Consider the following 256,238-nt stretch of genomic DNA (forward strand, 5'->3'; position numbering starts at 1 on the left):
CCTCTGCCAGGCCTCAAACGATACTGGCCATGGCGTCCACTTCGAAGGATGCTCTTTCAACTGATGACATTTCTCACAATTGTTTGCCGAACGACATATATCTGCATTTATTTCTGGCCACCAACATGTGAGCCTTGCCAAGGATTTCATTTTCTCAACACCTAAATGACCACTATGAAGATCTTCAAGAACAGATTTACGCAATGAAGGAGGAATGATAACACGATAATTGTAACACAGAATACCATCAGGAGTAGTAGATAGCTCATCCCGCTTTGAAAAATAGATAGGAAATCTACGTTTCAAATTAGCAGTCCAGCCTTTCCTTATAGCACCGAGTATACATCCAAAATATCTACGAGTTTCTCTAATGAGATCTGAACGTCTCACTGGTAAAGGTTGCACTAACAAACAATCCGAAGTATTGATAGGTTTATCTTGTAATGACTGTCGAGAAATGTAATCAACATGTTGAATCTGTTTGGCACTTCTGTGCTGAACCGTATAGTCATATGCACTCAAAGCAACACTCCATCGCTGAACCATAGCTGCTGAGGAACGTGCTAATGATTTTCCAGGATGATAAATAAACTTTAAAGCTTCATGATCCGTAACAATAGTGAATTTCTTTCCGAATAAATATTTATGAAGTCTTTCAACAGCCCAAAACACAGCTAATGCTTCCCGCTGAGTCTGTGAATAACCTTGTTCAGTAACAGTAAGTTTGCGTGAAACACAAATAACTGGTCTACCTTTCTGTTCCAAAACTGCACCAATTCCCACAGGTGATGCATCAGTAATAAGCACAGAATGTATATTAGGGGAGTACGTCCGAAGAACAGCATCACTTTGAAGAAACTTCAGTAGACTTCGCAAGCATGACTCTTGTTCCTCACTCCATTTGAATGAATTGGATGTTAAAATATTAAATAAACAATTTGCACGACAAGAAAAATTGGGAATAAAACGGGAATAGTATTGAAGAGCACCTACTAGTGAACGTAATTCTGTAAGATTTTTCGGAGACGGTGCATTAGTCAGTGGAGCTAGTCGTTTGATATCTGGTCTAAAACCATTACCATCAACTAAGTATCCAAGGCATTCAGAACTAGATACACAAAATGAACACTTATTTGGATTCACTTTAATATTCTTCTCAATTAAACAACGCAATAAAGCAATAAGTCTCTGGTCATGAACTACCTTATTAGAACCATGAACAATGAGATCATCTTGATAAACTTCATCACCTTCAAGACCACTAACTACTTTATTCATAACTTCCTGAAATATGTCTGGAGACTAACTTAGACCAAATGTAAGGAAATTGTATTTGAACAGACCAAAAGGAGTGTTAGTTGTCGTCAAAACAGATGAACATTGATCTAAAAGAATTTGAAGATAGGCATCTTTTAGGTCAACTTTCGAGAACACTTTAGAACCATGAAGTCGATTTAGAATATCTTCAGCCTCTACCGTCGTGCACGTTTGCTTCAATAAACGGGAGTTCAGAGTTATTCTATAGTCACCAAAAATTCTTGGGGTCTTATCGTCCGACTTCAGTGGCGTAACGATAAGAGTACCCCGTGCTGAAGACTGAATTGGTTCAATTATGCCTTTCGCACACAAGTCGTTTAATGTCTTATGTACTGCTTCTCGAAGGCCATAAGGAATTATTCGTCTTTTAAGAAAGACTGGATCACCCTGTACTTGAAGTTTTATAGGCTTAATTTTCATACCTCCACTGCACTTAGCACACATAGCTATCGAATCTTTAAGTAAAGTATCCAAATTTTCTTTAAAAACTAGGAAGGACAACTCCACCTTAAGCCTTTTCAAATTCTTTAAACCCAAAATTGACAGTCCTGTTTCGCTAAATAAAAATTCACAAGGTATGTATGAAGAATTATCATCTCTTATTAGCAATTCACAACATCCTCGTATGGACAGTCTGTGTCCAGTAATCCCCAATGTTGATACTTCACTGGGTCGTACAAAAACGTTAGGATTTAAAGATTTCAAGTTCTTGAATGAAATAATGGACTCTATACTGCCTGTGTCCAGAATAAAGTCATGAAATGAACCAAGCGATGTATATAGTCGTTTTTGAATATGAGCATTACCTTTCGAAATAGTAGACAAAGATAAATGATCACTAGAAACATCCGAATTATTGAAATTTAAATTAAAAGATTTAGTACAGTTTGAAGCTTTGCATACTGACTGAATGTGTCCTACCTTACCACATTTAAAACATTTAGCATTACGAAATACACATGAATTGCGAGCATGAAACTTTCCACACGATAAACATTTACCAAACTTCATCTCACCTTTGTGATTTGCTTTGTAATTCCTCGTTGAAACACTTTTCATATTTACACGAGAATAGTAATCACTGTTAAATGAACGCAAGTTTGATTGACCCTGAGATTGTAGATCATCACGACGACTAAGCAAAGTATTAGAAATCTTCAACGACTGGATATCAATTTCATTGACTGCTTCGTAGTTAATACACGCAGTTCTAGCATCTTGAAAGGAACAGTTTGGCATTTTTAACAGCTCTCTTTCCAAACTCGGTATGTTAATTCCTGCAATTAATCGATCTCTCAGTTGCACATGAAGTTGATCATCGAAATTACACTTGGCAGCTTGTTTCTGTAATTGAAGGATGAATTCCCGAGCCTTTTGGTCATTTTGACGAACCATCTTATGAAACTTCGCCCTTTCACGGCATTCAAAACTGATGCATTTTACATGACTTAATAATAGCTCTTTAAGAGTTGCATAGGGGAGTGAGATAGGTTTTTCTGGATATGCCAAAGTTTTTAATAAGCTGTACGCTTCTCTCCCAATGAATGTCAGAAAATGTGCCACAATTTTATCACCTTTAACATCTTTCTTGGTCATGCTCCAGATTTCGAACCTTTCCAAGTAATCCTCAAAAGCTTCAGGAGTTGAATGAGTACCTAACTTTTCCATTGCAGGCTCCATCGCGACGCCAATATAATATTTTGAATTCTTTGAATTATAGCACGAAATAAGAGTCCCAGAAATAACGCAATTGAATTAAGAAGTAAGACACAAGCACAAGCGAATGTATTGTATTTGGAATTCGAAATCAAGCATTCAACAAGTACAAAGGTATCATTGGTTCATTCAAACACCACACTTTCGTAACAATTTGATCTTGCCTGTAAACTGACATCCCTCACGTAACAAACTGTTATTTGAGAATAGATTATCATTATATCCTGACTGTTCCTGGGTCTTATCCCACAGTTACTCGCTCAAATGTTCGTACTTACACTCACAGAGCACTAGCAACTCACGGGTACCATGAATTGTACCGCACATCGGTCTACGCACTCGCTTAGCTTTTAAGTGAGAATATTACTACAGTTCCGCTAAACATTCCATGATCCCCTTATCTCCATCAAAGCAAATTAGTCCGTGCTTGCTGTATACAACAATTTTATTTCTCAAAAGTAAGACAACAGGTAAAAATTGGAGTAAAATGGTAATATACAGCAGATGCACGTGGCGAGACTTGTCTTCATCGTTTAACTGAAATAGATGATTTCCGGCTCTTCACTGTTAAGCCTGCTTTCACGCACGACGTAATTGGTACAACTCATCTATTACTGCTATATAGCATATTTTCAATAGCCAACCCTTGGTAGCATCTCTGACATAGTCCGTGGTTGTCAGGTACCTGAGTTCCTTCGAAAACATTACTTCCATCACTCACAACTGGGCACTCAGTATTAGATTGACTCATTGTTGGGACAGAGAAGTCCATAATACGAACAGGAGATCGTTTGCTTTCGTTGCTCACGACGACATCATGAATGACAGTTAGGACAGAACATGCGGATAGTTAGAGTCACGGGCGGCAGTAACACGTTTAACTAAAAAATTAACTATGATTTTCGACATCAGTATAACACTCAAAACAAAATGGGCTAACATTTTATGACATAAAGCAAGCGAGCTTACCTGAAGAAATACATTGACTTGAGTGGCCACAGTGAAAACCGTGAAAACAAATTTGATTCAATGAAAATTTGCAACAATACTAAGAGTATTTCATCAACCGCAGAATTTTAGCACAACGAAACATCACATTATGCAGCCACACAAAAAAACAGCGGATAAAAAAAGAGCGAGGAAATCTGACCGCAATTACCTACAAAGACGGCGGATACAATAATCCCCTCAGACTGTCACTACCACGAAGTCGAGTTAATCTTAATTGCAGCCTACATTTCCTCACTGAGTAAATTTCATTGTCCTGATCGTTTACTGCGCATCGACACTACTGTTTTTAATTTAATTGGATCTATTTCAGTTAAAGTGTTCGCTAAAAGTTGTGGTGGCTTTGAGCCTTAACCACACGATCCTCAAAGCTGAACACGAGACAACTGGTAAAATAGATATCCAACATTTAACGCGGAGAAAAACGCAATGACGGAGGAGACGAGAACAAGAAATTGGATCAGGAGGAATTGATCGGATGACATGGCTCAGTCTCGTAGGCGTGGTCGCTCTGTACAACTTACTTTTACTCATATCAAATATATTGTTCTACCTCTAGCCTGAAGGTGTTCTCCATTATATATTGGTAATTGTTACGGCAAGATGAATCAGTGTAGACAATGATGTGAATTCCATGCAAGATCCTATAGATTAAGCAGTTACATCATGAAAAACCCGCGATTATAGAAATAGGTCCATTATTAGAGCAGTAATAACAACTAAGTTGACTATAGGTGTCATTACCAAGGTTTAATTTGATAATTTCGAATAAATTGAGCATTGGGTTGATTGTTATAAATAAATATAATATATTTGTAATATCCCAATGAGTAGAAAATTGGATTTTTCTGACGTTTCGTGGCTTAGTGTAAGTCACTTCTTCAGAGAACAAATAACCAAATTAAATTAATCCAAGTTTAAATAGTACAACGGAACAAATATTTTATTTTTATTTATAAGTTGACTATAATTCTACAGAGTTTCATTTTTATTTTCAAAGTATCTTATCGTCTGTACTTTTGACTACATTGATTTTACTGCATTTGTTAGGACTTTTGGTTCTAACAACCTACAGGTTTCCACTTTTTTAGTCATCAGTTTCCTTTGTCATTTAAAATTATTGTACCTAGTCTCTTATTGAAAACCTCTGTTTGACGGCTAAACGGTGCAAGTAATCGCCAACACCTTGTAAGGTCCATTTTGAATGTTTTGTGTGTTTGTGAAAATCCCTCCATGTATATACTTGTGCTTTGTTCCTATTGATCCCCTTAGTTGTACATTGTTGTCTTTTGATTACATTTGAATGGTTAATACTTGTATTTTTTATTATAGTTTTTAATTTCCTTCCGCATTCACTAAGTTTGTGTTTCTTCCCGAACTGCATCTGTGTTGTTTTACTGGACACTTGTTCTCGGCGGTAGCCATATTGATTTGCTCCTCCTTTTGTGTGTTCTATCCAGTCAGGATAGAATAACGTTCATTGGTTGTGATTGGTAATTTTCCCTCATCTTTCATCAACTACTTTATCGTAATTTAGATTTTATTGATTGAACAATTATTGGTTGAATAGCCGGGTGGTAATATTTGTTTAGGTAACGATTTACATTTCAATTTATGATGAATTATAGAACCGCTATTTACCCGATTACTTGTTTTGATTTCGACGGGCAAGGGCGCGTGTCTAACGTATTTGGACGGTTATTCTTCAACATCCAAACCGTAGTTTGGATTCTACACACCTAGCCTGTCAATGCCCCGTTGAAAGTAGCATGCGGCGCGATGAGTGCAAAGGATGATACCACGGAGTTTGCATTAGTCTAACACCTGTGATATTCAAACGGTTCAGTAAAATGTTCGCTTGTGGCTTTGTCATCAATGATGCTTGGACCGAACAGTCTGTCAGTCGAGGCAATTTCGACTGTAAATTCTGACAAAAAGTGTATAACATATCGGATGGTACTCGCTCTATCAATACAAAAACTGATGTGAAGTCAGTATCGGTTGATTTGCATGAAATAAAAGCTCGAGAAAGGAATTTTACTCTTCTTCGTCCTCCAAATGGTAGCTAGAACAAAACACCTAGGAAACCTAACCACAAAGCTTGATCTGTTTCTAGCAGGAAAACAATCTGACCACTAAAGTCTTTGATAATCATCCGGAATCATACGTGTTTGACGCCACTGTTGCTACTACTCCGGCGAAAGTTGGTGAATAGATGCAGGTCGAGAACGAGAAATAACATAACGTTGTTAAAGAAAAGCCATCCCTACAAAAAGTAGCCGAGAAATTAAAGACTGATGATAGTGACAAGTCACTTGTCTTTCATAGAATCAAGGAGAGTGCAAGCTCACAATCTAAACCTTGTTTTGAGCATGACGCCGCGTTGATAAAACAGCTACTAAATCCCTTAATACCTCAGGATATCTCTGGAGTCACCTTGCTTAAAGTGTAGCTAAGCGAACTTGAAACACTCAAATCAGGCTGCTTAAAGTTGCATCTAACCCTTTCACTGAACGCGGCCTAGTGCTACAGAATGGGCATAAGCTAAGGAGGCCAGGGGTTTTTTCCGTAAGGACTTGTCGCTTGGAGGCCGTGTAAAAGGATGAGAAGCTGAAAAAACTAGAAATTAGACTAGACGCTGGCACAAAGTACCTAAAAATTTCAAATTTTCAGATTGTAAAGCCTCGGCGGAGAATGATGTAGAAGCCACTATGGGTACATCACGAAGCTTCAGATCTGTCACATAAATGCCCGGAGCCTGTTCAATAAGCGTTTGAATCTGAGTGTACAGGTAGAAATTACCAGGCAGGATGTAGTCGCAGTCACAGAAAGTCGGCTGACGCAGTATTAAACAATACGGAACTTCGTTTTGAAAGTTTCACGTTGATAAGAGCCAACAGAATCCAGAAGCGTAAAGGTGGGTTGCTCTATTCGTTAGGAATATCATTATGTATAAGATTATCGACAAATCATCCTACAAGAGATAGACGGGTGAATTAGTTAGTTGCCACTCAAAATCCAAGGGATAAGAGCTGATGATTGAATTGGTCTGATGCAGTTAAGGCTATGATAAAACTGATGTCGCTGGCGTCCCGTTTGTGGACTCGAAACCTCAAAGTCACAGGCTTAGAACACCCGTTGCTAGGTGTTTAGCTTGGTCACATGACCGTTGGCTTGCTCCACCCCGATGCTTCAGAGATTGACCGACATTAACGTTCGTATGAAAATTCCTTCGATCAGTTATTATCTGTTGCAGGTTTTTATGTTTTCTAGTTTAATATATGGAAGAACTGACTGGGTACGTTCCGGACTGTTATTCATCCTTACTAGATGTTATACTGACCCATTGTGAGGATGGCTTGATGACCCTCGGTTACATGCCACCCCTAGGTGAATGTGATCATGCAGTTTCAACATTTGACCTCTATTTATCTTTCGAAAACGAGCAAATCCTTTGGACTATGCCAATGTGACTGAGAAGCTCTCCATCATGATTAATAGGGATGTTATAACGTACAATAACGTAAAATAGTTTATTCTCAAATAACGGTTTGTTACATGAGGCATGCCGGTATGCCGATATCCACCGTAGTAAATTACTCAACCGGTTTGATAATTTATAAGATAGGAATGTAGATAATTTTAGTCAGCATGACGGGTTATTGACCCGGGTCAATATCAAGAAGTTCTAAGTATTTGTTCCTCGACCCTCCGTAGGTCTAGAAGATTGTACGACGAAAAAATTATTAAGGAATCCGTAGGATGTCCCTAAAGTTTGTTTTCGTATATAAACCAAAGGGCAGAAGAAGAAATATTTCAGCACCGTGGGGAGACAGTAATGCTTCATCGTCCTCAAAACTGAACAGGTGACTGCAGGAAAAATAGATATTCGACATTCAACACGGAGCGGAGATCAACAACGGTGAACGAGGGAATATTCATGCACTCAATCGGATGGCATTGCTCAGCCTCTCAGACATGATCATTCTGTATAATTTGTCACTATTCACATTTAAAATATTATTCTATCTCTAGCCTGAATAAGATCTTCAGAGGTACTGAGTATCACAATGTTAATTGTTGAGATACGATGAGCCGTTGTGGACAGTGATGTGACTTCCACGTAAGATCTCATAGGTTAGGCAGTCAAATCATGACATATCTATAACTTTGGGATTAATTATATAGTTATAATAATACTAATAACGAAGTAGAGCATAATTTTACAACCCTTCCCGTAATTTTATACAAATCCCCCACACACTAAAAAATGTGACTATTAGAGAACTCGATATCTGTGATCTAAATAAGCCTGATATATGTAAATCCACAAGACCCGAGGAAATTCATCCTAGATTACCAAACAAACTAACTGATTTCTTTGCTAACCTCCTAAGCATATGTTTTAATCTGTCCGTAACCTGGAGTCCATTACCAAACGACTGAAGAAACGCCATAATAAGTTCTGTTTTCAAGACAGATATGAAGCAAAAACCTGGGAACTACCAACTCGTAATTTTAACTAGTGTGATAGTTAACATTTTAGATAAGATTATTGGAAACGAGTTGTTTACGTATCTCGATGAAACTAGATGCTTTCGGAAAGGCAACATTTCTTTAGAACAAGTTATTCCTGTTTCACTAGTGTATTAGTGGCTCATGAAAGTCGGTGCGCACGCAAAAAATCGAAGGTAGACGTAGCCTACAAAGACCTCAGAAAAGCTTGTGGCGAAGTTCCTCACAACTAGTTATGTAAGTTAAGAAATTTCGATGTTAGAGACAATTTATTAATGAGGATAAAAGATTTCCTAGTTGAGCGTCAACAAAGACTGCGAGTGAATTTCAAGTTGTTTATCTGGGGAGCCGTGCTTAGCGGAGTGCCTCGGGGTACAGTTTGGGGGCCTCTTGTATGTAAAAAACCCTCCTGGTCTCCTAATATCATCGGTCTTGCTATATGCTGACAATATGCAGAGCGATAAAAAGTTAGGTTCATAATTTAGAGCTTCAAAATTACCTGGAAAATGATCTGAATGGTCTCAAAATTGACAGTTTTCGATAAATACTTTCAAAGTGCATTGTGATTCATAATGGTCATCAAAGTACAGATACATGAACGACGGATAGCATTGAGCTACCTGTTGTCCAGACACAAAAAACCTTGGAAGTCACCGTTGGTCAATACTTAAAATCTACTGCACACTGTCGTGCGATGACTGCCAAAGGCTTTAGAACCCTATGGTCAATACGGCGGTTCTTTGCCATGTCGACGCTGAAACCTTTTTGACTTTGTATACCGTATTCGTGTATCATACACTTGAAAACTGTATACAAGTAGTTGACTACTGCTAAAAAGGTAGTGAGCCTTTGGTAAAGGTTCAGGGGAACGCTATTAAGCTGACTCCCGGAATAACAAAGCTCCCGTATGATGCTCGAATGGCTAAACGTATCTCCATTGTCGTACAGAAGAACCAGAGAAGACTAGATTACCGTTTTCAAATTACTTAACGACAAATTTGCATCTGATATGCTCTCATTTTTCTTGCCTTTTCAAGACAGAATTTACGAGGACACTCCACAGACAGTAGTAGAAAGGAACCAAAGTATATTAGCAAGTGTCGAATAACATCTATGTATAATTATTAATTGACGAGATACAAGAACACGGAGTTAAGAGAGCGTGCGGTCATATCCAGTAATTTCCCGACAGAGGCAGTTAACCAAATAGTGTTTTTTTGTGAGCCATACACTCACTAGTTTTTACCGGTCAAAATGCCTGTGATCGCTTTCCGGTTTTCACAGAGTTCTGGTTTATCGTGATATCAAACGATATAGTTCATCTAACTCTGTGAATAGAAGTTCCGGCTGGTACACTCGGAAATCTTACCACGAATTTGGATGTGCTAGCATGTCTAATAAATTGATAGCTACCGATCTACGACCAATTTTCAAACTTAAGATGATAGACAGTTTATGAGCCTTATCATAAATGAGCTTCTCAACGTTCGGTTAATTAGACCGCTGCTCAACAAGATACGTGCGTTAGATTAATTTCAAAAATAGTAAAGATCAAATAGGTAAGTGATTGTGATTCACAGGTTGTGGTCTCTGAACGTGTACAAAAATGACTACAGAAATAAATAGAACAAAGAAACCGAATGAGAGCAAGTCATATGCAGGGTTTATTAAAGTCTTGATTGCACAAAAGTGCAACCCTAAACATGTGTCCCAAAACAGTTTTTGTTGACTATAAACATACCCTGGTAACAATGATTTATGACTAAGCCTGGTGGTACATATGGTTTTCTATATAGTTCACTTACTATGTTTTTTAATAAAATTCCTTTTGTTCATTAAACCTGTTACTTTACCACTTATGCATGCAATCACACCGTTCAAATGTATTGCTCCAATATACCACAAAATTCTGATAATCTTATTATTACATTATTGAAGTTACATTATGACTTTAGGTTACTCTGACGTCCTCAGTAAATCTACTCTTTTTTTTAGATTTTGGCTAACCAAACATGACTCGGCAATCTTAATCAACACTGTTTATGGCAAAATACTGGAACAGTTTATGTATAGAACAACCAAACTGACGAAGTACTGTTACCCACGTTCCTATGTTCATTTCATCAGTTTAATATATGCCAACGTTTTTCAAATTTCGATTTGTCCTACAAGAACAAAGTAAAATAGAGATGTCTGATCAGCATTTTTGTGATAATATTCATACAACTTGTCACATAACGCGTAAATGTTTGCTGCCAATGTCAGACAACATCACAAAAGCAAAGTTTTGTGAAAAACTCAGACATAGCGAGTACTGATAGACCAAGCACCAACGTCACTGCAGATGTACTGCAACTAAGCGCTGTGGTACGATCAAGCATCGGATTCTCTTGATAAGCTAGTGTCATCTAGAGTATACACCCCAACGACAAGAGTGCTCACCTGGAAATTTGTGGAGGACAACGAATGGACCCATATATGATCAGGTCGGTGAGAATCAAAGGTCGCACTTAAAAAGATGTTGAAAGCCTGAATATTAGAAGAATACCAGGTTTTGTGTTGTAGCCACAAAATCCACCCCCAAAGCCATTTAACTACTTACTAGAAATCGTAAAACTGTGAACCTCAATCCAGTACGTTCATCGGAGGAATCTTTAGAATGGTCAAAAGCTTGAGTGGTAGGTCAGGATTCGGGGCAATTTTCATATTACAGTTAAATTCAAATAGTTTGTAACAGCCTCTTCACCACAGTCTTCTGCAAAAACCCACGAGATGCTGTAGAAAGTTACAACTTGGGAGCCAGGGCGCAACGGAAAGAAGACGCTGAAACTTCCTCCACAGCACTTCATTGAACAATATTGTCACTTATTTTTTCCTTCACGCTGTATTGTATTTCAACCTTCATTTAGGTCTCTTCTGACCGAACTTAATGTCCTTCAATATTCCTCATCTGAGCTTTTATTATGTGACTTTGTTTAAAAACTCTTTGTTTGTTAGTTGGTTTTACTTTCGCATGTTGACGAACTATTGACAATAAGGTCGCGTTTGACTAAGCTCAAAGACAAGGCGTGGTTCAGTGCATGATTTAACCTTTGACTGTTTGCTTGGAAAGATTGCTGTAATTCCTGCAGATAGATATCCAATTCTATGTTGTTAGAAATACTACTATTGATCCCCAGGTATCGAACTCTTGTTTGTTGACTATTCCCTTTGTCGTTTAGCACGCCAGTTCATGTTTCAGAAACCCTTGATCGTATAGCACAGGCTGTACCATTTGAGCTATTCCGTATTTTTGTTAGTTTGTTCTCTTTCTTGAACTGGAACCGTTTACGCTGAACGAAAATTTTGCTTTTTGATGTAATTTAATACGAGTCACTCAGAGACGCTCCGTATTCTATACAGAAGAATGTAGTCTGGTCGTTAATATTACGTTCAAACAGAATCTTGGCATTTCGGACGTTGCACAAAACTTTAAACTGAAACACTATTATGATTATTAATGGCTTTATTCAATATTATATTTTGGTACAATATAGAATTCTCAACACAATCATACGGCTCCTTCAGTGAAGAAATACTAAACACCCAACCCATTCAATAGTATTTCGAGCTACGTTTGTCAGTGCTGATGACGTAAAGAATGTCTGACAGGCTAGTTATTATATCACGTCTGATCGGAATGTGTGAATTTTTCCAAATGCACCGTATTTCGAGCAATTTCATAGGAATATTAAGAAACGTTAGGGAAAAAGTAGGCAACATAAATGCACATGGAGTTCAAGAAAATACATTAGCATTGGTTCCTAAGCCCAAGATCCTCGAAGCTGGACACACAACAAATGAGAGGACTTACATTAAGCGTTGAACAATTAAAGAAGGTCAGAATAGGCTAAGAATGGAACATTTCATCGAGACGGCATGGCTCAGTTATCCAGGCCTGGTCACTGTGTAAACTCTTGTTTTTTATACAAAAATTTTTGTTCTATTTTTAGACCGAATGTATCCTTCAAGGGTTCATATAAAGCATACTTCTGACTGTTGTGAATAGAACGGGTTACCATAGTTAGTGATGTGAATTCTACATAATATCTTATAAATTGAGCAGTAATCACGGGAAATTAACAATATTGGATTGATTTCATTGCTCTAGTAGCATAGGTAAGTGTAATACTACCGACCTAGACCTAAATCCTAGCAAACCATGAACCTTGGGGACTCAGCTTTTTATAATCAGAGATGGAAGCTCGAGACATATATCAAAGCTCAGAGGTATTCAGACCCAAAATCCATTTGGCTCACTGGAAATAGCACTAAATCCCAGGCAACGAATTTCTATCGAAGATAATGGCTGTCATTCTCGTGAAATTTTGCGCAATCCGGCGACAGATGTCTTCTGAAATCCAGGTACAATCGAACAAACCACGCGAAGACATGATCAAACACAACCAAAGCAAACTAAAATTGGCGACTTCGCTAGCGGATCATAAAATACAAAAGGCTATGGAGAAGCCAAGAACTATTCAGCTGAAAATAATAGAGTAAAAAAGTTCGTTAGCTATGCACATGAGGCTCAGTCAGATGAGAATACTGACGAATAACACGACTTCCGAAGAAAATATAATGGTTACTTGTGAGAAATTGTTGCAACTTAAAAAACTGCGAACAAGCCATGTTAGCTAAGTAGTGGAGACAAGGCTCGTCTAGAAGTCGCGAGAGATGCACAGTCATTTGTTAGAATTACGGAGTGTGGGTTGGCTTTACAGGGTATGTTTTTATTCCACTTGATGCAGATGCCCAGTGATAACTGTCACTGCACACAACCTCGCTCACTGCAATCCTGTTGGTTCCACAAATGGTTGGTAAATACTTGAGATCATACAGAATCTCTTCCTTCGAACAACAAACAGAAAGGACCATACTAGTCAAAATTCAAAAAGTCAGAGACGAAATAATTAACAGGAAGTCCAGACAAACTAGTAACAAATAAAAGCAGGCCCTAAGGAAGGGCGGGAACCGATATCAGACTGATTTAGTGGACAAACTTTTCACTAATCTCTGAAGCCTATTACGTCACGTAGCATCCACGAGTGAGTCAATAGGAATCTCGAACGTGAAGCTACAAACTGGCCTGTTGCACTGAAGATTGCGTCTTCTAAAATGTTCCATATCCCCTGGACTGGAAGTAATGCACCTTGCTATACGGACCGAAGCGGACAAAATCTTTTGTCTACGGTTCTATCACTTACTACGCTGACAAGCACTTAAAAAAAGCTAAAAATGACACAGATCTACCCAGTCTTCAAATTGCTTCGTGTAGTGAATTTTTTCCATACCTTCAATGACTAAGGATAAACTGGCTCACAGAAGCCTACGCGAATACAAATTATATATGAACGTCTATTTACCCTAACAACATGGTTCTCCGAAGAGCCTCTCCGAAAATACGAATAAGCTCACTGAAGAGAATAGATAGAACTAGAGCTAATTGGTATTAGGTCACTGCTGACAGACCAAGTTAGATCGTGCTTGAACAGTCGATTATTCAAGAGTTAGGTGAATTATTCATTTTTTTCAGTCTACAGAGTGTTTAAGTGGGGTCCTCCAGCATATAATACCAGGACCTCTGTTTTTTTTAATTTCTGTAAATGAACTCCCTCAGTGTCGTTTGAGATAGTCATTTTGGTCGACGACCTTAAGCTTCCGAAATAAATTTGTAGTCACAATTATAAACCTGCACCTCGTGAGGTTCAGACTCGACTTCACTCTTGGACGGACAAAAATGAACTTTCAAATCATTTAAGAGTACGCCATCTTCAGCACACACAACTTGGGCGATTGTCACCTTGAAGTGTCGCTACTTGAAAAGACCTACGTGAATTAGTATCCTGTGGTTTAAAATTTCACGCTAACTATGAGAAGAAGCTCTATTACAGAAAAGCTTGAACTGATAACTTAATTTTCATCACCTTTATTTGAATTCCTTTAATGCATAGAAATACAGTATTCCTTCCTTTGTCTTCAAGGACTAGGGATGCTCTAGAACTTATTCTAAGGTTAGACAATAAATCATGTCGTGTGCACATGTACAGGCCTCATACTATCCGTCTAGAATCATTGGACCATTACCTTTAGAAAATGTAAGCTACTCGAAGTTGATCGCCTGACAACATACCCCTGAGTACCCTCTGGAAGTCCATCTAAGTTCATGGTCAACACAAACCATGGGGGTGATACCCGAAAATCAGAGGCAAAATACGGCGAACAGGAAATTACACGCACATATTTGACCTACTGATGGCCGATAGTCAGGCCACGGAATTCTCTGGCAGCTGAGGTGATTCAAGCAACTTCCTGGATGTTCGCCAAAAAGAAATTTGGTGTATTCTTCTAGGCCTTAGACATTATAGCATTTTAACCTAATATTTCTCTTTCGTTTGTTTAATATACCTACGTCTCGACATGAAGACATAGATGAACAACTACTAGACACACAAGCGCGATGGGCGTAAGCTGTTTTAGACTCCGTTCACAACCACTGGAATTCCCACACTGACATAATAGCAATGATTTTTTGAACTTCATACAAAGGTTTGAAAGACAATAAATTGAATATAATATTTTCGGCGGGGCGTAAAACTTGCTCGGCTACAGTCATGTCATTCTTTTTCATGTTATCGTAAATTGTCCGCCTATCAAAATTTACAGACGTAGTTGTACCACTCATAAACGTTAAACCTTGTTGTTTTTTCTTCCTTAAATTGGCTGCTAGTTGAGTGCGTGAGGTATTATGTCTTTACGTAAACTTTTGATTCAATAAGAATGGATATGTTGTACTGTGCATATATTGACATTAATAAAAGTAGAAAACCTAAGTGTTCAAGTCAGTCTAGTTGCTTGTTGTCGTTTCATCCCTCAGCTAGATCGACTCGTTGATTTTCCTCATGCATGATGAAAACCATGGTTTTTTTCGGTGTTTTTCAAATTACATACCAAGTTGTTCATAGATGATGTAGGGTATAAATAAAATCGTTTTGGCCTGAATCAGCCTTCTGAACAGGCAGTGCCTGGTTCAGTATTTTAAGGTCTTAGTTCTGATTATCTGAGTGATCGTGGTTATGAGTCAGAAACAGGTACGAAACGTTCTCTGATTTCTGTGGTTCCTAAGCCAGATTTAGTTCGTAATGAATATTGCATCATCTATCCAAATAAAGAGATATCTCTTAATCCGGTTAGAATGCCTCACTTGGCATTAAAGGCTTAATCTGCACTTGGACATAAATGTTTCTACAACTAGGTTCGAAACTCAGTACATATTTTAGAGATTATAATGTCATTTTTGAGTAAAACCTTGTTTATTCATTTAGACAGTTATCTCAAGGTAGACAGATTTAGTTAAATCCACAGTAGTCTCTTGTTCTGTACATTAAAAATACTGCTTCACTCATGATTGAACTGTGTCATGTTCAGATTCCTGTTCTCTAATCCTAAAACATCTGTTTGTACTATCTAGTCAATTTATTTATTTGTTGTTTTTCGTTTGAGATTGCTCGAACTAATCGTCATGGAACTACCACCTTTTGAATTACTTTATACTACGTCAGATATACTTAATGAATTAGAAACTGCACTTGAAGAGTTGGATCAAAGCAAGCTTTTCAAAGATGTGGGAAGGCGTAGACGTCGGAGGAGAAACGGAGGACTATATGGTGTAGGGTTTGAAGCAGAAGATCCCGATTATTATAATCCAGTGGGGATATGCTGTGATATCGCCTTCTACACTAATGAAGAATATAAAAGACATTTAGATAATCATGTTAAAGTAAGTTTTGCTCGGTTGTCAAATAATATTTGACCAAGTGTCCTGTTGAGGGCTGCCCATTTACGTCACATCAGAAAGCAATGCGTGTCCATCAGGAAGTGGTCAGTAAATCTCTATAAATTGTCATTTATCTATCCTTTTTACAGATTCACAATAGTGGTTTGTTTAATGTCATCTACCGTGAAACTTGCGATAAGTCAGTAAAAGTTTGGAGAGAAAGCCGTAAACGGTAAGACTTCTTCAACTAAAGTATCAGTAGGGTTTCCTGTTTATATGAACCCAGATTATTTATCCTTTCTGTAAAGTATAAAAGACAGTGGTACTGTAAAAATTTACTCCTGTACTTATGAATGGTGTGTTCTAAAGAACACAAGAACGACTAACCTGTTGATTACTACGGTTTTTCTCGTGCAATTACCATAACGACTGATTCAAGTAAGTTATGAAGTATGGTCTTTTACATAAAAGTCAGTAGACTATGCGTTCTAGTAACTATTCGAATTTATTTTGCAACAAGTTTAAAAGCTACTGAAAGACAAAGCGTACTAACTAGGTGCTTTGTTCTCTGCAGCCCATTAGAACTGGACATTTTTAATGGTTTTCTTACCTATAATGTGACCTCTGAGTAAATAAGGTGAAAGTTGATTGATACTCAAAAGGTTTATGGTCGTACTCAAAATAAAATATTACTTATTTGCAGTGAACGTAAGAGCTATCATGAAAGCTAAACACTTCACATTTTATTTATTTAAACAGTTAGCTACAACATTTATTTATTTCAACACATAAATATTGGTACAAGAGGGTACCAAATATATATGCGCCACACCATATTTGTGTGTGTGTGGGCTGTGATACTCCCCGGGTATCCAAACCGAAGCAGGTGGTTTTCTTAGTAGGCCACACCCCGAGCCTTCGACCTGAAGATCTGATCCACAAGGCAGTGGAGCATCGTAAGGAGATGCAGTCCCATGGTAGCCGGTAACCAACGATTGGTTCATACGCCATTTGTTACTGCAGGATACTGGAGCCCATGTGCACCATTGGTTTAGTTTGGGATCCGGTTAAAGCACCGGACATTCGCTTTTCGTCCTTCCATTTCCGTAAACAACACCCCCGTCACGAGAAGGCAGTGAGTAGGACTTCCCTGGCAGAGGCTTTATACGCGTAGCCATGTGAGAGCATTTCGAGAGGGAGAGCTGACTCTCCCCACTCTCGGCCGTACCAGGGAATTTGAGGGCATCTTATGTCCATCTCTTTTCAGCCGTAAATGAATTTTTATTCCATTCGAAACCACATTTTATTTAATGTGTTTAGTATTATTTATTTAAACACAAGCATTGGTACAAAGGGGAACTTAAATATGTATACGCCACGATAAAAGCAAGCTTGTAGAAATGGAAAAAGGAAGGTGATTACAATAAAAGAAAAAAATGAACAAAAATTAGTGTGAGAGTGAGAATAGTAATAACAACACCAGAAGCCGTAGATCGATGCATAATTGGTTAAAAGCATCCAACCACTAAATAGTATTTTCGAATCTTTTTTCATCACTCGTTTAAGCAGCCAGTTAGCAACACTAGCTTTTACATCCAATGTTTGGCTTAGAGCCAGCCATGCAAATCTTGACTTAATAAATTGTGTCATTACTACAGCTAGGAATGAGAAGTTTGAAAACCCTTGGTTGTGACATTCATTCTAACTTTTCTACTGAATTACCAATGTTTATTCAGTGTCCTTCAATATCTGATTGCTTTAATTTCCGTTTATATTATGCCAAAAATTGTATTTTAAAGTGATGAATTCCTAGATTTTCATTATTTTGCAGTTTACCCAAATTGGACACATGGTATTGAATTATCTCTTTATACACTAAATGTCACTATTTCTTTTGTGAAATGATTTTGGTGTATAGTAATAAATACCACCAACGTTTTTGTATTGTTCACTCTAATTTCTCAGAAATTATCCAACTATGGAGCGAGTTGAAGCGAAAAAAAAGCTTATTGAAGAACGTATAGAGCGAGGAGAAATATTTGAGACACCTCAATTCGGGTAATCTCCTTCTTTTCAATTTTAACGATGTAATTTTTAGTAGTTTCTTTTCTTGTTATATCCGAAACCACTGAATTTAAAATTTGAGTAGACTTCAATATCCCTCACTATTCCAAAACGTGGCTTGTTCTGTACACTTTTGCATCTTGGAAATTATAATTTTACAACAGTGTGTGATCTCATTGGTTTTCTTTCAGATTTTAATTATCCTTTTACTGTGGAATCATCATTAAATGTGAGTAAGCAACGTCAATAATGAAAATACACTTATATATATATATATATATATATATATATATATATATATATATATATATATATATATATATATATATAATAGGTAGTGGAGCTGTGACCTTAATGGCTCCTGTAAATGATTTCCATTTCACTAATCGTAGGCATAATTTCCCTCCTTGATATGTTATCATCAACGCACGACGTCCAACAAACTTGGATTGCCTCACGTTGTCAAACCACATCTGTACTGAGAGATGAAATGATGCTATATATGCTATTTAACCTTTAGCAAATTTATAATTACATAGGCAAATAAGGCCTAACCATGTTAATCAGATGTTCTTTTTGTAGTCAAAGTTCAATTATTAAGGTTTATTAAAGCTTAAGGCTTGAAATTAGCAACTTTTGAAAGATGATTATGGTCAATTTGCACTGTATAAGAATGAATATTCAAGACATTATGTATAATCATTGTAACAAGCACTTCACATATTGCCAAATGTAAATAGGAATTAAAGTAGAATATATCTTAAATGGTGGTCAGTTTATACAACATGCTTGTGTATGTCATGTGAGGTTAAATAACATTTATCATACCATGCACGTAATTTGAAACCTTAAATTATTTACCTCGAAAATCCAACACTGTCCTCATTTATTATTAGTCCACTTGAAGTGGTTTCCTAAGATGTAAAATCTTGAATTACATTGTACTATATTAGCGGATAATACAATTTGTTTGTCTACCTTGTGTTACTATTAATTTACATCGTTATAATACTGTATTTACCCGTCTCACTTTTATACTTTAGTTCGATGAACAAACCGAATTCAAATGTCCTACGTTCATCACAAATAGGTGAAGTCAATGCTTCATCTAACAAAGTAATGTAAATCTGCATTTTTCTTCAATTTTCAAATTCCCTATTCATGCTTATTGGTATGATGAGAAATCTATACCTTAAGATGATACCAAATTACATATAGGGTGTGTAGTTTCAGCCATATACGGTTATTCATTAGTGATAATTTTGAAACTTAGCACTACTCTTATTGTCTTGATCACTATTGTTATCAGTCCTAGTTCCATAAACTCTGATATCACAATGTACAACATTTGTAAATAATAACTAAAATGCATTTAATGCAATATTCGACAGATTTTTGAGGAGTATTATGCAATTCTCATATCATATATGTATATTTAGAACTGTTGTCCATGCAGTATGCTAACAATTAAATTTCTTAGTTCTTAAAAGTTTACCTACATAAATACCGCAAAGTGATGAGATGAAATCCTAATGACCAGTCAGTCGTAATTAACGTAGAGTCTGGCATAAATGGATATTAACTTAAGCTGTTATTACTAAATTGTCACTGTGGAATCACATTAACAAGAGGACTGACATTGTATTCAAGATGATGCAGTACCAATGATAATGAAAAAATAAACTGCAAACATTGAGGAGTTGGTTGCGACAAGTCAACCAATTGTTTCATTTAGTCTTTAGAGATCTTACTTGTTAACCTACCTATATATGCTTGTCAATATTTTCCAATGATATCGTTTTGCGTAAACTAACAAGAAACAATTGTAACGGTTCTCAGTTCACTAGATGACTACTAACCAATACGTCTTTTTGCAAAATCACAATTGCGTCTTTATTCATTGATATTTACTGAGTGATAGTTAATTATCCCACTATTTGTATCCTACAGATGTCAACTTCGTCGAAAAAAACTAGTAAAACTTCAAAACAATGTCAAACAAATAGTCCCAGTCCAGTCGTTACAAATCAAGAATCTAGCATACGCTTAGTTCCTACGGATTACGACAGTGAAAGCACAGATAATGACAATATTACTGTTAAAGATAAATCTTCCTGTGATATAACCGATCCTACTACAGAACCTGTGGAAAAGGTAAGATTTTGATCATGATGACCGAAGGTATAGGATATGTAACTTGTGTTTTACAGGTGAGACTATAATTTTTGGAAGACCTTTGAGCGACGCTAGACTGACCTTGAGTGTGTCCATCTAATAACCAGGACCAAATGAGGGTTATAAACTTGTGTGAAGAATTAGACTTATGATTTACAGTTGATGATTAAGGTTAGGAATTAGATTTGGGGGGGTCATCACAAACTGACATGAACTATAATGCCAAAACGCTATTTATTCGAATGGATGAGTGAACTTCGCGCCAAAAACTAAGACCTGTTATCTTATACGTGATTGGTTCGTCCGTAAATTACAGTCTCGCCGTTTTACACTATGTTCATTTCGTTTCTAAGATAAATTTATAACGTAGTGAGTTATTTCATAGTGCTCCTCAAGCATATAAACAGAGGCAAACAAAAGAACCCAAACACGAACATTAAAATGTGGACATATTATCTTTTCGGAGTGTTTTATGGTCTTCATATATTTTCTGCTGTTCAAATTTAATCATGACAAATCACGCAGTCATTCATACTTGTCTTATTTTGAAGATGACAAGAAAACTCTCTCGAAAGAGTGCATGAAATTGTTGGGGAAGGGGGATTGTGTAGTAACAATAACACGGAAATAACTTCACTGCCTTCTCGTGGCGGGGTGTTGTTTACGAAATTGAGAGAACGAAAAGTGAATGTTCGGCGCTTTAACCGGGTTGGTGGACACGGAGAGTTCACCTAGGGGAGTTAGAAAACCCTGATTCCGAACCAATGATGCACATGGGCTCCAGTATCCTGAAGGAACAAACGGCATATGAACCAATCGATGGTCACCGGCTACCAGGGGACTGCATCTCCTCACGATGCTCCACTGCCTCGTGGATCAGACCTTCAGATCGAAGGCTCGAGGAATGGCCCCCTAAGAAAACCACCTGTTTCGGTTTGGGCACCCGGGCAGTATCACAGCCCTCACACAAACCAAATGAGATCTGTGTGGCGTATAACTATTTAGTGTCTCCTTGTACCAATATCTATGTGTTAAAATGAAATTTTGGAAAATCATGGTTTTTCTATCATTGAAATCTAAAATAGGGTGATAATTCTACATCTGCTTGGCTATCCTTAATACTCAACTAATTTACAAAAGTATTTTAAACAATAAGTTGTAATAATATTTACAAAAATAATAATAAGTTCTGTCTATCTCTTGAAATTACCCAGAAATATTCGTTTAATTTTTTAGCTCAATAATACTTCAAGCAGTCGACGTCGAAAACGCGGACGAAAGCAAAAGGGCGACAAGACCAATGATAATCCAGATAAAGAAAATACTGAGAATTCTCAAGATGATCCATTCGCATCGCATCCTTTAGTGAAGCTACAAGTTAAACGACGACAATGTCTAAGTGACATTCATCGTATACATAGTCGTCCAACGCTACTACAGATGGTAGGTATATTTTACTTGTCTGTCAATAATTCGACTAGAAAATATTTAGACTTGCCCGACCGTTGTTGGTACATTGACGTGGTGGTCGGGCTTGCCTATCGTGATGAAGCAACCGAGCTATACTGGCTGGAACAACCGTTCCTCAAGGTCCTACCATGTCAGACAGGTCGGTTGAAGAACGGTAAAACTGAAAGCAACAAACCTAAGGTCCGAAGGCGAAGTCGTATTGCTGACTGTACAGAAGTGTGACAGCAGTAAGGTGTTTCCTTCAGAAAACCAGCATGATAGCGATGCTGCCTACCCACAATGAGGGGTGGGGTTAGAAAAGGTCGACTATAAAAATACACACTCCGCCTTATCCCACGAATATCCGTCTCCGGCGGTAAGGTCTCAACAAGTACGGACTAACACGAAAATTACTCACAAAAAGGTCATGTGTGACCGACCTCAAGCAGTTATCCCTTGGGCACTGTGGTCACACTCTCAGGTCACTAAAACCACCTGCAATCCAATTTCCTTTCCAAGTACCTCCAGAAGAACCCTTCCACGGTGTGGGCAGCTGGGAAATGATAACCGCCCTCATACCTCTAACAGCATTCAAGACTGATTTAGACTTGATTTATTTAGATTTTATAGCATTAGGGATATATAGATATTATGGAAACCAACATAAGTGAAAGTTAGTGGTATACCCTTAATGGTATTTCTAATATAACTAAAAAATATGTACATCATGCTAATACTAATTAGTACATTTACAGAAAAATTAATCACAGCTACCGTTATCAATATTAAAGTGGATTATAGTCGACTTTAACAAGATTATTCACAAAATTATTCTGTATTATTGTAGGGCCAGTGAAATGTCATTGAGCCCTAACCAAATCATCCGGCAGTTGGGTCATTGAATATCGAACAGATAATCTATCCCTATCAAGTTCAAAGAAAACCAACGTGCATGAGTTAATCATACTCCATGAACTGGCTTATGCGGTGATGGTCTAATTCTTACTAATACACTTCCATAATAACGTCCTTTGTGTTATACGGTCTTTAAAGCAGTCATGGACTGGCCTATGCGGTGGTGGCGAATCAGTTGATGAGGTTGGGAATCTTCATCGACTGAGTCACATGTTACCCATGCCTAAACACCGATTACAACGGCGCGCAATGCTGACTAGTGTTGGGGATGGTTGGAAGAAAGTTGGGGTCGGTCTAACCAAAACGTGGCACCAGTCTATAGAGTTGTTAACTTTTAGTCTTAGCCATGTTGGTAGATGCAGACTACTTGGTTAGGGTCCACACGACTATCGTAGCCAATGGTTGGAGACTGGGGATGACATGGCTCAGAATCGACCAGTGGTGTCGGTGTATACACTCTGTCTCCCCTTAAACTATGAGATTAAGATCACTTTATATCTTTCTACCTAATTATCTCTTCCTGTTATATGCCTATATGAAACCTTTCTTTTGTACATTACTACCATTGAAGTGACTACTTCTAGTGCTAATGAGGTATGGCAACTTGAGCCGATGCACATATGTGCCTGGTCCTAAGTTGTAGCTGATTGGTCTCACTAACTTCTTTGTACTCATTCTTATATTTACGTATTAACGTCCCTTGTGTTATACGGTTTTCAAAGCAGCTGTAATAGTACTTTGATACGTTGAAAGGGTATTTCACGTTAGATGCTGACCGCAAAGTATGACTTCGAAGTTAGCTGGTTCATCACTTGAGCAGACCCGCAATCATCTACAATGTATATATATACCATTGTACTTTAACGATTATTTGACATAATTATCAGTTTACATAAAAATAACTCACTTCTTAAATGATAATAATAATTATTATTATTTTAATTGATATTTTTTTTTCACAATTACACTGATTTAGTTATTAGCTGAAGATATTCGAAAAGAACGTAATCAACTTATGCAATGTATTCGTTACATTGTTAATGAGAATTTCTTTCAAGTATAACTCATTTCAAATGACACTGATCTATATATTTTATAATAATAATAATAATGAGATTTGTCAAAAGCTGAAAAATAAAGTGTAATCATATTTGTATATAAATATATTGAAGAAAAATATTGTGTATATTTTCATTTCTTTAATTTGTATCTAGTTTAGTAATGATCAATATTTTCTGTAAGGTGTCCATTCTGGATCTTTAATATTCATGTAAACTTGTGTTTTTCGTGGGCGACCAGCCTTAGGTTGTACAGTGATAGGATTAATATTAGTAGATTGTTTAACCCAAAATGAAGTACCTTGAGGAGGATGTCGTTTCACATGTGTAAACCTATGAGATTTACGTTTTCTTTTTCGTCCATCCGGTTTAAGATCACCTGATGCGGAAAGTAAAGGAAGTGATCTTGTATGAGCTTTGTATTCTTTAGTTCTTCTTGATTGTTGGAATTCAGAGGGACTTAAACTTCTTGATAAGTTTTCTATTGTAGAAGTTTTATCTTCTTCTATAGACTTGGACTCCTTATTAACTGGTGTCAATAAGTGAACGCTATGCCACCAACGGAAGCATTGTGCTGAACAAATACGAGGAAAACCAGGACATGCTGCACAAACCATGTTAATGGTCATTCCATTTTGTACTTGATTTCTTAACTGACAAGCATGACACTGCACATTTTCATTAGTTGAACTATTATCAAAAGCACCAGGCAACATATCGTGATATAGTGAATCTATAGAGACTAGTCTATGTTTATCATTTGTTGCTCCGCATGCATCTTTAATGGAGTTTGTTGTGAGGGCATCAGAAATAATATTTGTCTGATTGTTAGCAGATACTTTATTTATAGCTTCTTTGTTTGTGTTCTCCATATTACACATCGGTTGATCCTCTTGACTGTTATTGCTTGGCAATTCATCATTGTTGACTGGTACAGTACTTTCTGTAAGAAACAATACGGTTACTGCATAAAGTGGATGCAAATTGGTATAAAAACTTTATTGCAAAAGAATAAAGTGACATTACATTATCAGTCTTGCAATCTATAAAACGACACACCGAAGGCCAAAAAACTACCAAGACCGAAACCTTAAGTAATTTACTTCACACTTTGTATCTGTGTTGTTGTGATTGGAATCGAAAGCATAGTTCTCACCTAAACACGTTAAACTACGGTAGGGATGCACATAATTGTTGTACAGTTATGGAATCTTTAGTCCTACTTCTGGTTATTACACCACTTATCTTTCCATACATTGCGTTGCCCTCTGAATAGATATAGCCGAATGTACAATGAAGTGCTAGCATCCCTGTTATTTATTTCTGAAGCCAAACCTCTAAGCTTAGGATATTCAACGACTTTATATTTGGTCGCTGTTATCACCAAATGATCGCCCACATTTGGTGGTAACACTGTGTTGGTTATGTTGAGATCCAGTAGTATTCATATTCGTATTGACCACAGTAAAACATCAATTTTGGTGAATTGGCCGCTGCGCGTGTGGTTTTGGCGGCTTTCATCTAGTTTATCTGACGAACAGAAATGTTCATGGTATGACCTCGTGAGACCAAGAATCAGTGTGTCAGGTTAACAAGTCGGTACTCTAAAAGCACTTGACTCGATGTTTCATACTACATGACCACTTGTAGTCAATACAATGCCTGATTAAATATAATTTTACTCAATCTGTTTGTACGTCAGTATTTAGTTTAAGTTTTTGTATTACAATGTTCATTGCAAAGCAAAAGCATTTATACGAGCATTAACCCATTTCTACATAAGTACCTTGTTTCTCATAAGAGGATTTAAAAACTAACGGGTGGCGGTACAGTCTCAGTAGTGAGCTTGACTTATACTTTGTCTACAATCATGGAACTGGACACAATCCCACCCGACTGGTCTTAATTGATGATCATCCTAATTTGTGAGGAAGGAAGTAAATCTTCGTGTGACAATTGCAGAGAAGTCAACTCGACGAATACGGTGTCCGAAATATTAGCTTAACCAGGGTATGTAAATAGCGAACTTCGGAAAACCATGCTGGTTTCAGACCTGGACGTGGATGTATAGACCAAATGTTCACTATTCATCAGGCTCTGGAACACAGACATACTTCCTGATGTCCGATTATAATTGTTATTCTTGACCTTAAGGCAATATTTGATTACTAATTGTGAGGTTCTGAAATGGTGTATTATTAAAAGGCCCACCAAAGAAGCACATTAACCGTGTATAGGCTCTCTACTCGAACACCATTGATCGTGGTGTCACTAGATTTTTCAACTTTCGCAGGACTGTTCACTTTCTTCATTTTTACTTACTTAGTCATAGACATTCTTTTACAGATAACTCTCTCGTCGTCTGACTTTTCAGGGGTTGATCCCCTAACCTGAGATTTGCTTGTTGACGTATAATATTTAGATGACTTAGTTCTATTTCGTAAAGATGCTGGAATAATACTTCTCTCTTTTCGCCTTAAGTAGCAATGCATGTTTTGGATGCGATTCTTTCTTTCCAAATGCAGAATGTCGCTTCAGGAGCGGCCTGCGTTAGCGTATGATGGGGAGTGAAGTGGTTGAACGTATAGACTGCTCCACTTATTTTGAGTCTCATTAGTCTTGATGGTCTGATTTCTGACAAAGTCATGGAACGGATTCAGAAGGCTTGATTGGCTCATAACAATCTGTATCATATGTGATGTGTGCGAAATATCCGTCTCCCAATAAAAGAGTTTACTCCACAGCAGTTCACTCTGTTATACTTGGCGAGTGTGAAATAGTCATTAAGGATAGGAGATATTCGTAGGGTACTGATGTTCAACCATAGGTGTCCATGAATCACTAGTCATGTTTTGGGACCACCGACCAAGCAACTCCAAGTTGATGATAAAGTACTAGGTAAGGATGTAAAAATGATTGGTGAGATAGTAAATATGCAACAACTGAGGTGGTTGGGGCATGTGTCGCGCATGCCCCAACCACCTCAGTCTTTGAAGTCACCGACAAATTAACTGGGTTATGTTAATAGGTGTAGACAACCTGGTTGAAGCCCGCGTGATAATTGTAACCAACGGTTAGACTTTGGGTGAAATGCTCCAGAATCCTTCATAGTTACGCATGTGCACCCACTTCTTGTCTACATGTAAAACCTGAGCAAAGAAATCTCCCTACAGCTTTTCTATGTTTCTATACCCAACCCTTTCCTACTACCCCGGGATTCATCAAATAATTCTATATCGCTGTGCTAATGTGGTAAGACAACTTGGTCCAATACACATATGACTGAGAAAACTGATTGTGAAATTCAAGACCGTCACTGACCGAAGACTAAACCGCCTTTGCAAGTTGTCTTCAATCTAACTGTGATTTTATAGGGATAAAGAGAAATAAAGTGATTGACTTATTAGAAGAATGGATCAAGAAATCATTGATAATGAAAAAAACACAAACCTCCCATATATCTATTTCGTCTAATCTTCAAGTTATCTGGTCTTATCTAACTTTTCAAGCTGGACTTAACTCAATATTTGTCTTGCCAGGCCAGCCTATTCAGCATGAACACAGGCTGATTTAAGCACTATGAAATAAAATAGTACATTTAAAGCTTATTGTGGTTTACACTCGTATTTAATTGCTGATTGAGTGGACATATTTGTTCTTTGTCAACAATGCTCTTAGTGAGTAGAGCATGATATATTTTTAAGATTGCATTAAAATAACAAACTAAGGAATCCTATACTTAACAGGAACAAGTCTTATGACGTTCAAACCTAGTACTCGCATCTTGTATTTTACTTGTCAGTAAACCATAAATACAACAGACATTAGAATGCTCTTCGTTTTCAAATGACTGACTTGAAAAGTAGACGGATTTTTCGATAGTTCATACTTTTTACATTTGCGTATGTGAGTAAAGTCGCCGGGAGTCACACCTCATTCAAGAATGCCAAATTACCTATATAAGTTCCTGTAGTGTTTTCCAGAACCTGATATTTATTTTCAAGTACTTATCAAACATGTTGATACCACTTGTTTTGATGCAGTTATGGTTATCCACTGCCAAGGGAATATAATCCCACTGAATATTCTAACAACTATAGCCTTACTAATATTTGAAAGCACCTACCAACTAAAAAACTACTTACGATAATGGACAGACACCTACCATGATCTACTTGTTCATCAGTCTCACTCTCGTCACGAGTTTGTTGCTGACATTGAAACTCTCCATTTAGATTCTAAAAATATTTCATGAAGATTTCCGCACGACTTACTGAACTCGTGTCTAGAAGCAATGAGCTAAGCAGTCCTTAAAAGAAATTTTACCTTCTTGTTTGATTCGGACAATGGCCTCTAGAGTTCTTAAGTGCTTTTTATGTGAGTAAATAAGGTCGACGACACGCTGCTGAAGCTCACAAGTCATTTTGAAAGCAGAGTTGAGATCAATAAATCGCATCTCACCAGCTAAAGTACTCGCGTCTTGTATCTGAAAATATATTATATGAAGGGTGGTGGATTTACTGTTGCCGCAAACAGTCTAAGCAACTCTCGTGAACCACTAGCCATACGAAAATGTCAGACCCGCGCCATAAATTTGACTTAATAACCCCGCTTACACTGGCCTACAAGATATGTCTAATTGGCCAAAGGCAGTCCTAGTGTTAGGTAACTTCTTTCCGGATTTGTTTGTTCTCGCTTCCTGTTGTTTGGGTATAGTTCCAGGTATCTGGTAGTGTTCAATGGTTGGTAGCCTAGAAATTCGACTATACTTATTTTGGTCAGTTAGGTAGTTTGCTGTGGATGTGCATGTCTTGCGATTTGAGTGAGTGCGTTTGTCTCAGGAAAAAATTTTTTGAATACGAGCAGCTATCAGATAGCCAGAAATTAGGTTCACTCGTTGTATGTAAAAATAACAAGATAAAAATTTGAGTGCTAATAGAAGACAAAGGTTTCATGAACAAATAATTGAGTTAATTCAGCTTCAGTTTGGAAAGGACAAGAGGCTTGATGGCCTGTGTTAGTCCTGGAAATGGTGGTTTCTCAGTTGATCCAGCTTTCTTTTGAAAAAATCGATAGATGGAGCCTCAATCACGTGCTGAGGTAATGAATTCCGCTCGTTGATGATTCGATGGGAAAGTCGACAGTCAACTGACAAGTAATTTGTCCTGGGCTTTTGAACTTTTTTGGAGTGTCCTCGTAAATTCTCTGTTTTGGGAGACAAAAAAGTGAGAGCATATCAGGTGCAAATTTATCACCAAGCAATTCGAAAACTGTAATCAAGTCGCCCCTAGTTCTACGGTATGACAACGTGAATAGGTTTAGCTTGGCCAATCTAGCATCATACGGAAGCTTCGCTATTCCGGGAATCAGCGTAGTTGCTGTTCTCTGAACTTTTTCCAAAAGCCCACTGTCTTTTTTTAAACAGGGGCTAGCCACTTGTATGCAGTACGCAAGTTTAGGACGAATGAACACTGTATACGAAGTCAAAAACGTTTTAGCGTCGACATGACTAAAAGCTCTACGTATTGACCGTAAGGTTCTAAAACCTTTGGCGGCTATTGCACGGCAGTGTGCAGTAGTCTTTAAGTCTTGGCTAACGATGACTCCTATGTCATTATATGTCTGGACGACAGGTAGCTCAGTGTTATTCATCGTGTATGTATCTGTACCTTGATGACCGATATGCATCACAAAACACTTGGAAGTATTTATCGGCAACTGCCAGGTTTGAGACCATTCAGATAACTTTTTCAGGTCATTTTGAAGTTCTAAGCTATCACTCTTACATCGTATCGTTCTCCATATCTTGACATCGTCAGCATATAGCAATGATGATAAAAGACGAGAAAGGTCATTTACATACAAGAGGAATAGCACTGGCCTCAAAACTGTACCCTGGGGAACTCCACTAAGCACAGTTCCCCGGCTAGATAACTTTGAGTTCACTCGTACCCTTTATTGGGGCCAAACTAGGAAGTGTTTTATACACATAAATAGATTGCCTCCAATCCCGAAATTTCCTAAATTATATAATAGCCGGTTGTGCGGAACCTTGTCAAAAGCTTTGCGCGAACTTTGAAAGTGGTAACATTTCTTCACGTAATTTAGGAATTCTTCGACTTGCTTCTTTGTAGGGTGTATTATACAGTGATTATCATCCTATTCTGTACATCGGGTACATCTTACCCCGAAAAATAAGGAAAAAACTTATTTTTATTCGACGGACAATTACCAGTTCGTATTGTACCTATTGCGGACTTAAGTCGTAAATAGATCTGCAATTTATTATACACTCACAGCCTCTTATCCTAGTATTAACCAGGTTAATACTTAATAACAACTAATACTCAGATATTATATTTAATCTAACGAGCACTGTGCTCACTTATTTTCATATCATGTCCAATAAATCCAGTAAAAGAGAAATTTCACCAACTTCTAAGCCAAATAAAAGGTCCGAATCTGTAACCCCTACGACTGACGACTCAGAGCTTGACAATGTCGAACCTTTAACTACTGGAAAATATGTGTACTGTACACAAATGTCTCTATCGTCACCAGATTCTCCATGTCGCAGCCCCTCTATCTCTACGTGCAGCATGCCAACGGTAATACTGGTTGACATACAAGACACTATACCAACGTGCATTGAAAAGTCAGTACAGTCTACTAGACAGTATGTGCTACCGAAGCCTAAATCTAAAATTTCAAAAACTAAAGAGTCCAATGGTCCACCCCATACACACCAAAACACATAATAACGGCTCCCATGTATAACAACAGTCGCAACTCCTCCTAGTTACGCGTAGCAGACCCCTCTCACGCTAACGTAAATAACCATAACAGGGGCTACGAGTCTAACCATCAAGACTATTTTGTAAATAACCATACACTTCACAGTAGGCCTGTACAAGATTTTTTTGGAATAAGACCCCTAGTGACACCTCTGTTGAAGCACATAGCCCAAGTTATTTCAAACCACATGCAAACCATAAATTCGTTTCCTCCGCACAGTTTCCATCAGAGAGTACCCCCACCCTTTCCTCCTGGGTAAACTCCCCAATCAACTTCACTAGCTCATTTGATACATCTCCCACTAAGTCTAGCTATCAAAATACCGAGCTAATGAAGAACATCCAATCCCTCACTTCAAACTCACCTCACACCCGCGAGGGTTACGACGATTTTATCCGAGATACCCTCACCCACTTTAACTTAGTAGGCCACTTGCTTAATATATGTCTTATCAACGCTCGATCGATCTGCAACAAAAAGACGGATTCAGCCCTGTTTGTATCCATATACCAACCATCGCTTATTATGATATCTGAAGCATGGACTAACAGTAATATTTCCGACCGAAGTATATCTCTTGATAACTATTTTCTATATAGAAGTGATAGATTGAATGGACGAGACGGAGGATGCCTTATTTACGCTCACTCTAGCCTAAACTCACTACTATGTGATATGCCTGAACTAAACAAACTGAAGGATTCGGTGTGGATTGTATTAAAGCCGTCGACTTCCGTTACCTTACTGCTCGGCTGTGTTTATCGTCAACCTAACGCATCAATAGATGAAATAGCAGTATTATCGGAGGTATTCACACTAGCATCATCCCTCTCATTCATAGGCAAGCTCATTTGTGGTGACTTCAATATGCCCGAAATTTCTTGGCTCCCAGTTAAAGCGCCGAGACGTAATGAATCATTTATTGAATGTCTAGAGCTTGGACAATGGACTCAGTATGTCAATGGCCCTACCAGACATCAAAACATCTTGAACTTAGTCTTTACCAATGGCCTCATCCTCAATACTTTGTACATTGGAAAAAAGTTTCCAGGTAATGATCATAACATTGTCATATGCAGCCTTCATATAAAAGCCACAACCGGTAGACGTAAAACCGTAACACTTCGTAGAAACTATCGCAAGGTTGATTGGAATAACTTACACAATTACCTAAGAAGCACTGATTGGAGAACTTTCTTTACTTCAAACAATACCGACACATCAACCAATATATTTTATCACAACATCAACAACATCGCACCTTTAGAATACTGTAAACCTACGTTCTCCAAAGATCTCTATATACCGGTCAGTACAAGAAGACGTCTTCAAAGACGTTGTACTCGATTCCACAACTTAAATGACTTCCTGTTTAATAACGATGACAGAAATACCTGTCCGAACAGAAACAATAAGTAAACAAAAAGTAGTCACACAGGAAAACGTGCAGTTGAACTTAATAATAACTCCTCTGTACTCACCATACAACTCCAAAATAAACTTAAACGCTCTAAATCGAGAGGGAGTATATTCATTAAAGGCAAACAAGTATACGAAGATCCCAAACTTGTCACAGAATTATTTAGTCAACATTTTTGTTTCTCACTAACTAACGAAAAACCATTTAATGATTCAGAACCAATCCCAGTAACTCCCTGTGAAATTACTAATGTAGAATTCAGTGTACAAAATATCTCGAAGGCAATCAGTACATTGAAACACTACTACACTGATGGACCAGATGGTATTCCATCTAGCATGCTAAAACGTGGAGATGATGATATGTGTGTTTTGCTTCTCAAACTATTCGCGATATCACTCTCTTCAGCGTGTTACCCTACTGCCTGGAAAACTACACATATCATTCCCAAAATTAAAACAGGACCTGAAGCAAACGTTGAAAATTACCGGCTCATAAACATAACTTCAATGGTATCCAGAGTGATGGAAAAAGTAGTTGAGGCGGCTGTAGTTCAACATCTACTTACTAACAATCTCATCTCGACCTCCCAGCATGGATTTCTTAGGTCCAGATCATGCGATACACGCCTAGTGGACTACTTGAATGATATAACTCTGAAACGAGACGGCGGACTCCTTGTATCAGTCTTATTTTTAGACTTTACGAAAGCCTTTGATAAGGTCACACACAAAAGGCTACTCGTCAAACTAAAGTCCTTCGGAATAAACAACCCACTGTACTCACGGTTTGCTTCGTCCTTAACAGAACGTAAACAGATGGTAAAGTACAACGACTGTCTCTCGTCACCTAGACCAATCACCAGTGGAGTCATCCAGGGAAGCGTATTAGGTCCACTCTTGTTTCTTATGTATATAAACGATATATGTAACACCATAGAATTTGGGAAACCATACTTATATGCTGATGATCTCAAAATAGTATACAGCTATAAGCCTGAGACACTAAGCGAATGTGTTTCCCAGATCCAAAAGGACCTCAATAACTTAACTATATGGAGTGAAAAATGGCAATTACCATTTAACCTCAACAAGTGCGGCATCATGCACTTTGGAAAACATCCCTATAAGCCGCAACTTCACTTAAATGAAAGTAGAGTCCAAACACTCAAATCAGTACACAATTTGGGAATTAATTACTCAGGAAGCCTGAACTTTGAAGAACATGCCTCTTCTATTATTTCTAAATCTAAACGGCTAATTGGTTTTATAATGAAAAACTTTTTCACAACAGAGGGTAAGCTTACTCTCCACAAAATATGTGTACGACCCTCCCTTGAATACTGCTCTTTTGTCTTCTCTAATATGAATATCGCAGACAAGATAAGAGTAGATGTTCAAAGACGTTTCACACGCCAACTGCTAGGATGTAACTCAAATCTCGATTACGCAGATAGATGTAAGCATCTATCTTTAGAACCTTTATGGCACCGTAGGCTAAAAAACAATTTAATATTTCTCTACAAAGCGATATATGGGCTCTCCTTTCTAACCTCCTGCCCGACTATCACCCACAACCCAGCCTATAGACTTAGAAACAACGCATATACACTACTTACCGTAAAACACCAAAAACAAATGCGTTGTAAGTTTTTTACAGTACGGTATAGTTTATTGTGGAACAGGCTGCCAATGCCTATCCGTAACTGTGATATGCTTATCAGATTCAAAAAGCTAAAAACCCTATTTCTAGACTCTAAAGAGTTTCAACATTTCCTTGAACTCCCGCCCACCAATGAGGCACTTTATTACGGACCGCCTAGTATCTAGAAAGAACAAGATTATAACAAGTTCGACTGTTACTAATATGAATATAACCAAATCACAGAATATATAGCTTATCCTTTACTATTATTCATTGTTTATTAATCATGGCCTTATGCTCCAAACCCTCACTTTCAGTTCCCAAATCTCTCTACAGGTTAAATGTACATTATTCTTCCTAAAACTCATGCCCGTTTTTATCTATTGCAAGTAGACAAATAACTCAATAAACTTATGGATGCTGATCTACTAAGGCCGATCATACAAAGCTCAAAATTTGGCCACAAAGTCTTAACCCTTGTGATATGGAACGAAAGATTTCATCCTGCACCATCCTCAAAGCCTTAGACATTCCAAAGGGACATAAGTTTGCGACATTTAGAAGCTCCCACCTTCAATGGACCTATCCTTGACCATCAGTTGCACATTTTCAACGCAACTTTCATGAAGCGCGCCAACTGTGGTACTGATTAAAACCATCTACATTCATATCTTATAAATTATCAACCCAGTTATGTAACTTACTACAGTGGATATTGTATCATTTGTAACAATTTGATCTTGCCTGTAAACTGGCATGCCTCATGTAACAAACTGTTATTTGAGAATAAATTATTATTATTATTAAATCAATGAAGGCTACGTCTACAGGCAACTTTTGGTCCTTAAGAGCGCACCAGCTTTCATGAGCCACCAATAAGTCAGTGAGACAAGAGTAACCTATTCTGAAACCGTGCTGCTTCTCGGAAAGTATCCGGTTTTTATCGAGATACTTAAACAGCTCCTTCCGAATAATCTTTTCTAAGATTTTAACAACCACACTAGTTAGGCTAGCGGGGTGGTAATTCTCAGGTTTGTGTTTCGTACCTGTTTTTAAGACAGGACTTACTATGGCGTTTTTCCAATCTTTTGGTAAACGACCCTGCGTTACGGATAGGTTAAAGCATATACTTAAAGGGTTCGCAACGAAGTTAGATGATTCCTTCAGTAGCCTAGGATGTAATTCATCGGGCCCCGTGGATTTACTTATGTCAAGCTTATTTAGTAGACCGAAGACATCGAGTTCTTTAATGGTCACGCTATCCAGTGTATGTGTGAGGGGATCTGTATGCGCTGATGGGAAGGGTGCTTCTATGGTGTATATATTGCTAAAGTAGTTTGGGAACACTTGAGCCTTACCAAAGTCGTCCTCCACTGGTGACGCGGCAGTACTGTCTCCCCATAGAGCAGGAATATTTCCTCTTCTTTTTGTCCTTTGGTTTATATAAGAATACAAGCGTTTAGGACATTCTATGGATTCCTTAACAATCTTTTCTTCGTACAACTTTCTAGACTTATGGAGGGTCAAGGCACAAGTATTCCGGACTTTTCTATACTGGGATTTAGTTTCATCAGTCCCCAGTAACCTAAATCTATCCCACATTTTTCTTCTCTTACAGAGGAGGATGAGGACCTTCCCACTGAACCATGGTGGGGAGTTTCTCGCCCCCCTTGGTACAGTCTAAGGGATGTGGGATGTAGTAACTCTTAAGTATGAATTTTGAAATGCGTCCCAGGCCGTTTCAACTGAGGACTCTGGGTCTATCGTCCAATCTTCTAACGATGCTGAGTTCATGATATCTGGTATATTTGTTTTCCAGACGTTAGGTCTGGATTGGGCTGACGCGTGCTGGTGACTGACAGTTATATGGAAGCCGAAAATCAAAACTGCGTGATCGCTTTTGCCTAGGGGTGGCATATAATGGAGGTTCGCAACGTCATCCACATAGTGAGTGAGTATGAGATCTAGTAAGGATGATTCAATGTCCGGGTCGTACCTAGTCGCTTCTTTCATATGTTGCACTAGGGCACATGTGATAACCGCATCAACTAGTTCCTGCTCGAAGGAATTTTCTGACGATTCAGTTCGCAGATTTTCCCAGTCTACCATAGGTGCATTAAAGTGCCCTAGGATTAGACATCGACCATTTTGTGACCAAGTATTGAGACTGTTTAGCAAGACTTCGTATACCTCACAGCTTGGACTGCGATAGACCAAACCAATCAGCAACTCTTGTCCCTTGCATTTCAAGCGGCAACTAACTAATTCACAAGTCCCACTCTCATGGGATACACTATCGATAATGGTAAATGGGATAGCATTCCTAATGAATAGAGCTACTCCCCCTTCTTTACGCTTTTGTATTTTGTCTCAACATTGTCCCAACTTGTAAATCTTCAAGATAACACAATATCATTGAAGATTCGTCCTATATCATGCATCATCACGATGGCATCGTCTTCGTTACTTGAAGAACGAACGTTATCAGACATGGTGTGTCTGAACTCAACTCAAATCTAAAAATGTCTTGGTTTGACCGCTTCTGAAAATTTTCACGAATTGTCGGTGTGACGCACCAGTCATTTTGTGACAGTTTGTCCTTCAAGTGCTCGCAACCTCCATCAGTGAACGATACCCCTGAAGCGTTGCCGTGGGTTTCTTGGATGGCATGAGTATCGAGGTTTTTCATATTTAAGTCATTTTTCGCTGCATTAAAAGCGCGAAGTAACTGTCAAAAGCATTAATTTAGCGTTCTCTGTTTTGTAGTGTACACGTTGGCTCTGTTGTTGCTTCGTAAATTGATATGTGATCCCAACTGCCGTAGTAAACCTGATCGAAATTTCAAGTCACCGGTAAATTTGTAGTACGTCCTTGGGTTATTATGGTTTCAAGAGATAACTTTTTTATGATTGATGGTTTCTGTTGGTAGTGCTTCATGCTCAAGTAACATTGCAGCCGACCTTAGCGAGGCTTTTCAATGTATGATTCTGAACAAGCGTTTCGCATGCTTGGATGACTTTGATAGCACGCTAAAAGAGTTCCAAAAGGTATGGAAGAATAATTTTATCCCTTCTCAGACTGCCCATACTCATTACATCCACAAGGAAAGCAAGCAGCTGAAGGATGTCAGGTTCAAATACCTGTTTGTTACGTTTCACTGTACATTTGGTGATAAGCGGAAATCAGAAGGTTTGAAAGTGAATCAAAAATCGTGAGATCTTTAACTGATATCTGACGTTTAAGGTCTAAATTCCGTAATTGACAACCAAAGTTCCGTGTAAGACTGGAGGAGCAAGGATATGTCATCAAATACTACAAAATGCTCCACAATCATCCATGTAGTTCATGGACGGTTTGTGATCCATGGACAATAAGATTGTTGTCGGAACAAAAAGAAAACCTGAAGCCAGTAATATTGCAGTGCCATCAAGCAGATGAAGTAATAGAAAGTATTAAGGAGAGAACTGGTGAGCAGGTTACCGCTGCTGATGTCAAAGCTATGAAAATTAAACTCAACTGGTAAGTGTATATAAATGTACTTTTTAGGTTGTTGTACTCGGAAGCAGGTAGTGGATATGCTGTGACAAAAAGGTGAAGTGAGGGAACATTTAGAAAATAGATATGTAACGAGCATACGTTTCAGTAGTTATGACCAAATACAGTTGTACAATACATATCCAGAAGTTGTGTGTATTGACTCTACTTATAATACCAATAATAAGGAGTGTGTATATTTTTCGCTGTATCCTACTTTGTAGATATTCATTATTCCAGTTGGTTGAAACGGATGATTTTGGTCGAGGACGTACTGTAATATTTGCGTGGACGCAAAAGAAAATGCGTGCAAATGTAACCTGGATTCTTGACAAATTCAAGGAAATCATGGGAACAACAACACGGACAGAAACATTCGCTATGGACTGCGCACGATCAGAAAGCGCGGCTATCCGTATCACACACGGGCATGCAAACATTATCCTGTGCGCCTTCAACGTAATTCGCGTCTTCCGCCATTCGCAAGATCAAAAGTGTTATATGAACTTAAGAAAATGCGTCTTGTCTATCTTGAATATGAAACCGGTGACTAATTGTTTATGGTTGACTGAAGACGGCATTACGAGGTGGATGTAAATACGTGTGAATGCAATTGCAGCACATTTATTATGTGCCAATATTCATGCCACTATCTGCTACTGGCATATGTTAAAAGACGAACTCTTACAGGTAAGCTTTATTAATTATGAAATATAAACTGTATAGCTCACCAACTCTTTAGGTATTGCAGCAGATGGAAGTTACTTATTACGCATAACTTTCAAAATAACACAACAACTGCATTACCAAGACGGAGTGAATTGTACATAAGCATTCAACAAAGCCAAAGAGTCAATAAGCATCGCATCATTGAGAAGTATGGTGAAAGTTTCGCGACGGGAGTTGAGAAAAAAGTGAACAATTATTATTTAACAATTCTTAATAACAACTTGTAAACTTGTTTTTCTACTTCAGTATTAATGATAATTCAATAAACTTATGCATAATTTTTATTTTTCTCTTATTCCTACTTTCATGGGGATGAATACCAATAATATTTACGAGTAAGTGTCTATAAGAATTAGGAAAGAATAATGCCATGAACTGGCCCATGCGGCAGTGGTCTTACTTTCGCTTGTATCTACTTTAACTAGTATATTTCTGTAACAACGTCCTTTGTGTTGTACAGTTTTCAAAGCATCTATAGTACCTTGGTATGTCAATGGGAGTAGTCCACGTAAGGTGCTGACCATGAGGTGTGACTTCTATGTTAGCTAGTTTGTCATACCATTCACGTCTAACTCGAGTAGGCCTGAAATCATTTTCGACATAGATCATCTACGTTGGTGATCTACACCATGATAAGTTGCCCAATTTAATTGAACTTCATACTCAAGCATTACCTGTATTAACAGAATTGTCTATAGTTTGCCATATCAAATTCATCAATTTTTGTAGTACTGTCATTTTGAAAACAAAAGAAAGGATAAGAAAAAAGCTGGAAAAACATTGCTATAGTAAGAATAATCATCTCACTTCCTTCACAATCAATCCTGATAAATATGTCACTAATTTGTACTCCATTGTATTATCTGTTCATAAGATGGAGGCACTTTCTCTGGATTTATATTTTTCTGTTCCTGTAGCACAAATCTCTGAATTGACAATCAGTGCCCGATTTGAAAACCTCTATGATCAGTTGAATACTTTAGCCCCTTCGTCCTTAGAGAATTAAAGTTGGTTTGTGGTCAAACTATTGGATATGGCGCATCCGTTTGTTTCTTCTGGACGAAAGCAGAGGAGCATATTAACTCCTCATCTTTTAACCCTGATAGATGATCTGGTATTGTCATTATGAATGAGTCCGATTACAAAAATAAAATGGAATCCATTCTCAGTTATAAGAGCAAATTTATGGCTGATGTTGACTCTGATGGATTATGTAAATTAGAAAAGAAAGCAAAACCATATCTTGTGAAATTGTTAAACATGAATGCTATCAACGAGGATGAGTTTAATTTGTTAAAACCTATGGGTTCGTCGTATCCTGATTTATGTGGATTACCAAAACTTCATAAGCCTAATCCCCCCTACGTCCAATTCTATCAATGTGTCAGTCACCTACATACAACCTTGCAAAATGTTCTACAAAAGTATTAAACCCTATCAGAAATCAATACTGTAAGTATTCCTTGACTGACTCATTTGAATTAATTAGGTACTTAAAGGACATAAATATAGAGACAAAGACAATAAGCTCCTTTGATATGAACACTTTATTTACAAATGTACCTCTCAGGAAATCTATTGATATTTTGTGTGACTATATCTTTCTGAATAACCTTCCACTGCCATTTCCTGTTAACACTTAAAGATTTATTATTATTCTGTACAGATAATGTAAAATTCACTTTTGAAGGTGAGCACTTCCGACAAGTAGATGGTGTAGCTGCGGGTCGCCCTTTAGGACCATTGCTGGCTGATGTGTTCATGGGATATGTTGAAAATTTAGTTGAAGACTCAATTCGAAAGATGGGTCTGTATAAATGGTATGTTGATGATATAATAATCATAGGTGATAAAGGTGAGGACATAAACCGCTTGTTAGAAAAATTCAATACGCGTAGGTGTTTAAGGGAATGTCCAGAAGTGTTTAAGATGCTGTAAATCATTAGGAGATCTCCTCTAGGATGCCTGTAATCTAATCGGGAAAATTGAGTGATTAGAGGCGCTCTTCATCAGACTTGAACCTGATTCTGCGAACTGATTTCATGGTTCTCCGTTGGATACTTTACAGAATGTCCTTATTCTTATGGAGTGAGGGAGGAAATACTATGTTTCCGTACTCTAAGTGAGGACGAATAAAACTGTTGAAGATTATGTGGAAAGTTCTTCCGTGAAACTGGCCAAAAATGCGCTTCAATGTTACCGGGGCAAGGTTTGCTCGAAAGGCATTTTTGTGGCAGTTAGCCTAAGACTTTAAATCGTAGAGTACCAGGACTCCTAAATCTTTTACAACTTGGGATACTTCTAGACGGGAGTTGCCTAATTTGTAGCTGTAGTTTGCAACATGTCTCAGACGGACCACTTTACACTTTGAAGTGTTAAAAATAAGTCCTTTGTCATCTGCCAAAGTTTGAAGTCCAGTCAGATCCTCCTGAGGTGCCAGTTTTTCCTCTTGGTTGCTTATCTCTCTCCAAAGTTTCACATCATCAGTAAGAAGCGATAAGCCTGACGATACCTGTTGTGGAAGATCGTTTATGTAAATCAATCAAAGAAAAGGTCCTAGTACTGAACCCTGAAAGACCCTACTAGGACATCCCACAGCCTGAGAGGAATCGAAGTTAACCCTGATCTTCAAATGTCGATTTTTTAGATAAAAAGTTGGCCAGTCAATTAAAGGCGGTTTGATACCTAATCGTTTGAGCTTATTGATAAGACATATATGGTTGACCCTACCAAAAGCTTTTGAGAAGTCAAGGTATATGACGTCAATCTTTGCCTTGCGATCAAGGATGGTTGTCCATCTGTCCATCGCAGTCAGTAGGTTGGTTATACAAGAATGACCCTTCCTGTAACCGTGCTGTTTGGGTGAAAAGAAGTTTAAGGATGTATGACATGTTAAGAAATGATTTTGAACACAATATACTTACTATCTCTCTTTCTCCCTACCAGATTAGGACAACTTAAAGGACATAGCAGGCGAGAAGACAAGCCAAGAACGAACAAAATACCCGTGGAATACATGTTTTCACACCGAGTCATCAATTCATGGAACCTGTTACGCGAAGCAGTGATGTCAGCGCCTCCAGTCGACTCATTCAAGAGAAGACTAGACACTCACAGAAGCATACAAGAAAAAGAATAACATAGGTCATAGGTCTTCTGTCCTTACTACGCAAATCTGAATCCGATATTGGATATAGGACTGACCTTCGTGGAGTTTCAAAAACCGGACTGATGTCCTCCTTGAATATTGAGTACTTGTAGCCGGTTGTTGTTATCGAGTAACTATATTTATCACTCCTCTACTGTCATAATTCAATTTCAATACTAATTTTTTAGTTTAGTTGACCGTAATTATCCATAGGTGTTTATAGAAGCAGATCAGCGTAGCATATGCTACATCCGGATGTAAGTGGCCACTTAAGTTACGTCCTAATCAGGTCGCTAGTATCGTCATGAACTAATGTGATTTTTGGTCTGGTTACCCTTTGCACTATCAAGTCCTCCTGTATTATTTTAGGCCCCGTGAGTCAACACGAATTCGGCGCTTCAAAACGCTCACAGATAAACATTTGTAAACTCTGGATTTTTAATAATCGACAAACAATGTAGTACGCCGGCTAACCTGTTTTTAAGATTATTGACTAAATTGTTATTCCTACAGCAAATCAAGTCGAATTTATATCTTACTTCTTACCCCTAACAGGTTTTAGGACGTTTTGTAACTAATGTTTGGTATCATTTATGAAGTTTTAGTGGGTGGTTCATAAAGATCGATAGGGGTCCCGGATAAAATAAAATTACTGAATAATCGGACCTGCACCCGTACGTAAAACTAAGCATCGACCCTAGGTAGTTGAGCAAACGACATTAAGCTTTTTCGAGGTGGAAAATGAATGTCAAATATTGTATTCTTACCCAAGTTGTTTGAATCGTTTCGTCTAATCAAATCGTAGAAGCGATAAGATTATTATGTTTACCGCTTCCTTCACTTGGATCACTTATGAAGTCATGCTACAAAAATGCGTGTGTGGTATATTTGTGATATTGTATCAAAGTAAGTGGTAATGCGGAACGCCATTGATCTGGTCGCTGCGGATACCAGTCCATAGTAGGTTGTCACGTAATCTAAAGTGTTCTTTCAGTAGTTGACACACTCACAAAGAGATTACAAACCCGTCAGATCATAGCTGATCAGAGACTACAGTTTTGGGAACATCTCTAATTCTGGTTTATGTCTACTTGCCACGATAAAGTTTTCCTTGCATACTAGATAGATTAACCCCAGATTGGATCTGGTGATAAGGGTTTTATACTAGACTGCCACTTCGTGATTAAAATTTCATTCCATCCATTTAATAACTGTATTAGCCTTCAAGGTTCCCGTTTAGGTGTTATCAAATTATAACAACAACCTAGTAACCTCGGCAGCAGTTGGAAACCATAAAGTAATTCTCGACTCAGACTACTGAAAACGAGTAATTGAATATCAGCTAGAATAATGGCGAATTATTTCTTAGTATTATGTCCATCATAAGCATCATCCAGTGATTATGGAATACTGATCGATTTTTCTCAGCATTTCTCGCTGTCTTTCCTTAATATTAATATGAAACGAACTGAAGAGGAGTTATCATATAAAAACCGGTGATTATGTTTAGTTAGGAGTTCGGATTAAGTTGAAATAATCCCATCAGTCATGTACATCTATATAACAGGTATCTCCATAATCAAACGACACCAGTAATGAATCTCGATGTTGCTAATATACTCGTTTTTAGGATTGATATCAAACATTTGTTGTCAATATCTTCCTAATGAGTTTATGAACGTATTCTCTTAAAATATAGTTCTATTTTTTTAGAAAGAGTATTGTCATTGCTTTTCTTACTATTTACTTTGCAGCTAACCAACTAAATATATCAACATGCAACCGACATATTTGGAGCCTTTGGGTTCAGTTAATTTCTCAAAATTCAAGACCGATATATCGTTGAGGAATACAACGCAAATCGTCTTCAGTTCATCTTCAGCAACTGTATGCCTATACGATATACACAAACTTGACTGCTTTCGTGACAGTCCAAATTGGTCACATCAATTTACATGGATACCTATTTTAGATTTAAAATATTTATTGGATAATGTATCAGACTCTCCTGATGATTTGTACAATTGGCATATTAGTAAAGTTATGTTTGTAAATACTTCAACTACGGCAAGGCAGTCTTTAGCCGCAGTTCTTGTAAATATCAACCAGAATCGTTCACTTGTCTGTTTTTTTCGTTCATTGAGTACAGCAAAATGTAACATAACTATTTTAGTAAATGGGGCACTAACCTCACTGGAGTGGTTGCCTCTTATCGATATAGGATGTAAGCCATCGGAATCGCGCTCAATGAACTCTACTATGGATATTACGGATCAAGATATTTCCAAAGGAACAAACAAAACTTTAAGCTCCGTTTTATCAATTTTTGATGGTTGTTTCGCCCTCGGTTTTCAGCAAGGACTTGTAGGTTTACTGGGTGAGTATATATTTGTTTATGTTTTAGAGACATGATTGACCTTAGACTTGTACACTATTGGATCCTAACTCAGTAGTTTAAAGGTTAAGTGTTCGCACACGCGACTGAAGGTCCTGGGTTTGGATCCTTGGTGCGGCATCGTGGATGCGCACTACTGAGAAGTCTCATACTGGGACGAAACGACGCGGTGCTTTTAAGTCATTCTTTTTTCTCGAATCATATTGTTTGTGTCTAATCTTTTCTACTACCACAGTTACTGCTACTACTTACACTATTCTGGCATTGCTGTATTGATGTGGCTTTTTACCCTGAACCGTTGTTCATATGAACCAGATTCTCCATTTTTTATGACTAACTGACTAATACAAATGTGCGTTAGCCCAACCAGTTAATCTGCAGCTACCAATATCGTCTAGAGCAATAGTTCATGACTTTGTGGATTGCTACTGTGTATTGTTCCGGTTAATGCTACATTACTCCTGGAGTGTACATTGGTTCCAGTTGCCATACTCCATTAGCTCAGCGAAATAAAACTATCAGGGCAAATCACCGATTAGTAGTAGTAGTAAGTATTAATAGTAATAGATAAGAATGTGCGTCGATGTGGGGGGTATGGTTAGGACACGTGAAGTATCGTACACGAGCAATGTTTGGAACACATTTACCAAAAAACTCCTGCGGTGTACGCTTGCTTTATACTTTCATGGACGATGTTTCTTAACCATTGAGTATTATAAATTGGGTTACTTATCAGAATATTTGCCTTCTGGTTGTCGGATGGACATTTTGCATACCTGATAAGTAACTCCATTTGGTAAAATCCGGGTGGTGTTTTTGAGTTGATGTCGAGGTTTTATCAGGCAATCCATGGTTGTCGAGACGTCTACAATAAATGAAATGGACTGTGCACTTAAATCACTTCAGTCTTGATAATCACCTCAGGTGATGATGTAAGTTTTAAAGTAAAACTGTTTCGTGATAGTGTCCTCTTCGCTTTCATTATATGGTTTATTAAAGTTGGCATGATGCTTTGTATTCCCTATCTTTTTGATCGTGGGCATTTATTTGTTGAAGTTATTGTAGCTACTTATCTGTGTATTAAAAGTATCAGCATTATACCTACAAGAAATATATATTTATGATTTTACTACAAAAAGCAACAACACCATGTTGTGTTTATAATCGCCTTTTAATCAAATAATAATGTTTGACTAACAATCAAGTTTAACATGCACAGTTCATGCATTCTAAAATTTGGTAGACTATATTTACAGTCATTTAGATTTATTTCAACCTCTTTGTTAGTTATCATTGACTAACAGCTGAAATATATTCCACTGATTTGTGGTTGAATAATCATTTAGTAACCAGAGATTTTAACTTGTAAATATCTATCTATATATGTCTGGTTGATTACTTGTTTTCTCTCTTTTCTTTTTCTTCTTCTACAGATATGTGTCTAACACATACTCGTGATGATTTATTAAATGATATACCTGAGACATCAATTGCAGTTGAAAGATCACATTGTTTAAATTGTTTTTCTTGTAAACAACCAATATCTCAATCATCTAATGATAATATAGAACACTCACTAGTATATCTTGACGGTAAATTGAAGTAATCCTTTTTTAAAGGTTGAAACAATGTTTTAAAATCTACTTAACAGTATATAAACTACTTTGACAAATTGGTTACTTTCAAATACTTATTTCGTTGGGAGACTTTTTTATATATTGTTTGGTTGTTTTGTTTGAGTTAACTGGTTCTATATTTTATTTTATTTTAACACATAGATATTGGTACAAGGAGGCACCGAATACATATGCGCCACACATATCTCATTTGATATGTGTGAGGGCTGTGATACTGCCCGGGTGTCCAAATCGAAACAGGTGGTTTTCTTAGATGGCCACACCCGGAGCCTTCGACCTAAAGGTCTGATCCACAAGGCAGTGGAGAAACGTTAGGAGTTACAGTCCCATGGTAGCCAGTGACCAATGATTGGTCCATACGCCATTTGTTCCTTCAGGATACTGAAGCCAATGTCCACCATTGGTTTGAAATCAGGGTTTTCCAACTCCCCTAGGTGAACTCTCTATGTCCACCAACCCGGTTAAAGCGCCGGACATTCGCTTTTCGTTCTCTCAATTTCATAAACAACACCCTTGGTGCGAGAAGGTAGTGAGTAGGACTTCCCTGTCAGATGCTATATACACGTGGCCATGTGAGAGTATTTGGAGAGGGATAGCTGACTCTCCTCACTCTCGGCCGTACCAGGCCATTTGGGGGCACAGTTATACTTGTATTACGATTGTTGATAAGCGAGAGGACCTTTGAGTAACTGAACCACATTTCCGTCATAATCGTATCTTGTTTGTTTCGAATTGCCATACATGTCATGCAAGGCTTTTTCTAGTCATATGATACGTATTTAACTGTTTTAACAGTCATTAGTTTTCCTTTAGTATCTTGTTAACTTCGTTTCCGTACTGATACTTTGGTTCTCTTGGTTGCGTGGCTTGGAGTAAATTCGATTGTGGTGGCGCAATCGTACTTATATTTTCTTAAAACAATAGTTTTCTATATCTTAATTTAAATATCTTTCCGAACACTGTTCTGGAATCGTATTTCCGCCTGTAGGAACTATATCTTCATTATTTTGATATCGATTACAGTTGACATTAAGTCCTCTTCACTGGTCTCCACCTTGTTAATATCCTTTGTCACTATGCTAATGTGAGGTGTAGCATTTTAGAACGATAAACATTTTTTCTAGGTCCTATGCTAATGCGGTTCAAAATATAGACAATTCATCATATTACTAAGCTGAACTATACGCAATCAGATCATTTGGTAATATAAAGCCTCTAAAATTTTGTTGTTTTTCTACAAATCACTGTTGTAGACACATGAATGTATTACCCATTATATTTTTGTGTAAAGGATCGGTGGTATTGAAATAATTAGTACAAATCAATCTTCGGTTCGCAATTTTAACCCCATTCAACTTAATGTAGTTGTTATTTATTTTATTTAAACACAAACATTGGTACAAATAGGCACCAAATAGATATGCGCCACATAAATTATTCAATGTGTGAGGGCTGTGATACTGCCCGGGTGCCCAAACCGAAGCAGGTGGTTTTCTTAGGAGGCCACATCCGGCGCCTTCGACCTAAAGGTCTGATCCACAAGGCAGTGGAGCAACGTCAGGAGTTACAGTCCCATGGTAGCCGGTGACCAATAATTGGTTCATACACCATTTGTTCCTTCAGGATCCTAGAGCACATGTGTACCATTAGTTTAGAATCAGGATTTTCTAACTCCCCTAGGTACATGCTCCGTGTCCACCAGCCCGGTTAAAGCTCCGGACATTCATTTTTCGTTCTCTCAGTTTTGTAAACAACACCCCCCTCCACGAGAAGGCAGTGAGTAGGACTTTCCTGGTGGTGGTTGCATGTACGTGGCTGTGTGAGAGCACTTGGAGATGGAGAGCTGACTCTACCCACTCTCGGCTGTACCAGGGTATTTGGGGTGCAAACTGTTTTACAGCTTGGATGGCATTGCTCATTTGTGAATTCATTTTCATTATTGTGCTAATCATTTGATTATTTGAAGTGATATTCAGTAATCTTTTTATGCTATCATTCTTTGATATATTTCACTCAGCCTCAGTTCTGCGATGGAATGATTTTACATATAAATCTGTCAGTGGTAAAACATTATCTTCAATCCCATCTGGTAAGTTTTTTTTGTTTATATGTGTCTGTGTATGTAAATTCCTTATTACATATTGTTTCATATGATCATGTTCGGTTTAACATATTCGTAGACATAATGAATCTATGGATTAATCATCGGAACACTCAACTTTCAAACATTGTTGCAGATTCGAATTTCCCTCTGCCTAGTTTAGTTTGAACAGTTAGATGAAATCAAAGCTTTCTTACAAAAATGTATCTTAACAAACCTGAATACATGGGTAGGGATGCTGCCCATTTCATTCTGAAGATTTGGTTAGTATTGATCATCCTTACAAAAAGTATGTGACTCAAATCTACTGAGTACACATATGCTTGTAAATGGATACAAAGTTTTACTATATCACATTTACTAGGTTACAAATCTTTACGGAGGCAAAACATCTAAATTCTAATCTGTTTCATCATTATTATTAATTATAGCTGGTGTCTACGTGTCAGCCTTAAGTTATATTCCACAACTTCAAGGTCTTGCTGTCGGCTTCAGTTTTGGTGGTTGGCAATTATGGTCATTGGATCGACTGAATATGGAGTAAGCGTTGTGTGAATTTCTTTATTTTTTTTACAAAGATGTAAACTTAATCTTCTCAATTATGCCTTATCTTTTACAATGGCTGTTTTCGAAATTTGAAATCATACAACTTTTATTATAAAGTTAAACAATAGTTATAAACGATCCTTTGATAGGTATATGAAAAACAAATATTTCTGTCCATAGAGTGGTTTTTGTATTTAATCGTTAATTGACTTTCAATTATTGGTTTGTCAGTTAACTGATGCATTTCACCCATGTTGGTTTGTGTAATTACGTAGTATCTATAGCCCCCAAATGCTCTGGCACAGCCGAGAGTGGGTAGAGTCAACTCTCCCTCTCCAAATGCTCTCGCACGACCACGTGCATACAACCACCACCAGGAAAGTCCTACTCACTGCCTTCTCGTGGAGGGGGGTGTTGTTTACAAAACTGAGAGGATGAAAAGTGAATGTCCGGAGCTTTAACCGGGCTGGTGGACACGGAGCATGTACCTAGGGGAGTTAGAAAATCCTGATTCTAAACTAATGGTACACATGTGCTCTAGGATCCTGAAGGAACAAATGACGTATGAACCAATCGTTCGTCACTGGCTACCATGGGACTGTATCTCCTTAGGATGCCCCACTGCCTTGTGGATCAGACCTTTAGGTCGAAGTCTCTGAGTGTGGCCCCCTAAAGAACCACCTGTTTCGGTTTGGGCACCCGTGCATTATCCCTGTAATTAATAAGAACACCAGTGGGGACAATCGGATGTATTTGACTCAAAATTACAGGACTTGTTAATAAAATCTAACAATCAAATAGTAAATACGTAATCTGCAAAATGTCCATCAATTGTCTCATAATGACTCAGACTTCATTGTTCTTGCATTTTCATACAAATTGCATTCTGTTCCCGTTCTTTATTGTTTGATCCTCCTGTCTCTCTGCTGTCAGACCTTTTCACGAGTAACGTCATATACTACTTATGTTAATATAAGTAGCACACATCACATCCCAACCCTCACACAAATTGAATGATTTACGTGACACATATCTATTTGGTGCCTCCTTTTATCAATGTTTATGTGGTTAAATAAATAACGAAATAGTATCTGTAACTGGTAATCAATATTTATATAACCCAGAGTTCAGTAAATGGTTTTGTGCTCAAATTTATTGAGTTGCATTATTTATTTCCTTGTCTATACTTAACTGAGCATTTAGTTAGCCATTGTTTCCTGCAAATTCATTATTTTATGAAGTTTGCACTCTTTATTCACAACTCGAAACACTTTGGGGGGGGACGGGTTTTAACTACCAAACAGTTTTAATCTCAGACCTGAAAGAGGCCCCCTGAATGCCCTGGTACGGCCGAGAGTGGGGAGAGTCCGCTCACCCTCTCGAAATACTCTCACACGGCCACGCGTATACAGCCTCTGCCAGGGAAGTCCTACTCATTGCCTTCTCGTGGCGGGGGTGTTGTTTACGAAAATGAGAGGACGAAAAGCGAATGTCCGGCGCTTTAACCGGATTCCAAACCAATGGTGCACATGGGTTGGCTCCAGTATCCTGCGGGAACAAATGGCGTATGAACCAATCGTTGGTCACCGGCTACCATGGGACTGCATCTCCTTACGATGCTCCACTGCCTTGTGGGTTAGACCTTTAGGTCAAAGGCTCGGGGAGTGGCCCCCTAAGAAAACCACCTGCTTCGGTTTGGGCACCCGGGCAGTATCACAGCCCACACACAAATTGATGAACTCTTTATGCCTATGGAAATTACCTTTCTCGCTTTGAAAAGCAAACAATTGATTCAGATTATTATCATTACAATTATTGTCATTATTAATACTATTATTATTATTACTACTATTATTGTAATTATTGTTATTATTATTATTATTATTATTATTATTATTATTATTATTATTATTATTATTATTATTCCACATTATTCACCCTCTTTTATACTTATACAGCGGCTCGTCTTTGGTGGAAATTCGACTGTATCTAAACGTTCTCGAGTCACTGTCCGGTTGAAAATTGTATGTTACCACCGAATACGAGGACTGAAGCAGTTTTTCTGAAACCACGTGCACCATTCAAACTGGCTGCCTTCAACGTTCGCACACTTATGCAGGTCGGACAACAGATAGGGCTGGCTATGTCTTTGGAAAGTCTTAATATTGATGTTTGTTGTCTATCCGAGACCCGTATTCAAGACTCTGGTGAAGTACTACAAATTCGATCTCCATCTGTCGCTTCGAAAAGCTTGTTTTACGTGCGCTTATCCGGGTCCCTTTGGCATCTTCGTCCGGTCTTGCTGGCGTTGGTACTGCACTAAGCGCTAGAGCTGAAGCAGCACTAATCGATTGGATCCCCATTAACAGTCGGTTATGTGCTGTTAGATTAGAAAGTTCCATCAAAGTGAGAAGAAATCGGCGTGAGAAACGATGTCTTTTCGTCATCTCCGCCTATTCCCCGACAGATTGCAGCCCGGATGCAATCAAGGATGAGTTTTACCACCAGTTATCAGTTCTTCTCCAGAAAGTGCGTTCGACAGATATTGTAGTACTAGCCGGAGACTTGAATGCCCAGGTCGGGCGTCTAGGCACAGAAGAGAGTCGTTTAGGTGGCCGATGGGGACTCGTTGGTCGCAGGTCAGATAACGGGGACCGTCTACTGCAACTTTGCACAGACCACAACCTGTTTCTGGCTAGCACTAACTTTCGGCACAGTCATCGCCGATGTGCCACCTGGCGTCCTCCCTCTGCATCTCAAGCCTGGACTCAGATTGATCACATCGCGATGAGCTACCGCTGGCGTGGTTGTGTACAAGACTGCCGCTCCTTTTGGAGTACCTATCTGGACTCTGACCATGCCTTGGTCTGCGCCAATCTTGCCTTACTTTTCAGTGGCCAACGAAGTGACCACCACCAAAACATTGATGTTAGCAAGCTGGTTGCAACTTCTGTTGCAAGTAAGTATCGAACCGAGCTAGCCTCTAGGCTAGCTACCACTCCACCGAAAAGTATAGACGAGCATTGGTTGCAATTGCATGACGCCATGAAAATGGCGGGATCAGTCAGTTGTGGGTTTGCGAAACGTCCCGCTTTTAAGCACTGGGTTTCTCCAGGTTCCTTACAACTCATTGAAGCCCGTCGGTCTACTCCGGGTGACCGTGAGTTTGACCATAAACGAAGGATGTTACGTAAGGAAATTGGGCAAAGCTTGCGTAAGGACCGAGAAGCCTGGTGGTCGATGCGTGCTAATGAGCTGGAAGCAGCAGCTGCATCTGGTAACTACGGGAAGCTCTTCCAGCTCATCCGAGCCACTGGCAGCAAGAAGTCTGGTGTGAGTGAAACAATCTGCGAGGATGATGGGATGCCAATCACTAACATCCATCGACGTCTTGGACGATGGGCAGAATTCTTCGAAGGGCAGTTCGACTGGCCTGCTGCTCCGGCAACATCGGTCAGACTGTCCTGCCCACCATGACCGGTGACGTCTGATCCACCAAATGAGGCGGAAGCCCGCAAGGAACTCCAACTCTTGAAGCGTTACAAATCACCTGGCCCAGATGACTTACCTCCGGCTCATTTTAAAGATGGTGGTGACTTTATGACTAAGGAATTGACGACGTTGTTTACAAAGGTTTGGGAACTAGAGAGTGTACCAACGTCATGGAATGAGTCGATAGTTGTCCCTATCTTTAAAAGGGTTCACGTCGTTCCTGTAACAACTATCGGGGGATAAGTCTACTTCCGATTGCATTCAAGCTATTGGCTTCCGTCATTCTTCGTAGGTTGTTCAAAACCCGAGGAAGATTGACTCGCGAGGAGCAGGCTGGGTTTCGTTCTGGTCGAGGATGTATTGATCATATCTTCACCCTCCGCCTAATGTTAGAACACCGTCATACTTATCAAAGGCCAACAATCGTAGTGTTTCTTGAAAACAGGTCAGGAATGCCTTCGATTCGTTGGACAGGACTGTTCTCTGGGATTGTCTATTGAAGAAGGGTGTGCCTGAGAAGTTTATTAACATCCTAAAAGCCCTATATAAAAACACCTCAGGCAGAGTGAGGGCATACAACCACCTCTCTCCATTGTTCCATTCGAGCAGTGGGGTTAGGCAGGGTTGCCCAATCTCACCATTCCTCTTCAACTTTGCCATCGATGACATTCTGGAAACAGCTCTGATGGATGTAAGTAATGGTGGTGTGGATCTGTTGCCTGGAGAAAGACTTCTCGACCTTGAGTATGCGGACGATATTGTCTTACTGTGCGATAATGCCCAAGGCATGCAATCCGCACTTAATCAGTTGGCAATCAGTGTCCGTAGGTATGGAATGTGCTTCGCACCTTCGAAGTGCAAAGTACTTCTACAAGACTGGCAGGATTCTAATCCTGTACTCACCCTGGATGGTGAGCAGATAGACGTAGTTGAGAAGTTCGTGTATCTGGGTAGCTGCATAAGTGCTGGTGGGGGTGAGTGATGAGATCAATGCACGAATAGTGAAAGCCAGAGCGGCTTATGCCAATCTGGGCCACCTTTGGCGCCTTCGTGATGTTAGTCTGGCTGTAAAAGGTCGGATCTACAACGCGTCGGTGAGAGCAGTTTTGCTCTATGCTTGTGAAACCTGGTCTCTCCGAGTTGAGGACGTTAGACGACTCTCTGTGTTCGATCATCGCTGTCTCCGAAGGATTGCTGACATTCAGTGGCAACACCATGTCAGTAATGCAGAGGTTCGGCATCGTGTGTTCGGTCACAGAGATGATAATTCAATTGGTGTCACCATCTTGAAACACCGACTTCGGTGGCTTGGACATGTTCTACGAATGTCGTCCCAGAGAATTCCACGTCGTGCATTATTTGCCGACTCTGGGACTAGTTGGAAGAAGCGGAGAGGTGGTCAGTGCATGACATGGTGTCGTGGTATGAAAGAAAGCTGCAAAGGACTGGCTTCTGTTGGTCCTTCACGACTCCCTGGTTGGGGTCCGAGAGATGGTGCTACACAGTGGCTAGAGACGTTATCAGATATGGCTCAGAATAGAAGCCAGTGGCGATCCTGCTGTAACCTTCTTTTACTTTCTTCATAAAAAGTGGTTGTGTCTCCTTTACCTGAAAGATTTCTTCTGATTGTACCTTTTCGTTCCGTCGTTACTACCACACTACCTTACTCCAATCTCTTCGTCGTTGTTCTCTTTTTCTTTTGCGCTCCTTAGTTTTTTTTTTCTACTTCTCTTCGAATTCTCATTGTTTTGTGTGGCGCATATATATTGGCGCTCTCTTGTACCAATATTCATGTGTTCAAATAAATAAATAAATAAAATAAATCATGTTGTTTGATATCAAATTTAATTCGAAAAACATAAAGCAATATGTAGTGCTCTTTAGGAATCCATAAGATGATTACGACGTAGGCTGTTTACATTGTCCAGTTTTGAATTTCCTTACACTATTTTTACTGCTTTCGGATTTTTACTTACATTCAGTAATGATTTAGTTCGATATGGCCTAAAGGCATTTTGATTTTTATTCAGAAAATAGCTTTCATCGGACATATCTGATTATATGTTGCATATCTAAAAATGTTTTCAGGATTCTCTTACTCTCATGCTACCATTCTTCACTTTATTAACTGCAAAGGATAATGGGAGTGATGTTCACAGCATTCAACCACCGCGTCTAAAAGTCCAAATCCTTACTCGATTTAATTTAGTTTCGAAAACTATACAGCGTCAACAATTTTCACATATGAGACTGCATCTCCTAACGTTACTCCACTTTCTTATGGGTTAGATTTGTAGGTTAAAGGCTCAGGGAGTAGTCCACCTGCTTCGGGTCGGGCACTCGGGTAGTATCATAGCCCCAACACAAGTCAATGATAACTGCATGGCGCGTATGTAGCTGGTGCTCCCTTGTACCAATTTTCATGTGTTTAAATAAATAATTAGATAATTAGAATTGGAGAGTTATAATCTATACCATTTTCTTTCTCTTTTAGATTTTGTTTGCGACAAGCTACTCCAGCTACTCCTGTGGTTAGTTTCAACTTTCTAGAACCTTCGGATGATCCACGATTTTGTTGTTTTATTTGGGTTGGTTGGCAATCAAAACAAGAAACTGAAAGTGATGGTGTGTTTAGATTTACTGGGAAACAGAATTCTGCAGGAAACTTCCAAAGGTAAATTTGGTTTTTAAAGGAATTAATGTATTGGGATATTCCAAAAAGCATCGTAGTTTGTGCATTTAAAAAAAAAAGTGTTTGAAATGATAATGAATGATTCTAGAATGTGATATGTATGAAAAGGATGAATACCATCGTCTGATTCAAAGTTGTCTATAGGTAATTCAACTTAGTAACACGAGCTTGTAATATTAGCGTTAACTTGGTTGAAATATGAATGTGGACAACTTTCTGTGCTCTTTCTCTCGTCCTTTAAATTGATCTTGAAGAAGTGAAGTCGTGACTGAAATATATTTTTGTACTATCCGAAGAAACTAGCTTGGAGGACAACTATTTCTTTGTTCTTACATCTTCAAAGAACGTAGAAAGTGTTTTGATTGCAACGATTTGATCGATCTGATTTTCTGTTGTGTAGTCCGGTGAAACTAATTTAGTTTTTTGCATGTATTTGTAAGGAAAAATGTTACCGCCTATGACTATTTTATTGAATTCACATAAACGTACCAATCTCACTATTCCCGTTTCCTTTCTCCTGGTCCACACCGCCGCATTATGTGTTCGTACATGGTGTTGTCCATCTTGAACTTGGTGTTTAGATTCGCCATCATGATTGTCAGTTGGGCACTTTCATAGAATAGAGTGGAGCCTCTCATAAAACTGGTCTTTATCATTTTTACTCCCATCATTGGTAGACACAGCATTGAATGATACTCGCTAAATCCTTCTGTTCTTTGTTTTGAAAGATGCTTTGGTGATCATTGACTACTGGGTTTCCCATTCTATAAGTGCTTTTCGTGCTTCTGTCGACAGCATCAGTTCAACTGCTTGTGTGTAGGGCATCTTATTCTCCCGAACCAGAATGCGATAACACCTCTGTTGAAGTTAGCCCAGTCGGTCTCAAGTATTCCAAACAGAGCCAGATTGTATTATCTCATTCGTGTATCTGTATGAATGATCTTCCAGTTTAGGCATTCCATGTCCGTATGTTTGTTGTTGTCCTGTTTGTAAGAAAGGATATCGGCGTAATGGCTTTTTAAAACTCGGTCTTCGCTTTGAGGGATCAGAACTTTTTTTTATATAAATACTCTTAGACTCTCAAAACAGAATTTAGTTGGTTTTCGCTGGTCAGCGATTTTTGAGCGATGTTCTTTATAATCTCTGCGGTTTTCTACCCTACATTCAGCCCTTCTTTTTATGAAGGTTTGGTACAGGTAATAGATTCTTTGGAGGTTCAGGAAAAGTTAAACTAGGGATAGCTTCACATAATTAACTTCAAAGAGCACTTTTTATGGTGATATTACAGTGAGACCATAATTTATGGACGACCTTTGAGCGACGCTGAAGTGACCTTGAGTGGACACCTGATTAGGACTAAATGAGGGTTATAAAGCAGTTCGAATTCTCATTTACAGTTGATAGTTAGAGTTAAAAATTAGATTTTGGGTTTTCATCGCGAACTGACATCAGATATAATGTCAAAACTCTATTTAGCCAAATGTATGGATGAATTTCGCGCCAAAATTCGTGACTCATTATCTTATATCTGATTGATTCGTCCATAAATTATAGTCTCGCCTGATATTACTTCGGTTCTTCAAATGAAAGTAGATATGACGGTATTTGAACTTGCAAACCAATGTTTTTTTTGTATAAAATCTCATTAATGACATAATTGTTTACTTTTACAATAAATCATTAAATTGAAATATCTATAAAGTTAGACTCCTAAACGTCCTGGCACGACCGAGATTGCGGAGAGTCAGCTCTCCCTCTTGAAATGCTCACATAGCCACATGCATACAGCCACTGACAGGGGAGTCCTACTCACTGCTTCTCACGGCGGGGATGTTGTTTACGAAATTGAGATGACGAAAAGCGAATGTCTGACGCTTTAACCGGGTTGGTGAATATAGAGGATCTACGTAGGTGAGTTGGAAAACCCTGATTCAAAGCCAGTGGTAAATATGAGCTTGCTCCAGGATCCTGAGGGAACAAATGGCATATGAATCAATTTTCGGTCACCAGCTACCATGGGACTGTATTTCCTGACGTTGCTTCACTGCCTTGTGGATCAGACCTTTAGCTCAAAGGCTCCGAGTCTGCCCCCCATTTGTTGTGAGTTTATGTCCGGCTTTTAATCACGTGATTTATCCAGCAATAAAAATACGACTTATACAATCTTAGCACTGTGCCAAATCAATGACGTTGGACTGGTATGAGCAGCCTAGCGTCCTTATTGGTCCTGTGTTCGCCTAGCCCGTTCACTTGAGTCCAGAACACCAATACCAGCTTCCACTATGAGAATCGAATAATTTATTTCAGACATACTGGGTTTTTATATCAACCAAACAGACCGCAACGCACCATAAAATAGGAAATAACATTTGTACACAATAAAGCCAAAAAGTGGCTGTGAACGTGGGAGGCAGTAGTCAATAAACTGAACATAGCTTAAGAACAGTAGATCATACAATAATAAGTGATAGGTCAAAATAAAGCTTGTAATAAGAGGAATATAAATATACATAATCTAATTATTGAATATTTATACCATGAGAATATATAAATAATAATAGTCCATTGATAAGTCCCAGATGTTACTCGTATTCTTCACTAGGATATAACACCCTCCATAAGAAAACCACTTGCTTCGTTTTGGGCACCCGTGCAGTATCATAGACTTATGTGGGGAATATGTAATTCGATGCTCTTTTGTATCAATATTCATTTGCTTAAATAAATCAATATAATAAGTTTGACTCCATAGACTCTAAAGTTAAGTCATTATTTATTGATCACTGTAAAGGGTATAATATATGGTTGTTCCATTCTATCTTCATATTTCTCATGAATCAGTCATCAATTATTTATTTATTTGAACACATAGATATTGGTACAAGGAAGCACCAAATACATATACACCACACAAATCTCATTTGGTTTGTGCAAGGGCTGTGATATTGCTCAAAGCCACACCCGGAGCCCTCGACCTAAAGGTCTGATCCACAAGGCAGTGGAGCATCGTAAGGGGATGCAGTTTCATGATAGCCGGTGACCAACGATTGGTTCATACGCCATTTGTTCCCTCAGGACACGGGAGACCATGTACACCATTGGTTCGGAATCAGGGTTTTCCAACTCCCCTAGGTGAACTCTCCATGTCCACCAACCCGGTTAAAGCGCCGGACATTCGCTTTTCGTTCTTTCAATTTCATAAACAACACCCTTGGTGCTAGAAGGTAGTGAGTAGGACTTCCCTGTCAGATGCTATATACATGTGGCTATGTGAGAGCATTTGGAGAGGGATAGCTGACTCTCCTCACTCTCGGCCGTACCAGGGCATGTGGGGGGCATCAATGATTGTCACCTAATGTTACATTACATATTATAAGTAATTTCTTATAATGAATAGAATTAATCTTGAATTTACTTTCTTATTCTTTTTAAATTATTTTCTTTCATAAAAATTATTAGTCCAACAGTAAAATTATTCCAGTTATCCTATAGACGTCGTTATGAATTATTTTCAAATAAACATAAAGAATTCAATTTCTATTACCAGGTAACTAATATAATCCATAATAATGATACACATTCATGTAAATTATTAACTCAATATTAATCATTTCAATTGTTTATTGTTCTTTTGTGAATGAAATGGTGTATGTTTATTTTTTATGTTGAAGATAAATAAGATGATAATACTGTATCGTTCTGTTTATGAAAGTCAGTCAGTAACAGTATAGAACTTCGTACGTACGTACATCAGTTCGAGTTGCCATACCACATTAGCACAGAGATGCAGTTGTCTATTCAAATCCAACAGTGGTAGAGGTAGTAAGAGTATAAACAGTAATCAGAAAGATCAGGGTTTGAAGATGTTATTCAATGAGTATAATCCAGTGAAATAAATTTGGAAAGAGAAAAAAAGAAAGGGACATGAGGAATTCAAAAGATTAGAATTTGGGAGAACACAAATAGTGGATACACCTGCACTCACCACTGCAAACGATTTTGAGCCATGTCATTCAAGGTCTCTAGCCATCGGTTGTTATCGTCTTGCGGATCCCAACTAGGCAGTCTAAACAGACATGACTCAGTCCACTTGTCAGTTATGACTCCATGGATTTGTGCCGTGTTTTGATCTGGCCACCCCTAGCTTTCTTCCAACCTACTCCTACACCATGAAACATCGCATGTCGGGGCAGTCGGTGGTTGGGCATACGTAACACGTGTCCCAGCCATCTTAATTGCTGAAGTTTCATTGCTTCAATTGATTTACCATCCTTACTTAGTACCCGTTTCCTAACAACTGTATTACTTACTCAGTGGTCCCAGGATACTCGGGCAGTGCTTCTAAGACACCTATGATCGAATACTGGTGACCTACGAATACCTCGTACTCTTACCGGGCATGTTTCACTGCCATAAAGTAGGACGGAACGAACTGCTGCACAGTAAACACGTCCTTTGATTGGTAGACGGATATCTCGCCTATGCCATAAATGACGCAAGTTGGCAAAAGCTAGTCGAGCCTTCTGTATCCGTGCTGAGATTTCGTCACACACCAGACCACAAGGGCTGATGAGACTTCCAAGATAAGTGAAGCGGTCGACACGCTCAATTACTTCACTCCCTATCACTAGTTCGGGTGTCAATGCAACCCAATCCTGAAGCAGCATTTTGGATCTCGAGAATGGGGAGAATCGCATTTCGAACATGCTTGCATTGTTGCTTAGAGTGGTCAGAAGACTGCAAGTCAATCATTTATTATAGTCTAATATTTTTACTTATATTATGATAAACCTCTTCTTTTATTATTTTAAAGGATTTAATTGGTATTGCAGAACGTTTATCTACAACATTATCTGGTGATAAAATTGACGATAATAAACCTCAATACACATCTAGATTACTTTCTGTTCAATCACTTCATGCACCGGGTGATTTCATTATGGATAATAATAATTATCATCATCCCAATAATAATAATAATAATAATAATAATAATAATAATAATAATAATAATAATGCTGTCACCAATCATTCTATAGGAATGATACGTTTAATTGCTTTTATATGGAAGTTTTCCGAATCTGTTATTCGTATTGGTCTGTTTGATTTGGATCGATGGTATCATGCACAAATGCCAACTTATATCAGGTATGGGAATAAACAGTAGTAACATTTGAGGAAATTTGATAATATTATGTATTGTGCATATTATGGATTAAGAAAGACATGAGATGAAGTATATGTTTGTATAATAATGAAGTCGTTCTTACTTAGATAGTTTTGTGGAGTAAAAGGCTTAGTGGTTTAAGCGTTCGAATTTCATCATCTAGGTCTAACTTTCAAATATTGTAGTGTCAGTCATTATGTTAAGCCCATATACTTTACTCTAACTTTCGGACAGCCCAATCTATTCGTTCTACTTAAGTCATATTTTGACCTTGTTAATTATCCGCTTATCAGTCTTGATTGTTTTTATATGAGCGTACATGTTTGTACACTTCATACCCCATGTCTCATCACATGTCTGTAGTTTATTTTGTCTGCCTATAAATATTGAGTAACGCCTGGCTAAAAGTGAGTTGGCTTACCGGCCATCTCTACTGCGCTGCATTCTGCTTTGTTCTATTTGATTCACTTTACATACAAAATATATGTATTGAAAGGCCATTCTCGTTAATTGACTAATCTAAGTTCCGTTATTGACTAACGTGGTTTAAGTCGATGATTGTATACGAGGATAGGTGATAACAAACATTCATACGATCTAAATGGAGTCAGATCCACGAGCCACTAAATATCACTTCACCTACTGCAGTTTGAGCGATCGAATAGTAATAACTTAACCTTCATATCCAGGGTGTTACTGAATGCCAAGTATACGAATGTGTTCTTGATAAAATGAGTCAAATAAGCAAATCAGGTTCGACTTGAATATAATTTCTATCGTGTAGTGAGCTCACTGACGATTACCGGCTTATCGATGAATTTCCTAATACCCTAATAAAAGTAGCCATTTGACACATGACACATTAGAAACGGATATCACGTATAGCATTGAACGATCGTTTCATTATATTACAAACTGATTTAAATCTGAACTATGGTATAAACGATAGACTATACGTTCCGTAATTGGATTTGATATAGTTGTTGTGCCATATTGTTCATGATTCTTCGACCACCCATTTTCAACATATTAAGGACCTCCAATCCAAAAAAGCCTTACACTTTTTTTGATTACTGAAACTAAAAGCCAGTGATTTATTTGGAATCCAGGTAATCATACTGTAACATACCTCAATGATTTTACTTGGTAAGGATTCCCAAATCCATCTACTTATTTACTGTCATTGTGTAGAAATTTTAAATGCTCACATGATCAATATCCACTCTTGTTTGTACTGCGTAGTGAAAGCCAATGAGTTCTTTGGTTAAGTATCGATAATTGTCCTACTAGTCGTAATTTGCAACATTATTGAGGTAGTGATGTAGTGAATGTGAACACAAGCAGGGACAACCAAATGTTTTTGAATATAACGTTACAAAATCTCTTAGTAAAATCTGAGAACCATACAGTAATACTTCATCTGGAAAATGTCGATTAGTTGTCTCAGACGACTGTTCCTTCGTTTCAACACAAAGCACTCTCTTCTCATCCTCTTCGATCTTAATCTTCTGCCTCCAGGCATTTCACTTTCAATTGATGATATATACTACTTATGTCTGTCGATATCAGTAGCACACACTATAGTGACACAAAATAGATTGTTGAATAGTAAACCTATTTTTTCAATATTAACACAAATATATCGTAGTTGGTACAAAATGAGTTCTTTTGCTTCACACACACACATGTGCCTAGTTAAATTGTTTAAACTAGTGTCTACAGTATCTTTGAAAGAACTTATAGAACAGTGAGTTCGTAATTATACTCAGTTGACTTTTTGCAAGTTTAACCCACTCTAATCCATTTGTCCCAGTTTGGGAAGCCAAGTAATATAATTGCCTCTCGCATACAATATAGTTTAGAGCCGAATACCTGTACGTTCATTGAATTAGTATCAAAATTACACACACACACACACACACACCAGAAGTGTTAAAACATATGTTTACTAAGTTATCCTATTCTGAGTTATATTTGTTATGATGTAAATGGTGTAGAATATATGTTACTCAAGATGAGAACTTTGAAGGTGTTTTGTTTGCTTCATCGTGAAAGTTTCACAATCAAACCAAATATCATCTCAGAGAGCGAAATAATCCTGTGTTAGGTCCTATTTACTCTGAGATTTCAATTATTTAAATAAATAGATCAGTTAATTATTTAGTTCATTTTTGGAAATAGTTATTTATAGAGAAAAACCTGCATGTTTCTTATCTCATTGTAGATCTGATGACACGTTTGTTTCTATTTTTGATGCATTAATTCCAAATCAAAAAGTACACTTATTGGTAAGTGAAAGTGTGTTTTTTCTTACTGCAAACATGAAGCTAGGACTTTCGGTCTCGCACACGAACGCTTAACTTCTTGACCACTAAGCTGGTCTTGGGTTCGAGTCGCACGTGTGAGATCGTGTATACGCACTGCTGAGGAGTCACATACTAGGACTTAACTGCTGCCCAGTGCTTCCAGGTTTTCAATAGCGGTCTAACATGGATCATTTCGTGATCTCAATCAAAACTCAACATTTATTTATCTAAACACATAAACATTGGTACAAGGAGGCACCGAATAGATATGCTCCACATAAATCATTCAATTTGTGTGAGGGCTAAGATACTGCTTGAGTGCCCAAATCGAATCGGGTGGATTTTTATTTCAGAGGACCACACACAGAGTCTTCGATATAAAGGTCTGATCCACAAGGCAGTGGGGCATCGTCGGGAGATCCAGTCCCATGGTAGCCAGTGACCAGTAAATGTTTCATACACCATTTATTCCTTCAGGATCGTGGTGCCGATGTGCACCATTAGCTTGGAATCAGGGTATTCCAACTCCCCTAGATGGACTCTGTGTCCACCAACTCGGTTAGAGTGCTGTACATTCGCTTTTCGTCCTCTCAAGTTGATAAATAATACCCCAGTGGCGAGTTGGCAGTGAGTAGGAGTTCTATGGCAGTGGTTGTATGCACGTGGCCATATGAGAGCATTTGGAGAGGGATAGCAGACTCTCCCCATTCTCAGCTGTACCAGGGCATTTGGGCGAAATATGTTGTATGCTCCTTATTCACCTGGTCTATGAGAACTATGAAATGGTGTAGTTCTATTGTGTAATTTCTTAACAGTGTATACGAAATAACTGTCCTTTATCTCCTGATTTTTAATGATTCCCATTGTTCTTATCAATTTATGATAAAAACCAACTTTCATAAAAAATCTCTCAGTCAATATTTATAAGGATTTGTACAAGTTAAGGGTTATTTGGACTCATTAGCTCAGTGAACAACGCGTTGACGTTTTGAACGAAATTTTCTAGGTTCGAGTCTTTGTATGTAATTAAGTCTTGATGATTTGGACGCTATATTCGTTTCTAAGCTATTCTGATAACCCGTACGTTAGAACTATACAGCGACCTGAACACCAGCAAGAGGACGCAAGTATCTGAGTAACACTTTACTCCAAGGTTCGTTTTTGTGCAGAAAACATGGGTATCTATAGTGGTTAACGTTTGTTAAATCAGCATCATATTTCAGCCAATCCGTTAACGACATATTATGCTACTGACTAATAGTAGCACGCCACATTGGAATTCTAGAATACTCCATTATGCTCTGATTGGCTAAGACTCTTCAGCTCCTTTTGGGCCTCTGGAGGTTCCGTTGAAGTTCTCCAAAAGTCGACTCAACAGTATGGATATCAACACAGATATACAGTTACATACAGTAGATGAAACACACTGACAACTACTATTCTACTTAAGTAAAACTTCTAGTTTATTATTTTCATCGTTTTATTTTATTTTATTATTATTATTTTTTTGTGATTGTTTTCTTGACCCATAGCACACCTATTTAATTGAATCAAGTTTAATGTCATTTTGGAGTCGTATTGTTCAACGTGAATCAAATTTAATTCAATATTGTCAATCTTATCCTATATTAATAAATTCAAATATAAATTCTACCAATAATCATCATCATTATAAAAGACCACGTCCAATTCCTGAAATATTTCTACGTCCATCATCATTATCATTTCATTGTCTTATATTTTGGACTAATGATATATCTTATAGTAATAATAATATATTAAACTTTTCTATGACACAACAACATCGTCATCGTACTACTACTACTACTACTACTAATACTACTCATCAGTATTATGATTGTATCTATCATCTTAGTCGAATTATGTTTGTATCATATCAAGAAGAATGTCTTATAGAATTGAATCAATTTATAAAGAAATCATCATTAAATTATAAAAAATTTAATATTATTCAATGGTTATCTAATGCATGGAAATATGGTCTACTTGAATCACCAGGTTTAGATCAATTTGATGATGATGAAGAATTTATGAATTTATTAAATTATACACAAAATACTACTTTAATAAAGAATAAATATACTACTGATAATACTACTACTACTATTAATGATTATGGTATTCATTTAACACTTGGTGATTATTATGATCAATCAATTATTGATAGTTTAAATAAATTATTATATAATTTAACAACAGAACAATTCAATAGTAATACTATTGTGGATGATGATCATGATCATAATGATGATGATGATTATATTTCATCAAAACGTCATTGTAAATATCGTCGAATAGATCAATCAGTCAATTCATCATTATATAGTAAAGGAATAAAAACACTTAAAAAGAAATATCAATATTCTTTAGATCCTTGTTGGGTATTATTAGCTAATTGTCTTTTAGAACATGGTTGTATTAATGTATTAAAGGTAAGTTTGTCTAGTTAACTTATTATTATGGTATATGCTACTTATATTGACAGGCATAAGTAGTAGGTAACACCAGTCAAACAGTTACAACGTAAGATCAGGGACATATATGCATCGGTCGAATTTGCCGTACCTCATTACCACAACAAGATAAACACCAAATTCATAGAAGTAATCACTTCAATGGTAGTGCTATATAAAAGAAAGATCGTGTATAAGGATATAATACAGGAAGGAAGTATAAGAAAGAAATGTATGAAGTTATTTCAATCTCATAGTTTAAGGAAAGACAAATAGTGTATACACCGACGTCATTGTGATCGATTATGAGCCATGTTACCCAGAGTCTCAAACCATTGATTAAGATAGTCACTCGAACCCCAACGAAATACTCTGCATCTACCATGGCTAAGACTAGAAGTTGGTGACTTCAAAGACTGACACCACTTTTTGGTTTGACCACCCCTAATTTTCTTACAACCATCCCCAACACTAGTCAGCATTGCGCGTCGTGGTAATCGGTGTTCAGGCATATGTAACATGTGACCCAACCATCTCAGTCGATGAAGATATACAACCTCATCGACTGACTTACCATCCTTCCCTATTACCCTGCGTCTAACCTCATAATTACTTACTCGATTATCCTAGAAGATGCGAGCAATATTTATAAGGTATCTGTGATCAAATACTAGTAGCTTACGAGTATCTTCTACTCTTAATGACCTCTAACAACATTATGTAACATCAATCATAAAGTGAGACGCCTGACAGCATCAAGTTGCAAGGTTGAATGGAAGACTATGGGAACAGAGAGTAATTTTCATAGCAATAAAGGAACGATGAAGATTGAGGCAATTAATGGAAGATTTGCAAATGAATTATCTAATGTATGTTTTTCACAATTTGCGAAGGAACTCTGTAATTATATAGTAAATAATAAGTTGCTTGTCGCCGCCTAAGTGTTCGTTCATTACACTCTTAATACTATTGAGTTCATATATTAGTAGTTGGGAATTAATTTGATGTTTAAAATTTACTGTTGGTATATATCCCAATTTAAAACTGTCAAATTGATATTTGAGTTGGATACTGACTAATATTGGAGTCCAGAACGCGCGTTTCTTCGTATTTGGTACTAATCAGATCGATGTACCTAGATCCCAGTATTGATGCTCACACATGAGCTTGAACTAAGTACCTTCCTCTCTTTATTATTTATTTATTTATTTATTTGAACACATGAATATTGGTACAAGAGAGCGCCAATATATATGCGCCACACAAAACAATGAGAATTCGAAGAGAAGTAGAAAAAAAAAACTAAGGAGCGCAAAAGAAAAAGAGAACAACGACGAAGAGATTGGAGTAAGGTAGTGTGGTAGTAACGACGGAACGAAAAGGTACAATCAGAAGAAATCTTTCAGGTAAAGGAGACACAACCACTTTTTATGAAGAAAGTAAAAGAAGGTTACAGCAGGATCGCCACTGGCTTCTATTCTGAGCCATATCTGATAACGTCTCTAGCCACTGTGTAGCACCATCTCTCGGACCCCAACCAGGGAGTCGTGAAGGACCAACAGAAGCCAGTCCTTTGCAGCTTTCTTTCATACCACGACACCATGTCATGCACTGACCACCTCTCCGCTTCTTCCAACTAGTCCCAGAGTCGGCAAATAATGCACGACGTGGAATTCTCTGGGACGACATTCGTAGAACATGTCCAAGCCACCGAAGTCGGTGTTTCAAGATGGTGACACCAATTGAATTATCATCTCTGTGACCGAACACACGATGCCGAACCTCTGCATTACTGACATGGTGTTGCCACTGAATGTCAGCAATCCTTCGGAGACAGCGATGATCGAACACAGAGAGTCGTCTAACGTCCTCAACTCGGAGAGACCAGGTTTCACAAGCATAGAGCAAAACTGCTCTCACCGACGCGTTGTAGATCCGACCTTTACAGCCAGACTAACATCACGAAGGCGCCAAAGGTGGCCCAGATTGGCATAAGCCGCTCTGGCTTTCACTATTCGTGCATTGATCTCATCACTCACCCCCACCAGCACTTATGCAGCTACCCAGATACACGAACTTCTCAACTACGTCTATCTGCTCACCATCCAGGGTGAGTACAGGATTAGAATCCTGCCAGTCTTGTAGAAGTACTTTGCACTTCGAAGGTGCGAAGTACATTCCATACCTACGGACACTGATTGCCAACTGATTAAGTGCGGATTGCATGCCTTGGGCATTATCGCACAGTAAGACAATATCGTCCGCATACTCAAGGTCGAGAAGTCTTTCTCCAGGCAACAGATCCACACCACCATTACTTACATCCATCAGAGCTGTTTCCAGAATGTCATCGATGGCAAAGTTGAAGAGGAATGGTGAGATTGGGCAACCCTGCCTAACCCCACTGCTCGAATGGAACAATGGAGAGAGGTGGTTGTATGCCCTCACTCTGCCTGAGGTGTTTTTATATAGGGCTTTTAGGATGTTAATAAACTTCTCAGGCACACCCTTCTTCAATAGACAATCCCAGAGAACAGTCCTGTCCAACGAATCGAAGGCATTCCTGACCTGTTTTCAAGAAACACTACGATTGTTGGCCTTTGATAAGTATGACGGTGTTCTAACATTAGGCGGAGGGTGAAGATATGATCAATACATCCTCGACCAGAACGAAACCCAGCCTGCTCCTCGCGAGTCAATCTTCCTCGGGTTTTGAACAACCTACGAAGAATGACGGAATCCAATAGCTTGAATGCAATCGGAAGTAGACTTATCCCCGATAGTTGTTACAGGAACGACGTGAACCCTTTTAAAGATAGGGACAACTATCGACTCATTCCATGACGTTGGTACACTCTCTAGTTCCCAAACCTTTGTAAACAACGTCGTCAATTCCTTAGTCATAAAGTCACCACCATCTTTAAAATGAGCCGGAGGTAAGTCATCTGGGCCAGGTGATTTGTAACGCTTCAAGAGTTGGAGTTCCTTGCGGGCTTCCGCCTCATTTGGTGGATCAGACGTCACCGGTCATGGTGGGCAGGACAGTCTGACCGATGTTGCCGGAGCAGCAGGCCAGTCGAACTGCCCTTCGAAGAATTCTGCCCATCGTCCAAGACGTCGATGGATGTTAGTGATTGGCATCCCATCATCCTCGCAGATTGTTTCACTCACACCAGACTTCTTGCTGCCAGTGGCTCGGATGAGCTGGAAGAGCTTCCCGTAGTTACCAGATGCAGCTGCTGCTTCCAGCTCATTAGCACGCATCGACCACCAGGCTTCTCGGTCCTTACGCAAGCTTTGCCCAATTTCCTTACGTAACATCCTTCGTTTATGGTCAAACTCACGGTCACCCGGAGTAGACCGACGGGCTTCAATGAGTTGTAAGGAACCTGGAGAAACCCAGTGCTTAAAAGCGGGACGTTTCGCAAACCCACAACTGACTGATCCCGCCATTTTCATGGCGTCATGCAATTGCAACCAATGCTCGTCTATACTTTTCGGTGGAGTGGTAGCTAGCCTAGAGGCTAGCTCGGTTCGATACTTACTTGCAACAGAAGTTGCAACCAGCTTGCTAACATCAATGTTTTGGTGGTGGTCACTTCGTTGGCCACTGAAAAGTAAGGCAAGATTGGCGCAGACCAAGGCATGGTCAGAGTCCAGATAGGTACTCCAAAAGGAGCGGCAGTCTTGTACACAACCACGCCAGCGGTAGCTCATCGCGATGTGATCAATCTGAGTCCAGGCTTGAGATGCAGAGGGAGGACGCCAGGTGGCACATCGGCGATGACTGTGCCGAAAGTTAGTGCTAGCCAGAAACAGGTTGTGGTCTGTGCAAAGTTGCAGTAGACGGTCCCCGTTATCTGACCTGCGACCAACGAGTCCCCATCGGCCACCTAAACGACTCTCTTCTGTGCCTAGACGCCCGACCTGGGCATTCAAGTCTCCGGCTAGTACTACAATATCTGTCGAACGCACTTTCTGGAGAAGAACTGATAACTGGTGGTAAAACTCATCCTTGATTGCATCCGGGCTGCAATCTGTCGGGGAATAGGCGGAGATGACGAAAAGACATCGTTTCTCACGCCGATTTCTTCTCACTTTGATGGAACTTTCTAATCTAACAGCACATAACCGACTGTTAATGGGGATCCAATCGACTAGTGCTGCCTCAGCTCTAGCGCTTAGTGCGACACCAACGCCAGCAAGACCAGACGAAGATGCCATAGGGTCCCCGGATAAGCGCACGTAAAACAAGCTATTCGAAGCGACAGATGGAGATCGAATTTGTAGTACTTCACCAGAGTCTTGAATACGGGTCTCGGATAGACAACAAACATCAATATTAAGACTTTCCAAAGACATAGCCAGCCCTATCTGTTGTCCGACCTGCATAAGTGTGCGAACGTTGAAGGCAGCCAGTTTGAATGGTGCACGTGGTTTCAGAAAAACTGCTTCAGTCCTCGTATTCGGTGGTAACATACAATTTTCAACCGGACAGTGACTCGAGAACGTTTAGATACAGTCGAATTTCCACCAAAGACGAGCCGCTGTATAAGTATAAAAGAGGGTGAATAATGTGGAAAATAATAATAATAATAATAATAATAATAATAATAATAATAACAATAATTACAATAATAGTAGTAATAATAATAATAGTATTAATAATGACAATAATTGTAATGATAATAATCTGAATCAATTGTTTGCTTTTCAAAGCGAGAAAGGTAATTTCCATAGGCATAAAGAGTTCATCAATTTGTGTGTGGGCTGTGATACTGCCCGGGTGCCCAAACCGAAGCAGGTGGTTTTCTTAGGGGGCCACTCCCCGAGCCTTTGACCTAAAGGTCTAACCCACAAGGCAGTGGAGTATCGTAAGGAGATGCAGTCCCATGGTAGCCGGTGACCAACGATTGGTTCATACGCCATTTGTTCCCGCAGGATACTGGAGCCAACCCATGTGCACCATTGGTTTGGAATCCGGTTAAAGCGCCGGACATTCGCTTTTCGTCCTCTCATTTTCGTAAACAACACCCCCGCCACGAGAAGGCAATGAGTAGGACTTCCCTGGCAGAGGCTGTATACGCGTGGCCGTGTGAGAGTATTTCGAGAGGGTGAGCGGACTCTCCCCACTCTCGGCCGTACCAGGGCATTCAGGGGGCACCTTCCTCTCTAAACACCAACAAAGAAAAACTCATTGGAATCGTTTGTCGGTGTGTGTTGTTGTTAAGGCGATTATGGAATTACTTAGTGTTCTTTTAGAAATACTAAAGTCATGCTGGTATCGGTTACTACAATCGCTTTTTTTTCTAATTCATCTTTTCATATAATCTTTGCTATTTTCTGATTGGTTCCCACTACTCTTAGTTCATTAACTATCGTTATGCTTCATGGTCATGCTTTCGTACTATATCTAGTGAGCTCTACCATTTTAATTTGTTCTGCTCAAATATGAAGTTTCCCTTGCACTTTATCTTCCTGTGCTAGCGACTATTTGTTAAAGTGTTGAATAGCAGCCGCTGTTATCGAATTCCCAATAGAACTATCTTTATTAAAATAACTGCATCGTCCTTTAATTCGCAAATATCGTAAGGAAATCGGAAACCTCGGTAGGCAATCGTTCTTGTCACCAATTATCAGTGATATATATGTCATCGTATCATCGTCATTTGGAGTGGTGGAAAAAATTTCTGCGTCCTTTCCTTTCCCCAGTTGTTAAGGGGCTAGATCAATAATGCTTAGGACAATGGCGGAAGTTCAATTGAAGGTTATTTTGCGTTTCTTTACACCCGTTCGTTTTTCATCCGAGTTACATAACTTGACACCTGGTTATAACAGTGAGATTATTTATTCCATCTTCTTTTAACCTTTTTATTTATATCCATTAAATCTTTCTCCCACTTAAGAATTTTGAAAATTTATCTCCACTTGGACAAGATTCCCCAATCAATCTAAATTTCAAATATAGTTGGATATGGCTACGATTTTGTAGATTGAAATCTCGTTTCGACAAATTGACAAGTGTACTATTTATGCCAAAGTCATCAAATGGAGTGGAATCAGTTTTATCGAATTCAACAGATCATGGTCATTCAAGAATACCTGATCTTTTAGAGTTGGGCTGTACGATTAATCAAGTAGGTTATTTTATTTGATTGTATATTTCTTATCACAGTAGTTCGAACACCAAGAAATTGGACACAAGTCGGTCAGTCAGTCATACACATTGTAGAACCCAATGTATATATACATCGGGTTAAGTTTCCACGCTACATCAGTATAGCGAGATACCACAGTAGTATAAATAATAAACAGTATGAACGGTAATGACAAAGACTAGGCATAAGATATAACATTCACAAAGAAAGTATGTATTCGGGTAACAAAGAACTTTATTTTGACGTAATAAGGAAAATTAGAATCTGAGGGAAGGCAAATAATTAATGCACCTGTGCCACTGCAGACGATTCTGAACCGTTTCACCCATAATTTCTAGTCATTGGTTGGGATTTTCGAGAAGACGGCAACCAGGTAGTCTTCATCGACCTACATCACTCGGATCATTAGTAGTGTCACATTTTCGTTTGTGCCTTCGTAATCTTCTTCCAACCTACTCGTATATCAGCCAACATTGTGAATCTAGCTAGGTAGTGGTTGGGGGTACTTAATACGTGCACCAACCACTTCAGTCGATAAAGATTCACTACCTTGTCAACTAATGTACCATTCTTACCTAGTACTCTGCGGCTAGCCTCATTATTGCTCACTTGGGGGTCCTAACGTATTGAGCCAGTGCTTGGATACAGCCTATAACTAAATACTAGTACGCTACGAATATCTTATATTTTTACAGGTCTCAGTTCACAGCTATAACGTATAACGAAGCGAACTGATTTACAGTATACCTGTATTTTAAATAGCAAGCGAAAATCTCGTTTACTCCAGATGTGAGGTAAGTTGACTGACGGCAACCAACCGACGTTTCTGAATCCGTGCCGAGTTCTTGTCAGATGCCAACCCATGAAGGCTGATGAGACCCCCATGATAAATGAATTGATCAATACACTCACCTACTTCACTCCCTATTATTAATTCGAACACTAATGCAGGCTAGTCCTAAAACAACATTTTTCATTTAGGAGGAGGAAACATCCCGAATATGCTTGGAGTGTTGCTCAATTAGATAAGATGAATTTAGATCTTGTCAGCGCTTTCATCATTTAGGACTATGCCATCCGCGTATTCTAAGGCTACAATGATGTTAAATAATAATCGTGCAAAGAAATGACAAAACAATTAATTTTATATACTCATTAAATAAATGCAAAATAATAAACCAGATAAGTATGTATTAAACAATACAATTGAAGTAATTCCAACAGTTGAGATCATGAGTCAGTTGAAGCTAGACCATCATGGAAAACCTGGAAGCACTGGACGGCCGTTTCGTCCTATTGCGGGACTCCCCAGCAGCGCGCATCCACGACCTCGCCTCGCGGGATTCGAACCCAGGGCCTATCAGTCTCGCGCCAGGCGCTTAACCAACTAGACCACCGAGCCGGCATCCAACGGTGTTAATGTCTAACTTCAACTAATCCACTACAACCTCCACACAACCTCTCCTGATACAATTGAAGTAAACATACAACCATATACTATCGAATATATAATAAAAAGCACTAAAACGGATAACAGGTGCTTTGTTCTCTCTATTCTGAGTATTTTGTAAAACTATTGTAGGATACCCTAAGAACAATTTAGTGAGCAACATGGAGGTTTAGGGTTATAATACTAAATAAAACTTACTTATTGACTGTGATTCTTGATCAATTAAGTTAGCTGAGGGAATGTAATAGGTTTGCACTACCATTTCTAACTTTGATGCATACTATCGGCTACAGTAGGAATAGGTTGGAAACAAAAAAAACTAGCATTAATTTATGTTGTTAATGAATGATTTTCTGAGCTTTCTTAGTAGATGATTTCCCCATCAACTCGAAGTTTTATTAGATTTGATTAGTAAACAGCGTAAATCATTACATTACATTTCTATACGCTCAAACTTTCCTGTGACTACACTAACATTGGGGTTTGCGCTTCATGTTACTATAGGACATTATTGTTTCCATGGTAGGGAGATTAATATTTTTCGTTGAACTAGTTATAGCATATATATATATATATATATATATATATATATATATATATATATATATATAATCTGGGTATGTTTTACGTAATAAAATTATCTGATTCATTCGATCAGTAGGTTCTCATAGTGTCAGGTAAGCTGGTCTGAGGACAAAGTCGAACTGTTTCTTTTGCTTGGAGTATGATGACTAAGTGGCTCCCACGGATAACCATCATCTTCAAATAAACTGTTTTTCATACAACTGATAGAAGGATTAAAAAACTGTCTCATTTAATAGCATTCATCATCCTGTCCTATGAGTGATTCTGTGATAAGAGTCCCAGACTGACAAGGCCTTCAGTGCACATCGAATTTACTTTGCATATCCCTCGAAAAATAGTCTTCCATGGTATTGACTACTGGTAAGTTTCGTCCATTCAAATACCTGTAGCAGCATTCGTCCTCATCTTAACTTATTGATTGACGTATTTTAACTGATTCATACTTTCTTAAACATCAAAGTTTAGTGTATGAAATGAAACAAATAAATAATTATGAGTAACTGTTATGTCCCCATAAGAATAATGAATGGTAACTTTTGGGATCCATTTATGGACCAATACTATGCGCATGTTTTTATCGTACAATTATTAAATAACTAAAATCTTCATATTCATATCCCTCTTATTATGAGCTTTATTTTGACCTATGAACTATTGTTTTACGATTTACGATTCTTGACTTATGCCCAGTCTATCAATTACTATCTCTCATATTGAGCCACATTTGGCTAATTCTTGTACAAATGTTGTTTCCTATTTTCTGGTACGATGTGGTCTGTTTGGTTGGTATATAAACCTCAGTATATTTGAAATACATGATTCATACCTCAGAGACGGAGATTGATGTTCTGGACTTAACTGGCTGGGCTAGGCACGTAGCAGGACCGATTAGTACTCTAGACTGCTCGCACGGGTTTTATACGTCATTGATCCGATCGATAATTCACCGCTCCCTAATTGGCGGTATGTATACATTAACAGGGCACATAGGCCACAAGTTATAACAGTAACATAGTAATCAACATGAAATCGGTATAATAATTAATGTTTAAAGGCGCAAAATGACCACTTTTTAATGTTCCTCTTTTTTTACTTACAAATATATGTGAAATATTGGTTTTGATTATTTTTATTGTAAACAATATACTGCAAATGTCATCAAGAATTAGATAGAGTGTCCGGCGCTTTAACCGGATCCGAAACTAATGATGCACATGGGCTCCAGTATCCTGCGGGAACAAGTGGCGTATGAACCAATCGTTGGTCACCGGCTACCATGGGACTCCATCTCCTCACGATGCTCCACTCCCTTGTGGGTTAGACCTTTAGGTCAAAGGCTCGGGATGTGGCCCCCTAAGAAAACCACCTGCTTCGGTTTGGGCACCCAGACAGTATCACAGCCCTCATACAAAGTGTGGCGCATATATATTTGGTGCCTTCTTGTACCAACATTTATATGTTCAAATAAAATAATGAATAAATCATTAGTTATTATTACTGATATACTTACTGACTAATTAGTACATACTTATGATTTGTAAAATATTCACTTTTATACTTATCTATATATCTTATATATTTATTTAGATTCAACTATTAGCAACATTGGCAAAACATTGGTTCATTGGGAAAAATCACAATTCTATTATGAATAGTCCTAGACGATTTCATTTATCAACTAAATTATCGTTAATTTCAGGACAACATCCTATAGAATTCAGTATTAAAACATATTTATCCTATGCAAAACTTGTAGTGTTTCTATTTCGTTTAGGTTTATTACCACAAACAAATGAAAGATTCAATGATAAGTTAGTTTTGGTTTTTATTTTTTTTATGTTTCATTGTATTTTCAATAGTTCAGTACTATGATAACACCTATTGGATTGTTATTTGTCAATGTGTATTCAATCTTATTTAGTTATTTACTTTCTCCTGTTACTCCCAATGGAACATAGGCCTCTGACCAGCATACTTCAAACCATTCTGTCCTGGGCCTTCTTTTCCACTTCTGTTCATTTTTCTCATTTCTGTTTCCATTTCTCGGTGTAATATGTTCTTTGGTCTTTCTCTTTTCCTTTGGCCTTGAAAATTCCATGTGAGGGCTTACTTTGTGATGCAGTTGGGTGCTTTCCTCAATGTGTGTCCTATCCACTTCCAGCGCTTCTTCTTGATTTCTTCCTCCGCTGGGATCTGACTTGTTCTCTCCCACAGTAGATTAATGCTGATAGCGTCTGGCCAACAGAGTATCCAATCTAGTTTTATGTTAAATAAACATGCACTAGAATGCCTAATTGTTTTTAGGCCGATAGAAATCTAAACATTAATTTATACTATCTGAGAGGACGAAAAGCGAATGTCTGGCACTTTAATCGGGTTAGTGGATATGGAGGATCCACGTAGGGGAGTTGGAATACCCTGATTTCAGACCAATGGTACACATGGGCCCCAGTATCCTGAGGGGAAAATGACGTATGAACCAATTTTTTATCACTGGCTACCATGGGGCTGAATCTCTTTACGATGCTCCACTGCCTTGTCGATCAGATCTTCAGGTCGAAGGTTCCAAGTGTGACCTCCTCAGAAAACCATTTGTTTCGGTTCGGGCACCCGATAAGTATCATAACTCACACACCAACGAACTTGTGTGGCGCATATGTGCTTGGTGTCCCTCTGTACCAATATTTGTGTGTTTAAATAAATCAATCAACTATTTGTATCTACATTTATATAGCTTGATAAATAGGGTAAGTAATTGTCATAGCTCCTAGCACTCAGACTACTTTGAACATCAGATATAGACAACTTACTACTCCCCGTCTTAGTTCCTACTAATTTTGAAAAGTAAATGAACTTTTGACAAGGAAATATTTTTGAGTTCTTTACGAAAGTTGACAAGATGAAAAACTTTCTGGTATAAGAAATTCGTAATGGAATAAGATATGCCAATAGTTAAATGATTAAGACAATAAGAATGTCATATAAATGAAATGTTAATAATTACTGATTAAAAATTAGGTAACTTTTGAAGTTTGTCTTGTATTCTTCTATTCATAACACCGCCTTTTTTTTCATTATCAAAGGTTGTGTCACGACTATTTATAAGGTGCATGTCGTAGAGAAGTGGTTTATGTGATGATCTTTGAAAAGTTACTAATTTCTTTAACTGAGATATTTAAAAGAGAAATCAATAAATATTGGTGATAATTATTGACTAGGATACCATTTTTTCGAGATGGTGTAGACATTTTGTAGCTCGGGTGGAGTTTTGTTCTCTAAGCTGGACATTTTGATCTTAGAGCTTTCATTGTTCTTCTGAATAACACCATCAGCATAAACTTCAGATGGAAGTGAGGTGTTTGAATTTCTCCACATGTGACTCATAGCTTATTCTGTCAACCAATAACCAATCAAGATCGAGGTCGACAGAACAAGCTATGAGTCACATGTGGAGAAGTTCAAACACCTCACTTCCATCTGAAGTTTGTGCTACTGATGATGTTATTCTGAATAACAATGAAAACTGCAAGACCAAACTATCTAGCTCAGAGAACAGAACTCCACCTAAATACTATGTTTCCCTACCGCTGCAGAAAATTGTATGATCTTCATTTAAATAATGCTTATCAATCATCTAATAACCACTTTACTAAAGTATACCTATTTAAATTTCATGTTTCTCTTTATTTAAATCGTCGTAACACCACGAATAACAATAACAACACCAGCTGATATCTTTCATATATATCGCTCTTTAAATAATCTTACAGTCTATATCAGTGGTATACTTGAAGTTAATGTTTTTTTTTAATGATTTTTATTTCAGTAAATTCTTTACAGATTCATCCTATCGAATCAATAGTACAGTTCTCTTACCATACAATTCATCAATGCTAACGGAAACAATTTCTGAATTACGATGTACACGGCACCATCCTGTTGATTTAGATATGAATAATAATAATAATGATAATAATGACTGTAACACTAATCGATTAACATCTATTAGTGACCATATTCTTTATTCTTCACTTCAAGCACCATCAAAGCATCTCAATAATAGTAATCATACATTTGATAATTACTTGACTAATAGTGAAATCCATGATATCTGGAAGGAACAAGAACACTTAACATCATCATCATCATCGTCATCATCATCGTCATCATCAGCTACATTGAAACCAAGAAATTCATTAGATAATAATGAATTACCAAATTGGTTAAATTATCCACCGAAAAATTTACAATCATTATGTGCTTTATGGCAATTGCCATATAATCGACAAATTAAAAAATCACGATTAATTATACTTGGATTTATATTATGTGATTCAGCAGCTGAAACATTATTTCATCAATCAAATTATGATGAACATTATAATGGTCCTATAGATGAAGATAATACTGATATTAATAATAATAATAATAGTAATAATAATGTTAATAGCAATGAGAAGACTCAAACTACTCAAATGATTAATAATATCAAATCTACAAATTCCAGTAGTTTACGTGCATTACAACTGGTAAGTGTAATAAATTAGTTTCTCTATCTAATATGATATGATATTTGGCTGAACTACACACCTATCAGTCAGTCAGTCAGCTACAACATAGGGCCAGACACATATATGCATCGGTCCAAGTTGCCATACCGCATTAGTACAACAAGATAAACACCAAATTCGTAGAAGTAGTCAGTCAGTCAGTAAGAATGTAGAACTTCGTACGTATGTACATTAGTTCGAGTTGCCATACCACCTTAGCACAGAGATGCAGTTGTCGATTCAAATCCAACAGTGGTAAAGGTAGTAAGAGTCTAAGCAGTAATCGGAAAGATTAGGGTTTAGAGATGTTATTCAAAGAGTATAATCCAGTAAAATAAGTTTGGGAAGAGGAAAAAAAGGGACATGAAGAATTGAGAAGATTAGAATTTGGGAGAACACTTCAATGATAGTAATATAAAAAAGAAAGATGCCGTATAAGGATATAGTACAGGAAGGAAGAAAGATGTGAAGCAATTTTGATCTCATAGTTTAAGGGAAGACAAAGAGTTTAAACACCTACGCCATTGTGATCGATTCTAAGCCATGTTGCCCAGAGTCTCCAACCATTGGTTACAATAGTCGCACGGACTCCAACCAAGTAGTCTGTATCTACACACGTATCACCCAATCCTCTACCTGGGATTAAACATAGGATCTATAAAAAACAGAATGTGGTGCAGGTATGAAGATAAAATAATTTCAATTTTAGACATCCCTAATGCCCAGTTATTAACTTATTGAGGAAAATTAGAGAAAACATCAATCATATCGAGTGATTTGATCAATGTAGTTTATCTATGAACCTTTGGTATTTAACTTTGTATGGGACTCAATAGAGTGGAACTATTGTCTAGTTTCTTATAGATTTTATTGATTTTCCAGTTGATTATCTAAGTATTCATTAGTCTAGAAATTTAGTAATAGCTGTCTTGTTTTGCCAGTAGTCATGTTAATATGGCTAATTTCATTTTGGATCGTCACATATAGACATCATTTACAAAAACCTTTGTAAAATTAGTCGTTTCGCTTTTGTTTGAAATTCTTTAACGGTGTATACCTTCAGTCTTAAATCAAGTTCAACCCAGTATCTTTAGATTTAATCGATTGTAACAGGATTGATATCATTAATATTGAAGATACCTTATTGGAGTTGAAATAATGTTAGAATAATGACTATAACACTAACCGGTAAATGATGATTGACTGATAGTTATCTACAAGACGGAATTGTTTTAAGTAAACCACCAGTCAGTCAGCTACAACGTAGGGCCACGCACATATATTTTCGGTCCAAGTTGCCATACATTATTAGCACAGCAAGATGAATACAGATGAAGTTTCACTACTTCACCAATTGATTTGTCATCCTTACCTAGTATCCGTTTCTTAACAACTACATTACGTACTCGGTGGTCCCAGGATATACGAGCAATGTTTCGAAGACATCTATGATCGAATACTAGTAGCCTACGAACATCTACTCTTACCGGCTATATTTCACTGCCATAAAGTAGGACAGAATGAATTGCTGCTCAATAAACCCGTCGTTTATTTGATAGACCGTTACAAACCACTTAACATAGCTGGTTCCACAAAGAGAAATGACACAATGATCGATCATACTGATTTTCATGAAATCAACAACTATTCAACAATAGACGAAGCAATCCAAACATTCTAATCCATTTAAACAATTTTCTTAAGAATAAATTCATTTTAATTTAAAAACAAACAAAAATTACACTGTACAACAAAATGCACAGTACAATACACTTCTATCCAATTTACATGTTCCAATGAATATGGATTACATATAAAAACACATAAGGTAACAAATAATCAATATTTTCCCCCTTCAACATTGAACGGTTAAAACAAAACTTCACAAAAACATATTGTCTTACTTTTTCTTTTACAAAGATCCCCCAAAAAAACCCCAGTTTCATAGTATATGATTACAATGTATAGTATTAAGTGATTACTAAACAGCTGAAGAATCATAACGTTTCGGTGGTCTAACACGTCTAGTTGATCGACGTACAGTTTCTGATGAATCAGTCATAGAACTTGTTACAGATGAATTATCATCATTATCATCCATATCAATTGGTTGATATGGATGATGATAATGATGATAATTATCTTCTTGATGAAGACGATCTAAATGATCAATAATAGATTCTGTTGTTTGTTGTGAAGAATGAGTAGAGATTTTATGATGAGGATGTTGATCACGTGTTTTGCGTGATTTTACTGTAACTTTTGGAGTAGTATCTTCTTTATTATCAACATCATTATTAGTTAACTGATAAGTAGTTTCTTTAGTATGAAATTGATCTAAAACAACCATTGGATTTTGTAATTTTGTAGGTGTGAAAATTGGGGTTTTAGTAAGAGAAGTTGTATTGTCAAGCTCAATTAAGTATCTGTCAAAATGAAATTCAAATACATCAAAATAAGTGTAAACATTTTACAGTAAAGTACTATTTTAATAGATATTGGTCGAATAGAGATAAACTCCATAGAAAAGGAGAAAGGGATCAAATAGGGATGACTAAATCAAACTATAGCATTAGTTCATGAATCTATCCTGACCGTTGTTGCTACCTTGACGTGGTAGTCGGACTTTCCGATCGTGATGAACCAATCGAGCTATATTGGCTGGAAAAATCGTTCCTCAACGTCCTACCATGTCAAATAGGTCGGTTGAAGAACGGTAAGACGGAAAGCAACAAACCTAAGGTTCGAAGGTGAAGTCGTACTGCTGACTGTACAGAGGTGTGACAGCAGTAAGATGTTTCCTTTAGACAACCAGCATAACAGCATGGATGCCTTCCCACAAGGAGGGGTGGGGTTAGAAAGGTCGACCTTAGAAATGCACACCTCGCCTTATCCCAAGAATATCCACCTCCGGCGACAAGGTCTCAATAAGTACAGAGCTAGCACGAAAATTACTCACAAAAAGGTCATATGTGACCGACCTCAAGCAATTATCCCTTGGGCACTGCGGTCACACTCTCAGGTCACTAAGACCACTTGTAATCCAATTTCCTTTTCACGTACCTCCAGAAGAACCCTTCCACGATGTGGGCAACTGGGAAGTGATAACCGCCCTTATACCTCTAACAGCACTCAAGACCACTGTATTCAAATAAGCCACCACATGATTTTGTATGCAATAAAGGCAAAAAAATATCGGGTAGAATTCATTTTTCTTAGATGTAAAATAATTTGTACAAACAGTTTAACTTACATCTTAATTTTTTTTCATATTTTCAATTTCTATAGTGTCGTTATGTAATGTCTTTATTTATCAAAGAATTCCCTTCGGTTTATTCTCTTATCCCTACAATTATAACACTTTGGCTTATGGATCGTGGTTATTTTCAAGTAAATTAGAAAAAACAATTGTATTCATGTATTAATGATTAATTTGTATATTTGTTGTATGTTTTGTGTTTATTATTATTACCTTGTAATCTTGACTTTCTTTAATGTGTACTTAGATCGATTAGGAAGATGAAGTGTAGTTGGACTAAATGAATGCACTTTGATGGAGTTTTGTTCTCTGAGCTAGATGATTTAGTCGTAGAGCTTCCATTGTTCTTCTGAACGACATCATCAGCACAAACTTCAGATAGAAGTTTGAAGTTCAGAAGAATGATGAAAGCTCCACGACCAAACCATCCAACTCAGAGAACAAAACTCCATCAAAATCATCCACTTGAGCTACAAATCTTCTCCACTATCTCGAATTCACTTTGATTTATATATACATTTTTTAATTGGATAGTAACAATGTCACTTGTTTCTGAAACTAAAGATAGAATAGTACAAAACACCAAATAAGAGGTACACCTACTTTGGTTCTGTTTATTTATTTACTATTTATTTAAACACATAAACATTAGTACAATGAAGCACCAAATAGATATGCTCCACACTTCCTCATTCGATTTGTGTGAGGGTTGGGATACTGCTTGAGTGCCCAAACCGGAACAGGTGGTTTTCTTAGCGGGCCACGCCCAGAGCCTTCGACATAAAGATCTGATCGACAAGGCAGTGGAGCATCGTAAGGAGATGCAGTCATATGGTAGCCGGTGACCAATAATTGGTTCATACGCCATTTGTTCCTTCAGGATCGTGGGGCCCGTGTTTACGATTGGTCTGAAATCAGGGTATTCCAACTCCCCTAAGTGGATCCTGTGTATTCACCAACGCAGTTAAGGCGTCGTACATTTGCTTTTTGTCCTCTCAACTTCACAAACAACACCCTTGGTGCGAGAAGGCAATGAGTAGGACTTCCCTGGAAGTGGTTGTATGCACGTGGCCATATGAGAGGATTTGGAGAGGGAGAGCTGACTCTCCCCACTCTCGGCTGTTCTAGGGCGTTTGGGAGCTACACCTACTTCGGTTTTGAACTAAGTATGGCTCATGTTTATTTACCCACTGAATGAGTTAATTTAAAGTTCTTATTTTTTTTTAAAAGAGTAGATAGTCATAAGGTGTATGTGTATATTGGTTATGTCTACAAGTACCTAATACTAGTGACTATTGCAGGTAAATAGGTTTTCATTAAAGACCTTGAATATGAATCAACCAACTAGTGATACAGATAGAATCTTATACTAGTCCCGTTCTTCGAGATAATTAAGCATAAACAACGTAGAATCTGATACGGATGTTTATTGACTGGAATTGTCACATTGCTAAATCAAGACGTTGAGAGGAAATGAACACATAAAAACGTAGGGGAATTAACTTAAAAACATCTGTTGAAATGGTAAGGTAAAAATATGAAAAATGTAGGTCAAAACGAATAATTACCATTAATAAATGAAACGTTATGAACTATATGAAACTGAAGATTTATTGATAAATGAAGGATATCAGTATAGGGTTGTAGAGATAGTTTAGTTTAGATTGATATCATGAATGGATCAATGTTAGACTATCATTCAAAACCTGAAAGCACTGGACGGCTCACTAGTAACTGACTTCAAGACAGATTTCCTGGAGTTCTAGTGAGAAGTCGTGATCAGCAAAGTTCAACTGTGTCTGTTGTGAGGCAAATATTCACCAAAGACAATTCTGGACGGTCGCACAATATTGTGGATTGGTTCAAGTTAGACATTAACACCGTTGAATGTCGGCTCACAGTGGTCTAGGGGTTAACCATTGGCGCGTGAGACCGAAGGTCTTGGGTTCGAATCCCGCGTGTGGGATCGTAGATATGCACTACTGGGGAATCCCATACTAGGACGAGACGGCCGTCCAGTACTTCCAAGTTTTCAGTGGTGGTCTAATATTGATCCATTCATGATATCAATCTAAAATGAAAAATAATTATAACTGTGATTGCGAGAAATTTCAGTCCATTTCATCCAGCGTTTCTATTTACATAAAATGCGATTATCATGCATATTCTTATGAAGAAATTCAAAATTACTAACAGAGCTTCGTTCAGTTGTAGATAACTTCACTGGCAAATGTTATGCCTTCGGTTGACACTATTCCTAGTACTCTCACAATCCACTTGTATGTTAGCTCGTGTTATATATCATTCTCACAACTGCATACTAACTTATTAGTACAAGCTCATCTTATCATTGAACAGTTTAGTTGTTTTATGATAGAATGTATTGTTTGTTCAAAGCCAACAGTCAATAGTATATACAGATTTTTCAATACTGTACACTTAATTTTGATGTTATAGACTCTTTTGTTTTTAGTAACCTCAATTAATGTGTAACCCCCATACTAAGTGAACGAATTCGCATCAGTAGTCATTATTTTGATTATATTGGTTATTTTGTCTCAACCCCTGTAAACGTTTTGATCAATGTTTCTGTTGCAATTGACGTCTGAAATTAGAATGACTGAATGGATCCCAGATATCATTTCATACATCATTATTTCTTAATTCTACTTAAACTATCTTCTATTTCAAAGTATCGGAAGAAAAATATAGCGAATAGACCTATGAAGGTAATCACTTTCAGACACACTATGGTAGATTGGTCAATTGCAGGGTAGTAAGACTAAAAGTAATAAACCTAAGTTCAGAGGATGAAGTCTTTTTATCTCACTTTACAAGAGTATAACATCACTAAGGTGTTTCTCTCACACATTTGGCATTTTCATTGATCTTGTCTTTTCACATTAAAAGGGGAAGGTAAAGAGAAAGGTCGGCCCTAAAAGTATAGCATACCTCACATTGTCCTACAGGTTTCCATCGTTCATGGTAAGGTTTAGAAAGTACAGAGCTGACACATCACTAACACTACTCATAAAGAAGACACTATTTGACTGCCTTTGAGCAGTTGTTCTTTTGGTTCTGCAGTCACATTCCCAGGTTGTTAAGACCAATCCTAACCCGATTTCTTTTTCACTTCCTTCAAGAAGGTGCATCATTTCACATTGTGAACAATCTGTGAGGGATAACCACCATCATACCTCTAGTAACATCCAAGATTAATTTGTACTGGACAAAGATGATTTCATGTGGAACAGTTAAATCATACACTTCGAATGATTTCAATATTATTATCATCTTGTATTTATTTTGTTTGAAATAACCTAATACATAACACACTTTTGTTTTTAAAGAAATCCATTTTTTTCCCATTCTTAATTCCAGGAGTCCATATCCTCTGATATCATATCTTTCATTATGAACTCTACTGAAATACAATCATCAATATCATCATACTATCAAATCCATAACGATCTTTTTCCAAATCAAACTAATTTAATTATACATTTATTCAAGAAATATGGTCAAGGAGATTTAATACATGAATTACTGAAACATTTAACCAATTATAATAATAACAATTCTTCATCATTAGATTACAATCCAAACAACTTGAAAGTACAACTGTCATTTCAACAGTTATTCAATAAGATTACTACTATTACTCCTACTACTAATTCTACTATTATGAATAATAATAGTGATCATAAATTAAACATGAAACCTATTGGTGCTCCATATTTGGCTTTATCAAAATTACGTAATTTAATTCATAAAATGAATCGTTTACACAACCAAACACCTTTACCAACGAAAGTATTGAATTCTGTTGATAAATTAGCTCGTAATTCTTTAATTCAATTAGCTGAAATATGTAGACAAGGTGAGATGATGTTTATAAGCAAAGATAGATAGTGGGATCCAGGATATGCGTTTCGTCAGCTGGATGTACTTGCATCTCAGAGAGTTGATGTTCACTCCGGGATTCGAATCCAGAACCGTTCGCTTCGAACGCTATTGCGTTATCCATTTAGCTACTGAGTCGTGATAGCCACTTGCTTGTGCAATATCAAATGGATTTATATTGTCATTTTTGTTTAATGAAACATAATACCAGTTATCATGTCTGTTAATTTCGTTGATGATGATATCTAGGTTGATATCGAAACGTTTCCTATATGACAATAATGTAATGTGTATAAATTATTTCAGTTTTTAATGTTTTCTGATTAAGTTTTGATTAGTAACTAGCATAGAAGTCCAATACATGCGTAGGACTCGTTAAGTGAATATACCCGTTGACGTCTACATTACTATTCTAATGCTGTACCTATTACTTCAAACTTCAGAGACTTATAATCTAGATTACTGAGTTATGATAATCACTAACTCAATATTTTCATTTAACAAGCCTATTATACTAACAGAAACGGATCAGATGCAAAATATGAATATCAGTAGTAAAAAAAATATAGATCTTCACGTATAATAATTCAGGAATGATAGGCTTTTTTTGCGTGTTATTTCGAATCAACGTAATATTGTTTCTCAACATAAGGGAGTTTGCGGGGATTCATAAGTTCTATAGTCTACATCACGCATCAACCACCAAATGTCAAGTCAGTAGTCTAAATGTTTAGCGCTCTTCATGAGACCCGAAAGTCTTGGGTTTGGTCCTCAATGAGGTCATGGGTACTCACTGCTGAGAAATCCTGTATTACTACAATGAAACAGTTACCTAGTTTTTAATGATTATTTAACTAAGACATGTTCTTGGTTTAAACTATGAAATTCTATTTGTACTCCTTAGATGTTTACTGCATTAATCGATTTTATCTCTTTGTTTCCTTGGTTTTTCTTTCTTGATTTATTTAGCTGGTCGTTTAAGTGATTTGATTAGTTTAGGTTTAAATAGTTGGGAAGCAAAAGTATTATTTGAATATTATGAAAAAACTGGACAACAGAATTTATTATTTCATTGTTTAATTGCACGTTCAAAATATCAGGTTAGTATTTGTATCTGTAATTTCAATTGTGTTTCCGTATCTGTGTACATAAGTATGTATACACTTGGGTACATCTTTGATAATTCAAAATTGATGGGCAAATCTAGTGTATCCGAGATTTAATATAGTGCCTTAATATTTTTTTTTAACCTAATATTGACCTTTAAGGCCTCTAAATGCCTTGATATGACCGAGGGTAGGAAGAGTCCGCTCTCCGCCGAGAAATACTCTCACATGACCACACATACACAACCATTGCCGGGGAAGTACTAGTCACTGTTTTCTCGCGGCAAGGGTGTTATTTACGAAACTGAGAAGGAAAGTGAATATTTGGCTTTTAAACCAGGTTGGTGGATATGAGGGATGCATCTAGGGGAGTTGGAAAACCCTAATTCCAAACCAAAGGTGCACATGGGCTGCAGGATGCTGAAGGAACAAATGGAGTTCGAACCTACTGTTGGACACCGACTACCATGAAACAGCATCTTCTAACGTTGCTCCACTGCCTTGTGGATTAGACCTTTAGGTCGAAGGCTCCTTGTGTGGCCCCCTAAGAAAACCACCTATTTCGGTTTGGGCAGTATCACAGCCCACACACAAATCAATGATAACTGTTTGGCGCGTATGTATTTAGTACCTCCTTGTACAAATTTTTATGTTTTTAGATAAATAAATCAATGAAAAACATCAAATATCACCACTCTCAACGAATGTATATCAAAACAGTTTTTGAATTAGTTAGGGGCGGCCAAACCAAAACGTGGCATCAGTGCTTGAAGTCACTAACTTCTACTCTGATCCATGTTGTTAGATGCATTCTACTTGGTTGGCGTCCAGGTTACTATCATAATCAATGGTTTGAGACTATGTGTGACATGGCTCAGAATCGATCACAATGGTGTAGGTGTTTACACTCTTTGTCTTCCTTTAAACTACGAGCTTAAAATCGCTTCATCATATCTTTCTTTGTACGAGCTAATTCTTTCTTCCCGTACTATATCCTTTTATGGCATCTTTCTTTTTTATATTATTACCATTGAAGTGACTACTTCTATGAATTTGGTGTTTATCTTGTTGTGGTAATGAGGTATGGCAACTTGGACCGATGCATAATATGTACTTGGTCCTACATTGTAGCTGACTGACCTACAATCTTATATTCAAATGTTTACAGTCTATTCCTGTACAATATTTTGTTGAATGACAACTTTTTCTTTTCTTGTTAATTTGTAGACTGCCTTGGAAATATTTAATAATTACCATGGTGTTTTACCATATCATAAAACTAGATTGTTACATGGTAATACAACTAATCCAACTGTTGATCATGATGAACATGTTCAACGGTTACAACAACTTGATTTAATGATACAATTAATGAATTCATGTCTTCCATTATTAAATACAAATAATGAATTCAATAAAAAATCTATTCCATCTAATTATTCTAATCAAATGGATCATTATAAAGCATTAGCAAATGAATATGTTAATATGGATGATATTCAAACGAATTCTGAATCATCTTCATTAATTCCTCATCATGATGATGATCATCATAATAATAATTTGGTTGATAATAACATATTCGAATCAATTCATCATCGTCAACCATCATCATCATCATCATTCACCCAATCACAATCATCATTACCACAAATGGATCATGGGAATTTTATCGCTTATAAACAAACTACTCCATTAATATATCCATTAACTGATTTAAAGAAATCGAATCAATTAAAAAAACCTACATCAAATAAGTATCAATTGAATTCTCGTATTGGTAATCCGTATTCATATGACGATATGGATGATAATCATGATGATGATGGTGATGATGATCGTCATCTCATAGAAGATGAAATTATTAGAAATAATCGTATTAACAAATCTAATTCATGGTTATTAACTACAAATAAAAAAAGTCGACAAGAATTTTGGAATACATTCAAAGAGTTAGTTTCCTGTTGTGTTTTTTTTGTTGTAGTAGTTTTGTTTCTTTTTTTGTCTTGATCTAACGGTCAGCAGCAGAGGAGTTGGAAAACCTTGATTCCAAACCAATGGTGCACATGGGCTCCAGTATCTTGAGGGAAAAAATGACGTATGAACCAATTATTGACCACTGGCTACCATGGGATTGTATCTCCTTACGTCGCTCCACTGCCTTGTGGATCAGACCTTCAGGTCGAAGGCTCCGGGTGTGGCCCTCTAAGAAAACCACCTGTTTCGGTTTAGGCACCCGGGCAGTATCACAGCCCTCATACACGTCGAATGATTTATGTGTCGCATATGTATTCCGTGCCTCCTTGTACCAATATCTATGTGTTCAAATAAAATTAGCGGAACAATGTAAAGAGGTATTTCAGTTGTAATCAACTAGTTGGTTGTATAGTTTCATAAATAAAAAATATTCAGCCTCTAGTTGAAGCTATTTTGTCGGGGATCAGTTTAATTTATTAGTTGTGTTCGTCATGGATTGATCTTAGTTTTGATACTATTTAAAACTAGGAAACACATTAGACATCCGTTGAATCTTAACGTGAGACTCTTTAGCAGAGCTCACTTACGACCTTGACCTAAAATGTCTATCACTAATGGTGTTAGATGATGGTCACTCTATATCGCAATTTGATTGAAATTGGAATTGTACCTTCGTTCATTGACCTGATGGTTCTAATGGTAAAGCGTTCGCTGTTGGACCTGAAGGTCCTAAATTCAATACGTGGTGTAATCATTGTTGCAGACAATTTATGTGTTTGTCGTGTCAGTTATTATGTTAAGCCCATATACTTTATTCTAACTTTGGGACAGCCCAATCTATTCGTTCTACTTGAGTCATATTTTGACCTTGTTAATTATTCGCTTATCAGTCTTGATTGTTTTTATATGAGCGCATATGTTTGTACACTTCATACCCCATGTCTCATCACATGTCTGTAGTTTATTTTGTCTGCCTATAAATATTGAGTAACGCCTGGCTAAAAGTGAGTTGGCTTACCGGCTATCTCTACCGCACTGCATTTTGCTTTGTTCCATTAGATTCACTTTACATACAAAATATATGTATTGAAAGGCCATTCTCGTTAATTGACTAATCTAAGTTCCGTTATTGACTAACGTGATTTAAGTCGATGATTGTATACGAGGATAGGTGATAACAAACATTCATACGATCTAAATGGAGTCAGATCCACGGGCCACTAAATGTTCCAGACTGGGATGAAGAAGCTGTCCAGCAGTTCTTGATTTTCAGTGGTACTCTAACTCCGTTCTGTGATCAATATAATTTACATCCACTTTTACGTTTAAATGTACATGATAACAGATAAACAAAGTTTTGCTGAGGTAAATTACTAACTGAATAGAAGAAAATGAGCAGTGAAAATAATTGTTTACCTTGATAAAATATGCCATGTGTCATGGTTGAGTAAAATTATTAGAGGTAAATCAAAAAATAGTAGTTTTGTTCGATCAATCAGTTGTACTCATCTGACAAGTGTGTATTACTCAGTCAGTGAACACAGTGGTCTTGAGTGCTGTTAGAGGTATAAGGGCGGTTATCACTTTCCAGTTGCCCACACCGTGGAAGGGTTCTTCTGGGGGTACCTGAAAAGGAAATTGGATTAGAGGCGGTCTCATTGACCTGAGAGCGTGACCGCAGTGCCCAAGGGATAACTGCTTGAGGCTGGTCGCACACGGCCTTTCGTGGGAGGTTTTTGACGTGTTAGCTCCGTTCTTCAAAGGGCCTTACCGCCGGAGACGGATATTCGTGGGATAAGGCGAGATGTGCATTTATAGGGTCGACCTTTTCTAACCCCACCCCTCCTTGTGGAAAGGCAGCCTTGCTGTTATTATGGTTGTATGAAAGAACACCTTACTGCTGTCACACCTCTGTACAGTCAGCAGTACGACTTCACCTTCGGACCTCAGGTTTGTTGCTTTTAGTCTTAGCGTTCTTCAACCGACCTATCTGTCATGGTAGAACCTTGAGGAAGGATTGTTGCAGCCAGTATACCTCGATTGGTTCATCTTGATAGGCAATCCCGACCACCACATCAAGGTAGCAACAACCGTCAGGAGGTGTATTAGTTCAAGTTGCTGTGCCATATTAACACAGCAAGATGGAATTCTGAAGATAAATACCAGGTTACTAGAAGCTGAAAGAGCATCAGCAGTAACAGAAAAGATTAGGTATAGAAAAGGAGAAAAAGTATAAGGAGATTGTAGGACTCAGGTTCCAAAGAAAGACAAGAAGTGAATGGATATACGCCATTATGAATAACTCTAACCATTGGCTATAATAATCTTGCAGACCCCAATCAGGTAGTCTGCACTAACCCATACGGTTCAGTTAAGGAGTCAGCGTCTTCATGGACTGATGCCATGTCTTGGTTTGGCCACGCTTGACTTTCTCCCAAACCACTTCTATACTAGACAACATCGCCCATCGACGTTAACAGTGGTAGGGATATTTGTCGCACATGTCCAACCACTTGATTTGATGAAGATTTACAACCTCATCAGTCGCTTTACCATCTTCACCTTCTCATTTTTCCAATGATGACAGAAGTATATTTTTAGTTATGTGTGTATTAGTTATTCATTTTGTGAGTGACAATAATAATAAGAAGAAAAATTCTGTTTTCACTTCGTATATAGACTTCGAGCTATACATCTAATTTGATTTTGTTGCAACATGGTCGATAGCATTCGATCCGCACTAATAAGGACTAGATACGCATGATATTGATCGCCACCCAGTGATCAATCAATTGTGATTCTATGACCTAATTGGTTCAATTGCAGAGCTTTCATCAGTACTTAATTTGTTTAGTAGTAAGCTTCCATAAACGCTAAATCATTCCGCTATGGTGTCCTTTTCAGTTGGTTGTTTCTGTAGTTTTCGTTTTGCTTTTTTGTCTTTTTTTCTAAGTCAATTTTCGTGTTCGATTGAGCTCTGATAATGTGGTTGTTTGAATTTTTTCTTATGGGTTGATAAATCGGTTCGATTTTGATCTGCAAACTGATTGTCGATAGACCTGAATACCATGCTTTTTGAAATTTTCTAACATTGAAAGTTTCTCGGTCCAGAATTTCGATGTTTTTCCCAGTTGAATTCACGTCCTTGATTGCCTAAATGTATTAGTATTAGCAATAACGTAACTCGTCGTTTCACTGATAATTTATTTTTGTATATAAGTTTATGGGCGCCCATTTTATCTAATATAGTGGTTACCTCAGTTGGTATAGGCTGCTTTCTAGATGATATTACATAAGTTTTCTTTCTATATTACGTATTCCGATCTGCCTAAGAAAGGGGTGACGTGATAGCGTTTATTTATATGTAACATTGATACCAATAGGTTTCTTTTAAGACTTAGTAATTGATCTACTGTTCTATGACTCCAATTTCTCATTTCTACGGACTGGCTTTTTCTTTATTTTGGAGGTATTAGTTTTGGTAAAATACTCAAATTTGTGTCATATTATATTTAGGGAAGGGGTTTCTATTTGCATAATTTTTTGTTAACGTGAGAAATCTTTAGGAAAACCTAAAAGAATATCAATTGGAATTTACCGATAAAAGTATACTTTTATACAGTTCATTATTTGTTTAGAAGTTATATATGATTTACTTGAATCTCAGGGATCGTTTGGATTAATCACTTCTAGAATACTTTTATATATAGAAATAAAATGATTCCTCACCACATCACGTTCGCATATTCACAGTTATGGTTCATGGATTCATAAAATATGCGCACTCACAATTCCATACAAGATTAAACTGATAAGTCTTGCTAATTGAACTCTATATTCGGTTCCTAAGCTATTCTCATAACCCCCAAGCTAGAACTATACAGCGACCTGAACACGAAAGAAAAGGCACAAAATATGCGAGAAGCACTTTACTCCAAAGATTCGTTTTCGTACAGAAAATCTAGGGTTTTTGTAGTATTTCAGATGCCCTTGGGCATTCCGGAAAACTCCGAAATGCTACCAAACATAGTAGCAGTATGGTAATCAGCCAATCAGAAACTCAACATGTGACTTTTCACTTTCTTGATGTTTCTGGGTAAACTTCTAGTGGACGCCAATAGGATAAAATGCTTCTTAGTGTTTCCTGAGTCTTTCTTCTCTTTTGCGAGAAGTTTTCTTGATCACCCCAACATAAACTCATGACTTCCAAGTCTCATCATACAGGCTCTTTATATATAGATCGCTAAGTTGAAAATTAATTTTCTACATTATGATTATTATAATACTTAAATCATCTTTCTATAAAGTTGTCTTTGCTTACGTATTGAATATAGATTACAAGATCTTCATGAAAGCTGTGGATTAAATTCAAATATTTGGTTAAATGATAGTCGTTGTCGTCTAATGGATTATACTACTATTAATACTACTAATTCAACAGTAGTAACACCAACACAATCAGTTAATTTAAATGAATCTCGATTGAAATTAAATAAGAAACGTGAATTCCCTTCGAAAGATGATGATCTTGGCAAGTACTTGTTTAAGTAAGTTTGTTTATTTAATAAGATTTCCTTGTATTATGGCACTTTCTTTATCGTTCTAATCTGCTTTACGGATGCGAAGATTGGCCATTAAATGTAGACGATACTCGTAATTTGCTAGCATTTGACAACAGATGCCTTAGAAACATTGTTTGTGTCTTTTGGGATCACCGGGTAAGTAATAGTGAAGTCAAACGCAGGGTATAAGGGAATGATGATAAATCAGTCGATGAGGTTGTAAATCTTTATCGACTGAGATGGTTGGGCTACATGTTACATATACCTGAACACCGATTACCAAGACGCACAATGCTGACTAGTGTTTGGGATGGTTTGAAGAAAGTTAGGAGTGGTCAAACCAAAACGTGTCATCAGTCCACAAAGTCACTAACTTCTAGTCTAAGCCATGTTAGTAGATGCAAACTACTTGGTTGGGGTCCGCGTTACTATCGTAATCAATGGTTGGAGACTGTGTGACATGGCTCAGAATCGATCAGAATGGCGTAGGTGTATACACTATTTGTCTTCCCTTAAACTATGAGCTTAAAATAGCTTCATATCTTTCTTTTTACAAGCTAATTCTTTCTACCTGTATTATATCTTTATATGTAATCTTTCTTTTATATATTACTAACATTGAAGTGACTACTTGTATGAATTTGGTGTTTATCTTGTTTTGGTGATGAGGTATGGCAACTTAAACCGATGCATATATGTACCTGGTCCCACGTTGTAGCTAACGAACTGACTTTCTTTATCGACTTTTGTAAAAAAAAAAAAACATCTACGTGAACTCAGATTATAGGAACCTTATTTTACAAAACTTAGAGTATGGTATCTATTTCATCTTCTTTAGAAATACTCACATCTTCTTGGCAGTGTACTTGTTTCATCTCTTATTCTTTTGTTCCTTAGAACTTCTGATTATGCATACCAATTAATTGCCTTGTTTCAAATTTTTCTCAGTCAAAAATATTTTGACTAGAATCGTATTTACAAAGTCTCACAAATCCATTTTATTTGCAATCATTCCAACAACCAATTGGTGGTCGTAAAACACCAAAGACACTACATCCTACCTTTTCATAAACTTAATCGATCGATGTTTGTCTTGTTATTTTATCATCGTTGCAGGTTTCACTAACTCTAACGGTTGATTCCTGGATTCTTTTTTTTAGTAATGCAACCCCATCTTTCAAAGTAGCTTTGTCAGTCCTTTCCGTCGTACAAATTAGGCAACGAACTAGTGAACATTTCTTTTCAATGTCCAGATATTATCATCAAAATCCCAATACATGACTTTGTTTCATCACATTGTTATATCAGTGGTCGCATGAATGATAAAAATGAAGGATTTTACTATCGAATTTATCAATGGATCTCTTATACACATAATTGGATGTATGGAAATACATGTTCACAGCCTTTCTAGTTCTTCGTATTCGAAAATTTTTTTTTATTGAAACAGTCGATGAGACTATATTTTAATGGACGACCTGTGAAGGAATCTTGAGTGACCTTGAGAAATATCAACCAATCAGAAAACAGTTAGTATAGAGTTAAACTATACTATACGAAACCAAAGAATTAAAGGGGATGCGCTTCTTTTACTTGGTTCAAAATCTTGTCAACGTTAGAAAGCGGTTCAGAGGTTCTGAAATTGTAATGCATACGGTAGAGGATAACATCTATATGGTTCCATATTAGTAGGCCTCTGGAGTCATGATAAGGTCGCAAAAACTCTTTCAGCTTCGACCATATGGCTTCAAAATTGTTTATGTGCACTCTGGTTGTTGGGTCCACAAAATGCCGCTTGTGGATAACGACACGATGCACATAACCAAGTCTATTTAGGCATCTGTACGCTCTCCAATCTTCCACATATATTGTAATACCCGGCTGCAGCCAGTGTTACTGGTGCTTTTATTATCCAGTTCGCAACAATCATCATAAATTGCCTTAGTCCCAATCTGGATCGAGCGAGAAAAAAAACCTATTGTAGCAGACTTCTTCCTCCAATACATATAACATCGGAAGACAACATCATCACGGTGGTCTGCACAAAGACCACAAATCATTTGATTACCATAATCACAAATAAAGGAGTTTCTTAGTAATCCCATTTGTTTTAACCGCTCAATTATCATGTTTTCTCTCAAAATCTGCTGTGAACTGGTCGTAAGTGAACATCAGGTACTGAAATACACGCTGTGACATTGAATTCCTTCAAACGTTTCTGATTGGCTCGTCCATAAATTATAGTCTCATCAAGTGTTGATTATACTTAAGTCGTATCTCTAGTTGAAAAGAAAAATATTGTTCTTGTAATTTGTAATGTGTATGTATCGCTATTCTCATTGGAATAATCTACATTCTCTCTTCTGTTATTTTAATCATATCTAGATGTATCTATACACCACCATCTTGCGGACGTAAACAAATTCATTCAAATACAATAACAAATCGTTTAATGACATCTTCTAATTCATTATTCAACAATTCAATATCAAGTCCATTTAATCAAAAACCAATTTCTATATTAAAGGTTAGTGAATTGTTTTCTGTTGCTACTGAGTGTCCATGACTAAGATGATTTAAAAAAAAAAAGGTTAACTCCAAACCTTTAACAGTCGAGGATGTTGGATCCTCAGAGCTCACTTGGTAAAGGTCACATTTTTGTAGTTTTATTTTGAAGATTTGTGATAAGTCTTGCTGATTGAACACTAGATTAGATTCCTAAGTTCGTCTAGTAACCTCTAAACTAGATCTATACAGCAGCGTGAACACGAGAGAAAAGGCGTGAACTATGGAAGAAACGTTTTACTCTGAAGGTTCGTTTATGTACAGAAAATCTACGGTTTTTATAGTATTTCAGATGTCCTTGGGTTTCCGGAAAATTCTGGAACGCTACTAAACACAGTAGCCTTATAGGTAATCATCAAATCAGAAACTCGACATGTGATCTTTCACTTTCTAGATGTTTCTGACAAAACTTCTAGTGAATGCTGATTGAATAAGATGCTTCTCAATGTTTTCAAAGCTTTTTTCTAGGAGTTTTCTGAATCTCCACAACAATTTGAATTTCTCATTTTCACGCCAACGGTGCATATTTTTAACTTCAAATTGTATTTACCACTTCGGCAGACCTTAGTTATCATTGGTTCGTTTCCTATTTTAATACTCTATTTTTTGACGTTTCCTAAGGACATTATATACTGCATATATATGCTGAAGTTATGTGCTTGTTCGTTCTCTCGTCTGAATCTGGTCTTTTCCCTCTTGTTAGCAGGACTGGGGCTTAGTAATATAGTTTAGCTTGTCTTGTTGTTGTGTTGTCGACCTTTGTTCCATTCGTTAGTTCAGGTAATATCTTGATCTCTTCCGACGTAGTACTAACACACCACCTTTAGTTTTACAGATTTTTAGTATCAGTTATGAAATTCTTTAATTACAGTGCTCAGGTGAGAAATACAACTCGTATACAGATCTTGGATGATAGTGCCCAACTAACTCTCTCTTTACTTTTTCGTTTTTGCTGTTTTATCAACATTATTTTTAGTAATAATTCAGATTCTTTTTAAGACCTCACTAATATGTGAAAGACATACTCAGTGGTCTAGAGGTTAAGCGTTCGTGCGCGGGACCAATAGGTTCTGGGTTTGAATCGCACTGGGTGGTTATCGTGGATGTACACTGCTGAGGAGTCCCACAATAGAACAAAACGGCCATTCACTGCTTCCAGGTTTTCCATGATGGTCTAGCTTCAACTAAATCATGATCTCAGCTATTAGATTATTAATACTTTACGGTTGTCCACATCAACACTTTTTAATCTTCCATACTAGAAACTATCAGAATCATTACATAGTTCATTTTAATTCCATATTGTTGTGCTTGGATGGTCATTTGGTAGACTGGATCAATAGAAATTGATCAGTACTTAGGGGATTATGATGCAGTTTTGGTGAGACTATAATTTATGAACGACCTTTGAGCGACGTTAAAGTGACATTGAGAGTTTCCATCTAATAACTAGGACCGAATGTGGGTTATAAACCAGTGTGATGAATAAGAATTATGATTTACAGTTCATGGTTAGAGTTAAGAATTAGATTAAGGATTTTCATCACGAACTGACATCAGCTATAATGCTAAAACTCTATTTATCCAAATGGATGAGTGAATTTCGCGCGAAAATCTAAGTCCTGTTATCTTAGATCTGATTGATTCGTCCGTAAATTGTAGTCTCACCTCAATTTTTATATATGATAAACTGTGTAATAATTTGATTATTTAAACATTGATTCATTGTTAGTAGTACCCATTTACTATTAGTACCTTTTTATTGTTGTTGTTGATATGTTTAGACTAAAATGTGTTTATCGAATAAAGAAATTTCGGTTTCGACAATGGTTGACTCTATGAAAACGACGATTACAACAACAACAACAACAACAGCAGCAGCAGCAGCGACGATTGTTTCTTCTTCATCTTCATTACCATCATCTTTATTATTCTCCACTTCTTTGAATCCTGTCGTATCCTCCTCCTCCTCATCCTCCACATCATCATCTTTATCACGTTCAACATATACAACAAATGTAACAAATTGTAGTAATATAAAAAATTCATCACATCTAATGAATGAAAATAATTTACTAAGAAATGAATTAAATCTTATTAAAAATACTACTGATCAAGAAATCAGTAATAAAATTTATGATAATAATAATGATGATTGTAATATTGATGAGGATGATGATGATTGTGATGTCACGTTAAATTTATCAACTGTTCGTCCAAGTAAGTACAAGTTGATAATAATTTATGTATATTAAAAGAGTAACAAGTTGAGAGAACAGAAAAAAAAGCGAAAGAAAAGAATAGTGTTACTATCACCAATAATGATCTTTCTTTAGATCTTAAGTTTCAGTTATTATGCATGCCTTATCCATACCTCCCCGCCCCAAATGCCCTGGTACGGCCGGGAGTGGGGAGAGTCAGTTATACCTCCCAAAATACTCTCACGTGGCCATGCGTATGCAGCTACTCCCACAGAAGTCCTAGTCACTGCCTTCTCGTGGCATTACTGTTGTTTACGAAATTGAGAAGACGAAAAGAGAATGTCCGTCGCTTTAACCAGGTTGGTGGATACAGAGTATCTACCTAGGGGAGTCGGAGAACCGTAGTTCCAAATCAGTGGTGCACATGGACTCTAGAATCTTGAAGAAACAAATGACGTATGAACCTATTATTGGTCATCAGTCACTATGAAACTGCATCTCTTGACGTTGTTCCACTGCCTTATGGATTAGACCTTTAGGTCGAAGGATCCGGAAATGGTCACCTATTTGGGCACTCGTGCAGTATCACAGCCCACATACAAATCAATTGACTTGTGTGACGCGTATGTATTCGATGCCCTTTTATACCAATATTTATGTGTTCTTGATTAAGATCATGAACCGATTGATGTTAGACCACCACTGAAAAACTGGGAGCACTGGACGGCTGTTTCATCCTATTGTGGGACTCCTCATCACTGTGCATCCACGATCCCGCCTGCGGGATTCGAACCCTGGGTCTCCAGTCTCGCGCGCGAACGCTTAACCTACTGGACCACTGAGCCGGCACCCAATGGTGTTAATGTCTAACCTCAACCAATCCACAATATTACTCGATCGTTCACCATTGTCTTCAGTGAGTTACTATCTCACAACAAACCCGGTTGAACACCACTGGTCACGACTTCTCATTAGAATTCCTGGAATTACCTCTTGAAGACAGTTACTAGTGAGCATATGTTAGTTAATATCAGAAGGGGTTTTGTGGATAATATATTAATTTTAATAGTTGAATTCATGGGCCAATTAAAGCTAGACCACCATGGAAGCACCGGACATCCATTTCGTTCTATTATGAGACTCTTCATCAGTTTTACCATGATGGTCCAGCTCATTTTATTTTCATTTTTAAACTAATTTTCCCCATAATAATCATCTAAATTATTTTCCTTTATAAAAAAAACAAACAAACAACAATCTACTTTAGGTATTGTGAATACAGAGAAATTTCAGCATAAATTATTACAGGATAATGTAAATAATAAATGTAATGAATTCACTTTCTCCGCTCCTCATCGTCTCTCTTTAACATCATCGAATACAGTAAGTTATTTTTGTTGTTGTTGTTGTTGTTGTTTTTTCTGTTTCCACCTGGTTTCAATTCTTTTTTTTTCTTGAATTTATATTCATCATAGTTTATAGTTGTGAGTTGGGTGGTGGATACCCAATGAAGTGTCCCATATTATAAAGTCAAACAGTTGTACAGTACTTCATAGTTTTCAATATAAATTCGTGTGTGAGGTTGTAAATCTTCACCGACTGAGATGGTTAGACTATATACAATGCTAAATAATGTTGGGGATGGTTGGAAATACGTTAAGGGTGTCTAAATTAAATAGTCGGCCTGTTTGAATATCTGGGCTACTTGTTCTTGCTATCAATGGTGTAGGAGTACATTGGAAGAAAGTTAGGGGTGGCCAGACCAAAACATGGCACAAGTCCATGAAGTCACTGACAAATGGACTGAGCCATGCCGGTAGGTGTAGACTGTCTGGTTGAGAACCGCGAGACGATAACAACCGAGGGTTAGAGACCTTGAATGACATGGCTCAAAAGCGTTTGCAGTGGTGTGAGCAGGTGCATCCACTCTTTGTGTTTTCCCAAATTCTAATCTTCTCAATTCTTCATGTCCCTTTCTTTTTTTCTCTTTCCAAATTTATTTCACTGGATTATACTCCTTGAATAACATCTTCAAACCCTAATGTTTCCGATTACTGCTTATACTCTTACTACCTCTACCACTGTTGGATTTGAATCGGCAATTGTATCTTTGTGCTAATGTGGTATGGCAACTTGAACTGATGTACGTACGTACGTACGTACGAATTTCTACGTTGTTACTGACTGACTGATCTAGATATTTCAACAAGTTATCTGTTTTTTTTTTGGTTTGTTTTAATACACTTACTTACTTACTTACTTACACCTGTTACTCCTCGTGAAGGAGCATAGGTCGCTCACCAGCATTCTCCATCCAACCCTGTCCTGGGCAATCCTTTCCAGCTCCTTCCAGTTGTAATTCATCCTTTTCATATCTGCTTCTATTATCCGACGTAATGTGTTCTTTGGCCTTCCTCTTTTCCGCTTCCCTTCAGGATTCCAAGTTAGAGCTTGCCTCGTGATGCAGTTTGACGATTTGCGTAATGTATGTCCTATCCATTTCCATCGTCTTTTCCTAATTTCCTCTTCAGCTGGAAGTTGGTTTGTTCTCTCCCACAGAAGGCTATTGCTGATGGTATCCGGCCAATGGATGTTGAGTATCTTGCGTAGACAGCTATTTATAAATACTTGTACTTTCTTGATTGTGGTTGTTGTAGTTCTCCAAGTTTCAGCTCCATACAGTAGAATTGCCTTGACGTTCGTATTGAAGATTCTCACTTTGATACATCATTATATCAATTAATTGCATCACCTGTTCAGGTGTGTTTGTGAAAAGTTTATGACTTTTCGTTGTATACGTTAGGAAAGAACACTGTTAGAGATATCGTAGCTGCTGGCAATGTACATTGAAAAGAAGTTACATTATTTAAATATCGATTCCTGAATTGCCTACATCTAATGGGCGATCATTCAAGATTTTTCGAGAAATAAACAATGGAAACTTGTTAAAATACTTTTCACTGAGAATTCTATGTTATTCCAAAAATGTAATATTGAATAAAGCTGATAATAATATTAATAATAACAATAATAATTTTTATTCAGTTATTCATTGTATAGATGATATATTCTGTATTTATATGAGTGTTGAAATAATAATATCGTCCAGATGTTAGATGACTCAGTCAGTCAGCAGCAACGTAGAACTTTGTACGTACGTACGTACGTACATTAATTCAAGTTGCCATACCACATTAGCACACTGATACTATTGTCTATTCAAATCTAACAGTGGTAGAGGTAGTACGAGTATAAGCAGTAATCGGAAACATTAGGGTTTGAAGATGTTATTCAAAGAGTATAATCCAGTGAAATAAATTTGGAAAGAGAAAAAAAGAAAGGGACATGAAGAATTGAGAAGATTAGAATTTGGGAGAACACAAAGAGTGGATGCACTTGCGGCATTTGCGTCATTCAAAGTCTTTTTTTATTATTTTATTATTACCACATAGATATTGGTACAAGGAGGCACCAAATCCATATGTGCCACACAAATCTCATTTGATATGTGAGGGCTGTGATACTGCCCGGGTGCGCAAACCGAAACAGGTGGTTTTCTTAGATGGCCACATCCAGAGCCTTCGACCCGAAGGTCTGACCCACAAGGCAGTGGAGCATCGTAAGGAGATGCAGTTCCATGGTAGCCGTTGATCAACGATTGGTTCATACGCCATTTGTTCCCGCAGGATACTGGAGCCAGTCCATGTGCACCATTGGTTTGGGATCCGATTAAGGCGCCGGACATTCGCTTTTCGTCCTCTCATTTTCGTAAACAATACCCATGGTGCGAGAAGGCAGTGAGTAGGACTTCTCTTGTAGAGGCTATATACGCGTGGCCATGTGAGAGCGTTTGGAGAGGGAGAGCGAACTTCCTCCACTCTTGGCCGTACCAGGGCATTTTGGGGCCAAAGTCTCTGACCATTGGTTGTTATCGTCTTGCGGATCCCAACCAGATAGTCTACACCTAACAACATGTTAGATGATTAAAGTTTCTAATATCAAATCATTGAGCTTGTTGACTACTATCAAAGACGATCACACTATACAAACTAATTATTTCTCGATTGTGTTATTTGTCTAATTGATTTATAAACTACTCAAATCGAACCAGTAGTAGTACAGTTGCGCGACACATTAGAAAATTCGGGTATCATTAAATTGTTTCAGTGTTCATATTCATTTGTTTCTCTTCTTTTTTTTTGAATTCTCTTCTAGTAATTTTGTTTTGTTTTATTTTTCTCCTCCTTGAAATAGCCAACCTTTAATAAATCTATGGAAAAGAATGAATTTCTGTTTTCAGCACCATTAGTAAATAAAACAATTAAACATAATCAATCCATAGATAATAATATTCACAAAGTTTCAATCTTACCAATCTCAATGGATGAATCAAATCAATCCTCTTCTACTTCTACTACTACTACTACTAACAATAATAATAATGATTTTGATGAGAGTACTATAAATTGTGATCAAATGAATACGGCGAAGACCACGTAAGATTTCTTCGTATAAAGATAGTAATTAATTATCAGTATAAGGTTGTGAAGATTATTATGTTTTTGATTAAGATCATGAATCGATTGATGTTAGACCACTATTGAAAACCTGGAAGCATTGAACGGCTGTTTCGTTCTACCGTGGGACTTCTCAGCAGTGCGCATCCACGACCATGAAAGATGATCGAGCAATTTCGCGGACTGGTTGAGGTGTCAGACATTAACACCATTGAATGCCGACTCAGTAGTCTAGGGGCTACGCGTTCGCACGCGAGTTTGAAGGCCTTGGGTTCAAATCTCGCGAACGGAATCATGGATTTGCACAACTAAGGAGTCCCACAATAGGACGAATCGGCTGTCCAAGTTTCTCTTGGTGGTCTAACATCAATCAACCAATGTTTTGAAGGCTCACAAATCCATCACGTGAATGTGATTTTGTGGGAAACCGCGGCTTCACAGGTCTTTGCATGTATCTTGGTATCGTAAGAAAAACAAGAAAGGATTTTTGAAGTTTTTAATTACCGTGGATGTTCATAGTCTACATGCATACTAGGTAATACATGGACTTTCATCCGAGTATTCCTTGATATACATACAGGTATACCTACCCTTGTGAGCAAATATACGTTGCATGCATGGCGGTAACACAGGTTTTATCCCATGCATCCCATAGCATACATATAGGTATATTCACCCATTTGGGAGAGAAATTGTTCACCGCTCCCTTAGGGACGTATTTGCTACAACAGACTTTCTTACGCATTACATACCTATCATCCAATCTATAGATACCACCCCAGTACTTCCTAACACCACGCATAAGCATGCTCTCAGGTAAGGTTGTTGGTCGCCTCTTCCTAGTATTTGCTACCATATAATTTTATTATGTCTTCGACCTGATAGAATAGGCCACTGATTTTATTAGACATAGGACAGACAATATTTCAGCTAGCGTTTCCTTTGTACGACACCACACACTCTTTACATATGCCTATATTCATGAACTACATAGGCCCGAGGACTTCTGTAATTCTCGTACATAAGCATACACGTCAGGTGGCCCGGTGCGGTTTAGTAAGTCTCGAGTTGGAACCCGAGTAAATGAAGGGTGTCACAAAGTGGGTGATCAGTCCTATATCCATCGACTGCCTATGTTGGCCTGCAAGGTTGCCTATACTACCCAGCAGCGCCGCGAGGAGGCCTTAGGTCGGATTTTGCTGCCACAGGTAAATAGAAGGGAGTAAATAACAGAGTGCATTTGTTTTTCAATTTTAACTCTATATATCGTCTATACTGATGAAAAAGAGTGAAGTAGTAGAGAATGCTGGTCACCTTACTTATCTCTTTGAAATGTCATTATCATTAGCTTCAGAAAGGTCGCTTAACTTTTGCAAATTAAAGCCATTTGTTGGGTAAACAAAATTTCCATCTGGCGACAAACGGAAGAGTACACTGTACAACAACTGTGACATATGAACTATGGAAGTGTAAAACTTTTGTAGGTTTCAGGTATTTTGATCATACCATATATCATGAAACAATCGAATAAACTATTTCCGAATCAAACATTTTGAGCATATCTAACGGCTACATAATTTAGTCCATCAGTTATTAACTTCATAATGAGTACAGTGATCTTGAATACTATTAGAGGTAAGAGGGCGATTATCATTTCCCAGTTGCCCACACCGTCGAAGGGTTCTTCTCGACGCGCCTGAAAATAAAAACTGTATTACAGGTGGTTTTAGTGACCTGAGAGTGTGACCGCAGTGCTCAGGGGATAACTGCTTGAGGTCGGTCACACATGACCTTTTTGTGAATAATTTTCGTGTTAGCTCCGTACATGTTGAGACCTTACCGCCGGAGACGGATATTCGTGGGATAAGGCGAGGTGTGCATTTCTAAGGTCGACCTTTTCTAACCCCACCCCTCCTTGTGGGAAGGCAGTCTTGCTGTTATGCTGGTTGTCCGAAGGAAACACCTTACTACCGTCACACCTCTGTACAGTCAGCAGTATGACTTCGCTCTCGGACCTTAGGTTTGTTGCTTTCCGTCTTACCGTTCTTCAACCGACCTATTTGACATGGTAGGACGTTGAGGAACGATTTTTCCAGCCAGTATAGCTCGATTGGTTCATCACGATCGGAAAGTCCGACTACCACGTCAAGGTAGCAACAACGGTCAGGATAGATTCATGAACTAATGCTATAGTTTGATTTAGTCATCCCTATTTGATCCCTTTCTCCTTTTCTATGGAGTTTATCTCTATTCGACCAATATCTATTAAAATAGTACTTTACTGTAAAATGTTTACACTTATTTTGATGTATTTGAATTTCATTTTGACAGATACTTAATTGAGCTTGACAATACAACTTCTCTTACTAAAACCCCAATTTTCACACCTACAAAATTACAAAATCCAATGGTTGTTTTAGATCAATTTCATACTAAAGAAACTACTTATCAGTTAACTAATAATGATGTTGATAATAAAGAAGATACTACTCCAAAAGTTACAGTAAAATCACGCAAAACACGTGATCAACATCCTCATCATAAAATCTCTACTCATTCTTCACAACAAACAACAGAATCTATTATTGATCATTTAGATCGTCTTCATCAAGAAGATAATTATCATCATTATCATCATCCATATCAACCAATTGATATGGATGATAATGATGATAATTCATCTGTAACAAGTTCTATGACTGATTCATCAGAAACTGTACGTCGATCAACTAGACGTGTTAGACCACCGAAACGTTATGATTCTTCAGCTGTTTAGTAATCACTTAATACTATACATTGTAATCATATACTATGAAACTGGGGTTTTTTTTGGGGGGGATCTTTGTAAAAGAAAAAGTAAGACAATATGTTTTTGTGAAGTTTTGTTTTAACCGTTCAATGTTGAAGGGGGAAAATATTGATTATTTGTTACCTTATGTGTTTTTATATGTAATCCATATTCATTGGAACATGTAAATTGGATAGAAGTGTATTGTACTGTGCATTTTGTTGTACAGTGTAATTTTTGTTTGTTTTTAAATTAAAATGAATTTATTCTTAAGAAAATTGTTTAAATGGATTAGAATGTTTGGATTGCTTCGTCTATTGTTGAATAGTTGTTGATTTCATGAAAATCAGTATGATCGATCATTGTGTCATTTCTCTTTGTGGAACCAGCTATGTTAAGTGGTTTGTAACGGTCTATCAAATAAACGACGGGTTTATTGCGCAGCAATTCATTCCGTCCTACTTTATGGCAGTGAAATATAGCCGGTTAGAGTAGATGTTCGTAGGTTACTAGTATTCGAAGCATTGCTCGTATATTCTGGGTCCATCGAGTAAGTAAGGCAGTTGTTAGGAAATGGGTACTAGGTAAGGATGACAAATCAATTGACGAAGTAGTGAAACGTCATCAGTTGCGATGGCTGGGACACGTGTTACGTATGCCCAACCACCAACTACCCCGACGTGCGATGTTTTATGGTGTATTAGGAGGTTGGAAGAAAGCTAGGGGTGGCCAGACCAAAACATGTTACAAATCCATGATGTCATTGACAAGTGGACTGAGCAATGTTGGTAGGTGTAGACTATCTGGTTGAGATCCGCGAGACGATAACAACCGAGGGTTAGAGACCTTGAATGACATGGCTCAAAATCGTTTGCAGTGGTGAGTGCAGGTGCATCCATTCTTTGTGTTCTCCCAAATTCTAGTCTTCTCAATTCTTCATGTCCCTTTCTTTTTTTTCTCTTTCCAAATTTATTTCACTGGATTATACTCCTTGAATAACATCTTCAAACCCTAATGTTTCCGATTACTGCTTATACTCTTACTACCTCTACCACTGTTAGATTTGAATAGACAATAGTATCAGTGTGCTAATGTGGTATGGCAACTTGAATTAATGTACGTACGTACGTACGTACGAATTTCTACGTTGTTACTGACTGATTTAGCTGGTATATGAGTAAGTTGTAAGAAAGCCGGTAAAGAAGACAAAACAATACATAGTATCAATCAATAAAGTCATTGAATGTTAGTCTGAACCATTTTGGTAAATGAAAACTATCTAGTTATACAGTTAACGCGGTTATTGTGGCTAGTAGTTGAAGACTTTAGGTGATATGACTCAGTATTGGTCATAATGTCTTAGATCCATCCGTTCTTCATTTTCCGCTTGATGCTAGTTTCCAGTGTTCTTACATACATATCTTTCCATTCTGTCTTCTCGAATCACATTGTCAATGAGGGTTGTGAGAAATAATTATAAATTTTCACAGATTGAAATCATGAGTCAGTTGAAGTTAGACCACCATTGAAAACCTGGAAGCACTGGACGACCGTTTCGTCCTAGTATGGGACTCCTCAGCAGTGCGCATCCACGATCCCGCACCACGCGTGGCTCGAACCCAGGACCTACTGGCTTCGCGCGCGAGCACTAAACCATTAGACCACTGAGCCGGCATCCAACGGTGTTAATGTCTAACTTCAACCAATCCACGAAGTTGCGCCACCATATACCATTGTCTTCAGTGAGCTGATATCTCACAACAGACCTGGTTGTACTCCACTGGTAACGGCTTCCCACTAGAACTCCAGGAGTATTTCTTGAAGTCAGTCACTAGTGAGCAGATGATTATTATCAGAAGGGGTTTGTGGAGATCTAATGGTTAAGTGCTCGCGCGCGAAGCCAGTAGGTCCTGGGTTCGAGCCACGCGTGGTGCGGGATCGTGGATGCGCACTGCTGAGGAGTCCCATACTAGGACGAAACGGCCGTCCAGTGCTTCCAGGTTTTCAATGGTGGTCTAGCTTCAACTGACTCATGATTTCAATCTGTGAAAATTTCTAAAAATCTCCACAAACCCCTTCTGAAAATAATTATAAGTAAAATCGTTTTCTAAGCTTAATTCATCCAGTCAAAGAAGATATAATCGTGTTACAAATATTTTTATGGGTGCAAAGACGGAGTGTTAGCTCGAATTCCTATACTTTCTGTTATATATAAGGGACGAGAAAGAACCCAATAAGGACAATTATTAAGTATGTGGTATATTACTGTAAAAGATTTAGTTCTGTCTACTTCGTGACCACTACCGATTAAGTGTGATAGAATTGAACTGAGTTCTGACCATACCATTTCCCCAACTACGAGATGTTTTAACTAACTCCGTTCAGTTTCATGTCACTATGCTCGTTACAGCTCTCTGCATAGCATCATCTGAAGTCTTAGATGCATGTGAATGTAACAAGATTAGTTAACTTATCCCTTAATTGAGGAGATGATAAATAGAGGACATAAAAGTTCTTCACTGCTTGAGTTGGTCTATCAAGTAGGAAGTTTTTTAATGTTTAAATAAGAATTATGAATTTTGACAATATGCAAGACATCAATACTACGTAGTCACATTTACATCTATATGTTAGTTTCATTGTCCAAATGCCCTGGTACGGCCGAGAGTGAGGAGGGTCAGCTCTCTCTCTCGACATGCTCTCATATGGTCATGTGCATACAGCCGCTGCCACAAAAGTCCGACTCACGGTTGGCATGTTGTTTACGAAACCGAAACCGGGATGTTGGATACGGAGGATTCACCTGGAGGAGTTGGAAAACCCCGATTTCAAACTAATGGTGCACATGGGCTCCAGTATCCTGAAGGAACAAATGGCGTATGAACCAATCGTTGATCAACGGCTACCATGGAACTGCATCTCCTTACGTTGTTACACTGCCTTGTGGATCAGACCTTTATGTCGTAGGCTCCGAGTGCGGCCCCCTAAGAAAACCACCTACTTCGGTTAAGGCACCCGGGCAGTATCACAGCCCTCACACATATCAAATGAGATCTGTGTGGCGCATATGGATTTGGTGCCTCCTTGTACCAATATCTATGTGTTAAAATAAATAATAAATAAACTATCAAACATGATTTCTTTTTGTTCAGTTCTGTTTTTATTCAATGTACGTCGTCTGATATGGTAAATAACGACGTAGGCTATTATACCTAATCAGAAAATAAACCATACTATTTCAGTCATAATGGAAAGTTTGGTATTCACAATATGATAGTTGAAACCTTCATATGGTACAATAATATATTCTAGTTGCCTAGATTGGATACCATACATTTTATAACAGAAATTACTGTCTTAAAATAAGAAATGGAGACAAAATCGTGTATGGAGTTATTTAGCAATAATGGAATAACAATTATTTTTTCGGATTCATAATTCCATCCAATTGAGCCTAAAAATTGAAAAAAATAGATTGATAGGCTACATTTAAACCACCATATGAGAAGTGTTTTTATCAAACAGATGAAATACAAAATATGATCCACATTGTGGTATATAAATCAAATAACAATGCTTCTTGGACAAGAACATGTTCATTATTTAAATCCTTGAAATCGAATTCACTAAGGGTTACTATGATATGTACTACTGGTGTTGATAGATAGAAGTTGTATGTATCATCAATCAAAAGTAAAACATCTGGTACTAGACAGTTAAGAAGATCGAAAAGAAGAGAACGAGAACAAAGAGTACTTGGTATGGAAACGAGGGAACAATCAACTTTGAGACAACTAACTGATATTTTGCAAATTGAAGTATTTACTGTATGGTTCACAGATTTTACTAAAACATTCTGTAATGTTGTGTTCAAATACATTCGATTATCCCCACATGTGTTCTCGTTCTCTGTATTACTACTGTTAAATAAGCAAGTAAATGTATCAAATACTTGATAGGTAGCTGATGTATACGAGAATGAGAAAAGCCTAACAAATAGTGGAGCAATCCTTATCTAAATGTATATGAAATACATCGTGTTTCTTTCCATACTATTAACTACTAATCTATGTAGAGATGATGTTTGAACGAATTGAGTTGCTTTGATATAGTAGAGTAGAAACCTGATTATTATGTCTCAACAATAAATACTGTAAAGAATACATCATATTCCTTATTCATCATTTTGATAATCCATTAATAAAATGTAAAACAATGATTACATACATTGTCAATTTAGATTAACTAACCTTTAATTGTTGATTATTTCGTTTTAAAAATTGTATTTCATCTTGATGTTTCTTTTCTTCTAATTGTCTCTGTTCTACTGCACGTTTTTCAATCTGTTCACACTTTGTTTTTAATTCATATACTTGTCTTTCTAAATCTTTCTTCTCTTGTTCCAAATCACTAATCTATAAATAATATTAATCTAAAAATTATCAATGACCACAAATGCTTGTAATGAATTCCTGGGTATTTTCTTTACATATTATTAGTGATTTTAACTTTCTACTAAATTCTCAAGCAGAGAAAGACTTATAAGTATACTAGTTCTATTCTCCAAACAATATTTGACATCCACGTCTATCACTAATTATCTTCATGGAGATTTCACTTTGTTGTGAAGAATTTGGTGTCAATGTCGATTAAACTTTCGCAGGATCTAATGATACTGATTCACCATGTATAAGACCACAAGTATAGTAATGCTATTCACACCTTATTTAAAACTTCTGAAGTAATGACATACTAGGAAAGTATATTAATAAATGACAATATGTAGTATAGTAGTGTAAAAAAGCTAATGACAGTAGAGTTTAATAGCTCAGTTCAAGTAAAAGCTTTTGATATCTGCCATGATTGTTGATCGTGTTTAGTAAACGAAAGTGTTCCAAACTTTGAATCTATCAACAGATAACGAAGACTAGATGATCTATCTTGGACTGAGAACGAGCGAAACATATTGTGAATACAAACAGATTACTGAATATAGATTACTTATTTTAACTTCAAGACCACCTTTGTTTGATGTATTTTCAGTAGATAAAAGATTTGCTCAAAATAACCCGTATCTATTAAGTTCGCTTGAAAAATAAGCGTTTTTCAGTCAAGGATACTATCTAAAATACATAACAGTTAGACTGGATTTGCATCACGTAGTTTTTCATTTAATTTGGTTCACTACGCTCTGGGACTCATACATTAAGTGTCCTACATCAAAATGAAAATCGTATCATTAAACATTTGTTTAGCCACCGAACATCGAGCTTCAGTGGGTTTAGATTTTAAGATGAGCGTGAGTTTTTCAAATTATTCTCGGTGGTTGTAAGCAGCAATAACCTACAGAAAAGGAGAAACTTCAGGATCTTTTGGGCTTGATAATAGTACCCATTAGATAGGTACATTATAGAAATACTCACTTACGCCTGTTACGCTTTGTGGAGGAGCATGAGCCACCGAACTCTATCCTGAGTAATGGTTTCCAGTTGCTATTCATCCTTTTAATTTTTACTTCCAATTCTCGACACAGGGTGTTCTTTGGCCTACCTCTTTTCCGTTTCCCTTCAGAATTCCAAGTCAGCGTATGCTTCGTGATGCAGCTTGGTGATTTCCTAATTCCCTCATCAGCTAGAACCTGGTTTGTTCTCTCCCACAGTAGACTGTTGCTGGTAATATCCGATCAACGGATATTGAATATCTCGAGTAGACAACTATTTATAAATATTTACACCCTCTTGATGATGGTTGTAGTAGTTCTCCACGTTTCAGTTTCGTAAAGTCGGAATGTCTTGATGTTTGTGAACTAAGGTTATTGTTATCGTATCTATTCTTAAAGCTATAATTATTTCTAAGAAGTCAATTTAATGTGAGAAGAGATGCAAACACCACGTTCAGTCAGAAATAAGCAATACAGGACTCTAGATATGTGTTGTTAGGTCTAAGCTGCTACACCGCTTCAATACTTAGACTAAATTACAGAAGGCTTGAATGTCTACATCAGCTTGCGAAATTCACAGTAAAATGGGGTCCACGTACTACCGTAAGAATGTCAACCAAGTGTCTCGATGACAACTTCGAGTAGTTCGTGTTCCTGTGTATTTGTAGACCATGGAAATAAGACACCCTAGTTTGAAGCTTAAAATATGCTTCAATGAGTAGTTTCATGAAATACTTATTTTGTTATAAAACTACAACCAAGAATACAAATAGATAATTGAAATACGAGATTGTTATTTCCTAATTAATCAGTAAACAAATCTCTGATATTCGTGAAATTGATAAACTGATGCTAATTTGACTGAATTCACTGAACCATAAATATGTAGGTGGTTAACCACTGTTTCGATACAAACTTGTTTTAACCAAGACACACTATTTAAAAATATAGAGAAGTTTTAATATAAGTATATCTTACCATTCGTTCCATGTCTGCTTTCCCTTGTTCAGATTGAAGAGCTTTACGCATGCCGAATGCTATGCTTGATTCATAAAGTGTCTGGTATGCTGCTATTGTCATTCTTATCTCGTCACGGACGCGAAGGAGAAGCAAACCCCGTTCAGCGCAGTTAATAGTCACTTGTCTTATTAGTTCGTCAAATACCTGAGAAATATTCCATCTTAAAGAGCCTTTTTGTTACTTGATTGTATAGTTCTCTGCGGACTGGGCATATTCCAGTTTCTCTAGCTTGACGCTGTTGCAATCGTCTATCGAGCTCTTCCTGTAAATTAACAACGTCAAGTCGTGTTGCTGGTGTGCTGGAAGCACGTTGAATCCAAAGCTGACCGTTTTCACTCCACTCCCTTTACAATGTGATGAATAATTTTTAGATCTACCTAGGCGGAAGAATCGAATTCAATATTTCTTCTGTTTGTTGGTTGCTTTTAGCTTCAATTAAAGATGTCTTTCCTCTGGGTGAAACGCAAGGTTTGTTTGAAGAGTCTGTAACTGGATGAGTTCCCTTTAACGTAGGTGCCTAAAAAAAGTCTAAAACTTTCTATTTTTAAGCTACCCCGGGAGATTTTTTATCTGAATTTTTAGTAATAAGTAATGGATTGTCATATTTTATCAAAGAAACATTCAGTGGCATCATGTTCCTATTTGTCTGTGTCTATTCGTAAGGTACTTTGTATGTCGAGGAAATGTGCAGAATTTTATGTGACAACAGCTGTAATATATAAGAAAAGAGAAAGAGCTAGCCCATGACTCAGTGAGCACGCAGAGAAAACTTAAATTTAATAAGCAAAGCTATATATGGCAATCATCAATATTATAGAAATAATACCAAGACAATTTTTATTCAGAATTTAATGTGCTAACAAGAAACGACGAGAGCTTACTAATTTATGATAAAGTCAAAAGTGGAGTTATGGAAACGCTACATTCGAATGGTTAAAACAATTTTCAATGCAGTATACGTACAGTACATTGACAAAACGAGGCTACTTATTATCCAAACAGAAAGCGTAATTTGTATGCATAAGAACCAATAACAAATAGCAATGTGATTGTAAAGGTTAAATAAGTTTGAGTAAAAAAAACAGAAATGTATTTTGTAATACTGCGAAAGAAAAATAAATTTTGATATTACTAACACAGTTAAGGTAGTAAAGTAAAGTGCCTGTGCTCAGATGAATCTGAAATCAGCAAGTATACCAGAAATGCTAACGATGGCGATTGAAGTTCGACTGCAACAGAATAACAACAATAATATTAATACAACAGACTAATATCATTAGGTTTGCTACTTGATATCATAGTACCGTTCTGGATATCTAGTAATGTTCAGTTGATGATAGTCTAGACTTTTGACTACACTAATTCTAGTAGGTTTGGTAGTCAATTGTGGATGTGTACATCTTACAATTTGATTGAGTGCGCTTGTCTCAGAAGAGTAAGATTTCTTGATACCAACAGCTGTCACATTACCAGGTAAGAAACTGGATTGTTGCAATGTAAAGATAGTAAAGTAATAATTTGAGTGCGAAGAGAAGACGACGGCTCCAAGGAGGAATAACTAATTGGTAATGTGTAAGAAGACGGAGTCGGAAGGATGAGAGGGGAAACGGAGATGATAACAAGGGAAATAGAAAGTGGTCACTGATGTATGGTAATGATAACCGCGGCAAGTTGTAAGACATGCATCAGACACAGCTGGTCGAAGAGGGAGATGGTAATGCATGGGCGAGTGCTTGCCAAGTCTCCTCTAAAAGCCATGTACTGAGGGGGTGATAGTCACTTCGGATGGGAAAGCACTCCAAATGAGGGCGACTAATAATGATAAAAAATGAGAGCGTATCTGGGTGTTTGCTCTTTGATGTGCAATCTTCCGAGGGTTGCCTCAAGGGGCTAAATGACGATGTTATGGTAGTGTGTTTGCTAGCATCTTCCATTCCTCTCCTATCTCATGGCGTCATACACATATTCAGTCAGTTCTGTACTTCCAATAGCTGCAACAAGTCTCTCATTAAATCACTCGGAAGGGGTTATATTCTGCTTGCTGAGGCTTTGTGGTAGTGTTCAAGTCTCCAAACAGAAGTATTAGGTTAGAACCCAGATGATGTAGCTCTAGCATCCCCTGTATTATCCCATTTTCTGGGAGTTAGAAGATGTGGGGGCCGACATTCAAGTACTATCCGCCGTTCTCATCAAAGCAACATCGGTATAATTCTGTCACTTCAGTTATTTAAGCACTGTGTTATCATAGCTTTGAGGTGACTGTTAATGTATATCGCCGCTTCATCCGTTTTGTGTACCTCATCGTATCTGGGAGTTGTCATGCCTTGAATGCTCACTTCTTCCTCCATGATTTCGAGCGATAGAGGAGTTCTAAATAGGACTGTATCATTGGCCATTTATTCTTGAAACACCGACCAGCGACAATCCGTAAGACGTTAAGCGAGAACACCAAGACTGTTACAAGTGGAGGTCTATTCACCTCGAAGACATGACAACAACTGTAGTGGAGAATACACCCAATTCTATATTGATTTGTACACCCATTTGATTTTTGATTACGAAAAAGTTACATGTATAAAAAAATTCTCCGAAATGTAACAAAACCACATACCACATTTCACGCTGAAAGTAGTTCACGTTAATTCAATGAAAAAAATGCAACATTTAGAATAAGCATCACGCCGAAATTAACATATATATTAAATTGAAAAATCATCATATAGAAATGAAAAATTATTATCAAACAAGTATAGCAATGAGTTAAAAATATAACGTCGTCACTTAGTACTGACACATCACCTCGCTATTTTTAAAGGATTATAAGAAAGGTTTTCCAACGATTTCCCCCCGCCATCTCACAAAACTACGAACGTTTTGAAGGAGAAAAATGCTCATGATTGGACATATTACTCGTACATGTAGTTACAGTGTAAATACTGATGGCAAAGCTATTACTGTGCATACTACCCAATAAAGAGGAAGTAAAATGTGAGACAATTTAAGGAACAGGTATGCCAGACGAATGTTTTGAAGAAAAAAAATAATAAATATAGGTGAACATGTGCTACATGACGTTAGTGAACACTTTACCGATGAAAATATGATCGATCTGGTTTTCCGTGAAGTGCTCCAAATATATCCATGTAACTTTGTGCATGCGTTTATGTCACCTATAACCATTTTGTTGAACGTATATAAATTTGCAAGTCTCTCTTCATTCTCTATCCTTTTTCCCAGTCCATGTCGTTTCATCAAATATTTACGCTCGGTGTTATTCATTCTCACTTTGGCGTTTAGGTCTCACATCAGGATGGCCAAGTGCTTTCCTTAGCACTTTGAAATTATTGATTGCAGTCTGTCGTCGTTGTTATAACACTGGACAATGTTATAGTGATTCTCCCCTCTTATTTTTGAATGATATTTTGGTGATCCTGTATCCATGACATTTTTATCCTATAGGTGTTTTACGCGCCTCTATAGACAGCATTAGAGGAACCTCCTGGTTGTGCGCAGCGTGTTCTTCGTAAACGGAGTAAAGCAGCAGCGCTTCCGAATCTATCCTTTATTGTCCAGCTTGGGTCCAATGTGTTCTACTGATTCCGAGCACCGCCAATTTATATCTTTCCGTCTTTGTAGCTATTTGACTGGCCTACCCGGACTTCTAAAATGTTCGGACGTTCCATGAACCTAAAGTATTATTTGCTTTGGTTATTATAAGGGAAATTAGCCTCATAGCTTCCTAAAGAACTAAGGTTCTCACTATGGACGTCATAGCCTTTCTAAATACAGATTCGTCAATTTCAAGCACTGAATTTGCATGGTTGATTCATAAAGATTAGGGTTATTAACCGCACAACCAGCCGTATGCAGTTGTCCGGCGTAGCGAGCGACAGTAGATCAAGAAAAGCTCTTGGTGGAGCTGATCGAATGGATTTGATAAAAGAATATTTTCATTACATACTTGTAGTACTTGAGGAAGATTTCGTCAAATAGTGAGAGATAAACATAAGTCCCATAATTGGCGAGTCCGTGGTAACATCAACTCCTAAAGTCACCATCCTCGAAGCTTAACATATGATAACTGAGAAGACTTACGTTGAACGCTCAACACATGGAAGACGTGAACATGGGAATATGTGGTTGGGACCCCGTGGTTCAGTAATACAGGTGTGGCCACCTTTTGCTTTCTTTGATGAATACATTATTCTGTCCCCAGCCCAAATGTGTTCTTTAGGGTTCACATAAAGTACACTACCTACTGTCATGGTAAAAAGAGTTAGTGTAGAAGATGATGTGACTTCTTTGTAAGATCTTGTGAACTAAATGGTCATATCATAGCGACTTCACAGTATAAGATTATTTTTATTATTCGGTCCATAAAGCGGTTCAGGGGAGATCTAAATTGAGCAAGCGTTCGACGTTACCGTATATCTGCTGGCAACCTATTCCAGAAGTTTGCATAACGTGTGACAAACAAAGTTAACTTTGATTTGCCTGATTTTCTCGATATCTTCAGCACAAAATCCTGATTTCGAAGGTTGGAACTACTACTTTTGGCAAATGCTAGAGTTTCATAACTTACCGTAGTTTTTTTGTGATATTTCGAAATTATAAAGTGAGGTTAAGTTTAACCCGTTTTGACCGCAACTGATGCGGTTTCCATGCTTTACACTTATGCTTATATGGTAGGTCGGACGTGAAAAATCTTGCAAAATGAAGTTGTATCTTCCCAATTTCTAGCCAGTCAACGAAACGCATGTAACTGAATATAGTTGGTAAGTATTTTAGTAGAGGCTGAACACATATCTTGTATGGTGTTATCTTCGATTCCCTCAAGTGAAAATTGCGGTTGACGAACCCAATAAGTCCGCTGACTTTAAGTATTTGGGGTTTAGCCCTTTCGGTGAATGAAAGACTTTTGGAGTAATACATTTCACCTTTTCCGGGTGCTTATTTGTGGGTTGGGTGTGTCGAAATACATGTACTCAGATTTTTTCGTGTTAAGAGAGAAGCCAGGCATCACATCGGTTTTTGAGTTGGTCCAGAGCTGTTTGTATCATACGGCTGACATTTAAACTGGGACGTGGGTGGAATAAACATACCACTTTAAGGTCGTTGGTAAATAGAAAGGTATAGCCATCTGTGAAGCCATTGAGTATGTCGTTAACCTATATGATGAACAATAGGGTTCCAATAACTGTTTATTATACAATAAATTATTCCGAGTGACATATTACTCATGACGTTTTGGAAATAAATCTTAGTAGTAACGTCGTTTGTGTTGTACTTGGAAGTGATGGAGGGGTTGTAACAGCTTAGGTTGCTTGGTTAAGAGTTGACCCCAAACAACCAAGTATATGCCAAAACAGTATTGTTCAAGTATTCATTCACTTCCTTGTTTTGTATAAGCGTTATATTCCCTATTATCCTATATTGAATGTTGAGAGCCTTTGTTTGTCTGAACAGATAATCCCACGCTCCACTGTGACCGCGCTAAGATCGAAATAAAGACCTATTCCTTGTTTTGTATAAGCGTTATAGGGTAACCTAAGTTAGGTGCTAATCATTAGGTGTGACTTTGATGTTAGCTGGTTGACCATGCCATTCCCGTCTAACTTGAGTAAGCTCTCAGTCATTCGACACAGATCATCGTTTTTGGTTATTTATTCTCTGAAGAAGTGACTTACACCAAGTCACAAAACGTCAGAAAATCCAATATTTTACTCATTGGGATATTACAAATATATTATTTTTATTTACAGATCGTCTACGTTAGTGATCTATATACTCAACAAAATGTTCTGTTGCTGACATAAAACAAGAGACTGTTTAGGCACCTGTCCCCAGTCATTGTGACCTGATGAGAGGTTATTCGTTTTACATATTCTTGTGAGTCTTTGCAGGCCAGACACATGGTCAACTGCACCTAGCTGACACGGAACCAAACCTCCATTCATGCCAACGAAACTGTTCAGATCTCCCGGACGTTTATGGTCTGATCCTGTTTCTATGATCTGAGTGCATTTTTGCGATAGTCTCTGTGAAACTTTAAACACTTGCGATGAGTTCTGCTATGACTGGTTCTTCTGACGACTAGTAGTTTTGTGCGTATTTTACCATACGGGGTCCAGTTAGAGAACTCCTTTCATCATTCTGTCTGTGGTATGTGCTAGGCGTGGCAAAGAAGTGTCTGGGACTTGATGAGTGTAGTATGTGAAAACTTGCGTCCATCCCTGTTTAAAGACTGCTTAATACGTAACTATTATTGTATGAGCAATATATAACGAGCCTAGGGCGCCGAAACCTTACAATTTACAGTCTCCACAAGGTTCTGGAATATTGTCATCATCGTTCGGCAATAAGATTCGAGAATTGGAAATCAGCCAGACACTCTATAGTTTAAGATAAAGTTAAGAAACAACATGAGGAGGTAGATCAGGATAACTGTCTTTTCCTTTCTTACGTTAATTGCCAGATTATGTGCATCTTTGCCATATTTGCCAGTGGTTGGGGTTTTAATAAACCTATTTCACTGAAGCATGTTAATACTACAAAAGCTTGTTAATGAACTATCATAGTTAAACATGAATATAGACGATCAGTCATTATGATCGATCGAGCCAGTACGCTGTGAGTACTAGTCAACATTACTGTTGAAATATTCAGAAAAATATACCAACAATTATCATGTTAAGTCTTATGGTGTCCTTGGACGTTAAATGGACATTCCCTATTGGTCAATATTTATTCCACTTGTTAAATATTGTACAAATATTGTTTTCTATTTTATGGTACGATGTGGTCTGTTTGGTTGGTATATAAACAGAGTATGTCTGAAATATAACGATTCATATCTCAGAGGCTGTGACTTGCGTTCTGGACTCAAGTGGCTGGGCTAGACAGGGGAGCGGGGCCAATCAGGACTCTAAGCTGCTCGTACGTGTTTTATGTGTCCGATCGATAAAATACGCTGCGCGTCTAATCTGCAGTCACAAGTCACAACAGTTACAATACGATAACACACGTATGTATTAATCAACAGACTAGTATAAAAATGGGTTAACATAGGTAAGACCCAGTCGATCAAGCTAAAGTGAATATGAGGATGGACGACAAGCTGCATTTCTTTAGTCAGTCTCACCAATGTGATATTACAAAGTGTATTTTGGTGCTTGTACACTTGTAGTAGCATTGGACCCTACCCACACAGTCCTCAAAGCTGAACAAGAGACAGTTGGGAGAATAGATATTTAATACTTAGCGCGGAGAAAAACGCAACAATGGAGAAGGCGGACAAGGCTGATAGGACTCAGCCTTGTGGGTGTGTTCACCCTTGTTTTACTTATCTCTTTTATTCATTTTGAATATATTGTCCTATCTCCAGCCTAAATTTGTTCTCCATCATATGTTGGTGATGTTACATTACGATAGAACGATTCAGTGTAGACAATGATGTGACTTACACTTGAGCTCTTATAGAATAAGTAGTCACATCATGACAGATCTACAATTTTAGGACTAGGTCTATTATTATGACAATACAAAAAGGAAGTAGACCACAATACTACGCACCGATCATGACATTATAGTGGTAGGCTTAATCTCGAAGTTGTAGATATGCCATGATGTGATTATCTAATCTATGAGATCCTAAGTGGAAGCGACATGACTGTTAGCACTTCTGAGAGATACATTCATTTCACAGATTGAAATCATCAGTCAATTGCATCTAAACCACCATGGAAAACCTGGGAGCAATAGACGGCCGTTTCGTCCTAGTATGGGACTCCTCAACCTGTGAAATTTCTAAAATATCCACAGACCCCTTCCGATAACAATAATCTGCTCTCTAGTGACTGGCTTCAGGAGATACTCCTGGAGTTTTAGTGAGAAGACGTTACCAATGGAGTTCAGCCAGGTCTGTTGTGAGATATCAGCTCACCGAAGACAATGGTGTTTGGTGGCGAAACTTCATGGGTTGGTTGAAATTAGACATTGACGCCGTTGGACGCTGTTCTAATGGTAAAGCTCTCGCGCCCGGGACTGATGGGTCCTGGGTTCGAATTTTGCGGGGTGCGGGATCGTGGACGCGCACTGCTGAGGAGTCCCATACTAGGACGAAACGGCCATCCAGTGCTTCCGGGTTTTCCATGGTGGTCTAGCTTCAATTGACTCATGATTGCAATCTGTGAAATTTCCAAAATCTCCACAAACTCCTTGTGATAAATACATTTATGCTGGGAACAGGGAACTATTTTTAACATAAAAAGCAGTCGGTTACATGAAGTGACCGCACTCACATGGCTGAACAATTCCATTTTGATTCATTTTACTAGCGTTCATCATTACCGACCTTATATACGCGTTGAGTGTTGAATGTGAACGTTCAGCTTCGAATATCATGAGGTTAGAGCCAATACCTCTGCAGGTCACATGCATTCAGTCTCATGGCATGAGAATGTCGGTCGATCTGCTGGAACAAAGGGAAACCAGTACATATAATATTCCCCGAATTCGCAAAAGCCTTTGATACAGTATCGCATGCAGCTGTCATTGTGAAGGTTGGAAAGATGGGTTCCGGTGACCCGTTTTATCCAAAGCGAATAGAGTGCATGTGAGTTGAGGGGTTTCAAGGGAATAATCCTAATTCCACTTGCGTTTCCGTTCTTTATTGATGACATACTAGGTAAAATCACCTCATGAGCATCAATCCGTGAAGACGATTCACAAATAGAAGAGCGACCAAATCGAAAAGACAAACCATTTGATTTCCCTAAGGACGCACTTTAGGCAAATGTAACTAGTCATTTCATTCGAAGAAACTTGACTCAGTCGTACGAGAGATGTTTCCAACTCTTTTCAAAACGTAACCACTGGAAAATCTTGAAGTCCACCGTATCAATACGACTCTTCTTTTCAAAAGAAATACAAATCTCTTGTACCAGGTAAAGAGGTGTGCAACCGAGGGTGCGATATGTCTGAAACATCACTCTCGCGAGGATAGATACCAGCACCTGAAATTATTCTCGTTGATCAACAGGAGGATAAGAGGTGACCTGGTGACATAGCGGTTAAATGCATCAACCCACCCTAATACGAGCATATGACTAGAACATCGTCGTTGAGCCCATTGAGGCTGAAGTGACTCACTTTTATCACGAGAACACGATTGGTTTATCGAAAACAATTATTATTATAACCAATTGTACCAGTGGCTATTTTAACGTGCTTTTGTTTAACTGCGCTAAAAAGCATCCACTATTCTCACACTTTGATCGTGACCTCGTGCGAATTCGGTTACGCTCTGTAACCAAGCTTGTATCCTAGCATGATCTCGGTATTCTTTCGATACCACGAGATCGCCAGCAAATATATCTCGACTTGGTCCATTAACTGCTTTCTGATATTTTGCTTCCGGGGGATTTTATGGATATCCTGGCACGCGTTCCTTTGTAGTGGTGTTCGTAGTCAAGCGCTACCCGACCCCACGCTACAACTGATGAGCCGAATTCTGGAACACGCCGCAACCTCTGGTCCAATCGCTCAAAGAAGTCACTTTGATGGGTATATTGTTAATCTATCCACGTCTGTCGTATATTCTCATATTATCTTTCAGTATATAATATACTCGACATGACGGGTAACGATAAGAATAGTATTAATATAATAGACTCCCATGTGCGTGTACCGAATCCTTGGCACTTTTTATTCGCGTGACGATGAATTCCACGCTTTATTCGAGAAAATTTCCCCCATTAACTATTCTCCTCGCTGACCCGGTTGCTTGGTACGGAATGCATACTCATACGCATTACCGTCTACTTCCCAGCATCAAATGGTTAGGTTGAACGGTTTCACTGCCAACTTAGAAGTGCTCTACAAGAACACGAAAACGGCAACTGGCACGAAACCTTATCGCTCGTTCCCTTAGGCATCAGAACGAGCTTGAACGCAGATATCCAGTGTTCCGCCGCTGAACTTGTATACGGCACGACATTGCGTCTGCCCGGAGAATTCTTCACACCACGGAGCAGACCTAATTTCGGTAAACCAGACTACGTCCATCGACTGTCTGCATTTATGCGAACGCTGTCTCCGGTGTCGACTCGAATACAACATCGACAGGTCGCTCTCCCTCGAGAGTTATCTACCTGTTCACATGTTTTCATACGAGTAGATTCGGTACGCAAACCTTTGCAACAACCTTACGAAGGTCCTTTTCACGTGATCTCCCGTCACGAAAAGACCTTCAAGGTTGATCAACATGGCCGCGTCGAGATCGCCAGCATTGATCGTCTCAAACCAGCACACGTCGATGACAGTGCCCTATCTGATACCCTGAGATTCAATACTAGACCCATCAAACCTACTAGCGGGATCCTCAAACCATCTTCAGGTCCCACGCTGGGTACATCTGAGACCTCATTCCCACGTCCCGGTCAACAGCACGCATCATCTGCATCGTCTACGGTTGAGAAGACAGTCTCACGTCCAGAACAGCAGACCACGCTGCCCTTGACTTAGGATGAGATTGCAGGCCCACGCGACGCGAACGAGGCTACTATCTCTCGTTCCGGTCGCCGAGCACGGTTACCCGTACGCTTCCGCGACTAACTGCACAATCAACAACCGATACGGTGTAGGATTATTCCTATATTACATGCATGCTACACTTTTTTTATTTTTTTCTGTATCCTGAGCCCACGCCTCCGACCATCCCTGCCTGGTACCGTCGACTTCAGTCAGCTTTGGCGAAGGCCGGACTGGCTACCCACGCTCTTGTCAACTCAGTCAGTCGATATTTTGGTTTCGAATGCTTGGCATACGCATGGTCTCGAACTTGCTCGTTACGGTTGCTTCTGGCTCCTCGATTCAGCGTGGGTTCATCCTACGTCTGCAGCGTTTCTGGTCCGCATCACTACGAACGCAATCTTCAGATTTTGGATACAATCCACTCTGGTGTAGTATGCCAACTCAAGCAACAGATACAGCACACCGCTCCTGGTACCGTTCTCCGAAAACGACCTTCGTTGGCAACTCGACGATCAACGATCGCTTTACTGTTCCGCCAATTCTTCCGTCCTACAATCGCTCGTCAGCCGATCAGTCCCACGATTTAAACCGCTATTTATCGAAAGTGTAAACCCTTTCTAGCGGGGTCTCCTAAATTATGCTGTTAATTCTGCTGTTTTCAGTTTTTGTTCTCCACGTCCGACTGCGTTACACTGTACGTTCATTGCACGCTGGAATGATATCTCAGGTCATAGTTAGTTTAATAACATAGTTTATTGTTTCCAGATAGACCGTCAGTGCATGATGTTACTGAAGAAATGTTTGTTGTGCTGTAGACTATGTTTTTATGAACAACTGACTGTTGTCTCCAGTCTCAAAGCAACATATACGTATCCTTCGTCTTCCGTTAGGTAAGTTCAAATGGCCTACATTTCGTGTTTGGTTTTATCGGCTGAATTATGTTCATTTTACTCCGTTTAGGAACATGTCTGCGCAAATGGAACAATAAATATGACACTTGCTTAGTTTAGTATTCTTGGTTGCCGTTATAATTTACATTAGTCGATAGAATTATAGTATAGTTAAGTATAGTGCTTAAAGCCTGTAACGAAACGGATCAGTTTATTAAGTAGTGCTGCCTGTTTTTAGTGAGTATACTGATTCAGATCAGTCTGATTAAAAATAGGAAAAAAACGTGCCTTTGATGCTGTTGCTGTCATATATTATAAGATGGCTTTAAGTACGTCTGGTGCTTATTTGTAGACAGTACGTCTAACACTGTTCATGTTTCAAGACCACTGTCATTAAACAATTTCTCCAGCAATAACATCGGTAGCAGGATAGATAAGTATCTGAGCTTTTATTCGCCTGCAGAAGAGCAGTATACAGTCTTAGAAGATGAGTGTTCTGTGTCTTAATTAAATGCAGCTGGCTGTGGACAAATGTTAAGAATCTTTTTGACAACTGGGACTTTTAGTTTATCAGACACTAACTCTGTTTGTATGTCTTCCTGTTAAACTAGACGCAGATGCATGGGAATAATTAAATGAGAGCAAAATAATCAAAGCATTTCGACACGGTACTAAGTCCATGTTATGCTTTGCACAAGTAATAGTAGCTGACGTGATCTAATATCCATGAACTCAAGGTAAATCACAACTGCATAAATTCTTTGCTAAAAAACATGTAATTTGGTTATTTATCTATTCCACATTTCTGACTAAATTCATTACTATTTTCTCATTTAGAATGCAACAGGAGTGAGCCTTCACAGATCCTAAGAACTGTTTCGCCCTTAAAACTATGGCCCTATGAAACTGTTTACAGAAGACCCAACTAACAGCAGATTATAAAAAGATGCGGGATGTCCATTTTAGTCTCACAACCACTTCCAGTGCTTTTTGAGTTACTTCTTTTACCCTTTCGTTTGGAAAAAAACAACAAAGACTGCAGCTTAACTTTACCAGTACAACTTTTAAACGGGGGCTTCGTTTAAACCTTCGTTTGGTATTCGATTCTTAATGAAAGTTCCTGGATAAATTTTTAAACCTAATGCTACTATATACTGTGCGGACATCTAACCCATAAAACAGACTTTTCGACTATCTGACTTGCTTGTAACATGGACCTAGCAGAGACAGTGTATTCCAACCATGGGCTTTGATTAAAGCAGTATTCATACTTACCACAAACGTAAGAGAGCCTAACATCACAAAAGGAGGGAAGGTGGCGTTACTGACCAGCAACCCTCGGAAGATTGCACATCAAAGAGCAAACACCCAGATACGCTCTCATTTTTTATCATTATTAGTCGCCCTCATTTGGAGTGCTTTCCCATCCGAAGTGACTATCACCCCCTCAGTACATGGCTTTTAGAGGAGACTTGGCAAGCACTCGCCCATGCATTACCATCTCCCTCTTCGACCAGCTGTGTCTGATGCATGTCTTACAACTTGCCGCGGTTATCATTACCATACATCAGTGACCACTTTCTATTTCCCTTGTTATCATCTCCGTTTCCCCTCTCATCCTTCCGACTCCGTCTTCTTACACATTACCAATTAGTTATTCCTCCTTGGAGCCGTCGTCTTCTCTTCGCACTCAAATTATTACTTTACTATCTTTACATTGCAACAATCCAGTTTCTTACCTGGTAATGTGACAGCTGTTGGTATCAAGAAATCTTACTCTTCTGAGACAAGCGCACTCAATCAAATTGTAAGATGTACACATCCACAATTGACTACCAAACCTACTAGAATTAGTGTAGTCAAAAGTCTAGACTATCATCAACTGAACATTACTAGATATCCAGAACGGTACTATGATAATAAGAAGCTATCACAGATAAACGAACCAATTCATAGAACGTCGTGATAGTGTTGAATTTTGTGATTTTCTCTTTTGGTTGAAATGAGTCATTCTCAAATGATGTTTAGTCTTCAAGTTGTTGATTTACTATTGTTTTTCTGATTTTCGCAGAGTTTTTGAAGTCAGAAAGCAATATATTAAACTCGTAGTAGCTTTTTTTAATAGTTTTTATGTCGTATTACAAAAATGTCGCGGTCGAATTGCTTGATGTCCTTGAGGAGGTCAGGTTTTCTTGTTTTGGTTCCCGAGATTTCGCTCTCTATTTTTCATATTTTCCGTACTTTTGAAAATAATTTACTGTTCAAAACGGTCATTTTTTGTTTCGGTTAGCTTGTTGTCATATTTTTCAATTATTCTTGTTGGTCATTTTTTCACTCAAAGGGTAACTACTAGTAGACTACTAGAAAACCAGCTGGTTTTCAGTTATCACCTTGTAAATTTCCCAGTTGTTGAAATCCGTTTTAGTCGTCAAGGATAAACTGAGATCGATGTACCCGTGATATGTCTCATTGATATTACGTTTATTCGATCTCTGCTATTGTTATCTGGTCGTACTAATGTACGTTTGGGGAAATTTCGGAGTTTTTTGTGCCATTTCTACCAAATTTACTACAGTGGCTTCTTCAAAACGTACGAAAGCTTGCTCATAATAGGGAGACGGGTGGTATGGTAATTTTAGTTAAGTGACATGTGTCAGGCTCGATTTAGTGACATACTGGCAGAACTAATCAATATGGAGCCTGACACAAATGCCCGAAGCTGTCATTTTGTGTTGTGATAATATGCTTTTCTGTATGCTCAACGTACTCATATTCCATTTGAGCCTTGTCTGAAAAGCGGTTTCTTAGTAGTGCAAGTATTTTTTAGTTATTGCCATTATTGAAGGAATATTGAGATCAAGTAATGCATTCGCTTCTAGCTATCAAGTTTATTTTGTGACAGTGCCTTAAAATGGACCAGGATTATTTCTGTATTCGTCGCCTAAGCCCATTGTATACCAAGGGTTGTTTTTTATTGTTGATCAGGGAAACAACCAGTTTATTCAAGCACTTTATAATTGGCAGCTACTGGTCTGTGGCTGTTTAAAATTCACTAACGTGGTTTTAAAAAAACATGGATCATAGTCAAAGACCACAGACTAAAAGGCAATACTAAACCATATCTAGATAAAAATTGTGTACCTATTTATCTGTGTTCACTGAGTTCTTTCTCAAATGCATGTTTGAGGTTTCCATCTTTATGTTGTACCCTGACAAGCGTACCTCTTTTAATATAATCCGTAATTATTTAAGAAATACGTCTTGGCACAGGTTTTTGCTAAGTTCTCAAACTCAGGCTTCAGTTAAACTTGAATTACTGTTGTTAATTTTGTTAGTCCCGAAGCGTGACTACAAAATTTAACAGAAATACTTGAATTCCATCATGTTTATTTCGCGAGTTCTCACGCTTTTTCCATTGTATGATGTGCAATGTTAAACCTTATACCTGCACCAAACATCCATGAAGCATGATTAGATGTTTTTTGGTCTTCCTACTTAAATCAGCAGCTTAGTTCATAGTATAAACAATGATTTGATGTGATATCCGTGTGATATTTTCAAATGAAAACAACTTATGCGTAAGTATTAACCAGTAGTTTCTTCATTTTGGATAGCTTAATCAACATCTTATCAATAAATCCTTTTTCTTTATTTTAGTACTTCCAACTTATTGAATATGCTCTAGATAAATCAATCAGATTTAACATTTCATTACAACCGCATAAAGATGGTGAATAAAATTTTCAATGTAATATGTATTCAACATTTCACTCATTTGTATTACCAATCACTTCATATGTGACTGTTATCAATTAATTATTAGCACCTATTACATTAAACAATATGATCATTTTACAAATTTATGTGCATTTACTTAAATTATCATCATTATCACTAATCTTCATTTTACTAGTATCTTCTACTAATTTATCTTATCCTACAAATTCTGTTAAAAGTTTATTGCCTAGACAAAATATCATTTCTCCAGAAGATCACTTAACTGAAATTATTTCTAATAATTCTATAAATTATAGTTGTGATTTTAATCAACTACAGTTTTGTTCATATGAGCATTCATCTGATTGGAGTTTTCAGTTAAGTTTAACAGAATTTGCTTTAAAAATGAAAGAGGCAGCTGAAACAGCTGCTAAAGTTGTTCAAAATTTTCAAGAAAAATTGTCACAAAACAATAATACCAACAATACTACAAGAATCCAGGTTAGTGTAGTGCTTGAGTTTTTCCGTTTCAATTTCTAGTGAACTGAATTGCTTTAAGTTCTATTTCATTATGCTTTATGAGGTCAAATTGTTCAAATGACAATATGAACTGCGTCCAGAATTGTGGACTTCACAGTATCCAAACAAAAAATCAACGTACAAATTCGTTGGCTTTGTCAAAATCCACCATCTAAGCAAGTGTAGAATGCGTAGTGAGGATTGTTAAGATAACCAGAGTCCTTGGTTGAAGATCTAAAGTGGCACGGCTCTGAATCAGTGACAGGAACACAAATACGATTATTTATGTTCCTCTAATTATTATCACTCAATTCTTTAGTTTTACTCGTGTATTTCAGCTTCTGCAATACTTAGGTAATTGTCTGTATCAAGTGTGTGAATTCTTGTTCATAACCAATATTGTTTAAAAAAGCATACCATTCGTGTTTGTAAGAGATAGGCGAATTACTCTAATTTCTTACATGGTATGATATCGCAACCATTATATCTGCTAATTAGGCTAAGCAAAATTACAGACTCATTTATGTACAGGCTAAATATTCAGTCGGTTGATAGACTGGTCGATATGGTTATTAGTTTGCTTTACCATTCAAATGCAGGATTATGGTTGTCTGTAAAACATTTGGATTAAGTAAATAATGAGCATAGGTTGTAAGTTTTTGATTATAAAATTTTAAAAGTAATTGTCTGAAGTTATCAAAGAAATAATGGTCAGATTACATGTAGAGCCGTAGTTAGATTTTACAATTGAATTCACCTAGCTACAATCTTCCATCGAATGGTTTAGTTGAGACATGAGCAATGTGTACATTACCAGTATCTATGTCTTGTGATACGCTGCATACCATGGGAGAATAGACTGAGAAAGAGCTAGAAACTGCTAAACGTAGGATATGAGCGTAATCCATGAAATCATTGGAAGTTTCTGGTTATTCAGACTTCCTGATCAAAGTCTTCATCACATAGTTGATTCATGGTTAGAGAACTTTATGTGAGATGATAAGTGGATTAATTCTTCATCTTCCTGTAATGCTTGAACTTAGCATCATCTGAAATCGTATTTATCTATTTGAACACATAAGTATTAGTAAAAAGGGGGATCGAATACATATGCGCTACACAAGTCACTTGATTTGTGTGTGGGCTATCATACTCCCCGGGTGTCCAAACCTAAGCACGTGGTTTTCTTGGGGGGCCTTTGACCTAAAGATCTGATCCGCAAGGCAGTGGAGCAACGTTAGGAGATGCAGTCACACAGTAGCCGGTGACCAACAATAGGTTCATACGTCATTTGTTTCCTTAGGATCTTGGAGCCCATATCCACCACTAATTCGCAACCAGGGTTTTCCAATCCCCCCTAGGTGAACCCTCCGTGTCCACCAACCCGATGAAAGTGCTGGATATTCACTTTTCGTCCACTCAATTTCGTAGACAACAGTAATGCCGCGAGAAGGCAGTGAATAGGACTTCCTGACGGTGACTGTATAGGCGTGGCCATGTGAGAGCATTTGGAGTGGGACAGCGAACTTTTCCCACTCTCGGTCGTCCCAGGGTATTTAGATACAAATCGTATCTTCGATGTCTAACCTTTCCTCCACCGCTAATACTGTTATTATCTGTACTTCTTTGGAATTTAGTTTAAGGATTTCATCTCATTTTACTAATGACGTGTAGCAATTTAAGCGAAAATACAAATATGCCAGATTTTACGTTGTATATTACTAACTGACATCCTTCGGTATTTTGTGTACTTTTCGGATTATATTACATGTGCTTAGTTTCATACTATTCTAACTCTTTTGAATGATAATGTACTTTTTTTTAAAAAAAATTGTGTAACAAGAAAAGAAGGATCATTATAGTATAAATTTATGTCCTTATTTTGAATTATTTCTCATGTACTAATTTTATTATTACACTTTTCAATGTGTATTTATGTGTTAAGATAAATAAAATGTATCATTAGGCTGTAAAAATAATGTATCGGGGGTGGGTGGGTGTATTTTTCCATGTGATCGAAAGTGTGAAGATGATAGATTTAGTAAATAAATTCTCTCTCCAGCCCCCCCTCTCCACAAAGTACGTTATGTATATATTGTAATGAATTCAATTTAATGTTACTTGTTTGGTCTTAATTTTATTTATTTATTTTATTTTAACACATAGATATTGGTACAAGGAGGCACCAAATATAAATGCGACACATAAATCACACTCGATATGTGTGAGGGCTGTGATACTGCCCAGGTGCCTAAACCGAAGTAGGTGGTTTTCTTAGAATGTCACACCCGGAGCCTTCGACCTGAAGGTCTGATCCACAAGGCAGTGGAGCATCGTAAGGAGATGCAGTCCCATGGTAGCAGGTGACCAACGGTTGGTTCACACGCCATTTGTTCCTTCAAGATACTGGAGCCCATATGCACCATTGGTTTGGAATCCGGTTAAAGCGCCGGACATTCGCTTTTCGTCCTCTCATTTTCGTAAACAACATCCATGGTGCTAGAAGGCAATGAGTAAGACTTCCCTGGCAGATGCTATATACGTGTGGCCATGTGAGAGCATTTGGAGATGGAGAGCTGACTCTCTCCACTCTCGGCCGTACCAGGGCATTTGGGGGCTATGATAATTGAAAAAAAACGATTGAAGTAATATGATAGATTATGTAAAATAATTCAAATCCAGATAACTGAGTTAACTAAGAGGAAAAAAAGGACTACTGTTTTTTATGAAAATTGTAACTGGTTAAAACTAATTAATTAGTAGTTTACTAGTTACATGCATCCAATCAGACAGTCATAGGTAGCATAGAACCTGACTCATGTGTGCACATATCAGTACAAAGAAATGAAATTATATAGACATATGACAGAAGTAATACAAATATAAATAGGAATAGAAAAGCCAACACACAGAAATACGATTCCCAAAGGGTAAACTACAACTAATGTTCTCCACACGACCAATAGGACGAGAACCGGTGCTTTCAACGTAAGCTACTAGTATTTGACCACAGATGCCTTAGAAATATTGCTGGCGTCTGTTGGGATCACCGAGTAAGTAATAGTGAGGTTGGACGCAGGGTATTAGGTAATGATGGTAAATCAGTTGATGAGGTTGTGAATATTCATCGACTGAGATGGTTGGGCCACGTGTTACATATGCCTGAACACTGATTACCATATCGTGCAATGCTAACGGGTGTTAGAGATGGTTGGAAGAGAATTAGGGGCGACCAAACCAAAACGTGGCATCAGTGCTTGAAGACATTAACCTCTAGTCTGAGCCATGTTGATAGATGCAGACTACTTGGTTGGGGTCCGCGTGACCATCGTAACCGACAGTTGGAAACTCTGTGTGACATGGCTCAGAATCGATCACAATGGCGTCGGTGTATACACTCTCTGTCTTCTCTTAAACTAAGAGATTAAAATTGCTTCATATCTTTCTACGAAGTAATTCTTTCTTCCTGTACTATATCCTTATATGTAATCTTTTTTATATATTACTAATATTGAAGTGACTACTCCTATGAATCCGGTGTTCATCTTGTTGTGTTAATGAGGTATGGCAACTTGGACCGATGCATATATGTGCCTGGTCCTACGTTGTAGCTGACTGACTGACACGACCAATAATCATTCCGAGGTTGAAAGATAAATTACCTAGACTAGCCACCTGCTTCTATATCTATTAATTAAACTGCTCCTGTGGAGCAAGTTATATTGCCAGATGTTGTAGGAATCTGTACATTCGAGTTCGTGAGCACCTCCCGTGTAGTTAAGCAAATGTGTTGTCAAAACTGTTAACAGCTCCATCTTAGACCATCTAGTTCAAACAGGATATACAGCCAACATGGAGCAATCTTTTGCAATAATCTATCGTGTTAACAGCAGTCTACCTCATTCCGTCTGACTGCGAATCCTACAGACGGCTGAAACAATTGCTAATCGGATCAAAAAGCCAGAGCTTTGCATCCAAAAGAAATATGCTTAGCCATTCAGTTTACCCTGGCCAACTTTGGGGCCGACTAGTTAATAATCAATCTTATAACATGGTGACGTAATTCGATTGATGTTCATTTTATGTTCCAAACTTACTATCATTATTATTATCTTTACCAGTGTCATTATCATCTTTCTCATTGGTATTCTCATTATCTTTGCACTTGATAACCCCTTTTTGAGGAATTTAGTCAATATCCACCCCTAAATCTACTATATCTGACCTAATTCATATTATTCTACATATTACGTAATTTCCGATTTTTATTCCATTAGTTTCTCTCTCACACCTCATGTTCACCATATTTATTCTGATCGTTATTTATCTCACAATTTCATTTCACTTATAAACTGATTCAAGTTAACACTACTTTATATTAAACAGCCCCAACATTAACGATCTGAATTGATTTGATTGGATATAACAAACAAGAATTCCTGATTCACATATTACAATTTCCAAATGATGATGTACACTTTGCCCTTAAATCTGGCCAATTTTATGAATGATTAATATGGATATGAGATAATTGTAGAAGCTGATGAGGAATTCATTGAAATGAATATTCTTCGTTCTCATACAATTGTGTTTTAAAGAATGAATTCTCAAAATAAAAAGCATAAAATAATTTTAGAATTCGAAATCTTAGCCACCTTTTAAAATGATTATAATTCACTGTCCCTCCCCCCATCACTTACATTTTTGTTGTAATTACATTTAAAATGTTCTATCTCTTACTTTAAATATTTCTCGTTTTTGGTTTCTTTCTCATCAATTAGTATTTCTCTTTGTACTTGTCGTCTTTGTTTTTTTGCTGCTACCTTTGTTGCTACCTTTAATATTACGCTGACCAATTAAGCATAGATGAGATGATAGGTGTACATTATTGGTCATATCCACCAACACGGCTAAAGCTCTGGATATCCGCCTTTCATCCTCTCAATTTCGTAAACACCATCCCAGTGGCGAGAAGGCAGTGAGTAGGACTTCCCTAACAGTGGCTGTGTACTCGTGGTTATGTGAAAGCATTTCAAGAGAGAGAGAGAGAGAGCTGACTCGCCTCATCCTCGGTTGAACCAGGCGTTTTGGCGCTCTATAGGTGTAATGTCAGGACTGGGTTTCGAACCCGCGCTCACTGAATGGACGAGTAACCACACATCGTCTTATTGTTTTAGTTAGATATTTTGTATTTAAATAATTTCAGTATTTTGTAATTTATAATTCATATACTCAGATAGTCAGGGATCTTGTTTTCTGAAATTCCATATCATTGAAATTGGTGGAGTATGTTGATTTTATGAGTAAATTATTAGTTCGATTACTTCAGGTATTTCATTTTTGTTATTGCTTCAGTTACAAATAACTTGACACTGAAGTAAATTTAACTGTAATATTAACCATTATGATTCAGTAACTTAATAGCTAACATGTTGACCTTTGGAACGATAGATATTGGTTCTCAGTTTCGTTGTAAATTGTCATTTCTAGTAGTGAAAGTGCATTAGATTGATAAATATCAAATGGGACAATTTACTCATCCTATATTCCATTGTTAACCTTCATCTGAACATAAGTTTATGAGACTTTTTTTAATCAAATTCTTAAATAGATAGTTTTTTTAGAAGTATTACTTACTTACGCCTATTACTCCTCGTGAAGGAGCATAGGCCACCCAACAGCACTCTCCATTCAACCCTGTCCTGGCCAATCCTTTCCAGTTCTTATTCATCCTTTTTATATCTACTTTTTTTTTCCCGAAGTAATATGTCCTTTGGCCTTCTTTTTTTCCGTTTCCTTTCAGGGTTCCAGCTTAGCACTTGTCTCATGATGCAGTTTGATGATTTGCGTAATGTATGTCCTATTCATTCCCATCGTCTTTTCTTAATTTCCTCTTCAACTGGAAGCTGGTTTGTTCTCTCCCACAGTAGGCTATTGCTGATGGTATCTGGCTAATGGATGTTAAGTATCTTACATAGACAACTATTTATAAATACTTGTACCTTTTTGATAATGGTTGTAGTAGTTCTCAAAGTTTCAACTCCGTACATTTTTAGAAGTATAGAACACTTGATTCATTGATATCCCATTTATCATAGAATCTTTCTTTTTTTTTACATATAAACATTGTTTTATTAAAATGAAACAAACAAAAGTAGGGAAAAAGTAGAAAAACGTTTTCATCTTTCTTCTTCACTTTATCTTCGTTTTTTGTTTTAGTTTTTCTGTCTCTTTAAGATTAATGGTCTATTTTCATCTATTTTTTTCTTGTCCTTAACATTTTATTGAATATCAGACAAAATGGCTATATCATAGAATCATCAGATGATTTAAAACATTTTTTTCATTCCATTTTATTTGGTACTTCTCTTCATTTCATTTTCTCTATTCGATAAACTTGTCTTTAATATAAGTAGTATTGGCATTAGTTGGGGCAGTCTGGTGCGGAGAGGTAATGTCGAGTGGAGTGTTCTGGTGGGGCGGCATTGGCTTTAGCGGGTACTGTCGACGGAGAGGAGTGGGGGGACGTGAGGATGCTGGGCGGACATCGGATGTAGATGGATTAGCAGGTCGCTGGAGCGCAGGCGTTGAACGTCTCATGTGCCGGGAGGAGGTCGGATTTTGATGTCCCGGTAGGTCGACCGAGCTATGGAGGTCAGCGCGCCGCAGACTCGACATTTTGATGGAGAGCTTGGCACAGACTGCAGAGAAGAAGAAAGTGGCACGGTGAGCAGAACCACCGCTAGAACGGATGCTTTAAAGGGGGAGGACGAGTGTGGTATGAGTTACTTATATCCATATAAGTAGTATATAACACTGGTCAGGCATAGGGTGTATTCCAGTAGAAGATCGATAAGGAAAGAACGGGAACGAAACGCAATTGGTATGAAAATAGATGAACAATGAAATCTGAGACAATGGACTGATATTTGCAAAAGGATTCAGTCACGTTTGAGACGATGGATTGATATTTTGCAAATTAACTATTCACTCTATGATTCTCAGATTTTAGTGAGATGCTCTATAATTTCGTATCGCATACATTCGATTGTCCTCACTCGTGTTCTTGTTCACCACAGTAGTAGTAATAAGAAAAGGATAATTTTTTTTCTAGAATCTTTTTCTTTATTATATAAAGCAATGGTTAGTATTGATCATTAGGGATTGAATGTCAAACTTTTTGTGTTGCAAGTTCGAATCCTTGTAAATGTGTGTTTGCAAATTTGGATAAATAGGGGCACATTATGAAATTAAATTAATTATTTGGTTTATATATAAAGTTATAAAATATGATAATGTATGTATATTTGACCTTCAGTGAAGTTGTTAATGAGTTCGAACATTACTTGACTTGGAAATATTTAAATAACCATATGTAATGTCATTAACTGTCATTTAGTACCCTTTGTAAGAGAATATTTTCTAAGTTTTTGAATTATTCTACGATTCTGTTGATCATAATGATGATTACATTATACTCTTACTACCTCTACCACTACTGGATTTGAATCGACAACTGCATCTCTGTGCTAATGTGGTGTGACAACTCGAACTGATGTACGTACGTACGAAGTTCTACGTTGTTACTGACTGACTGATATATGGATAAGTCTAAAACGAACACAAATGAGATGAAATGAACAAATTGTTGAATAGAAACCATATGGAAATAGCCACAGTAACAATAATAAAGAGAAAGGTGTAATGTTAAGAATATGATTTGAGTAGATGAAATGACAGAATATGCATGACGAAACATCTTCACTGAAGATCCAAAGAAAGATAAAGAATAAATTCATCTGCTCTATTGTGATCAATTCTGAACTTCGTCACCTAACATATTTAAGTCACATTAGATTTGTTCACCATACATCAAGTTTGTCAATGATTTAGGGGCAAGACAGAACATATGGATAAGTAATGCTATATTATAAACTAGTAGTATTTTCTATGAACATTTAATTTATTTATTAAAGGCTTTTTTTCCTTACGAAAGATACTTATTAGCTGATATAGATGATGACTAAAACTAAATCTCAAATCAGTAGTACTTACTTACTCTATCAACTTACTCTATAAACTGACTGAATCATTAAATAACAGAAGTTACTAATATAACACATGCTAATAATTATTCACAAATATATACAGTTTGATAATGTTCTATGTTATTATGTTTTTATACCTGTCATTAACACTTTTCAGTCAGTCAGTCAGTAAAAACGTAGAACTTCGTACGTACGTACATCAGTTCGAGTTGTCACACCACATTAGCACAGAGATGCAGTTGTCGACTCAAATTCCGTAGTGGTAGAGGTAGTAAGAGTATAAACAGTAAACGGAAACATTAGGGTTTGAATATGTTATTCAATGAGTATAATCCAGTGAACTAAATTTGTAAAGAGGAAAAAAGGGACAGGAAGAATTCAGAAGATTAGAATTTGGGGGAACATAAAAAGTGGATGCACCTGCACTCACCACTGCAAACGATTTTGAGCCATGTCATTCAAGGTTTCTAACCATCGGTTGTTATCGTCTCACAGATCCCAACCAGGTAGTCTACACCTTCCAACATGGCTCAGTCCACTTGTCAGTAGTGACCTCATGAATTTTTGCCATGTTTTGGTCTGGCCGCCCCTAGCTTTCTTCCAACCTGCTCCTATACCACTGAGCATCGCACGTCGAGGCAGTCGGTCGTTGGGCATACGTAACACGTGTCCCAGCCATCTCAACTGATGAAGTTTCACGACGTCATCAATTGATTTGCCATCCTTACCTAGTACCCGTTTCCTAACAACTGCGTTACTTACTCGATGTTCCTAGGATATACGAGCAATATTTCGAAGACACCTATGATCGAATACTAGTAACCTACGAATATCCTCTACTCTTACCGGCCATAACTCCGCCTGTAGCTCTTCTAGAGTTACTGCCGGTCCCAAGCCCGGGTAAAGGAGGAGGGTTGGGCATGGGGTTAGCGTCCCCATCCCATAGAAAACTAACTCGCTAAAAAAACGCTTACCAGAAAAAATAATTCAAACCATTTTAACTCTGCCCTGAGAGTTAGAAGGTCTTCACTTAGAAGAATTATGACGCTTCATGGTGAAAGCCGAGTTCGTTCGGAAGCCACGAGGCCGATGCCCCTTCTAACAACCAGAGCAAAAATTTTATAGGTACATGGAACGTTCGAACAATGTGGGAAACCGGGAAGACCAGTCAACTTGCAACGGAAATGAGGAGATACAACTTAGCAGTACTGGGAATCAGCGAAACCCACTGGACCCAAGCTGGACAGAAAAGGCTAGCTACGGGAGAGATGCTGCTATACTCCGGTCACGAAGAGGAAAATGCTCCACACACTCAGGGAGTTGCTCTAATGCTGTCCAAAGTAGCACGAAATGCACTTGTAGGATGGGAATCCCACGGATCCAGAATCATCAAAGCATCATTCAAAACAAAGAAGGAGGGGATCTTAATGAATATTATCCAATGTTATGCACCCACCAATGGTAGCAACGACGACATTAAAGATCAATTCTACGAGCGGCTGCAGTCAATCATAGAGAAGTGCCCAAGAAACGACCTCACCATTCTGATGGGAGATCTAAATGCCAAGGTCGGAATAGACAACACTGGATATGAAGATATTATGGGACGACATGGACTGGGAGAGAGGAACGAAAATGGAGAAAGATTTGCAAATTTGTGTGCATTCAACAAATTAGTCATAGGAGGCACAATATTTCCACACAAACGTATACACAAGGCTACATGGATCTCACCGGACCACACTACAGAGAACCAGATAGACCATATTTGCATCAACAAAAATTCCGAAGGACAATGGAAGATGTGAGAACCAGGAGAGGAGCTGACGTAGCTTCAGATCACCACCTAGTTGTAGCCAATTTAAAACTGAAGCTAAAAAAGAACTGGACAAGTGGACAAACAGCACTACAAAGGTTCAATACAGCCTTCCTTCGAGATACTGACAAACTCAATGAATTCAAGATAGCTCTCAACAACAGATTCCAAGCCTTTCAAGATCTACTGAAGGAAGAAGAAACTACCATGGAGGACAACTGGAAAGGCATCAAAGAAACATTGACTCCAACGTGTCAAGAGGTTCTGGGCCTAAAGAAACACCATCATAAGGAATGGATCTCTATAGAAACACTGGACAAGATCAAAGAAAGGAAGAACAAGAAGACAGCAATTAACAACAGCCAAACACGAGCAGAGAAAGTCCAAGCACAAGCTGAATACATAGAAGCAAACAAGCAAGTGAAGAGGAGCATTAGAGCCGACAGGAAGAAATACGTGGAAGAATTAGCAACGACGGCAGAAAAAGCTGCTAGAGAAGGAAATATGAAACAGCTCTACGATACAACGAAGAAACTATCAGGGAAATACAGTAAACCAGAGAGGCCGGTCAAAGACAAAGAAGGCAAGCCAATCACTGAAATTCAACAACAGCGAAACAGATGGGTAGAATACTTCGAGGAACTCCTGAATAGGCCGGCTCCAATGAATCCACCGAACATCGAAGTAGCACACACAGATCTTCCTATAGATGTCAACCCACCAACGACGGAAGAAATTAGAATGGCCGTCAGACAAATCAAGAACGGGAAAGCAGCAGGACCCGACAACATACCAGCTGAAGCACTGAAATCAGACGTCGAAGTAACCACAAGCATGCTTTACCCTCTATTCAAAAAGATTTGGGAGGAGGAACAAGTGCCAATGGACTGGAAAGAAGGACACCTCATCAAGATTCCAAAGAAAGGAAATCTGAGCAAATGTGAAAACTACAGAGGCATTACACTACTGTCAATACCAGGGAAAGTCTTCAACAGAGTGTTGCTGAACCGGATGAAGGATGCAGTAGATGCCCAACTTCGAGATCAACAAGCTGGATTCCGAAAGGATCGGTCGTGCACAGACCAAATTGCAACACTACGGATCATCGTCGAACAATCAGTTGAGTGGAACTCGTCACTATACATCAACTTCATTGATTATGAAAAGGCATTCGACAGTGTAGATAGGAGGACATTATGGAAACTTCTTCGACACTACGGAGTTCCTGAGAAGATTGTCAATATTATCCGGAACTCATACGACGGACTACAGTGCAAAGTAGTGCATGGAGGACAGCTGACAGATGCATTCCAAGTAAGGACCGGAGTCAGACAAGGCTGTTTACTCTCTCCCTTCCTCTTTCTTCTGGTGGTCGACTGGATTATGAAGACCTCGACATCTGAAGGAAAACACGGAATACAATGGACAGCTCAGAACCAATTAGACGATCTGGATTTCGCAGATGACCTAGCCCTCCTATCACGTACACGTGAACAGATTCAGATAAAGACAGCCAATGTAGCAGCAGTCTCTGCATCAGTAGGCCTCAGTATACACAAAGGGAAAACCAAGGTCCTCAAATTCAAAGCGGAGAACAGCAATCCAATCACCCTTGATGGCGAAACTCTGGAAGATGTAGAATCCTTCACATATCTGGGAAGCATCGTCGATAGACATGGAGGTTCAGATGCAGACGTAAAGGCGAGGATTGGCAAAGCAAGGGCCGCATTCCTACAATTGAAGAACATATGGAACTCAAAACAACTTTCAACCAATATCAAAGTGAGAATCTTCAATACGAACGTCAAGGCAATTCTACTGTATGGAGCTGAAACTTGGAGAACTACAACAACCACAATCAAGAAAGTACAAGTATTTATAAATAGCTGTCTACGCAAGATACTCAACATCCATTGGCCGGATACCATCAGCAATAGCCTTCTGTGGGAGAGAACAAACCAACTTCCAGCTGAAGAGGAAATTAGGAAAAGACGATGGAAATGGATAGGACATACATTACGCAAATCGTCAAACTGCATCACGAGGCAAGCTCTAACTTGGAATCCTGAAGGGAAGCGGAAAAGAGGAAGGCCAAAGAACACATTACGTCGGATAATAGAAGCAGATATGAAAAGGATGAGTTACAACTGGAAGGAGCTGGAAAGGATTGCCCAGGACAGGGTTGGATGGAGAATGCTGGTGAGCGACCTATGCTCCTTCACGAGGAGTAACAGGTGTAAGTAAGTTACCGGCCATGTTTCACTGCCATAAAGTAGGACGGAGCGAACTGCTGCGCAGTAAACACGTTCTTTGGTTGATAGATGGATATCTCATTTCCTATTCACTAATGAACAGTAACAACTTACCAAAGTATGAAAATTCATTTAATGAGCTTTGAGTATTAATGTTATACTACTTAGCCATCGAAATTAAAGTTGGATAGGGTGGTGTTCGAAGTGATGATAATTTAATTGAAAGTTGAGTATTTCAACTATTACTTACTTGCTTACATCTGTTACCTCACGTGGAGGAGCATAGACTGTGTACCAGTATCCTCCATCGAATTCTGTCCTGGTCAGTCCTTCCTAGTTGTTTCCAGTTGTCATTCATCCTTTAGATTTCTGCTTCCAATTTTCAGTGAAATGTGTTCCTTGATCCCCATTTTTTCCATTTTCCTTCAGGATTCCAAGTAAGCGCTTATCTCGTGGCGCTCTTTGATGATTCCCTCTATGCATATCCTATCCACATCCATCATCTTTTCTTAATTTTCTCTCCAATTGTAATCTGGTTTGTTCTCTCACACAGTAGGCTGTGTTCGATTATATACAACCAACGGACATTGAGTATCTTGAGTAGACAATTGTTTACAACTAAGTGTACTTTTTGATGATGGTTGTAGTGGTTATCCAAGTTTTGGCTCAGTACAGTAATATGATCTTTAAATGTATGTTTCATCATTAATAACTTAATGATAGTCTAAAGGATAACTTTACACGTTTAATGAACAGTTTGATTATGTAATCGTAGTTATATTGTTACATTTAACAGATCATGAAATTGTTACAATCTTCTTTCATAAAGTAACTAATTTCTATAGAAAGTATTTCAGTGAACAAAATAACGTTAACAGTTTTTTTTCAATAGTTGGAATCATGAGTCAATTGAAGCTAGACCAACATGGAAAACCTGGAAACACTGGACAGCCGTTTTGTCCTAGTATGGCACTCCTCAGAATTGCACATCCACGATCCCTCCCCCCGCGAAATTCGAACCCAGGACTTATCAGTTTCGGGCGCGAATGCTTAACTATTAGACCACTGAGCCGGCATCCAACGGTGTTAATGTCTAATTTCAACTAATCCACGAAGTTGCGCCACCGTACACCATTGTCTTCAGTGAGTTTATATCTCACAACAGACCTGGTTGAACATTTGTTTTCGGCATAATTTACAGAATTCTATATACAAACAAAAAAATGATCAGGAATAATAATAATAATCTATTTTATTTAGTTTAAGTGAAAAATCTTTCTTTATATATTTGTTACCGATCAATAAATCATCCAATCATTTTGTAGAGGAATTCAGTGAAAAAAAAAATGATATTAATCTTGGGTTAGTTACTATTTTCGTTAAGAAAAATAATGAAAGATGTGATGGCATTTTCCTCTCAATACACAACATTGGTTTCTTTTTTTACCGTTATATTTGTAGTTGCTTTTTCTATGCTCTCTTATTCTGTATTATATATTTTGAGTTTAGAGATAAATTTAGGGCACTACGTTTTCTGCCCCCAAATGGCCTGGTGCGGGAAGAGTTCGCTCTCCCTCTCCAAATGCTTTCACATGGCTACGCATACACAGCCACTGTTAGAAAAATCCTACTCACTCCTTTCTCGCCATTGTGGTGTTGTTTACGAAAATGAGAGGACGAGGAGCGAATGTTCGGCACTTCAACCGGGTCGGTGGACACAGAAGGTTCACCTAGGGGAGTTGGAAAACCCTGGTTACAAATTAATGGTGCACATGGGTTCCATTATCCTGAAGGAACATATGATGTATGGACCAATTATTGGTCACTGGCTACCATGTGACTGCATCTCTTAACGTTGGCCCACTGCCTTGTGGATCAGACCATTAGGTCGAAGACTTGGTGTGTCGCCCCCCCCTAAGGAACCCCACCTGCCTCGTTTTGGGCGCCCGGGCAGTATCATAGCCCACATACAATTTAAGTGACTTGTGTGGTATATATGTATTCGGCGCCCCTTTGTAGCAATATTGGTGTGTTCAAATAAATAAAGAAAAAAACTTTCTGCCTGTATATATACTAACCATGTTTGAATACTAGACTGAAATAGCTGTGCTATACTATTCACATCATTCATTGTGTATGAATGTTATATATATAATTGAGGATATGCTTGTAGCATTCTGAATGATGTGACCTACGTTTTCATGTACACACATCTATACAGGTTTAGGTAAAAAAATATTAATCCATAGTTTAATACTGTGCTATTAAGCTGCATTTTGTATACAGCAAATGACAGAGAACTCCATATATTACCTTCATTTTGCTAAATTTTAATTGATACAGGAAAGAAAACGTTAATAGTTTTGGACTTATTTTCCTTTTTTGACCTATTTCTATTTAATCATTAAGAGATATTTTGTTTCAATAGTTAAAATCATGAGTCAATTGAAGCTAGACCATCATGGAAAACTTGGATAGTAACTCACTGAAGACAATGGTAGATGGTGGCGCAATTTCGTAGATTTGTTGAAGTTAGACATTAACACCATTATATGTCAACGCACTGCCCTACAGATTAAGCGTTCGCGCATGAGACCGATAGGTCCTGGGTTTGATTCCTACAAGTAGGATCATGGATGCTCACTGCTGAGGAGTCCCATACTACGACAAAACAACCGTCCACTGCTTCCATGTTTTCCATGGTCGTCTAGCTTTAATTGACTTATAAAACGATTTAACTTAGTTGGCATACATTAAGTCGATAAATTATATTCACCTACTATAAGTCTAATAATAATCATCTGCTCACCAGTGACTGACTTCAAGAGGCATTTTCTGGAGTTCTAGTGAGAAGCAGTTACCAGTGGAGTTCAACCAGATCTGTTGTGAGATATAAACTCACTGAAGACAATGGTGTACGGTGGCGCAACTTCGTGGATTAGTTGAAATTAGACATTAACACCGTTGGATGCCGGCTCAGTGGTCTAATAGTTAAGCGCTAGCGCCGGAGACTGATAGATCCTGGGTTTGAATTTCGCGGGGGGAGGGATCGTGGATGTGCAATTCTGAGGAGTGCCATACTAGGACAAAACGGCTGTCCAGTGTTTCCAGGTTTTCCATGTTGGCCTAACTTCAATCGACTCATGTTTTCAACTGTTGAAATTTCTAAAAAAATCTCCACAAAAACCCCTACTAATAATAAGTCGATTAGTTTATAATATTTTCATTCTAATCATCAGAATCTTTGTAAATATAAACAAGCAGAGATAAAGCGCAATGTGATTTTTCTTTTCTAAATGCATAATACAAATCGAATCAATAATATGACCTCATTCTTAATAGTATTTACATTCATGTATTACATTGCATATCATAAACTTACAGCTATTTTAATATTTACATGTTTTTTGTGTGGTTTGATCATCTGAATAAGTAGTGTAATAAATTTTGATTGTTTTTAAATGTAGGTGGTTATAAAGATTGTTGAATTTGTTTACGCTCACCTCGAGACCTGAATGTCGATCTGTGGTAGTCTTAGATATCGAATGGATTGTTCTCTAGTGGGTAGCTCATTATCTTTTTTGATGATATCCTCTCAGTTAATGTATTCATTTGAGCTACAAATCTCCATCGTTTAATTCACATACATAAATATATGTTCTGCAGCAATTTGTACGAACATTATATGTACCTAAATTAAAGGTTGCTCTGGTTGTCAGAAGGGGCATCAGCCTTATGACTTCCGAAGGAACTCGGCTTTCATCATGAAGACCTTCTAACTCCCAGGGCAGAGTTTAAATGGCTTGAATTATTTTTTTTCTAGTTAGCATTTTTTTAGCGAGTTAGTTTTCTACGGGATCGGGTCGCTAACCCCATATCCAACCCTCCTTCTTTATCCAGGTTTGGGACCGGTGATAACCCTGGAGGGGCTCCAGGTGGAGTTATATATATATAATCTGAATTCTAGAATTAGTTTACATTAAATCAGTTTTCGTTTTATTTCACATTTCGGAAGTTGATGGATTAAATTAATTTCAAAATTGTGTCAGAATTGCAAATTCTCATCATATAAACAACCTATAAATTGTATGTAACTTGTAAATGTATGTTACTACTAATAGTTGAACATTGTTAATTGGTATATTGTTTGTATGCTTGAATCTATGAACCATACCTACTACTTTTTTTTTCCGTGCTGTAATGGACAATCACAGTGCATTTTGACTATTAACACTCCCTAAAACAGTTCATTTTGTTTTGTCTAATGATTTTTTATTCTCTGTTATAAGATCTTTACAAAACATTCACTTGTCTAAACTCACCAACAAATGTTATCTTGATTCTCTTGTCGGGGAAAATTGATTCGTTTTGAATATGTTATCGATGGTACCATTTAGTCAAAAAGATGAAACTCTATTCTTTCATTATTGTAATATTGACATACTAAATAGGGATTAAAATGCTTGACTATTTGATTGAATTTCAGTGGATCATATGAATAAAATCACACTGTTCTAAAAGCTCTAAGATTTACGTTTTCTTATTAGAAATAGATTCAGTCTATTTGGTTAGGATCCGGGTAACTATCGTAACCAATGGTTGGAGACTGTGGGTGACATGGCTCAGAATCGATCACAATGGTGTAGGTTTATACACTCTCTGTCTTCCCTTAAACTATGAGATTAAAATTGCTTCATATCTTTCTACGAAGTAATTCTTTCTTCCTGTACTACATCTCTATACACAATCTTTCTTTCATGTATTACCACCATTGAATTAACTGCTTCTATGAATCCGGTGTTCGTCTTGCTGTGCTAATGAAGTGTGGCAACTTGAACCGATGCATATATATGTCTGGTCCTACGTTGTAACTCACTGATTAGAAATAGTGTTGTTTAGTACTAGTATAGGTTCCATTGAAGATCTAACACAGTGTTCATGGTGTTTAATCAAACATAAAAGTATAAAACTCATTCACAGTATATATCCAAACTCTTCAATGAAATTTTAGTTCTCTCAAGATCCTAGATGTGCTTCGTTGACGAGCGACGACTTCATTTTATCTCCCTGTAAATCTCAGACATCTTACCTAACATTTTCTCTATTTTCTGTTCCATTCTTCTTTTCTTTGTTCAATTTCATGTCATTGTTTTGTTAACTGTTGCATTTCGTGCTAACTGTTCTCTTTGAATATGTGTGTATATATTTGTATATGCTTATAAAATTCTACATTTGGTTCACGCAACCAATACAATAGTTCACCTAAACCCTTTTTAGAATTAATTATATGCATATTTGTGTGTGACTCATCATCAGAGTTTTCTTTAATGTAATTATCATTATTATTATTATTATCAGTCTTACTTAGCGTTTTAATCTTTTCTGGTTAGCGTTTTTTAGCGAGTTAGTTTTCTACAGGATAGGGTCGCTAACCCCATGCCCAACCCTCCTCCTTTATCCGGGCTTGGGACCGGCAGTAGCCCCCTAGGGACTTCAGGCAGAGTTATCAGTCTTAGTACCAGTATTATAAGTTAATACAGTTGGATGATATTGAGTACAATTTATATTGTAAGGTATTAAGATTATTAGCAAAGATGGATAGTGGTTAGCAATGGAATCCAGGAAGCGGGTTTCGTTCTATTTGGTACTCGTCAGCTGGATGTACCTGCATCTCAGAATTGATGTTCACTTGGGGACTCGAACGCAGACCTGTTTTTTGATTGATCGCACCTAATATTTTTTGTGTTGTTCTTTTGTACTATTTAAACTTGGATTAATTTTGGTTATTTATTCTCTGAAGAAGTGACTTACACGAAGTCACGAAACGTCAGAAAATCTCATTTTTCTTATGAGATTATATTTTAGATAAAATTCACATTGAAACAATAAAGTGTTTTATGTTTTTTTCTTTTCACATTAAATACTTTGTTACTGAATGGTCGTATCAAAACTGTTGTTAAGAAAAAAAAACTCGTTACTCATCGGTTGTCATAGACAGTGTTGTTGGGGAATTCGAGCGATTCCAAATAAAATCTATTCACACTAGTTTAATGCTATCCACTTCATGAATCCATAACATCTTACATACTGTATATAAAACATAAAGGTAAAAAATTTAAGCATTTGCGCGCGATGCCGATGGTCTTTGGTTCAATTTTCGGTTGCTCAGTCTTAGATTCACACTGCTAACTGCCATACTACGACGAACTGGCCGTTCAGTGCTTCTAAGTTTTCAACAGCTGTCTAACTTGAATCGGTTCGTGATTCTAACTTCAAAAGTTTAACCGGACGGAATATCATCTTATATTAGTTTCAGAACGGTTTTTTTGGATATTATAGTAATTTCAATGGTTGAGATCATGAGTCAATTGAATCTAGAACATCATGGAAAACCTAAAAGCACTGAACGGCCGTTTCGTCGTATTACGTGAGATTCGAACTCAGGACCTATCAATCTCGCCGTTGGATGCCGCCGGCTCAGTGGTTTAGTCGTCAAGCGTTCGCGCGCTAGACTGATAGGTCCTGAGTTCGAGTGAATGCGTACTGTTGAAGAGTCTCATATTAGGACGAAACAGTCGTTCAATACTTCCAGGTTTACCATTATGATTTAGCCTTAATTGAATTATGATCTCAACTATTGAAATGATACTAATTTGTTAATTTTAGTTAAACTACTAATCTTTTAAACATTTCAAATTGTTAGACTATTCTATTTTACCATGATTGTTTATATCAAAATTGTATTATTTTTTATTCATAATCATAACAAACGTTATTACAGTGAATTATTGTTGTTTATTCAAAATATTACTCTATTCATTTTTATGGGAAGAAAAAAAGAATCATTTTTGATAATTTTCTTGATTAACATAAGATTCCGAATACTACTACTATTATTGATTACTGGCGGGTGACTGGCCGGCAATTTAGGCTTCGACAACTTAGGCTTCTTCACTGGGACAGTCACTGACGCGGTCATGACTAAACCTTCAGTCTAAAATTGCCCCCAAATGCCCTGGTATGGCCGAGAGTGGGATGGACCCGCCCTCCCACTCGAAATGCTCTCACACGGCCACGAGTATACAGCCTCTGACAGGGAAGTCCTACTCACTGCCTTCTCGTAGTAGAAGTGTTGTTTACAAAATGAGAGAACGAAAAGTGAATGTCCGGTGCTTTAACCGGATCCCAAACCAAATCAGTGGTGCACATGGGCTCCAGTATCCTGCGGGAACAAATGGAGTATGAACCAATCGTTGGTTACCGGCTTCCATAGGACTGCATCTCCTCACGATGCTCCACTGCCCTGTGGATCAGACGTTTAGGTCAAAGGCTCCGGGTGTGGCCCTCTAAGAAAACCACCTGCTTCGGTATGGGTACCCGGACAGTATTACAGCCCTCACACAAATCAATTGAGATTTGTGTGGCGCATATATATTTGGTGCCTCCTTGTACCAGTATTTATGTGTTCAAATAAAATAATAAAATAAATAAACTACTATTATTATAACTACTTATTTAGACTAAACTAAGTTGATATAATGATGAGACTAAAATTTATGAACGACCTTTGAATGACACTAAACTGACTTTGAGAGAGTGCCCATTTAATAACCAGGACCAAAATGAGGATTATAAATTAGTGTGAAGAATTAGCATTATAATTTACAGTTGATAATTAAGGTTAAGAATAAGATTTAATATTTTCATCATGAATTGATAACAATTAAAATGCCAAAATGTTATTTAACCAAATGGATGAATGAATGAATTCCGTGCCAAAATCCAAGATTTGTTATCTTACACCTGATTGATTCGTTCATAAATTATAGTCTCGCTGACATATTTATTCATTTCTAAGTTAAATATTCAGTCTAATTGTTGTTATTAATGATTGGTTTACTTTATTTCTACAATGTAGCCTTTGTTCTAGGTGCGATTAGATTTTGAATTGTGTTGTTCTTATGAGTGTAAACTTCTTAATTGAGACCCATTCAATTATCCTAACCAAATGGTTGGAGACATTCAGTAAAATGGTTCAGAAACTAGTTACAATGGTTCAGATTTTATTACCTCTCTGTTTTGAGCTTTAAAATTATCTTATACTTTTCATACTGTGAATTACTCTTCTTTTTTTTCTTGAATCATATTCTATGTGCATAATCTTTACTGCTACCATTAATACTCTACTTCTATTACTCTGCTATATGTCGTGATCATTTCATTTATTTATTTAAACACATAAGTATTAGTACAAGAATGTACGAAATAGATATTCGCCAAATAAATCATTCGATTTGTGTGAGGGGTAGGGTATTGCCTGGGTGTCCAGATCGAAGCAAATGTTTTTCTTAGGGGGCCACACCCGGAGCCTTCGACCTGATGGTCTGATCCACAGGGCAGTGGAGCATCGTAAGGAGATGCGGTCCCATGATAGCCGGTGACCAACGATTGGCTCATACGCCATTTGTTCTCTCAGGATACTGGAGCCCATATGCAACATTGGTTTGAAATCCGGTTAAAGTGCCGGGCATTCGCTTTTCGTTCTCTCAACTTCGTAAACAACACTCATGGTGCGAGAAGGCAGTGAGTAGGACTTCCGTGGAAGAGACTATATACGCGTGGCCATGTGAGGGCGTTCGGAGATGGAGAGTGAACTCTCCCTACACCCAGCCGTACCAGGGCATTTGGGGGCATCCTAAGCAGTGCGCACCTCATGATCTCGTATGCGGGACTCGAACCCAGGATCCTCGTTCTCGCACGCGAACGCTTAACCTGTAAAACATTAAGCATGAATCCAACGGTTTTAATGTTTAACTTCAATCGACCCATGATCTTACGCAGTCTTTCATCTATTGTCTCAGGTAAATGACTGTCTCACAACCAACACATATTGATTACCTTTCCTTGGATCCATGTTATGACTTCTTGCAATGATCATTCTCTTTTTATTTTTTGTACATGTAATATTGATTATTATTTTAGACGTCACTGTATAGTTGCTCGTTTGTATCTATACTGCCCTAATAGTAAACTATTTCTTATCATCTCATATAATCATCATCACATTACACATTACATAATCAATATGGTTTCTATTTTTTACTAAGTCAACATGAATCTTTTTTTATCATCACGTTCTTTCTTGTTGCTTATGAATGTTGTATTTTGAGGAGAAGAAGAAGAACAACAACAAATAGACAAACTATTTCACCGATTATTAGATTAAATTTATTCAATATTGTAGCAAATACAAAATAACTTCTTTTACATTAAGAATCATTGACGTGATTTATACTACTTATTTCTTTCATGATTCATTTTAATATACGTTCTATTGTGATCAATGGAACATTGGTATAACTATACATTTAGAGAAATTGATGATAAAAAGAGAATAGAAAAGAAATATAAACAGTAGAGATTAATATCATGAACCGACTAATTTAGACCATCATTTAAAACCTGAAAGCACTGAATGGCTGTTTCATCCTTGGTATAATGAAAGATGGTCGCGCAATTTCATGAATTGGTTGAGATTAGACATTAACACTGTTGGATGCCAGCTCAGTGGTCTAGAGGTCGATAAGTCTTGGGTTCGAATCCCGTGTGCGGGATCGTGGATGCGCACTACAGAGGAGTCCTAGGATGAAACAGCCGTCCGGTGCTTCCAGGTTTTCCATGATGGTCTAGCTTCAATTGACTCATGATTTCAACTATTGGAATGTAAATGATGCTCATAACCTTGAGTAAACCAATCAAGTGAAGGATATCATGCATAAAAATTCTTTGCCTTTTTATATTTCTTAAAAGTGGTAAAGATATCTTATGTGCAGTCATATAGTAGATATGAAATGATGTATAAGCTAAATTATGATAAGTACCTAATCCTGGTGCAGATTATGTTTGAAGGTACTTGTTTCGATTCAAGGCATAAGGATGGGTACTTTTTGTGAATAAAAAGTTGTTATAACTTTTGGCCTGTGTGCCGTGTTAATATATAACGTAATACCTCTAATTAGAGAGCAGTGAATTATCGATCGGATCAATGACGCATAAAACCCATACGAGCAGTCTAGAGTACTTATCGGTCCTGCTTCGTGCTTAACCCAGCCAGTTAATTCCAGAATATTAATCTCAGCCTCTGCAATATGAATCATGTATTTCAAACATACTGGGTTTATATACAAACCGAACAAACCACATCGTACCAGAAAGTAGGAAACAACATTTGTACAGAATTTAGTCAATGTGTCTGTAAATGTGGGAGATAGTCATTGATAGACAGAGCATAACTCAAGAATGGTAAATTGTATAATGACAGTTCATAGATCAAAATAAAGCTCATAATAAGAGGAACAAGAATATGAATAGTTTAGTTATTTAACAATTATACAATAAAAATATGCGCATAGTATTGTTCCATAAATGGATCCCAAAAGTTACCATTCATTATTCTTATCGGGACATAACAAAAGTATTCTTCCATGGGTTTATATACTTTGTTTCTAACTGTTCCTTGAATTCTGAGAGTTATTAATAAAGGCCGGATACCAAAATTCAATTAATTGACATATGGTTCGAAATGACACCGTGACTTTCAAATTCTAAGTATTTTGACTATGAATTCACCATTAATATGGCGGTTGATTATACAGATATAGGTTGAAAATAATTTCCTAAGTTTCAGGTTCAAACCTTAACCCCATCTACTTTAGTTTGAGCAGCCATTTAGTATCATCTGAGTGATAACGATTCAACTCATACAGTCATAATCAACGTAGAACTTAGTAAATCTATACATTGACTTCTATTTCTATACCACATCAGTACAACAAAATAATAATTATGTAGTAAGTAAGTAAGGATTAGAAATAAATCTAGTATCTATGCAATAGTATAAGGAAATTCAATAGTAAAGTATATGATTCCAAAAAAATTGTGCATAAATTCATCTGAAACATTCTTACCAACTTTGAACCATACACCTATTTATTATGTAATTTTACTTTAAATATTTTGTTGTTTCTAACATATATATATATCTATGTATATATGTCTAGCAATACCGCTTTTTACGATGGAGGTGGGGTGGGGGGTTGGAAAGGTTAATTTACTACTCCTTATTATAATACATAACTAAACGTTTCAAATTATTGAAAAGAAAATCAATTCAATCCATACGAAGAAAAAAATGATGTCTACAATTTCTTTTTTTTCCTCTTTTCACAATTTCCTCTTATATTCTGTAACTATGGTAAATTTGTTATGACAGTTATGAAATTCAGTTTTGTTTTATATTTTCATAATGAAATAAATATCAATGTGAATATATGGTCTGGATTTCATATAATCTAATATTGAATTATTCACTGATTGAAATCATGAGTCAATTGAAGCTAGACCATCATGGATTGGTATCAGACGAAATCTCAGCACGGATTCGAAAAACTCGTTTCGCTTTTGCCAACTTACGTCACCTGTGGCGAAGGCGAGATATCCGTCTATCAATAAAAGGACAAGTATACTGCGCGGCAGTACGTTCTGTTTTAATTTACGGCAGCGAAACATGGCCTTTAAGAGCAGAAGATACTCGTAGGCTACTAGTATTTGACCACAGATGCCTTAAAAATATCGCTGGCGTCTTCTGGGATCACCGGGTAAGTAATAGTGAGGTTAGATGCAGGGTATTAGGGAATGATGGTAAATCAGTTGATGAGGTTGTGAATCTTCATTGACTGAGATGGTTGGGCCACGCGTTACGTATGCCTGGACAACGATTACCACGACACGCAATACTGACTGAGTAGTGTTGGGGGTGGTTGGGAGAAAGTTCGGGGCGGCCAAACCAAAACGTGGCACCAGTGCTTGAAGTCACTAACTTCTAGTCTGAGCCATGTTGGTAGATGCAGACTACTTGGTTGGGGTTCGCGTGACTATCGTAATCAATGGTTGGAGACTATTGGTGACATGGCTCAGAATCGATCACAATGGCGTCGGTGTATACATTCTCTGTGTTCCCTTAAACTAAGAGATCAAAATTGCTTCATATCTTTCTTTCTACGAAGTAATTCTTTCTTCCTGTACTATATCCTTATTGCAATCTTTCTTTTATATATTACCACTATTGAGTTAACTGCTGTTAATTTGTTGTCCATTTTGCTGTGCTAATGAGGTATGGCAACTTGGACCGGTGCATATATGTGCCTGGTCCTACGTTGTAGCTGACTGACTGACTGACTGAGACGATCATGGAAAACCTGGAAGCACTGGACGGCCGTTTCATCCTAGCATGGAACTCCTTGACCGTGCGCATTCACGGCCCCACACCCCGCGAGATTCGAACGCAGGACGCAGGTTGAAGTCAGACATTAAGACTGTCGGATGCTGGCTCAGTGGTCTAGGTGGTTAAGCGCCTGGCGCGAGACTGATAGGTCTTGGGTTCGAATCTTGCGAGACAGAGTCGTGGGTGTGCACTGCTGAGGAGCCACATACTAGGATGAAACGGCCACCCAATGCTTCCAGGTTTCCCATGGTAGTCTAGCTTCAATTGACTCATGATTTTAATCAGTGAAATTTCAAAAAAAGCTCCACAAAACCCCTTCTAATTGAATTATTCATTTGAATTCTAGATCCGTTTATTTCAGTTCTGTTGTTAAAAGAGAGTATCACAATGGGATCCTTTATATCGTAAACTACTATGATTTGGAATTAAATACGTAAAGGAGGTCTGTCATTGTTGAAACAAATGGGTATAATGCTAATTGATAGATAGATAATATGAAGTGATACATTATGACTGAGTGATAGGTGTTCACGAGATTGAATTATCAACATAGCTTTTTGATTTGACTGTGATACTATATGACAAGACGAATTTTTAAAAGAACGGTTTTTTTCATGAATGTAACACACTTCTGTACAAAATATCGAACGGAGGAATTCATTTAAAGAATAGACTTACTTACTTACTTATTTACGCCTGTTACTCCCAATGGAGCATAGGCCGCTGACCAGCATTCTCCAACCCACTCTGTCCTGGGCCTTCTTTTCTAGTTCCATCCAATTCTTGCTCATTTTTCTCATGTCTATCTCCATTTCCCGGCGTAGTGTGTTCTTTGGTCTTCCTCTTTTCCTTTGGCCTTGAGGATTCCATGTGAGGGCTTGTCTTGTGACGCAGTTGGGTGCTTTCCTCAATGTGTGTCCTATCCACTTCCAGCGCTTCTTCCTGATTTCTTCCTCCGCTTGGATCTGGTTTGTTCTCTCCCACAATACGTTGTTGCTAATAGTGTCCGGCCAATGGATCTGAAGTATTTTGCGTAGACAATTGTTAATAAACACCTGTATTTTCTGGATGATGGCTTTCGTAGTTCTCCAGGTTTCTGCCCCATACAGTAGAACTGTCTTGACATTTGTATTGAAAATCCTGACCTTGGTGTTGGTTGACAGTTGCTTTGAATTCCAGATGTTCCTCAGTTGTAAATATGCTGCTCTTGTTTTACCGATCCGCTCCTTCACATCTGCATCAGATCCACCCTGTTCATCAATGATGCTGCTCAAATACGTAAAGGTTTTTACATCTTCCAAATCTTCTCCGTCAATTGTGATTGGATTGGTGCATACTGTGTTGTATCGGAGAATCCTGCTTTTCCCTTTGTGTATATTGAGACCTACTGCTGCTGAGGCTGCTGCCACACTGTTCGTCTTCTCCCGCATCTGTTGTTGCGTTTGGGATAGAAGGGTCAGATCATCTGCGAAGTCCAGATCGTCCAACTGCATCCTAGATATCCATTGTATCCCGCGCTTCCCTTCAGACGTTGACGTCTTCATGATTCAGTCGATCACCAGGAGAAAGAGAAAGGGTGAGAGTAAGTAACCTTGCATGACACCGGTCTTCACTTCGAACGACTTTGTCAACTGTCCTCCATGCACGATTTTGCAGTGTAATCCATCATATGAGTTCTGTATGATATTGACTATCTTCTGAGGCACGCCGTAGTGTCGAAGAAGTTTCCATAGTGTTGTTCTGTCCACGCTGTCAAATGCCTTTTCGTAGTCAATGAAGTTGATGTAGAGTGATGAATTCCATTCAATTGATTGTTCCACAATGATCCGTAGAGTTGCGATTTGGTCTGTACACGATCTATCCTTACGGAACCCTGCCTGTTGGTCACGAAGTTGGGCGTCTACGCAGTCCTTCATCCTGTTTAACAATACCCTGTTGAAGACTTTTCCCGGTATTGAGAGAAGAGTGATGCCCCTGTAATTATCACAGTTGCTGAGATCGCCTTTCTTCGGTATTTTGATCAGAAGTCCTTCTTTCCAGTCTTTTGGTACTTGTTCCTCATCCCAAATCTTGCTGAAGAGAATGTGAAGTATCCTTGCAGTTGCCGCTACGTCTGCTTTTAGTGCCTCTGCCGGGATGTTGTCCGGTCCTGCTGCTTTGCCACTCTTGATTTGTCTGATGGCCATGCTGATTTCTTCAATTGTTGGTGGGCCAACATTGATTGGGAGGTCCGTGGGTGCTTTTTCGATGTTGGGTGGGTTCAGTGGGGCTGGTCGATTCAAGAGTTCTTTGAAGTGTTCTACCCACCTGTTTTGTTGCTCTTCAATGTTGGTGATTACCTTGCCTTCCTTGCTTTTCACTGGTCGTTCTGGTTTGCGGCGATTTCCAGAGAGTTTCTTTGTCGTGTCATATAATTGTCTCATGTTTCCTTCTCTTGCAGCCTTTTCCGCCGTCGTTGCTAATTCTTCCACATATTTACATTTGTCGGTTCTGATGCTCCTCTTCACTTGTTTGTTTACTTCTGTGTATTCAGCTTGTGCCTTGGCATTTTCTGCTCTTGTTCGACTGGTATTAATTGCTGCCTTCTTGTTCCTTCTTTCTTGAATCTTATCCAGTGTATCAACAGTGATCCATTCCTTGTGATGGTGCTTCTTGTGGCCCAGGACCTCATGACATGTTGAAGTGATTGCTTCTCTGATCCCCTTCCAGTTGCTCTCCACAGTAGATCCCTCTCCATTGAGTAGATCATGAAAGGCCTGGAACTTGTTGCTGAGGATTATCTTGAATTTGTTGAGTTTGTTAGTATCCTGAAGAAAGGCCGTATTGAACTTTTGTGATATTGTCCGCCCCGTTGTCCAGAGCTTCTTGAGTTTCAATTTCATCTTGGCGACCAGCAAGTGATGATCTGAGGCTATGTCAGCACCTCTCTTGATTCGCACGTCTTCCATCGTCCTCCCGAACGTTTTGTTGATGCAAATGTGGTCGATCTCGTTCTGCGTAGTGTGATCCGGTGAAGTCCATGTGGTTTTGTGAATGCGCTTATGTGGGAATATGGTGCCGCCTATGACCAGCTTATTGAAGGCACATAGATTTGCAAATCTCTCACCATTTTCGTTCCTTTCTCCCAGTCCGTGTCGTCCCATGATGTCTTCATATCCAGTGTTGTCCGTTCCAACCTTGGCGTTGAAATCTCCCATCAGAATGGTCAGGCCCTTTGTTGGGCACTTCTCGACGATTGGCTGCAGCCTATTGTAGAATTGATCTTTAGCGTCTTCATTGTAGTCGTTGGTAGGCGCATAGCATTGAATGATGTTCATTGAAATACCTTCTTTCTTTGTTTTGAAGGAGGCTTTGATGATCCTTGGTCCATGAGATTCCCATCCTATAAGCGCATTTTGCGCTTGTTTGGACAGTATCAATGCAACTCCTTGTGTATGTGGTGCATTTTCTTCTTCATGGCCGGAGTTTAACAGGAGCTCTCCTGTAGTTAGTCGTTGTTGTCCAACTTGTGTCCAATGTGTTTCACTGATCCCAAGTACCTCTAGGTTGTATCTTCTCATTTCTTCAGCAATTTGGAAGTCTCTCCCGGTGTCCCACATTGTACGAACATTCCATGTACCTAAATAAATGGTCGCTCTGGTTGTCAGAAGGGGCATCGGCCTCGTAACTTTTGAAGGAATTCGGCTTTCATCATGAGGCGTCATAATTCTTCTAAATGAAGACCTTCTGACTCCCAGGGCAGAGTTTAAAAGGTTTGAATAATTTTTTCTGGTTAGCGTTTTTTTAGCGAGTTAGTTTTCTACGGGATGGGGACGCTAACCCCATGCCCAACCCTCCTCCTTTATCCTAGCTTGGGACCGGCAGTAGCCCCCAGAGGGACTCCAGGCGGAGTATACTATTCAATATTTTCATAAAATCAATGTTATATCCGAGCGAAGATTAAATCATGAGTAACGTCTGAGCCAAATTACTTGATTAATATTATCTATATATTCTTATGGCATAACTATTCAGTAACTAGATTATGTATATTTATATTCCTCTTATTATAGGCTTATTTTGACCTATAAATTATTATTATACAATTTCATGTTCGTAAACTATGTTAAGTTTATTGACTACTGCCTCCCACATTGACAGTCACTTTTTGGCTTTATTGTGTACAAATGTTATTTCCTATTTTATGGTGAGTTGCGGTCTGTTTAGTTGATATATAAACCCAGCATGTCTGAAATAAATGATTCGATTCGATTCGCATAGTAAAGGGGCTGGTATTGGTGTTCTGGACTCAAGTGGACGGGCTAGGCGAACATAGGACCAATAAGGGCGCTAGACTGCCCATACCGGTCGAACGTCATTGGTTTGGCATAGTACTAAGATTGTATAAGTCGTATTTTGATTGGTGGATAGATCACACAAAGTCACAACAATCATCGACCCCATAATTAGCTGCCAAATTATCTGTTATGTGACCTTTTCACATTCATCTGTTTTTATAGTTGTAGGCTTTTGGTATTTTTATTATATTTCTTTATATGAATATTTAGTAGTGCTAAGGTTTTCTTAAACAGATTAATTCAATACAATTACTTATGAATACAGGAATTATTATCGGTGATATTTTTTTAAAAAAAAGACTTGTTTAAGGTCCTCAATTTTAATTGTAGTATCGTGAAGAAGTCGAAGATCTTGAGTTTTATTCCCACGAGTGGAATCATGTATGTGCCCTGCTAAGTAGTCATATACTGGGACAAAATAGTCATCTAGTGCTTCCAGTTTTTCACTAGTGGTCTAAGATTGATCAGTTCATGGTTTCTAACTTTGTTTACCATATGAGTATTGATTTTGTTTTTAAGTTTTAATAAATCCACTGAATAAACATCATTTGCTATATTTGACTGAGTTGCATCATAACACATAATTCAATATGTGACACCATTAATGTACTATCGATCATTTCATAATCTCCTGGAAATGATAGACATACTGTTTATTCTAGTGGGATTTGTATCTACAGAGGGAAAAAAAGGTGGCACATTATTTGAAAATATGTGGTTTGTAAATTATTATGACTGAGCGTTTGTCACAGAGATGTTAGTAATGCGAAGGATATTATGTAAGCAAAATGCATTATTTTCAGAATATACATAATAATAGTCATCAGTTGTGTATAAATACAGTTTCCTTAATAAGTAGTATTGTATAGGAAACCTAAATGTACCATGAAATTGGCGTAACTATGGTGTCATAACTAACTGGTAGCTAGCAGTAGAATGGAGGTATTATGTCCGGCTTTTTATCACGTGACTTATCCACCAACAAAAATACGACTTATACAATCTTAGCCCTGTGCCAAACCAACGACTTTCGACCGGTATGAGCAGCCTAGAGTCCTTTTTGGTCCTATGCCCACTTAACCCGTCCACTTGAGTCGAGAACACCAGCACCAACTTCCAATATGCGAATCGAATCATTTATTTCAGACATACTGGGTTTATATATCAATCAGACAGACTACAACGTACCATAAAATAGGAAAACACATTTGTACACAATAAAGCCAAAAAGTGGTTGTGAACGTGAGAGGCAGTAGTCAATAAACTGAACATAGCTTAAGAACCGTAATTCGTACAATATTAATATATCGGTCAAAATAAAGTTTATAACAAGGGGAATATAAATATACCTAATCTAATTATTGAATAGTTATGCCATAAGAATATATAGATAATATTAGTCAATTAATATGTCTCAGAAGTTACTCGTGATTTAATCTTCGCTCGGACATAACAGGAGGATTCGACAGCTGGACGTACCTGTATACTCCAGTTGATGTTCACTCTACCACTCCAATCCAGTCTTTTATTGGCGATATTGAAGCAATCGACACAGGATGCACGTGTGTCAATAAGAGACTGATCAGTTGCAATCTTATACATCGATTGAAAGCTTCAAACAACCAATAAAAAAGTGAATTTAAACTTCACCCTATCTCACAAGCTAGTGGCTATGAGGACTCAGTAGCTAAGTGGATAACGTGATGGCGTTTTAAGCGAACGGTACTGGGTTCGAGTGCCGAAGTGAATATATATATAGCTATTAATGACTTAATTTAGAATTTCAAGTTCTATAGGATTATTAAGTGCCTTTGTATGTTTCTGAGTTTTCAAGTACGGTACGACAGAATTAAAACATACTACAAAACAACTAAAACCGTTTTCAATGCTTCATTTCGTATAAAGCATATGATTCTCTTTATGTCAACTCTAAACTGTCTACAGATTAGAATTTATCTATTATAATACCTTTGATGTTGGAGAGTCGTCTTTTAAAATGTTGACTTGAGCTAAAGAACATCTAAACTACACAAAAAATGCATCTCATTATCTTGTAGAACTTTGAATTCTAAATTAAGTCAGTAATAGTTATATATCCCATCTTTAATGGTCATCAAATCCATATCAAAACAATCCGAAAAAAGCTTTCCCAACTATAATGAAAGGCAAGTGGCTTAAACTTTCCATATATTGTTAAATCCTAATGTCCTCAATAGAATACAAAGCCTTACCATCCATCCAATTCGGACCATCTATTCAAGCTACTATATCGGATTCTATTCATATCTCACACCATTTTCATATTATAAATATCGCATGTATCACACTTATTACCATACCATATCATACCATAGACAAAAAGACACAAGTATATCTCATGAATACTACCTTGACCTGAGTGACATAATAAATGGACTTGATCAGACCTGTTTTTTCTGATTGATTATATAAAATAGTTTTGCATTGTTCCTTTGTATTACTACTAATGAAACGTGTATTATATTAATTTCATGGAAATCACGACTTGATCTAATTTAATTACTTATTCTCTGAAGAAGTGATTTACATTCAGTTGCGAAACGTTTAAATCTTTTAGTATTACATGTGTTATAATGCAAATTTTCAAACCCCAAATGCCCTGGTATGGCCGAGAGTGGGGAGAGTCCGCTCTCCCTCTCGAAATGCTCTCACATGGCCACGCGTATATAGCCTCTGCCAGGGAAGTCCTACTCACTGCCTTCTCGTGGCGGGGGTGTTGTTTACGAAAATGAGAGGACGAAAAGCGAATGTTCGGGGCTTTAACCGGATTCCAAACCAATGGTGCACATGGGTTGGCTCCAGTATCCTGCGGGAACAAATGGCGTATGAACCAATCGTTGGTCACCGGCTTCCATGGGACTGCATCTCCTTACGATGCTCCACTGCCCTGTGGATCAGACCATCAGGTCGAAGGCTCGGGGAGTGGTCCCCTAAGAAAACCACCTGCTTCGGTTTGGGTACCCGGGCAGTATTACAGCCCTCACACATATCGAATGAGATTTGTGTGGCGCATATGTATTTGGTGCCTCCATGTACCAATACCTATGTGTTAAAATAATAATAATAATGTATTAAAACAAGAAAATTTAGTCACATCATTAAAAGCATAGTGTACTGTATATCGCATTTCTTAGGTGATTACAATTAAATATAGTTACACAGTGTACACTGAATATGAAGAATATACCATTATGAAATGTATTAATTAGCAATCAATATAAAATATATTCAGTTTGTTAGTTCTATTCTCAGTTATATGGTACTGAACAAAGATTGGTAGAGTAGATTGAAAGAAAAGTTGACTTAAACGAAGTACAAATCAAGAAAAGCAGATATTGAACTAGAATACAAAGATGTTTTACCTAGCCTATTTGTGTTTTCTTCAATTCTCTAACTTTTGCATTATCGTAACAATAAATTAATGAATGAATGGTATATTTGTGGCTTCCAAGTGCCCTGGTACGGCCGAAAGTGGGGAGAGTCAGCTCTCCCTCTCGAAATGCAATGACAGGGAAGTCCTACTCACTGCCTTCTCGACATCACGATGTTGTTTGTGAAATTGAGAGGACGAAAAGCGAATGTCCGACGTTTTAACCGGGTTGGTGGATATGAAAGATTCACCTGGGAGAGTTGAAAAACCCTGATTCCAAACCAATGGTGTACATGGTTCCAGGATCCTATAGAAACAAATGGCGTACGAACCAATCGTTGATCATCGGTTACCGTAGGACTACATCATATTAAGTTGTTTCACTGACTTGTAGATTAAACATTTAGGTCAAAGGCTCCGGGTGTGGCCTCCTAAGAAAACCACCTGTTTCGGTTTGGTCACCAGGACAGTATCACAACCCTCACACAGATTTCATGATATATGTGGCGCTTGTATCAATGTTTATGTGTTTAAATAAATAAATATTAGAATATAGTTTACAATAAGTCATATTGATAATACTGTTGCTTATTTGAAGCTGTTAGTGAAAATACTTACTTTCTTTACTGTTTATATTTCTGTTAAACGGACTAATTTATAATGAGTATTGGTTGGACTGATATTAGTAACAGTTGTAGTAGTTGATTCAGATAGATGTTAAGATGTTCCATCTGGAAAATTTTCATCGTAAAATTAAGTTTATGTCTAATGGATAAGACCTTTCAGAATGAAATTAATATGTACTACTGATATGTTGTATTTATTAATGTTACTATATCAGAAACGGGTTTTGTGGATATTAAAATAATTTTAATGGTTGAGATGATGAGTTAATTGAAGCTCATTAGTGACGGTCTCCAAAAGGTATTTCCTGAAGTTCTAATGAGGAGCAGTGACCAGTTAACTTCAACCAGGTCTGTTATGAGATAGTAAATCACTTAAGACAATGTTGGATGTGTCGCTCAATTTCGTGGATTAGTTGAAGTTAGACATTAACACTGTTGGATGCCGGCTCAGTGGTTTAATTGTTAAGCGCTCGCGCGCGAGACCAACAGGTCCTGGGTTCGAATCTGGTGAGACGAGATCGTGGATGAGCACTGCTGGGAAGTCCAACAGTAGGAGGAAACGACTGTCCAGTGCTTCCAGGTTTTTCATGGTGGTCTAGCTTCAATAGACTCATGATGTTAACTATTAAAATTATATCACTATAGTTGCTGTAAGACAATTATAATCTAATAACCATTGAATTATGCATAACAATCCATTAAGAAAAGGCTAAACATTTCTCGAAGGCATAGTTATATTCTAGAGAATAAATGAAAATAAACAATCATGATATATCTCAGGTTCATATACACCACTAAAATCGTACTGAATGAGAGAATGCATCCTTCCTAATGGTGATGTCAGAATAAACTTCACATTACTTATTGTTAATCAGAATAAAAACTAAGGTAAATAAATGAAGCATCATATTTCGAAAATAAAACAAACCATCCAGTGTGAGGTTTTAATTGTGGTACCATATAGAAATATAATAAACAAAGAAGGGAGAAGTAAATATGATCACTAATGAATTAAGAAACTGAAATATTAAGATTTCTTGAATTAACTTGGTTTTTGTTTTACTTGTATCTTCCCATTGTTGGCTTATGTGCATCCTGTGCGGATTACCTCAATACAGCCTTAAGTCACAAGCTGTTTGAGCAAAGATGGATAGTGGCTAGCAGTGAAATCCAGTTTCACGCGCGTTTCGTCCTATTTGGCACTAGTCAGCTGGATGTACCTGCATCAGAGTTGATGTTCATTCTGATGCTCGAACCCAGTACCGTTCGCTCCAAACTCCATCGCGTTATCCACTTAGCTACTGAGTCCTAACAACCACTAGCTTGTACAATGGGATGAAGTTTAACTTCACTTGGTGTTGTTTTATTTGTATCTTCCCATTGCTATTTAGGACTACAATTGATCAGTGTCATGTCGGCTTATGTGCATCCTGTGCGAATTACCTCAATATAGCCTTAAGTCACAAGCTTTTTATGTAAACATATAGGATGAATGTTCTATTGTTGTAATAGATTTATTATTTTATTTTTGCACATAGATATTGGTACAAGGAGGCACCAAATACTTATGCGCCACATGAATCATCTGATTTGTGTGAGGGCTGTGATACTGCCCGGGTGCCCAAACCGAAGCAGGTGGTTTTCTCAGGGGGCCACACACAGAACCTTTGACCTAAATGTCTGATCCACAAGGCAGTGGAGCATCGTAAGGAGGTGCATTCACATGGCAGCCGGTGACCAACAATTGGTTCATACCCTATTTGTTTCTTTAGGATACTGGAGCCCATGTGCACCATTGGTTCGGAATCAGGGTTTTCCAACTCCCCTAAGTGGACTCTCAATGTTCACTAACCCGGTTAGAGTGCCGGACATTCTCTTTTCGTCCTCTCAATTTTGTAAACAACACCCTTGGTGCGAGAAGGCAATGAGTAGGACTTCCCTGGCAGATGCTGTATACGCGTGGCCATGTGAGAGCGGACTTTCTCCACTCTCGGCCGTACCAGGGCATTTGGGGGCGGGATTATAACTCTTCATACAAACTGGGTTAAGTATAAGTAGTACATATCTATTAGGAATTCAGTAGTCAATATAATCTAAATTAATCGTTTGTTTTCTTCTTCTTCTTCTTCTCAAATTCTAGGCTAAAATATCATCAAATCAATATGGGAATTTCCCATCTATTATTATTCCAACAATCAATTATTTCCCATGTTCCACTAATCATAATCAATATTCCTATATAAAATTACCAATTCATTGGCCTAAATATTTTATAACACATCAACCAATTATACCAATTGATGTAACAATATCTAATTTAAGTCAATCATCATCTACTATGATTACATCATCACAATTATCCAGACAAAAACGATCCATTATTTATCATCATCCAATAAATCAATCATCAAATCAATCTATTCCATTGAAACAATTATTATATAGATTTTCTAAATTATATCCAATAGCTTGTTTACAATTGAAAATACAATTTCTATCTAATAATAAGGAGGATAATGATAATAGATTAGGTAGTCAAATTGTTTTAAGTTTAGGGTAAGTCGAGTCTTTTTCTCATGTCATAATTTTATAATGTATATGATTGATTTATTCTGCTTCGGTTTTTTGGGGGACCCGGACAGTATCACAACCCTTGCACAAACTAAATGAGATCTGTATTGCCTTCTCCTTGTACCAATATCTATGTGTTCAAATAAATAAATAAAAATAATATGATTCATATATAACTGGAAATAGAATCAATAAATGTGACTTCTTTAGATGATGTTTTTTAGGTGGAACATTTATTACTGACTTCTTAGCCTTTCTCCTATAACCATAGACTATTACTATTATTATGCTTCAACTTGAACCAATAAAAGAATAGTATGAATTGTGAATAAAAACCTATACTCCAAAATCAGTTATGTACACTAAGTATTTGACCACAGATGCCTTAGAAATATTGCTGGCGTCTGCTGGGATCACCGGGTAAGTAATAGTGAGGTTAGATGCAGGGTATTAGGGAATGATGATGGTAAATCAGTTGATGAGGTTGTAAATCTTCATCGACTGAGATGGTTGGGCCATGTGTTAGGCATGCCTGAACACCGATTACCACGACGTGCAATGTTAACCGGTGTTGGAGATGGTTGGAAGAAAGTATCAGTGCTTGAAGTCACTAACTTCTAGTCTGAGCCATGATGGGGGATGCAGATTACTTGGTTGGAGTCCGCGTGACTATCGTAATCAATGGTTGGAGACTCTTGGTGACATGGCTCAGAATCGATCACAATGGCGTCGGTGTATACACTCTCTGTGTTCCCTTAAACTAAGAGATTAAAATTGCTTCATATCTTTCTTTCTACGAAGTAATTCTTTCTTCCTGTACTATATCCTTATTGCAATCTTTCTTTTATATATTACCACCTCTGAATTAACTACTTTTATGAATCCGGTGTCCATCTTGTTGTGTTAATGAGGTATGGCAACTTGAATCGATGCATATATGTGCCTTGTCCTACGTTGTAGCTGACTGACTGACTGACGGAGTCAAGTCTATTTATAGAGTCATATGATTTTGTTCTTCTAAAAATTTCTAGAAACGAACTAGATATATATATAGCAACGATACAGCTTATTATTATTCAATAAATACGTTACACATAACTCTTCATTTTTCTTAAATGTTTGTAAGAAGCTTTTATTCGATGATGATTAGATAAAGTATTTCTTAGAGTTTTCAACGCTTCTACTGACTTTGACGAAGAAGGTAGTAAGCCGTTGAAATTTCATTGGTCAAAATAGTTGGGATATAAACATAACAGAAGGAAAGTCAAAAAGTCGCTTATCCCGATACACCTCGGTAAATGTAACGTAAATGATGACTGGTAGCTCACAGATCAAGCCATGACATCAGTTTAAAAAGTTATTACATTTCAGTGTGAATCATATGAAAAGGTATTGGATAACTTGTAGTGTGGCTGAAATTCAATTGCACTTGGTTGTGTTAACTCATATCATATCTTTTCTTCCTTCTCAAAGTCTTATCATACTATTCAGTTTGAACCAAGTTTCGAATAAATCTAGTTACTTAATAGTTAAACAATAAGAATATATACAATCATAGTCCACAATATAATCGTGGCAGTTATCATTCATTTAAACTTATACCATATAGTTATGATACATATATTTTTCTCTTTAAATTTCCCACCTTTAGTTCAAATAAACAAACAATTCGAAATGTGTTCAATATTGAAAAATCATATGCAAATGCATATCATGAAGATTACAATGATGATGATGATCATCTTAGGGAAAATAGTGAGACATCATCACATACTTCATCTCCTCCTCTATCAAGTAAATCATTTAGAATTGATTGGTCAATATTACGTCAAGAAATATCTGATTTAAAAAATAATACATTACCATATCATGTATGGATTAATGTTTCAATGCCTATCTATCCTACCACTATCACTACTACTACTACTACTACTACTACTGATCTTAATACACTCTATAATCAAACTAATCATCATTATAATGAATATGTAAATCCTTCCAAACTTTATGAGACCATCTTAGAACAATCTGATCATTGGATTGCTATAGATTCTATACAATTATTATCTATATACAGTACAAATAATGTATGCATTGATGATATCCTATTGTATACACATCAAAATAGACAATTCTTAAAATCAACATGTCAGAATAAATTAATTTGGATTAGTAATAATAAACAATCGAATCATTCTAGACAAATTTTATATCTTAATTCAAATGGTTATCCAATATTATTGAATAGAACTAATTCATCATCATTATCTAGTCAATCAAATCATCATCATCATCATAAGAAGAAAGATAGAAATAATTTTATTCTACAATCTTTTAAATCAATCTATTCAAAGAAATATTCATTCTATCGTAGTGTACATATGATATGGATAGCTGGTTCATTATTATTAGCAGTATTTATTACATTTTTAGCTATTTTATTTATTATTACATTTAGTTTATCCGTTATGTGTAATCAACGTAAAACTGTCAACACTATTCATTTGAGTACTACTAATTCAACTACTGAAAATAATATAAGTAGTCGAAATGAAAAATGTAAAAATAATATGCCATTATTGTATGAACCACATAATCGTCGAAAATTCTATTTAAATCATTATAATAAAGAGAATTGTAATAATGAATTATTAAGAATTTTATCAAATAATTTACCGAATAATTCATTTTTAATAGATTTACATAATCATTTATCTTCATCATCATCATCATCATTACATGGTTTATTAAATCATCATCAAAATGAAGGAAAACAACAAAATAATTCACAACAGATTATTATTACATCAACAACACATCAACAATTTGTAGATGATAATTCAACGGAACTTAGTTTATGTATGCAAGATGATAAAAATGAATTTCTTCGTGTAAGTTTACTCCTTTCTTTTTGTTTTTGATGTTTACTTGTTTCGACTCATAGTTATAAAAGTTACGTCCCTGGCTTCTATTCTAAACATATCTGATAGCGTCTCTAGCCACTGTGTCGCATCATCTGTAGGACCCCAGCCAGGGAGTCGTGAAGGACCAGCAGAAACAAGTCCTGTACAGCTTTTTCTCATACCACCATGACACCATGTCATACACGAATCACCTCTCCGACTTTTCCAGTGTCGGCGAATAATGCATGACGTGGAATTCTACGGGATGACACTCGTAAAACATGTTGAAGTCACCGGAATCGATGTTTCAATATAGTGACACTAATTGAATTATCATCGCTGTGCCCGAACACACTATGCTGAACCTCTTCATTACTAACATGGTGTTGCCACTGGATTTCAGCAATCCTTCGGAGACAACGATGATCAAACACAGAGAGTCATCTAACGTCCTCAACTCGGAGAGACCAGGTTTCACAAGCATAGAGCAAAACTGCTCTCACCAACGCGTTGTAGATCCGACCTTTTACAGCCAGACTAACATCACGAAGGCACCAAAGATGGCCTAGATTGGCATAAGCCGCTCTGGCTTTCACTATTCGTGCATTGATCTCATCACCCACGTCACCGCTAGCATTCATGCAGCTGCTCAGATAAACGAACTTCTCCACTATTTCTATCTGTTTAATATCCAGAGTGAGTGATGGATCAGGCTCCTACCAATCTTATACAAGCACTTTGCCTTTCGAAGGTGCAAAGCATATACCCCACACCTATAGACACAGATTGCCAACGAGATGATAATGTTGTAAATATTATCTCGTTACAGAGTAAATAACATACAAATAGTTAGGGTTAGATTTAATAAATGTCTGTTTATTTTATTTTATTTTTTACATCAGAAATTCAATCCTATAGGTATGGTATTAATGAAATTAAAATCCTCATGGTATTGTATTTCTTGTGGGTTATTTATGCATTAGTTTGCGTACTATCCAAAGGTAAATGTCAGATATATGTGCTTTCAAAGAGTTAGTTACTGTTATTTTCGAAAAACTGAAACTCTCAGTTAATCATCAGCAATGTAGAACATGGCATAGTTGTTCAATGATTCAAGAAGTCACACTATATCATCTTAGCGAGATAAAATTATCATTATACAAAATACCAGTATAGTAGTAGTTTTAACAATTCCACTGGTATTGATGGTAATAGGAAAAATTAGAGATGAACAGTATGTATAAAGAATGAATTTTTACCATCAAAAGTACGTAAACCGAAGATCTAAAGGAGGACAAAGAGGAGTGAATACCTCTGCACCGGTTCTGAACATCTTCAACTACTAATTTTGCTAATCATCCAGAAATCAACTAGCTATTTCATAATTAGTTCTCTTTATGAATTTGAATAAAGCCAGAACAAATATAGATGCAGAATAATATGAATTTACTATATTTCGTGGTTTATCATTAGCTGCTTACAACCATATATGTATCTAAAGTTAACATTGAGGTAGGATATAAAATGAAGCAATTGACATAAATGAATACAAAGAATTGGACTGAAAAAGGTTATCAATAATAATTCTATATATATATATATATATATATATATATATATATATATTTGATGTCAGGACCCAAAAAACATTAAGTGAAGTCCGAAGATAGAAAAGATCGAATTCGGTTGGGAGAAAGTTAGAGGTGGCCAAACTAAAACGTGGCATCAGTCCTTGAAGTCATTAACTTCTAGTGTGAACCATGTTGGTAGATGCAAACTACTTGGTTAGGGTCCGCGTGACTGTGAAATTAAAATTGCTTTATACCTTTATTTCTACGAAGTAATTCTTTCTTCTTGTACTATATTCTTATATGCAATCTTTCGTTTATATATTACCACCATTAAATTAACTACTTCAATGAATTCGGTGTTCATCTTGTTGTGCTAATGGGATGTGGCAAGTGGGCCCGATGCATATATGTGCCAGGTCCTACGTTGCAGCTGACTGAATGAAAGCTTATAATAATAACAACAATAATTTGGTAGCTTTTACCTACCAATATGGTTCAGACTAACAGTCAATGACCTCATGAAACAATAACGCGTTTTGTAGTTTGATGATTTCTAGCTTTTTTCTAAGTTCCTTTACTACCAACAAACATTACACTTGAATGGATATCTTGTGTGTATGTGTGTCGAAGTCATATGTTTTGTTACTCAACTATTGAACAGATTACTTAAGATTTCATTAAAATGGTGTTCCTCTTATTGTAATAATCAGCTATAGCAACTTGGACCGATGCACATATGTGCCTGGTCCTACGTTGTAACTGACTGACTCATTAAAATCCACTGTCGTAATACTTCAATGAGTAGTCGTATTAGGCGAGTACTTGTTATGTAATTGATAATGTTCACCAAACAAAATTTTATCATCTTTCATTTAACATGTTGGTTAGAATTTCATGTAATTAGTATGTCACTTTTATTTTCTGTGCACTCAAGATATAACGCATATACGTTATACTGATTGGCTAATATTAGAATTTTCAGGAGGGGTTTTGTGTAGATTTTTAGAAATTTGAATAGTTGAAGTCATGACTCAATTGAAGCTGGACCACCATAAAAACCCTAGAAGCACTGGACGGCCGTTGTAAGTTCGAATGCTGACACTCAGTTAAGTCTGAACAAGTAATAGTATGACTAATTCTTATACAAATGTTATGCCTTAGAGCTAAATACACAAACATGTCGCTCAGCTACAACGTAGGACCAGGCACATATATGCACCGGTCCAAGTTGCCATACCGCATTAACACAACAAGATAGATGGACACCGGATTCATAAAAGTAGTTAATTCCGAAGTGGTAATATATAAAAGAAAGATTGCAATAAGGATATAGTACGGGGAGAAAGAATTAGTTGGTAAGAAGGAAGATATGAAGCGATTTTAATCTCTTAGTGTAAGGGAAGACAGAGAGTGTATACACCGACGCCATTGTGATCGATTCTGAGCCATGTCACCAAGAGTCTCCAACCATTGATTACGATAGTCACGCGAACCCCAACCAAGTAGTCTGCATCTACCAACGTGGCTCAGACTAAAAGTTAGTGACTTCAAGCACTGATGTCACGTTTTGGTTCGGCCTCTCCTAACTTTTTTTCCAACCATCTCCAACACCCGTTAGCCTTGCACGGTGTGGTAATCGCTGTTCAGGCATATGTAACACGTGGCCCAACCATCTCAGTCGATGTTGTAACAAATAAGAATTGTGTTATTAACAAAATATTAGAAGAGGTTTTGTGGAGATTGTAGTAATTTAAGCAGTTGGGATGATGAATCAATTGAAGCTAGACCATCATAGAAAACCTAGAAAAATTGGATGGCCGTTTCATCCTATTGTGTGAAACTCCTCAACAGTGCGTATTCACGATCTCACTCTCCATGAGATCTCATCCATTGAAATGAACAAATTACTCAATTATATTTGTTTTTTTCTTTTCTTTTTCTTATATATAGTCAATTGATAGAAAAATTGTTGACAATTCAGATGTATCTACAACAAGTGCTATACAATTATTACGTAATTGGAATTTTTATAAACAACGTAGTACATCATCTTATGGTTATTATTCTTCACCATTTAGTTCTTCATCTAACAATAATAATAATAATAATAATAATCCTATAAAACAATCCAATGTAAAACATAATACATCAATGTTATTATATACGGATCATCACCACCATCATCATCAGGATCATCCATTATTTGGAAAAGGTTATGCTCATTCTAATATAATTGCCAGTAATCCTAATACATCAAATTTCAATGATAAATTAGAAGAGAATGTTATGTATCGATGTCAATCAAGAAATGATACACCGAATTTACATACAATATCAAATATACGTCAATCTTTAATATTATCCATTAATGATAAGAATGAATTCATTCTATTACCATTATCGAATTCTATGAATCCAAATGAATCAAATCAAATATCATCAACCATTAATAATAATAGTAGTACATTAGGTATGTTAAATAGTTTATCTGAAGAAGATGCTGAAGCAACACGTTTAGAAATGGCAGCTTCTGTTGGTGCATTAGATCAACAATATTTACAACAACATAATAATAATGATAATACATTAGATCATTTAGATTATACTTTATCATCATTTATTAGAAATGATGATGAAAGACCACCACCTAGTTATCATGATTCATCATCTTAGAAATTAAATTATTTATTTCTTCATGAATTTCGCATTTCTAATTGATTGTTTCCCTCCCCCCTTTTTGTTTTCTATTCGAAAAATGAATTTCTTTAATAATCTTTTAGTGATCACACTGTTTTTTTTTTTTGGTGGTAGGGAAATGGGAGAGATAATGGGACCAAAATATTTTCCTCTACCTATCCTATCCCTTTTATCTTGATTAATTCATTACTTACTTTTATAGACTTCTCCTTGATTAACTTTGAACTTGTTTATAATTGAGGACATGATTGACAAATATGTAACAGAAGTGAATCATCTAATCTCTAGATCGAATCCTTTGCATTATTATCATCATCCGATTAGTATTGAAATATTCTTAAGATAAACAGTTCATTTGACAAATTCACTTTATGTGATACATAAATCACTTCATATTTCTATTTCCTTCTTTATATTATTATACTTTTGTCAATGAGAATAGCTGGATTTTCTTTTTTAATGCATAAAAAGTGATTAGGATTTTACAATTTTGTTGTGGTTTTTTTTATTATTTATTATTATTATGACTATGTGATGTAATTATCCTTTTTTTTGTAAAGAATTTTTTCCCTGTTCACTAAGAATAGTCAAATTTTTTTTTATCGTCCTAGATACTAAATCCATAAATTGTATGCACCCACAGACATATATATATATATACACACACACACACACACAATCTCTTGACGCCATTTGGTTTCTATCGTCTATTATCTCTCTCTCTCTCTGTGTATTTGTCCTACTAGTAATGTTCCTATTATATAAAGTGTTCTTGTTACTGAATTACACATTTTGTTACTTGATTTATACTGCTTTTTCGCTTAGGTAGAACAATGTTTTTTTATTTAAATTGAAGTAATATAAATATCGAATGTAATTTTAGCTAATCCAACCGCATACATAGTTGCTTACCAGACCCTGTGACTTCACTTTTATGACATCAGTGGTGGTGGTGATGGTGGTGTCGTCGTGAGGGTGTGTGCATGGATTATATTTTAAAATTTGTTTACTTTATTTCTATTTATCTACACTTTTTTTTTTCGAGAACAAAAAATTATCTATTTACAACAAAAATATTGATAGAATTCAATAATTTAATTTATTCAACGCCCCCCCCGCCCGCTTTTTTAAAACAAACATCGAAATGCTTGAACCTTCAATGGATTAGGTAAATAATTGTTGTTGTTTATTTATTGTTTGGAATTTTGTTTCATTTCTATTTGTAAATAACAATAATATTATATAATCCAGTCAAACAATCAGAATAAAACGGTTTGTTTTTTTTTTAAATATGTGTTTGGATGTAATTTAAGGCGCCCTTAAATGCCTCGGTTCGGCCGAGAGTAAGGAGAATCCACTCTCCCTTTTCAAATGCTCTCATATGGCTAAGCATACACAGCCACTGTCAGAGAAGTTCTACTCATTGCCTTCTTGCCACTAGGGTGTTGTTTACGAAATTGAGAGGATGAAAAGCGAATATTCGGTGATTTAACCGGGTTGATGGACACGGCGGATACACTTAGGGGAGTTACGAAATTCTGATTCCAGACCAATGGTGCACATAGGTTTCAGTATCCTGAAGGAACAAATGGTGTACGAACCAATTATTGGTCACCGGCTAGCATAGGATTGCATCTCCTAACGTTGCTCCACTGTCTTATGGACTAGACGTTTAGGTCGAAGACTCCAGGTATGGTCGCCTAAGAAAACCACCTGGTTCGGTCTAGGCACCTATGGAGTATCTCAGCCGTCACACAAATTGAATTATTTATTTATCTATTTGGTGCGTCGTTGTGTTGAAATAAATAGAATAAATAAGAGATAATTCCAGGTAATATAGTTAAACTTTATTGAATAACTCTATCGTACAGTTTACTATTATACTGTGAAATTGGTATAGTATAAGGGTTTAACTAGTTATTGGACGACATTTGAGCGAAGCTGAGGTGAACTTGACAGTGTCTACATAATACCTACGATGAAATGAAGCTCATAAACCAATGTAAGGAATTAGAAATATAATTTACGGTTGTTGATTAGGGTTCGGAAATAGATTTTGGGTTTTTCATTACGAACGAATATCAGCTATAATGCCAAAACTTTATTTAACCAAATGGATGAGTGAATTTCACGTCAAAATCCAAGACCTGTCATCTTAAATCTGATTAATTGGTTCATAAATTATAGTCTAGCCTCTATGCTCCTCTGCAGATGTAGGTATACCTCTTACCTCCATTATTGTAAATCAATAATCAAACTGTTTCATTATGAACGTATTGAATAGTAAGCAATCTTTTTTTTCCATATAAAATCAAATATACTCTAATTTCAGGATATAGGAATTGGTTAACAAATTTTTCAGAATGTAAGTATAGATTATTCTGAAAGTTCTTTAGGTATTTTGTTGATTGCCTTTAATAGTTACTTATCACAATTCAATCACAGTAGAAAGAACAGTCTACACAATTCACTGCATTAATTACACTATAATAGTTGTAAACATAGAATAAAACGAAAGTACTGCTAGTGTTGAAACAATTTGATATTTTCAAACTGAATAAATTCGCACAAATCACATAATCAAACAGAAATCCAATGCTCATAATTAATTAGCCTTGATGTTATTTTCAAAGTATCGATGATTCTTAATTAATTAACCTCAATCGGATTGAAAGTGAAAAAGACATCACGAACACAAGTGAGTGAGTACATATTGCATAGGCAGGATTTTGGGAATATGGCTGAATGGATTCTTGTTAAGTAATCCAAGCACAACGTCATCTCTAATACATATATGATGTTTCTGAACTCGATTCGAGGTTTTCAGTGTGGATACAATAAATGTCATATAAACTATTTTCCGAAAAATACAACTCTTCATGATTCATCAGGTAATTGGCAGTAATGATACTGTTATATCCAGAAGGTTGTTCTTGATATACCGCGTATAACGTGAGTAACAGAACGCCAAAACCCTTCCAACTCGCGATGAGAAGACAGAAGAATAATGAAACGAACAATATTCCCAGAAAGTGTAAATTATGTTACAAAATTGTAGGTTATTTGTAGTTTTTAGTAAGTCATTATCATTAATATTGTCAAATGGTGAAGCTCCATAAAGAAATTCTACAACATTCTTCTAAAACCTGATTCCATGGAATATCTTCGGCTCCTTTTGAGCCTCCTAAAGCTACATCGAGTCCAAACGTGGTGCGTCCACACAGATGATAACCAAGGTGGAGTGAGGTCGGAAACTGTAAGTATATACATACATAAAATAACAATAATTCACCTCAAACTCACCAACACCAATCAACAAAATCATACATACAATAACACCACAGCAACACTGCACCACTATCATTCACAATACTCACACAACAACACTACACAATATCCATCAATTATACACACTAATCTACCACACCCTTACCAAACAACTCACAGATACACAACACAGACAAAACTGTGTGGTGATGCACAAAATCATTCACAGTGCATCAACAACTAATTCAATCTACCTCTGGTTCTTACGCCCAGTGACTGAAGTACATCCAGGCGCCTTTGCACACAGGACACAGCACACCACCATCAATATCCAATAACCACCACACGTCAATCTAACAACCGATCTATACATCTATCCACCTATCCACTTATCAATCAATCAATCAATCTATCTATCTATCTATCTATTTATCTAGCTAGCTAGCTAGCTATCAAACTACCAACACTTGGTCCAAACACCCATTCATTCAATCATTTCAAATCACAAACACTTCTTTCATACACACCAACATATATTGTCACGTACTACAACACCAACAATATACACACGTCAAAAAACAATGCATTCAATTCTCTATCACTAATCTATTACAACAACAAAATACACTAGCACCATACGCATCGACCAGTCACTCACACAATCACTCATTCAGTTGGTCACTCATACACCAGCATATACACCTATAAAAGTAACTAATATATATATATAAATATATATACATACAATTAAAATAACTCACCTCAAACTCACTAACACTGTCACACAGTCAGTCGCATCGTCAATTCACAAACCTGAAACACACAAGACAAATACATTCGTATCAATCCAACTTCAATTCACAATCCTAATACATCCCCATTCAATACACATTCTATACTGTCAGACGACAAAACCAATAGTCATCAAGGAGTTAACAGATGTCCCTATCTAAAGTCATTCATCACACACAGGTTATTGAGTCATCAACATCATCGTTAACACACTACTAAACATAAACACACTCACTCACCTCTTCTTCACACTCCAAAACCGCACACTCTATGCTGTACTATGCAGTTGTACTGCGATCTAACACCAACCACCAACCACAAACCACAAACCACCGACAAACCTAAAATAAACAAACAAATATACAAAAGAAAAACAATTAGCATTTCAATCATTCATTATTAATTCTCATATACACCATGTCATATTAACATCATCAGTGGTTCCTTAGAAGTAAACGGCATTTTAACGTGTATACCGACAAGCCACTTTCATCACTATCACCACAGTCACACCAACCAAAACAAATCAAACAAACCCAACATACAAACTCACATTCACTACTTCAACATAACACCTCAAACACATAATATGCATTCCATCATACACAACAACATCACATACAAAAATCAACCATATACACATATACACATACAAACACACAAACTAATGCCACTTCCTCGCAAAATACACAACACAACGACAAGTGTACCATACTCAAATAACAAACTCTAACACAACCGCCACTACCAACTCTCCCACACTCAATCTCTCACTCATTACAAACACTCAACAACTCAACTACTACAATTACCCTGTTCTACTAACACCTCTACACTTCCATCAAACAACACTAATTCCCACTATTACACAACACTACTGTCTCTCTCTCTCTCTCTCTCTCTCACACACACACACACACACACACACTAAACAGCACTGCACAAAACAAAACAAAGCACCAATCAACAAAATCATACATACAATAACACCACAGCAACACTGCACCACTATCATTCACAATACTCACACAACAACACTACACAATATCCATCAATTATACACACTAATCTACCACACCCTTACCAAACAACTCACAGATACACAACACAGACAAAACTGTGTGGTGATGCACAAAATCATTCACAGTGCATCAACAACTAATTCAATCTACCTCTGGTTCTTACGCCCAGTGACTGAAGTACATCCAGGCGCCTTTGCACAGAGGACACAGCACACCACCATCAATATCCAATAACCACCACACGTCAATCTAACAACCGATCTATACATCTATCCACCTATCCACTTATCAATCAATCAATCAATCTATCTATCTAGCTAGCTAGCTAGCTATCAAACTACCAACACTTGGTCCAAACACCCATTCATTCAATCATTTCAAATCACAAACACTTCTTTCATACACACCAACATATATTGTCACGTACTACAACACCAACAATATACACACGTCAAAAAACAATGCATTCAATTCTCTATCACTAATCTATTACAACAACAAAATACACTAGCACCATACGCATCGACCAGTCACTCACACAATCACTCATTCAGTTGGTCACTCATACACCAGCATATACACCTATAAAAGTAACAATATATATATATATATAAATATATATACATACAATTAAAATAACTCACCTCAAACTCACTAACACTGTCACACAGTCAGTCGCATCGTCAATTCACAAACCTGAAACACACAAGACAAATACATTCGTATCAATCCAACTTCAATTCACAATCCTAATACATCCCCATTCAATACACATTCTATACTGTCAGACGACAAAACCAATAGTCATCAAGGAGTTAACAGATGTCCCTATCTAAAGTCATTCATCACACACAGGTTATTGAGTCATCAACATCATCGTTAACACACTACTAAACATAAACACACTCACTCACCTCTTCTTCACACTCCAAAACCGCACACTCTATGCTGTACTATGCAGTTGTACTGCGATCTAACACCAACCACCAACCACAAACCACAAACCACCGACAAACCTAAAATAAACAAACAAATATACAAAAGAAAAACAATTAGCATTTCAATCATTCATTATTAATTCTCATATACACCATGTCATATTAACATCATCAGTGGTTCCTTAGAAGTAAACGGCATTTTAACGTGTATACCGACAAGCCACTTTCATCACTATCACCACAGTCACACCAACCAAAACAAATCAAACAAACCCAACATACAAACTCACATTCACTACTTCAACATAACACCTCAAACACACAATATGCATTCCATCATACACAACAACATCACATACAAAAATCAACCATATACACATATACACATACAAACACACAAACTAATGCCACTTCCTCGCAAAATACACAACACAACGACAAGTGTACCATACTCAAATAACAAACTCTAACACAACCGCCACTACCAACTCTCCCACACTCAATCTCTCACTCATTACAAACACTCAACAACTCAACTACTACAATTACCCTGTTCTACTAACACCTCTACACTTCCATCAAACAACACTAATTCCCACTATTACACAACACTACTGTCTCTCTCTCTCTCTCTCTCTCACACACACACACACACTAAACAGCACTGCACAAAACAAAACAAAGCACCAATCAACAAAATCATACATACAATAACACCACAGCAACACTGCACCACTATCATTCACAATACTCACACAACAACACTACACAATATCCATCAATTATACACACTAATCTACCACACCCTTACCAAACAACTCACAGATACACAACACAGACAAAACTGTGTGGTGATGCACAAAATCATTCACAGTGCATCAACAACTAATTCAATCTACCTCTGGTTCTTACGCCCAGTGACTGAAGTACATCCAGGCGCCTTTGCACAGAGGACACAGCACATCACCATCAATATCCAATAACCACCACACGTCAATCTAACAACCGATCTATACATCTATCCACCTATCCACTTATCAATCAATCTATTTATCTAGCTAGCTAGCTAGCTATCAAACTACCAACATATTCATTCAATCATTTCAAATCACAAACACTTCTTTCATACACACCAACATATATTGTCACGTACTACAACACCAACAATATACACACGTCAAAAAACAATGCATTCAATTCTCTATCACTAATCTATTACAACAACAAAATACACTAGCACCATACGCATCGACCAGTCACTCACACAATCACTCATTCAGTTGGTCACTCATACACCAGCATATACACCTATAAAAGTAACAATATATATATATATAAATATATATACATACAATTAAAATAACTCACCTCAAACTCACTAACACTGTCACACAGTCAGTCGCATCGTCAATTCACAAACCTGAAACACACAAGACAAATACATTCGTATCAATCCAACTTCAATTCACAATCCTAATACATCCCCATTCAATACACATTCTATACTGTCAGACGACAAAACCAATAGTCATCAAGGAGTTAACAGATGTCCCTATCTAAAGTCATTCATCACACACAGGTTATTGAGTCATCAACATCATCGTTAACACACTACTAAACATAAACACACTCACTCACCTCTTCTTCACACTCCAAAACCGCACACTCTATGCTGTACTATGCAGTTGTACTGCGATCTAACACCAACCACCAACCACAAACCACAAACCACCGACAAACCTAAAATAAACAAACAAATATACAAAAGAAAAACAATTAGCATTTCAATCATTCATTATTAATTCTCATATACACCATGTCATATTAACATCATCAGTGGTTCCTTAGAAGTAAACGGCATTTTAACGTGTATACCGACAAGCCACTTTCATCACTATCACCACAGTCACACCAACCAAAACAAATCAAACAAACCCAACATACAAACTCACATTCACCACTTCAACATAACACCTCAAACACACAATATGCATTCCATCATACACAACAACATCACATACAAAAATCAACCATATACACATATACACATACAAACACACAAACTAATGCCACTTCCTCGCAAAATACACAACACAACGACAAGTGTACCATACTCAAATAACAAACTCTAACACAACCGCCACTACCAACTCTCCCACACTCAATCTCTCACTCATTACAAACACTCAACAACTCAACTACTACAATTACCCTGTTCTACTAACACCTCTACACTTCCATCAAACAACACTAATTCCCACTATTACACAACACTACTGTCTCTCTCTCTCTCTCTCTCTCACACACACACACACACACACTAAACAGCACTGCACAAAACAAAACAAAGCACCAATCAACAAAATCATACATACAATAACACCACAGCAACACTGCACCACTATCATTCACAATACTCACACAACAACACTACACAATATCCATCAATTATACACACTAATCTACCACACCCTTACCAAACAACTCACAGATACACAACACAGACAAAACTGTGTGGTGATGCACAAAATCATTCACAGTGCATCAACAACTAATTCAATCTACCTCTGGTTCTTACGCCCAGTGACTGAAGTACATCCAGGCGCCTTTGCACAGAGGACACAGCACATCACCATCAATATCCAATAACCACCACACGTCAATCTAACAACCGATCTATACATCTATCCACCTATCCACTTATCAATCAATCAATCTATCTATCTATCTATCTATCTATTTATCTAGCTAGCTAGCTAGCTATCAAACTACCAACACTTGGTCCAAACACCCATTCATTCAATCATTTCAAATCACAAACACTTCTTTCATACACACCAACATATATTGTCACGTACTACAACACCAACAATATACACACGTCAAAAAACAATGCATTCAATTCTCTATCACTAATCTATTACAACAACAAAATACACTAGCACCATACGCATCGACCAGTCACTCACACAATCACTCATTCAGTTGGTCACTCATACACCAGCATATACACCTATAAAAGTAACAATATATATATATAAATATATATACATACAATTAAAATAACTCACCTCAAACTCACTAACACTGTCACACAGTCAGTCGCATCGTCAATTCACAAACCTGAAACACACAAGACAAATTTATTTATTTATTTATTTATTTGAACACATAAATATTGGTACAAGAGAGCGCCAATATATATGCGCCACACAAAACAATGAAAATTCGAAGAGTTGTAAGGAACCAGAAGAAACCCAGTGCTTAAAGGCGGGACGTTTCGCAAACCCACAACTGACTGTTCCCGCCATTTTCATGGCGTCATGCAATTGCAACCAATGCTCATCTATACTTTTTGGTGGAGTGGTAGCTAGCCTAGAGGCTAGCTCGGTTCGATACTTACTTGCAACAGAAGTTGCAACCAGCTTGCTAACATCAATCCGTTGATGGCGTTCATTTCGTTGTCCACTGAAAAGTAAGGTAAGATTGGCGCAGACCAAGGCATGGTCAGAGTCCAGATAGGTACTCCAAAAGGAGCGGCAGTCTTTTACACAACCACGCCAGCGGTAGCTGATCGCGATGTGATCAATCTGAGTCCAGGCTTGAGATGCAGAGGGAGGACGCCAGGTGGCACATCGGCGATGACTGTGCCGAAAGTTAGTGCTAGCCAGGAACAGGTTGTGGTCTGTGCAAAGTTGCAGTAGACGGTCCCCGTTATCTGACCTGCGACCAACGAGTCCCCATCGGCCACCTAAACGACTCTCTTCTGTGCCTAGACGCCCGACCTGAGCATTCAAGTCTCCGGCTAGTACTACAATATCTGTCGAACGCACTTTCTGGAGAAGAACTGATAACTGGTGGTAAAACTCATCCTTGATTGCATCCGGGCTGCAATCTGTCGGGGCATAGGCGGAGATGACGAAAAGACATCGTTTCTCACGCCGATTTCTTCTCACTTTGATGGAACTTTCTAATCTAACAGCACATAACCGACTGTTAATGGGGATCCAATCGACTAGTGCTGCCTCAGCTCTAGCGCTTAGTGCGACACCAACGCCAGCAAGACCAGACGAAGATGCCACAGGGTCCCCGGATAAGCGCACGTAAAACAAGCTTTTCGAAGCGACAGATGGAGATCGAATTTGTAGTACTTCGCCAGAGTCTTGAATACGGGTCTCGGATAGACAACACACGTCGATATTAAGACTTTCCAAAGACATAGCCAGCCCTATCTGTTGTCCGACCTGCATAAATGTGCGAATGTTGAAGGCAGCCAGTTTGAATGGTGCACGTGGTTTCAGAAAATCTGCTTCAGTCCTCGTATTCGGTGGTAACATACAATTTTCAAACCGGACAGTGACTCGAGAACGTATAGATACAGTCGGATTTCCGCCAAAGACGAGCCGCTGTATAAGTATAAAAGAGGGTGAGTAATGTGGAAAATAATAATAATAATGATAATAATAACAATAATGACAATAATACTAGTAATAATAATAACAGTATTAATAATGACAATAAATGTAATGATAATAATCTGAATCAATTGTTTGTTTTTCAAAGCAAGAAAGGTAATTTCCGTAGGCATAAAGAGTTCATCAATTTGTGTGTGGGCTGTGATACTGCCCGGGTGCCCAAACCGAAGCAGGTGGTTATCTTAGGGGCCACTCCCCGAGCCTTTGACCTAAAGGTCTAACCCACAAGGCAGTGGAGCATCGTAAGGAGATGCAGTCCCATGGTAGCCGGTGACCAACGATTGGTTCATACGCCATTCGTTCCCGCAGGATACTGGAGCCCATGTGCACCATTGATTTGGAATCCGGTTAAAGCGCCGGACATTCGCTTTTCGTCCTCTCATTTTCGTAGACAACACCCCGCCACGAGAAGGCAATGAGTAGGACTTCCTGGCAGAGGCTGTATACGCGTGGCCGTGTGAGAGTATTTCGAGAGGGAGAGCGGACTCTCCCCACTCTCGGCCGTACCAGGGCATTCAGGGGGGCACACAAGACAAATACATTCGTATCAATCCAACTTCAATTCACAATCCTAATACATCCCCAATCAATACACATTCTATACTGTCAGACGACAAAACCAATAGTCATCAAGGAGTTAACAGATGTCCCTATCTAAAGTCATTCATCACACACAGGTTATTGAGTCATCAACATCATCGTTAACACACTACTAAACATAAACACACTCACTCACCTCTTCTTCACACTCCAAAACCGCACACTCTATGCTGTACTATGCAGTTGTACTGCGATCTAACACCAACCACCAACCACAAACCACAAACCACCGACAAACCTAAAATAAACAAACAAATATACAAAAGAAAAACAATTAGCATTTCAATCATTCATTATTAATTCTCATATACACCATGTCATATTAACATCATCAGTGGTTCCTTAGAAGTAAACGGCATTTTAACGTGTATACCGACAAGCCACTTTCATCACTATCACCACAGTCACACCAACCAAAACAAATCAAACAAACCCAACATACAAACTCACATTCACCACTTCAACATAACACCTCAAACACACAATATGCATTCCATCATACACAACAACATCACATACAAAAATCAACCATATACACATATACACATACAAACACACAAACTAATGCCACTTCCTCGCAAAATACACAACACAACGACAAGTGTACCATACTCAAATAACAAACTCTAACACAACCGCCACTACCAACTCTCCCACACTCAATCTCTCACTCATTACAAACACTCAACAACTCAACTACTACAATTACCCTGTTCTACTAACACCTCTACACTTCCATCAAACAACACTAATTCCCACTATTACACAACACTACTGTCTCTCTCTCTCTCTCTCTCTCACACACACACACACACACTAAACAGCACTGCACAAAACAAAACAAAGCACCAATCAACAAAATCATACATACAATAACACCACAGCAACACTGCACCACTATCATTCACAATACTCACACAACAACACTACACAATATCCATCAATTATACACACTAATCTACCACACCCTTACCAAACAAATCACAGATACACAACACAGACAAAACTGTGTGGTGATGCACAAAATCATTCACAGTGCATCAACAACTAATTCAATCTACCTCTGGTTCTTACGCCCAGTGACTGAAGTACATCCAGGCGCCTTTGCACAGAGGACACAGCACACCACCATCAATATCCAATAACCACCACACGTCAATCTAACAACCGATCTATACATCTATCCACCTATCCACTTATCAATCAATCAATCTATCTATCTATCTATCTATCTATTTATCTAGCTAGCTAGCTAGCTATCAAACTACCAACACTTGGTCCAAACACCCATTCATTCAATCATTTCAAATCACAAACACTTCTTTCATACACACCAACATATATTGTCACGTACTACAACACCAACAATATACACACGTCAAAAAACAATGCATTCAATTCTCTATCACTAATCTATTACAACAACAAAATACACTAGCACCATACGCATCGACCAGTCACTCACACAATCACTCATTCAGTTGGTCACTCATACACCAGCATATACACCTATAAAGTAACAATATATATATATAAATATATATACATACAATTAAAATAACTCACCTCAAACTCACTAACACTGTCACACAGTCAGTCGCATCGTCAATTCACAAACCTGAAACACACAAGACAAATACATTCGTATCAATCCAACTTCAATTCACAATCCTAATACATCCCCATTCAATACACATTCTATACTGTCAGACGACAAAACCAATAGTCATCAAGGAGTTAACAGATGTCCCTATCTAAAGTCATTCATCACACACAGGTTATTGAGTCATCAACATCATCGTTAACACACTACTAAACATAAACACACTCACTCACCTCTTCTTCACACTCCAAAACCGCACACTCTATGCTGTACTATGCAGTTGTCCTGCGATCAAACACCAACCACCAACCACAAACCACAAACCACCGACAAACCTAAAATAAACAAACAAATATACAAAAGAAAAACAATTAGCATTTCAATCATTCATTATTAATTCTCATATACACCATGTCATATTAACATCATCAGTGGTTCCTTAGAAGTAAACGGCATTTTAACGTGTATACCGACAAGCCACTTTCATCACTATCACCACAGTCACACCAACCAAAACAAATCAAACAAACCCAACATACAAACTCACATTCACCACTTCAACATAACACCTCAAACACACAATATGCATTCCATCATACACAACAACATCACATACAAAAATCAACCATATACACATATACACATACAAACACACAAACTAATGCCACTTCCTCGCAAAATACACAACACAACGACAAGTGTACCATACTCAAATAACAAACTCTAACACAACCGCCACTACCAACTCTCCCACACTCAATCTCTCACTCATTACAAACACTCAACAACTCAACTACTACAATTACCCTGTTCTACTAACACCTCTACACTTCCATCAAACAACACTAATTCCCACTATTACACAACAATTCACAACACTACTCTCTCTCTCTCTCTCTCACACACACACACACACTAAACAGCACTGCACAAAACAAAACAAAGCACCAATCAACAAAATCATACATACAATAACACCACAGCAACACTGCACCACTATCATTCACAATACTCACACAACAACACTACACAATATCCATCAATTATACACACTAATCTACCACACCCTTACCAAACAACTCACAGATACACAACACAGACAAAACTGTGTGGTGATGCACAAAATCATTCACAGTGCATCAACAACTAATTCAATCTACCTCTGGTTCTTACGCCCAGTGACTGAAGTACATCCAGGCGCCTTTGCACAGAGGACACAGCACACCACCATCAATATCCAATAACCACCACACGTCAATCTAACAACCGATCTATACATCTATCCACCTATCCACTTATCAATCAATCAATCTATCTATCTATCTATCTATCTATTTATCTAGCTAGCTAGCTAGCTATCAAACTACCAACACTTGGTCCAAACACCCATTCATTCAATCATTTCAAATCACAAACATTTCTTTCATACACACCAACATATATTGTCACGTACTACAACACCAACAATATACACACGTCAAAAAACAATGCATTCAATTCTCTATCACTAATCTATTACAACAACAAAATACACTAGCACCATACGCATCGACCAGTCACTCACACAATCACTCATTCAGTTGGTCACTCATACACCAGCATATACACCTATAAAAGTAACAATATATATATATAAATATATATACATACAATTAAAATAACTCACCTCAAACTCACTAACACTGTCACACAGTCAGTCGCATCGTCAATTCACAAACCTGAAACACACAAGACAAATACATTCGTATCAATCCAACTTCAATTCACAATCCTAATACATCCCCATTCAATACACATTCTATACTGTCAGACGACAAAACCAATAGTCATCAAGGAGTTAACAGATGTCCCTATCTAAAGTCATTCATCACACACAGGTTATTGAGTCATCAACATCATCGTTAACACACTACTAAACATAAACACACTCACTCACCTCTTCTTCACACTCCAAAACCGCACACTCTATGCTGTACTATGCAGTTGTCCTGCGGTCAAACACCAACCACCAACCACAAACCACAAACCACCGACAAACCTAAAATAAACAAACAAATATACAAAAGAAAAACAATTAGCATTTCAATCATTCATTATTAATTCTCATATACACCATGTCATATTAACATCATCAGTGGTTCCTTAGAAGTAAACGGCATTTTAACGTGTATACCGACAAGCCACTTTCATCACTATCACCACAGTCACACCAACCAAAACAAATCAAACAAACCCAACATACAAACTCACATTCACCACTTCAACATAACACCTCAAACACACAATATGCATTCCATCATACACAACAACATCACATACAAAAATCAACCATATACACATATACACATACAAACACACAAACTAATGCCACTTCCTCGCAAAATACACAACACAACGACAAGTGTACCATACTCAAATAACAAACTCTAACACAACCGCCACTACCAACTCTCCCACACTCAATCTCTCACTCATTACAAACACTCAACAACTCAACTACTACAATTACCCTGTTCTACTAACACCTCTACACTTCCATCAAACAACACTAATTCCCACTATTACACAACAATTCACAACACTACTCTCTCTCTCTCTCTCTCTCACACACACACACACTAAACAGCACTGCACAAAACAAAACAAAGCACCAATCAACAAAATCATACATACAATAACACCACAGCAACACTGCACCACTATCATTCACAATACTCACACAACAACACTACACAATATCCATCAATTATACACACTAATCTACCACACCCTTACCAAACAACTCACAGATACACAACACAGACAAAACTGTGTGGTGATGCACAAAATCATTCACAGTGCATCAACAACTAATTCAATCTACCTCTGGTTCTTACGCCCAGTGACTGAAGTACATCCAGGCGCCTTTGCACAGAGGACACAGCACACCACCATCAATATCCAATAACCACCACACGTCAATCTAACAACCGATCTATACATCTATCCACCTATCCACTTATCAATCAATCAATCTATCTATCTATATTATCTAGCTAGCTAGCTAGCTATCAAACTACCAACACTTGGTCCAAACACCCATTCATTCAATCATTTCAAATCACAAACACTTCTTTCATACACACCAACATATATTGTCACGTACTACAACACCAACAATATACACACGTCAAAAAACAATGCATTCAATTCTCTATCACTAATCTATTACAACAACAAAATACACTAGCACCATACGCATCGACCAGTCACTCACACAATCACTCATTCAGTTGGTCACTCATACACCAGCATATACACCTATAAAAGTAACAATATATATATATAAATATATATACATACAATTAAAATAACTCACCTCAAACTCACTAACACTGTCACACAGTCAGTCGCATCGTCAATTCACAAACCTGAAACACACAAGACAAATACATTCGTATCAATCCAACTTCAATTCACAATCCTAATACATCCCCATTCAATACACATTCTATACTGTCAGACGACAAAACCAATAGTCATCAAGGAGTTAACAGATGTCCCTATCTAAAGTCATTCATCACACACAGGTTATTGAGTCATCAACATCATCGTTAACACACTACTAAACATAAACACACTCACTCACCTCTTCTTCACACTCCAAAACCGCACACTCTATGCTGTACTATGCAGTTGTCCTGCGGTCAAACACCAACCACCAACCACAAACCACAAACCACCGACAAACCTAAAATAAACAAACAAATATACAAAAGAAAAACAATTAGCATTTCAATCATTCATTATTAATTCTCATATACACCATGTCATATTAACATCATCAGTGGTTCCTTAGAAGTAAACGGCATTTTAACGTGTATACCGACAAGCCACTTTCATCACTATCACCACAGTCACACCAACCAAAACAAATCAAACAAACCCAACATACAAACTCACATTCACCACTTCAACATAACACCTCAAACACACAATATGCATTCCATCATACACAACAACATCACATACAAAAATCAACCATATACACATATACACATACAAACACACAAACTAATGCCACTTCCTCGCAAAATACACAACACAACGACAAGTGTACCATACTCAAATAACAAACTCTAACACAACCGCCACTACCAACTCTCCCACACTCAATCTCTCACTCATTACAAACACTCAACAACTCAACTACTACAATTACCCTGTTCTACTAACACCTCTACACTTCCATCAAACAACACTAATTCCCACTATTACACAACAATTCACAACACTACTCTCTCTCTCTCTCTCACACACACACACACACACTAAACAGCACTGCACAAAACAAAACAAAGCACCAATCAACAAAATCATACATACAATAACACCACAGCAACACTGCACCACTATCATTCACAATACTCACACAACAACACTACACAATATCCATCAATTATACACACTAATCTACCACACCCTTACCAAACAACTCACAGATACACAACACAGACAAAACTGTGTGGTGATGCACAAAATCATTCACAGTGCATCAACAACTAATTCAATCTACCTCTGGTTCTTACGCCCAGTGACTGAAGTACATCCAGGCGCCTTTGCACAGAGGACACAGCACACCACCATCAATATCCAATAACCACCACACGTCAATCTAACAACCGATCTATACATCTATCCACCTATCCACTATCAATCAATCAATCAATCTATCTATCTATCTATCTATTTATCTAGCTAGCTAGCTAGCTATCAAACTACCAACACTTGGTCCAAACACCCATTCATTCAATCATTTCAAATCACAAACATTTCTTTCATACACACCAACATATATTGTCACGTACTACAACACCAACAATATACACACGTCAAAAAACAATGCATTCAATTCTCTATCACTAATCTATTACAACAACAAAATACACTAGCACCATACGCATCGACCAGTCACTCACACAATCACTCATTCAGTTGGTCACTCATACACCAGCATATACACCTATAAAGTAACAATATATATATATAAATATATATACATACAATTAAAATAACTCACCTCAAACTCACTAACACTGTCACACAGTCAGTCGCATCGTCAATTCACAAACCTGAAACACACAAGACAAATACATTCGTATCAATCCAACTTCAATTCACAATCCTAATACATCCCCATTCAATACACATTCTATACTGTCAGACGACAAAACCAATAGTCATCAAGGAGTTAACAGATGTCCCTATCTAAAGTCATTCATCACACACAGGTTATTGAGTCATCAACATCATCGTTAACACACTACTAAACATAAACACACTCACTCACCTCTTCTTCACACTCGAAAACCGCACACTCTATGCTGTACTATGCAGTTGTCCTGCGGTCAAACACCAACCACCAACCACAAACCACAAACCACCGACAAACCTAAAATAAACAAACAAATATACAAAAGAAAAACAATTAGCATTTCAATCATTCATTATTAATTCTCATATACACCATGTCATATTAACATCATCAGTGGTTCCTTAGAAGTAAACGGCATTTTAACGTGTATACCGACAAGCCACTTTCATCACTATCACCACAGTCACACCAACCAAAACAAATCAAACAAACCCAACATACAAACTCACATTCACCACTTCAACATAACACCTCAAACACACAATATGCATTCCATCATACACAACAACATCACATACAAAAATCAACCATATACACATATACACATACAAACACACAAACTAATGCCACTTCCTCGCAAAATACACAACACAACGACAAGTGTACCATACTCAAATAACAAACTCTAACACAACCGCCACTACCAACTCTCCCACACTCAATCTCTCACTCATTACAAACACTCAACAACTCAACTACTACAATTACCCTGTTCTACTAACACCTCTACACTTCCATCAAACAACACTAATTCCCACTATTACACAACAATTCACAACACTACTCTCTCTCTCTCTCTCACACACACACACACACTAAACAGCACTGCACAAAACAAAACAAAGCACCAATCAACAAAATCATACATACAATAACACCACAGCAACACTGCACCACTATCATTCACAATACTCACACAACAACACTACACAATATCCATCAATTATACACACTAATCTACCACACCCTTACCAAACAACTCACAGATACACAACACAGACAAAACTGTGTGGTGATGCACAAAATCATTCACAGTGCATCAACAACTAATTCAATCTACCTCTGGTTCTTACGCCCAGTGACTGAAGTACATCCAGGCGCCTTTGCACAGAGGACACAGCACACCACCATCAATATCCAATAACCACCACACGTCAATCTAACAACCGATCTATACATCTATCCACCTATCCACTTATCAATCAATCAATCTATCTATCTATCTATCTAGCTAGCTAGCTAGCTATCAAACTACCAACACTTGGTCCAAACACCCATTCATTCAATCATTTCAAATCACAAACATTTCTTTCATACACACCAACATATATTGTCACGTACTACAACACCAACAATATACACACGTCAAAAAACAATGCATTCAATTCTCTATCACTAATCTATTACAACAACAAAATACACTAGCACCATACGCATCGACCAGTCACTCACACAATCACTCATTCAGTTGGTCACTCATACACCAGCATATACACCTATAAAAGTAACAATATATATATATAAATATATATACATACAATTAAAATAACTCACCTCAAACTCACTAACACTGTCACACAGTCAGTCGCATCGTCAATTCACAAACCTGAAACACACAAGACAAATACATTCGTATCAATCCAACTTCAATTCACAATCCTAATACATCCCCATTCAATACACATTCTATACTGTCAGACGACAAAACCAATAGTCATCAAGGAGTTAACAGATGTCCCTATCTAAAGTCATTCATCACACACAGGTTATTGAGTCATCAACATCATCGTTAACACACTACTAAACATAAACACACTCACTCACCTCTTCTTCACACTCGAAAACCGCACACTCTATGCTGTACTATGCAGTTGTCCTGCGGTCAAACACCAACCACCAACCACAAACCACAAACCACCGACAAACCTAAAATAAACAAACAAATATACAAAAGAAAAACAATTAGCATTTCAATCATTCATTATTAATTCTCATATACACCATGTCATATTAACATCATCAGTGGTTCCTTAGAAGTAAACGGCATTTTAACGTGTATACCGACAAGCCACTTTCATCACTATCACCACAGTCACACCAACCAAAACAAATCAAACAAACCCAACATACAAACTCACATTCACCACTTCAACATAACACCTCAAACACACAATATGCATTCCATCATACACAACAACATCACATACAAAAATCAACCATATACACATATACACATACAAACACACAAACTAATGCCACTTCCTCGCAAAATACACAACACAACGACAAGTGTACCATACTCAAATAACAAACTCTAACACAACCACCACTACCAACTCTCCCACACTCAATCTCTCACTCATTACAAACACTCAACAACTCAACTACTACAATTACCCTGTTCTACTAACACCTCTACACTTCCATCAAACAACACTAATTCCCACTATTACACAACAATTCACAACACTACTGTCTCTCTCTCTCTCTCTCACACACACACACTAAACAGCACTGCACAAAACAAAACAAAGCACCAATCAACAAAATCATACATACAATAACACCACAGCAACACTGCACCACTATCATTCACAATACTCACACAACAACACTACACAATATCCATCAATTATACACACTAATCTACCACACCCTTACCAAACAACTCACAGATACACAACACAGACAAAACTGTGTGGTGATGCACAAAATCATTCACAGTGCATCAACAACTAATTCAATCTACCTCTGGTTCTTACGCCCAGTGACTGAAGTACATCCAGGCGCCTTTGCACAGAGGACACAGCACACCACCATCAATATCCAATAACCACCACACGTCAATCTAACAACCGATCTATACATCTATCCACCTATCCACTTATCAATCAATCAATCTATCTATCTATCTAGCTAGCTAGCTAGCTAGCTATCAAACTACCAACACTTGGTCCAAACACCCATTCATTCAATCATTTCAAATCACAAACATTTCTTTCATACACACCAACATATATTGTCACGTACTACAACACCAACAATATACACACGTCAAAAAACAATGCATTCAATTCTCTATCACTAATCTATTACAACAACAAAATACACTAGCACCATACGCATCGACCAGTCACTCACACAATCACTCATTCAGTTGGTCACTCATACACCAGCATATACACCTATAAAGTAACAATATATATATATAAATATATATACATACAATTAAAATAACTCACCTCAAACTCACTAACACTGTCACACAGTCAGTCGCATCGTCAATTCACAAACCTGAAACACACAAGACAAATACATTCGTATCAATCCAACTTCAATTCACAATCCTAATACATCCCCATTCAATACACATTCTATACTGTCAGACGACAAAACCAATAGTCATCAAGGAGTTAACAGATGTCCCTATCTAAAGTCATTCATCACACACAGGTTATTGAGTCATCAACATCATCGTTAACACACTACTAAACATAAACACACTCACTCACCTCTTCTTCACACTCGAAAACCGCACACTCTATGCTGTACTATGCAGTTGTCCTGCGGTCAAACACCAACCACCAACCACAAACCACAAACCACCGACAAACCTAAAATAAACAAACAAATATACAAAAGAAAAACAATTAGCATTTCAATCATTCATTATTAATTCTCATATACACCATGTCATATTAACATCATCAGTGGTTCCTTAGAAGTAAACGGCATTTTAACGTGTATACCGACAAGCCACTTTCATCACTATCACCACAGTCACACCAACCAAAACAAATCAAACAAACCCAACATACAAACTCACATTCACCACTTCAACATAACACCTCAAACACACAATATGCATTCCATCATACACAACAACATCACATACAAAAATCAACCATATACACATATACACATACAAACACACAAACTAATGCCACTTCCTCGCAAAATACACAACACAACGACAAGTGTACCATACTCAAATAACAAACTCTAACACAACCACCACTACCAACTCTCCCACACTCAATCTCTCACTCATTACAAACACTCAACAACTCAACTACTACAATTACCCTGTTCTACTAACACCTCTACACTTCCATCAAACAACACTAATTCCCACTATTACACAACAATTCACAACACTACTGTCTCTCTCTCTCTCTCTCTCACACACACACACTAAACAGCACTGCACAAAACAAAACAAAGCACCAATCAACAAAATCATACATACAATAACACCACAGCAACACTGCACCACTATCATTCACAATACTCACACAACAACACTACACAATATCCATCAATTATACACACTAATCTACCACACCCTTACCAAACAACTCACAGATACACAACACAGACAAAACTGTGTGGTGATGCACAAAATCATTCACAGTGCATCAACAACTAATTCAATCTACCTCTGGTTCTTACGCCCAGTGACTGAAGTACATCCAGGCGCCTTTGCACAGAGGACACAGCACACCACCATCAATATCCAATAACCACCACACGTCAATCTAACAACCGATCTATACATCTATCCACCTATCCACTTATCAATCAATCAATCTATCTATCTATCTAGCTAGCTAGCTAGCTAGCTATCAAACTACCAACACTTGGTCCAAACACCCATTCATTCAATCATTTCAAATCACAAACATTTCTTTCATACACACCAACATATATTGTCACGTACTACAACACCAACAATATACACACGTCAAAAAACAATGCATTCAATTCTCTATCACTAATCTATTACAACAACAAAATACACTAGCACCATACGCATCGACCAGTCACTCACACAATCACTCATTCAGTTGGTCACTCATACACCAGCATATACACCTATAAAGTAACAATATATATATATAAATATATATACATACAATTAAAATAACTCACCTCAAACTCACTAACACTGTCACACAGTCAGTCGCATCGTCAATTCACAAACCTGAAACACACAAGACAAATACATTCGTATCAATCCAACTTCAATTCACAATCCTAATACATCCCCATTCAATACACATTCTATACTGTCAGACGACAAAACCAATAGTCATCAAGGAGTTAACAGATGTCCCTATCTAAAGTCATTCATCACACACAGGTTATTGAGTCATCAACATCATCGTTAACACACTACTAAACATAAACACACTCACTCACCTCTTCTTCACACTCGAAAACCGCACACTCTATGCTGTACTATGCAGTTGTCCTGCGGTCAAACACCAACCACCAACCACAAACCACAAACCACCGACAAACCTAAAATAAACAAACAAATATACAAAAGAAAAACAATTAGCATTTCAATCATTCATTATTAATTCTCATATACACCATGTCATATTAACATCATCAGTGGTTCCTTAGAAGTAAACGGCATTTTAACGTGTATACCGACAAGCCACTTTCATCACTATCACCACAGTCACACCAACCAAAACAAATCAAACAAACCCAACATACAAACTCACATTCACCACTTCAACATAACACCTCAAACACACAATATGCATTCCATCATACACAACAACATCACATACAAAAATCAACCATATACACATATACACATACAAACACACAAACTAATGCCACTTCCTCGCAAAATACACAACACAACGACAAGTGTACCATACTCAAATAACAAACTCTAACACAACCACCACTACCAACTCTCCCACACTCAATCTCTCACTCATTACAAACACTCAACAACTCAACTACTACAATTACCCTGTTCTACTAACACCTCTACACTTCCATCAAACAACACTAATTCCCACTATTACACAACAATTCACAACACTACTGTCTCTCTCTCTCTCTCTCACACACACACTAAACAGCACTGCACAAAACAAAACAAAGCACCAATCAACAAAATCATACATACAATAACACCACAGCAACACTGCACCACTATCATTCACAATACTCACACAACAACACTACACAATATCCATCAATTATACACACTAATCTACCACACCCTTACCAAACAACTCACAGATACACAACACAGACAAAACTGTGTGGTGATGCACAAAATCATTCACAGTGCATCAACAACTAATTCAATCTACCTCTGGTTCTTACGCCCAGTGACTGAAGTACATCCAGGCGCCTTTGCACAGAGGACACAGCACACCACCATCAATATCCAATAACCACCACACGTCAATCTAACAACCGATCTATACATCTATCCACCTATCCACTTATCAATCAATCAATCTATCTATCTAGCTAGCTAGCTAGCTAGCTAGCTATCAAACTACCAACACTTGGTCCAAACACCCATTCATTCAATCATTTCAAATCACAAACATTTCTTTCATACACACCAACATATATTGTCACGTACTACAACACCAACAATATACACACGTCAAAAAACAATGCATTCAATTCTCTATCACTAATCTATTACAACAACAAAATACACTAGCACCATACGCATCGACCAGTCACTCACACAATCACTCATTCAGTTGGTCACTCATACACCAGCATATACACCTATAAAAGTAACAATATATATATATAAATATATATACATACAATTAAAATAACTCACCTCAAACTCACTAACACTGTCACACAGTCAGTCGCATCGTCAATTCACAAACCTGAAACACACAAGACAAATACATTCGTATCAATCCAACTTCAATTCACAATCCTAATACATCCCCATTCAATACACATTCTATACTGTCAGACGACAAAACCAATAGTCATCAAGGAGTTAACAGATGTCCCTATCTAAAGTCATTCATCACACACAGGTTATTGAGTCATCAACATCATCGTTAACACACTACTAAACATAAACACACTCACTCACCTCTTCTTCACACTCGAAAACCGCACACTCTATGCTGTACTATGCAGTTGTCCTGCGGTCAAACACCAACCACCAACCACAAACCACCGACAAACCTAAAATAAACAAACAAATATACAAAAGAAAAACAATTAGCATTTCAATCATTCATTATTAATTCTCATATACACCATGTCATATTAACATCATCAGTGGTTCCTTAGAAGTAAACGGCATTTTAACGTGTATACCGACAAGCCACTTTCATCACTATCACCACAGTCACACCAACCAAAACAAATCAAACAAACCCAACATACAAACTCACATTCACCACTTCAACATAACACCTCAAACACACAATATGCATTCCATCATACACAACAACATCACATACAAAAATCAACCATATACACATATACACATACAAACACACAAACTAATGCCACTTCCTCGCAAAATACACAACACAACGACAAGTGTACCATACTCAAATAACAAACTCTAACACAACCACCACTACCAACTCTCCCACACTCAATCTCTCACTCATTACAAACACTCAACAACTCAACTACTACAATTACCCTGTTCTACTAACACCTCTACACTTCCATCAAACAACACTAATTCCCACTATTACACAACAATTCACAACACTACTGTCTCTCTCTCTCTCTCTCTCACACACACACTAAACAGCACTGCACAAAACAAAACAAAGCACCAATCAACAAAATCATACATACAATAACACCACAGCAACACTGCACCACTATCATTCACAATACTCACACAACAACACTACACAATATCCATCAATTATACACACTAATCTACCACACCCTTACCAAACAACTCACAGATACACAACACAGACAAAACTGTGTGGTGATGCACAAAATCATTCACAGTGCATCAACAACTAATTCAATCTACCTCTGGTTCTTACGCCCAGTGACTGAAGTACATCCAGGCGCCTTTGCACAGAGGACACAGCACACCACCATCAATATCCAATAACCACCACACGTCAATCTAACAACCGATCTATACATCTATCCACCTATCCACTTATCAATCAATCAATCTATCTATCTAGCTAGCTAGCTAGCTAGCTAGCTATCAAACTACCAACACTTGGTCCAAACACCCATTCATTCAATCATTTCAAATCACAAACATTTCTTTCATACACACCAACATATATTGTCACGTACTACAACACCAACAATATACACACGTCAAAAAACAATGCATTCAATTCTCTATCACTAATCTATTACAACAACAAAATACACTAGCACCATACGCATCGACCAGTCACTCACACAATCACTCATTCAGTTGGTCACTCATACACCAGCATATACACCTATAAAAGTAACAATATATATATATAAATATATATACATACAATTAAAATAACTCACCTCAAACTCACTAACACTGTCACACAGTCAGTCGCATCGTCAATTCACAAACCTGAAACACACAAGACAAATACATTCGTATCAATCCAACTTCAATTCACAATCCTAATACATCCCCATTCAATACACATTCTATACTGTCAGACGACAAAACCAATAGTCATCAAGGAGTTAACAGATGTCCCTATCTAAAGTCATTCATCACACACAGGTTATTGAGTCATCAACATCATCGTTAACACACTACTAAACATAAACACACTCACTCACCTCTTCTTCACACTCGAAAACCGCACACTCTATGCTGTACTATGCAGTTGTCCTGCGGTCAAACACCAACCACCAACCACAAACCACAAACCACCGACAAACCTAAAATAAACAAACAAATATACAAAAGAAAAACAATTAGCATTTCAATCATTCATTATTAATTCTCATATACACCATGTCATATTAACATCATCAGTGGTTCCTTAGAAGTAAACGGCATTTTAACGTGTATACCGACAAGCCACTTTCATCACTATCACCACAGTCACACCAACCAAAACAAATCAAACAAACCCAACATACAAACTCACATTCACCACTTCAACATAACACCTCAAACACACAATATGCATTCCATCATACACAACAACATCACATACAAAAATCAACCATATACACATATACACATACAAACACACAAACTAATGCCACTTCCTCGCAAAATACACAACACAACGACAAGTGTACCATACTCAAATAACAAACTCTAACACAACCACCACTACCAACTCTCCCACACTCAATCTCTCACTCATTACAAACACTCAACAACTCAACTACTACAATTACCCTGTTCTACTAACACCTCTACACTTCCATCAAACAACACTAATTCCCACTATTACACAACAATTCACAACACTACTGTCTCTCTCTCTCTCTCTCACACACACACACTAAACAGCACTGCACAAAACAAAACAAAGCACCAATCAACAAAATCATACATACAATAACACCACAGCAACACTGCACCACTATCATTCACAATACTCACACAACAACACTACACAATATCCATCAATTATACACACTAATCTACCACACCCTTACCAAACAACTCACAGATACACAACACAGACAAAACTGTGTGGTGATGCACAAAATCATTCACAGTGCATCAACAACTAATTCAATCTACCTCTGGTTCTTACGCCCAGTGACTGAAGTACATCCAGGCGCCTTTGCACAGAGGACACAGCACACCACCATCAATATCCAATAACCACCACACGTCAATCTAACAACCGATCTATACATCTATCCACCTATCCACTTATCAATCAATCAATCTATCTATCTAGCTAGCTAGCTAGCTAGCTAGCTATCAAACTACCAACACTTGGTCCAAACACCCATTCATTCAATCATTTCAAATCACAAACATTTCTTTCATACACACCAACATATATTGTCACGTACTACAACACCAACAATATACACACGTCAAAAAACAATGCATTCAATTCTCTATCACTAATCTATTACAACAACAAAATACACTAGCACCATACGCATCGACCAGTCACTCACACAATCACTCATTCAGTTGGTCACTCATACACCAGCATATACACCTATAAAGTAACAATATATATATATAAATATATATACATACAATTAAAATAACTCACCTCAAACTCACTAACACTGTCACACAGTCAGTCGCATCGTCAATTCACAAACCTGAAACACACAAGACAAATACATTCGTATCAATCCAACTTCAATTCACAATCCTAATACATCCCCATTCAATACACATTCTATACTGTCAGACGACAAAACCAATAGTCATCAAGGAGTTAACAGATGTCCCTATCTAAAGTCATTCATCACACACAGGTTATTGAGTCATCAACATCATCGTTAACACACTACTAAACATAAACACACTCACTCACCTCTTCTTCACACTCGAAAACCGCACACTCTATGCTGTACTATGCAGTTGTCCTGCGGTCAAACACCAACCACCAACCACAAACCACAAACCACCGACAAACCTAAAATAAACAAACAAATATACAAAAGAAAAACAATTAGCATTTCAATCATTCATTATTAATTCTCATATACACCATGTCATATTAACATCATCAGTGGTTCCTTAGAAGTAAACGGCATTTTAACGTGTATACCGACAAGCCACTTTCATCACTATCACCACAGTCACACCAACCAAAACAAATCAAACAAACCCAACATACAAACTCACATTCACCACTTCAACATAACACCTCAAACACACAATATGCATTCCATCATACACAACAACATCACATACAAAAATCAACCATATACACATATACACATACAAACACACAAACTAATGCCACTTCCTCGCAAAATACACAACACAACGACAAGTGTACCATACTCAAATAACAAACTCTAACACAACCACCACTACCAACTCTCCCACACTCAATCTCTCACTCATTACAAACACTCAACAACTCAACTACTACAATTACCCTGTTCTACTAACACCTCTACACTTCCATCAAACAACACTAATTCCCACTATTACACAACAATTCACAACACTACTGTCTCTCTCTCTCTCTCTCTCACACACACACTAAACAGCACTGCACAAAACAAAACAAAGCACCAATCAACAAAATCATACATACAATAACACCACAGCAACACTGCACCACTATCATTCACAATACTCACACAACAACACTACACAATATCCATCAATTATACACACTAATCTACCACACCCTTACCAAACAACTCACAGATACACAACACAGACAAAACTGTGTGGTGATGCACAAAATCATTCACAGTGCATCAACAACTAATTCAATCTACCTCTGGTTCTTACGCCCAGTGACTGAAGTACATCCAGGCGCCTTTGCACAGAGGACACAGCACACCACCATCAATATCCAATAACCACCACACGTCAATCTAACAACCGATCTATACATCTATCCACCTATCCACTTATCAATCAATCAATCTATCTATCTAGCTAGCTAGCTAGCTAGCTAGCTATCAAACTACCAACACTTGGTCCAAACACCCATTCATTCAATCATTTCAAATCACAAACATTTCTTTCATACACACCAACATATATTGTCACGTACTACAACACCAACAATATACACACGTCAAAAAACAATGCATTCAATTCTCTATCACTAATCTATTACAACAACAAAATACACTAGCACCATACGCATCGACCAGTCACTCACACAATCACTCATTCAGTTGGTCACTCATACACCAGCATATACACCTATAAAGTAACAATATATATATATAAATATATATACATACAATTAAAATAACTCACCTCAAACTCACTAACACTGTCACACAGTCAGTCGCATCGTCAATTCACAAACCTGAAACACACAAGACAAATACATTCGTATCAATCCAACTTCAATTCACAATCCTAATACATCCCCATTCAATACACATTCTATACTGTCAGACGACAAAACCAATAGTCATCAAGGAGTTAACAGATGTCCCTATCTAAAGTCATTCATCACACACAGGTTATTGAGTCATCAACATCATCGTTAACACACTACTAAACATAAACACACTCACTCACCTCTTCTTCACACTCGAAAACCGCACACTCTATGCTGTACTATGCAGTTGTCCTGCGGTCAAACACCAACCACCAACCACAAACCACAAACCACCGACAAACCTAAAATAAACAAACAAATATACAAAAGAAAAACAATTAGCATTTCAATCATTCATTATTAATTCTCATATACACCATGTCATATTAACATCATCAGTGGTTCCTTAGAAGTAAACGGCATTTTAACGTGTATACCGACAAGCCACTTTCATCACTATCACCACAGTCACACCAACCAAAACAAATCAAACAAACCCAACATACAAACTCACATTCACCACTTCAACATAACACCTCAAACACACAATATGCATTCCATCATACACAACAACATCACATACAAAAATCAACCATATACACATATACACATACAAACACACAAACTAATGCCACTTCCTCGCAAAATACACAACACAACGACAAGTGTACCATACTCAAATAACAAACTCTAACACAACCACCACTACCAACTCTCCCACACTCAATCTCTCACTCATTACAAACACTCAACAACTCAACTACTACAATTACCCTGTTCTACTAACACCTCTACACTTCCATCAAACAACACTAATTCCCACTATTACACAACAATTCACAACACTACTGTCTCTCTCTCTCTCTCACACACACACACACACTAAACAGCACTGCACAAAACAAAACAAAGCACCAATCAACAAAATCATACATACAATAACACCACAGCAACACTGCACCACTATCATTCACAATACTCACACAACAACACTACACAATATCCATCAATTATACACACTAATCTACCACACCCTTACCAAACAACTCACAGATACACAACACAGACAAAACTGTGTGGTGATGCACAAAATCATTCACAGTGCATCAACAACTAATTCAATCTACCTCTGGTTCTTACGCCCAGTGACTGAAGTACATCCAGGCGCCTTTGCACAGAGGACACAGCACACCACCATCAATATCCAATAACCACCACACGTCAATCTAACAACCGATCTATACATCTATCCACCTATCCACTTATCAATCAATCAATCTATCTATCTAGCTAGCTAGCTAGCTAGCTAGCTATCAAACTACCAACACTTGGTCCAAACACCCATTCATTCAATCATTTCAAATCACAAACATTTCTTTCATACACACCAACATATATTGTCACGTACTACAACACCAACAATATACACACGTCAAAAAACAATGCATTCAATTCTCTATCACTAATCTATTACAACAACAAAATACACTAGCACCATACGCATCGACCAGTCACTCACACAATCACTCATTCAGTTGGTCACTCATACACCAGCATATACACCTATAAAAGTAACAATATATATATATAAATATATATACATACAATTAAAATAACTCACCTCAAACTCACTAACACTGTCACACAGTCAGTCGCATCGTCAATTCACAAACCTGAAACACACAAGACAAATACATTCGTATCAATCCAACTTCAATTCACAATCCTAATACATCCCCATTCAATACACATTCTATACTGTCAGACGACAAAACCAATAGTCATCAAGGAGTTAACAGATGTCCCTATCTAAAGTCATTCATCACACACAGGTTATTGAGTCATCAACATCATCGTTAACACACTACTAAACATAAACACACTCACTCACCTCTTCTTCACACTCGAAAACCGCACACTCTATGCTGTACTATGCAGTTGTCCTGCGGTCAAACACCAACCACCAACCACAAACCACAAACCACCGACAAACCTAAAATAAACAAACAAATATACAAAAGAAAAACAATTAGCATTTCAATCATTCATTATTAATTCTCATATACACCATGTCATATTAACATCATCAGTGGTTCCTTAGAAGTAAACGGCATTTTAACGTGTATACCGACAAGCCACTTTCATCACTATCACCACAGTCACACCAACCAAAACAAATCAAACAAACCCAACATACAAACTCACATTCACCACTTCAACATAACACCTCAAACACACAATATGCATTCCATCATACACAACAACATCACATACAAAAATCAACCATATACACATATACACATACAAACACACAAACTAATGCCACTTCCTCGCAAAATACACAACACAACGACAAGTGTACCATACTCAAATAACAAACTCTAACACAACCACCACTACCAACTCTCCCACACTCAATCTCTCACTCATTACAAACACTCAACAACTCAACTACTACAATTACCCTGTTCTACTAACACCTCTACACTTCCATCAAACAACACTAATTCCCACTATTACACAACAATTCACAACACTACTGTCTCTCTCTCTCTCTCACACACACACACACTAAACAGCACTGCACAAAACAAAACAAAGCACCAATCAACAAAATCATACATACAATAACACCACAGCAACACTGCACCACTATCATTCACAATACTCACACAACAACACTACACAATATCCATCAATTATACACACTAATCTACCACACCCTTACCAAACAACTCACAGATACACAACACAGACAAAACTGTGTGGTGATGCACAAAATCATTCACAGTGCATCAACAACTAATTCAATCTACCTCTGGTTCTTACGCCCAGTGACTGAAGTACATCCAGGCGCCTTTGCACAGAGGACACAGCACACCACCATCAATATCCAATAACCACCACACGTCAATCTAACAACCGATCTATACATCTATCCACCTATCCACTTATCAATCAATCAATCTATCTATCTATCTATCTATCTATTTATCTAGCTAGCTAGCTAGCTATCAAACTACCAACACTTGGTCCAAACACCCATTCATTCAATCATTTCAAATCACAAACACTTCTTTCATACACACCAACATATATTGTCACGTACTACAACACCAACAATATACACACGTCAAAAAACAATGCATTCAATTCTCTATCACTAATCTATTACAACAACAAAATACACTAGCACCATACGCATCGACCAGTCACTCACACAATCACTCATTCAGTTGGTCACTCATACACCAGCATATACACCTATAAAGTAACAATATATATATATAAATATATATACATACAATTAAAATAACTCACCTCAAACTCACTAACACTGTCACACAGTCAGTCGCATCGTCAATTCACAAACCTGAAACACACAAGACAAATACATTCGTATCAATCCAACTTCAATTCACAATCCTAATACATCCCCATTCAATACACATTCTATACTGTCAGACGACAAAACCAATAGTCATCAAGGAGTTAACAGATGTCCCTATCTAAAGTCATTCATCACACACAGGTTATTGAGTCATCAACATCATCGTTAACACACTACTAAACATAAACACACTCACTCACCTCTTCTTCACACTCGAAAACCGCACACTCTATGCTGTACTATGCAGTTGTCCTGCGGTCAAACACCAACCACCAACCACAAACCACAAACCACCGACAAACCTAAAATAAACAAACAAATATACAAAAGAAAAACAATTAGCATTTCAATCATTCATTATTAATTCTCATATACACCATGTCATATTAACATCATCAGTGGTTCCTTAGAAGTAAACGGCATTTTAACGTGTATACCGACAAGCCACTTTCATCACTATCACCACAGTCACACCAACCAAAACAAATCAAACAAACCCAACATACAAACTCACATTCACCACTTCAACATAACACCTCAAACACACAATATGCATTCCATCATACACAACAACATCACATACAAAAATCAACCATATACACATATACACATACAAACACACAAACTAATGCCACTTCCTCGCAAAATACACAACACAACGACAAGTGTACCATACTCAAATAACAAACTCTAACACAACCACCACTACCAACTCTCCCACACTCAATCTCTCACTCATTACAAACACTCAACAACTCAACTACTACAATTACCCTGTTCTACTAACACCTCTACACTTCCATCAAACAACACTAATTCCCACTATTACACAACAATTCACAACACTACTGTCTCTCTCTCTCTCTCACACACACACACTAAACAGCACTGCACAAAACAAAACAAAGCACCAATCAACAAAATCATACATACAATAACACCACAGCAACACTGCACCACTATCATTCACAATACTCACACAACAACACTACACAATATCCATCAATTATACACACTAATCTACCACACCCTTACCAAACAACTCACAGATACACAACACAGACAAAACTGTGTGGTGATGCACAAAATCATTCACAGTGCATTAACAACTAATTCAATCTACCTCTGGTTCTTACGCCCAGTGACTGAAGTACATCCAGGCGCCTTTGCACAGAGGACACAGCACACCACCATCAATATCCAATAACCACCACACGTCAATCTAACAACCGATCTATACATCTATCCACCTATCCACTTATCAATCAATCAATCTATCTATCTATCTAGCTAGCTAGCTAGCTATCAAACTACCAACACTTGGTCCAAACACCCATTCATTCAATCATTTCAAATCACAAACATTTCTTTCATACACACCAACATATATTGTCACGTACTACAACACCAACAATATACACACGTCAAAAAACAATGCATTCAATTCTCTATCACTAATCTATTACAACAACAAAATACACTAGCACCATACGCATCGACCAGTCACTCACACAATCACTCATTCAGTTGGTCACTCATACACCAGCATATACACCTATAAAAGTAACAATATATATATATATATAAATATATATACATACAATTAAAATAACTCACCTCAAACTCACTAACACTGTCACACAGTCAGTCGCATCGTCAATTCACAAACCTGAAACACACAAGACAAATACATTCGTATCAATCCAACTTCAATTCACAATCCTAATACATCCCCATTCAATACACATTCTATACTGTCAGACGACAAAACCAATAGTCATCAAGGAGTTAACAGATGTCCCTATCTAAAGTCATTCATCACACACAGGTTATTGAGTCATACAAACACACAAACTAATGCCACTTCCTCGCAAAATACACAACACAACGACAAGTGTACCATACTCAAATAACAAACTCTAACACAACCACCACTACGAACTCTCGCACACTCATTCCTAGCGGTGAACGAGTCAACTATTAGAATTTCTATGTTCATCCAATACTTCTATATTTCGGTGAACTGGTCAAATGTGGTGTACCTTAAGGCACCGTGTTATGCCCTCTTGTCTTGCTTCTCTATTTAATGAGTTACTGCTGTTGCTTAAGGCGTTGACGTTATTATTTGTGGACAACGTCAAAATCTGTAGAAGAAAAATGAGGCTGATCTCCAAGCTGACTTGTACGATTCAGTTAGATGGGCTTGAGGTCGGGGCTTATAAGTCAATTCTAGGAGGAGTGTGCCAATGCACACCGGTCACGGTAATAGTTACCATTATACTATCGATGGTAAACCTCTTCCATGCGTTCAAGAACAGTCTTATGCGTAATAATAAGGCATGACTTAAAAACAACTACGCATTACAACGCAGTAGCTGTCAAAAGTTTTTGTGCGTTAAGGTCACTTCACCAAGCGTTTAAACCTTTTGGCGAGGAAATGTTTCGAATTTTATATCCCACCTATGTAAGACCACATTTAGAGAACTGTATCCAAGCAGCTAACCCATGTCTGGTAAAGGATACGAACTCACTTGAGCGTGTCCAGTGTGGGAACGAAATTAGTGAAGGGTCTTTCTCAACTCTCTTACGATGAGCGTTTAAAACACCTAGATCTTTTCACCTTGTCGTATCGTAGGACGCGAGGTGACCTTTTACTGGCATTTCGTATCCTTAATTATGATTTGGGTGTTCATATGTCTTATCTTTTGCTCCCTCCAGCACTAATAATCTCCGAGGTCATTAGAGGTAGATGGATATACACATCGGGCGGATTTATTTGTTCTGGATTGCTTATCTAAAATGTTTGCTGAGTTACAGTGTGGCCAAACGCGTATAAACGCACAATAAGGATACAAAGGCAAATGGGTACGTCATAGTGAATAGAAGGTGTCCGCAGCCCAATTTCACAGTGAGAATGTGGTGAAAGTCAGCCATGACGTCAAGACTTGTCCTGTGGTAGCAGATAGTGAGTTTAGAACAAAATGGATTGCAAAACGGACTTTTACCAAGTTTTATACCAAAATGATAACTACAGTTACAAAACCTTAAACGTTGGTTGTTCTCCACGTTCAATGATAGCCTTATTTAAGTTGTCGTAGGGTTCCGAAACAGCATGAGCAAACTTACTACATGTAACGTGCCTGTTAAAACCGCGCGGTGGTATCTTTACTGCAGCGAGAAATTCCACACGTGGGTCTATCACGCTGTGCTCGTGAGCCAGTTTCTTCATATAAGAACCAGGCCTAAATACTATCGGGCTAGAATGGAATAAGTTGAAAGATAGAGAGGGACGTAAGAGTCCTAACTTTTAACAATTTGGGTGTCTCTTCCGTCATAATGACGTTAAAGGGTATAAATGGGCCAAAAACCGACGGTGCATATATAATATCCCGATATGTAAAAAATAAATACACTAAAGTCATGTATGATATTACAGCAAGCAGCAGACTCATAGTTTATTGTTTGGCGAGCCAGACATGTTGGGCTCACCACGATATATAGCATAAATATTTAGATTTCGACAGCGCCTTCACCTTAAACACATTTATAATCAAACGGTACCAGCCCCGTTGAATCAGAAGTTAGAAATTAAGAAGTTCGAGGATATATTTTGAAATGTTTGGTCTGAGCAGGTTTGTAGTCGCAAGGGATGAGTAACATGGCATAACCGGGCGCCCTTACCTAGTGTGTCCTTAGTGAAACCAGTGAAGCCAGTATCTTTGTTTGAGATATATGTTTACCTCTGTATGTTGCAGAAACTTGGAATTATTACGTTATTAGAAAGAAGGCTAGTTGGTTGCGACGTGAAAAATTAGTAGAGAAGTTTCGAATCCCTATGAAAGACGATTGTTTTTGAGATGTTATCCTTAGTCCTTAAGAATAAGTCACGTTTCCTCTTAAAAGACTCCTAGGAAGTCGCTTGGACTAGTTCAGCCGGCAGGTCTTAAGGAGTAGAAGTTGTTTCTGAATTCCGTCCTACTACGTTGTGTCTCCAGTTTCTGGGTGTTGACCCTTAGGTGTGTATTGGGACTAAGCTCAAGTAGGTGTTTAAGGGGATGTCCAGAAGTGTTAAGGATACTGTAAGCCATTAGAAAGTCACCTCTAAGACGCCTATACGCCAATGGGTAAAGGTTAAGTGATTGGAGGCACTTTTCAGAAGGATTGAACTTGAGTCCCCAAACAGATTTCATAGCTCGACGTTGGATACGATCCAGAGTTTCCTCATAGTTTTGAAGTGAGGAAGGAAATACTGTGGAGACGAATAAAACCGTTAAAGATAATGTGGAAATTTCTTCCGTCAAACTGGCCAGAAATGCGCTTCAATGTTACCAGGGCAAGGTTTGCTCGAAAGGCATTTTTGTCACGGCGTAAGACTTCAAATCGTAGAGTACCAGCATTTCAAGATTTTATTCAACTTGGGACACTTCTACAGAGGAGTTTCTTAAGTTGTAGCTGTAGTCTGCAGCATGTCTCAGACGGACTACGTTACACTTTGAAGTGTTAAAGATAAGTCCGTTGTCATCTACCCAACTTTGAAGTCGAGTCAGATCCTCCTGAAGTGCCAGTTTTCCCTCTTGTTTACGTATCCCTCTTCAAAGCAAAAAGTAATAAGTCTGACGATACCTGTTGTGGAAGATCGTTTATATAAATCAATCAAAGAAGAGGTCCTAGTACTGGACCCTGAAAGAGCCTACTAGGACATTCCATAACCTGAAAGAAATTGAAGTTAACCCTCACCTTAAAATGTCGATTTTTTATATATGAAGTGAGCCAGTCGATTAGAGGTGATTTGATACCCAATCGTTTGAGCTTATTGATAAAACATATATGGTTGACTTACCAAAAGCTTTTGAGAAATCAAGGTAAGTGATATCAACCTTCCCTTGCGATCAAGGATGGTTGTCTAACTGTCAACTACAGTCAGCAGGTTGATTATACATGAGTGACCTTTCCTGAAACCATGCTTTTGGAGTGAGAAAGGGTTTAAGGATAGTAAATAGCCATGTATACCATCGCATATCAGGGACTCCATGATTTTCGAATGTGTAGAGAGAAGAGCCACCGGTCGATAGTTCTAAAGTTCGCTGCATCAACCTCCTTTGAAAATGCGTGTGATGTGAGCCAGCTTCCAAATTTCCGGTGGTTTGCTTCGGCTTAGCGAGTGTGGGAGCATCACGCTAAGTGACGTTGCCAGGACCTAGCAGTCGGCATGTCGAAGAGTAGCTGCATAACGGAATAAGCTTTTCGGATTGGAGTTAAGCTTTATCTGGTACTAAAGCCTGTCCTCTTTTATTGCCTTTGTGCATATGTTCCTGATTTTTTTTTATTGCCTGTACGCACCGTTGTTATCAGCTCTTTTGTATTCTGCCCAACATTGCCTTTTGCGGCTTAGCAAACGAAGAGTGAGGTTTTTGATGATTGTAGGTTGCTTGTAGCTCTTGAAGACGTTTCGAGGAACTGACTGCTTTGTAGCACATAGGAGCGTGTGCAGTAAGAAATCCCAATAAGCATCCACGTCAGGTTGAGGGTGAACATCCCAATCCACCTGTTATAGATAGTCCTGTAGAGCTGACACATTACACCGTTTGAAATTCCAGCGTGTGTTGTTGTTGAGATGTCTTAGCTCAGTTTTTCTGACAAAACTGAGGGCTAGAATGTCATGATCGCTTTTCTCCAGGGGAGCCAGGATTGAGAGGTCGTTAACTAAGAATTCTCCGTCTGTAAATACCCAGCCTAAGCGCGACGGTGTCCGACTGTTTCTCCAACACATTGCCTACTTCACATTTTCGAATAGACCCAGATCCTCAGTGAGGTTGAAGAACCAATTTTCAGTTGATTTTCACCTCCAATATACGTATGTTTCGCGAAATTGACTCTAGGGAGAATGACGGCTCCTAGAATCAGGATGTGAGTGAATCCGAGACGCGTAGAGCGGGATATTTCTTCCAGCACTCGACTGTTGTACTCGATTTCAGCATCAGGCTTCCTGTAGATGACCCTAACTGTGCACTTCGAAGCGGTAAACAATCTTACTGAGCACTATACGGATTCATTAAGATTGATAAACTCTTGGTTGTGAACTTGGTGTACATCAAGGCAAGATCTTATGTATAAGGCAAGTCTACCCCTAATTACTGTTTTTCTGCCATTGCGAAAAAAAGACATCTCCGATATTGCTAGCTCCTGGTCCGTAAACTGAGAAAATATCTAAGTTTCAGATATTTCTATCAGATGAGCATTGTTAGCATTGCTAATTTCACGTAGCTGATTCATTTTACTTGATAGAATCGCGGCGTTCATGTATAAGCAGTTTATGCCTTCAATTTGAAACGCGTGAGCTTCTTCCTGTCTGTCTGTATGAGCCTTACGTGAAAGGACAAGTAGCCTACATATACAAGGTTTTCTGAGTTGATATCCCATGCTTTTCAGACGTCTTTTTATGATCAAGACAGTACGGAAGTGGAATGGTCAGCCCAAAATCGCCTTTGTGATTGATTCTGGCGTCATATGGCCTATCCGGATACATATGGATTCCAGTTGGCAACCGAAGTCTCTTGTTAGGAAATGCTTCCAGAGTTGCAGCCGCCATATGGGAGGATGGGAAAATTATCCTCATTAGCCGGGGTCTAAAATCACCATCCTTTTTGGCCAGTCTCGTCACATGTTGAGTCAGTATGTTTTTGAGCCTCAAAGGTTGCTTGATGAATTTCCACTCCCTAATATCAGAGTTTGTTTGACTATGGTCCGTATTTTCCGGTACACCTTGCACAATGATATATCCTCCGCGGAAAAACTTCTCGCGAGATTCTTTGGGGATGTTCCGGATGAGATTGCACTCAGAATACGGTATGTCGGGCAATGTTCTTATGTTCCCATCGAATTTCAGTAAATGACTATCTAGCAGGACATGCTCTACCTCGGTAGCATTCTTAAGTGTTACGCAAAGTGGCCTCGAGGGATTTTGATGCTAAAAGTCTTTCCCGAGTGAGGCTTGTGACCGTCAAAGGCTCTATTCTAAAACGTTCAAGCTTCTTGTTCAATTCTCCCCAGATCATCCTGTCATTTTTGCCCTCCAAACTGAAGGGAAGGTTAGGGTTGTCTTTAAGGTTCATAATTATGAGAGAATCATTATGAACCGTTATTGTTTCCCCGGGTTATCCGGTGCGTTCAGGTTCAGGACCTTGTTGTTTGGAGTTTGAAGCGCGTTTTTGATCACTAGGTTCTTTGATGACCGGACGGACAATCTTGTGGGTAGACTGTGCGGCCAAATCACCAGTTGATGTCCGTACAATACTGGAATGTTCAGCTTAGACGGTGACACCTGGTCCTCTTAATCTCTGTTAACGTGGGTCCAATCACCTACAGAGTTTTTGGGAACCACTGTTACATTCAAGGATCCTGTGCTGATAGACTCACGTTTCCCGAGGGAGTCTATTACCGTTGACGTTATGAGGGTGTTGAGTTTCAGCATGTCATCACTAGTGCTATTGCATGCTCCATCAATAGTAGACCTGTCGACATCCCTCTTCTTGTTTTCGTTGTGCGACCTTGTTTGTCTACCCGTTTTATAACTGTCTTTTACCAAGTTTGTTGACAACTCATTCTTCAGACCTGTCAAGAGGACAATCATGTTACTCAGCAAAACTACAGCATCCGTGTTTCACGTAACACATACCCACTTATGATCCGACTTGCTGAGTCTGTCGGAAGCAGTTGCTGTGAGATCTGTGCACGCTTCATTGAACCGACCTTTGCAGTTATCGCACTGCATGCCAGATGTAACGACAAAACGGCGTCCAGGTCGTTTGCACGAATTTTTCACGACTATATTGAAGTAAACTGTATTAGGCATGCTAAAAAAGCCTAGGATCGTTAAAAATACACTAAAAACGAGCGAAAATGAATAAAAACGGATTAGGATAAACTGAAACTGGCTTTTACGTGAAAAACTGAAAAAAACGACGGGTAGCAAGCTGAGGCAAAACCACAGTTAACTATTAAATTGGTAAAACTCGACAAAAAATTAATCTACCCAACGCATAGCTCAGAATAAATTCTCTATATCAGAAATGGTAGTTTTGTTGCGTAAGAACACAGCAAAAGTTTGAGACTTCTCGTTCGGAAAGCTAAGATTGCAATTGTACATTTGGGTTGCATAGTATTCCCGAATGGAGCAACACTCAGTAGGAAGAAGTAATATAACACCTAGATTTTCGCTCCTTCTATATAGAACTTTTTGGCGGTTAACCTGAGGGCCACGGTGATAAAGATCTAGTGGAATGATCGTTTTGTGATGACTTGATGTACTTGGCATGCTGTGTCAGTATAAGATTGCTTCTTATTATCTCATAACATGGAGAGAATTACACCTTGTCTGAGTCTGTCCTACTTAGATTTATTCCCTAGATCCATCGCCTACTTAGTGTCTTGTCTTTGTACTTGATCTAGAAGGGATACGTCTACTTTAAAGAGGGTGAGTGCAACCGTGTTGAGGAACCTGAGGTGAGTTTATGATTACTTTTTGGGTAGGACGGAAACAAGTCTGAAGTAACTGTTTTAGTTTGTTTTCGGATAAAGCAGAAGGTTGTATTTAGTCTGGCCACATCTTTAATGTATTTTGAATTGGTATCTAGGATTGTCTCTCTGTGATTATTGGTCCCTGAACACTTTCTGAGGAGGCAACTAATGAAGAATTTTAATATAGGACTTAAATTGATTATGACTGGTGGGGCTGAATGTTCATGACATGATGTTTACATAGATTAAGCTTTAATCCATTGACTTTTGTCTTCTGCTCCTCCAAACGTTTGCGCCATCCGATTAGTGCCACTGATCAACTTTTGTCTAGAGAATCATTAATAAAGATCGGGAAAAGAAGTGAACTCAAGACGATCTCCTGTGAAACTATTGATGCCGAGTTTTGTCATCTTGCGTGCGCTCAACTTTGGTGTGAAAAATCCTGCCCTCTGAAAAGCTTCGAACAAAGGCACTAGTGTCAGTGAAACATGCCTTCGGTATCCTCATCATATGTGTTGTCTACAGTACCGCGTCAAACGCTTAGACAAAGTCGTAGGAAATAGCATGAACCTGTGGAGTGATGGTATAGTTCGGTATTAGTACTACTCTAATAATAGACTTAATTCAAATGTTGTAGATTTGTCATGATGTGGCTACCTAATCTATAAGATCACGCATGGAAGTCACATCATTGTCTACACTGATTCATCCTAACGTGACGATCGGCAATATGACGTCTAGCATTTTTGATGGACAAATTTGGGCTTTGAAGAGATAAAACGGTTGATATATTTCAAGGTACACCATATTTCAGCTGCCGGTTCACTGCTGTGTACGGGCTGTGGTCAGAATTTTTTTGGAAAATTTTTCATTCATACCAGACACTACTTTCGCCTGCAGAAATTGTTATATGTCCTGCCTAGGTGAAATGTTCTTTTTTCAAGTTTGTATTTCGCTTGAGGTACGTTGTACACATAAGGCTTCCAAATAATATCCATCATCGTCTCTCAGTTTACGGAAACACCCCGTAGGAATCACATCTTGCTTGCCATACTTGGAAAAGTGTTCATTTTTCTGTCTGGAAGGATATTATCGAACATCATGTACGGTTGTCACAATATTATCTGTCTTATCATATCTTTCTGTAAGTTAGAACATGTGAGGGCCCAGTATATTCCTTTAAACAAATACATAGTGTAGTTCTCCATGAAGCAACTCCAGCGTGATCCTGCAATCTTGACTGATTCGGAATTGTGTAGTATTACGGTTCTGGAGTACCGTATTTCTCCATTCCTTTGGTTTCTGAGTATCCTATCACATCGAGAAAATATTGTGCTGTGTATGCTCAACTCGTCTTCCTCGGCGTCGAGGATAGCCATGTTTCAGTTGGGACTATGATCTTCCGATACGACTGGGAGTGCATGTATCTAACCTCTCTTAATTTACCTCTGAGTCCTCTTGCGTTGCTAAAAGAGCACTTGATGATCAATCTCATCAGCTGATATTCCTTATTAGTAGCATGTATTTTCGGGATTTAAAATGCATAATTTAGAATGGATTGGCACTTGATCGATTTTAGTAAGATATCTAGAGCGTCTTCCACGTTCCATGGATAGAGATTGATTAGTATCACTGTGAAGAATTATAAAACCTGAACATTAAGAAGCGACCTCAGATAACAGATAAGCTATGTAGTTAAATAATTTAGCTTAAAAGGAATCGTGAATTCGAGCATTAAATTACTACGACTTCCACGAACACTCATTCTGAAAATAATTTATTCAAACAATGTTAACTGGTACATGTCTAGATAAAGAGGTAATAATAGTGAGACATGCTAATAATCATAGTAATAATATTAAAAGCAATTATGATAGCAACCATTAGATATGACACATGCACCAGGTACAACAATTCTTGGCGAAGGATAGTCGGTTATGGAAATTATGCTGTTGACAGGCATCTCGTTGAAAAAATCCAATAATGTGACTGTGGTTATAGCAGCTAGGTGAGCATTCATGGTTTGACCTATGAGTGATTAGAAAACACTATTTTATCTCGACATTTGCACTTTGATATGCACTGTATCGTTAGTTTCCTTGTGAAGTTCAATATTGAGGTTCGAGTAGGTTGATTTTATTGTAGAGACCACTGGTGTCTAGTAGATTGTACACTATTATTAGGTACTTCTGTTTTGTTTGTCTCTCAGTCCTTTAACATACTGCTTTATTCATTTCTGTACCCTCTTCAATAGATGTATACTCCCCAATCTCCCTATTTCAGAAACATTTTTGTCTGTTTTGGGAAAACCTCGAGGAATCCACAGTAGAAAACATTGAAGAAACGGCACAAAAACTCCTAAGTTTCAAACGATCTAGTGAAATTCCCTAAAGTTTTAGATGAATCCCCATAATTTTTTGGGAAAATCAAAAATTTCACCAATATGTTCCCAAAATCTTATAGCGCTTTGTAGAAATGCAACTATATTCATCATTAAAACCCGATACCGCCTTTACGTTTTGGAGAATTTCCTCAAACATTTGGGTTTTCCCCAAAATATACCCAGAATTTTCGACAACTTTGGAGAAATCCATCTATATTGATTGCTTAAACTCCGATCTTTTCTCGCGTTTGGGAGACTTTAAGCACGATTTGGGGTTCTCCCCCAATACCATATTCGGAAAATCCGCATGGTTACGTACTGTACAGATAAGCTTCCTGATTTAACAACAAGTAACCACGACTTACTACGCTTCTATTTGATTTCGTTCTTCAGTTAACTTCACAAAATGAATGCAGTTCCAAAGCAATTAAACCACAGTTGGTGACAAGAGCCGGTCTGTCGTGATAGATATGCATTGCTGTATTTTGTAGTGACTCACATTTATCACGAGAACACGACTGGTTTAATAAAAACAATTATTATTATAACCAACTGTACCAGTGTTTATTTTAATGTGCTTTTGTTTGAGTGTGCTAATGACAGCTTTATTTTGCTTCCATTCTTTTACTTACACTTTGATTGTAACTTCGCGCGAATTCGGTTACGTTCTGTAACCAAGCTTGTATTCTGGCACGATCTCGGTATCCCTTCGATGCCACGAGATCGCCAGCGAATACATCTCGATTTGGTCCATTAACTGTCTTCTGGTATTTGGCTTCTCGGGGATTTTATGGATTTATTTGGTTACGTCCATCCTTCGCCTTCTGATCAACTTGGCACGTGTTTCTTGGTAGCGGTAATCACAGTTAATCTCAACTCGACGCCACGCTACAAGTTAACGACTGATGTATTATAAATGAAAATGTTTATTGAAGTTTGATAAAGTACATATGTTTTTCACAGTTGACACAATTCATTTTGTAGATAATATTTGATTTGTCTTCTTTTATCATTTCATCCTTTAGTTTGCATAGGATTGATTATAGGGATTTTGTTTGTTGTTGTGTCACACCTATTCCGAAGGTTTTCAACAGTCTTGTTATCGTTTTTGATATACTTTTTATGTATGGTAGAGTGATAATAAGCTACAAGTCATTCTTAGCATAGTTCATGTTAATATAATTCAAGTGTTATGGATGAATACTTGGTGGGGTAAACTAATTTACAGAGTTCTTTTATAAAATATGAACAGTTATGCATTAAATACATCATTTTTACATCTTCTTTGAATTATCTCTTACAAGCTTTATTGTATTCTTTACTGATTACATACAGTTTACTTCTTTCTTCTCTTTATCTCATTTGTTCTCAACCTTCTGTTCATTAGTTTTTGATTTCCATTTGGTGCTACATACTACTTATATCTGTCAATATAAGTAGTATACACCAAACAAGAATATCACATTGTGAATAATTATCATACTCAATTAAATTATTATTATCATAAATAAATTATTCCATTAGAAAACAAAATTAACATTATATTATATGGCAAGACTACTTTATGAAAATTTATGCTCAAAAGATAATGAACAAACATTGTCACCTGTAATGATCTTGTAACGTGGTGTCCAGTCGCAGTTGACTATGAACACCGTTACAGAGAAACACGTGCCAAATAAATCCATAAGATCCCTGAGAAGCCAAATATCAGAAGACAGTTTATGGGACAAATCGAGATATATTCGCTGGCGATCTCGTGGTGTCGAAAGGATACCGAGATCGTGTCAGGATACAAGCTTGGTTACAGAACGTAACCGAATTCGCGCGAGGTCACAATCAAAGTGTGTGAATAATGAGTGTTTTTTAGCACAGTTAAACAAAAGCACATTAAAACAGTCACTGGTACAATTTGTTATAATAATAATTGTTTTCATCAAATCAATCGTATTCTCATGATAAAAGTCAGTCACTACAATCTTAAACATTGAAATTACTATATGATATCCACAAAAAACTCCTTCAGACATTGATCACTATGTGCTCATTAGTGACTGGCTTCAAGATCCAGGCACCAAATAGATATGCTCCACATAAATCATCCTATTTGTGTGGGGGTTTGAATACTGCCCGGACACTAAAATCAAAGCATATAGTTTTCTTAAGAAGCCACATTCGGAGCCACTTGTTTCTTTAGGATCCTGAAGCCCATGTTCACCATTGGTTTGGAATCAGGATTTTCCAACTCTCCTATGTGGACCCTCTGTATCCACAAACCCGGTAGAAGCTCCGGACGTTCGCTTTTCATGTTTTCACATTCGTAAACAACAGTAATGCCGTAAGAAGGCAGTGAGTAGAATATCCCTGATGGTGGTTAAATGCATGTAGCCATGTGGGAGCATTCCGAGAAGAAGAACTAACTTTCCGCACTCTCTGTTGTATCAGGGCATTTGAGGGCTAAGAAAAAAGTAATTGCTCACGAGGTAAAAGGAAAAAGTGATAGTAATGATCGTTGAAAATATAAGCTAAAACATTTTAAAAATTCATTTAAATAACACATTGCAAACTCAGAGTTTTCTCTAATGGTATCCAAGTATCTTATCACTTTACACATTTACATCCTTATACAATATTTAGATGAAAATTATAAGTTTTATATAGACTAAATTGTACGAATAAGGATGAATTAAATTGTGAACCAAATCAATCGCATGAGTACAAATTCCTAATCATACGTTTCATATAGAAAACTATATGTGTAGTGAAGACTCAGGTAGAAAAGACGAAACTTTTGTTTATTACGAAATCACAGACGGCCATCGTAAAATATAAAATTTACTTCCTTACGCCTATCGCTTTTCCTGGAGAAGCATAAGCCTACAATCAACATTCTCCATCTGTCCTGAGCAATACTTTCCTAGTTATTTCCGGTTGCTATTCGTCCTTTTGATATCTGCATCCAATTCTCGACGCAGTGTGTTCTTGGTTTTTCCTCTTTTTCGTTTCCCTTCACGAATCCAAGTTAACTCTTGCCTCGTGTTACAGTTTGATTATTTCTATCAACTTCCAACGTCTTTTCCTAATTTCTTCTTTAGATGGAAGCTGGTTTGTTCTCTCCTTCAGTAGGTTGTTACTGATAGTATCCGGTCAACAGACATTGGGTATCCTGCATAGACACATAATACATTAATTTTCTCTGACGAAATTCATCATTTCTCCATTCCTGTTGTTATTACAATTAATCTCTGTTTACATCTTTATTCTCTTCAATTCAACCTTCTCAACCTTCTATTGTCAGGCCTTCCACTTCTGATGGGTGTTATATACTACTTATATCGACAGACATAAGTAGCATATACCACAATCGTCCTCTTTTTAAACAGTTGCTCGTGTAGTTGTTCTGTTCTCTGTGTCATTTTCTTCCTTGTTACAGTTTTCTACTATACTCTCCGTCAAAATGTCTAGTATTCCGGCGTTTTGACCATCGTAGCAATGTCAACTTGCTGACCAATCTAAATTCGATATTCTCCTAACGGTGTAACATACACCATCACATATATTATGATACAGATTCCTTATTGATGAGATTTATCATTTGTAAACAAATCATATGTGTATTTACTTGTTACTTGTTAGTCAGATATATTTCATGTTATTGAATGTTTAAAGTTCATTCTTGTGAATGATTTACTTCTAATATAAATACAATGAGACTAAATTGGTTACTATGAAATAGGCACAATGATTTTATTTCTTCCTCTTCTTCTTACTATATTATTTATGGATATTGAAAATTGTCATGCAATTCAACAAAACAAAACGTATTTTCATCCATTTTCAGACCAACTAATCACATTTATCAATAACCATGTAAGTATAATGATATACTTTAAATAATATCAGAAGGGAGTTTTGTGGAGATTTTAGTAATTTAAGCTAGATCATCATGGAAAACCTGAAAACACTGGATGACTGTTTCTTTTTTAGTATGAGACTCTTCAACAGTGCACATCCACGTTCCCGCCCGTGAGATTCGAACCTATCGGACCTATCGGTTTCCTAAGCGAACAATTAACCTCTAGACTATTGGATGTGCATTGCTGAGGAGTCACATACTAGGATGAAACGGTCATCTAGTGCTTCCAGGTGGTCTAGTTTTTTTTTACTCATGAATTCAACGATTTACTTTTCAAATATATCTGTGAATACATCTTACTGAATAGCTCAGAAAACTACCTTAGATCTAAGCGATGTTATCCACATAACCAGTTATTACTTCTCAATTCACTTCTCTATCTATCTAATCTATTCAAAATATCAAGTTAAAGCTTAAAGGCTATCGGTTACTAGTATTAAAAGATTCACTGAAAGATAGCTTCAAATCAACCATATGAAACAACAGTTTTCAGTATGAATCGATAGGATTATGATTTATTCATATGTACAATGGAAACTATTGAATTTGGATTGCATGCAAATGGTTCCGTTTATGGATGCCGGCTCAGTGGTCTAGTGGTTAAGTGCTCGGGCGCGAAACCAGTTGGTCCTGGGTTCGAATCTCGCAGGGGGCGAGGTCGTGGATACGCACTGCTGAGGAGTCCCATACTAGGACGAAACGGCCGTCCAGTGCTTTCAGGTTTTCCATGGTGGTCTAGCTTCAACTGACTCATGATCTTAATCACTGAAATTTAAATAAAGCAAGAACAAATACTGATGCAGATTAGTATGAATTCATAATATTTCGAAGTTTCTCGTCATCTGCTTACAAACCAAAAAATGTGATAGAATTTGTTTTACATTAAGATAGTGTGAAACAATTGAGATAAATGAGTGTAACTAACTGAATTACAGTAATAATTATAGGCTAGAACAGGTCAGGGAATTAATTCGATGTAGGTGGTGTAATAATGGAATTGAATAATGATTAGATGGGTTACGTAATAATAATGAAATAGAATTTGAAAAGTGAACATAATTTAAGAGGATCAGATGGTGGAAGTGTGTGAATAATAATGTGGTTTCAGAATTATGTAATAGGGGGAGGAGTAAAAATATTTTAAAATAAATAAATGAATAAAATAACCCAAATAACCAAAACACACAAAAAAGGGTGTTACCAGGGTAGTGATAAGTTTATTTAAGTCTCTTTTTGAATGCATAAATCTAGTTGAAGTTTTTTTATCGCAATGGCTTCGGTAAAATGGAGGGTGGTCGTACTTCTTTGTCTATTGGTAATTTTGAAAGCATGCGGAATGTCGATGGTGTGCCCGGTATCAGGTAGATGTCGAGCTATTGCGCTGTTGAAAGCCTTAGTTCCTCACAGCCTCAAGTTTCTTGGAACATGCTCAGAAATGCGGACATGCACTCTTCTCTCAGTTCTTCCAATGTATGTGCTTTGGCACGTACATGTGAATTGGTAGATGCAGTTGGAGCTACTAAGAAAAGAGAACTTGTCGATTTTGATTTGTTGAAGTGAGCAGTCATACTGTCGTAAATTTTGCTGCTGGGTAGGCCACTTTTCAACGTAGAATTTAATCTGTGACTAATTATTCCGGCAATTTCATCTCCTTTCAAACGTAAATGTAAGAAGCAAGTTTTCTTTTCCAATCCATAGTACTTTATCCGAGGATTGGTTTTTGCATATTTCTGGATGAATTTCATTGGGTGTTCATTATCACGTAGAACATTAGTAATCAGATTAATTTCATCATCAAGGTATTCTGTTGAACAAATTTTTCGAGCGCGGTCAAAAAGGGTTCGTACAATACCCTTTTTGTAACTCATTGGGCAGAAACTGTGGTAATTGAGATATAGACCACTCTAGGTATTTTTATGGTGAATATGTCTATGTAATTTACCATCAGATGTTCGTCTGATCCTAACATCAAGGAGATGGAATTTGTCTCCAGCTTCTTGTTTCATAGTAAACTCTATGTCCTCGTGTGCTTTATTAAATAGATCGAGTAGCTTAATGGTGTGTTCGCTATTGTTGCAGATGAGGAATATTTATACTCCTCCCCCTATTACATAATTCTGAAACCACATTATTATTCACACACTTCCACCATCTGATCCTCTTAAATTATGTTCACTTTTCAAATTCTATTTCATTATTATTACGTAACCCATCTAATCATTATTCAATTCCATTATTACACCACCTACATCGAATTAATTCCCTGACCTGTTCTAGCCTATAATTATTACTGTAATTCAGTTAGTTACACTCATTTATCTCAATTGTTTCACACTATCTTAATGTAAAACAAATTCTATCACATTTTTTGGTTTGTAAGCAGATGACGAGAAACTTCGAAATATTATGAATTCATACTAATCTGCATCAGTATTTGTTCTTTCTCTATTTAAGTTTTATAGGACTACCACAGTCACCAGTTATTGGATAATCATATGTTCATGTGCTTAATTGAAGTGTTTATTTATTCAAAACTGTTATAACTTATTATCAGAAGGGGTTTGTGGAGAGTTTTTTAGAAATTTCACAGGTTGAAATCATGAGTCAGTTGAAGCTAGACCACCATTGAAAACCTGGAAGCACTGGACGGCCGTTTCGTCCTAGTATGGGACTCCTCAGCAGTGCGCATCCACGATCCCGCACCAAGCGGGGCTCGAACCCAGGAGCTACTGGCTTCGCGCGCGGAGTTCTAGTGAGAAGCCGTTACCAGTGGAGTACAACCAGGTTTGTTGTGAGATATCAGCTCACTGAAGACAATGGTATATGGTGGAGCAACTTCGTGGATTGGTTGAAGTTAGACATTAACACCGTTGGATGCCGGCTCAGTGGTCTAATGGTTAAGTGCTCGCGCGCGAAGCCAGTAGGTCCTGGGTCCGAGCCCCGCGTGGTGTGGGACCGTGGATGCGTACTGTTAAGGAGTCCCACACTAAGACAAAACGGCCGTCCAGTGCTTCCAGGTTTTCCATGGTGGTCTAGCTTCAACTGACTCATGATTTCAATCTGTTATAACTTATGATTTTATGCCCTTGGTCCTTTGTTTTCCACCTCGTCGCCAATTGTTGTAAATTGTGCCCTGTGTCCTATTAATTTATGATGTAACGATACTACCAATTAGAGAACAGTGATTGATCGATCGAACCAATAACGCATGAAAACCCGTACAAGAAGTCTTTACTGGTCCTGCTTCCTGCCTAGCTCTGCCTGTTAGAGTCCAGAACACCAATCTCAGTTTTTGCAATACGAATCATTTATTTCAAACATACGAAGTTTATATACCAACCAAACAGACCACATCGTAGCATAGAAGATAACATTTGTACAAGATCTAGTCAAAAGTGGAAATAGACTGGGTATAACTCAAGGATGGTAAATCGTATAATAATAGTTCATAGGTCAAAATGAAGCTTATGATAAGGGGAACATGAATATGAACAGTTTAGTTATTGAGCATTTATACAATACAAAATATACGTATAGTATTAGTTCAGAAATGGATCCCAAAAAGTTACCACTCATTATTCTCATCAGAATCTAACTAAAACGATGTTGACTTGTATATACTATGACATTGAATATCTTCTATCTATCTTCATTTCAATCATTTGTAAGCATATAAATAATTCTTATTGGTTTTGCATTAAATTTACAAGAATATTTAAGTAGTATAGTAAATTCAACTTTGAATGTTAATTTAAATGAATAACTATACATGTATTGTATATATTGTAGCCTAATGCTGGATGGAAAGCTCAAAGAACTAATCGATTTAGTACAATTGAAGATGCTAAATTAATGATGGGTGTTATATTGGAAGATAATAATCAAAGAATAAAATTACGTCCAACAATTAGACATAATGATGTTAATATTAAATTACCAAAATTCTTTGATTCACGTAAACATTGGAAGAATTGTCCAAGTATTCGAACAATACGTGATCAATCTTCATGTGGTTCATGTTGGGTAATAGATGATTTGTTATAGTTTACAAAATAATATATATATATATATCGCTTGTTGTTGTTTTACATGATCAGTCTCCTTGTTAGCACATGTGGATTCTGTGCAGATTGTCTCAATATAGCCCTAAGTCACAAGGTTTTCTAAGCAAAGATGGATAACAGGTAGAAGTGGAATCCAGTTTTACGTGTGTATCGGCAATAGGGTGAAGTTTCACATTCACTTGTTGTTGTTTACTTGTATCTTCTGACTGTTATTTAGGACTGTAATTGATCAGTAGTCTCTTGTTGGCATATGTGAATTCTGTGTGTACTGCCTTGGTATAGCCTTAAGTCACAAGCTTTTTTAAGTAAAGATGGATAGTGAGTAGAAGCGGAGTTCAGTTTTACGAGCGTTTCGTTCTATTTCGGACTCATTATATAAATATCGTTTCTATTTCACCTTATTATAGAATCATGTCGTTTAATGATGTTATATGCACTTTAATCATATCAGTTTCTTTTCATACTTTAACTGCCTAGTAACTGATAAATAGTATCTTTTTATAGATACTCCTAGTTTGATATAAACCTCTCTAAGTTACTGTCTACGACTTGGTGGTGTAGAAGAGATGTAATATGACTAGAAGCAGAATCCAGGATGCGTATTTTTTACTTTATGGGTCTCATCATTTAGATATTCCTAGGATGCAGGTACATCGACCTATAACAATTTTGTTGAAGTTATATATAAATTTGCAAATCATTTGCTATTCACATTCCTTTCTTCCAGTCCATATCGTCCCATGATATCTTCATAGTCGGTGTTGTCCATTCCGACCTTGGGATTTAGATGTTCTATCAAGATAGTCCGGTTCCTTACCTGAGCACTTCTGTATGATTGACTGATGCCTCTGAACTTTATCATCTTTATTCCTATCATCGATGGATGTATAATACTGGACAAAATTCAATGTGATTCCTTCATTCTTTGTTTTGAAGGATTCTTTGAGAATTCCAGATCGATAGGATTTCCATTTTATGGGTGCTTTTCATGCTTCTTTGGACAGCATTACAGGAAATTACTGCGTGTGTGGAGCATTTTTTTCCTTCATGACCAGAATACAACAGCATCTCTCTTGAATCTAATCTTTTCTTTTCAGCATGAGCCTAAAGAAGGGAAATTTGAGAAAGTATGAGGACTTTAGGCATCACACAACTGTCAGTACCAAGAAAAGTTGTAAACAGAGTATTATTGAATCAGATGAAAGACTAAGTAGACGCCCAACTTCGAGGGGAGCAGGCTAGATTCCGCAACGATCGCTTATTCACAGATCGCGTCGCGACACTTTAAATCACTGCTGAACAATCAATTGAATTTAATTCGTCATTATAAATCAACTTCCTTGATCATGAGAAAGCGTTTGATAGCGTGGATAAAAAATTATGGTGTTTTTCGAAATTATGGTGTACCTGAAAATCGTCAACATCATATGGAATAAACTGTGAAATTAGGCATGAAGGACAACTGATAGATGCATTCCAAGTAAATACCGTCGTTAGACAGGACTGTTTACTCTCCCCTTTTTGAATTTCTTAGAAAACGTCCCATCCATATCAACAAATGCAGGTGAAAACAGACAGTACAACAGTAGCCTTTGTATCAGTAGGCCTCATCATACACAAAGGAAAAACAAGATCTGGAAATGCAACATAGAAAGAATCAGCTAAATCATACTTAAAGTAGAATCTCTGGAAGATGGGAAAAGTTATGCTCACCTCGGCAGCATCACCAATAAACAAGTAAGATCTGACTTCGATGTAAAGGCGAGGGTTGGCAAAGCAAGGATAGCATTCCTACAGTTGAAGAACATATGGAATTCGAAACGACTGTCAATCAATATGAGAGTCAGAATCCACATTACGAAAGTCAAGACAGTTCTACCGTACGGAGCTGAAACTTAGAGAACTACTACAACCATCATCAAGAAGGTACAAATATTTGTAAATAGCTGTCTACGCAAGATACTCAACATCCATTGACCGGATACCATCAGCAACAGCCTTCTGTGGGAGAGAACAAACCAGCTTCCATGTGAAGGGGAAATTAGGAAAAGACGATGGAAATGGATAGGACATACATTATAGAAATCACGAGACAAGCGCTAACTTGGAATTCTGAGGAGAAGAGGAAAAGAAGAAGGTCAAGGAACATATTATGTAGGGAAATAGAAGCAAATGTGAAAAGAATGAATAACAAGTGGAAAGAGCTGGAGCCGAGGACAGGGTTTGATGGAGAGTGATGGTGAGTGGCCTATGCTCCTCCACGAAGTAAGTAAGTATGAGAAGGTGAGAATTTACAAAAAAAATAACATTAAGATGAAACTCATGCCAAATACTCTTTGATTTACAGTTATACTTCTAATGATGTTCCAATTCTGTTGGGTTGTGTAACCATTTTTTCTGTCTTAAAATGATGTAGGCTTTTGGAGCTGTTGAATCAATGAGTGATCGTATCTGTATTCATTCTAAAAGTAAAATCTCTGTAGAATTAAGTGCTGTTAATCTATTAAGCTGTTGTACAAGATGTGGTCTTGGTTGTAACGGTGGTATTCCAGGAATGGCATGGGATTATTGGAAATATGAAGGTATTGTTACAGGAGGATCAAATGAAACACATACAGGATGTCAACCATATCCATTCCCTAAATGTAATCATCATTCAAGTACAGAAGGTTATCCACCATGTGAAAGTCATTATTATTCAACACCAGAATGTTATAAAACTTGTCAAGATGATTATCATAAACCCTATAAAAAAGATAAATTTTATGGTTAGTATTATTAAAAACATTGTTTAGATTTGCATATTTTGTGATAGTGAATATGTTTATATAGGTTACACATTCTCATGGGATGAAGGTCTTAGGTTTGTGTCCCGCGAGAGAGAGAGAGAGTGTGTGTAAGTGCTCAGTGCTGAGGAGTCTCATACTAGGACGAAACGGATATTCAGTGTTTCTAGATATTCAACAGTGGTGTAAGATTGATCGATTTGTGCTTTCAATAAAATCCTGAAAATAGTGAAAACAATATCTATGGAAGAGTAATATGAATTCATTTATTTCAGAGATTTAACATGTTTGTTAAGAAGCCTTGATCTGGATGGTGAACTTTTTCAAGATAGATTAGACGTTAGAAAAGAAACTGCTGTAGATAAACTACAGTAATCGGTTGGTTGCTTATAGGGTTAATGTGTAAAATTTGTGAGAATGATATTATTTAGAAGGACAGATGGTCAATTTTATGCGTAATATTTAGTTTATCTATCGTATTAATGGGATGTTGAAGACCATCCTAAAACAGTTACACGTCGAGATATCTGTCCATCAATTAAGGGACACGGATACTGAGCAGCAGTTTGTTTTGTTTTACTTTACTGATAAGTCTTGTCGACTGAACGTCATATTTATTTCCTAAGCTATTCCGATGACCCGCACGCATGAACTACACAGAGACCTGAACATCAGAGAGAAGACGTAAGTATGAGAGAAAATACTTTGTCCCAAAGTTCATTTTTGTACAGAAAATCATGGTTATTTATAGATGTTGGCGTCTGTTAAATAAACATCATATTTCAGCCAATCCGTTAACGACATATTATACTACCGACCAATAGTAGCACGCCGCGTTGGAATTCTAGAATGTTCCATCATACTCTGATTGGCTAGGACTCTTCGGCTCCTTTTGGGCCTCAGGAGGCTCCGTTGAAGTTCTCCGGAAGCCGACTCAACATTTACGATGCGAGTCGTAGCCATTAAGGGTGAAAGGTACTCGTAAGCTACTAGTATTTGACCACAGATGCCTTAGAAATATTGCTCACATCTGCTGGGATCACCGGGTAAGTAATAGTGAGATTTGACATGGGGTATTAGGAAATGTTAGTAAATCCGTTGATATGGTTATAAATCCTCATCAACTGAGATGGTTGGGCCACGTGTTACGTATGCCCGAACACCGATTACCACGACGTGCAATGCTAACCGGTGTTTGAGTTGGTTGGAAGAAAGTTAGGGGCGGCCAAACAAAAACGTGGCATCAGTGGTTGAAGTCACTAACTTCTAGTCTGAGCCATGATGGGGGATGCAGACTACTTGGTTGGGGTCCGCGTGACTATCGTAACCAATGGTTGGAGACTCTTGGTGACATGGCTCAGAATCGATCATAATGGTGTAGACACACACACCCTTTGTTTTCCCTTCAAACTATGAGAATAAAATTACTTTATACCTTTTTTTCTCCGAACTGATTCGTTCTCCCTGTATCATCTTGTTGTGCTAATGAGTTGTAGCAACATGGACCGATGCATATATGTGCCTGGTCCTACATTGTAGCTGATTGACTGAGTTATAAAGAATTATATCTAGAAAGGTGACATAAGTCGTCAAATGAGATTACTTACTTTAAATCCAGGTCTTACAAATCACTGATAGTTTTTCAACACAAGCTGATAGTAAGTGTGGTCATGAAGACAATATAGTTCAGTTTCAATCAGAATAGATGAGTGAAAACGTCTATGACTGTAACAACTATTTGTGTTGATCCAAAATCTATCTTCAAGTTGTTTAGATCAGTAATAACATGACAACTTGATCTATAGAAATCAAACAACTTGAAGAACAATGTGATCAAACAAATATAGACAGTATTCCATAGAAATTTTTTTTATTGACGTTAAAATTATTAATAAAATATAGAAGGATAACTATCCACCATTGACGATATACTCAGATATGTGGTTACTACAACAACAACAACAACAACAACAACAACAACAACAACTACTACTACTACTACTACTACTACTACTACTACTACTACTACTACTACTACTACTACTACTACTACTACTACTACTACTACTACTACTACTACTACTACTACTACTACTACTACTACTACTACTACTACTACTACTACTACTACTACTACTACTACTACTACTACTACTACTACTACTACTACTACTACTACTACTACTACTACTACTACTACTACTACTACTACTACTACTACTACTACTACTACTACTACTACTACTACTACTACTACTACTACTACTACTACTACTACTACTACTACTACTACTACTACTACTACTACTACTACTACTACTACTACTACTACTACTACTACTACTACTACTACTACTACTACTACTACTACTACTACTACTACTACTACTACTACTACTACTACTACTACTACTACTACTACTACTACTACTACTACTACTACTACTACTACTACTACTACTACTACTACTACACTACTACTACTACTACTACTACTACTACTACTACTACTACTACTACTTACTACTACTACTACTACTACTACTACTACTACTACTACTACTACTACTACTACTACTACTACTACTACTACTACTACTACTACTACTACTACTACTACACTACTACTACACTACTACTACTACTACTACTACTACTACTACTACTACTACTACTACTACTACTACTACTACTACTACTACTACTACTACTACTACTACTACTACTACTACTACTACTACTACTACTACTACTACTACTACTACTACTACTACTACTACTACTACTACTACTACTACTACTACTACTACTACTACTACTACTACTACTACTACTACTACTACTACTACTACTACTACTACTACTACTACTACTACTACTACTACTACTACTACTACTACTACTACTACTACTACTACTACTACTACTACTACTACTACTACTACTACTACTACTACTACTACTACTACTACTACTACTACTACTACTACTACTACTACTACTACTACTACTACTACTACTACTACTCTACTACTACACTACACTACTACTACTCTACTACTACTACTACTACTACTACTACTCTACTACTACTACTACTACTACTACTACTACTACTACTACTACTACTACTACTACTTACTACTACTACTACTACTACTACTACTACTACTACTACTACTACTACTACTACTACTACTACTACTACTACTACTACTACTACTCTACTACTACTACTACTACTACTACTACTACTACTACTACTACTACTACCTACTACTACTACTACTACTACTACTACTACTCTCTACTACTACTACTACTACTACTACTACTACTCTACTACTACTACTACTACTACTACTACTACTACTACTACTACTACTACTACTACTACTACTACTACTACTACTACTACTACTACACTACTACTACTACTACTACTACTACTACTACTACTACTACTACTACTACTACTACTACTACTACTACTACTACTACTACTACTACTACTACTACTACTACTACTACTACTACTACTACTACTAATATTGTTATGAATGAGAACAGACAAATGAGGACAATCGAATGAACTCAACTATTAAATTGCTATAATATCCACGAAAACCATATCTGATTGTACTCTTAATCATCATCTCACTAGTGACGGTCTCTAAGAGGTATTTCCTGGAGTTCTAGTGAGAAGCCGTGACCAGTGGAGTTCAATCGGGTCTATTATGAGATAGTAACTCACTGATGACAACAGTGGACGGTGGCGCAATTTCGTGGATTGGTTGAAGTTAGACATTAACAACGTTGAATACCGACTTAGTGGTATAAGTTCGAATCCCACGAATGGGATCGTGGATGCGCACTGCTGAGGAGTCCCATTTAAAACGAAACGGCCGTCCAATTCTTCCAGGTTTTCAATGGTCTAGTCTAGCTTCAATTAATTCATGAATTTGACGATTAAATTACTATAATTTCCACAGAACCCCTATCTGATTACAATCGAATGTATTTGAACACACATAATTACAGAACATCTTAGTCAAATCTGAAAACCGTACAGTAAATTCCTCATTTGTAAAATGTCAATCAATTGTCTCAGATTTGATTGTCTTTTCATTTCCACACCAATCATCCTTTGTTGTGGTTCACTTTTCTTTGATCTTCTTAACCTTATGCCTTTAATCATTTCATTCTCCATTGATGATGATGCATACTACTTATATATGTTGATATCAGTAGTACACACCACCGTTCAATTTATATTTGTTTTTCTTTTCTCTTCATTTTCAAAAGGTAAAACTTCTTATAATGTAGCCAGTGAAGAAATTTCAATCATGAAAGAGATTTTATTAAATGGTCCAGTTGAAGGTGGATTCTATGTCTATGAAGATTTTCTTCATTATAAATCTGGTGTTTATAAACATATCACTGGTTCATATTTAGGTGGTCATGCTATACGTATACTTGGTTGGGGTATTGAACATAATCATATACCCTATTGGTTATGTGCTAATTCATGGAATGATCAATGGGGTGATCATGGTTATTTTAAAATTTTACGTGGTAAAAATGAATGTGGCATTGAATCAATTATATCAGCTGGTTTACCAAAGTTACATCAATAATTTATATCTACCTAATTCATTTAGATAAACAAATGAATGAGATCATATTATGGATTGATATTATGATTTTGTTTCTATGTGTATTATCTTCAACATTCAATATGAGCTATTGATCATTTGTCCGATGGTTACATAATGTGTATTGTTATTCATTCGGTATTATATGTTTCTGATTCCTTTCTAATTTGTTACAAATATCATTATGAGGTTATGGAGATTATCAAGTTTTTGATTGAGATCATGAATCGATTGATGTGAGATCGCCATTGAAAACCTGGAAGCACTGGATGGCTGTTTCGTCCCACTGTGGGACTCTTCAGTAGTGCGTGTTTGCAATCCCGCACCCGGGATTCGAACCCCTGATATTCGGTCTTGCGTGCGAACGATTAACCTGTGAATAACTGGGCAGGCCGGTATCCAACGGTGCTAATATCTAACATCAACTAACCTGCGAAATTGAGCAATTATCTTCCATTGTACTGAGGTAGGTAACTGTTTTCACACAGATTAGCTCCACTTGTCACGACTTCTCACTAGAACTTCGAGAATAAATGAAAATAAATATTACTGGATTCACTTGGTAGTGTTTACTTGAATAACGTGACTGGGTTTGAAGCGAACAGTATTGGTTTCGGATCCCAGAGTGAACATCAACTCTGATGCGGGTACATCCAGCTGATGAGTCCCAAATAGGAGGAAACACGCGTGCCACTATTCATATTTTGTTTAAAATGTTGATGGACGTTTGAATGTAATGAGTAGTTTTAGTCTGTTGAGTCTAATCTAGTAACCATTGAGTTTTCTAATTACTACTGTCAATACGTATAGAGTGAGTGAGTTATTATCTTTAAATACCAAACCGTAGCTTGATGACATTGAATTGTAATTTGATCAATTAACAATTGTGAGTTTCTTCTTAGTCAAACTGTTTGATATATTTTTATTGTGATTAATCAATAATGAAACATAGCTGACGCTTTTGACGTTCTGGATGTGATCTCACCGTGATATTACAAATATAGTTGATAGAATGGATCAATATAGTTGTAGAAAATTCTTCATTACTGAGAAGTTATTACAGTGCGGTGTATGAGACGGTGATGCTGACCCCACGCACAACACTCCTCCTTGACACGTGATTGGGACCGGCAGTAGCCGTGGAAGAGCTACCGACCAGATTAAGTTGAAATGAAAATTAGGCAAAGACGTTGGAAGTAGATAAGACATACATAACCGACATCATCGAACTGTTATATATCTGTGGTGTATGCTACTGATGTCGATAGATATAAGTAGTATGTAACACTAGTCAAATGTTGAATGGCTGGTAGCAAAAGACCATGAAGACAGAGTTTCAAAAAAGGACAGAAAGGAACTGTGAATTGGAGGAATCAGATAGAATATAATAGGACAACTGATGGAAGATTTGCAAGTGAAGCGGCGAGACTCTAATTTATGGACAAACCAATCAGATTCAAGATAACAGATCTTGGATTTTGGCTCGAAATTCATATATCAAATAAAGTTTTGAAATTTAAGCTGATATCAATTCTTTATGAAAACCCTAAATCTTATTCTTAACCTTGACCATCAGCTATAAATCATAATCATTATTCTTCACATTACTTTATAACCTTCATATAGTCCTACTTAATAGGTGAACATTCTCTTTCAAAGGTCGTCCACAAATTTCAGTCTCATCGTAATTATATTCCATGTATATTGAAACTAGTACAAAGTACATGTCAACTAACTATGATTGTATTACATCCAATTGTTTATTTGAACATTGATACAAACGGTTGATTATAAAGATCAGTCTCTATTAGTTTATTTAAGATAATCTTTATTTATTCTATTAAATTTTCAATGTTAATTATCCAAATATTTTCATACCAACATAGATTTGTTGTGTTATGATCAGATAGAGGGTGGGTTATGGAGATTGTAGTTGAATTCATGATTCAATATAGGCTAGATCATCACTGAAAACATAGGAGAAGTAGATGGCCATTTCGTCCTAGTATGGGATTCTTCACTGATGCATATTCATAATCCTACACTCGGGACAATGGAAGATGGTCGATGTTAGATGGTTGATGTTAGACATTACCACTTTAACTTTCCGGCTCAGTGGTATAGAGGCTAGGTGTTAGCGACAGAGATCAAAGATCCTGGGTTCGAAGTCCATGCGCGGCATCGTAGATGCACACTGCTGAAGAGTTCCACGATAGGACGAAACGGTCGTTCAATACTTCTAGGTTTTCCATGGTGGTCTAGCTTTAATTAATACATGAATTCAACTATTAAATGACTCCACAACACTCTCTTATGATAACAATCAAATGTATTCGAACACACAAAATCACAGAATCCCTCAGTAAATTTTGAGAACCATACAGCAAATTGTTCATTTGCAAACTGTCAATGAATGGTTTCAGGATTGATTGTTTTTGTGTTTCCACACAAACAATTAATAGAGAAGTTATGAAACACTATGAATAACTAGTCAGTTTAACATTCCCACTTACGAACTGGAAATAACATGGAAATGTAACATATTTCAAGCAACATGATCAAGTGGCTGAATTAACAGTCGATGAATAAGACGATCTAGATAATGAACAAATCTCCTTCATACTTTAACAAATTTTTATAAACCATTTACTAATGTAAGTGTATAGGAAATTTAAGGATCCTTAGTTCGTTCCTTCTAAGTGCGTCTATTATGTTAAATTCTAATGAGCTGTAAGATTTTCGTTACCGATTCAGCTGTCGCACTGTATGATGAATTATTCATTTGTAGTTCGACTTCAAATTTTACTCATTAAATAACTCTGTTTAAACATTTAAACTTTTCTTTGCACTTTATGTCATCGTTCTTCCGTGACTTAAGGCAATATAGAGGCAATCCTCACAGAATGTAAATATTTCAATAAGTGATTGATCATTTACAGTGCTCCACAACAATGGAAAAATACGAATGAAAAAAACATCAAGGTATTTAAACTTCACCCCATTGCACAAGTAAGTGACTATCAAGAATAAGTAGCTAAGTGTATGACGTGATGGTGTCTCACGCGAAAGGTACTGGGTTCGATTTCCAGAGTGAACATCAACTCTGAGATGCAAGTACATCTAGCTGACGACTCTAAAATAAGAAGAAACGCGCTTCAAAGTGGATTCCACTGCTAGCCACCATTCATCTTTGCTTATAATTATTGTGAATTACGGCGTTATCGAGGTAATCCGCACAGAATGCATATATTCCAACAAAAGACTGATCATTTACAGTGCTAAACAACAATGGGAAGATACAAGCAAACAACACAAACTGAATGTTGGTAAATTATTGTGAGACAATTCATTAAAATGTAACAGATACACAAAACATATGGGGAGTTTAAGTATGAGGTTTATTAAAGAACAAAACATGGAGATTTAAAGAAGAAATACAAAATGAATTTTGACACGTGGATTTATAATGAGAGCGATACAAGAAACAAAATTATTGAATGTATGAAGTGATCATGAGTGTTTTGTTGCAATTTGTTCAGACTACTACTTAATACATTTCACAGTAGTATAAGTCTAAAATTGAAAACTTTATGACATTACCATAAAATTGGTGAGTAATAAATCACATGATGTGACGAATGCTGTGAACGTGTTTTAAGTCGTCTGTCAGATATAATTTAGTGTTCTTATGAGATAATCAACTGATTGGTAAGAGCCTTCAAGAGAATAATCAGTGACTGTTAATGGAGGACTTACAGTTGTATACTAACTGAAAGATTTCAATGGTCGTTGGATTTATATGGATTCGTGATGTCAACTAAATAGTTGAGCTGGATGGTTTTCTATTTCAACCGTAGTTGTAAGACAAATAATTCTGATAGACTAAATATGGACAGAATTTCTAGTGAAGAACAATCCAAGTACTAGTTAATGTGTAATTCACTAAGGTCATCTAATTTCTATTCGTTTCACAGAAACTATGTTGTCAGTGGTATTTTGAAGAAACCTTTGAGTTCAACTCAATCATAACAGTACCAGAGATGATTTACGCACTGGTTATTTGTTGAATTAAAACAGATGTTAAATGTTCAGTTTGAAGTATTTAGGCAAAATGGCATGAGGTTTGGGACATTTTGCCAGAACGGATAAACACATTGAAAATAATCACATCTGGAATGGTCGGTAAAAGATTTAAAAAGATCGAACACACTGGTGATATGACCATTAATAACATAAAAATCATCTCAAAAAACATTGGAAACCCAGTTGAAATGAGAAAACACACATATTCAGGTATTTGATGTTGCCTAACACTATAACGTCTTATTCATATTCATGTTTCTCAAAATATGTCAGTTGAGTTTAAAGAGGACATGAGACCTAACGACTTCAATATCACATGAAATCATGAACCAATGAATTTTTGACCACTATTAAAAACCTGGAAGCATTGAACAAACGATTACTTAGTAGAGTGTAGAAAGATTTCTCAGAGTGACTGTGGCTAGGGCAAATCATATTATTGTCTTATCTGAATATCTTTACCCTTAATATCCAATCAGTAAGAATATAGGAAAGACATGCTTTCTTATTCACTTCCCTTCGACGTTTTTGTGTGTTGCTTTATACTACTTATCAATATTCAGTAAATAGTTGTATTTCTAATAATTTTTATATTCATATTGTAGCGCAAGTTTGTTGTATAATATTCTGAAATATATACTTATCATATTTATTATATTCATCATTATAATTACTTTATCTCAATCATTGTAACAGTTATTCCTAATTATGTGCATTTGTCTAACTTTTATTTAAACGCAATGGTTCCCATGTATATTTGCTATTGGTTAAGCTTTTGCTTATCGGTAAACTATTACTAAGTTTAGACACAGCTAACAACTGTCATTTGCACTATCGGAGTCTTTTTATTTCAGGCAGAAAGACGCGGCGAACGTCACGGACATCTCACAAGTTGAGTTTTATAACTAATTTGTGTATATCATTCAATAAAGGACTGTCTTTTTTGAACACATCTTTGCTTTGTGAACTTCGATTTTTCATATATCACAATTGAGTAATCTGGATGGATTTTATATATATATTCACATTTATTATGTGGAAAGATTTCGTTTGCCGTATTGTCCACTGTTATATGATTTGCCATTCTTGACTCAGTTTCGAATTATTAGTTATCATATCGCACACACAACCACTATTGGCTTGGTCTTGTGTAATAATGATTATTTTACTTTTTATGGTGTGATACGGTCTGGTTTGCTTGTGTGTGAAGCACAATTATCTAAAATATACCATTTATACAGCTGATATGTATCATGAACTCAAAAGTCATTACCATTTTGAGGACCAATAAGGACTCTTAGTTGACTCTCGTTGACCGCTCGTGCTGTTTAACTCCTCACTAGTTAAGCGCAGGGTCAAAGTCATATAAGTCAGAGTTTCGACCAGCGATTGTGTCACATGACATATGACATGGGCAAAGGTTATAGGAATGTAGTCTCAACATATATAACATTCAGCACAGCAGATACGAGACAATGGGTTTTAAGCCTTCATTATATACCCTCATGCTTCAGGCTGGGCTATATCGTTAACTATCCCACACATGTGTTGTATGCAGTATAAGCTATATTACTATGTAAAGTTGATGGTCCCATATGAGACTGGAGGTTCGCATTGATATTGTGGTAGTTTAAGTATTACATTGGCAAGTTTTGCTGACTGTTCATTCACAAAATTAGTTTGCTGGTCAACTGATTTCATTCATACTGGTGGTTGCTTTTCAGCGTTCTCGATGACCATTGCCAGTGGTACATCGTAACGCATGTCGCCATTGCTAACAATAACCAGTTTCACTATCGTGTAAGTGTAATAGGCCAACTTTGGCCTGTTCGTGCATTGCATAATTGATTCACGCGATCGTTGATCAGAATAATTGTACATGTGATGTGAATGTGTATATGAATGATCCGAATGGTCCACCAGGGTGCTTGGTACTTGTGGGTTTGCGCCACAGGTCTGAGTTGTTTTATTCAACTTGCAGCCTTAAAGACTATACAGTTTCTGGCCCTTCTGTGAAGCAGGACTGAGCTTTACTGCTTTGGTTATAAAGTTTGAGCCTGGATGGTGTCTGGCTCTCCCATTAAACGGGATTGAGCTGTTCTTTTTGGGTTTTCACGTGAACGTCTGGATGGTATCTGGTTTTCCTGGAAACCAATATACAATAACCCAGCCCATAAGGGTATATTATATAACTGTGATGTTTAGAAACGATTACATGGACCCAATTGCTTTTAATGAAATTGGATTAATTCCTTATTAAGGTGGAATGTAGGAAAAGTGAAATGAAGTCAAGTGCTCATACGTTCGATCACTGAACATTTAATAAGTAGTTAAATAGTTGAATTCATGAATTTTTTAAAGGTAGACCACCATAGGAAACCCAGAAGCACTAAACGGCCGTTTCATCCCAGCGCGGGACTCATAAGCAGTGAATGTTCATGAATCATCAATTCAAATATTAAATTCCAACAATCTCCACAAAATCCTTCTTTTATTGTTATTTGTTTTGGTAGTAAAACTGTCTAAACACTGTGCCGTAAATATTGTTCGGATTAATACAAGCAAGTTTGATACTACAAAATGACGCTGAAACGTATATTTTGTTGAGTTTATTTTATTATATATTTTAACAAATAAATGTCGGTACAAAGGTGTAATATATATGCACCATACTTCAACATCCAATTTGTGCGAGGGCTGAAATACTGCCCGGGCACACAAACCAGAGCAGTCGGTGTACTTCGGGGGGCAACTCCCCGAATCTCTAATCTACAGATCTAATCCGCAATGCAGTGGAACAACTTTGAGAGATGTAGTGCCATGGTAGCCAGTGACCATTAATAGATTCATTCGTCATTTGTTCCCTCAGTATCCTGGAGCATCTACGCACCATTAATTTGGAATCAGTGTTTGCTAACTTCCCTATGTGGATCATCCGTATTCATTGACCCGTTTAAAGCGCTAATAAGTCGATTTTCATCCCCTCAATTTCGTAAACAACAGTAACGCTGCGAGAAGGCAGTAAGCAGGACTTTTCTGACAGTTGTTGCACGTGGCCATGTGAGAGCATTTCGAGAGGGAAAGCTAACTCTCCCCACACTCGGTCGTACCAGGGCATTTGGGGGCCATCTTGTTGAGTCGAATCATTAGGAGTCATTCGCTGAAACTTCACATGCTTCTATAACCGTTCAAAAGTAATAAGAGCGCTAAATTTGACTGGTTTGAGTCATGAGATGCAAGTACATTCAGCTGACGAAACCTAAACAGGCCGGAACGCGCGTCCTGGATTCCACTGCTGGCCACCATCCATCTTTGCTTATGGATTTTTCTGAACTTCAAAATGCTTGTATCCAAACAATATTCTGTTCTGTTGTTAGTACGATACATATCATAGTTCAATTAGAAATGTTTTGATTAGTTTTGAGGATTACAACTATTTGAATTATACTACAAACTAAGATACGTAGAAGTAACGCAATCTAACCAAGAAGTTTTAGATGAACACAAACTAACGTATTGTATTTGAAATTCGAAGTCAAGCAGTCGACAAGTACATAGGAATCATTAGCTCATACAAGCACCACATCCGCCATAGCTTAAATAAGATTCCGAATTTCAGCAATGACTTAGGCCTGTCCTTCGTAGGTTCATCGTGTCTGTCCGACCATGTATTGGATGTATACTCTGTATGATCTAGAATGTACTCTTTAGTATTAAGATTAACAACTGAAACTGCAACGAGATCATTTGGGTCCTGGAATTGTATACAATCACTTTGTCGGTTGTGTACTGAAACCATTGATATCTAGAATTCAAAACAAAGATATTCTAAAACTCCCCCTCCCATGAAATAATGTAGGATCTTCATATTCCCAAATGATGAATGTTGTGACTTTATTTAAAACATATTTCGCACATCGACTATAGTATTTATTAGAAGTGACTTCATGATAAGGATGAACAGCAGTTAATATGAAACCATCCCAATTTTAGTCAAAATCGAGCTCATTTAGTACAGGTGCTTCTCATTGAACAAGTTTCCCACAAGTAGCAAAGGCATTATGTACAGAATATTGGATATTTGTACGCAGTAGCCATGTTGATAATTTTATGGCGTTTAAACACTTCCAGTGTTCAGGTCCATTATGTTGGATATGAGTAATTTTAGGTGTGCATAAAAGGGTCAGTTTTTGAGGTTAACTGGCCGAGACGACTTGTCTCACTTCTGAAAATTATCTAGTCGCTTTAACCGCATTTGATTATAAGCTTCAACTGAGTAACATTTATTTAAAATTCTCTCTTCTAGCATCCTCTACCTCCAGGATTGAATGATTTCACCACTCATAGATTGTGGTAAGATCATTTGTGATTTATGAAATATGTAATGTTTTCTAAAAGACACAAACAATAACATGGAAAGCGAATGAACATTATCTCTGTGAATTTTCGACTTGCTATGATTGATCTAGTGACTATCACTACGATGTCATAATAAGAGCTTATCCGAAATGCCTACAGGTTTCAACATTACATCGCTGTACACTCATCTCAAACAACAAAATTGAAAACATTGAATTTCCTGTTTACGTAGCGGTGTAGAATCATCAAGTGAATGCTGACCATTTGCTTATCGTTCTTAGTGAGCCTATGTGGCTGACTGGATTCAGATTGTGGAGATGATTAATCCTCAGCACATTACCATATGGTCTACGTTTCACTGTTTCACAGCTGAACACTGTGTTTTCTGACCACCATAACGACGATACTGTATGCTGTGAAACAGTGTAATATTGTTGATAGGATTAAATTGAGTACCTTTATGTATGCCTTTCAACTACCATGATCTAATTATTTCAAGTGATGCACACGTTACGCACTGAATTTATAGCTGTTTAGTGATAAATATGGGTGATCTCTTTTCCAAAGTATATAAGTTATTGAATGAATATCAATGTTTGGTTAGTCGTAATGTATTACGTATGTGATTATTTCGAGGCCTAAAACTCGACCTAATGAAGAACTGAAATGTGGTGTCCCGTCCCATTTTGATATTACACTTCTGGAGGTTAGTCAAATGCAAAGTTCAACGTCATGCGTTATTGTCTAATCTCGCCGAATCCACAGAATTGGATTCGCTCCACTGGTCACGATTTGTCACTGGAAATCCAAGAATAAATAAAAACTTGTATTACTGGATTCACTTGGTCTTGTTTACTTGAGTAATTTGTATAACACGAGTGGGTTTGAAGCGAACAATGCTGAGTTCAAGTCGCAGATTAGGTATCAACTCTGAGGTGCAGCTACATCCATCTGATGAATCCCAAACAGAAAGAAACGCGCCTGCCACTATTCATCTTTGTTTAAAATGTTGTTGGATTTTTGAATGTATTCAGTAGTTTTAGTCTCTTGAGTCAAATCTGGTAACCATAGAGTTTTCTATTTACTGCTGTTAATACACATAGTGAATTATTATCACTAAATACTAAACCGTAACGTGATGACAGTGGATTGTATTTTGATTAATCAACAATTGTGAATGTTTTCCCTACTTCAACTGTTTGATATGCTTGTATTGTGAGTAATCAGTAATAGAACAGAGCTGGCGCTTTTGATGTTTCGGACGTGATCTCGCCCCGATATTACAAACACAGTTGATAGAATCCATTAAAACGATTGTAGAAAATGCTTCATTACTGAGAAGTTATTACAATGTGGTGTTACGTAGGTGGTATGCGTTTTTAAGCAAGATTATTTTCTATGAGACGGTGATGCTGACCCTACACACAACCCTCCTCCTTGACACGGGCTTAGGACCGGCAGTAGCTCTGGAAGAGCTACAAACGAGCTGAAGCTGAAAAGAAAATTAGGCAGTTACGATGGTAGTCGATGGGACATACATTACGGACATCAACAAATTGCATCATGATACAAGATGTAACTTGGAACCGTCAAGGGAAAATGTTATGCCCCGGTAAGAATAATGAGTGGTAATTTTTGGGATCCATTTGTGGACCAGTACATTTTTACCGTATAATTGTTAATTATCTATTCATATTCATATCTTTCTTATCATAAGCTTTATTTTAACTTATAAACTGTTATTATACGATTTTCCATTCTTGAATTATACCCTGTCTATCAGTCACTGCCTCCCTCATTCACAGCCACATCTGGCTAATTCTTGTACAAATGTTGCTTCATATTTTATTGGTACGCTGTGGTCTGTTTGATTGGTATGTAAACTCAGTATGTTTGAAATACATGATTCATATCGCAGAGGCTGGAATTGGTGTTTTGGACTTAACAGGCTGAGCTAGGGAGGAAGCAGGACCGATAAGGACCCTAGGCTGCTCCCACGTGTTTTACGCGTCCTTGGTTCGGTCGATAGTTCGCTGCGTCTGATTAACGGCTTTAAGCGATAACAGAAAAGAAAAAGAGGAAGATCATAGAACACATTGTTTCAGGAATCGGAAGCGGATATCAAAATAATGTTCAGAACAGAGTTTGATGGAGAATGTTAGTTGGCAGCCTATACTCTTCGACGTAGGCTAACAGGCGTAAGTAATGTGATTCTCATAAATGTCCAAAACTACGACAATCTTGCAATTTAAACTAATATAAACCGGTTGGTACTTACTTTAAACAAGTGTTTTCTTGTTGCTGACAAAAGACGTCATGTACTAAGAATTACAGAGCATTTGTGCATTACTGATAACCAATAGAAATTTAAGACATAAGCCTGGAGTCCCTCCGGGGGCTACCGCCGGTCCCAAGCTCGGATAAAGAAGGAGGGTTGGGCATAGGGTTAGCGACCCCATCCCGTAGAAAACTAACTCGCTAAAAAACGCTAACCAGAAAAAATTATTCGAACCTTTTAAACTCTGCCCTGGGAATCAGAAGGTCTTCATTTAGAAGAACTATGACGCCTCATTATGAAAGCCGAGTTCCTTCGGAATTTACGAGGCCGATGCCCATTTTGACAACCAGAGCAATCATTTATTTAGGTACATGGAATGTTCGTACAATGTGGGACACCAGGCGAGCCTTCCAAATTGCTGCAGAAATGAGGAGATACTACCTAAAGGTACTTGGGATCAGTGAAACACATTGGACGCAAGTTGGACAACAACGACTAACTTCAGGAGACCTTCTGTTATACTCCGGCCATGAAGAAGAAAATGCTCCACACACACGAAGAGTTGGATTGATGCTGTCCAAACGAGCACAAAATGCACTTATAGGATGGGAATCTCATGGACCAAGGATCATCAAAGCCTCCTTCAAAACAAAGAAAGAGGGCATTTCAATGAACATCATTCAATGCTATGAGCCTACCAACGACTACAATGAAGACGCTAAAGATCAATTCTACAATAGGCTGTAGTCAATCGTCGAGAAGTGCCCAACAAAGGACCTGACCATACTGATGGGAGATTTCAATGCCAAGGTTGGAACGGACAACACTGGATATGAAGATATTATGGGACGACACGGACTAGTAGAAAGGAACGAAAATGGTGGGAGATTTGCAAACCTATGTGCCTTCAATAAACTGGTCATAGGCGGCACCATATTCCCACATAAACGCATTCACAAAGCCGCATGGACTTCACCGGATCACACTACGCAGAACCAGATCGACCACATTTACATCAACAAAACCTTCAGGAGGACGATGGAAGTCGTTCGAATCAAGAGAGGTGCTGATATAGCCTCAGATCATCACTTGCTGGTCGCCAAGATGAAATTGAAACTCAAGAAGCTCTGGACAAGGGGGCGGACAATATCACAAATGTTCAATACGGCCTTTCTTCAGGATACTAACAAACTCAACAAATTCAAGATAGTGTTCAACAATAAGTTCCAGGCCTTTCATGATCTACTCAATGCAGAAAGAGCTACTATGGAGAGCAAATGGAAGGGGATCAAAGAGATAATCACTTCAACATGTCATGAGGTCCTGGGCCACAAGGAACACCATCACATGGAATGGATCACGGTTGATACACTGGATGAGATTCAAGAAAGGAGGAACAAGAAAGCAGCAATCAATACCAGTCGAACAAGAGCAGAGAAAGCCAAGGCACAAGCTGAATACACAGAAGTAAACAAACAGGTGAAGAGGAGCACAAGGATTGACAAACGTAAATATGTGGAAGATTTAGCAACGACGGCGGAAAAGGCTGCAAGAGAAGGAAATATGCGAGAACTGTATGACATAATAAAGAAACTATCTGGAAATCGCCGCAAACCAGAACGACCAGTGAAAAGCAAATTAAAGATTTGAGATTATTAACATTTTGAATCAAGAACATACCTGTTTATAACTTGAAAAATTGTTCACCGAAATTAAATGAGAGACGAAAATATGGTTAATAAAATAATAATAGTAATATTATTAATAATCATAATAGTTCGAATTCTTTGTTATATATGTGGTGTTCGCTTCTGACATCGGCAGACACAAGTTGTATGTAACACAATTCAAAGGTAAAATAGCTGGAGCCGAAGGCCATGAAGATAGATTTAAAAAAGACAGGAAGGAACTGTGAATCGGAAGAATCGGACAGAATCTAAAGGACAACTGACGGAAGATTTGCAAATAAAGCGGCAAAACTCTAATTTATCTACGAATCAATCAAATTTAAGATAACAGATCTTGGATTTCGGTGCGAAATTCATTTATCCACTTAAACGGTTAAACAGCGTTTTGGCATTAAAGCTGATAACAGTTCTCTATAAAAACCTTGAATCTAATTCCTGACCATCAAATGTAAATCATATTTCTGATTCTTCCAACTGCTTTATAACCTTCATATGGTCTTAGTTAAGAGGTGAACATCCTCGTTCAAAGTTCGTCCATTAATTGCAGTCTCGCTTCAATTATGTTTCATGTATTTTGGAATCAATACAAAGTACATATGAACTAATATAGTTACTATGTGTGTGTATTTGAAATCACTTTGATTGTGTCATATTCATTTGTTTATTTGAACACTGATACATATAGTTGATCATAGAGATAAGTCTATTTTAGTTTATGTAAGATAATCTTTATTTGTTCTGTTAAATCTTCAGTGTTGATCAGCAAAATATATTCACAGAAACCATTGTTCATCAAATTTTTTTGAAATTAATTAACTGATTCATTTTGTTATGATCAGAAAGGGATGGTTCTATGGAGATTGTAGTAATCTTTTAATGGTTGAATTCATGAGTCAATATAAAGTAGATCATCATTAAAAACATAGAACTACAGGATATGCGTTTCGTAGTAATATGGGACTCCTCAGTGGTGCGTATTCATAACCCTGCTCGCGGGACCCGAACCCAGGACCTTCAGACTGTAGACCACTGAGTTGGCATCCAAAAGTGTTAATGTTTACCTTCATTCGATCCATGAATAGCTGCGCAATCATTCATCCGATGTCTTAGGTAGATATGTAGAATTAAGGTCTACTATGATATTAGTACTGAGCTAATAATAGACCTAATCCTAAAATTGTAGACTTGTCATGATATAACTGCCTAATCTATAAGATCTTACGTACAAGTCATACCATCGTCTACACCAACTCATCGTATCGTAACAATCACCAATACATGATGAAGAACAAGCTTAGGCTAGAGGTAGAACAATATATTTAGTATGAATAAAATATATAAGGTAACATTTAGTAGGGACCACGCCTGCATGGTCGAGGCTTGCCACTCAGTCAACTCCAATTCATTCAACTCCTTCCTCCCGCCTTCTCCATCGTTAGGTATTTCACCGCGTTAAATGTTGAATATCTATTTTCCGAGTTGTCTTGTGTTCAGCTTTGAGGATTGTGTGGTCATGGTCCAGTGCCACTACAGATACCTCATTTGGATTCCAAGATGCTTTCTGGAGTTTTGTTGAGAAGCCGTGACGACTGAATTTCAATCCCTGTAGGGTAGAGAGAAGTATCTACCTCAGAAAGTGTTAGATGGTCACGGCATTTTGGAGACCGGTCACATTTAGACAATAAGTCTTTTAGACGTTTGCTCAATGGTCAACAGCTTAAGCTTTCGCGTGCTAGACCGAAAGTTCTTGGTTCAAATCCTGCGTTCGGGATCGTGTATGCGTACTGCTGAGGAGTTCCGTACTAGCACGAAATGGAAGTCCGGTGAATAATCAGTGACTATTAGTGGTGGACTTACAACTGTACATTGGTTGAAAGATTTCAATGGTTGTCGGATTTATATCGATTCGTGATGTCAACTAAATAGTTCAGCTGGATGGTTTTCTATTTCAACCGTAGTTGTAAGACAAATAATTCTGATAGACTGAATATGAACAGAATTTCTAGTGAAGAACACCCAAGTACTATTGAGTGTGTAATTTACTGAAGTGAAATGTATTCGAGTTCTTGTTTAGTCACCTAATTTTTATTTGTTTAACAAAACCTATGTTGTCAATGTCCTCAAGAAACCTTCTACGTCAACTCAATCATAAGTCTCACGGATGATTTATGAGTTGGTATTTTATTGAATTGACACCTAAGTCAAATGTACAATTTCAATTAGGTAGGCAAAACAGTATGAGTTTAGGGACATTTTACCAAAACGGATGGACACTGACAATAATCACATCTGGAGTAGTCCATATCAAACAGAGTAGTGATGTGACATTTCATAACATACAATCATCTAAAAAATACTGAAAATTTTGTTGAAATGAGAAAACGCACATATTCATGTATTAGATATTGTCTGTCGCTGTAAAGTCTTATTCATATCCATGTTTTTCAAAATAGGCCATTTGAGTTTAAAGAGAACATGAAACCTAACAAATTCAGTATCAACTAAAATCATGAACTTATCAACTACAGACCGCCATTGAGAACCTGGGATCACTGGATAGCCATTTTGTGCTAGTATGGAACTTCTCAACCCTGCGCATAAACGATCCTGCATGTGAAACTCGAACCGAAGGCCTTCGGTCTCTCGCGTCAGTGCCCGAAGATCAATAAATACAGACTGCTTTTTTCTGGCTATTATCTCAATATGTAGCCTAATAACATTATAATCTCTGACATCGTTACATCAAATGTATTTCTCCATTGATACAGTGCTAGCTATTTATAGAATCCTGTGTTTTAAACGCTGTTACTCAATGTAGCATTCTGATTTGTGCTACTGATGTCGACAGGTATAAGAAGTATGTATCACGAGTAGAAATCGAAAGCTTTGGTTGCAGAAGGTTAAGAAGGTCAAAAGAGAGAATGAGGACAGAAGGTGATTGGTGTAGAAGCACAATAACAATGAATTCTGAAACGCTCGATTGGTATTTCATAAATGAATTATTTACTGTATGGCTCTCAGATTTTACTAAGCGATTCTGTAATGTTGTTGTGAAATACATTCGGTTATTACCGCATGTGTTCTTGCTTATTACAGCATCATCATCAGGAACGGATCTCAGTCGAAACACTGGAAAAATTGAGGGAAGGAAGAACAATAAAACGGAAATTAACGACAGCCGACTAATAACACACAACGTCAAGGAGCAGGCTGAGTACACTGAAGCAAACAAGCAAGATAAGAGTAGGTTTGGAGTGGAAAAGCAGAAATATGTGGAAGAACTAGCAACGACAGCAGAATAAGCTGAAAGAGGAGATATGAAACATTATATGATATAGCGAAGAAACTGGCAATGAAATATAGTAATCAGAGGGACAGGACAAGTGCAAAGAAAGAATGTCGATCACTAGAGTTCAAGGACAGATGAACAGATGGGTAGAATACATCGAGAATACATCTTGAATAGACCAGCTTTGTTGAATCCACCGGACATCGAAGCACCACGTATAGACATTCATATAGATGTCACTCTACTAACGATCGAAATAATCAGCTTGGCCATCAGATAAATCAAGAGTGGGAAAGCAGATGGACCTGACATAATACCAGCCGAAGCACTAAAATCAGACATAGAAGTAAATGCTAACGTTTTCCACATTCTGTTCACGGTGACTTGGGAGGTGGGACAAGTACCGACAACACTGAAAGAAGAACATATCATTAAGATGACAAGTGAAGAATGTCTACCCAAATGTGAGAACCACAGAGACACCACACTTCTGTCGATACAAGGAAATTTTTACAATAGAGTGTTGTTGAACTGGATGAAAGGTTCGACAGACTCTCAGCTCTGAGATCACCAAATCGCGACACTACGGATAATCGTTGAAAAATCAATGAAACTCGTCATCATACATCAAATTTCTTGATTACGAGAAAGCGTTAGACAGTATGAAAAGAAAGACCTTATGGAAACTTCTTCGACACTATGGTGTACCTAGGAAGATCTTCAGCATCATAAGGAATTCATACGACGGACTACAGTCCAAAGCGGTGAATGAAGGACAGCTGACAGACGTATACCAAGTAAGATCCGGAGTGAGGCAAGCCTGCTTAATCTCTCTCTTTCTTTTTTCTGGTGGTTTACTGGATCATGTAGTCCTCAACATCTGCAAAAAAACGTGAAATACAATGAGCAACTCCGAATCAATTAGAAGATTTGAACTTCCCAAATGACCTAGCTTTTCTATCCTATACGCGCTAACAAATGCAGATGAAGACAACTAGTGTAGCCGCATCCCCTGCACCAATAGCCCTCTCACATACACAAACGAAAAACCAAGATCCTCAAATAAAACATGGAGAGCGCCAACTCAACCTCACTTGATGGAGGAACTCTGGAAGAGTTGGGAGCATTCACGTATCTGGGTAGCGTATTCGATGAACAAGGAGAATCTGAAGCAGATGTAAAGGCGAGGACAGAATTCCTACACTTGATGAACTTACGAAACTCAGAACAACTCTCAACCGACATCGAATTCAGAATTTTCAATACAAACGTCAAGACAGTCGACTGTAAGGCGCTCAAAATAAGAGTACCACCACAACCATCATCAAGATGGTGCAAAGATTTATAAACAAATGTCTGTGTAAGATACTAGCCTCTTGCACAGTGTGCATATTTGTTGAACCGAAATGTTTTGAAAGCACAATGTATTAAACTCACGGTCTCAGAATCGATGGTTGAACTTGTGATTTTAGAAAAAATTAAAATACTCCTTGAGACTTCTAATCAGGATGGTCAATTAAAACGAGCTTATATGAAGTTACAGACACGTGGATTCTCATTTCGATCGTACCAGTAATCATCAGTCTACCATATGGTTATCGTTTGTTCAACCATTGACAATAACTTAGTTGGTTTTACGGACTCAAGATCCTTGGTCGAGATTACAATTTTTAGCCAGCTTACGTGATGTATGTAGTGGTTTGAAAGGTAAAGCATTAGCATCTAGAGTGTTTGCTAATGCGAATCATGAAGACGACATAGTGACGTTGATTATGCGACGTTTCATGTTCAGTATTGTCTCTAGTTTGTTGTGCTTTACTAATCAACGGATTTGTGATAGTCATCTAGACGATCCATATCACGAATTATTTGTTGATATAGGTACGTCAATGAAAATGGGTCGTTTATGGTATGATAAATGTAACTCACTGCACTATAATATAATTTCAAGGTTAATCACTTCAAATCAAGCTTACAAGATCTTTGTCACTAGTAAATTGATCAGCATTTAAGTTCATGTTTGTTGAAAACACAAAGGGTTAACAATAGTGAATTTATTCATCGTACAGGTTCAGTAAACGTTAAATCAAGGTTGCATGAAGATTTAGATCGAATGATATCTACCGTATGTAAACAAACTATTCAACATTTATTAGAAAAATTGTTAGGTCGTTATAATATTTAACATCATTTAAGAGCTCCAATACACTTTTTACTCCTAAGATAAAAAGATTTCAATCACCATGTTGTGTATTTGTTAGATTCTAACTTCAATTAACAATGTTCACGAACACTAATTAGTCTATTAGGTAGTATGTCGAAGACAGCTATATGCAATTCTAATGAAGAGCATAAGCGATCAGAAATCCCTCAACGTCTCGATGTTCGTTTACTGGATATGTCAGCAGGTCAGGTTACTAGATGGATATACCTTCGTTGGATTATAATATCGAGGTACATTAGCTACAATATTTACTTGTAGTTGTCGGTTGACGTATCTATTTTCGTTAAAGGCTAATCAAACATTCTTATCAAATGTATTTACAAGATTTCTATTAGATGCTGAATCGTGTCGACTTCTTGGTCGACAGTCTTTTTGTTTGCAATCTCCATGCCACATTTGACAGACTCATGCCCAAGCTTATCAAAATGTCATGTATTCATTGATACTGTAATATAAAACGCATGCAGTGCGATTGATGAACTAAATGGTGATTATGTCTTGTAACGTAAAATGATAATTAAAATTAACAAGCAAACAAATCTCAAAAGAATCACCAATCTGCATTGTGTTGACTTACCTCATTCTTCATTTAGGTATGATGCAGTGGATAAAATCAAATGATACTTAAGTGTGAACCAAATTCTCGTACTAAAACTGCCCAACTACTGTGCTTTGAATGTTGTTCTGATTAATACAAGCAAGTTTAATACTACTACACGACACAGAAACGTTTATTTTGTTGAGTTTATTCTATTATTTATTTGAACAAATAAATATTAATGTGAAGTGGCAACAAATATTTATGCGCCACACTTCATGCAATTTGTGTAAAGGCTGAAATAATGCTCGGACGTGCAAACCTAAACAGGTGGTTAACTTCGAGGGCAGCTTTCCAAACCCTTGATTTACAGGTCTAATCCACAGTGCAGGGAACAACTTTAAGAGATGCATTCCCATGGCAGTCGGTGACTATTAATAGGTACATACGTCATTTTTTTCTTCAGGATCCTGGAGTCTTTTGTACCGTTGGTGTAGAATCAGGGTTTACCAACTTCCTCAGGTGGACAAACTATATCCATCAACCCGTTTAAAGCGCTGATAATTAGCTTTTCACTCTCTAAATTTCATAAACAACAGTAATGCTGCAAAACGGCAGAGAGCATGGATTCTCTGCCGTATTAAGACGTTTAGGGGCCGTTTTCTGGAGTGGTATCTTTTGAAATTATTCGCTGGAACTTTGCATGCTTCTATAACCGTTCAGAAGTAGTAAGAACACTATATTTGATGATTAAATATTATCTACAAAAACGTATATATCAAAGTATGCATGTGGATTAAAAAAAATGTTTTTGGATAATTTTACTTTACTTGAATTATTTGATGAACTAAGAGATTCCTAATACATTCTTAGCTTAAATCATTTTCTAAAAAAATCTTTCTTAATGAAACATCTTGACCTGTTGAATTCACTATGTATCTTTGATTTTAACTTCTAATTATTGTTTGGAACCATCCATCCTTGCTTACAAATTTTTCTGTATCCCATAATGATTCTAACCAAACTAGTATTCAGTTCTGTTGTTATTTTTATAGGTAACGTTCTTCAACTACAAATGTTTTGATTAGGTGTACCGATTATAAGTATTTGAATTATAGTACAAACTAAGAATCCTAGATATAATGCAATTTAACCGAGAAGTATGAGATGAGGACATATAGACTTATTTTACTTGAGATTCGAAACGAAGCAGCCAACAAGTAAATAGGAATCATTAGTTCATAGAAACGCTTGCAGTAGTAAATAAATCACCGATATCAGTGGCTCTGTAAGTCTTCGACATTGGATGCTGATCACATTAGTCATAATGGACCCACCTAGATGAAGGTGCTCGGTCATGCATCCGTATCAGATCACGAATGAGAACGCCGTGCCTAAATTCTCCTGCAATCTCTAGAAAGTTTAGATGAGTCACTTCTCGATGGATTGATTGTCTGTCAAATATATCTTCAAATCTACTGACTTCCGACTTTTGATTTCACTTGATGGACACGGTTCATTTATTGAAGTGTCAAAGTAACAGACAATAAATAGGTTGGAGTGCTATGGAAGCGCTGTGGTTCATCATGGATACTGCAGGTTGACATTTTCTCTTTAGGCGCGTTAACGTTTATGGTTCCAATGTTACCTTGAAGATGTATATATCTCCAAAGATAATGAAAGAACAAAACTTTATGCTTGGTTATTAGGCATTTACTCAGAAATTACGAAGCTTAGATTTTCAACACTGCTTTGAGCGTTTCGCAAACTTAGAATGACAAATAGTTAGAAAGTAGTAACTTGTGAGATTGCTTGTGGTCAACGTATTCTCAATATAGTAAGTTGGTGTTTATAAACATATTAACAGAACAAACTGACTGTTTCATAAATGAAGGTTTCTTTCCAAACTTTGAAGTTCAAATGATTTGAACTCAAATGTGGACTTTATTATCAAGTAGGACAAATAAAGCCACATAACTCATGTTGGTTAGAGTAGACTGAACCTCTATGTGAACATTTCGTGGAAATGCTTTGTATGAGTATTTAATTTATACAAAATTCAGGCTAATCGAATAGAAAGTTGATTTCAACATTTCTCTTAACTATTCATCTTAATAAACAGTGAAAATACCATGACATGAAATTTTGGAAACTGCTCATTTTGTGAGTATGGATTCTGGGACAATCTAATCTGCAGTAACTTAGTGTGCTCAAGACTTGGTTCGTTAATTGTTCGATTTTCTTATTCATTGCATTGATTACTGTCTAAAAATTGAAGTCCATTGCTATTTAATTCATAAATGAAAGTAAACCTTTCACTATTTGTTCTAACTTGTGGTCTTGTGCCCCTATCAATATATGAAGTAATGATACCACCAATAAGACAACAGTGAATTATCGACCACAACAACAAAGCATAAAACCCTCTAGTGCAATCTAGAATCTTTACTGATTCTGCCACCTACCTAGTCATGACTGTTGAGTCTAGAACACAAATCCGAGCCTCAGCATGATGAATCATGTATTTCAAACATTCTGGGTTTATATACAAGTCAAAAAAACGACATCGCACCATAAAATAGAAAATTACATTTGTACAAGATCTAGCCAAAAGTGGCTGTGAATGTGGGAAACTGTAATTGACGGACTTGACATAACTGAAGAACGGTAAACTGTATAAAAATTGTCTGTGTCAAAATAAAGCTTGTAATATGAAGAACATGAATATGTATAGTGTAGTTGCCAAACAAGTATGCAATAAAAAATATATGTATGATATCATTCCATAAACAGGTCCGAACTGTTCTCATTCTTATTCCTTATGAAGATGTAACTATTAATTAAAACTAAAATAACATTTCATAGTTTAATAAAATAATAATTGAATAATTTCGTCAATTACTTTCAAGCACGCATTTTACCGTACTCACTACTTAACAAATTACGCTAAATATGAGCACTTCAATAGTAGGCTTTCATGTCAAGTAAAATACTTAATTCCACCTATTTCGAAGAAGATGTATAGCGTCACTGCATCTATTCATTGGTTGAAAAAACGAGACGGATGCCTGAATATGTGGACTAACTGTTTTTGCCATCTGGAAATCTTAACAAGCTGTCTATTTTTGTGTGTTTCAATACATTCTTATGTCTATCAACCTCCAACCTATTCAGGCGCGTTTGTGAAACGTTGACGAGCTTCCGCTGTACAAGTTAAAAAAGGTCTAATTAACGATACCGTGGATGCTTGCAGTGCGTATAGGGAAGAATGTACATTATTAAGGTGTCGATGCCTGAACTGCAAACAGCTGATAGGCGATCAGTCAGAATTCGTCGTCATTATACATCACGAAATGAGAAAGCAAAACTCACCAAAAATACTTTGTGCTGAGGATTCCACATTGTACCAAAAACAGAATATTAAATAAAACCATTATTGTTTATAATAATACTCATAATTATTCACAACAGCAAGGATCTACGATTGTTAAATCAAGATAAGTATATCAAATATTATAGAATATTGAGGGGCACATAATATTGTACCAGGTGTACTTACGGTCGATAAATCACATGTCACAATTTTGTATCGGGGTCTTTCACAAAATGGTTTTTCTCTGCGAATTGAAAAAGATCACTGTATAATTGAAAATATAGCCATTTTTATAAGCAATAGTCATAACTGTCTAACGGTTTGTTAAGGGAGATAAGTTTTACTAAATTGTCGTTAATGCTAATGATAATAAAATAGTTTTCTGAAAAGTGTTTCGAATGCGTTCGTTTTGGATATCCGTGAGAGTAGACAAGCAATGAACAAGTTAGCGAACAGATACACTATTGGTTTACCCAAGATATTAGTGGTCAGAGGTGTTTGTAAAAATTCAAAAAGACGACAAGTGATCTGTGTAATGAGAAAGGCAGTGGATACGATGAATACATATATACTGCTATGTTTGAGAAATGAAGATGTCACCTTGAACAGACAAACGGGACGAAAAACATCAACGCAATAACAGGAATAAGCTATACGATCTTTTCAAGCCAGTCGAGCTACTACAGATTCTCTTATTTATTTGTCAAACAAAGAAAAAAATACGAACCAGGAGCAAGCTAAAGTCATGTGGATGTAGAGCAAAAGCTGTCGCAAAACCAACTGCAACTTATCCAGATGCTGACAGATATGAAACATGCGTTTAATCCTCAGATTCGCTCGTCAATTTCTATTTCCACTCTGTCAGTTGATGGCATCGTAAACAGTATTGTTGATTTTCATCGCGATTGTGATGCAGATGTCAATTTTGATAATTAAATTTGGCTTGAGGAGGATCTGTTTAACTCTGATTTTACCAATTAAAGTGATCCAATGCAGGCATGGTCGCTACTTCATAAATCGGTACAAAGTGAGCGATTCGGAGGCTGATATTTAGTAATGCTACAGACTTCACATAAACGCTCGTTCGTTTAAACTGTCCAGTCATTAGGCCAACAGATTTTAAATAACTAATCACTTTCAAACACACATTATCTGTGTTTGAAGCTCGCGATGAATGCGGACCCTGAACTACTTACGCGTGTAACCATCTTAAACCGTGAATTTGAAGGTTTCTAGCTGAACGCAGTCACAGAAGATCAGTTTGTAGTACTGATTCTCATCATCAGCATAAAGTCACAGACGTTTAGTTTCATGAAGACATAGATACTTTTTCGTTTGGACCACGAGCCAAAACTAGCTGAGTGATATTGCTAAACAATTTCAACGTCTAGTTGCGACCTTGTATGTTCAAACAAAATCGTTGCAGGACTCGCAAATTCATATTCGTGAAATGAATTCCGTTAAAATCAAGAAACCAACTCGAACATAACATCGGTTTGGAAGCCTCAGTAGGCCTACATGTAAACTCTGCGCTAATGTGTTGTCAACGTCACAGATGCAAGCCACATACAAGCACGAATTAATCCTCAAGAAAGCAATCGACTAAGTTAATAATATTTATCTGTCTACTGTTTCGGAGTGCGACAAAAATCAAATTTATCAATATCGAGATTCCTTGCGTGTCACTGACAAACGCTTGATGCTTGAATAGTGTGTTTGTGTTGGCATCTTCATGACTGAAAGTGCTGAAACGGTTTCCTATTAATCATCCTGTAGCAAAACGAATGAAGCACATAGCCCAAAGCTATACATGTTGGCCATATTACCGCTAAATTATTCAATCAGTAGTCAGATATAAATGACATTAAGAAGACAGGTTGATAAATGATGTGTGGAATTATCAAGTGTGAGAAACAAATGTTCCTCTATTTTTTCTGGATAGATCACCTACAGTTCGTTCAAAAGGAAATGTTTGATTTCGTTAGAACACAGAAAATGTTTGCAGTTATAAAAGAGTACTTTAATACACAATCCTAGTCAGTGAAAGCAAGACAATCAAGAAGGTGAGCGAATTTATGTGCTTGCAGCCACTGGTAATTATGAACTAAAACAACGCAAATTTACTCACATAATTCGTCTATTCTGAATAAAATTTTCTTGACAAGACTTTTTTCTACGGAGTTAACGTAAATTTATTTCACGTAAAGCATGGGAACTTAAAAGATCTTAAGCAATTAGCAATAGAAAGAAATAAGATGACAGTTCAAATGACCTGACGTCATAGACAGAGAATTCTAACGAAAGATCTATATTGGCAATTAGTAGGATCGAGGAATAAAGTTTCGTCTTTTTTGCCTAAAGTGCTTGTGAATTAAGGCCAAATCGAGGCAGTCCGCATGGTGTGCACGTGTGCCGATGAAAGACTAACTGATTATAGTCCTAAACAACAATGGAAAGATTGAAGTAAGCAATACCAAGTGAATTTAAACTTCACTCCAATGTTCAAACAGGTGGCTATCACGACTCAGTAGTTAAGTGTATAACGTGGTGGCATTTGACGCAAAAGGAACAGGGTTCGAGTCCCGGGCTAAACATCAGCCCTTAGACGCAAGTATTTTTAGCTTATAAGTCACATATAGGGTGAAACGAAAGTCGTTGATTCCACTTTCAATCGTTGTATATATAAATGTTACATAAATGAAAAAGGAGACAAAAATATGATGAGTTCATTTTGTAATGCAATATTCGGTAATTGTGTTAGTTCTAACCAAAATTATGAAAAGTTGGAAGCATCCGAAAGAAAGGTTTTCAACCATTTAACGATCTCTATGGAGAAATCCAATTTTCATTTAAAATCTGAATATTGGTGTTATGTATATCTTCTGGTGTTTGTTATATATTACTACCGTATGGTATATTCAGTAGAAATGTAGAACTGACATGTTAAGAATAAAAGCAAAGGGAATGTTCACTCCCCCAGAAGTAGCTCTGTAATAAGTAGTCCAACAAAACTTACAAATAAATTCATGTGTAGATTGAACGATATTTCATCACTCATCCGGCCGAACATAATGTAAACCGACTCAGGGAATATTTTAGAGCATCTTTCCAACAAAGGATTTCAATATTGAGTAATTTTGGTTGATCTCATTGAATAACTTGCTTAAAACACAATGTTATTTAAATAGTATTAATTCGTCTTTTCCTTTGCATTGATATCATCATTGGATCACATGATAGACTCTAACTGAATTGTTCATCGCTTAAATATCAATCGAATATTCATTCGCTCCCTCATATATATGTGGACTCAAGTCCTTGCCTTGTTGTGATCTTATGCGATTTTACAATAATATTTTTCGGCATTTGCTCGCAAACATACATTCGCCTCAAATTCCACTGATGCGCTCACAGCTTTGTAACCAGCGTTATCCGCTAATAAACTGTAGTTGCAGCTGCTCATTGACCTCTGATTTCAAACACTGTTGAGATTAATATAATAACGATCATCGAGGTGATCGATGAACGAAGGATAACCACTATAATATGTAGAATACTTAGTAACACTCTACCAGCATTTAATGGTGAGCAATCTGTTGACCAAGAGATTACAACTCTTACATCCAGTAAATTCACAGGCGTATCGTTCAATGCTAAGACTATATGTCAAGCTATAAAATGTCGTACAACTACAACAAGTATATGAACCGAAAGTTTCACCCTCATATTCCTTAGTTATGTGGCGATAATACACCTAACATACTTTTTGGTGTATGCGCTATATTCTCAGACCAGGCGTGCATCCGAATAACTGGATGAACGGCTACATTACCACACAGTATGAGACTGAAGACCGAAGTGACGCTACTAACTACAGATCAATAAATATCATTTTAGTAATTCTATGACACATGGAGGTTGTAATATACGACATCTCAGGTTGTTTGCCAACTCAATGCCTTATTCCTGAACCACAACATGGTTTTCTGAAAGGTAGTCGCACAAAGTCGTCTGGTATAATCAGGTCATTCAGCGATGTATCACACAGCATGATAAATCATAAACTACATGGAATACACGGTCTTTACTCTGATAGCTTTAATCATTCTTGGGTGACCGTTAGCAAACTCAAATGCCTCAGAATTTAAAAAGGAAAATAGTTGGGTTATTCAAGGGAATATACCAAGACCTCTTATATTCGTAATATACGTTGACAGCATCTGTAGCTGAGGAAACTTAGAAAAAACTTCATTGTATTCTGATGAAATGAAGGAACCGTAAATATGCCACAAAGGAGAAATATAAAACACTTCTAATTTTTACAGCAGGAGCAAGACGTACCTTGAAACGAAGAGCTTCTGATATCATCCATCCATGAAAATTCACGAAGGCGAGTTCAGAATTAGATCGCTCTGTAATAATATGAAAACTCGTTAGCTGACATTGATTGTCATTAACCGAATTGTTTTTTCGGACGAACAAGCAAATCTTTGAGCATCACTACACGCTGACATTCAACAATCACATGAGTATTGGTGCCACATTACTATATTTTATTATCGCGATTTGGTGCTATTATGAATTCAAATAATAGTCTTTCATTGAACGTAAGTGTGAAACAATGCACATGTTAATCGCTGGAAACAAAGCGTGAGTGTTTAGATCAGCATTGCTTTATTGACTAAGCTCTTGAGAGTTTGTCCATTACTCAGTCACTGGACATCCGATCGAGATTTCATCTGATGTAGATTCTGTCACGGATCAAAAACTGGTTTCTTTCAAATACCTTTGCTAAGTATGTTGTTGAGTACTTTCAGCATTCTGAATATTATCCACACGATGATGTGTATAGATCTTGCAGCCGACAGGTCTTAAGTGTCTAGCCAGCAGCTTCGGATATCTGTCAACTACTCCCATGTGTCAAATGGAATTGTACAGAGAGTGCGCGAAATGCGATCAAAAGCTTTAATCCAGGGTTAGGTTATGTACAGTGAAACGTGAGTATTCGGACTGGTAGAATAGGCCAATAAACTCTGAAAATTTTCGAAGTTACATATGTATGTGTGAATATCAAATCAAGATCATATGATGTGATAATTTATCTCCTGCTTGTTTCACAGATAATTTATTATAACATTCTATAATCGACTCAGTCTTTACTGTTCGGCTGCTTTTAAACACATTGAGTTTGAAGTGATGGTAAGAAACAAACATTCAAGCGTCCAGAGAGATTATTTCAATTGATCACTCAATCGTTCAATGGAGTAGAATCGCATACAGTGTTTGATGATCTAGTAAGTCTGAATAGCCAGTACGATAGTCTTCTTATTTGTAGAGCAGGAATAAAATGGGATGACTATATCGTGTAACAAGTATCAAATTCAATTAAATGCTATGCCCGTTTTAAGTCGTATGCAGCAACTTGGGATTATATTTTGAAGTGGATGATATTCCGATCTCCGAATGATATATTATCTTGGACTTTGGTTTTAAACGTTAAACGGACTCCAATTTTCCAAAACATAACACTTAAGTCAGGTTTACAGCACATGTATGTTTTATATCTTGCCATTTCCATGACAGTGAGTCTCTACTAGTAACATAGACAGATTGTGTGTCCCCTACGCCAAGCTTCTTCAAAAGAAAACCTAACATTTCAAGTGTCATGTAAATTCGAAAACAATCGCGTAGTAAATCTGTTCCTAATTATTTCAGTTCGCCTGTGTGCCCGAAATGCCGATTTCAGTGGCTCACTCCACATTTGCACACCATATCCACACCACATCTGTCAATAAAAAGACACGAATACTGGTCCTTTGAAACTTCTTTCTCTGTGTTAGGTTTTCATATTATCACCTTGGCCACCAGATTCAAAAATCCAGCGTCTTCTATTGGTCTGCTTCTATAAACGCCAAATTGAGTTTGAAGTGATAGAGAGATGCAAACAGTGAGGCGTCCACACAGAACATGTCAATTATTCATGCAATCAGACAATGTTTTATGATCTAGCAAATATGAATAGCCAGAAGAAATTACTACCCATAATGAAAGAAAGCATTTCGGAATTCGTTTCAACAACCACTGTGAATTAATTCCGTATCTGAACAGACTCATTCGATTAACATGATATGATGCCAACAAATGACTTCAAAACCGAATATTATTATTAGGCTGATTTGATCATCATATGGTTGTAATAGCGTACTCAATTTAATGGATTTTCGTATCAATTTAAAACAGCGTTTACCATATTCAACGGTGTTTAGGCAAAATTTTCCTTTTGAAAACCTTAAAATTAAATGATTCGTCAATTCTCATATATAAATTCATTATTAAACTTGGTAACACATTGGAAGCAATAATAATTAGTTATCCTACGAAGTTTTCAGACAATTATTGCTTTAGTCTATTTGCTTTCATTGGAGATCCAGAGATACAAATAAGAACATTTATTGTGGTTCACTTCCGAAGACATGAATATATTTCATATAACTTTCGTCACGATTTCCAGAATTCAAATCACTTCTAATTACAAAACCATCTCACCATCTGTAAACAAAGTTAACCTTGTGCTTCACGACATCAACTTTTCAAGAGTTCACCGATTTACCGTTAGTAGTCTGTAACTAACGAGTGAACAATCTTTCAATAAGATGTGAACCACTAGTGGGATCTATCAACGATTGTTTG

The 256,238-nt window shown here is 37.4% G+C and overlaps 7 protein-coding genes across 11 annotated transcripts; 4 read left to right on the plus strand and 3 right to left on the minus strand.

The window, feature by feature from the left end:
- Positions 1-15,172: 15,172 nt before the first annotated feature.
- Positions 15,173-24,147, plus strand: NUFIP1_1 (nuclear fragile X mental retardation protein interacting protein 1). Of its 3 annotated transcripts, none has more exons than XM_035730591.2 (9): positions 15,173-15,329; positions 16,099-16,375; positions 16,414-16,476; positions 16,522-16,604; positions 18,338-18,430; positions 19,480-19,552; positions 20,387-20,590; positions 21,848-22,054; positions 23,952-24,147. In XM_035730591.2, exons 2-9 carry the CDS (start codon positions 16,118-16,120, stop codon positions 24,036-24,038), a joined length of 1,068 nt encoding a protein of 355 aa, XP_035586769.1. In that variant the 5' UTR covers positions 15,173-15,329; positions 16,099-16,117; the 3' UTR covers positions 24,039-24,147. The 3 variants fall into 3 exon arrangements, with proteins under 3 accessions (XP_035586769.1, XP_051072908.1, XP_051072909.1); XM_051210553.1 differs by having other exon boundaries at positions 15,185-15,338; positions 16,522-16,810; XM_051210554.1 differs by having other exon boundaries at positions 15,173-16,375; positions 19,480-19,557.
- Positions 23,886-28,644, minus strand: MS3_00003009 (uncharacterized protein). The gene is made up of 3 exons (XM_051210687.1): positions 28,308-28,644; positions 28,199-28,271; positions 23,886-24,976 (listed from the first exon to the last, which is right to left on the minus strand). Exon 3 carries the CDS (start codon positions 24,912-24,914, stop codon positions 24,201-24,203), a length of 714 nt encoding a protein of 237 aa, XP_051072910.1. The 5' UTR covers positions 24,915-24,976; positions 28,199-28,271; positions 28,308-28,644; the 3' UTR covers positions 23,886-24,200.
- A 12,708-nt stretch (positions 28,645-41,352) lies between these two features.
- Positions 41,353-105,242, plus strand: AHCTF1_1 (Protein ELYS). Its single transcript, XM_051210835.1, has 23 exons — positions 41,353-41,433; positions 43,058-43,680; positions 45,132-45,290; positions 47,353-47,424; positions 47,868-47,976; positions 53,969-54,148; positions 57,626-57,713; positions 58,980-59,314; positions 61,558-61,621; positions 63,172-64,092; positions 70,020-70,250; positions 73,894-74,117; positions 76,133-76,835; positions 80,145-80,246; positions 83,497-83,995; positions 84,988-85,118; positions 86,352-87,076; positions 91,436-91,648; positions 94,049-94,190; positions 96,013-96,448; positions 97,697-97,812; positions 100,684-100,925; positions 103,278-105,242. Exons 2-23 carry the CDS (start codon positions 43,080-43,082, stop codon positions 103,720-103,722), a joined length of 6,738 nt encoding a protein of 2,245 aa, XP_051072911.1. The 5' UTR covers positions 41,353-41,433; positions 43,058-43,079; the 3' UTR covers positions 103,723-105,242.
- AHCTF1_2 (Protein ELYS) lies at positions 78,838-80,946 on the minus strand (the record flags this gene model as incomplete). Its single annotated transcript, XM_012939234.2, has 2 exons — positions 78,838-79,282; positions 80,834-80,946. The coding sequence occupies 2 exons, from the start codon at positions 80,944-80,946 to the stop codon at positions 78,838-78,840; spliced, it is 558 nt and encodes a 185-aa protein (XP_012794688.2).
- A 1,095-nt stretch (positions 105,243-106,337) lies between the features above and the next one.
- On the minus strand, positions 106,338-111,238 carry DNALI1 (Axonemal dynein light intermediate polypeptide 1). The gene is made up of 7 exons (XM_012939230.3): positions 111,076-111,238; positions 110,748-110,903; positions 110,572-110,711; positions 110,376-110,538; positions 110,153-110,338; positions 107,985-108,149; positions 106,338-107,188 (listed from the first exon to the last, which is right to left on the minus strand). Exons 2-7 carry the CDS (start codon positions 110,826-110,828, stop codon positions 107,153-107,155), a joined length of 771 nt encoding a protein of 256 aa, XP_012794684.1. The 5' UTR covers positions 110,829-110,903; positions 111,076-111,238; the 3' UTR covers positions 106,338-107,152.
- Positions 111,239-123,771: 12,533 nt separating this feature from the next.
- On the plus strand, positions 123,772-172,278 carry MS3_00003448 (uncharacterized protein; the record flags this gene model as incomplete). Of its 3 annotated transcripts, XM_051211252.1 has the most annotated exons (5): positions 123,772-123,798; positions 125,275-125,835; positions 160,765-161,180; positions 162,847-164,086; positions 167,620-172,278. In XM_051211252.1, 4 exons carry the CDS (start codon positions 125,461-125,463, stop codon positions 168,340-168,342), a joined length of 2,754 nt encoding a protein of 917 aa, XP_051072913.1. In that variant the 3' UTR covers positions 168,343-172,278. The 3 variants fall into 3 exon arrangements, with proteins under 3 accessions (XP_051072913.1, XP_051072912.1, XP_035586766.1); XM_035730588.2 differs by lacking the exons at positions 123,772-123,798; positions 125,275-125,835 and adding an exon at positions 160,348-160,620; XM_051211253.1 differs by lacking the exons at positions 160,765-161,180; positions 162,847-164,086; positions 167,620-172,278 and adding an exon at positions 149,030-151,827.
- A 37,357-nt stretch (positions 172,279-209,635) lies between these two features.
- Positions 209,636-227,913, plus strand: MS3_00003559 (uncharacterized protein). The gene is made up of 4 exons (XM_051211385.1): positions 209,636-209,868; positions 220,001-220,234; positions 222,692-223,043; positions 227,367-227,913. Exons 2-4 carry the CDS (start codon positions 220,064-220,066, stop codon positions 227,696-227,698), a joined length of 855 nt encoding a protein of 284 aa, XP_051072914.1. The 5' UTR covers positions 209,636-209,868; positions 220,001-220,063; the 3' UTR covers positions 227,699-227,913.
- The last annotated feature ends 28,325 nt before the right edge of the window (positions 227,914-256,238 follow it).

Source organism: Schistosoma haematobium, chromosome 1 (genome assembly GCF_000699445.3).
Source record: "Schistosoma haematobium chromosome 1, whole genome shotgun sequence".
Lineage (NCBI taxonomy): Eukaryota > Metazoa > Platyhelminthes > Trematoda > Strigeidida > Schistosomatidae > Schistosoma > Schistosoma haematobium.

What these genes read in the sequence shown, in the direction of transcription:
- NUFIP1_1 (XM_035730591.2), top strand. Translation starts at nt 16,118, where the DNA reads ATGGAACTACCACCTTTTGAATTACTTTATACTACGTCAGATATACTT. An exon ending in TGGAGAGAAAGCCGTAAACG is followed by an intron (nt 16,605 to 18,337) that starts GTAAGACTTCTT and finishes CTAATTTCTCAG; the next exon opens with AAATTATCCAACTATGGAGC. An exon ending in CTACAGAACCTGTGGAAAAG is followed by an intron (nt 20,591 to 21,847) that starts GTAAGATTTTGA and finishes TTAATTTTTTAG; the next exon opens with CTCAATAATACTTCAAGCAG.
- MS3_00003009 (XM_051210687.1), bottom strand. Translation starts at nt 24,914, where the DNA reads ATGTGTAATATGGAGAACACAAACAAAGAAGCTATAAATAAAGTATCT.
- AHCTF1_1 (XM_051210835.1), top strand. Translation starts at nt 43,080, where the DNA reads ATGCAACCGACATATTTGGAGCCTTTGGGTTCAGTTAATTTCTCAAAA. An exon ending in GTTTACGTGCATTACAACTG is followed by an intron (nt 76,836 to 80,144) that starts GTAAGTGTAATA and finishes CAATTTCTATAG; the next exon opens with TGTCGTTATGTAATGTCTTT. An exon ending in AACCAATTTCTATATTAAAG is followed by an intron (nt 94,191 to 96,012) that starts GTTAGTGAATTG and finishes TGATATGTTTAG; the next exon opens with ACTAAAATGTGTTTATCGAA.
- DNALI1 (XM_012939230.3), bottom strand. Translation starts at nt 110,828, where the DNA reads ATGATGCCACTGAATGTTTCTTTGATAAAATATGACAATCCATTACTT. An exon ending in CAGATAAAAAATCTCCCGGG is followed by an intron (nt 110,712 to 110,747) that starts GTAGCTTAAAAA and finishes GACTTTTTTTAG; the next exon opens with GCACCTACGTTAAAGGGAAC. An exon ending in GAAATAATCAACAATTAAAG is followed by an intron (nt 107,189 to 107,984) that starts GTTAGTTAATCT and finishes TTCAATTTTTAG; the next exon opens with GCTCAATTGGATGGAATTAT.
- MS3_00003559 (XM_051211385.1), top strand. Translation starts at nt 220,064, where the DNA reads ATGATGGGTGTTATATTGGAAGATAATAATCAAAGAATAAAATTACGT. An exon ending in CTTCATGTGGTTCATGTTGG is followed by an intron (nt 220,235 to 222,691) that starts GTAATAGATGAT and finishes AAAATGATGTAG; the next exon opens with GCTTTTGGAGCTGTTGAATC. An exon ending in TAAAAAAGATAAATTTTATG is followed by an intron (nt 223,044 to 227,366) that starts GTTAGTATTATT and finishes CATTTTCAAAAG; the next exon opens with GTAAAACTTCTTATAATGTA.